Source organism: Oryzias latipes, chromosome 14, assembly GCF_053564925.1.
Source record: "Oryzias latipes strain Hd-rR chromosome 14, Olatipes_Hd-rR_3.1".
Taxonomy (NCBI): domain Eukaryota; kingdom Metazoa; phylum Chordata; class Actinopteri; order Beloniformes; family Adrianichthyidae; genus Oryzias; species Oryzias latipes.
Window position 1 is genome coordinate 7,810,269 of NC_136250.1, and position 287,434 is coordinate 8,097,702.

A 287,434-nucleotide genomic window follows, 5' to 3' on the forward strand; every position below is an offset into this window, starting at 1 on the left:
GCCTCACAGGCAGGCAATTGTGCTCCTTTGAAAGGCACACAGAGTTAAAAGGCAGTACAAATACGGCAGAACACAACAAATAACAGAATATGCTGAGAGTCTTACATCTAAGTCCTAACTAAAGTTAGTGCCTTGCAGGACAACCGTTTTATTTTTAAACTAGTAGGTGATGCTGCAGCAATGCTTCATTCTTACATAACAGCCTCCTGTTCCTCACCGAGGTTCATTAGTGCCTCAACAATCAGAGCACAATGATCTAATTTACTGTTATGCTGTGCATCATGTTTGCATGGATGAACATAGAGAGGCCTATTCATGTACAGTACTGTCAAGAGGGAGTACAAAATACTGTAAGGCAGGAATACAAAAGCAGAAGTAACACAGTCACACAGTATGCTGTTATTTTTCAATTCAGCTTTTGCCGTTACCGTGGCGTTTACAACTAATAGGAAAAACTTACACACATGTCAATTCATTTGTTTGATATAGGAGTTTATACTTTAATAAATTATAAATGCAGTGTTATTTTTAATGTATATTATTTGCCATGATGTAAAAGTTGTTAAATCAGCCAACACTTTGCTATTGTGGGGCATGGCAAATTAGTCTCAGTTCCATCCATCCATCCATCCATCCATCCATCCATCCATCCATCCATCCATCCATCCATCCATCCATCCATCCATCCATCCATCCTGTTTACCTTTCGGCAGTTCCATTCAGGAGTCGCCACAGCAAATCAGCTTTCACCAATCCACACATTTGGCTTGGTATAGATTTTAATGCCAGGTGCCCTTCCTGACACAAGCCTTTATTACTGTATATGAGGACTAGAACCAGGAGACCCAGATTTGGGCTCCCATGCGGATACATAGGTAGGCAGTAGCACAAAGGGTCTTGCCCACAAACCCACACCGGATTAAGCTCATCGCGCCCCCTGGGAAGTAAACCCTGGTTTCCCATGCGCCAGTCCTGAAAGAAACCAAATAAGCTATCCAGCCGCTCATGGACGATGCAATTCATGAAGACTTCCAGCACATTCCGTTAGTGGTCACCACAGCAAATCTGGTTTCACTAATTACCACAGGTGGTTTTGACAGAGAATTATTTTTCACCCCCTTATGCCCGATGTCCTTCCTGACAAAACCCTGTATTTTATCCGGGCTGGGGACCGGCACATGGAGACCTAGATTTAGGCCCCTTTGTAGCTACGCAGTTAGACAACATGTATTACCCATCGGTGGATCACTGAGTCGCACGCACCAGTCCTATAAACAGCAAACTGAGTCATCCAGCCGTTAACGGGCGCTTCACTTCATAATTACCAGCATATAAATACAGTGATCCCTCGCTATATCGCGTTTCATCTTTCACGGCTTCGCTGCTTCACTGTTTTTTTTCACACTGTGGTGAGAATAGCCACTGAACTTCAGCGCACGGCACAAGAATGGGACCCTTTGATGAGTCGTTCATGGAGGTTCTCAAATATAATCGAAGGTGGCATATCCGTTTGTAAAAATCTTCTTGCTCAGAAAAAGAAAGAGCGCCAACAACTACCCATAACAATGTTTTTCTCTCGGAGAAAGACTCCAGCGCCTTCAGTAGAAACAGACGCTACAGCGGAGCGGAGTGAGGACGAAGAGGCACAGCTGGGACTGGGAAATCCGCGAGTGACAATGTTTCCAACTTTGTATTACTATATTAAAATTATTGTTTTAAACAAATTTTGGGCTTTAATACAGGTTTCGATTTTTGGTTTCATTCTATAGTTCGGTATTGCATTGTAAAATAATAAAAAAATAAAGCTGACTACTTCACGGATATCACTTTTCGCGTGTTATTTTTGGAAAGCACGATAAAAGAGGGATCACTGTATATAGAACTATGGGGGAAATAACATCCTTAATGGAATGCTCTCGTTTCTCCCACCTGCTGCCATCTTTGCTTAGATAACTTTTATCCTTTATATAATTTGGCTGAATCATTACACAAGGTCACAATGTAAAAAAAATAAAGCGTCAAACAGGCAGATGAAAACCAAAGGAAGGGGATACTAAGGCAGGATTTAGGGAGAGGATTGCAATAGAACCTCTCACATTTTAGTACAGGTAATTATAGTTTTAAATGCTGCATGTCTGAGGAGTTCCTAAGATAACAATAGAAAACATTAAAATAGATTGCCATTTTTTTCTCAAAATTAAAACTCAAAAGAAACCACACATTAATAATATGCAGGAAAAAGGAAACACTAGAGTACTGACGGAGCAAGAAACAGTGAAACTTGTCCTATTGGAAATCTTTTGAGACGTTTACCCTCAAAGGTATCTTCCTTTCAAAGTGATTAGTGGATAATCTCAGGCATTTCACAATCAAAGAGACTGACAACGACCTGAAAGTTATTTCAAACGGTAAAGTCACCTGAAAAGTATGCAGCTCTTTTTGGCTTTGACAACTGAAATTTGTGCAACAGGCTCTATTTGACCCTTTTTTCCTTTTTGTGCATTTGTTGTGTCCGTTTCGAGAATGTGTGCACGCTTTCATGCACTTCCAGTGATTTTCCTCCCATTTTGGAACATTTGCAAACTTCTGTCAGCTCCAACTACCCTCTGAAAAAGGTGGTAGGTTTGTCCAGCTAAACACTATTCTTGCTTAAATGTTAATAACATCTTTAATTTGCTATTAGTGGAGAGTTAGAAAAAATATATCAAGGCCATTTTGCTAGTTTTGAAAAATTAAATGAGAAAGAAATAAAAAACCCAGCTCAAGGTAAAAAAAAAATATTATCTTTTAATGACTAGTTCTTAAATGAATAATTTCCACCGTCAGAATAAATGTACATGTAATGCTTCTTCTGACTCAAGGATTTTTTAAATTAAAGAGGAAATAGTAAAATTGTGGTCTTTGTATGTTTTTCTAGGTCCTTGAACATGTTTTCCTGGTAACTACAGGGTTTGATTATGCGCAGATCTGGAGTCACCCACACACACAAAATAAATAAAAACGTACAGTATCCTCAGGAAGGTTGTGCACAGTAAATTTGGTTGGATCCCATCTGCAAAAGAGACATTCTGAGGTCTTTATAACACAATAGCTTTGGCCACAACTGCTTTTCACTGAATTTACTTCAAAACAGGCTAAAAAGATGTGCAAATGACCACACAAAAACATGACTTTTAAGAACAAGCATCGACACTACAATACTTTACAAAAGGGTGATGCTTTGTTAATTTTTGGTTTTAGAGAAGATTAAAAAAAAAACAAAAAACAAAAACACTCAGCCATGGAAATAATTGGTAGATAATTTTAAACAGCAGCAAAAAACATTTTGTGAATTCAGTAAAAATATTCTGTTTTGTGTACTAAATGGATCACTACATTCATTTTTTGATTTTAATGTAAGAAAAGTTGAACAATGTAGTTGATTAGTATTTGTCATGTTCAAAGACTACCATCTACCTCTGCTTTACTCATTTTAATAGTGACAAACACAAAATGTATTCTTATTCAGATCAAAAACGAAAAAAAAGAAAACAATGCTGTCAGAGGACACATGTTTCCTACCAGAATTCCCAGCAGGCAAATTGAGAACAGTTCGGTTTTTCGTTACAATTTGTCTCATGTATTTTCTACAGATGCACAACTTCCTACAGATGGAGCAACATAGAGAACAACCTGCCCGTCATCCATCTGTGTACCTGAGCTGATCTGCAAATGAACACGATTTATAGGTACAAACGCATCCATTCATTTTTTGTTTGTTTCCACTTCCATCTGGAAACGGTTTCCATTAAAGGAAATGCTCCAGTGCATCAGTGAGATCCAGCAGGCTCAATGACGCCACCCGTTGAAGCAGATCCATAACTGCATTTTATAATAGTTTTTGCTTTACGAGAGAGTCTAGCATCAACTTTTATGAAATGCAGTTATGGATCAACTGTTTCTTTAAACCCACTAAAATTGTGCAATCCATGGAGATAAAGGTTGATTTTTCAACTTGAGAGATGTTGCGGTTATTAAAAAATTGAAAGATTTACAACGGTCAGGCCCAAAGTGCACAGATATGATCAGTGCTCCTGAACAAAAAAAAAATCTTAACAACACAACTGGACAGTAATAATGTTTTGCTGCTTTTAACCTCGTCTACTATGCATCGGTTCATTTATAAGGAGCCCCTCATGTAAAAGGCCTGACTTTAGGACATCCGCTGGATAAATTTGAAAGTAAAACTGGGATTGATGTATAGTTATATAGTACTCTATTACCAAAGAGTCATAGTCCCCTTTACCCACGCACACACACATTTACACAGACTGTGTCCGAATTCCTTCACTACTCACTACACAGTGCACTATATAGGGCTGTCAGGGTCCACTCTGCAGAGATTGAGCCACAGGACAAAAAAGATCTTCAAATGAGAGGTTTTATTTTACCCAACACAAAAAAATGGCATGGGCCTAAATTAAAATGGGGTCAACTTAACAAAAATGTAATGGAGAGAATCAATAACAAAAGCTCAAACCAACCGAACCAAAACTGACCCACCAACAGGAAACATTAGGGAAATTTTATGCTGGCTGATCAGACCCATAACACAATAGGGAGGGAACTACAAATTCAAAACATTCAAAATCCAAATGTTAACTAAAGAAGTAAATCACTGGTAGTTTAAAGCTTTAACAAACAAACGGAACTCGTACTTTAAAACAAGTTTAACATATTTCAAAAAATACAAACAAAAGTCAAAATAGAATAAACTTCGCCCCCCCCCCTCCAAATTTCTCCAGATGAAAATGTTCAGGAAGTTGTTTAGCTCCTCCCGTTGCCACTTCATCAGGAAGTTCCAGCTCCTGCCTCCAGTGGCGCCTCCAGAAATTTTTCATGGGGGTGGCCAGTGGGGGGCCACATTTAATCTTGGGGTGGCACACAAAAACCATGAGCTATATTTTTAAAATTCATTCTACCAAACGTAGTAAAACAACCTTTAGAAAACCAACAGAAAGATAAATGCCTACTGATATTTTGTAGAACATGAACTTATAGTAGATACTACTAGTATAATAACTAATAGATACTAGTAGATACCATTAGTACATACTACTACTGATATATATTTATTTATTTTTTTGTTTATATTTAATGCTTAGGTGTGTCTGCTTGGGGTGTTCGGCTCTTGACTGAGAGATATCTATAATAAACAAAAAATTAAATCTGTTGTTCTGAAATAATAATAAAAATATCCTTCTAATTATTAAGGCAAGGCAAGGCAAGGCAAGTTTATTTGTATAGCACAATTCGTACACAAAGTAATTCAAGGTGCTTCACAAAACAGAAAAATGCATTAAAATCACAATACATCATAGAAATAATCAACATAAAATTTACTTTAAAAGAAAAGAAGAAAAAAAAAGATTTAAAAAGAAAGGAAGGAAAGAAAAGTGCAGATAGGACCTTTCAGTCATATACACGGCTAAACAGAAATGTTTTAAGTCTAGATTTGAACATGAGCACAGAAGAGGCCTGTCTTACGACTTCAGGGAGGCTGTTCCAGATTTTAGCTGCAGAATATTGAAACGCTGATTCCCCTTGTTTAGTTCTGACTCTGGGAATCAACAGGAGGCCGGCCCCTGAGGTCCTCAGAGTACGAGATGGTTCATATGGCACTAACATGTCAGAGATGTACTTTGGTGCGTGGCCATGGAGAGACTTGTACACAAGCAGAGCTGCTTTGAAGTCTATTCTTTGAGGTACAGGGAGCCAGTGCAAAGACCTGAGCACAGGACTAATGTGATCATACTTCCTGGTTTTGGTCAGGACTCGAGCAGCAGCATTCTGGATGTACTGAAGCTGTTTTACAGCTCGTTTGGAGAGGCCGGTGAGCAGGCCGTTACAGTAGTCTAACCTACTGGAGACAAATGCATGGATAAGTATCTCCAGGTCTCGCTTTGAGATTATGTTTTTGATTTTGGCAATGTTTTTCAGGTGGTAAAATGCCGCTGATGTTACTGACTTGATATGGCTGTTAAAGTTCAGGTCAGAGTCCATGATTACCCCTAGATTTCTGACTTGATTTGAGGGTTTAAGAGACAGAGAATGAAGGTAGCTGCTGACAATTTCTCTTTGTTTCTGTGGGCCAAAAACAATAACTTCGGTCTTGTCTGAGTTTAGCTGGAGAAAGTTGTTCTGCATCCACGCGCTGATCTGTTGGAGGCAGTGGTTGAGTGAATCCACTGGCCCATATTCACCTGTTGTCAGTGACACATAGATCTGAGTATCATCTGCATAGTTGTGATAAGAAATGTTATTACTGCGTATTAACTGCCCTAGTGGCTGCATGTAGAGGTTGAACAGAAGGGGTCCCAGGATCGATCCCTGGGGCACACCACAATTCAAGCCCATGTAGTCTGAGACACAACTTCCAATTTCAACAAAATATTTCCTGTCTTCCAGATAAGACTTGAGCCAACTTAGGGCAGATCCAGAGATGCCAACCCAGTCTTGGAGTCTGTGCAAAAGGATCCCATGATCAACAGTATCAAAGGCAGCGCTCAGGTCTAGCAGGATTAAGACAGGGACTTTTCCATCATCAGTGTTCAGGCGGATGTCGTTGGTTACCTTGATAAGAGCAGTTTCTGTGCTATGATGGGGTCTAAAACCTGACTGGAAAACATCAAACGAATTGTTTAATAAGAGAAAGTCAGTGAGCTGTTGGTAGACAACTTTTTCAAGGACTTTTCCTAAAAATGGCAGATTAGAGATAGGTCTGTAATTATTCAGTACAGTGGGATCAAGAACGCTCTTTTTCAGGAGGGGTTTAATGACTGCAGTTTTTAAGGCCTCTGGAAATATTCCAGATTGAAGAGACATGTTAACTATTTGAGTAATTGATGGCAACACACTGTTCAAGACAGACTTTAGAAATCTAGTGGGTAACACATCAAGGCAGCATGTAGACGAGCTCAGACGGGTGATGGTCTCTTGGACAGTTTGGTCAGTGACAGGTACAAAGTGAGTCAGTTTAGAGTGAGTAGGTGGCCGTTGGATAGTTATATGTGTTGTGGAGTTGATGGCTTTTTTAATGCCCTGAACCTTGTCATTGAAAAATACAGCAAACTCATTACATTTGGGTGTACAAACCAGTTCTATTGGTAGCTGGGTTGGAGGGTTAGTTAATCTGTTAACTGTTGTGAACAGGATACGAGAGTTGCTGCTGCAACTTCCAATTATTTCAGAGAAGTACCTTTCCCTTGTTCTGCATAAGATCTGGTTGTAAGCGTACAACTCCCCCTTATACATTTCATAATGAACCTGGAGTTTTGACTTGCGCCACTTTCGCTCGGCTCTGCGGCACTGTTGTTTCTGTGCCCTGACTAGATCATCATTCCTCCAGGGAGCTTTCTGTCTATGTTTTCTCAATTTAACTTTCATAGGGGCAATGGCATCCAGAACATTCAAGATGCTAGAAGTAACAGAATTCAGCATTTCATCAACATTGGCACCAGAGACGTTTTCAGGGTTTATCATTTCTACAAACTGTGCCCTAGTGCTCTCATTTATTTGTCTCCCCTGGACAACTGCAGGGCCAGGCGGTGGTTTGGGAGCAACAGACAGGTCAAAGAATACACAGAAATGATCAGAGAGGGCGACATCAACCACACTGACATTGTAAATAATAACCCCCCTTGTGATGAGCAGGTCCAGAGTGTGCCCTCTGCTGTGGGTGGGGCAACTCACATGCTGAATTAGACCAAAGGTTTCAAGGACAGCATTGAGCTCTTTTGCATTTCTGTCATTGACATTATAAACATGAACATTAAAATCACCTGTAATGACTAGACCATCAAAGTCTGTGCACACAACTGAGAGCATTTCCGTGAAATCATCAATAAAACTTTGGCTGTGCTGAGGAGGTTTGTACATAACTATGCAGAGTAAGGGAGGAGTTTGTTTTAGCTCAATCTTAAAGGACACATACTCAAATGATGAAAACACACCAAATGATAGTCTGCGGGTTGCAATATTATCTCTAAACAGTGCAGAAACGCCTCCACCCTTTTTATTTTGTCGTATTTCCGATTCATGTTTGTAGTTGGGGGGAGTTGATTCGACTAGAACTATGTTTCCTGTGTTTTTGTCAAGCCATGTTTCAGTTAATAACATAAAATCAAGATTAAAAGAAGAGATAAGATCATTGATTAAAAATGATTTGTTGCATAAAGATCTGACATTGAGTGCAGCAAGTTTGAGCTTAGTTTCCTTGGGACTGGTCAAAACCTTCTTGCAAGGGATGTGAACTAGATTTCTTTGATTGGACAGTCTAGCTGCCTCTTCTGTCATTTATGCTGCTCTGTCTCATCTTCCTCCTTCTCACTACTCCTCTGTTGCTCCCCTACCATCTCTTTCACTCCTTCTGCTGCACTTTTATTCTTAAAATAAGAATATATGTTGAATTTCTCTTCATTCTCTGAAAATGGACAGAAACAAGCATCAACTAATGACTATAGGTAACTCTGTGGAAACAAAAACACATCAAAATGTTGCGGTAACACAACAACCGGTGCTTAAATAGTGCCATGAAAATGAGTGGCTTGTGACAGGGACATCCTTTTTTTTACCTATTAATAAAAAGTAATGACACATCTACCACCGCTGATGATGTGGCGTATTTGCACCAAGTATTTGTACACTGGGTTTACATGTTTTGCAGACCGCATGTTTTTTACACCTTTGCAGCTGTGTTTATTTAATATTTCATATATATTTCTTTATTTAATAAGAATCTAATTTTTGATAATAATTTTTCACAATAATTTTAGTGATATTTTTAATTATTTAATATAAATGTCATTTGTGATGTCCTTTATTGATGTTATATTATACCGCTTATTTCTGAATGTCGTGTTGCTGCCACAGATAAATGGAATTTCCCCATTGTGGGATTAATAAAGTCATCTATCTATCTATCTATCTATCTATCTATCTATCTATCTATCTATCTATCTATCTATCTATCTATCTATCTATCTATCTATCTATCTATCTATCTATCTATCTATCTATCTATCTATCTATCTATCTATCTATCTATCTATCTATCTATCTATCCAGATCTAAAGTACAGTAAACAGATTGTTAAAGACCCACGGAAAATATTTAACAGGAAAAGAAACGTTGCATTTTGGGATGTGTGATTGTGTGTGCGTGCGTGCGTTCACGCGCGCACGCGTGTGTGTGCGTGCTGAAACCGGTGCTCGCGCAATGCAGGAAGAGAGGGGGGAGAGCGCGTGAGGGTGTGGAGCGCGTACACGCGCGGTCAGTCGCCGTTTTTGACTTAAAGAAAAAGTAATAAAGAAAGTTCATCTTTAGTGACTGAGACTGGTTCTTTTGTCTGACCGAGGATCTGAGGGTTCGAACGCGGAAGTGAACCACGCGTCTTATTCATTCTGCATCCAGCGGCTCCTCTTGTCTGCGCACTCAAAGGCAGCAGGGAGGGGAGGGGGTGAGGGCCGGTTTAGGTGATCAGAGCGACTTGCCCGCTTGCTGGCTGTGCATTTGGGATGAAACGCACAACTGATGCTACCACAGCTTATAGTGGCTACTGGGGTGGCCACTGGGGTGGCCAGGTGTCGGAGAGGGGTGGCCGTGGCCACCCCTGGCCACCCCCTGGTGGCGCCACTGCCTGCCTCTGCCCCAGCATCAGGCCTCAGAGAGAACTGAAAAAAATAGAATTACTCAAAACTAAATTAACTAAATGTGTGCACAAGTCATAAAGTAAAACAAACGGTTTATGTGGGGCAATGGGTTCTGCCCTCACAAGTGCGTTCGCCAATCTTTTAAAGCTGTCCGAATCTACAATTCCAAAATCTAGGGCCATAGAAATTTCCCATAAGTCTCTGCGCAAAACCAGTATTTCAATGTGTTTTTCTTAACCATTGTGCTATCTTAGATGACCCCACCCTCACATTGACGTGTTCTCCCTACCATGACAAAGGTGGATAAAGGTGGAAAGATTTCATGTAATCCATGGACACCAGTGAAGATCACAAATCATTGAAGAAAAAAGGTTCAGAGCACTGTCTAGTGGGTCTAGATGACCCAACTCCCAATGTTAAAGTGACTAGGATAGCACAAGGGTAACATCAACGTTTTCATCTTGGAACACAGTGGATTCACAAATAGTTGTCATAAAATGCTCATTGACTTGATTTTCAATTTGTCCAATAGGTGTCGTCACATTTGCCGCCCCAAACTCAAGTGCGGTCTAATCACAGTGCAATTTACCGGTAGCAGAATGTGTTTATAATAAACAAATGCATCCTTTTCCACTTCATTTGATTCAGGATTCTTCCTTGTTGTTCATGGCTGCACCAACTGACACAAAAAGATGAACAAAATTTTCTTTCATAATACCTCCACACTAGCCAACCATGTGTTGGCATTTCCCTGCAGTGCAACATTTGTTTACTCCATTCTACTTTTAAGTGCTGCCGTCCTATAAAGAAAATGCTTTCCTGCACATCCCAGCTCCTGTGTCAACTCGTCCTCCACTGAGGAATGCATTGCTCATTCTCCAGGTGGGAAATCTAAACTGAGCACAGCTCAGTTCCACACACTTTTATATCATTCACGTAGGTAAAAACATTTCTTTAAATCAACATTCATGGTACAGTTAAAAAAAAAAAACTGAGTTAAATTTGAGTTCTAGGAAGTAACAGTAAAAAAGGCAGGTAACCTATATGCTGATTAAGTTGTTTCTGTTTAAGACACAATTACCAAATAAATATAAACATTTTTATAATTATGATGAGGACTATTGTTGTAATTGCCCATAGGTGTGAATGTGTGTGGTTGTATGGCCCTGCAACAGTGTATTGACCTGTCCATGGTGTACCCTGCCTTTGCCCACCTTTGGTTGGGATAGGCTCCAGCATCCATATGACCCCTAAAGGGATTCAGAAGATGGGTGGGTCATGATTTCAATCTCAAAGAGGCCAACACAGATTAAAGCGCATGTAAATATATCTGTTTGCCCTCCGAGGGGCTCAGAATATTGCCATTTTAATTTTTAGATAACTGATATTTCCATAAACTCGAAGCCTTTAAAAACTCTTCTTGCAGATTTCACAAAATTCCAGCCGTGTGTGAATGTGTGTTCATGGGTGAATAGGTCTGTAACTGTAAAGGGCTTTGGGTCGTCTAAGAAGGTAAAGCGCTCTAAGAACACCGCATGTACTATTTTACACTTCATTTAAAGTTTGATTTATAATAAAAAATAAATCTATAGTAAAAAATGGAAGAAAAAAACTTGTCTTAAGGCATGCTTTGTTTCAAGTTTTACTGATTTCAGAGCAAAAACTGAATCTTAAGTCAAACAAAATTTTGTCTTGCAGGAAAATGTAACTTATCAAGACATTTTTGCAATGGTGAATTAAACCTAGTTTAAGCAAACAAATCTAAGTGAATAGATTTCCTATGCAAATCTAGAGTGAAACTGCAAGATCGAGCATAGATACACTGTAAATGTTGTTCAGTATCAGTTGGACTTTCTTCCTCGTCTGAGTATTTGATGCCAATCACGTTAAGAGGCAGGAAGTGTGGGTTATTCTGGTAAATAGTCACACACCACATTGGTGGGACTTTCCTAGTTTAGACCAGCAGCAATGGTTTATGCAGATCATTTCAACAAAGAAATAATTTATGTTAATATTAAGCTTTGACCTTTCCATTGTTTAGTTTAACTCACTTTTTTTCTCACTGCCATATCCGTTTCAATTCTGTTTCTTGGTTAACATGTAAAAGACTGTTAAACATAAAAGAACTTTACATGTAGTTAACCCATGGATTTACATAAAATGTATGTCCTTTGTGCTTCAATAAGCTGCTTATAGCTCTATCTGCAGTCCCCCCCACTCTCCCAGCAAGCTGCTATGGTTCTTGTTACCGGAAGACAGAAAGATTGGTATTCTGCCACAACATGCTCCACCAGCTAAGCTCATGACTAAAAATGACTAAAAGGATGACCTAGTGACTCATGTGGAAGACACAGCTGCCATAAAAATGGTGTGGTTAGGGCTTTTGGCGTTGTACAACTTCAGGTCTGTTCAGATTTGCTCCAACTCCTTCAGTTGTTCAAACTTGAACCAAATGCAATTTGAGGAAACATCTGAGCAACTTCCCTCGCCTTGGGTTGGATTCTCACACATTTGTGTGTCATTTTTCTTTTCCTTTCTTCCCACGTCTAGATTTCAGTCACTTCTGTTTGAAGAAAGTTCTTTTTGTGATTCAAGCTTGCAACAATAATTGAATTAATGCAACAGGAAACGTTGACCCTTTGATGTGGCATTCAACACCACATCAGGCTCCCAGCCTGTATCCTTATCGAAAACTCTGTTGGGTTGATTCCTTTTTTTAAAATGACTTATCTTGAGGAGCAGCAGGCACCGCACAGCAGCTGCTCTTCACTCTAAGGGTTTTTCCACTTTTGCCTAGCAAACTGTTGCTGCAGTTTCTGTGTTTACTTGCCTCCACATGCATCTTAGTCATCTTCATTAAAAAACGTTATTTATACTCTGATATCTTACAGCATATCCTTTCCAAATGAAGAAAAACCACACAAAAAAAGGGAACTGTAAGATCCCAAGTCTCACCTTGGTAATATGCAAATATTAACGACTAATTTTTGTAGTGTCTCTGACAGATTATCTCAAATTCACCTTACTGCACACATTGGATTTTTTGTGTTTCTAAATGCCACACTTAGAATGTGCAATGACAGGAAATGAAAAGATGACGGGTGATTTGAGTTTTTTTTTTTTTTTACAGGAAAGTATTTTAGGAAAAAAATACATAAGACGAACATCTGCAGATCACAGGCTTAAGCTATACGTTTATTGGAATCTCATAAATCAATTTCAGGCAGGAGGGTTTTTATAACAATTGCTATGGATTCATGACCAGTCGTTATGTGGGTAACAAGGAAAAAAAAATCCAATCGGATTTCATCATAAATAAATAGAATCACCCCCCCCCCCCCACCGTTTTTTTTTTTTTTAACTTGTCCTGTCCAACAGCTGGGCAAACAGATGAGAGCTGAAGGCCTCTTGTGTTGGACATATTTTACTTTAACAAGAGGGGTTATGAATCTACTGACATACCAGAAGTATGTCTGAATAAACCTCTTTTGTAATCGAGGCCAAACTTTATTCATTTTAATCATATTTGAAAATCTTTTGTGTTGGACCAGACGGAAAAAGAAAGGAGGGAAGAAGAGAGAGGGATTTTTTTTTGGGGGGGGGGGGGGTAGCAGGGTGATTATGAGGGGGGGAGGGTAACCATTAAGCAGCATAAAGCTGGATGTTTATCATTACGGTCAGGTTCAGATGTAATACAAATCTCAAAGGGGCGGGGCCTGTCCTCACACACACTCAAATGTTATAAACACACCTGTTGGCTGCAAAAATGTCCACATGTCAACATGTACACAATACAGATAGTGTTCACACACGCATACTTATGCCTTCAGACCAACTACTGTGAAATATTTCATTCAATCACGCAAAGTGTTTGTGCAAAGGTGAGCTAACACCAGTGCTCAGGTTAGTGTTTATGTTCTTCTAAAATGGATGATGGAATGTGAAAAGAAGGAGGGAGAGTTCCCAGCCATCCCCACACTAAGACCCCCGCCGCAGCAGGTGCAGCAGCCAGAACCCCCCCAACGACACTCGGCAGTAAGCAGAGAACAACCGCCCCCCGGGGGACCACATCCGCCACCCAGGCCAGGGCCAGCAGGACCGCCCAGAGGCCCCCAGAGCGGAGAGCAGGGAGGCACGGAGGGACAGAGAGCGCAGCCCCGGCCCAACCAGGAGAGCAGCCCCCCCGCCGCGCCGGGAGGGCCCAACGCCGGGCCCCACCCGAGAAGAGTGCCCGCAGCCCCAGACGAGCACCTCATCACCACCCAGGAGTTCTAGGCATCGCCCCGCCCCACCCCAGGTACGGGCCAGGACCCTCCAAGGGAGACCCGCTCCGCGCTCCAGGCAGCCACCCACCCGGCCCAGGGTGGGTCCAGAAAGGAGTAAGGCAGGGGCCAGCCGCCCACAAGGGGTGTTGTAAACTTGGCCCGACCAGACTCGGCCACCGTTGGAAATTTGGCGAGGGCCAGCACTCAGGGGCAAGGACCAGAACCCACACCACAGGGACACGGACACCCCCGGCTCAGGTGTGATGTGATCCCCGGCTCTTGGCCCCTGCCAGAGAGCTCAGGGATCCCTTTCCCTGCGTGGAGAGAGCACTGCCGGGCCCAGAAAACCAGCACCCAGGGGATGCGGCCACCGTTGCCAAGGGCCCGGTACCCCCTACCAGGGATGGGGTAGGGGACAGATGTTCCAAGTCCCACCTTCCTTGCGAAATGCGTGTGTGTTTGTGAAGGTGTGTGTGTGTGTGCATGTACTGTATGTGTGTTTATGTTGGAATGTATATTTGGAGGAGTAAAGGGTGTGTGTACTAAGGGGGTGCAGTTAAAATTGGCGGGTAGGGCACTGAGGGGACATCTCCTGATTACTCACAGTGATGTCCCATCACCTTCCCCACCAAGGGGCCCTAAATGTCTAAGGTGAAGTTAAACTTGGCGGGTAGGGCGCTAGGATGACATCTGCTGCTCGCTGGCAGTGATGTCCAAGCATCCCCCCTACCAAGGGCCCTACATGTCTAAGGTGCAAATAAAACCGAGAGAGGGGGGGCCCATTCCATACGGCAACCATGGGAGGCGGACCACTGCCAAGTAGCTCCTCCCCCCAAGGTGCACGCAGGTCAAACCCCCCATCCCCCTCACCCTAAAATGAGATTATATGAGGACACACTTTTAGTTTTTTTTCCCTTCATTGAACCCAAAAAGGGATTATGTTGGTTTGGAAAATAAAATAGATGGATGGACTTGCAGTGGTCTGTCTCAGAAACCAAATTTGTTCACACAAATGTGCAAAAGTAATGCCCAAGCTGCAGGTTTATCCTTTTTGCACCCACCAGTTCCAGAAAAGGGTCTAGAATACAAGCACTTGAACACGTCACCTTCCCTTTGCCCGATGTAGTGTTAGCATGAGTTCATTGAGTCCTAAATTCACTCTAAGACAAGCCCACAGAAGGCTGACAATTAGCCTAATGAAGTGCTGCAGAAAATCACACTCAGTGCTGTGTTAACAGTTGCTCAGTGAATATTCATGCACTGTTGGTTTTGTGGAAGCACTGAGAGGGACCACAGCCTTGCTGAATACCAATCATTACATTTCCCGCCATGGCTCGTCTGGTCCCTCACAGACGGTAACATCCTAATCAGCATCATTGCTGTGAGGCTTTTTGGAGTGAGCCAAGTACACACGCCACATCTGCTCCAGGCCAATACTTAAAATCAGACGGTTTGATTAAAAAGTGACAAATTTAGTGACAGAACAAACAATGTCCCAATTTATAAAACTCCGTTTTAAGACACTGCAAATATATCAACACTGTTCCAAGAGTTAGAAAAATGTATGCACTAAATGTTTATGGTCCATTTAAAATTGATAAAATTATATATCAGGGGTCTCCAATCTGAGGCTTTATAACCACACATGACTCTTTTATCCTTTCATTGTGACTCTTTGGCTTTAAATAAAAATGCTAACAAATTACATACATATTAGGACTGTAGTTTTGGTTAAATTAATTCAGTAAAGTTGTTATTTATTCTTAGATTTTGAACAAGTCAATTAACTCGCCAAACCATGCACATAGGGCTCATTTTGATCTTCTGCTGAATAACAGTGACTAGTTGCTGTTCAGAGATGAGTTTCTTAAAGTATATAATTGTATTTACATGTACAAATAAAACAAGAATTTTACACTAAAGCCAAAATGATAGAACATGGCAAGTCTGACTTTCAGTTTTATCTTACAAGCTGTAGACTGCAAGTCTGTCTTGGCAAGTCTTTACTTGACACTAGGTGTATTTTATTTTGAAAGGAACCTGTGCTGCTGTCTCAACTTTAACAAAGTAAATATAAAAAAATAAATACAATTATAAATATTTTATATATATAAGCTTCATCAGGCCCTGCAATAAGCTGTCAATTTGTCCAGGGTGTGTGCTGCCTTCACCCAACAGTGGCCGGGTTAGTCTCTGGCTAGGTTTAAAATATAGATGGATGGACTAGAATACTTTGGCGCCAAAAGTATTCATCACTATAATTTAACTATTGTAATTATTTAAAAGCTACATACTTTAAAAGGAATAGTCACAAAAACAAAGTGTTTCTTTCTAAAGAGGGGTGAAACTTTGCTGCTCTCGCAGAGTTTTGGTCTGCAGGAAATGAGACCAAATGGCTCTTTTATTGTGTAACGTTGTAAACCTCTGGCATAGATTCTCTTTTTCAGATTTCTTTTTTGCTATAAGTGATTTTATTTTAATATGTTTTTAAGGTTATGATCATGTATGTAAAAGAAAACTCTGCAAAACTAGAAAAGAAATTCCTTTTTTTAACTTTTGGGTTCATGGAGAAATTGTTTTTTAAGACAGAATGTATATAAAAATACACGTTGATTACTAAAATGTATCAATGTAAGTGAAGCAAAACTATTTTAAGTATTTATTTTTAGCTTTTATTATGTTAGTGTTTACCATTTACAGTATCTTCCCAGACAGTGCATATAAATAGCAGAATGGTATAATGAAAACAATTGGATGCGTGACCACTGTCGTTGTTTGGGTTATAGGAAAAAAATGAAACCCATCTGATTTCATCATTTAAACAAAAACAAAAGAAAAAAAAGTGCTGAATCTGTGTGAAAAAAGCATGTCCTTATTTCCACCATTTTCTGATGGAGAAATCAATGTGGTTCAAATATTTTCCTTAGATACTCAGTGGGTAATTCTACTTCATTACTAATTTAAAAAGGTGTGGATGTTGCTTCCAGCATCTAAGGTAAACCAACATGCTGGCATGAGGTCACGGTAGACCAAAGTCCTATAGGGTTGAATCCAGGTTGAGGTCTGGACTTTGAATCGTTGCAACACAGAGTCTGGCATGTCCACGATCACTGCGTTGGTTCATGATGCAGCTTTGCTGGCTGTTAGATGGATGGCCGAAGAGAAACTTCCATTTCTGATGCCCTGATTTCAAACAAGCTTGACAATACATGCCAGTGATTTTTTTTAACTTCTTTTAGATGAAACTAGAATCATTCATCATGAGCATGTATTGTCATTCATCATACTCTCTAAACTACATTTGACGTTCACCTAAAAGACACCCACGGTTACAGAAAAAGAAAAAACAAAACAAACAAAAAAACATTTAACATTGCATTCAAATGTTAGTGATCATCTGCCTAAATTCAGCTGCAGCCACTTCAGAAAGGGGGTTCAGAGGGTTTATAGAATGGAACAAACCTTTTTATGACAATCATTTCCTGGACAGATAAAAGAAAAAATGTGTACTGTGTACATGCAGGTATTGCTCCATAGGAAGTATTACTCCAGTGAGTTAACCAAACATTAACTAAACATCGCCACCAAGTGGCAATTGAGCAAAGGTGTCTCAGAAAGTGATGAAAGTTGCTCATATCAAGTAGTTTGTTTTTTAGTAGAGTGTGCAAAACAAATTTTTTTTTTTTAACAGAGTGTTTCTCCTTAGGTGTGAGTGTGAGAGTGAATGGGAGTGTGATTGTGGACATTCTACCCTGTGACAGACTGGCGACCTGTCCAGGTTGTCCCCTGCCTTCGCCCACAAGTGGCCGGGATAGGCTCCGGCAGCCCCGTGACCCCGAAAGTGAAAAACGGTTAAGAAAATGAATGAATGAAAAAGTTTTTCTCCAAATTACTTTTTGTTCTTGCAATAAAAAAACCTGCACATTAAACAAAATGGGCCTTCTTACTCAACTCTTTCAATAACAGAAAGGATTAATTATTCTTTCAAAAAGTATTTCATTTTTTGGTCAATTATTTCCAATAGATATTAATTTATTGTAATGTAAAAATATTCATTTTAGTAGAACATTCAGAAAAAAACTGTTTTCTTATGTAAACATTTCTAAGAAAATGTCAGCACAAAAAACCCACAACATGTCAAAATCCATCTACCATTGGGTTAAAAATGCTGCATAGATCAACTAAAGAGTTACCCCCCCCCCCCCCCGCCACACACACACAAAAACCTTCTAAGATCTAACATTTAAATAATATTAAAAAAATGTCAATACGGTCAACGCTTTCACAAAACTCACCTTAAACTATTGGATTTCTGGGAGAAAAGTCGGAGAGATTTGCTTATTATCTTAATAGTGCAGGAAATAATATAATATTTGATCCCCTGACTGTCATCTTAATGACAGCAAGTTCATTTGAACAGTGGGAGATTGAAATCATTAGCATTCCACTGAGGGAAAAACGCATTTCATCCCTTAGGCCCCATTTACACTGCATGGTTCAAGTGGCCCAATTCCGAATTTTTTCCTCTCATGTGGCACAGATCGGATATGAGTGGTGAACGTTTAAGCAGGAAGCAAGCGCATGGATTCCGATTTTCTCAGATCGGATTCAGGCCTCACTCATATGTGGAAATAAATCGGATACGAATCGGATACGTGCATTTATCATCATTAGGACTAAATCCTAATGATGTAGTCATTTAAGAAGAGTGGACCAAAACTCCTCCAGATTTGTGCAGAAACATACTCAACCACAAGAAACGTCTGACCTGACCTCTGTGCTTGCTAACCAGGGTTTTGCCACAAAGTCATACGCCTTCCCAACAAGGAGGTTTCAAATACTCATTTTCCTCAATGAAACGAAAATATATGTCTTCTTTAAACTAGATTTTCTGTTTTTTTTTAATCTCACGCTGTTCAAAATAACCTACCATTGAGATGATTGTCAATTTCTTTTTATGTGAGCAAACCTAAAAAAATCAGCAAGGGATCAAATACTTATTCCTCCACTGTTTGGTTGCTTTTCTTTTAAATGAGTAATCATTCAGGCAATCGTTTTGCACACAGAGCCAGAAGACAACCCAACAGAGAAAAAAAAAGTCTTTCTTTTTTTTAAATAGTATTTTTAAAACATACATTTTTCCTAGTTTCTCTGAAATCCTTTTGAGAACAGTGTTGACTAAAGGTATGCATTTAAACTCATGGAGTCGCTGGATGATGCAGCCCTAAACAATCTATCTCTAGAGAGGACCTCTCAAGTGTGCTGGAGGTACTATGGTTTCTTCTCAAAAACATTTTCTTTTCTTCTTTTCTGCACTGTCAAATCAGGAAAAAGCTCACATGTAGGTCAATGTTGGTCAAAATGCAGTAAAATGACCTCATGATGCTGTCCCGTCACAAAACAGACAACCTTCCAAAAAAAACAAAACTCTTTAATGCATGAGTCAACAGATGACACATCAAAGCACATAAAGTGAGTCATCGCTAAAAGTAATCCTTAAGAAATGCGAGTAATTTAAACAATACCAAAACTATAAGTACTGATGTACAGACACATAGTATTAAAGTACTATTATAATTCTCAATGTTTCATCAAGTTTGGTTGGTTCTGACAAATCAATTGTGCAACACTCTGGTCGTTTTCCTGAAAGGCATCAAAACTCGAATCTGAGTCAAATAAAATACATGGAAATAAAGCGGATTATAACTTTCTAATGAAGAGGGTTGTGCTGTTGGAGCATGGAGGTTGTGACTATTCACTTAAGGGTAAAAGGAATTCCACTAAATCAAAAAAACATTTTGTTCTTTACCGTCATAGAAAGAAAAGCAGTTTGAGTGGATTGGAGTCTTATGCAGAATTTGTTTCCCTTCGTTTTAATTCAGCAGAATCTGTTTACAAGACAAATGACTTCAGAAGAAAACCATTCAAATAATAAAAAAAAAAAAAAAAAAAAAATCAGTGGTAGTTTTCGCATGTTTCTTGTTGAAAACAAATATTTCCCATCTGTGTAAAAATTGGTCTTTTGGGGTTTAACTGTGTGAAACCTTTCACGGCTATCCCTGATTCCACATGCTTTGTTCTTCATGTCATGACAATTTAATCATGTCACTTCAAAACACAGCAGTTCTGGGAATATTTCGAAGTCCTCCGCATTCATGTGTATGATGGAGGGAAAAGCTGAAGGAGGTGATTGACAGGATCCACTCCAGCCTTCAAGGGATCACGTTGGAATGTGGTAATAAGTGGTAGCTAAAAAAATAAAAAATAAAAGTCCCCGGTTCCATTTTAGACTGGAGTTCCCATTTTTCTGCTGCAACTGTGTAATTAGGCAATAATTACCCTAATTACACTGATCCTCATTAGACTGGAGCTACAGCAACTGTGGTGCAGTTATTTTTAACGGTTGCTTGATGAGTTGTTTTTATTTTCTAGAAGACAGAGATGAGCGCAAAAACTCCATACAACAGAGCACAGGGGTAAGCAACCAACAACTGCTGTCCATCCATGGCCAACGCAGAGATGAAGATCTTTGAAGCCGAGAAGCTGCACCAGCCTATAATAGTGGCTGTTATTACAATTCCAATCATGCCCCTGGGAAAAAAAAAAAGAAAGAAAGTTGACAAAATAGAAATTGACCATTTTATCTGGTCTCATAGTAAAAGTTTTTAGATTTTTTTATATTAATGCATTAACAAAAAAATGTGTCAATCCCACAATTCAGATCTGAACAATGTTTGTCTATCAAATCAATATGTCCACATATAAATCATATAAATATTTGTTTGCTTTGAGTTTTTTTAATGTGTTGTGTATCTTTTAATTGTAGATTTGACTACATTTGTAACAGAGTCCAGGAGTTTCCATAAAGAAAACAAGACTAACCTGGAAACAAGTGGGATGAATCTCCAATCTTTTTAACATTGTTTTAGTCTCTAACACCACCTTCACACAGAACGCGACTCGTGCAAGTTGGCGTCCTCCGCTTCTCTTCTGAAACCCATCGAACTTGCTGCTCGACACTCTTCCCCTTTTTCATGTGTTCATAAACTTGATGCTCCTGACGTGTGGGAGGAGCTACTGTCTAAGGTTTTTAGCCTCATCGCTACATGGAAGCATTGACTGTATCTCTCATTGAAAATGCATAGAAGCACATGGAGGATGCTCAGAGATCAGCTTCATTTATTTTGAAGAGCTCTACAGCAGAAGGGAAATAAGGTCTCCATGTCTGGGTTCATGAGATCTTTCAGAGACTCTCCCAGTATGGTGAGGTTCACCATCTACTGCCGAAGCTGCATCTGCTGCTTTTGGTGGTACTTCCGTCTCTCTGTGACCGAGGTTGACTTAGCCCTGCACTAGTGTGAGGAGGGGAAAAACAAAAATAAGGATCAAATTAGAGGGCCTTTTATTCCCGTCTGTCTCCATAGGGAACGATCAGACTCTCCTTTAGGTTGGCTTTGGACTCCACGTGCTGAGTTCCTGATTGGTTGACTTGTCATGAATTCTCTGAAGTTCAGATATTTGAACTCTGAAAACATAGCACCACCAGACCGCCGTCCAAAAGGCGCCGCAGGACCTCTATTCGCATTGGAACTGGACGGCCGTGCCACACGAACCGCATTCGGTGTGAAGGTAGCTCAAGTAATCTGATGTATTAACAGAAGTCAAACTCTAAGTGACCGTCTGCTGTGTACTCACTGTAATGAGAAGAGAACACCAAAGCTGGAGAGAAGGATCATGGGAAGGAGGCAGTAGCCCAACACGCTGGCCACACAGCCGAAGGACACGCCCGTCATACTCATCAGGTTAAGCAGGCAGTACATGGCGAGGCACCCGATGGCACTGATGCCGTACACATAACCAAACTGGATCTTACCCGACTATAGACGGGAAAATAAGACTGTTTAGGCTAATTGTCCAAATGTAGCCATGTGTTTTTAAGAAAAACCTTTTTTATTTACCAAAAGAAGAGTTGCCCCAAAAGCCAAGCAGAAGACCATCGGGCCAGTCAGGTCGGTCTCATTCATTATGCTGCCATCTGCTGCTTTCAATGGATGGAGCACTGTGAGGGTCTTCTGCCAGATGTGGTCAAAATTGATTCCTAACTCTAGACACAAAAAAAGCAGAGAAATGACATTTAAAATGGAAAACTAAAGTATGATACAGTTTTGTGATAAAATGATTGATAAAAGATTAACAAGTATAGTTCTTTAAATGAATAAAACAATCTGATAAAGCATTTAATGTCTACTAAGAAAACGCTAATTTGAGCTTAATTTTTATTCATCTTCAGAAAAGCACCAAAACATCAAAAATGCAATTTTCATTTAAGTATAGGTCTTTAAAAGCTGAAAAGTATAATAACAATAACAAATACAAACAACAAGACAATGTTTGCAGCAAAAATTAGAAGCTTTAGTCTCCAGACAGTGGTTCACTGACCTTCTAGCAGTGGAGGCTCATCGTCAAAGCTGTTACTGTACATGGACTGTGAGGCAGATGGGGTATACGTTTGTGTGGGCTGAAAGATTTGTCCCGTGTATGGCTGTGCGGGCTGCATCGGGGAAGGATATGCCATCGGCTGGGAGTAATCATATTGACCGTATGCTCTGGAAATCAGAATTACAATCCTTTATTGTCAATAAAAAGAGTACATCAAAGTACAGCAGCGTCAGATTGACGCTCCAATTTCAAGATCAACATAAAGTGACAATAGATAGTACTCTTGAAACAGATTAAAAACAGTGTGGTGTTGTTGTGAGAAGTGATTAGAGTGCGTTGTCAATGGCAGTTTATTTAAAAATTTCCCATAAACAAAAGGGTTCAATTTGTTTTAGGCAGTTGATGGCAAATAAACATTTTAGATTATTTTTTATTAGGCATGTGAATCCAAAATATGTCCCTAGGACCTGGCAGAGGGAAGGCATAATTCTAAATCATAATCTGTAAGGCTTCAAGTAACTGACCTACAAGTTGTATTACCATAAGGGAGGTGATTTAAAAATAGGGTTTTAGAATACTTCACAGAGTCACTTACTTGTTGTAGTTTTCATTAGTGCTGTAGCCATAGCCACCTTGGTTTTGGTCATCTACACTGTAGCTGGATTGGTAAAAATCTGTGTTGAGGTTGTCAAACCCTGACATTTTTTTTGTACTCTGCAGGCAACAAAAGAGACACCATGAGGAGGAACACTCATCTTAAAATGCAAAATAAAAAAAAATAAAACTAAGGAAAGAATGTCTAAAAACAGAATATGCTACAGTTGATCCAAAAATAAGGTTTTCCGCAAACAAAAAACAACTATTTAAAAGTTTCAGATATAAAACCAACATGATTACATCAACAATACGTTCTGAATTTAAAGCCCTTAACAGGACAAGGTACGTGTGGAAATGTCTAATTTTGTAATGTAATGCTTATTAGCAATAACTCTTGAAGAGTAATAATCCAAGTTTATTTCCTTGGAGCCACGTTGAAAAGGGATTCTGCGATGGCCAGCAAAAAAAAGCCTTCAGTCTGTTGTGCCAACGTGGAGAATAATGACAATGTCTTTTCCCCTTCACATCATGTAATCCCGTAAGAATCGATTCCTGTCCCACACTAAAAAAAATGCTTAGAGTTCAGTAATCTGCTCGTCGTTTTATTTATAGATTTTAAAAACATAATTAAAAGACCTCTCTCATGCCTTTCGAGCTAAGGTGGATCGCCGTGTCAGCTATGGATGGAGCCATATAAAAGTCACAATTAGTATAGAAGCCGAATTATATTAGATCGAGCATATTATTTTAAGTTTTTGGCTAGCACAACCTACAGGAACAACTATGTAACCAGAAGAGGAATGGAGACCTAACGGTTCTAATTGGCTATACGAATGGCAAATATAACATTATCTAAAACTTCTTGATATTAAAATATACACATAGGCTCGAAGAACTGGCAAGATGAGTGAAACTTATAAATCGCAACGTCTGCTACTAATCTTTGGAGGCTAACGTTTCGCTAACTCTGCAGCTAGTTTTTAGCTAATGCTAACACTTGCGAGAATAGCAGTTTAGACATTATGTATAGCTTTAAAGTCACCTTTACTTTTTTATCCATGCTATTCGTTTTTTCTATATGGTAGCATCACAACGCAAACTCCCACCTGGGACGCCGAATACCTCTGAGGCTGAGAGCTGCCAAACTGATTGAGGCTTCTACGTGTCAGCAGACAGACTTTACTTCCGGGTTGATACGTCGCAGACGGTAAGGCGCGAGGGACATAGCAAATTCGACGTTGCAGCAAAAAACAGAGAATGGCAAACAATCACCACCAACGCCTTACCCTAAAAATCACTATACAACAAAATACATTACACATGATAACGTAATCAACCAATTTTACCCTACATTAAAAGAGAAACAAAACGGATGATTTACAACAGACATAGATGAATGCAAACCTTTATTTTTAAATGTGTTAAGGGTTTGTGAAATAGGCCATTATGTTACAAACTGGTACACAAACTTTGCCAATGCATAAAGAAAATATTATATAATTAAAAATACTAAATCTTGAAATAAACAACAAGGTTTAGAACTTTGTTTAACAAATGTTTCATCAGTGAAAGAATTTATAAAATATTCAAACAATTAAAATTGAACACAAATTTCAGAATAATAATTCAAATTCAGTTGTTGATGAAGTATTAAAGACAATTTCAGAGAGTAACTTTTTTTTAATGGTCCCATTTCCTCTGAAAGCTTAAAACAAGACACCCTGACCATGGTTTAAATATTTTAGTTTCTAGTGGGATTTTGAATTCATGAAATCTCACTTGTTTTGATTCCATTAGAACTTAATGTGTGCTTTATTATGGGCATGTTTGTAAAAATAATAATGGTTATTATTATTATTTCAATTGCAGTTGGGTTGACCTATTAAGTTTACCCCACAAAATATTTACTTTACTCAATATTTTTTGCACTAACAGAGTAGGGCGAAACAAATTTTGGTCAACATGTAACTTTAGAATACGGTAACCATTCATAATCCTTATGGTGACATCAGATTATTGGACAACTGGACATCACATTTTACTTACAACCCAATCCATCTCTTAAATATTCATTTTTATTAGTCACAGATTCTCTATTGAATTATGTATTTTCATCATACACAATGCCACATTTCCAATCTTATTTCTCCTGCCCTTTGTGCATTTCTTTGTTGAAATTAGTCCTCTGGCAAAATTACACTGCTCTGTCAAAGAGGGTGATGATACACTCAAATTTGTAGAATAAAGAAAAACCATTTTATAAACGTGTAAAATGGTTTTGCCAACTTTTGTCTACATTTTTAAATGCAAACCCTGATTTAAAAAGAAAACGGTAGATATCTGTCTGAGGCCCAGACAGCCCAGCTTCTAGTTTCTTTCATCATGAAGCAGAGGTAGAGATTATTTACTCTACACATGGAGGATAAAAGTACAGCTATCAAGTCATCTACTGCAAGCTAAAATGCTGTTTGATGAGGCATTTATTTCAAATAATGGACCTTTGACAATGCTGAGAGGAAGGTATAATGGTGGTAAATGAAAATGGGAGTCTGAATCAAAGCAGCACTTGAAGCCGAGACACGTGGAACTGTACAAAGGAGGAAATGTCACTCATACACTTTTTGCTTTGTAGAAGGTCAAGGTGAAAGGAAGGATTTCCTCAACTGTTTCTTGTTACCCTTAGCCACTGTACTTCCAAGGAACACATTTACTCACAAATCCATCAAGTTTATTCCATTTATATACATAAGACGTTTTGCAAAAACAGAATTTCATATACTTATTTCAACCCATTACTTTCCAACTTGTTTAAACACATTTTATTCAGAAATGATTCTTAAGTCTATTTATTTTTTATTTTTAGGTGTTAAAAATAACAATTGTCATGGTGACTATATTGGTAATGAACTATGTTCTGCTTTTATGCTGAAAATTTAGCAGCATGGCAGACTTAAATGATCAAAATATGAACTTCTGCACTGTGAAATAGAACTACATAAACAAATCTTTCTTTACTTTGATTCACTGGATAGTCTGCATGCATTCATTCTAAAATGAACTCCAGTATTTTTTATTTGGAGATTAGCTAATTCTAAATCTTCTAACATACATTTTCATATATTATTTATTCTGCACACTGCATCTTTTCACATGTTCAAATCAAAAGCAAACAGCCAAGAAAAACATTTCTCTAAAAATATCACAAGAACAACAACAAGCAATGAAATACCAAAACATCTCACTTTAGCAAATTTAAGCCATTATGCGTTTTATCAGAAGAAACATCGATTTTACACAATAGACATGACTGCATATAAAGAAGAAATTATTTTTAAGCAGACATGAATTCATTGCTTTTCATCTCTTTTTCGACTTTTGGTCCATCTAGTACTTGAAGAGCATGTCTTTTTGTCCTAATTCCACTTACCGGTAGAAAAAAGGAAAAGTGCCACTGAGGGAGTTTGAATTTGTGTAAGTGTATTGCTATATATCGCCATGAATGCCTTCTTCATTATTGTCTCTGCAATAATCCTAGTGCTATAGTCTGAGTGGATGATTAGATTAAAACTCCAAGATTTCCCCTGTTGTTGCAACTTTCATCTATAAACACCTACTGTCCTCTTAATAGTTTATCTCATGTCTTATTAGTTTAGTAGAAAAAGAAAAACCCTGCAGATGCTGGATTATTTTGCCCCTTTCAAAGTAAAGCAGATACAGAGGATTTACAGTAAAAACAGTTTTTTTTTATTGCTAAATGGCACTGGGGCATATTTTCCACAATATTTATAGGATAATCCTCCTTTTATTTCTTCAGTTTCAATTTCCCCTCTCCCCTCTGAATTTGTGGAAGCACAGGTTATAAATCAGTGGACTTTCTTTCCCCTTTTTTAAAATCAGCTTTTGGCATTCTGAGAATGACACACGCTCTTAAATAGCAAGTTGAAGAGAGACGCTTATAGATTTAATTTGCTCCAAAATTAGATTTTCATCCATTCGAGACTTGAAAACCTCCAAACAAAACAAGTGAAGAAATGACTGCTTTAGATATTTGTTTTCTTCCAAAAGTTCCCAAACTTTTGAAAAGCTAAATATACATTTAAATATAAGCACACACAAATGTACCTCAAAATTATCTTTGTAAACATTTTCCTTCTCAAAATAATTAGTTAATTATCTAGAAGAGGAAAAAAATGTTAAGTGTACAATAGCAATACAAGCCGCAATAGTGTGCTCAATTTTTAAATAGTAAAATACTCCCCAGAACAACCGATGAGTGCTCCAAGCAGATATTCAGCATAAATAGCACAAAAACAAGTCATTGCATATTTTGTGCAAGGTAAATGCAGAGGCAAACTGGTGTGTTTTGTCTGTGCGCATTTGATCTGACACAGGAGCCTCACATAAGAGTGTGTGAATAAATCTGACAAAGGTGTAACATTATTAAGTTCAGTCTCGTTTATTTGCTATTTGCAGTATTCACAATGGAAAACAGCTACAATAAGCTTGAGTGCAGTATAAACATTTAACCCTTGTGCTATCTTAGATGACCCCACCCTTACATTGACGTGTTATTCCTACCATGACAAAGGTGGATAAAGGTGGAAAGATAATCTATGGACACCAGTGAAGATCACAAATCATTGAAGAAAAAAGGTTCAGAGCACTGTCTAGTGGGTCTACATGACCCAACTCCCAATTGTAAAGTGCCAAGGATAGCACAAGGGTTAAAAGCATTTTGTAAGGGAGGGGGAAGTCAATAAATGCTTTGGCTTCCTCTTCCTCTTTGCATCTATAGAACAAAAACAACAACTACACTGCCATAAGCATAATATATAAAACACAGGAAAATACTTTTGGAACTCGTTTAAACACGTAATGTACAAAGTTTTATTTTAGTTTTATGAAAAACTAACCATCAATCGATCTGTTTTTATTACAGTGCTTTAACTGTCTTCTAAAGGTTTGTCTTGAGAATGCTGTCACACCTCATAAATCAACCATTATATTAAAAATTAAAGTAAATAAAAGTTTTTTCTGTCAGGCAGCATCCCTCACTGCCACAAGTGGAAATATAGAGACCAAACCATCCCAGTGCTGGATGTGTTTTTACACAAGCCTCTATCTTCCTAAATTACATTTTCCTGTTCATCTATGATAAGGCAAGTGATAATGAACAGTGTAAAAAAAATAATAAATTGACAGTGATTCTGGTAAAAACATATTGAGATGCATTTGTTCTATGAGAAGATTAAATAAAGTGTGCAATTGCAAAAAAAAGTCCATTAAAAAGTCCATTTAAATTTATTGTTATTAAATTGTAAAAAAAAGTCAAATGGTTGGCCCACACACATCTCCACCTCTCCAGATCTGACCCTCTTTGGAAAAAGTTTGGACACCTCTGCTCCAAAGCATTACACCTGTATGTTTTCTATCCCATTGTCCATTTAATATTTTGTGAGGTGAATTCTATTACTGTACTTATGTTTCATAGAAACTGATTCCTTTAAGGCTTGTCATTTAAAATATGGAGCTTTTGACAAAAGTCCAAAAAATTAGATTCAAGGGGGGGTCTAAGGGCAGGGATGCCAGTTTAGCTTAGTCAGTTTGTTAGTTCATTTTAGTATTTTCCTATTGAATTCTGTGAATTCATGATCCTTTTGACTTTATGTTTCACTTTTTCAATTATACTAAGCCCATCGAGACGACTGTTGTTGTGAATTTGGGCTATACAAATAAAATTGAATTGAATTGAATTGAAGGGTTTCTATTGGATTTATGTATTTACATTTTGACATTGTTTTCCAGGCTTTGGTCTTTAGAAATTGGTCCTTCATGTTTTCTCCTTTCTTTGCTGGCTCAGAGAATCGGATTTGCTTCATCAGCTCTTTATTGAGCCCAGCATAAGCCTAATAAAGCCCGACACATAATTTGAATTCGGTGTTTTTCATCAGAGAAACATAATGCATGCAAGGCAGGGGGGTGATGACCAGGACTAAGAAATACAGGGGTTTTTGGGGTTCTGCATGGATACAAAATGGCCAATTTACACCAGCGAGCTGCACAAATCAACCCAGAAAGGCTGTTACCACGGAGGAATGAAGCAGAACATTTGGGTGAGCCCTTAGAAATGCACAAATGTGCATGTTTTCTAAGATTATGTAGCTGAACAAATTTTTTTGACATTTTATTGAAATTGCTTTATCTGAAAAGAATTAATATGCACTATGAGGTTTTTCAACATGTCTCATCAAATAGAATTCGATGAACATAGAATATTTCCAAAAAGCTATATATTGAGCAATTTGTTTTAACACAAATCAGTAATTTATTCTTCACAAAGGCTCCATTGCACTACTGTATGACTAAAACAGTAACAGAATATAGATAAAGTTAAGCATTGTATTATATACTGTTGGGTCAGTTTGGAACAACATGCAGTATATTTTTAAGTTTTTGGAATTTGTGCTGCAACAACAGGAATGTGTTCCTATTTGTGTGTTTCTGAGCATTTTCTAAATAATCACAACATTTTAAAATAAAATTAAAAAATAAATTTTTGAACAAATTAGCAAACTGTCATTTCAGGAGGTGGAAAGGGTCATATCTTATGTCAGAACCTTTTTTATTTTTAATAGAGAACACATGCATTTTTTGTTTTAGAGAATCTTAGTATGAACGTATTCAATCTATGAATGCCAGAGAAATGCTCATAATGTGATTTGTTGCTGCTGATCTAAATGAAAATGGACTAAAAATCTGAAAATTGTCCTGCTAGTATGTGTAATTGTGTGGTGTTGTGCATCGGAGTTTTGAAGTTTCAACAGAAGTTAAAACATCAACATCAATACAAACTAAATTGTTAATAACAAGGCTTGTTTTAGACACGGACAAATGGGGGAAATGCCCCCCCAAATGCCGTGTCTGCTGCCCTAAATGTGATAGCCCGAAGCAATAAAAATTAACAAAAGAAATAAAAATCCTGTTTTGAAAAAAATGCACAAAAACAAATATTACAAAAATTAAAATAAAATAAAAGACAAAAGAATTAAGGATGGACGGACAGACATATGGACAATATATAGACAGACATCAAAAGAAAGAAAAGGGCTGGTCCCAAGCCCAGTAAACACAGAGGGTAGATGGTAGTGTCAGGCATGAGGAGCATTTAACATAAACCTATTAATGAATCAAAGGAGAATATGCATTAATGGATATGAAGATAGCAGGATTTTCTAAGCATTTTAGAGGCCTGGGGGGCATTTGACACCCCAAACTCTCAGTCCCTCCCCCCCACCGCTATACTACCTGCTCCCCATAGGCTCAACAGGGCCTGCTTAGAAATATGGAATAGCAGTGTGGAACAACAACAGGATGTCTCCTTATGCAAAAGAAATGTTTAAAGAAGTCACTTAAGTTCAATTTACTCTAAAATAAAAACAGAATTGTTTAAAAAAAAGCCGTTTAGGGACTGGTCAAAGAACTTTTGAAGGTCAAAAAAGATTTTCCAAAAAAACGTGGTCAAACATCAGAAAATGGGTCCTGATCCTGTAAGTGTCGCACCTAAAGGAAGGTATACGCTGTCCCACCACAGTTGCTTAGGTACATTTACATTGCACTGGCACAAAAACACTGCAGGAAAACTTCCAGTGGCAACAAACCAGCACAGCTTTGTGCTCCTCTGCCGTTTCCCCACATGGCCATTATGCTGGCAGTGGGAGGGTGGATGCTTAGCAACATCTCCTCCACTTGGTTTTCCACATCAACAGGGTCCCTTTAGACTCAATGCACAACCAAGGTTTTGCCTCAGAGAAGCTGAGACTTCTCTGAAAAATAAAGGTCAACTCATTTGCTTGATATTTTTTATAAAATGAGGACAATTCAAAGCCACCTTTGTCTGCCTGCTTATTTTGAACATTTTGTGACATTTGCTCTACACGTTTCTAGAAATAACTGGCACCAATATGTGGTTTTCAAAATAAAGTAAATGGGATGACCACATTTCTTTAAATCTAAAAATAACAGGTCTGAAAAGGCAAACATTGCATATGACAAAAAACCCATTTTGCCTTTTTAAGGTAGCGTGACAAAAATATTGTTTAAAGTATAATTACTTTACACAAGCTGAGTTATCTTAAGGAAAGAACTGAAAAATCAAGTTCAAATCTTAAGCTTCTCTTGTGCCAAATGTATTTTAGAAAAAATTAAAACAAGGCAAAAATATTTTCACTATGTAGCGTAGCTTTCTTGATGAAAAAGAAATTTAGAGTTCTTGTAAAAAATAAATTGGAGAATCAATATATGAGCATTTAAATAGAAATACTTTTTCCACTATTTTTGCTCAGAGCCAAATACTTTTTTACCTTTTTGTTTTGAAAAAGTTTCAAAAAGTTTTGGAGTGACTGAAGTTTTGTCTGTGTATACGGTTTTTATGATATGGACAGATTTAAAATACAAATTAATAATAATTTTTTTTCTTTAATATTAAAACATTTATCAGGACTCAATTAACAATTTCAAATCAGACTTTTTGCTTTTGATATTGAGCCTAATTTTATTAGCCCTGTTGTTGGTGGCAACTTTATTTACATCTTAATTTATTTACAAATTTACAATCGGCTTTTCATTCAGTTTAAGTTGATCCTAAATTTGATCCCATAGAATTTACTCAAAACAAATCCATTCTTCAAAACTTTTATTGATGTGGTATTGTAAGTTTTACCAGTTTTGTCGTAGCGTGATGTACATTTGATATGTTTAACCCTTGTGCTATCTTAGGCACTTTACCATTAGGAGTTGGGTCATCTAGACCCACTAGACAGTGCTCTGAACCTTTTTTCTTCAATGATTTGTGATCTTCACTGGTGTCCATGGATTACATGAAATCTTTCCACCTTTATCCACCTTTGTCATGGTAGGGAGAACACGTCAATGTAAGGGTGGGGTCATCTAGGATAGCACAAGTGTTAAATGTTTATATTGCACTCAAGCTCATTGTAGCTGTTTTCCATTGTGAATACTGCAAATGGCAAATAAACTGGACTGAACTTAATAATGTAGATATTTTTATGACAACTTTCATTCATTCATTTATCTTCTTAACTGTTTTGTCCCTTTCAGGGTCACGGGCTGCTGGAGCCTATCCCGGCAACTTGTGGGTGAAGCCAGGGGACATCCTGGACAGGTCGCCAGTCTGTAACAGTTTCTGACAACTTTTTCTGTAAATACTTTGATGTTAACTGAATAATGCTACTCAAATGTAAATGTGAAAAACACTGAAAAACTGGAGATGAACTTCAAAAAATTGTCTGCAAACAAGACATTTGAACTTTGAATAGCTGCGGTCATTCAGGTGCATGATCGATACAACAATTACAAGTAACATGCAAACAGTGCACTTTGACTGATTTTGGTTTAAACCAAAATAACTTCATTTTCTGTATTTAGACTTGGCTGTCATGATTTTCTTTCCTCCTGGATTCCTCCTTGCACACTGTCCAACATACCAACACCCACAGCGATACAGGCACCTGCAGAGTCACTGTTAGTGCGTGGGATGACAGCTCTGTGTGACAGTGTTGCTGCAAAAGGAACAAGATAAAATGTTAAATGTTTCAGCCCTCAGTCACATTTTTCTGTTTTTCACTAATCCTGGACCCAGAAAGTCTTCCCCTCATCGACATGCTCTGCTGTGGCTGACAAGACCCTATTTAGAGGGACCCAACCGGTTTGTAATGTCACATGAAAGTGCTGCACCAACTTATAGGCTGGTATGGATTTAGTTCTAGTGGACAAGGAGGACTATTTAGAGCAGGGGTGCTCACACTTTTTTGGCATGTGTGCCACTTTCGACAATGTCTTGAAGATCTACCTGTGTGTGTGTGTGTGCGTATATATATATATACTATTAGTACATGTTTGTTGGTTATGTATACATGTGTATTTGTACATTGTTGTTTATGTACTGATAATTAAAAAAACTACACAGTAGGATTACACAAAGATAATTTTGTATTAACAGATGAGGTGTTTTGTTACAAAAACAGAAACCAGCGACTATCATATGTTATGCTCTCCTGTAAACCGTGCAAAAGGGGAGCATGGCATTTCAGAGGCGCTGCTGGCTCCATGGGAAGCGCGTGCCGTGGAAAACACTGCCTCCTCAATGGGCTCATATTCATTGTGCGGGAACTGCGGAGCCGATGGCAGGAGAACACACGCAGGGCGGCCCGGTCTTCAATAAACACTCCGGTTGTCCAGAGTGGTCTTCTTCTGGCCTGCGATCTACTCTCATGTCCTTAAAGATCTACCGGTCAATCGCGATCAATGAAATGAGCACCCCTGATTTAGAGCAGGTGCTTTTCAGTTGTCTGGACCTTGACCAAGCTTTTTTTCTGCTTCACAATTAGCTCGATTCATTTAAATGTAAGTGTTTTTGTGGCATTGCTCGACATCCAACTTTTCAGGAACCGCATCTTATTTTGTTTATAATTTGGATTTGATTACACAGTGATTCAATAAACAATAAACCTAAAACTGTTCAAAAAACTCAATTCCAAGTGGGAAAATTTGTTTCTTTTTTTAGCTCAAAAATCACAAAAATTGATATCAATCAGTTTTATAAGGAAAGATTAAACCTGTAGAAAAAAAATAAAAATGTATAAATCTTCAAACTAAGCAAAGAAAAGGTCAAAATAATGCGAAAAATTACTAGGCAAAGCTCCACTAAACTTTATGTGTCATAACGTTTGTTATGTTTGTTTTAAACAAACAATTTCAAAGCTAAAAACGATGTGAAACATTCATGTTAAATTTTGAATGAAAAACAATGCTAATTGTAGGGGCGGTTTCATTTCTCTGTTATGCTAAAAGGCCGATGTGATTGGGAAACCAACTGGTGAGTTCAGGGACTACGGTGTAAAAAGACATAATAAGTTTTTGTCAGATACCAAAAAAAGTTCTAATTAATGCAAACTGAACGGAAAGCAAAAGCACATTAGACGTTCACCTAAAATCCAAAATGCAATAGATCACAAAACCAAAAACATCATAGATCAGCTGTTTAGCAACCAGATCATTCATAAAGCTTTAATATGTTTGTGATTGGTCATTGTCTTCAAACATGACAGAAACACTGGTTTCTTTGATATTTTCTCTCTCCTCAGCAGCAAGTATAATATGTCTGATCTAACATGCAGTTGATTAGAGATAAAACTGGAACATTTTTTCCTACAGTGTTGTTTTTTTTTTTCTTTTCGGTACATTTTTAAATTGAAAATTGTTTAAAAAAAAACTTCTCTAGGAATGATAGACAGCCCCTCTGTCTGCTGGGTCTTGTACCTTCACAGTCAAACACATCTGCATGTTCCAGAATGGCCACCAAGAGGGTTCCTGAATACTCCGGGAAATGATAAATAAAAGATTGCAGCCACAGGTGTGGGAAAACAAGAGTAAATGTCAAAGCCAAAAACACTGTTGGTTGCAGCCGACATTTGAGCTCCAAGTCAGCTCAACATGAGGAACCAAGGTGATCAACACAGACACGTCAGCTTTGCAAGGCTTTGCTAAACTATTTCCCACCATCCCACTGCACACCTGCTTTGACCTGATGCAAGCTGCACAAATATGTCATCAGTGAAAATATGACTTTTGCTTAGGACACTTGGAAATGTTTCTTTTCAAAGATTTTCTAAAACAAAAAATCCCAAATCTCAAAGTGCTTCTGGTCTTGTAAACTTATTTTGATCAGAATCTAAAGTGGTGAGTAATTTTAAATAACAAGGAGTGCGATTATTTTAAATAAGAACCAACCACAGAAAGCAATTATTAGCAAAAATGAACAAAATAAATTCCCAAACACTGCAGCACAGACTGAGGAGGATCACAATGTGTGGATGGAGAGGAAGTTTTGACAAATCACATACTGTCAGTGGTTCTAGATACAGTATGAAGAAGGAAGCACAACAGGACTATAATTTGAAATAAAAGCCAAACAAAAAGGCCTCTCAGAGGAGCTGTTGAGACAAAAGTACTGACAAAAGACAGAAACAACAAAAAGCCCCAACAAAGAAAGCAGGGTTTACATCAAAGGAAAGTGATTTGCAATTGGACACAGATGTATCATTTTGCAAAACTCAGTTGAACAGAGACAACAATTAAAGCTGAATGAAAAACATGATGGGGAAAAAAAAAACTAGAAAACAACAGACCAGTAAACCCAATAATCTAATTGTTTTGGGACAAAGACACAGAACAGATAACAAAATAGATATCTTAAGAAAAGATAAAATAGGAAAAGGAAAAAAAAATGGCCTTGACAAATTACAAACCACAACACAAATACTCTCCGTGCCTCTGCAACTTAAAGAAAAATAAATATATAAAAAATGGAATTGAAAATGTAACCCAAAACGCTTATTCCTATACTGTACTCACCAAATGTGTTGGATAATGAGGAACTCCTAGGTTCAGTGAATCATCTCGCATGAAAAAACAAAACAGTTTTTGCATTGCAATTTTTCTAATTAGATATTTGTCTAATTTATAACCTCAAAAAATGTAAATACAAGTAAATACCAATTCTAAGCAGAGTTTTATTCTATTTGGTTGATTTTTGTCAAAGCCAATTTCCCTGAAGTGCGGCGGAAGGTGAGGTTTTTCTGTCATTTTTAACCCTTGTGCTATCTTAGATGACCCCACCCTTACATTGACGTGTTCTTCCTACCATGACTAAGGTGGATAAAGGTGGAAAGATTTCATGTAATCCATGGACACCAGTGAAGATCACAAATCATTGAAGAAAAAAGGTTCAGAGCACTGTCTAGTGGGTCTAGATGACCCAACTCCCAATGGTAAAGTGCCTAGGATAGCACAAGGGTTACAATCAACTAAAAAGGCCTTTTACTCATTTGAAAAATGTGAATGACTGAAGGGTAAAAATTTGCAAAAATCAACAAAGGAGATGGCTAAAAGGTTTTACTCTACTGAAAATATAACACCAATAGCTAGAATTTACCTGTTAAAAACTGAAAGTTTTGTTTTGATTCATAAAATTATGTTTAAGTTATTAATATTCAATTAAGATAAAAAAAATCACATACTTTTTATACATTTTACATGTGCATAAGACTGAATTTCAATTTGTAAATGTTACTTACAATACAGCTTCTTTCAATTGAAAATATTTTTTGATGAAAATATGTTTCTCCAGTATTTCTATGCAAAAATGTAAATTTGATAAAGAGTAAACTATAGATATATAAAAATGCCATTCCAAATATGTATTTTTTCAGAATGTTTAAATTAAAATATAAACAAACACATCAATGAATAAACCCGCCTGACAGAGGTGTTTGAAGCTAACATAAAAAGTCCTTTGGGTAAAAAAAACTCATCTTCTCTGAGTGAATTTATGCATGAAGTTTCTGGCTGCTGCACTTGCAGATTTCCTGTTTAAAGCCTGGCATTATTCAGTGTGTGGCTGCAGTAAGAAATAGAAATGGGGAAAAGTATTTGCTGTTTATTTCAACCCTTTTCAAGCAAAGTGGAAGTTGTGTAAAATATAGAAGTGAGTAAATAACAATGGGTTTTTATGATCCAGATTATGCAAAATCTGATTTGATTGTTGTTTTGAAATTTTTATTTTAAATCCGTTTGTTGAACACGATTTCTCTTATCATGCCAGTATGAGAATTTACAACAGGATGTGAGATGTAAAGAGAATTGAACACATTGTTTAAACTACTTGAACTCTTTAGAGGTGGTCAATCATCTGCTCTTTAAATAGCAGCACAGCGTGTGTGTGTGTGTGTGTGTGGGGGGGGGGGGGCAGTAGTGGGCACATATATTTATGATGAAGCTTCCAACGTGACCTACTTCTGGGTGAATGCTCAAGTCCCAGTTCGGCACACCTCTCCTCCTTTCACTTCTTCAGTTTGATATTTCTTTTATAGTATCCCTGGTGCTGTTCCTGGTTCTGCACATGTGTTTTAAGGTCACTGGATTAGTCAAACATTTGATAAATTGAGAAATAATTTGTACCAAAGTGTTTGGGATAATTTCAATCTAGACAGACAGTTTATAAAACTGTTCCCTTTTTTGTAGTTTTCAATAATATCATTGTAATATGCAAGAGCCTCATTTGTTTATTTGTTTGAAGTAGTTTAAACTATTGTATTTGTTTAACACATAATCCACCAGTAAAATGTGAAAAGCAGAAAATGAATGGGGTTTTATATGTACATATAAACAAAGTCAAGCTTTGAATAGGGAAATTCAGCAGGGAAAATAATGTTTTATTTTTGTTTTTTGCTTCAAACTATTGGCTTTGTGTCTCTTTTTCCATAGAACCGCAAATTACCTTACTTGGATTTTTATCTTGAACGCAGAAAATCCTGTGACAACGGCTTGGAAAATGCAATTTTGCACAAAGCAAAATTTTAACAATGGAAGAAAAGAAGCTAAAGCACCTTTGGGCAAAAGGGCTTTCATGTGATGACCATTATTTCAAATTGATCTCTCTGAAATCTAGTGGACGTTTTGTATTTCATGGTTTTGTCTAACTGTATTTGCAGCAAAGTGCTGGTTTTGTCCTGCTGGTTTTGCCCTGCAGCTATAGAGCCTGTTTGGTGTGTTGGGGACATTGTGTTCACCAAACCAAGTTCTGTGGATGTGGAGTTGATAACGTTTATTTATATGTGTCCTGAAACTACAGAGTATGTTCATTATTTATCAATTTTTTATGCAATAGTACAATGTGACAGTAAGATGTTCATTATAAAAAAATTTAATTGCTAGCAAAAATATGATGAAGATTATTAAAAACATTAAATCGTGCAGAGGGAGGCGCTGTTGCTTATATTTGCAAAGGCAAAAATCCACACGTTTTCAACACAAAAACGTCTAAACGTTTATCTGGATTTACAATATAATATTTCTTGGAATATAAAGTAATTTTCTGCAGCACAGAATAATACTGTATACATAATGGGGCAACCCAAATCCACTCTGCTCTAAGATATCTCAAGGAATATAGAAACAAGATTAAATTAATAAAAAGTTAAGGTGAGAAATATATTAATTCTTCAGTAAAAATATTAATAAAGTGCCGTCGTTTTGTCTGTCTGACAAAACTTTTTACCCTTTTCTGTATGTGTGTGTGTGTGTGCGTCTGCATGTGTGTAACAGGGGAGTGGGTTATACTGAAGACACCACCCAACTATGTCGGCAGAGGGAGGCGGCGCGAGTGCGCGAGACTGAGGTTGGGATGCTTGCTTCAGCACCGCGGACAGCTCCCTGTGCAGAGCGCAGCCGGCGCGGGCAGATCTGCGCAGCGTGGAAAATGAAAACAATTTGATTCCGAACTTGGATTTTTTTTATTACCACTGCTGGAAAACAACAGATATAACAAGTTTTCTGCATGATGCATTTTTTTCGTGCGTTAGTAACCAGTCATGTGTGTAATGACAGTTCACCATCAGAGTGACTAGAAGACTGCCAAGTTTTTTTTCTTTTCTCCACATCTTAATCCGAAAGGAGGAGGCTGAGCGTCTTGAAATTTAAGTGAGAAGACCACATCAGTAAATCGATCATATTCTAAAAAAGAAGTTGCTCACTTCCCCCATCGTTGCGCGCCTGTGCGGAGATCCGCTTCTTTGCCAGCTGGAAAATACTCCCAGGAACAAAACAATGTCCGCAGAGGAAGTTTCTTTTTCAGAAGATGCATTAGGCTTCTTTCAACCTCCTCGTCTCTTCGTAATGCTGTTTTCCCAGAGGCTATGGGAGTCCTATGTGAGCCTTTGATGCGCCAGGATCCATTTAGCCTCTGTGATTCTCCTCTCTAACCCACAAAGAAGCCGTTTACAAAAGGGGCACCACATTTTCCCCTTTAACTGTTTTATGGGTTATAATCTCAGTGGATTAATACATTCTATTTTTTGCGGGATGAAGTTGAAGGCTGTGCGTCACAAGAGCAGGAGACGTGGTTTGCGCAACTTTTGACACGGATCTAAACCCGTTTTCCTTCTTTCATTCATTATTTGAGACTTTAGTGTGTTTGCGTGAGTGTGTGTGTGTGTGTGTTGATGACAGAAACGATGGCGCTGAGTGTGAACTGCAGGACTAACCCCATAGAGCAAGCATCCGTCCAGAACAGTTTCCCAGATGTGGTTGAGTTAAACGTAGGAGGGCAGGTTTATTACACGCGTCACGCAACTTTGGTGAGCACCCCCAGTTCATTACTAGGCAAGTTATTTTCGTCCAAAAAAGACGCGGGTAACGATCTAGCGAGGGACCCCAAGGGTCGTTACTTCATCGACAGGGACGGCTTTTTGTTCCGATACGTGTTGGACTACCTCCGGGACAAGCAGGTCGTCCTGCCGGACCACTTCCCGGAAAAAGGGAGGCTCAGGAAGGAGGCAGAGTACTTCCAACTGCCTGATTTGGTGAAGCTCCTGACCACTGAGGATGTCAAGTTCAGCCCGGACGACTACATCCTCAGCGACTATGAGGATGGGTCCCAGGGCAGCGACCACAGGCAGTGCCCCCCGCCCTCTCTCGTCCCCGCGGACAGAAAGAGCGGCTACATCACGGTGGGGTACCGGGGGTCATGCACCACTGGCCGTGAGAGTCAAACCGACGCCAAGTTCAGAAGGGTACCCCGGATACTTATATGCGGAAGGGTGGCCCTCGCCAAAGAGGTGTTTGGGGAGACTCTGAACGAGAGCCGGGACCCGGACAGGACGCCGGATCGGTACACGTCCCGGTTTTACCTGAAGTTCAAGCACCTGGAGAGATCTTTCGACATGCTGTCGGAGTGCGGCTTCCAGATGGTAGCGTGCAACTCCTCCGTCACAGCCTCGTTTGTCAACCAGCACACCGAGGACAAAAACTGGTCCAGCTACACAGAATACGTCTTCTACCGTAAGTCACACCTTTTTTTCCTTCTCTTCTTGTGCAGCTGAGTCTGCGTGCATGCACGCGCACTACCACCAGAAGGCGCACGCGGCTTGTCAGGTGGTGACAGGATGGGGTGTCTCTGGCTATGAAGATGTGGGTGGTGACTGCTGCAGGCGGTGTGATCAGAGATTCCTGCTTTTTCCCTGTACTACAGTGCTCTGGGTTATTTCTGATTTGCTTTGATGGGGTCAAATTCCTGTTTTAGAACCCTTTCAGGCTCAGGCACATTTTTGAACTGTGGATGGAATGCATCTTAAAAAAACAAAAATACAAACTACGTGCTCTCTGGTGGGACTGTTGTTTTATCTGAGCCCTATGGAAACAGAGTTCATTAGTGATCACCTCTGTAATAGGGGTTAAGGCAGGGTGATATTCCACCTCAGACACAGTAGGGCATTTGGCACAACCACTTAGCAGACAGGTTAGTTTGTGCTTTCATCTGGTGGTTTTATACTATTACCCTGTGTTGCAGCACTCTGTGCAAGAGTAAATATTTCAAAAGATTTAAGCAGACTGGAATAATTTCACTGCCAGCTGTGCGGTTGCTGTCAGGGCGACGATCACTCACCACTTCGCCGTTTCTCATCAGCAATTTGATAGACTTCATCCCATCTCTTTTCTTCATTCAGTCCATCTTTTCAACACCTTATTTGAAATCCTTTTGCAATTTCCCTTCAAAAATGTCTTCATCCATTCTGCTGCTTAGCTGCCATGAAGATGTTGGAGAAGAACTTGACACATTGATGCTTAAGTACACTTTCTTTGGTTGTTAATTGCTTTACAACGTTTCAGTGGAAGTTTCTAGGTCTGGCAGCTATAGATTTCATTTTGGCATTTTTAAGTTAGGCAGAGCAAAAAGTCCTAAAGCAGAGTTTTGTAAACTGCACTTACAATATTTGACTTTATTCGTTTGGAAGCAAAAACCTGAAGGAATTGGCTCTGTTAACTCTAAAAGAAACACATCTTATATTTGTCAAATAACATTTTCCTCTAAAAACAGTGATTAGAATTGTTCAGTTATGGAAAGATTATTTTTTTGTTTGACAGGGATTATAGGGCAAGATGATGAAGGGTTGGTGACCGCTGATTAAAATATTGAAAACTCGTATCAACATAAAAAATTATAACTTAATGATAAAAAAACAATAGCGTTTTTCAGAAACGTGCTGAAGAAATAGATAAATTATATTAGTGATTGGATTTGATTTGAAAAAACACCACAAGTGCCAACAGTGACTCATCTTCACCTTAACATTAAGACATTGAAATTAGTCCGGTACAGAGATGGCAAAATGCTGCAGATTTGTAATTTCCCTTGTGGCCCGACAAAATCTCATCAACCCAGAAACAAATAAGCTTGTGTACCACAGCTCTAGGTTTTAAATAGACGAGGCCTAATTCCCAAGCAAACAAAGCAGGAGACTTTGATTTTTCCATGAACTAAAATCAAAAAAGTGGACGGTTTCATTTTCACTGAATAACATTAACTGCACCATGCAGTCATTCTCACCGCACTACCAGATTTTCCGTGTGCTAAAAAATAAAAGATGCAAAAGTTCTTAAAGAACCAATAAGAATAAGTTTTGTCGCATTTTTCTGACGATACAAGACATAAGAAAATTAAGCTCACATTTGTATTTCGGAGTATTTCTTTATTAAGATTGTTTGAATCAGGCACAAAAAAACAAAAAAAATGCTGTTTGAAAAAGATTGTATTTGTGACATAAAAAATACCCTGGGCGGGGACAAAAGCTCCTTGCTCTGCTCCATTCCGATGCATCTGCCAGCAGACAAATAAATAATTTTTCTCGTCCAAGCTGGCATCTGGCACTAAACTGTACATGATGGGGTGTGAAGGGCTGTAAGCTAGTCGGAGAGCATGTAAACAGCTTTCTCATCAACGGTGGTGGGCTTGCTTTGCACTAATGGTCCTTCCCCCACAACTCAAAGATACATTTCAAATGAATTTGTGGCACTGTGTCCTAGAAAACAACACCGAATTTATTTTTTGTGGATAAAAATGACATAACCATCATTAAAAAAACATTGGGAATGCTTTTACAATAGATCAAAAGATGAACAGAGCGGGTATTTGAAAGGTTAATCTTTAAGAAGTCACGTGACAAGGAAGAGCTATGATACATAACACAGGATGTGAAATCCACGCATGAAATCGTGCCGACATATCAAGGAAAATCACCAATATTAAGTCCTAAAGTCACAAAATTAACAGCAGCTGAAGAAACAGACAAGAACAGTTTGTTGTTGTGTCTCCAGCTAAGTGAGTTCTGCGTTAATATCCTTCATGTAGCACAAAAGGCTGAATGGCTCCCAGTCTTCATGGCTCCATGGAGCAGCACTAAAAAGCAAAATCCAGGGGTAGTAAGTGCTGTTGGTGTGCAAATTAAACATGCACATATGTGCTTGCTGCACACCTTGCTTATACAACATCTGACAGTGTGTCTGTGGGCCACCACTTCCTCTTTTGGCCCACTGACAAACAGCAGTAGCTTCCAGGCTCCGATGGAGAGACACGTGCAGAGTTTGTAGGAAGCTATACTCTTTGCAGAAAATGGTCCACACAAACGAGATGTACTCTTGAACACAGAGGCCCTGTGTTTGTGCACGTTTGCATGCACACCAGCATATACACAAAGAAACACAGGTGAAGCATGCTGGGAGTCCCTTTACGCTGCAGATTAAATGCAGTCTTGTTTATCCGCCTGTCACGTTTTTTGCAGCACTCCTCTTTGCCTTCCCCTCCTACTTTTCTACCCCCGATCTCTTTTCTTCCTGCCTCCTTTCATGTCTCCTCATTTTACTCTAGTCAATCATAGTTGCCCCCCCCCTCCCCTCCATTTTCCTGTGTGTGCCGCAGGGCCATGGAGCACTGTGGTGCCACCAGTTACCTTTACACGCCTCGCTGCACCGTCACGCCTCCACCCTCACTTCTCATTCATATCCCTGTCCATGATTGTGTGTTAACTTCCATCTTCACCTCTCTGACAGTAAGACTCTCTCTCTCTGCACTTTAGGGGTATCTTTGATTTGTGTAACAAAATTTGGTTACTCTTTTACATTTTGCTAGGATAGAAAGTGTATTTTCCTGTTTGTTGAGACAATGAGCAAAAACACACACACACAACCTTGCCCTTGACCTCACTGATAATCTTTAGAAAGATTTGCAGTGTGAGCTGCACGCCAAATCTTCCTAACTTTACTCTGCTGACGTGGCTAAATGTAAGTAAATCTGTGGTATAGTTACAAGAGAAGAGGCTACAATTGTTTTGTGTGGAGAGGTGCAACAACCAAACATGGCTTTATACAATAATTCCTATTTCCTTTTATTTATTTATTTATTTGTTTCTTTGTTAAAGTTAAACTTTCAACCAAAAACCATATGCAATTTCATTTCAGGAAATGCAATTGAAGCCTGCCATTCTGCTGTAGCTGTGTAAGCATGCCTCATTAGTCTTTTGCTGTCCATGCATATTTAAAAAAAATGTTTTTCACAGAAGAAAATCTGAATAGGTTACGAAAAGTGAAACCTGCTTGAACACCCTCTTCACGAAAATTCAACAGTTTTTCAAATCCATTTTTAGAAAATCCATATCTGGTAAAATACAAATGCTGATCTTAAAAGATTCTCTCCTTCAAAATAAAAATTATTTCTGAAAAAATGTATATTTATCCACTGGTCTTTGTCATACACTTCTTATTAAAAAAATAGAATTTGGCCCCATTTTCTCTGAAAGAACACGAATAAACCAATTATCCAGTGGGTTTTAATCCAGAAAAAGATCACACTTACAGTTCTGTGGGGAATCTTTGAACACATCCATTTAGCCCATTGGTTGAAATTACGTGGCCTAATCTTGTAATCTTAAACAAAAAGTTGCAAACCAAGAAAAGAGGCTCAACTTAGGTTTGATTACACTGTGTGACCCCACTGACATCCTCTTAATAATTTGTTTTCCACCATCCAAATTCTTTATGCTTTTGTCTTTTTTTTTTGGCCTATTTTGGCCTCAAACTGTCTTGATTAGTGGTTTGAAGTAGATTGACTAATTGGCAAAAATGATCTTAATACATGATTTTAACAAAAGAACAACAAAAAATATACCTTAAACTATAAAAAAAATATACCTTAAACTTAAACGTGACAAACTGAAACCATATCTTAACTTACCAAATGGGTGTGAAAGGAGGATTTGAAGGATCCTGAGGGTTAAATAACTGAAAACAGAAACCAGCAGGATGATCAAGGCCGTGTTCAGACAGGGAAAACTGTTTGGTCTGGACCCAGTCTGCTTAACCTTTGTGCTTGGTCACTTTAACATTGGGAGTTGAGTCATCTAGACCCACTAGACAGTGCTCTGAACCTTTTTTCTTCAATGATTTGTGATCTTCACTGGTGTCCATGGATTACATGAAATCTTTCCACCTTTATCCACCTTTGTCATGGTAGGGAGAACACGTCAATGTAAGGGTGGGGTCATCTAAGATAGCACATGGGTTAATTTGGTCTGGATCGAGATTGGTGGAAGAAAACCCGAGAACATGACAAACTGGAACATGAAATTTGATTTAAAGAAAAGAAAATTAAACAAAAAATGAAACTAACCTTGGATCAAAAAATATTTTAGCCCCATTCTGCTTGTAATTTTCGTGTCCTGCACTAAACTTCAATGCAACATTTGACAATATTGTTTTTGCTAATATGATCTTTTGTGTCATCTGTTTTCATTGATTTGCCTTAAACTTTTTAAAGCACATTTTGAGACTATACTTGTAATTGTTTTATCATCTTTCGTTAAAGCACCTTTCTACTTTCCTTTGGCAAAGCTGCAAAATGGTCTTTGGGATTGAATTTTCTTCTTTTTTTTTTTTTTGGTTAGATCAAAGGAGATAGTAACCTGCTTCCTCCACACTACATTTACCCATTTTAAAGGATGTCTTTATGCATCAATATTTAATGCATAATAAGGGAGATTGCTTTGGAGTTTAAGGCTGCAGACTAATAAAAGAGAACACGCTGTCAAGTAAATCAGCAAAGTCAACTTGATCTGTTTTCTTTAGGATTTTGATAACAAGAATAACATAATGCTTAACTATGTTTGCATTGAATATATAAGTCTGAAATTGTAAAAAGATAAAAAAAGCCACAGTTTATTTTATTTCCTTAATTTAGTAAACACATACACATGTTAAAATAAATCTAATATTAAAACCTTGCTTCGTTAACTTTTATTGTTAGGAAAACAAATACAGCAATAGAAATGAGTAAATTCATGCCAGATAAGTCATAGCATCTTGATACAAAAATAATTAAGATTAAATGTAAAGTTCACTTTTTATTATTATAATGAGCTGTAAACTTATCATTTCATGTGTTATGGAGCATTTTATCAATTTCAAATTCCAATTTGTCAAAACTTTCAGTTAAACTTATCAGATTCAAATGAATAAGTTTTGGGATTCTGAACATTTTCTGATATTTTTTCTTTTTTTCCACAACATTCTGTACCAGATTTGAACTCCTTGCTTCTTTATTAAAATCAATTCTTGTTATTTATATAGATTTGAAACTCATCTACTTTCACACAAGCAAATATGTTCTTTCCTTATCTGAACTTGTTAAATATGGATCAATTTCTGTTCTGGGACCCTTTTCTGAACCAGACACCTGTTTGCCATTTACACAACATGCAGAAGACATAATTACATTACTGATGTGTGTCAAATGCATAAAGAATATTTAAATAAATAAATAAATACCGGCACTTCTTGAATTTTAAGATGTGTTTTGCTGATTTAATCTCTTTTTGTGATTTTTTGGCTAAAATAATCAAGACAATGGAAAAGGGAATGCTAACATGTAGAAAAAATGTCCCATGATTGCTTTTATCAGAACAGCTGTGGAAGCAAAATGCAGTTCAGGGGTCAGCACTGTTTACCACATGAAGTGCCACTTTGAAATTTTACCCATAACAACTGGGCCATCACCAACTATAATTTGAACTCTAATAAAGATAAATACATTTCAAATATATATGAAATTATACATAATTCACAAACTCCAGGTCAAAGGGCTTTTTTAAACAGATTTTGACATACACTTTTAGCGATCAGCTGAAGTCTTCATTTTAACCCTTGTGCTATCTTACATGACCCCACCCTTGCATTGAGGTGTTCTTCCTACCATAACAAAGGTGGATAAAGGTGGAAAGATTTCATGTAATCCATGGACACCAGTGAAGATCACAAATCATTGAAGAAAAAAGGTTCAGTGCACCGTCTAGGGGGTCTAGATCAGTGTTTTTCAACCTTTTTTGAGCCACGGCACACTTTAACCTTGACAAAAATCCCGCGGCACACCAGCATCCAAAAAAATAGATAAAAAAAAAAAAAAAAGAAAAAGCTCAGTCTGTATTCATCTACAGCCGCTCCGCAACCTCACATGCATTTTTGTGATAATTGTTGCAGAAAACCCTGGAAGCTGCAGCTGTTTTTTCTAAAAGATGTATTAAAAATTAAGTCAAAAGATTCAAAAACTGTTTGATGTGTGTTCGTTGTTTTAAGACGTTAAGAGGAGAGACTCATTGTTTTCATTTTGTTCACTTGTTCCAGTCTGACACCAGATTCTGTGGAAAGCTACACCGCTAAAGACGAGCTTTAGCTGGTATTTTTGTTAGAACAGAGAGACTTTTTTGCGCTAAATCGAAACAAGGAAGTGAATACTTTAACCACTTCTGATTGGTCAGACTGATGACATGTGATTAAGCCTTCAAGAATGATTGGTGGAGACAGTTAAAGGGGCGGGACTTTTCCTTACACACTTATAGCTGCAGCTAAATCGCGCTATCCCGTTATTCTTATCAAAATATCTTTAATACAATCATATAAACACAAAGAAAAAATAATTTTATGATATTTCATATTCTTAACTTCTCAGTGTTTTATCAGGGCCTGTTTGGATGAACAAAGAGCTGATTTCCTGGAGATGATAATTGTTTTTAGATCAGTTAATGAGGGCAATTTCTCACGGCACACTTGACCATCTCCCACGGCACACTAGTGTGCCGCGGCACACTGGTTGAAAAACACTGCTCTAGATGACCCAACTCCTAATGTTAAAGTGCCTAGGATAGCACAAGGGGTTACAACTTGTTCACATTTCATATTGACATTCTGGGTCCGTGTGGCGAAGGAGAAAGTTAAGCACTGGCAGCACATACTTGGAAAATTATGTGCTAATAGTCACTTTCTTAATTTGTTCATTTTAAATCGCACATTCATGAAGGCTAATGCGGAAAAGTGGCAGTATTTATATTGGTGGGCGGGGTCAAAGTAAGAGCGCTTCATGAGTGGACCCTTTCCTTATGATCCCATAGGGGGAAAAAAGCTCATTGTGAGAACAGATTGTCACTCAAACTTTTCTTTTTAAATCTGAAAAATATATGCAGATAGATCAAGTGTTTGTTGTTGTCTTTCCCTCTGCGTGCCACAGTTGGCACGCTGTCATATAATCGGAAGAGAGCTTTAAAAGAAAAAGCCTGGAGTAAGGTACGCCAGGTTTGCACAACATTCGACATTTCCCACTTAGCTTCTTCCAATTGTAGGTAATAGACATGAGCTAATATTGGGTAGAGACATTCCAGTGCACCATCTGCTAAAAGCATCACATGCCTGGTGTGAACGTAGCAGAATTGTTCCAAAGCAAGACAGAGGATGAAGAATTGAACGGACTTAGTTATTTGAAGTGATATAAATAGTTTAGTTGACTTGTTACCATGTTCTTCATGCTATGATTATCTTAATAACTCATCATACGCTGCGCTAATACACTAATTTCCTCTTATATTTCCTAAACAATAATGTGTTATGGTGCATATACAGTCTATTCTTGTTATCAAATCTGTTAATATTGATTTGTCTTAATTTTGTTCTCATATTTTGTGAATATTTTTCTCCCAAAAGTGCGACTTTAAAATGATTTTTTCTTCTTTATTGGGCATGATTTGGCTGCTGCGACTTATACTTCGAAGCTACTAATAGCTGTTAATCATCTCTGCTGACTCTTGCTTTGGCAAATACACTATGGATGTGGCACAAAGAATGTTTTAAAAGTGGCAGGAAGTGTTAGGAAGGTAGGAAAGCACCACTTTTTGACTCCAGATGCCATTATTTTGCACTCCAAAATGTGGCAGCAAGTGAATTGTGTGTCATTGCAAATGGGCTCTCTGGTGTCTGCTGGCCTGTGCCATTAGCCGGATACACACAGATGAGTAACCTCTTCTGTGGCAAATGTGTTTTGGCAGGCTAGGACTTGTGTGTGTATGTGCTGTAATGCGCGACCTGTGGTGCCCTTCCTGAGGCTTTTACACACCCATCCAGCCACCTGCTCTCCACCAGCCCCTCACAAATTCATGTGTGCATGTATTTAATAATACCCGCACCGTGATGTCATGTGAAATCAACACCATGCTGAATTTGGGAGCTCCTCCCTTAACGGCGTGTGCAGGCTTTTGGTGCAGCGGCCCACGCCACAGGTCAGCAGAAAAGTGATTAGCTGCAGAGCAGACACGCCACGGCAGCTAGGAGGAGATCCTTGATGGGGACAGCTGCTACCTCAGCCTCAGCTCCTCAGGGGTCCAACACACTTTAAGGTGTATTATTTGGACAATGAGAGCAAAGTGGCAGCAGGTGGACAACACTGATCTACCAAAGAAAAGACAAATGATTCTGTTTCCTGCCTTAGAGCTGTCATACTTGAATGCAACTTTAAACTGTTATAGTTAAAGGAAAAAAATATATATATGTTTATCAGTATAATTCAGTCAAAAATTATAAAATAATAACACATCTTTATGGAGATTTAGATTTTTAAATCCTGGAATAACATTTTATCTTTGAAGCAGCTTCAGCTTTTTGCAGGTTATTAATTCAGATATTCCACATTGCACACTATTAAATTCATACAACAGGTGATTGAAGCAAGTGTGCATGTTGATAACACCTGCTGCTGCAAACCAACTACTTGGCTGCATATTGCTTCCTGCTAATTTGTTGATGTCGTAGATACACCATATTGATTTTCTAAAGCTTTTAACACAAAATGCATTATCACAGATAATTAAACAATGCAACCTCCTCCCATTCCCCTTATCATTAGTGTGTTATAATCACAATTTCCATTCTGTAGAGTTATCTTTTGTTGTTATTTTGCGGTATGTGGAGCTATTTAGAAGTATGTTCAATATATTGCAATTATGTAATATTTCTTTTGGAATATACAAACACATTTTTTTAAATATTCTTTTTACCTTGTTATATCCAAAATACGCAAAAAAAGACTAGGTTGGACTGAGGATGAGAAGAACCTTCTGTCAAGGCATTAACAGAAGGCCTTCTTCCCATGAGTCCTCCAGCAAAGGAGATTACGGGGAAGTAAATAAATAGCTGAAGATGGATTGGAATGCTGTTCCCAAAAAAGGGGCCTTCAAAACTGTGCTATTGGCCCTTTTAAGCTTTGACCCATCCCTCTGAGGGGCCAGAATATAAACCAATATTACTTATTTATGGAGCTGACAAAACTTTATACGCCATAGGGTTCCACAAGTTCTGAATTTTGATAGAGCTACAAACACAGCAGTCAGTGACAATGATCAACTGGCCATCTTCCACAGGCTCTCGTGAACATGTTGGTCATGATTTCTGTTTGGCAACTAAGATCAAGCATTCTCTGGCCCCCTAAAAGGTTATGAGTGCTGGTGTGGTGTTCCTTCATGCATCCTTCTGATACAGTCCTAAACCATGCCCTAACAAGAATCCAGGAAGCCTTGATATCTGGCTTACCATTATGGAAAAAAAACATTTTACTGGACCTGCTATCCCTCTTCAGGGAGACAGGCAAAGCACAGTGAAGGTATTGCGGGATTCCTTTAAATCATTTGCACTGTCCATTACTAACTGGATGGCATTCAGAGGTATTTGTGACTTCTGTATTCCATCACAGAGCTGCTGTATCAACATGCTTTCGAAGCTGCATTCCTGGTACTAACAGAAGTGAGCAGAGAAACCAAACTCAGAAAACCACTCGGTCACAAGGCCTTTGGCCCCAGAAGAGGTCAGCTGATCTCTGCTGGGGATTGCCATTGTGTACTTGTTGAGATCACGAGAGTTCAAGGGGTAAACTACTGGGCGCACTCTTGTGTCATGTGTGTAAGGGGTTGATTAATCAAATGTCTCCTAGCAGGATGGAGTTGCTGACGATGTACAGAGCTTAACAGGTTCATTTGGGACTCAGTCTGCAGCAGGTCTACAGAGATGTGCCAAGACAAAGCTTTTGGCATACATACCCCAAAGACACAGCTTTGTAGGAACAGAAAGCGACTCTTTGCCATTGTCCTTTCTCTACATAAGTAAGCATTCATTTGGGTTTGGCATGAGATTTGGAGACCCCACAACCCAGTGGAAAACAAAGGCACAAAAAATGATTTGATTTCAGTGATTTGAAATGGTGAGGATAGAGGGGCTTCTATGGATGAGAAATTCAGGATTTGAACCCTTGAAAGATGTTTTTTTCATTCCTAAAATGTCAACCACCAACATTGTGAATATTTCTCAATGCAGAATATAATCTTTAACAGAATGTTTATTTAAAGGACAGCCCAGAAAGATGTGCCAATGAGGTTTTAAGGGGAAAAATGGCAGAAAAAAGGTAAAGTGGGTCGCACACAGAAAGAAGATAGGTTTCCTTGTTTGTCTCACTTCCCCCTTGACCTTCTCCCTTGGAAGCTTAGTGTAGCACCGTAATGCAGACTCCTATAATCCCTATCCCTGGAGGCTGTGGAAGGCTGCAGAGCTGTGAGAGAAAGACAAGCAAGAGAAAATGAAAGAGAAAACAAATGAACACAAATGCAAAAACAAGTTCCCTGTGGTCCTCGGTGACTCCCTTCTCCTCATGCCAGCCATCAGTCTGTTCCTCTGCGCCTCTTGACACTCAGTTCTCTCCCTGGTGGTGCTCACAGTTGATATAATGCTGATGTTCCTCTCCGGTTGTGTTATTGGAACGAGTGCTCTGCTGTGCGACGAGGTGTGGAGCGTAGTCATAATGACACAAACTGCAGCTGGAGAGTCTCTTCGCTGGCTCAGCTCACCGGCTGCTTTCTGCAATGCATCAATGCTTTAATAGCCCTGCTGTTTGCCAGTGCTGATTGGCTGGAGACGCCATGAAAGAGTACACAGAAGTTCTATCGCATCTGTAATTGTATTGCCTAATCATTCCAACATCTGTTTCCACTGTGGGTGTGTTTGTCACTGTTCTGATTAATGTCGGCAACCAGTTGTGTGCTAGGCCTGGTGATTTAATTAGACACTTTTTCCCCCCACATGTAGCTATCGTCTGTTTGCATGAAGAGCAGGTCTTTCGCTCTGATTCGTAAAACATTTGCCAGCAGAAGAACACGAAATGTTTAAAGACCCCTCCCCCAAATTGTACTTGTATTTCAAGTACGGCGCGAAAAAAATTACAACGTGCAAACATTATTCATCTTTCCCAGCCTTGTCCCACCGGGTGACTCGCGCCCCACAGTTTGAGAACCACTGCCTCAATACAAAGTGAAATCGGATGCATTCAAAGCACAGAAAAACTAGTGAAGGTCTACTCTTCTATAGAGGAACAGATGTTAAAAATCACACATTGTTGTTCATCGATTTAAATGCGAAAACAGCACCAGAGGTATGTTGTATTTCTATGGAAGTGAACCAAATCACGGAAAAGATTTGACTATAAATCACCTGAATTTTTTTATTTTTTGAAAATTTTTAAGACCCAAAAAAAACTAGAATAAATATCAACCATTTTTTTTTAATAATACAAAAAAATCAAAGTTAAAATCACTTGTTTTTTACTGAATGCAATACACTTCCATATATTTCAGCAGCAAACAAAAAAAAACAATGTCAGCTTTTTGTTTGTTTTTTGTAGAAAATAAGAAATCTTACACTTACAAAATTATTAATTATTTCCTTTTTAAATTAGTTTTACATTCTTAAGATATTTACCCTGTATAACCGCAGTTAATATCCTTCTTTAAAAACACATACAAAATCTATCCTGTAATAATTAGGGATGTTTTAAAAATCTCACTTTAGAACCAAAGCATGTTTCACTAAAACAACTGAAAAAACGTTTTTCTTTGTTTGAAGAAAGAGACGGACCCACAAATTTACACAAAAATCCCAGTGACGGTTTGTTATGTTACAGCAAGGTGCCATCAGGCCCTTATTTTGAAATGTCTTGTTGTCCAGTCAGTCAATTTTATATTTCAACCTCACCCGTGTGGCGTTGGAGGGTTCCGGCTGCCGCTGCTGTTGCGGCGGGGGTCTGGGTGTGGGGGTGGCTGGGCACTCTCCCTCCTTCTTTTCACATTCCTCCATCCATTTTAGAAGAACATAAAGACTCACCTGAGCACAGGTGTTAGCTCACCATTGCACTAATAGTTTGCGTGATTGAATGAATGAAATATTTCACACTAGTTGGTTTGAAGGCATAAATAAGTATGCGTGTGTGAACACTATCTGTTTTGTGTACATGTTGACATGTGGACTTTCTTGCAGCTAGCAGGTGTGTTTATAACATTTGAGTGTGTGTGTGGACAGGCCCCGCCCTTTTTGTACTACATTTGAACCGTACCGTAATGATAAACAACCAGTTAACTTGTTGCTTTATGCTGCTTCATGGTCTTACCCCCCCTCCCCTCCTCCTATTAATAAGGTTTGGCCTTGATTACAAAAGGGGTTTATTCAGACATACCTCTGGTTTGTCTGAAGATTAATAACTCCTGTTGTTAAAGTAAAATATGTCCAACACAAGGGGCCCTCAGTTCTCATCTGCCTGCCCAGCTGTTGGACAGGACAAGTTAAAAAACAAAAAAAAAATTATTTATATTTCAACCTTACAATGTTTTACCGTTGGTCACTTGAGCACAAATTCCTCATGGCATCTCCAAAAACCACTGGTCAGAAACAAGCATTTAAAGTGTTTATGCATTGTCCTATTTCCTTGTTAGAGATATCAAAGGTAGATTTAAAATAAAGCATTTTTTATACATTCTGCATGTAAACATCTGCTCTCAGGTTGATGCTGTGCTGATGGTAGCAGGGTTTGATGTGTTTACAATGTTTTCTGCCCTCAGTCTGAACATGCGTCACTGATTAAACTTATTCCTGCAAATTTTTAGTCAGCTTTAAAGTTTAAGGATGTTAGGATCCGCTATTGCTCGTCTGTGCTTCATTAGAACCCTGCAACGTCTGCCATGCAGCTTGATCGAGCATATGGTCATAACACTTTAATCCCATTCCACGGTGTCTCATTGTGTCTTCCTGGGGCAGAATGTCAGTGACATTTCCTTTGCAATGATGTCTTTAAGTCTATTAAGGAAGCCTGAGGCTCTATTGTAGAAACTCCAGGGAAATTAACTCAGACAGAAATGACCCTGTTCATTTGTAATGCAGCTGATTGTGTCCATTTATTTCATTAAAAAATATAATATTGGGACATGTAAAAATAAAAAAATGTGTCGTCACCATACAGAAAAAAGAAACAAGCACATTTAATGAACTTGAAGACCCACTCTGATGAAAATGGGGCATTTCTCTGAGTTTTGAGCATTTTCTAATGAACTCATGCCACTCTGCAGAAACTATGTCCTAGAAAATAACATTTTTTTTTATTTTCTCTTAAAAGACTATAATCATAAGACCACTGGTAAACTGGTAACACTTAAAAAAAAGCTCAAAAGATGATTGGAGTGGGTCTTAAATGTTTTTACATAAAGGGAGAATAGACAAAACTGGCCACAATCTGATTTGACGTCATTTATTCCTGTCAGTCATCTTAAAATACAAAAATGTTTTCTTAGACAAACTGTCACTGTTGCTCTACCTGTCTACCTGCTTTCTGTCCATTATGACTTACCCATGTACTGTTTGTGCTCCTCCCTCCACACACTCATGCTGTTTATCTTATACAAGCAGCTCACAGATGAAAAATGGCTCTCATTAAAGGAAACATCAAAATTTGCACTGCTTGCTTAACCACACTTAAGCCCTGTATATGCAGTCTCTTCTCTGCACCGTTTCCCTGGTTGATAAAGCTGGCTGGATATTAAGAAACGTGACAGTGGGGTTCACCAGATGCAAAATATTATGCCACATCATAGACTGATATTTCTGCTCTTACATTCCTAAAATCAGCTTTTGAGACAGATTTAGAGTCCAGCAGTTCATTCTATTCCTTTCCCATGAAAGTGCATCACAGAACACATTGTTTAACGGACCCCATCCTATGCTATGCAGCTTGAGTTTGCATGTACGCACAACAATTATGTGATGTTTTGGTTGAAAAACTTTTAGTACAGTCTAAAGCTGTGTTTGGACAACAAAGTTATTGCACAGTTTCTGAATTACAGGATGAATTCTGCTGTCTGAAATGATCTCGTATACGTGTGGCACTGAATATGAGGACATACACTGAACAAAAATATAAAAGCAACACAAATTGTTTTTGCCCCAATTTGTCATGACATGAACTCGAAATTCTGAAACATTTTCTACAAACCCAAAATCACAATTTCTCTCAAATCCATCACACCTTACAGGTGTGTCATATGAAGATGCTGATTGGACAGACTGATTATTGTTACAGAGTGGCCTTTTGCTGTGGCCAGTCAGAGCCACACCTGGCCATAGACTGGCCACAGTGACAGGCCACTCTGAAACTATTCATTTTGTTTTATAATAAAACATAATAAAACTTTTTATTATGAGGGGTCTGGAGTCAAAAAACAGACTTCACCACTTTTTAGAGAGATTGTTGCTTGTTGAAAAGAACACACAGCCATAATTTTGACCACCAAGAGTGTTAACTGTTAAAGTGTTAAAGTAAATAGATACAGAGACAACAGATTCGCACTAAATGTTTCTTGGCTTGTTATTTTTGGTGGCTTTAAAGTGGCTTATATAGAAAAGCCTTTGCTTATCCATTTTTTGCATTTTAGCATTTGTGATGTAAAGGTAAACTCCTCCAATGTCGCTCCATCCAGGCCTCAATGCTGTTTGTTATTCATGCCGTAATGAATTATTGAGTTGCGCTCACATAGCTCTGCACAGCGTGTGGCAGCCCAAAAGAGGCTCTGACTATTTGTTGACAAAGATAATTGGGTTATCACGTCAGGTCCTATACAAACACCCTACCTGTATAATGCTCTCCTAAACACACAGGACAGTATTAGCTTTGTGAAGGTAATGACTTGCTGGCCTTGACCGTCTGTGATTACGGTTTGCAGGCAGGAGGTTTGCCTGTAAATTTACCTTGCAGGACAATAGAGGCTGTAAATGTCCGATAACACATAACAAACAAATACACAGAGGCACACGCATTGATAAGATCAGACTGCAGCCCAGCCTGGAGACACATTGTTTGCTGCAAGATTAACCTGGCTAAAGATTAGAGGGATTAGCAAACAGAATGTGTCCTCCTAAATCAACACAATTTGTGCACCAACAAAAAGAAAAATAAGCAGGTTAATCTGAAGTGAGGATCCTGAAATATGCATATACATATATTTTTAAGTGTCCAGGAAAATTCAACAGTTTTAAGAGGTTTTTGGTTTTCAGATTTAATGCTAATTGTTGAACTGTAGATATCTCATAATTTCTCTGAGAAAATTGTCTTGTCTTCAGGTTCTTGTGATTGTGGTCTTTTTCAAACTTGATTTTTACATTATTTTTTGTTACAAATGAAGATAATCTAGGGCTCAAACGCAGAAGGTTTGACTTTTAGATGGAAACCTAATTTAGCAATAAATAAACTACAACATGGCAGAAAGAAATGAACAAAAATGTAAAAAAAAAAAAAAAAAAATCAGGACAAAAAGGTGAAGACAAGAGGATAACACAACCAGACTAAAGCAAAAAGCACAACTAAACACACAAACTGAACTAATCCTCACAATTTAAAGGCAACACTCGATAACAAACACCGCTCAGGCATCACTAGACATTGTTCACCCTCCAGAGGAGCCCTTCGTTTTGACTTCATCCAACCTGGCCTTTCTGTCACGCATGGACTCACTAACAGCTCAGCTTTGTTTCTTTCCACAGTACTGTACAGTTGCAGAGATGTGCCTCAAACAAACCAAACTCCAACTCCAAGAACAAACATTTTAAAAGGAATTACCAACCAAGTTCAAACTAAGGGATTTAAAAAGTTAATAATGTTTTTCTTCATCAAAAAAAAGCTGTTAAATTGTAGGTTATATAATATTTTGTATCGTTAAAGGAAAAAAGATTTCTGTTGTTGTTTTTTAATTTTTTTTATCCTATCTTTCCATGGGGGTGGAGCTTTGATCCCATTGGCTTTGGGGACTTGATTGACATTGGGGGACAGTGGTCATAGTGAAGACATTTTCACTCCAAAACATTGTCTGCTGTTGCTGCTGCGCGTGTCAATCCCTCTTCTGATGTACTTAGAGTAACCCTTGTGCTATCCTAGGCATTTTAACATTGGAAGCTGGGTCATCTAGACCCACTAGACAGTGCTCTGAACCTTTTTTCTTCAATGATTTGTGATCTTCACTGGTGTCCATGGATTACATGAAATCTTTCCACCTTTATCCACCTTTGTCATGGTAGGGAGAACACGTCAATGCAAGGGTGGGGTCATCTAAGATAGCACAAGGTTAACTCATAACCAGAAATGTTGGAGATGCAATACAACCATAGAAGTAGATAAAGTAAAGATAAAGTAGTTTTTGAGTAATATCTCTTTCTCAGTAACACCTTTGTGCATCTACTACATTTGAATCTCAGCCACACGAGTGGTTCACCTCCTCTGTGCTTTTCCTCTAGAGTATTAAAAGCAAAACCACTGCTTTCTCTCTTCTGTAAACAATCTTTAGCCGCGGTTTTACTGATTTAAACATAAGGAGCAGCAAAGCTGCCAGAGGGATGTTCTTTTTGTCCCAGTACTCACTGCAATGAACCTCATGGTTTATTTTTATATCTTAATAACCATCCTCTATCTCTGTCTCCTGTTTCATAAAGGTCCTCCACTGACAGCTGAAGTGGAGGCTTTTCTAGCAGCTGTTTTCACTGGAGCCTCATGACAGTCCTTTTCTGTATATTTACTTTAGTTTGTGGTTTAGCCTGTTTTGGCCTCATTTTATTTAGAAGGTTGTTGCTGTAAATGTTCGAGCTTTTGTGTCTAAAGGAATATATTTCTCCCACTGAAAACACTTTTAGTATCACAACTGCTCTACAACAGCATCCCAAACTGTTTCTCCTTATACAGTTTTCAAACTAAATGAAGAGCAGATACAGAACAGGTTTATTAACACGCCAACACTTATATCATAAAAAGATGACACAACACTAATAAATGCCTTAGCTTACTACAAACCTCGTAGGCATAGTATAAATAAGAAACAAGGCAAAACACAAAGTTTTTCTCCCCTTTTTATTATTATTATTGCTTCTATTTGGACATTAAACACATGAATGATAAACTCATAAGCTTCAGTTTTGACAACATTAAAACCAAAAAATCACTAAATGCAAAACATATCAACGATCACAATGACAAGTAAAAAAATAAAACAATTAGTGAACAAAAAAAAGAAAATTACATTTTAGAAACCAAGACACAAGTCCAAAAATCAAAATCGAAATGTAACATTTCCGAAAACAAAAGTAAATTCCAGAAATTTAAATGAAACACAATAAGAAACCGGAAAGGTAGGTATTCCATGATGTTTGTCCATCATTTCAACTGAAAGAAATTTGGTATGAAGCGATACTGGACATGCGCCATACTAATCATTAAACTTTTATGGGTATGTGAACATTAAAAAATGCATTTGAAAAACTCAAAACGTCACAAACAAATGCCCTCATCTTATCGAAGATGTTCCAGGTTTCTTCCTTTGCTTCATCTTTTTAACATTTCATTTCTATTTCTGAAACTTTCCCCCCAAAACATTTCCTTTTAATATAGTTTCATTCTTTGGAACTATGTTTGATTTCTAAAATGTAATGTTGTTTTTTAATTATTTGTTTTCCTTTTTTTATGGTTGTTGGGCTATATATATATTTTTTGTTTGTTGCTGTGATTCCTCCTTCAGGACAACCGTGGAAAATTCTGTTCTCACATTGTGATGCAGTAAGACTGGAGTGTTTTTTATGCCTCCAGCATTTACTAATTTCCTGCTTAAAATCAGATGGCAATAAGACAGGAACTTTCTCTGTGGACACTTTGTTGGAGCTCATTTGAGACTACTCTGTTTAACTTCCAACAGAGACTTTTAAGGCCCCTGAGTTTCTAGAATTTGTGAAATGCTTGCAGAGTTGATACAGAACAGGAGGATCATGATGCATCAGAGACTCTGCAGACTGTGCAAACCTTTTCCCTCTCTCATGTCCTCCAGCTCTTTCTGACAAAAATCTGGGATGTTTTCAGCTGGAAGGGATGTTTATTTTCTCAATCATTTCAGGTTTATTCACTCTGAATTAAATTACGTAAGGGTTAATGGCAGACGAAGTGTGCATTATCACTTTTTAACGTACGCTGTGGAAGCCTGAGCTTCCACGAAGTGCGATAAAAAGTGATAATGCATCCTTCGAAGCTCATGGTCATTTACAAAATAAATAAATATTAACCAGTCCTTAATTCTTGTTTTTTTGTTTTATATGGATCGCTTTTTCCCCAAAAAGCGGATGTTTGTTAGGTGGTGCGGTGTTTTGTCATGGTAACGTGACATGGCGCAGGAACACCGCTTCAGTCAAGATTCGGCGATATAAATCGATATGTATATGCTGATCTGCTGATCGTCCCGATGGGTTGAATAAAGCATCAGTTCAGAGAAAAAGTTCTTCTCTTACCACTTGTTTTTGTCCAGACGATGAGGCTAAAGGTTGTTTTAAAGAAGCTGGCGCAGTGATACAGAAGATTTAAGATAGGTGACCGGAACTTCTTTTGGTGTGTGTGGTTATCACACAGAACAGCCAATCAGAATCGAGTATTCACCCAGACCGTGGTATACATTTTTATATTGCTTAATGCAAAATATACCGTACATATATATGTTTTTTTAATATCAGAGCTAATATTTATTTTCTCTGCCACAAAATTCAAAACAAGACAGTTTTAACAGATTCCCTCAGTAATATTTATTCAGTGACAGATTTCACTCATACAGTAACTAGTTCAGGCTTTGTCCTTTTGAGTAACTTACATTTAGGGGATAGGCAGTTCTGCCTTTACTTTTCCGAATGTTAGTACAATTGATTTTTTATTTAATTCTTAAAAATCTTTAATTCTGCAATTCTTAAAAGCTTTAAATTTACACATTTTTTATTTTTTTTATTTAGAAAGACAGTAGTGGATTAAGAGCCATTATAATTTTCCAACCTTTTTGAAAAATGTGTGCATGTGGGGTTTTCTGTTGCACTTGGGCACTAAAAACATGATCTTAATAACATTTCAAAACAGAGTTTGAAATCATTGCTTTACTACAATCCATCCTAGAAACTCTGTGGCCATTACTACAAGTAAAATTTTGTCTTTAAAATGGGCGTCAGTGTCGCTAATATTTTAGGTTTCGAAAACGCATTATTTGGTCTAAATCCCAATTTAAAACACAGAATTTTGCACATTCCCCACACCTTTCCAATGTTTGATACTGTAGAAAACAATAGGATTACATTTTGTAATAATCAAATATGTGCACCATCCTTTCTTGTTTTTGTTTTTTTGGGTTTACAATCCTAGATCATTAAAGAAAATGCTATTTTAAATTCATGAGCTGTTCGCATTTTTTAGAAAGTAGTAAAGCCAATCAGAAGAAACTTGTAAAGCACAAGTGCTACCAGTGGAAGTTGAATTCGGTCAGTTTGGTCAAATTATTTCATCACTGTGCTTGACTGTTTACTTGCCAGCCATTAGAACAAATAAGCTTAGTTGATTTTGATCTACTTTTACTCATTAGTAGCTGGGCTCTCTTCTTAGTATGGGAAGTTCAACAGCCTCATATTTCACTGGGTTAAATGTGTTGCTGTTCAACCTATTTTAGAGACTAGAAGTTGACTTGACTAAGAAAAAGGAATCCAAACAAACACAAAGTATGTTAGATATCACATAAAGACACATATTTGCCTCTCTTTCATTAATTTTTTTTGCTTAGGAACTGTATTTGTTGCATGATTGGCTTCTATTTAAAAATATTCTGGATCATCCCATTTAGTGTGATAATGTCTCTTTTTGCTGTTTTTTGTGGGAGAAATGTATACTTTTTCCATTTCATGCTGCTGTTTGTAATTGTTTATGATTTTTAATTTTGTTTTAATCTATCTTTTTATGGTAAAGCAGCATACCACCTTGATGGCGTTGTAAAGTCATATATGAATAAAGATTAATTATTACTCTACCTAAATAGTGAGAGATGGATCCTGATATAGCTTTCATAATTAAAATAAAAATGTCAATCATGCTTCAAACCTGTTTCCAAATGTTCGACCCAAAAGCTAAACGGCTAAACTGGAAATAATGCTGTCATCCTAATTCTTAAAATCAAAAGATTTTTTTCTAAATTTTACAAAAAGCGATTGCATTTATATACACAAACACACATTCACCCTAATGCTTCTGGGTATCCGGCCTCAATATCAAGAAACTCAGAGTGAGTGAGCGTTGCACTGCAAATATTGGTTGGCTGCTAATGTGAATGGATGCCTCTCATGCACTGCGTGGAACCAGCAATAGCTCTGAGCGCTCACACCGAGCAGAGGACTCTAGCCATCAACTTGGTGATGAATGGAAGTCACATCAACTTCATCACAAGAAGTCAAGATACCAAAGGCCTATGCTGACGGATGCAATGACTTGGTTTCTTTATTAAATTAGACACATTCTTTGAAGGAATATTTGCAGATTCTTGTGTAGCAAAAATTATATTAAATTGGCATGTCTTTTGAAAAATAATCACCAAAATTTAACTTACATTTCTTAGCATCACTATTTCAATTTTGGGGAACTGAAGTGTAGTTCAGAAACACAAAAAAAGGAACTCAAACTTTCTTTAGGAAAATAGGTGCATCAAAGAAATGGTTTGACAAATAATGTTTGAAGTTGATAATATCTCCAAATGAGGTCTTAGTTAGATTAGCCTCTCAACTTGCTGGGAAGATGGGGAGTTTTTAGTGACGGTGTGGTCGCACAAAAATACAATTACAGATTCACCATGAAAAAGGCAAAGGATTTTTTAAATTACTTTGTTGTAAAACTAAATATATTTCGTTTAATGTTACATGGTTAATTATGTTTGATTGTAATAGTACAACAATCTTGTAAATATAAAGTTTGGTAAAATTAAAAAGAGGGTTTAAGTGGGATCACATCTCAACCCTGCTTCAAAAATCTTACTTTTTTGTCACAAAGACGTAAGCAAACTACTATGAATCAGGTTTGGTCTTGCAGCTGTCTTGATTGCCTTGATGAAAGCCAAGCTGTAGCATTAAAGATTGATATATGTTTTCTGGTAAATTTGTTATGATAAATCTGGAATGCTTTTTCAGCTTCTTCTATTAACCTGTTTCACATGTTTTCAGATCAGTCTCTTAAATTATGGGCACATGGGCACAAAATTCTGTTGAACTAATGAACAAATTCCGCTTTTTGAGGCAAGCCACAATACTTTTTACATTTTACATTTTTTTAAGTTTGTCTTTGGATGTTCGGATGTCAGACAAGGGATACATGATAACAGCACAATATCAGCATCAGATGTTATTTAAATAATACGTTATAGATAGACTAGGTTACTTGACATCACGAAAACTGGGGCAAAAAAAGGTATTTTTTACACTTCCCCAATGGATTTGTACAGGAAGTCTTGACTGGATTAAAATAGGATTTTTTGGAAAACAACAGGACTGAGCGGGGAAGTAGCTGCTTGCGTTCTTGCCTCACAGCGAGTTTCTGTGTGGAGTTTGCATGTTCTCCCTGTGCGTTTTTCCCTGAGAAATCCGGCTTCCTCCCACAGTCCAAAAATATGCTCCATAGGTTAATTGGTGTCTCTAAATTGTCCCTAGGTGTAAATCTGAGTGTGTCCCTGCAACAGACTGGTGACCTGTCCAGGGTGGACCCCACCTTTGCCCAGCAGTTGCTGGCTCTGCCCCTGGAACCCCAAAAGAGATTCAGTGGGTTTTTAAGATGGATAGATGGAATATTTAATTAAGGTGAACTTTAAGCCTTGAGGGATTAAATATGTTTATTTGCAAATCAACTGCTTATACGCTTTTATTTTAATGCTAATTTGGTTAATTCCAATGTGACGTTTTAGGTTACTATTTTGACTTTCGTTAATAAATAAAAAGAAAAGTTCAGTATCTTGTTTCTCAGTTTTTATTTTTTCCATTAAGAACATTTTTGAAGCAAAAATGTCTTTATTCCTTTTCAAATAACAGTGAGGATAATATAAAATAGAAAGTTGAAAAAAACCCTCCACAAACGTGGTCAGCTCTGCTGTTGAAAGCTGATAACAGGAGGGCAGCAGCTGTTTAAGGCAGGGATTTATACAGACATATCTTATCCGGTTCATTTCTTCTTTGTCTTCTTTTTCCAATGTGGACACTTTTTTGGACTTCTTTGTTTCATTGGCTCTTGTGATCAAGCAGCTGCTTGCTGTTGACATGTGCAGCAAACCATGAGCTGGCAAAAAGTTAAAGCATCTTTCTGAAGTCTTTTAGCTGAAGGAGAGAAAATCACTTATTCTCTCCCACCTATCAGTTCTCAAAATCCAACCAAGCCGGACTATAATCTCTGTCTCCCCCATGAAGTTTCCCAAGTGCATCCCTGCTATTATATGGACCATAAATTGTGAGGTCGGGTGACATTAAAGATGGCCCTGTGATGTGGTCGTATAAAGTGATATCTCTACTCTGTGGACTTTCACCGCTGCCGCACTCTCTCCAGCATCATCAGATAAAGCAGTGCTCTGACTGGAATGTTGCTGGCTGCCAATGCCTCCAGAGACTGTCAAAGCACAGCTCAGACTGGCAGCTAAACTGTCACAGAAAACTCTTCAACAAATGCTAAAAAATGAACTGGTAAGATTTGTCAAATCAGTGCTTTTTTTAAAGTCAACTGACATTTTCTCACACAACAGAGTGATGGCATCTGCAACTTTACAAGTTATATCTGTAAACGTCAAACACAAATAAAATTAACCAATAATTATATGCAGGTTCAGAAAGTTATAAATAAGCTCCAAATAAAGTCACCTTTCATCTAAAGGGAGCACCAACAGAGGCTCATGAAGTGTGGTAATTACAGCTTCATCTTTCACACGCCACACCACGCCTCAAAGGCATCTTGGAGATCTAAAATGTTTCTCTCCTTCCTATACTCTCGGAGGGTTCACCACATGATCGGGTTCCAGGGGGACATTGTGAACAGACGAGATGAAAGAGCAAAAGAAATGAGGGTTATTTAAACCACGGCTCATTTAAAGTCAGTCTCAAAGAATCTCGAAGAAAAGCTGTAAATATAGAACCTCTGACGGAAAAGTTACCTTTAGGTTTGCTGGAAAATGACTTTTCAGCCATTTCCATGGCGGAGGTCTTTGAAGTTGGGATTGTTCTGGTGGAAATATACTGAGTGTTTTTTGTTTTATTGTTGCACATTATGCTACCAGTGCTGGTGGCTCCAGGAAATGTCTTCCCCCAAATGCAATTGTCTATTGAATTTGATTTATGTGTTGGTGCGTGCTGTGGGGCACACTACTTTCATAGCATATGGTGAAAATAAAATATGCACCTATGTTTCATTGTGGTTTTGGAAACTCTTCCAAATCTGACTAAACCCCACTAAGTATTCTTTAAAAAGGATTGTTATAAAGATTTGTCATTTCAGTATATTGTCCTCAAAGTGGTTTCATGTGCATCTTTTTGCATGACAACCACCGCTTTTAGGTCTTTATCCAGCAAAATATATATAAGTAAATTATTGCTTTAGCCCAAAAACAATTTAATCAGTGCAACATTTTTTTTTAAAACATGTTAGTGCAAAAATTTAAAACACCAAATCCTAAATAGGAAGATGCAGGTATAGAAAAACACTGAATGAGAATGACTCAGAATCACTACATTACAATTCGTTCTACTAGTTTAAGTTTATCATGTCATGAAAAAAAAAGAGAACAAACAATTTTCATACTTTAAGAGCAAACGTGTGCAGATAAGATAGAAATGTGAAAATGAAAAAAAAGAAAACAAAAAAAAGGTCAAAATTGCGACGGAGTTTTAGGGCCAGATTACAAACACTTTTTTTTTTAAATTATGACTTTTAAGTCATAAATTTACGAGAAATAAAGTCACAACTGTAAAGTTACCAGATTTTAAGTCGTAAATTTACATGATTTTTTCTCGTAAATTTACAACTCCAAATCTCATAAATTTACGAGATTTTTTCTTGTAAATTTACGAGAAAAAAGTCATAGATTAACGAGGAAAAAACACCAAAGTTGTCTGTTTATCGGAGCGTAACGTGAAGATGAAAGATGTGGAGCCTTTTGGGAAGCTTTATTTCCGAATAGGTTTCAAAAACAAAGAAACTAAACCTTCTGGGGCCTGTATCAGAAAGGAGGTTCAACCAACTCTGAGGTTAAACTTGAACTCTGAGTTGGTCAATCGAGAGATTAACAACTCTGAGTTTTCTGTTTCGGAGAAGCTGATCGGAGTTAGGTCAATCAACTCTGAGTGGACTGATTCGGAGGTAAGCGTGCGCACCGCGACTATAAGAAGCCGTTATCAATGGAGCGCAGATATCACGAGTCACCATGGCAACCGTGAAAGAAAGAGGTCTGCATATTTTTCGCCAGCTGAACTTGACGTGCTGCTGCAGTGTTACAGTGAATATGAGCACATATTCCAGAAGAAAAGCAACACCGCTGCATCTGCAAAACAGAGACAGTTAGCGTGGGAGAACATAGCTGGTCAAGTTAATGCCTAAGTTTGCATTTAAATCATTGTTAGAAAATATTGGCTGTAATACCTTTTCAAATAGTGTAAGGTGTGAAACAAAAAATGGCGATATTTAGGTGTACTTTTGAAGTGTTATTCCTGGTGTAATTGCATGAAATGCTGCATAGTGTACAGAACCAATCTGGGGGAAAATGCATTTAACGTTGGTAATGTTTAGAGGACTTTTTTGTTAACCTTCCCCTCTTGCAAACGTTGGTCAGTTTAATATTAATACATGCAATTGTGTTTTTCAAATCAAATCAAATCAAATCAAACTTTATTTATAAAATAGCGCTTCTCATGCACTTTGTGCAGCTCGAAGCGCTTTAACACTAAAAACAGTAAACACACAACATTACAATAAAAACCCCAACCCACCCTTCACCCTTCCCACTCCCCTCCATTAAACCACATGACCCATGGCTCCCACGTACAATGAAATATGACTATGTAACTGTAAAAGAATAAATAAATAAATAAATAAATAAACAAACAAACAAGTATGGCTTGGCTCTGCTGTGAGGAAACAGTATCTGGGAATCCTTTCATACCAGGAGCCAGCCTGGCCACCGGAACATCGCCACAGTGCCCACCCAGACCGGGACAACACCAGGGTCCCCCTCACAGCCAAAAGCTGTAAAATTAGACCCCAGCCGCCCCAGTAAGGGCAACAACTGCAGCAACAACCGCTGACCAAACCGGCATCCCTGGAGGAAAAGACCCCTCAAGAAACACTGGGGCTAAAATCATAAGATGCTAAAATTAAAAACATAAAATTGAAAATAAGATGCGTAAAATTAAAATAAATACATAAAATAGCCTATACTAAAACTAATAGAATAAATTAGCAGTTAAAATCAACTAAAAGCTAAATTAAAAAGGTGGGTCTTGAGCCTCTTCTTAAAAACCTCTACGGCCCTGAGGCTCTCCGGCAGGCCGTTCCACAGGCGAGGACCATAATGGCAGAACGAAGCCTCACCATAAGTTTTGGTCCTCACCTTGGGAACAACTAAGAGGCCAGCACCGGAGGACCTCAGGGTCCGCGAGGGCTCATATTTTAAAAGAATATCATTTAAATAAGAAGGCCCAAGACCATAAAAACATTTATAAACCATTAAAAGAATCTTAAAATCAATCCTGAAACGCACAGGGAGCCAATGCAGCGATTTTAAAACCGGTGTAATGTGTTCCCGCCCTCTGGTTCTCGTCAGAACTCGTGCCGCTGAGTTCTGTAGAAGTTGTAAGTTTGAAAGAGACTTTTTGGGTAAACCAGAGAGCAGGGCATTACAATAATCTAAACGACTGAAAATAAAAGCATGCATTAGTACCTCTGTGCTGGCAAGAGAGAGGAACGGGCGGACTCTGGCAATGTTTTTGAGATGATAAAATCCTGTCTTAACGACATTTTTAATGTGTGGGATAAAATTTAGCTCAGAGTCAAAAAGTACGCCCAGGTTTCTCACACATTGAGAAGGTTTAAAATTATGAAGATGTGGTAAAATCATCTCTCTCTTGTCTTCAGAACCGATGATTAAAACTTCAGTTTTGTCCTGGTTGAGCTGTAAGAAATTTTCTGCCATCCACAACTTTATATCTAAAATGCAGTTTAAAAGAGTGTTGACAGGTTCAAGGTCATCAGGAGACACGGCGATGTAAAGCTGTGTATCATCAGCATAGCTGTGAAAGTCAACGCCGTGTCTCCTGATGACCTCCCCAAGAGGAAACATATACAAATTAAAAAGTATTGGCCCTAAAATCGACCCTTGGGGAACCCCACAACTTATTTTGTGGATTCTTGAAGAGCACGTATCCATACTTACATAAAAGTGTCGATCTGTCAGGTAAGAGTAAAACCACTTAAGAACATTTCCAGAGAGGCCCACCAGACTACTAAGTCTGTCTAATAAAATCTGGTGATCTACTGTATCAAAAGCGGCACTAAGATCCAGCAGCACCAGAACAGAAAGTTTCTGTGAGTCGTAGTTTAATCTTAGATCATTAACGATCTTTAAAAGAGCCGTCTCTGTGCTGTGGCTTTTCCTAAAACCAGACTGATATTTTTCTAAAATTTTTTGGGCATTTAAAAACTCATGCAGTTGAGTAGCGACACTTTTTTCTATTATTTTACTTAAAAATGGTAAGTTGGATACGGGTCTATAGTTATCCAGATTTTTTGGATCTAATTGACTCTTCTTCAGAAGGGGCCTCACCACCGCCATCTTACAGGCAGAGGGGAAGACCCCCGTCTGAAGAGAGCAGTTTACTATATTTAAAAGCTCTGACTCAAAGAATCCATAAAATGTTTTAAAAAGTGAAGTGGGAATGGGATCTAAAAGGCAGGTTGTAGTGTTTACTTGGGATACAACTCGACCAAGCATCTCTGCATCAACCAGGACAAAACTCCCCAGTGTTTCTTCTGGTAAAAACAATGCTGGTGGTCTGTTAAGATCCGTGTACTGCATAGATGACATGTTTGATCTTATAGCATTGATTTTACCCATGAAGTGGTCTGCAAAGTCCTCACATGCAGCATTAGATGATGGCATGGAGGACTTGTTGAAGTCTTTGTTTATTAAAATATCAATTGTTTTAAAAAGAAATTTGGGGTTGTTTTTATTTTCTGAAATGATTTTTGAAAAATAGGAGGTTCTGGCCCGTTTGACTGAGTTATTGTAGATTTTGAGTTGTTCTTTAAAAATGTCTTTATGAATGATTAAATTTGTCTTCCGGTATTTCCTCTCTGCTCTCCTGCAGTTCTGCTTCAGACCCTTAATGTCGTCAGTTTTCCATGGCATTTTAGGAGTGGCTCTTAATGTTTTTGTTTTGAGTGGAGCCACTGCATCTATGGAAGACTGAAGTCTGTTATTAAAATGATCAACAATAAAATCACAGGGTGCAGGTAAAATCTGAGCAGGAGTTTGCTTAAAAACATCAATAAAACTTGCAGCCACTTCAGGAGTTAAATACCGCTTCCTCACAGTTCTCACTGACGCTTCCTGCTGGATTTCACTGGTGACAGTAAAAAACACACAATAATGGTCTGATATGGCCAAGTCAACAACAGAGGACACCCCAGTGGACAGACCATAGGTAATGACAAGGTCCAGGGTGTGTCCTCTGTTGTGAGTCGGCTGTGTGACATGCTGCTGAAAATCCATGCTGTTTAGAAGATTTAAAAACTCACAGGCATAGATATCATCATGATTGTCAACATGCAAGTTAAAATCACCAGTAATTAAAATCCTATTGTACCTAATATGAAGAGATGATAAAAGTTCTGAAAATTCTTCGATAAAACAGGAAGGAGGGGTTGGTGGTCTGTATACTGTGACAGTTAAAACAGGAGGGTCTCCAAAGACAAAAGCATGATGCTCGAATGAACAATATTTACCAAGTAAAATATTTTCAGATAAAATTCTTTTGTGAGCAATCGATGCTGTACCTCCACCTTTCTTTCCTTCCCTGATTGAAAATAAAAAGTTAAAATTAGGTGGAGAAGCCTGAGTGAGAATAGCTGGTGCATCAGAGCCAAGCCAGGTTTCAGTTAAAAACAAACAGGTTAAATCATGGTCTAAAATCAGATCATTAATGATAAAAGACTTATTTAAAAGTGATCTGACATTTAAAAGAGCCATCTTCATGGTTGTGGGTACAATCTGATGTGTGCTTGTCGTAGGTTTTGCGACTGATGTGTGAATTGGTCGGAGACAACAAACACGCGAGGCACGTGGATATGAATGCAAATGATTTGACTGTCTATTGGTGATGCGGACTGGTATGTGATGCTGAATGGCAGAGAATGATGAGTCAGGGGTGTGGGTGTCCTGGTTCAACCGTCAGCTGGATATGGTTTTGAAAGAACGGAGGGTGAGATCAATGTTCATGCTGAGAAGACGGGAACCACTATTGTTGGGGTGTAAACCATCTGATTTAAAGAGGTATGGTCTATTGTAAAAGGTTGTGAAGTTATCAACGTATGGAATGCTTATGGAATGACAGTATGTTTTTAACCAAATGTGAAGCTGACGGACGCGTGAGAACATGATGTCTCCATAACGGGGTGCAGGCAGTGGTCCAGATACGATACAGTTTATGTTTAACTGTTGGATGGTATGAATCAGATGGATGAAGTCCATTTTCAGAGTCTCTGATTGCTGCAGTTTCAGGTTGTTGGTGCCTGCATGTATGATAAAAGTCTCCGCAGAGGGGTGTTTGACAGAAAGTTGGTGAGCAGAGTTTTTAATGTAATTGACGACAGCTCCAGAGAGTGAGTGTGTGTGGCACCTTCTGACCCGGACATGCCGGACAACGGAGTCTCCCACGATGAGCACGGGCTGCTGCACAGGTCCGGGTCTTCCAGCGGGTCTCCCCGCGACAGCAGCGGGGTGAAGAGCAGCGGCCTCCGCTCCAGCGGGCTCAGGTGGAGAAATGGGAGCTCCATAATGGAGCATACAATATGTAAATAAAAGTGAACTTTTGTCTACCCTTGTATTGATCAAGTGGTATAGGTTTATATGGGATTAAGAAAGTAAGCAGTACTAGCAAATTGTGTTTCCAAAAAGTAATTGTTACATTAATCTAATTCAATGTCCCTGATTTCATTTTCATGTAGATGCAATCCTGCAGGAATTAAAAGAACATGGCAGCAGCTAAAAATGAAGTATAAAAACATAATTCAATCAGGTCAAATGTGAGCATGTCATGGATGTAGGCTTTGTTGACAATATTTGACATATGAAACATCTACATAGCAATACATATCTAATGTTGTTTTCATTGTATATATGTAATTGACTGCAACGAAAAACGGTAACGCTCAAACAAAAACATATAGGGAAATGAAAAAAAATCGAGTCTAGGTCTCAAAATCCTCGCACGACGTAAATGTAATTCTCTACGAATTAATGCAGCCTCCTCGTCTATTGGGTCCTCCAAAAAAGGACAAGCCATTCTTGTCACTTAGACCGTCTCTGTGTGACGGAAATTTGGGCAATGAAGGTTAAAGCGAAAAATACCGCTTCGTCTTTAAAAAGGGGAGGGACCGGCAGAAACCTTGAGTTTAGAGAATAAAACCTGCTCCCGACCAGGTTAGGTTCACAGCGTAAGTAACCATGGACACTGACTCCGAGTATAAGTTACCTCTCTTTCAGAAACGGGTTTGACTTACTCTGTTTACTCTGGTTTAACAAACCTCCCATTCTGAAACGGAAAACCCAGGGTTTCCCTGATTTCAGGGTTAACGCACTCAGAGTTTGCACTTAACCTCCTTTCTGAAACAGGCCACTGGCGACTCAAAATCATATTATTGTTTGTGTAGCCGTCTTTCCGGGGTTCGGTGTCGGTAAAACGGTGTTTCATGTGTAAAATAAGGAGCTCAGAGACACGTTTGAGTGAAGAGGACGGCAACTTTATTTTCCTTTTCGTTCACATTTTTTCTTTACTTTATTGTTCAAACCAAATAGAATAAATATGTATGACAGGAACAATAGTCACAACAACGAGAATGTCAGAAGAGCATTTGTCACCTGACGTCATGAACCTGTCATGCGCAGAATACCAATGCGGAAGTACACAGAGTTACATACGCCCCCTCCTCCCGATGAAAACGTCAATAAACATTCAGCTCACCTGTTAAACTTAGTTTAGTTGGTCTGCTCTGCTGCTGCGCGGCGTTCACTGTCCACTGTATGCTCACTTTCACTTTGATCTCGTAAACATATGAGTTTGTTTCTCGTAAATCTACCAGGGTTTTCTCGTAAATTTAGGACTTTAAATCTCGTAATTTGACTTTTTTTTCACTCATTCAGCAATTCCTGAATCTCTCCCACCGAGAGCGCTCCCCCCAACTTTTTATTCCCCCGCTCCCGCACCAGCCCTCCTATTTCCCTGATTCGGCCCATAGCTGAACCCCATTGGTCCAAACTACCCAACGACAGGCTGAATGAGGGCAATCAACATCTCTACTTGATGCGTTCAAAAAACTCTGGAACTTGGAACGCGACCCAACAGCCGCCCAGTCCAACTCAGTCTGCTACAATAACAATGTTATTAAAAAGAATCCACAGACTTATTGTACTTTAAAAGTTTTGAAATTACATAAAATGCACACATTCACTTGTACTTTTAGTTTTAAACATATTGTATGGCTCTCACGAAATTACATTTAAAAATATGTGGTGTTCATGGTTCTCTCGGCCAAAAAGGATCCCGACCCCTGATCTACAGTATTTTTTCATGCACTGCATGGGAAAATCGTCTCAACCCTTTGCTTTGAAAACTCCACTTTTTTGCATCCTTTCTTTAAGGAAACGTTTAACACTGAATTTGTATGCGAGACTTCCTAACCACATGCGTTTTTCTACAACCAACAGGCCTTTACTTTTGAAACTGGAAAGCTTTAACATGTTTTGACGCTTAAAGCAACTCTGGGCTTGAACAGAAGGGGAATATGAGGTGGTTTCATTGAAATTATTTGTGTTTAACTTTCTGTCCAAACTGAAGAACAGTGCACATCAGCTGCCTAAACTGCATCACAGAAGGAAAAGAGACTCACCGATCACGTCTGTGAATGAGATTGTTTACTCTAAAGAATCAATTTTTCACAAAGGCATTGTTTTTCAGTCTTAAGCCAAAAGAACAAATTTTCAAATGCATAATAAGCTTTTTAGACTCATTACCATTTCCCTTTGCTCACCTTTTATCCAGATCAGTTGGAACATTCTCCTTTCATTGAATTGCTTTATCCTCCAGCTTAGTAAAATCAATTGCAAGGTGTTCCGCAGGTAAAGAAGAATGATGGAAAATGAGGGGGTATTACAACACATCGTCCTTTAGAAAGGGTTCATCACGAGACAGAGAGCTCTGAAATAGAACGATATCACAAAATGTCATCATTTTGTTTTTAATAATAAGGAATTTGTGGAAAATTGTTTTTCCATTCATCTTGCTGCTGATTCAATGTCTTGTTTGCTTGTTAAAGCCATATATCATTCAGACGTAATCACGGTGCCTTCCCCTTCCTGTTTAGCAGATGTTTTTTATCAGGGATGAAGATTTGGTCCAGTTTGTGAATGTTGTAGATCTGTTATGCATGCTGGACTCATGCATTTCATTCATTATATATTAAACCCTAATAATCAGCTCATCTTGAAGTGTGTTCTGTGGATTTAGTGCATATTTGTTCACAGCACATGTTGTGTTATAAAAAAGTTTTTTTTTTGTAAGCATACCTACTTCTTTTTCTTTGCAAAAATATGTGAAAAGAAACTTAATCAAGGGCTGTATGCTCAAATGTTGTGTAGCCATCCTGTAACCATGACTTAAGAAAAAACATGTTGGAAGCATCTCCAGCTGTACCCGAGGCTGTGTTTGCTATTTGCAGGTTTGACTTTGCCTTTTCTCCACTTCACACCGAATTTGTTGCACATCATTTTCCTCTTTCCTTCTTTCCTTTCCTGCCCCCTTTTCACTTCTCTTCACATTTCTTGCTCTTTAAATGTGTTTACCTTTTTCTCTTTTTCTCTCAAACTAATATTGTAAATGTTTCTTAAAATAGAGAGGAAAAGGCTCGTCATAAGTAAAAAGTACATTCAAATAAAATCAAACAATAGAGCAATATTTTATTCTACACGGTGCAAATTCTGCAGTGCAATATTAAATGTCATTATTTTCTCTTGTACTCCTCACAAGTGTTCCTCAATGGGCCAATTTGGACAAACGAATTAACTTGTTTTCTCATCTGTTTTACTCTATAAAGAAAGAAAACAAAACACGCTGCAGAAGCACACATCTAAACTTGTTTTCTTGCTCTTCTGGTGACACTTATTTTGCTGAGATCAATTAACAAAAATGAAAAAAATTGGGGGTAATTATTGACATGAAACTGGAGTGACTGACAGGGGAGAATTCAAAATAAAATCTAACCAAAGCAATGACTGAAAATCCAAACTAAACTGCACAATATGCACATGATGTTCCTTTTAAGGGTTTGTATTTGTTAACAAACCAGCCCGGTGTCCCCCGGCAACCCAAACTCCCGTACATGAGTGAAATTGAGGCATAAAAAAAAATAATTAAATAAATACATTATGTTCTTTGGAGAGGTGACCAAAATTAGGCTAACTAAACAGGTGTCTGTGCATCAGCTAGTACAAAAGTCCCTTTAAACCAAGTCTGCTGACTTTTAATGCTGACTTAATAATGTCAGGACCAAATTGAGCCTGTTAACTTTTAGAGGTGATAATAAGGCCTGGAAACTTACGAAACGCATTTGCAAATGCAGGGCATAAAGGTTTGACCATTTGCACAAATCCATTTAGTGTGCTGCATGAAGAAACAGGTGTGAAGATTATATAATAATGATGTAGATGTTTTTTTTTTTTCTGTGAGTATATCACAGAAAATTGACTTAGCTTTGCACATAAAAGATAAGTGTGGGTGGAAGTAATTTTACAGTTGCATGCTATTAATTAATTAGGGACTGTCTTCAATGTGGCAAGAGACAATGACTGTTTGTTATTTATTTATTTTATTTTTTTTAAGCAAAAAAAACCCTGATAGCCTTTAATGGCTCAAGGGTGAATCATTTCTCTCTTGAATTGCAAAGACTGGAAGAGGTTGTTGTCCTTTACATAATCAGCAACCCTCATTTATCCAGAAAATGAATCTTAATTTTCTTCAACCAGCATGCTCCTTAAATCAACCTAATTTATATTCATGTCTCCACCTCTGGGAGGTCTCCAGAACAACAATTCACTTCAGAGCAGCTTCACCAGAGCAGCTGAAGGCTCTGTGTCACGCTCAGGAGCGCCCGTTAGGACAGACCTCCAGGTGAAGGAGATTGTTGTGTAAATGCCATCAGTGGAAGCATCCTGGTTGCTATGGAAACGTGTTGATTAAAAGTGCAATCTGGAATAGGATCCGTGGACAAAATGGTGTAAATCAGAAAATTGATCACTTCTTGTGCTCATGAACGCCATTAATTACAGGCGTGCCCTGCAATGTCAAGACTAATAACCGTAAGTTCTCCTCTGATGGCAGCAAAGTCTTTATTTTATCATTTGTCTGGAAGTCAAACTTTAAATTATTATGCTTAGGTAAAAGAACATGGGCTTGAAAGCCAATCAGATGCTTTAAGCATTGAGTCTTTGAGTTTGTTTACTCTAGACTTTCAGCTCAGAAGACCAATTTCAAGTTGATTAAATTAGATCAAGGATGAGCAGGCTCATATATTCCTTCTTTGATAGCCTATGTGAGGATTTGTGGGGATCAGCCAGACCATTTTATTGAATTAGACCATCAGAAATGCTGAGACAAATAGACTTTTGAAGCTATAAACCAACTCGAGAGTTTTCCTTCATGGTTTCTGTACATAGTTAAGTTTTCTTTTTTTTTCCAAAAAAGGCTCTGTGATGTTTTTTTTTGTCTTCTATGAGATGCTCCTCTTCCTGCATTATTGTTTGCCGTTTAAAGGGATTTTGACTAGTTGATAGGAAGAAACAGAAGGAAACAAAGACAAACAGCCATCAGCAACTCTGTGAGTGTTTGAATGTATACAATAATTACAGCGTGAGGATTTTTCAAAAGGAAAGGCATCCCTTTGAAACAGAGTCAATAAAAAAGTCCAAGAAATATACAAGTAAACAAAGGTAAAAAGGAAGGGCTTGTTTTTTTGTACCTAAAGGCTTCAACAGCTTCTTTTCATCACTCCTGTCAGAAGCAATACTGGCACAGAAGTAATGAAAAATGCAAGTCCTCATGGGTACTTCTGCTCCACATTGCTTAAAACTACTTATTCAAGGTCTGCAATGTCTGCCTTTACTTAAAAAAAAATGGAAAAACTCAATACTTACTGAAAGATAAAGTGTGTACAAAGTTATTTGAGAGGCTCAGCAAAGCCCTAGATGTCATGGTCACTTTACTGTCAGTGATTTTCAGCTCTCTTCCAGGCCACTGTTACTTTGTGCAGCGGTAAATTGCCATGGTGAGCTGCCAGGGAGGCTTTGAGGGGAGTCAGCCTCCCATGTTAATCAGCGGTGATTCAGAATATGCCAAGTGTTCTTCTGTGACAGCTCAGTGCTCTCCGGGATGCTGCCTTAGAGCAGACGTGCAAGGGCAAACAGAGATTGCAAAATGACACAGAAAAAGTCGACCCAAACATGAGGACGGCACACTCAGCCCCTGGAGGGACAGCACATACATGTCCAGCATCAAAGCATAGTTTGCAAGATGGGATTTATCCAGTAAAACATTAATGGCTACAAATAGACTGGCCTGGACTAATAAAGTGGAAGAAAGATGTGGAATCAGTCATCTGAGGAAAATGTTTTCAAATGGAGAAATCACTATTAATTAAAATGAAGCAGTCGTTCACCAGGCAAATGACTAACATTAGTTGAGTTGTTAAGGTAAATTACATAAAAAAGTGGTGTAAGGAAAACTTTCTTTAATCTCAGCTGCCTGTCTCACTGCTTTTCTTTGATTTTGAATGTATCCTAAGAACCTTTATTGGTGTACTCTTGTGTTTTTGTGTCTGGAAAAAGTTTTAAGCTACACAAAAGTGAAAATTATGCTTTTGCACCGAGTGCAGAGCTCCTGAACATCCTGATTAGAAAGTCAAACTGTTCTGAAATGTCATCAGAATACAGTATGTTTGTACAAATCACTGAAACAAAAAGCAAAGGCAGCTGCACCTATTTTAAAATGGGAAAATAATAAGGAAGAGATTATGAAAAAAAGTGATATTTATCATTAAATCAGATGTCATTAAATCAGAATTTCAAAATAAAGTCATGAAGCATCCTTAAGGCTTCATATTTCACTTCTTACATGTTAAGAGGGGCTTTCATTTAAATGTTGACACTGTGTCCCACTCTGAAATAAAAGAAGCAGGCAAAAAGAATGGCCCATGGTCATGATTATGATTGCCTCTGGACTGAGAAAAAAGGGTCCAGATTTGTCTTGTGAGTCAGTAAATGCTGTGGTGAATCACAATAAAACAACCGAGTGGACACAGATAGAGAAAGAAGGTTTGAATTTGAGCAGATAGCTCTGGCAGCAATACTATTTTTGAGTGCATTATAGAGAAACGGCTCCATACTTTCATAATAAGAAGTGTTCTTATTATACAATGTCAGTATCTAACAGCTGAAGAATTAGAACAAGAAGAACCAGGTTGTGTGAAAAGAACACCATAACTCTACAAAGAAAAGCCCTGCTGGGAGCTACACTGTGTCACTTCTTGCTGTGAGGGATGGTGTGAGGATGGTAATTACAAAAATCTTAAAAGAGCCTGAACCCTTTTAATCCGTTTAATCTTCCATTATAGTAAATATTGATATAGGATCGTGGAGATGTACAAAAATCAGATTTTTCTCATAAATACACTGTTTTTCTTTAATTTTATATTTCTTTTTGCATTTTTTGACATCTGACTGCTCTGGTTAGTATGCAGAACAATGAAATACATAAAGTTTCACTTATACTTGTTCTTAGTCATAGACTTTTTCATCACATTTTAACAGGCCGTCACATTTTTTCTTTAGTTAAAATTAGGCCACAGATCCTTGGTAAACATTCTCATGTGCTTCAATTCCATATTAATAAAATAAAATAAAAAAGTCATTTCTAAAATAAATGAAATGTTTACTTATTATTGTTATTATTCTTGTGTTTGCTTATTTTTTAATCTAATGTGCTTGTTCAGGTGTACTATCTTGTCCCTGGCGTTCTAAGACAGATCTTAGTTCTCGGTGGAGAGGCAGTCTGACTATTTAAGGATGGGGATAATTAGTTCAAACAGGTACCACTGATGCAGGTAACAAGTGGAGAATAGCAGAGCTTCTTAAAGAAGAAGCAACACGTCTGTGAGGAGCAAAGATCTTGCTTGTTTGTAGATGCTTAATACTTATAATCTGCATCATAATAGAAACAAAATCTTTACAAATCAATGGGATTTTCCTCTTCTTTTTTTTAAAAAACATTCCGTCTTTCCTACTTGACACGTCCCAGTGATGCATATCATAGTATATATATATATATATATAACAGAAAGTCTATATATTCAGAATGTATCACACTTCAATATTTATTTTTTTTCAACAATCACTATAGTTTGCTGTTATGTTATACAAACAGATACAATTAGTATAAAATAGTATTTATAGAAAATCCCCTGAACAGTTGTCTGGATCAGATCTCATGTTTTAAAGTGTGAATTTCCAGCCTAAGCTCTAAAAACTCAACCTGAAAGACTTCGGACTTGTGTGCCTCTCACTCCCTGTGCTCTTGAAAAAGTCAGTGTACGCTGCTAAAATGTTTAAGTTTCTAACCTGCTGATTTTCTTCTTCGACCTTCTTTGATTGAGTGTTATTTACTCATACCGTTCCATAGAATCTCCTCAGAGGCTTCAATGCTTCAGTACGCTTATTCTATAGAATGAAAATCCTTTTGTTCTCCACTGAGGTTCAATGTGTTTCACCAACCTACACGCCATTAGGCGAGTTTACCTTCTCTCTTTACACATTTCCTCTTCTGTTTGGGGCCCTTAAGGAACCCAAGTCCCACCCACATGCACGCAAACATCAAAGTAGTCAGGTTACACAAAGATGGGTTTAAAAAAGGAGATAGAGCAGAGATAGAATGACAGAGTAAGGGCTCTGTAGTGTTCTGTTGCTTCTACTTTCTCACATTATGAAGGATGGCACACCGCCTCTGCACTCCACATCACGCCCTCCTCCGCACAGATTCACGCCCACACACATACAAAAATGTCACTTTGTCAGCATTTGGTAGGAAAAGAAGCAAAAGAGCTGTGGGGCGATGTCTCCAACTGCCTTAAGAGGTTTGGGATAAACAAGCAGATTTGCTAACAAGATAAAGTAAAGATGTTTTTATTTTTCTTATTCACACACTACATTTAGCTGCACTCTTTGTCATTCCAGCCATTTCCTTCTAAGTCCTCATCAGCTCCAGCTCTCCATCGCCCCGATCATCCTTTTCCTTGCCACATGTTTTTTTCTGCATCTCCCTCCTCATTAAACTTCTTCTATCTCCATCGCCTACAGTGATCCAGCTCAGATCACTGCAGCAATTTACCCTGATAGCCAGCTGTGTTGAAAATTATTCCCTTTGGTAAGCAGCCTTTTTCCTGGTCGCCAGACAGAAAGAACATGATGAGCGCGGCTGTCAGCCCAGAAATTGTGTGGTCATTGGAAAACACCGAGGGGCCCCGCAAAATAATGCCATTGCCTGTTTAAAGCGGCACACAAAATATGTGCAAGTGCGTGAAAATATCATCTTATTTGTGGTTTTTATATCAAGTGTACCAAATGCTGCAGAAGCAAAGTAGGAAAACAAAAAGTACAGATAAAATGAAGGCATTACAATATTTTTTTTAATGGTTCACTTCTAAAACTTTACTACGTTTCACACATCTTTTTACAAAACCTGGTGTGAAAAAGCCTGCACCAACAGTACAGCAAATTTCAAATGAATTACTGTCGCTCTGCAGAAACTATGCCCCACGAAATGACACAGGTTTTTTGATTTTGCCTAAAAAGGGCATAATCATAATTAAAAGACCTCTGGGAATGATTTTACAATAGATAAAAAGATAACCAGAGTGGAACTTTAAACCCTCTCTTGACCATCATCCACTGCAGTTCATCTTAAAAGGGAAGACACTATGACACACGTATGTAGACAAACACTCATGCAACACACATGAACACAACAACATCATGGATTCTTTATTTCATATCCAGTATATTGGGTGCCTGACAAAAGTCCATGTTGCGGTGAATGCCGGAATCAAACTCCAACTCCTGCACATTCAATATCAATTTGATTTGAGCTCCAAATTGCTTTTCCACTGAACCTCTTAGTGCTTTTTCCTCTCCCCTAACACCATATTTTAGTTCCTTTCACCATCTTTCTTTTCAGTCTGTCTGCATCATCCATTTTCTGGCTTTATAATTATCGTTCTCTTTCCATTCCAATGCCTCCCCGTCTCACTCTCCTGCTACAGCGGAACTGAGTAGCATGCTCCTGCAGGTCCTTTCTGCTTCTGAAGTGTTTTTAATTTTGTGTCACTTCATCTACCTCAAACTGTTTCTCTTGATTTTTGCTGTAGTTTCTTATTTTGAATCCTTTTATGATTTATTTCCTTCTCTTTTGGTTATCTGCACCAGCATTTAATGGGACTCAAATTGGAAGCGGTTTGCCTTCTTTTTTTCCACACTCACCCCATTAGCCCATTAGATGCTGCAGCAAGACGTGCATTATTCTGGTCTCAGGGGACAGCCTATCACTTTCTTCTAGTCAGGGAGCCAGAGAACTGAGTGTGCTCAAAGCACGAGTTCCAGCACGTCTTGTTAGGTGTGTCTCAGGCTTGAACGATTAGCAATTACCCTGTCTGGCTAAACTTCTTGGGACTTGATGGAGACAGGACTCCCGTTTGACCAGATCTTAAAATGAAGGTTAATTCCTAATAAAGAGGAGCTTAATATTACTAAAAACTACTTTAGGGCTCACTCTTGTGTATGAAAATTTTTGTTTTATTTTGGAAGCTCTGCAGTGACTTTATTTAAAAATCCACGCTGGCAGAGCTAGAACATTATATATGGGCGTGTGTGTGTGTGTGTGGTAGTGATGGTGGTGGTGGTGGTGGTGGTGGTGGGGGGGGGGTCTATGTGCAGAAGACATTGGAAGAGTGGCAAATGAGAACATGTTATTTTATTTAAATTTAATTTAATTTTAATTAAGTGTTTTTGTTTTTTAATGCTTTAAGTAGCTTGTGTTGATGATTTCATAACCTTGGTCAATGGGTGTCCAATATTTGTTTAAAAATTAGCCCTGACCCCTGGAGCAACACTCTTTGCTGGGGAGGGGGGTGGTTCTGCCCCTGTAGCTCCGCTCCTGAAAATCCAACATTTTGTAGAAATTTCAGGCCTGCATAGAGAAGCCAGCTGGATACTTCATTGTTTCTCTGGGGGTTTGCCAGATTTTGGCTATAAAGACAGGCTGCCTAAATTTGTTAGCACCTCTGAATTATTTGGTCTCCACAGCTTTCTAACAGCTCATGTTGATGTTCACCTCAATCATATGGCTGCCAGAGAAAACATCCAAGCAGTGATTGCTGGAAAGGCTGCAAACAGAGGAAAGGAGGCTACACTAGGAGATAATCATCAAACTGTGTGCATCCTTGCTGCAATTAACAGCATGCTGCCATAATGAAGTTGAAAATATTGTATATAGAATTTCTAATGAATGACATTTCAGCTTGGGCATTAACCAGTGGATGATTCTTTGCACCTCTTTTATCTTTTTTTTTCTTTTTCACTGAGATTAAAGACACCATAAACTTTGATCAACCATGGCAGATACGTGCTTTGTCAAATGTCGGTACAACTGCCAAAAAGTTTGCTTTCAGTCTGAAAGACAAGTTCCTTCTGGCAAAGTTGGCATGAAAATAAAGAACACATCCACTGAGAGAAATAAAGCAGATGTCATGACATATCATGGATTCTGCCACTGTTTTCTTTGAAGCTTTGTGTCTGTTTAACATTTGCCATAAAATATTTTTGATATGAGTGGGTGAATCTCAGAAATAGATATGTGTGTTTATAATAGTGATATACATAACTTTTTAGTGACTAATATTCATAAAATCTTAAATTGAAAAATGTATATACAGGTACACATTATTTGGCACAAAGAATTACACAAAATGCGAGCGACTATCCAGAATAAAACCACGAGGAACAACAAGGTAGCAGAACAGGAGACCTGACAAAGATAAGATGAAAACATGACGAAGAGGTAACTGACTGACAACTGTTATGATTGAGAACTGAAACTGGTGAGGTATAAATGGGTGGGAACAGAAAAACTAAGAGCAGAATATAACTTGAAACTGAAAGCAAATCAATGATTATTACATATTGTGTACCGTTACTGTTGACTGAAATCACGAATTTACTGCTTTCTGAAGATAATCAGTTATTAATATCCACTTGATTTTTGAAAAGAATAGGACTAAGAATAATATAATGAAGAATAAGAAAAATAAAAAATAAAAATAACTCAGAAGGGGTGGGATCATATAAGGTTGCTTCTTCCCACTTCTTTTCAAGCAATAAAACAAGTTCTACATATCTTTAGTTAATGATCACTATATTTCATTAAGCAACTGTGACTTAATTGTGTCTTTATTTTCTTTTTATTTCTATTTTTTATCCATGCATTTAATCATTTCTGTAAGGAGTTTGATAAATCCGTTTGAATTCTTTATTGTTTTGACCACAATGCTTGAAACCGACCAACCAACCAACCAACCAACCAAGCAACCAACTAACCAACCAACCAACCAACCAACCAACCAGCCAGCGAGCCAGCCAACCAACCAACCAGCCGGCCAGCCAGCCAGCCAGCCAGCCAGCCAGCCAGCCAGCCAACCAACCAACCAGCCAGCCAACCAGCCTAACAGCTTTTGTTCTAACAGCTTTGGTCAAAAATAATATTTTTCTTTTCATCTTTAAGGTTATCTTTGGGTTCCTGTAGGATTTTGTGAAGAGTCGAGCTGTTCAGAGAATTGAAGTCTGTAAACTGTAAGTCTTAGTAGAACTAAATGTCAATGTTAACATTTCTGAAATGAAGTAAATAAAATAAAATGAACATATTTTCAAATGTACGTCAAACCAAAATCCAGAAATCTCTGGTCTGATCCTAAAGGGAGTAGAAACACGATGCTTAAGAATGCCAGAGGAACATTTGCTCACATTAGAGCTTGTTTTCTCCACATATACACTAGATTGTATTTTAAACTGTGTGGTGACAGAAGCTGCAAAGTTGTAAGCATGTAGTTAGAAGAGCTTGACTAATGAAAGAGAGGGCAAAGTGGTTCGAAAAGCAAAGACCCAGCCTCAGGCAAATGGGCAGCTGTATTACAGGTTGTAACCCTTTTGCTATCCTAGGCACTTTAACATTTGGAGTTGGGTCATCTAGACCCACTAGACAGTGCTCTGAACCTTTTTTCTTCAATGATTTGTGATCTTCACTGGTGTCCATGGATTACATGAAATCTTTCCACCTTTATCTACCTTTGTCATGGTAGGGAGAACACGTCAATGTGAGGGTGGGGTCATCTAAGATAGCACAAGGGTTAAAGCATGTACTCAAAAACTTTAACACTTCAACTGCTGGTATTTTAAACTTAAAAAAAAAGTTTACAGCCTAGTTATTTATTTTTTAGGGGTCTAAAGTTCCTGAATAGTGCAGATGCCACTAATCTGCTAGTTATTTATTTCTTTGAATAAAAGACAATAGTGTGCACAAAGACATGAATCAGGGACCGGTCTAAAGTTGAACAATGCCACTGACCAATGCTTTTATTTTGTCTTCATCTAAAACTAAAATAAGTAAAAATTAATGAGAATGACTAAAGAAACAAGAGTATTCTTCCCTCCTTCTTTCAGATGCTAATCCTCACTAGTCTGCTTGGAAAACACGTAACTCCTGCTCACTCCCATCCGTCTTTTCATCTGTCTTTGTAACTTGAGGCACTGGTGTTGTCCTGCAGCCCTTCAGCTCTCTGCTCCGTTACCTGAACAGGAAAGTGATGGATTTGTTTTCATCAGCCCTTCTGACCTCCCCCTCGGCAGCACGCTACAGCGGCCAGACTGAAAGTGACATTTAGCCCGTAGCTCTCTACCGGGTCTCTGCCAGAACTGTTTATGACCTTTAAACTCAGAGTCACCGCTGACATATTTACGCTGCTGCTGATACAACATACATCTCTATGAAAACCGAGAGGGAGGCAGGGTACGTGTAAAAAGGAGCAGGTGCCCTTAGGTTTGAAAGGTAGAGTGATTTCATGTTCTGTCAAAAGATCACTGTCAGCAGTTTGCTGACATTGGGAGGCCAACTAAGCATCTCCAGAAAGAAAGTTTTTGCACTAAAGGGTTTGATACAGCAAAGATTTGTTAATTTCAGTGCAGCACTGAAAAACTTTAAAGAAGAATTGATCTTTTAAATGTACTTAGTGATATTTAACCCACCTAAAACACATGTGAATTTGTAACTTCAGTATCATGATGAGGATAATTAGCTAGTAAATAAGTTTGCATAAGTTTTGACATGAAATAATCAAGAGTACGCAAAAATAATCAACCACGAAGGCATCAATAATGTAAGCAGAATTGGCTGAGAACTTAGATTGTGAGCCGATTAAAGTAACTAAAGTTAATTAGGCACCATAATATTTCTATTACGGGTACATTTTTAACTGGAAAGCCAAACAGTTTGTTTTTCCTTTCTGCTTCTTCTTTACATTTCTTTTGGTATGTTTTAATCATCACTTAATCAGCAAATATGATTTGCCGTCAGATTCCCTTCTTGACCCAACTCAATGCATTTACCCAGACTTGGGACATGCACATGGAAAACCTGTAGAGTCTAATAGACTCAGCTATTTGAAATACTGAAGATGTTAGAATTCGCTTAACTGGAAGAATAACTTTTAATTAGTTCAGTCTTCAGCACCGTAAAATATCTACTTTCACTACATTTTTACTAATTTGGTTTGTTTTTAAGATGTGGTGTAATGGGTCTGTGATTTTCTTTTGCTAGTTCACAATCTGTAGATTTTGTGGTTAAGCCTTGTGTTTACAATGTTTAATGTGCACATTATAGTCTCAGTTAATGAATGCTAAAACTAAGCCTCATTACTGAACTTAAATGAGTTGAGAAAAAGAAATCTGTATTGTTGTTTCATCTTGCTAAGAGAGGCCTAACAAGAATCATTCTGAAGTCTAACAATAGTCCTTGGTGTAATATTTTAAAATAAAACACTAATGGACACTCAATGTGACATTGCAAATCTTCATTGACAAGTTAATTTAAGTAGGTGAAATAAACAAGCATCTTAGCTGAATGTTGGTAGTGCAAAAGAACTATTTACTATTCCCAATGCAACTACAGGAACCAGTGGTGTAAAACCCAAATTTGCAGAGGAGGCCTGTGGAAAAAAACAACAAAACACTTAAACATGAACAAACTGTGAAAAAAGGGTACAAAAAGAAAATCGAAAATGTGACAAAGAAGATGATCAAACTGAAAGCCAGACAATCACCAATTTAAATGAGGAAAATGGTTTCTTAACAACTTGAACCTGGTGTGACTGCGACAGTGGTTGTGTCCAAATTCCTTCAGTAGTCACTTCTTAGTGCACTATATAGTGTGTTTGCCATTTTGTGTCCAGAGCTACCATTCAATGCCCCAGAAAGTTCCCAGAAGTCCCTGCGGGAAACCAGTGTGCATCAATGCTCACTATTGGAAAATATAGACCACGTTTGAACAATTTTTTACATGAATAAATGTATTTTAATTTATTTTTTAGAAATCATACAACCTTTCATCTTTAGAACGACGACTGTTGTGAATTTGGGCTATATAAATAAAATTGAATTGAATTGAGTAGAACAAGGTGGATTAGTTATAAATAGTCTTTGTAAAATGCTCCTACTTTATACGTTTTTACTTCGGGGAAATCGATTACATCATATTTTTTCATTTAAAAAAAGAAAAGGTAGTGAGCATGGGGTCCAAATTGATTTTAAAATCCAGGGCACTAAATAGTCCCATCCTTACCGTTTTTTAGTAGGAAGGATAGTGAGGGAATTTGGACATAGCCAGTGGCAACACACAAAACCAGAACACTGAACTTGATCTGAACCAAGAAAACAGAACTGTAATCAAACAAAAGCAGCAGATTTCACATGCTAAAGGATTCTAATTAGTTTTAACTTGTGTTTATTTTTATCAAAGGTGAAAGAGTTGTTTCCTCTAAAGAAATAATTCATTTGAGTTTATTAATCCAATGAATTATGGGGGATTTAGTTTTGCATTAAAAGGAATAAGAAACATTTGCAGACATAAATTAGCAAAATAATCTCAGGCTTTGTTTACTCCTGGTTCAACTGCCGCTCTTTTCCTTCTCAGGATGCCGACACTAGATTTAAGTAAATCATTACATCAAGGATCAAAAAGAAGCAGCAGCTACAATCAGGGAAAGAATAGACAAAACTAGAGGCTGTTGAATTAAAAAGTGTCCAAACTGCATTTAGTCGAACAATTTGTGCCAGTGGGAGGTATGCAAACCTTGAGCCTGGCTGTGCTCAACAGCAACACAAACTGAGTGAAATTTGGAGACAAACCCTGTGGCTCTTAACACTTCTCCTCCACTTATTATCTTTCATCACATTTTTAACCTCCTCTAGTCTTAGTACTGATGTTTTCTTGCTTACTCTGTCAAAGCCACTTCATGACATCTCCTCACCCACCCTTCACATTTTATTTGTCTTGAGACGCTCAAAACACATGTTGACTGGGACATTTTGTTCACTTTGATTCTCTCTTGATCTCCAGGTCATAAAAACACAAGCACCAAAGTTGTCAGATGTACTCAGTGTTGTCTTTCAAAATGTCGAACTTTTTTTTTCTTGTTCTGTGTGGGTTATCTTTGAATTTTACGAGTACTTTTTAAAACACAGACAAGAGAACCTGTGGTCAAAAGTGTTTGTCTGTGAAAGTTGTTTTGACAGAAGATTATGCTTATGGTTTGAGTTTGAATGCTAATGCATGGCAGCAAGGATGCGCAGCAGGTGAGCTGTGGCGTGTGGTAAAACTTGAGGTAAGAACATACAAAGATGGTGTTTATTATTTTACGTTTCTGCTGTTTTTACTTTGACCCATTTATCTCTACTTCTTCACTATGGGGTACTAAAAGGCCGCACTCATGGGCTCCTTGTACAGTTTGCAGAAAATAGAGCAGGGTTAAAAAAAAGAAAAATCCATACGACGTTCCTGTGTCTCTCCTACTCCCCCCTTACTTACCCTTACGTGTTGTATAAGTGTTCACTACAACCTGTCACCCGCGGTGTCCCCCCCATTGTCTATCTTTCGCCTTCCGACAGTTCGTATCCACCCATAAGGGCATGAAGTTTTGACTAAATGTACTGATGGCCATTTTTAACAACAAGGGAGATGTACAGAGCTGTGCAAACTGCAGAAGAATAAAGCTGATGTGTCAAGCAACAAAGTTATGGAAAAGAGTAGTAGAATTGTGTGGACATTTGTGAGCAGTACCAAAGAAGAGAACCACAGCAGATGCATTATTTGCTTTGGAGAAGAAGAGAGAAGCTCCTAAAGAGGTGCAGAGTGTCTTTGTAGATCAGGAGAAAATCTATTACAGCATATAGAGAGAGAAGCTGTGGTTTGGATGAGGAAGTCTGGACTGGCAGAGAAGTACAATGGAGTTGTGCAGCATACGTATGTGAGAGCAGGATGACAGTGAAGTGTGTTTGGGCGTGACAGAGGAGTTCACTCTGTCAAATCAAAATGTTTACTTCTCAAGGACAGTTGAAAACTATTTTGTTAGACAATCTAGTTGTTCAATGGAAAATATTTTTCCAAACTGCACTAACTGTATGTAACTGAGCTAACAATTTAAAATGGTTTGCTTGAATTTAGAAAATCCTATCAACGGTGCTGTTCAAGAACTTTCATCCCATCCTCAGCAGCCTTCATGAAAGCCCTTTCGAATGTCTTCCTTATTTCTGTTATATTACACATAGATAGTCCTGTTGTCCTCTAATGTTCTTTCCATCTTAGAATGTACTTATTGAAGAAGATGCACATTTTTGTCATTTATCCAACTAACTAGTAAAAAACAAACCAAACAATAAGAGCTTTTAATTTATCTTAAAAGTTAAAACATCAAAAAATCTTGTATTTATCACTTTTACCAACAGCCCAGAAAACCACAAAAACAAACATGTGTTGCTCAGTTAAGTAAATAATTTGTAGTATTTAAAATTTTCAATTAAGAATCCCACATTTGTCCTTTATTTTCTTTATAAAGACTTTGTTGGAAATGTTTCATTAACCTTAGATTTTATTTGTGGAAAATCGGTTTTGTCTTATTGGTTCAAGCTACCTCAGTTCCAGCTAATTGATGGCCGTTCTTCTAAAGATTGGCTGTTGCTCAATTCCATTCATTTCATCCCAGGATATCAGCAAACGAGTGAAGAGCCTTCTGAATTAAAATAAACGTTCCCTTGCTGTTCTATCCAAAAATGTTATGAGGTGTGTGAGAAGTGATAAAATAGTTCAACAAAGAACTAGTGAAAAATAGGAGGACAAACACATACAGAGCTAAAAGATGAGCAAAAACACAGGTTGAAGGGAGACACAGAGGGACGAAAAGAGCTGTATGCCTCATTGATTCGCCTGCAGCCAACCTGCAGGTGTGACATCTGAAGACCTACTATTATCACAGCAACCCTGCTTCTCTCAGCCTGCTGATGGTTGCTTAAGAGTGGAATTTTGAGGTCAGGGTGGATGTTGTGCAAGCAGCCACGGGTGCGTTTGTGGCCACACTCCAGGTGTTCTGGGTTACAGATGAGGCCAAGGCCCAGCTCTTGGCAGAGCTGTGGAGAAGTGAGGAAGTGGAGAAGAGTTCACACTGACAGTTTTCAGCAGTTAAGTTACCGTCTCCGTCTCTTCCACGCAGCAGCGCACACACCTTTCCACACCTACTGACAGCATAAAAGAAATAGAAAATAAAAATCACTTTAAAAACTAGCAGTGACTGGCATCACAAGAATCAATTTTCACATTGACGCCTGTGAAGTAATAGTTCACTCCATTTCCCAAATGTTCCCATCATTGATCTGAGTCTTGTCTCCATTTTGATAAATGGCTTGCACACACGGAGAGCCTATTCACCATGTTTTCAATTACTAGAAGTAAAGTTCATTGAAAGTAAATCTGTTGAGGCGGTGAAATCCTAAAGTACAGGTAGAATTTTGATTTCTCCTCACTGCCATTTTTTAGTGGCAATTATCCAACGACTCTTTCTACATTAGCACTTAACCCACAACAGTTTGATACTGGAAAATGTGTTAAAGACCCACTCTGAAGAAAAATATGTTTCTATTGTTTTTAATGTGTGCTTTTGGACTTTTTTTATGATGGAGGACACACATAAAGGTATACTCAAAGTTGCATTTTTGAGTATTTTTTTATTCAAATTTTTGTGAATCAGGGGCAGTTGAAGAAATGCTGTTTAAAAATGGCTGTAGCTGTGACCTATAATCAGTAAGCTAAAAGCTTGCTGCCCCGCTCCATTTTGATGCCTCAGCTTGTAGACGATTAGATCCATGTACATTGTTCTACAGGTCGGGGATGTGAGTGGGTGTAAGATAGCGGGAGAGCGCGTAAAAATATGGTAGTGGGGTGGGTTTACTCTGCGCCTACGGTCCCTCCCACAACTCAGGGGCAAATTTCGAGAGAACTACTGCTGCTCTGCAGAAACTATAACCTAGAAAAGGATAAAGGTTGTTTGATTTTTGTTTAAAAACATCCCAATCATAGTCAAAAGACCCCTGGAAACGTATTTAAAACAGTTGAAAAGATTGTCAGAGTGGGATCTTGAATGCAATCATGATTCTTTGCTGAAAATTACCAGTTGACAAATACCTCAAATTGAAAAAAAAAACTAAACTAAATATGAGCTACAGTTCCAGCTGAGTATTGTTTGAAAGCCTGGTTATAACAAGTGTGTTCAATTTGTATATTTTATCTATATCTGCAACTCATTGTCTGCTGTAGAAATCATGTTCTGGAAGCACAAATGATGCAGCCTGTTGTAGTTTCCATTGGACCAAAGCTGGCTTAGAACCACTAATTAACCTAACATGATTGTGTTAACATTAATGAAAGAAGCAGCTGTTGCTGGGGAACATGCAAATTGCAAAAGACAACAGCCAGAATTTAAACCAGAAACTGTCTTATTTCTTTCTTTATTTTTTTTGGGTGTGAAGCACCTATGATAACCACTATATCACTGTTTTGTGGTAAAACAAGATGAAGTCAAATGTTGTGTCTTACCAGTCAGCAGACAAAGTGCTGAGGTGGTAAAAAAAGTCATTATCAAAAAATCTGCTTGAAGAATGGCTCACATCTCAACTCTGCTGTTCAGTCTGCAGCTGAAATGCGTCTACATGACGATCCATGAGATGCTGCTTGATTGATGAGGGTTGTGAGAAGGAAAGAAAACAAAAATATTGCTCCCAGTTGGACAGGAGCATTTCTGCAAGTCGGGGAAAAAGGGGCAATAAATGGCCTTTCAATCTAGTGACAAACATGATCTTCTTGAAATCATGAGTTCAATATCTTTGCTTTAAACTCTTTGAGTAGGGAGGTTGATTCTTAAAGCAATATATTTCTTAAGTAACATCAGATGCCTTTTTTAAAAGGTCAGATATTACAGCATATAAAGCACAGTGTCCTGTTTAAAAGCACATAAACAATTGTAATGGCAGTTCTTACTGCACTACTGAGCTATGGCCTCTGATTTTAATGGAACCATTTTACTGAAAGACGAAATGACCACTAACATCAAGCGTTGCCTCTGTGGGTGAAGACCATCTCAGGAAAGCAGTATGTTGGGAACTAATTGGCATTTTCAGCCACACTAATGAAACAGTAATGATCATAAAATCATAAGAGGACATAAAAGCAAGGAAGCATACACTTTATTGTCTCCAGCAGCAGAACCGCTGTAGTAGAGTGGGCTCACTTAGAGAATGGACTGCTGGGTAAAGTGTATGACTGTAAAACTTAAATGAACTTAAGGGATCTTATTGTCACTAGAAAAAAAAATAGGATAAGTTTTTTGCCAAACTTCTTTAAATATCTCTCTTCTTTTTCATTTTCTACCTTGCTGTCTCCTCCAGTTGTTCACAGTACACATTGTTTACATTTTTCATTTTTTTTATTTTTACAGCATCTGCTTTCACGACCCACTTTCATGAAAATTGTGTTTTTGCTCTTTTTAACTTGTTTTTTAAAACAGTTTTTTTTAAACTTAGGCTTAAAAAGACAAACATCATCAAAATACCATGCTTTAAAGATACATCAAAACATGATTGGAGCAGGTCTTTTGGTACCAGTAAAGACAAAAATCTTTCCTCATCTCATGCTTTTAGCAACAAACATCTAGAGCTCTTTTGTATGTCTGAATATACTGTAATTCACTTGCAATATGAAATGTAATAATTTTCTTGTTTGATTTCTTTTGGGCTGCTGCAATTTCTATTCATCTAACAAACAAACATACCCTGCAAATGGTTTGCAAACAAGTCACATGTTATTTTGTTTGAAAGTATATATAAAATAAGTATGCTTTGGTGAAAATTAAGGGTTTGGCTAAAAGTAGTTTTTTCTTTGCATTTCTTTTAGTAGTAACTTTGCATAGCACAAATAAAACAGGATGTGATTTGAGAGCAGAATCTTTGAGAAGTACATAACAGTTAGCAGATCCTTTCTGATAAAACCTAAAGGGTCAAACTCACAGAAAGTTGTCATTTCTGATAAAAGTCACTGTTATATTACTGGAAAGAAAAACCTGTTGCTGCAATATGTCTCGAAAACATTTATTATTAAATGTATAAATAATAAAGCTGTGACTTTTAATTTAGAATAAAGAAGTCTTCATGTGATGCCATGAAACCTAAAGGAAAAATCCAAATTGAGCTTTCACTTTATATATATTATTTTACTTATTAACTTAATAAACTTTGACATAATAAAGCAAAACTGTGACCAAATGAAAACCTTTTAATTCGTAAATTTCCTTTGGATGATTTTATTTCAGAACCATCCTGTGTCTTCTTTTGAATGCTTTAAAGGGTTATAAGCATCAGTTTACAGTTTTTACCTTGTTACAGGTTCTTAGCTTGCTGTTGTACTACAACTGCCTCCTGACTTTCATTTAAATAAAGTATATTTAGATCTTTCCATGAACTAAATATACTTTATCAGTCTGTCTGCCATTCGTGCCACATTTGGGTTCTTCTAACAACCTTCATGACAGTTGAGCAGAAAACTGCTGGTGAGGGGGAAAGACTGGTCCTGCTGCAATCTTTTTTTTTTCCTTTTACCATACATAATTTAAAACAGAAGGCTATTTTAGAAACATTATAAAGTGGGATTGGTGCAGGTAGCTTCAGGCTGAGAAACTGAGTTTGAGAGTAACATTATGGAGGTTTTAAGACTATATCCACTGTAGAAGTAGATATATTTGTGTGTTTAAAGAGCATTTCACCTGCTTGCCTGTTTTATGAATCAGTGACTTAAAACTACAACTTTTCAGACAGGTGAATAGAGGGGCTGTACATTATCTCGCCTCTGCCAACCTATCTATAACCAAACGGATGCAGCAGTCGTGAAGAGAAAAACTCTTGAGTGTGTGGCACCAAATGGATGGTCCTGCCCTGACATGAATCATTACCTCACTAACTGTTGGACCTCTACACCAGGGTTGTTACAAGCCTAAACAAAAATACACAAAAACATAAATAAAAGTATCTTTAAAGACTGCAGAAAACTGTGTTTGGCAAGATTTACCTGCCAAAATGTAGATACTGATGTAGAGAACTTGTGGGCTCAAAAATGTAAACAGTTTGTTTTTGTGTGTAAAATGTTTGTGTAAGAGCAGTAGTGGTTTTAATGTTGAGATTTTTTACTTGTTATTTAAGGTGCATGATATACATGATTGGGAGGAAAAAAGAAAAATCACATTTAAGCAATAATTAAGGTCTAAAAGATCAAGGTCCAAACAAAGAAAACAACAAAAACAAACAGAGACTAGCATTACTTCAGTGGGAGAAATGAGGGATTTCTCAAATACATCACCTAGCCTGAACTTCTAAAGAAACTCTGTTGTCCAAATTGTTTTGCAGATCAGATGTAAATTTAACTTCAAATATATGCAAGCAAGTTTTAAGTAAAAAAACACACACACACACACACACCAAATAGTGACATTTCAAATTTAGATGTGAACAAAGAATATTATGTCAACACAAGTAGAAGAGAGGGACCACTGGACCAATTTCCTTAAAGCCTCAATATTCACCCCTGTGGCAGTTGACTGTGTGAGTGCTTCAGGTATTTGGGATTGCACAGAGGAGAATTATAAGATGAGCGCAGGTATGTCTTCAGTTCACCTGAGACTCATACAGCCACCTTAAGGCACATCGTGAAAATGGGACGTACCATTGCTGTGCGTCTGGTAAGTGTATTGTGAAGTATTCTAAAGGCTAATTTAGTGTCAAAGCTTTTTGATTATTGCATCACACTGTGTTTATATTGAAATGAAACATTTTGAAAACTAAAGTTAACAGATATCCGTTCAAAACAAAAACACCACTTAAGCTGTCCTTCCAGTTAAAAGTGCAGGAGAAAAGATCGTCTCTGTTTTTATTCTCATTATTCCCTCACGTTTAAAGTTGTACTAACAATAAAAACAATGACATGTCATGAATTTCAGCATCTTCCTTCATTCATCCCTCTATGTAACGCATCTGTACTCTGATGTATCAGCCTGGTTTCATCAGTATGCACAGTACAAGCCTCAGAGCTTTAATGATGGCCTTCTTGTGATTTTCGGCATTCATTAACTCAACAGTGATGCTTTCAGGCCAGATGTCACGTATGTATGGAGGCATTTTTCCCTCCTTTCACCACATTCTGGTCACATTGAAATGATTTATGGGGTTCCCTGTGAATAAATAATGCATTGTAGTAGCAGGGGATAGGAACAGGGGATGTGTAGGCTCAGTGATGGAGATGAGTGCAAATAGGATAGCATATGTGGCGGGTGAAGTGGACATTCCTGCAGTGTCACCAATTGCTCGTTTGTAATCTTATATTTTCTCTCTGAACCTCTAAAATAATTATAAGATCTATCAGACAGAGCAAAGACATAAGTTTGTACACTAAATCAGCAGGATGAATACATTTTTAAGCACTAATCCATACTCAAAACCCTCAAGACTTTTGTGCGTAAGCCAACAATTTTAATTCAAAGTGTTTCCATGTTCTCATTAGTTGTTACTCTCAAAAAGTAAATATTTTAAAAAAACTACATTTTCTTTTTTTTGGGTGATCCACTAAAGAAACCAATAGCTTTTAGTTGAAGGAGTTTGAAGAATCTCTTTATGCTGCTTTATGCAGTCTGAAACGATCAATAAAGACCATGAATTTCTGCTTTTTTTTTTTCTTTGGATGCTGGTGTGCCGCGGGATTTTTGGCAAGGTTAAAGTGTGCCGTGGCTCAAAAAAGGTTGAAAAACACTGTCCTAAACTGTACTTTCATGACACACAAATGAATGTATTTTACATCCAATTGAATGAAGGTTTTAAACATCCTCCACTTTATACACTTAAACGCTCACTCACTCGCTACTCACTCACTCACTCACTCACTCACTCACTCACTCACTCACTCACTCACTCACTCACTCACTCACTCACTCACTCACTCACTCACTCACTCACTCACTCACTCACTCACTCACTCACTCACTCACTCACTCACTCACTCACTCACTCACTCACTCACTCACTCACTCACTCACTCACTCACTCACTCTTAAATAACACGTCATGTCTTCACTCAGATGGGACAAGTGTATGTTGTGTAAACTATCTCTCCCCTCAAGAACATCGGTAGAAAAGGCAGTGCCATTAGCTCTGTGCTACTATGGACAACAAAACAAGCCTAAGATGGTGAAAATGTGATGCCTATGTGTTTGCAAGGTCCCCCATGATGAGTGACAATTATATTTTGAGTTTGGTCTTTACAAAAAAATCATTTTGTCATGAGCCAGTTTAGCTCGTGCTGGTTTGCGGCGCCCTCCGTCCGTGAAACCCGGGTTCGACTCCAGGCTGCTCCCTGTTCCCTTCTCTACCTCTGCCGGTTCCAAGCCCGGTTAGAGAAGGTTGCGTCAGGAAGGGCATCCGGCGTAAAACATTGCCAAATTTACCATGCGACTTGTTCGCTGTGGCGACCCCTGATGGGAGAAGCCGAAAGTGGAAGAAAAAAAAAATCATTTTGTCATATAGTTTCTGTGCCATTTGGTGTTTTTGTTGCAGTTATCTTTTGGTTTTTAAATTTTTACATTCATTCATCTTCTAATCTAATTATTCCCCTTTCGGGGCTGCCGGAGCCTATCCCAGCCACTTGTTTGCAAAGGCAGGGGACACCCTGGACAGTTCGCCAGACTGTCGCAGGGTAGAGTGTCTACAATCAGACGCCCATGCACTCTCACACTCACACCTATGGACAATTTAGGTTGACCAATTAACCTATGAAGCATGTTTTTGGACGGTGGGAGGAAGCCGGAGTCCCCAGAGAAAACCCAGGCATGCACGGGGAGAACATGCAAACTCCACACAGAAATGTCCCCCATTGATGTTCTGGTTCAGGTCCCCCAGCCAGTACTTGAACCAGGGGCCTTCTTGCTGTGAGGCAAGAGCGCCACCGTGCAGCCTTTTTACATTCATGTGAAACACTATTTTGAGACTGTTCACAGCTAAAAATGTTGAACATTAAAGAATGTTCTTGTGAAAGAATGTTGAGTCAAAATGCATTGATGAAAAAGGCTTTTATACTCATTTAAGAGCAGTTAAAACAGACTAGTCAATTTTGACCAGGAACACTAGAGTTACGGGAAGGAGATGAATGCGACTGGAGGGTTACAAAAAATATTGCAGGGTGAGCAGTGAGCATAGTTATCTTAAGAGATTTGGAGAAAAGCAACTGATAAAACTAAAAAAAAAAACTGATTAAAACCTAATAACCATGTTTTTTTATAATGTAGCCTCGCATCCACACCAGAGTGATATTCCTGCAACCATTAGAGGAGCTCAAAGACGGAGCAAAATAACAGGGATAAACGCCACTTACTTTTGTTGATTTCAAGAATCTCACAAAAAGGTAGTGATTAAAAGAGAGTGTGGGGGGGCCAAACGTACCTTTAGCACTCTCTGAACCGAGCACTTTATCCATGCTTTTGATGTCAGACGGAGTCCTTGAACTCCACACTGATTTGCATTGTAAATCAAACCGACATAATGTTATACAGGAAGCTTGCTATATTGTCTCAAGACCAAACATAGAGCAGAATGGGACGCACAGATTGCTGTAGGGTTTCATGCAAATGGCTGCCTAGTGAGGAATTTTTATTAGGTTTCCAGTCAATAAAGTTCTCGGATACAGTCTGATAAACTGCAGATGTGAACAATGAATATTTATTAAGGACTGATTGTTTTGACGTCAATAATCTTGGCCCTCATCCTCAATGCTGTTCTGTAGATTTCTTTTAGAAAATAAAATGGTTTGAAATGTCTTCTGAACATATCAAACCACAACACATTTAGTCATTTATCGGCATCGTCATTTCTTACAAGCTATTGGTTTCTGATTTATGTTGTTGCTGTTTTTTTAAACAGTAAAAAGATGTTAAATAAAAAGCCTGACCTTTATATTTTTAGTAAATGTATTTTTTTGGAGTCTCTTTTCAAACATTTACTAGCACACTAAAAAAATAAAACATTACAATTAAAAATGTGAATGATTAAAAGGGATTATAATTTATTAATAATTATAATAATGTAAAAAAACAACGTTTATGGTTAGAAAAGTTAGGGAAAAAAAACATTTTATGACTTAAAGTAATGTAGGCATTAGCTTAACCACACTTGGCCCACAATTCTGGCTTCTGCCACATATTTTTTAGGCAAAAATGTGTTTGTTCTGTAATGTTCAATTTTAACAATCAAATTTAAATTCCCCCCATAGGAGCTGGAGGAAGTGGCTGGGGAGAGGGAAGTCTGGGAAAATTTGCTTAGACTGCTGCCCCCGCGACCCGGATGAACGGAAGGATATGGATGGATGCACATTTAAATTGACTATCTGAGCAAATTTTGGTACATTGCTTTTTAAAGTACAAAGATTCTTTCAAAATTTCAAATATGCAAGAAAATAATAATAAACATGCTTAAGTTTAAAGTTTAGGTCTAATTAACCTCTTTTTTTTTTGCAAGAATGTCTTATGACAAACCCAGATCTTTTTTTTTTTTGGTAGATTTGCTTGAGAACAGCTCCAGTTCACACAGGATGAGCTGCAGTAAGCTGCCAAAGAGAGGGAGGTCTGTGAATCTATGGATGGACTTGTGACCTATTGATAAAAATGATGGGATTTCCATTCTGTAATCCAAGTCCTTAATGCTAGTCTTTGCTCAAAAGCAGAGAGTAAGGTTTGTATCAATCTAAACAAAAACTCTTGTTTTAAAAAGGCATATACAGGATATGGGAATCTGAAAATGTTTAAATAAATACATGTATACATCTCTTGTCTAATTTAACCTAAATATGTGAGGTTAAAAAAGAAAATATTGAAACTGGCTCAATTATGCATTGAAGTAATAAAAAATGTTTAGAATATTGTATTTAATTTCTTCTCTGGGTATCGTACGTTAAATGAAGACAAGCTAATGTGAATTTGTTATTCAATAATACAGTTTTATTTGTATAGATCAAAACAATATATAATGAATATAAAACAGTTTTTTTCCTTACTTAATAATATGTCATTGTAAATATAATTTGTTTTTGTTTCTTACTTTTCTCTCTTTGGTATTTTTTTTGTCTACTTGTGATGTAATAAACTGTAAATATATATGGTTGGTTTGTTGTTGCCTTTTTGAATGATCAAATCTAATCTTCAGATTTAGAAAATTGTTTTTTTTCTATTTGTTGCTACTTTTATTATTATGCCTAATAATCTGTGGTGTGAGCAAAAGTTTTTGCAAATTGCCAACTTTTTATTATCCTTTTTAATGTTTTTCTTATTTTCATTGGGTTAATTGGTATATTTTAGCATTTATATTTTAACACAATTTTTTAAACCTATTTATTATTTAATTTCTGGTTTAATTTTGCAAATCATCTGATGAGTGTTTGAGCAACAGACCACCATATAAATTCACTATGGATCAATAAAGCCTCTGTCTGTCTGTCTGTCTTGTCTATTTATAGACGTGCAAATTTAAATGGAAATCAGGCTCAAGTGAATGCATACAATTAAGCTTTGATTCAAATTTACAGAACCAAACTATGGCTTTTATCAAAGATAATGTGTTTGCATATGTTTACTTTTCTATGTTCACAGTTTTATTTAATTTAAAATCCTATATGTGTCCTTCACATATCAAAGCCGACAAGTTTTATTTCTTAACCCTCTATTGCCCATTTTGAACGAAATATTTTTCCCTGAGGAAGCGCCCTAAGCTTCTCTCTTTTAAACCTTTCAGAGTTTTAGTTCGAAGGACAAGTTTTGGTGACAGCTTTTGAAGGAGAGCAGTCTGAGAGATCGGGCTCTTTTCAATAATCGCTCATTACACAGATGTTAGATCAGATCGGTCTCTCTGTCTTGAAGATCATTATCCAATCACTAAGATTCTGGGGCTTCTTCCAGACAGACAATTGTCTACAGACATATGTAGCCCATCTCACCTCTAAATGTCGGTTGCATCATTATACTTCAAAGTCATTTAGTTAAATTAGTGCATTTTTAAGGAGATGGTTCAGACACTTCAATATGACGACGCAAGCATATTAAGGCAACTTTTCAGTGTTTAGTTTAAATTAGTATGAATTTACAGTCTTTCTCTGTTGCTTTGGTACATTTCTCAAAACAGTATTGACGTTTGCAACACTGCTAAGGATATCAAGGATGTTATTTCTTAAAACAATTAGTGCAAACTGCAAAACATGGTAAATAAGCTGCAAAAGCGAGTCACTTTCTCAAAATGCATAGTCATTTGCACAAAAGCAAGTCAGTATTTCAAAATGGATCATTTTATCTTCAAAAGCAAGTATTTTTGTCAGTGAGAGTGTCAGTGTTGTCAAAAGTGACACATTCTGACTCCTGCATCTTTGAACGATCAAGTCAAAAGGTTTAACATGTTTTCATTAAGAATGTGCATTGACAGAGCAAACATACCCTGAATTTTCTTTTTGTTGTTGAAATCATTAAAAAAAATGATGACATCAATGTCATACAACACCATGCTAAAAGTTTAAGTTTGATGGATATTGCCCAGTCCTATTGGAATACTCAACGAAGCTCCGTTTTGCAAGAAATGTATCCAACATGTGCTCCACATTCAGGCTGTCATTGGAGAGGGACAGCAATGCTTCGCTAGGAACCACAGATACATCAATGAAGAGCACTGAAGCATCAAATCAAATCCGCCCACACTGACAGCCCATCTACACAGCTCCAGAAAGTCAGGGAGGCAAACTGTGGTTCAGCAGAGAACTAATGCATTCTTGTTATTCTTATGCCTTCCCTTAAGGAGACGCCAGTGTTATTTTAGACTACACACTGTCTTCAGAGAAGAACCAGGGCAAACGCCCTGCATGATTGTCTCCGCCAGTATGCCAGAGCCACAAATGACCTCATCTCTACAAATTCCTTTGTATGCATCTCTCAACTAACTGCTATGGTTGTTTTTAAGGAATAAAAAAAATCCCTGTTTTTGTAAAAATAGCTGCTTCTTTGTAGAAAAACAGCAGGGCGTGTGATTATGAGCTTGTGTGGGTGGCATACTAAATGAAATTAAAATGACTTTCATTTCACCACATAAGACTCGGTTGCATCTTAGTTTTAGAAACAGAAAATTGTCCTTACTTTTGATGAGAGGAGTCAAGTGACAATTAAAAGCAGGTTAATCGGTTGGCACCGACACAAGCTGGCAGGCAGCTGACAGACTGAGATTCAAAGATGATGAGTTCCTTCCCAGCAGACTCAGACAAATGCTGCATGCAGAATGCAGAACCTCCAGGCTCAGGCAGGACTTAAGCTCACCGTAGCTGTTCTCGCCACAGAGGATGGAGTCCAAATCAAGTTTAGATTTAGAAGGAATTCAAATGTCAAGTTTTCATTTGTTTAGACACATTTTCTGGTTGAATATTTATTTCTTTGTCTTATTTTGTCTGTGGTTTTCACGGACACTCCCTCATACGTTCTGTAGCTACAGTATTTTAGTGTATTTTGTTTGGATTCCTTTTTTTTTTGTTGCCATAATTAAAATACAAACATCTACTGTTGTTTACATTCTCTTCCGTTATAGCATACAGCCCTTCACACCCCAAACCCAACATTACCGGTGCAACAAAAATGGAAAGCAATGTTGGAGCCACCCAGCTGTCCAGTTCTGAGCCAGATGCCAGTTCAGACGAGGAAAATGAAGACGTGCTTGAATCTATTTGTCTGCAAATAGATGCAAACCCGATTGCAAACAATTTTCCTCAGAATGGGCCTCTGGGCTGCAACTTTGACTTCCAGTAAAACACAACTGCATCCATGTTCCAACAGTGAAAATAAACTTCAATTAAAACACAGATGAATCAGAATATGAAGTTGGTCAATTGGTTATGGTGGTTCTGATGCTGAGGAAGTTCAGTGCTCACTCAAAAAAGAAATTCAGTAGATTTATTTAGAAGCCTTGCATGAAGCGTTTGCACGCAGCCACATTAAGTAATTGCTGTAAAGCATGCCTATAAAGTATGATCTATGGAATCCCACGAGGATAAATATTCTAGTATTCTACTCAAGAGTGTTGTGTGATCCCTTGCGTAAATCGTTGAGTAATGCAAAATATTAAATTTATTAAGTAATGTTATTAATACCCAAGCATTGTTCAAATATGTGAACAATCAAAGGGTTAAATAAAAATAAACAAATTTACTTTAGTAAAAGTAAAAACAGCCATAGTTCATTTTTGAGGACTGCTTGTAAAATTAACTGAAATGGGGTTTCACCTTTTTAAAAAGTCTCACTGGAAGGTTGGAGAAGCCGCAGTCACGTGTTTGTTACACTCAGTTGTTTGAAAACTGTTACATTCACAACATAAAAATAGAAAAGACAAGTAGAAAACAAACAAGGGAAATATGATTTCAAAAAAGACATAAAGACCTAATTTATTTACACTATGTTTTCTCAAAAACATTTGTCTTCTGCATTGTAGTAAATTGATTCAGGTTCTAGTGTATACATTCAAGGCCAGCTAAAGCTGAAGGGAAAGGCTGAGGCATAAGTGCAGTTTGGTGATAAAATAAAGAAATGTGCAATGCAAGAAGACTCAATGACATTATGACAGAACAGATAAGCAAGATAATAGGGGAAGAACACCAGATGGACAAAGTGCAGGCGAAAGCAGGAGGAGAAAAGTAGAAAGAGTAAGATTAATGGAAAAAAAGTCCAGACTTGAGTGTGTGTGTTTGACTGAGTGGCGGTATGATCAGGACGGCGATATCAGGCTGTCCATCAGTGTCACACCACTTGTGTCCTTCCTAAGTCATTTCATTTACCAAAATGAAAAGTCTTATTGTGTGTTGATGACCTGTTTGCTTAAGCTGCAGAATGACATTCACACCCCTTTAAGACCTGAGGGCAACTTTAAAAAGCTCCGTTCTGTCGTTTTATATGTCAAAACTCCAGTAATTGCACCAACATATGAGTCAGAAATCCGTCACTCTTTTTTTTATGCTGATTTATACCAGTACTGATTTTCAACCAGACTGCCACAATACACTAGTTTGCCAGGAGAGATTCAGATGTACCGTGAGAAATGACTGAATATCGCCTAATTGGTCTAAAAAACATTTACCATTGCCAGGATATGTGTTCATCCCAACAGGCCCAAGCTTCACACTCAGTAGAGAGACATATGAATGATTATAACTTATTTTTCTTTGTGATTTTTTTTAAACATTTTTTTATAGAAAAGACTGTTGTTAATACATGCTGGTTTACAGTTTTTTTATTTTCAGTTGGTGGTGTGATTTTTATCAAGGAAAGGTGCATGTAAGCTCAAAAAAAAGGTGGAACACGGTGCCTAACGACAACAATATTTGTTTGGATTGCTCATGTTTTTTTTAAAACAGGGATGGTGTACTTCGGGGCTCATGCCCTGGTGTGTGTGCACGTTTTCAAATACCCTACCCACAGCTGATTACCCGGATCAGGTGTGTGCAGCCAAATTCAACTTGCCAGAGCAGGGTATGTTGAAAAACAAGCAGGAAGGTGGCCCTTGGTTCCCACCCCTAATCTAGAGCAATCCATCTTAATCTTCTCATCTACTTCCTGTTTGAAGACTTTGAACTCTACAAGCTGATTCCAATAAAACTGGTTGATTGATTCACAAAGGAAACTTTAAAAATGCTGTTTCCAGGTGGGGTATAACCCACCAGCAGCAATCTCATAATCTATTTTTAAAACATAAATGAAAATAAGCAAAACAATAACTTCTTTCCCTAAATTTTGAACACTTTACTCCAATTTGTACTTACTGAAAAGATATTAGAAACAACAGTAAAGAATAAGTGCAAAGTGAATTCATTAAGTAAAGTAAGTTAAAAAAAAAGTATTTTGAATCATTACAACACAAAATAAAGATGAAATGATTTCTGTCATATCAACAGTGAAAAGAAAAAGGCAACATATTTGTTTATTGATCTTTGTATTGAAACAGAGTAGGGGGGGCAAAGGGTCTGAAATGGAGCGCATGTATTTCTGCTTAAACAACAGATGGAAATTTACCACAACATTTAAACATTTTATCATCTGATGCCAAAAAATCTCACTATATTGGAAAGATCTTCCCACACAAGATGAGCTGTCTTGGCACACAGCCGGTATGCACAACTGCATTTATTTATGTAACTATGGTGCCAATAATTAAATAACTGCATAAGACAAGTACTCGCAAGAAAAAAAAAAATTTTTTAGTTTTGTTGCCATATTCATCCTTTTTATTGGTGCTAAATGTGATTTAACAGTATTTCCTGCTTACGTTATTCAACAGCATTATTAAATGTTTAGAAAAATTTCCTTCTAACATAAAGAAAAAAACAATATCCAGTGCTGCATGACGGTGCTGCAGAAAGCCTTCCTTGTAAATTAAGCTTGCTCAGCAGGTTTTTCTTTGCTTCATAAGCCGGCATTTCCTAAGAAATTAACCACCTACAATCTAAACCTATCTGTGTTACATCAGAGGCTGTTGCTGGGGAAGTTTTGGTTTATGCAAACTAATGATTTAACACTATTTGTGCTGAATACCCTCCTAGCAAAACATATAAAATTACTTTGTATTAAACAGAAACCAGTTTGTGCCATAAAAAGCTACTCAAATGTGCAAACCATTACAGTGTTTGACATAAAACAAATACAAGTGCAACGTGGAAAAATTCAATGTTCTAGTAACACCTGGAGAAGCTACACTTGCTCTTCACAAATATGTAAGTGTGAGAAACCTCATTAAATATGCAAACACGAATGATCTATTTCATAGTCTTAATATTGTACATTTAAAATACCGGTAATTACAAAATGCAGTGAATCTGGCTTCAATAAGGAGTGTTTGCAACTGAACAAAACTTTTTCCTGCTTTTAAAAACTGCCTCCACTTTTTGTGGGAAGCTGCATAAACTTGCACCCCTTCTCTGTTCAGAGGAGGAATTCAAACAGAGATAGATTTGAAATATAAATGCATATGTCAGCTGGAATTTATATAACTTAATCCAAACCATATCGTTTCTATGAGGCATCAAATAAAGAAGCATTGTGTTTTTAGTGACGTATGATTAAACCACAGTGTCATCATTAAGGCGGCCGTGGTGCAGCGGTAGGGCGGTCGACCCATGATCATAAGATTGCAGGTTCGATTCCCGCCTTGCACGCCCATGAGTCGAAGTGTCCTTGGGCAAGACACTGAACCCCACCTTGCCTCTGGTGGTAGGCAGGCGCCTGTGTTTGGCAGCGGAGCCGCCATCAGTGTATGAATGTGTGTGTGAATGTGTGTGTGACTGGGTGAATGGGTCTGTGACTGTAAAGCGCTTTGTCCTTGTAGGAAGAAAGGCGCTATACAAGTATACGCCATTTGAAAAAAGCAGACTCCAGTAGACTGCTCAGTCTTGACTATCAAATAAACATCTAAAGGTTTTGACAAGATGATTATAATGCAAATTGGAATAACTAATCATCATTTTGTGCAACTTGGAAAAAAAAAGGATCTTTGCTAAATATTATAAATTGCAGAAGGATTTGATTTTTTTGCAGATCCCCAGTGCAATCCAGCATCAGTGATTGATGCCCACATTCCCAGCGCTCAGTGAGGAGTTGCCTTTGCTTGACTAATTATAAGTTAAACTACTGAGGAAGAGATAATCAGAGGCTGTCACATGCAAGATGTTCTAACTGGTCTCAAAATTAGTAAAAAGTTTTCAGACTATATAACTGGGATAAATCTCAAACATTGTCCTAAACTGACAGCTGCACACGAGCAGGAGAATCTGCCTGTTCCACATGAAGAGATGGTATTTTTAGCGCAAAGCACTCAATGTGCAAATCTGCACGTTTGGTTTTCTATTATTATTTTGCCAGTTTTTATTGGAGGCACTTTACGGTTTTTCTGATTTTTGTCCCTTTCCAAGCAGAAACAGGTCAATCAGGGGTCTAAGATTTCAACACTCGTGTTAAAGCCTGATTGACAAACAAGATAGGAGCTTTCCATTGATTCACATGTAACAAGGCTCAGGGGCATGGACTTTTTCTGGAATTATTCCAACCCTGTTTTAAACTGTTAAGTCACTGTTTGTCGAATGAAATTTTATTATAAAAAAAATGGTGAGGGAAACGAAAGAAAATATTCTCCATCTATTAAACATCAGAAGCTGCAGACCACATGCAGCTCTGTCGTGGACTGGTGGCATCAACAGAATGTTGGTAATAAGATCAAAGCATTTCATAAACTGGAATTCACTTCCACTACTGTCCCATTCCTCCCTGTGTGGGATTTTCATTTTTCTGCTGTGAAGGAGAACATCCATCATCGTCTTTTATTTATTTATTTGGCTTTTTTTGTTGTTTGCTGTGTTTGGTCGACCATGACAAAGCTTTCTGGGGTTGTACTCGAACTCACTGATTGTTACCCCTTTTTTGTGTCAGACTGCTCACCAAAGCCTTAAAATGTGATTTGCAACCTTACAAAATTCTTCCTGCTAATTTTCTGTGCTCTGAACAGACATGTTCCATCAGCGAAGACATGATTATGGTTCAAAAGATGCATTTGGTTCATAAACTGAGGCAAAGGTGCATTTTTTTTTCACCTACTATTTGATTAGGCAGATAACTATTCATGAAAGTGAACTTTTGTTCAACACTCAAAGCGATGATCACAACAATCCAGATGAGGATGCTCATTTGTTACCTCTAAAATAAAAAAATAAAAAGAACACTTCTTTATTGGTTGCCGTCTCCATCTCAGGTGGTAAAACAATTAATCAAACCTGTTCTTTGTGATAAACAGCCGAGAACGCTCGCCTCACATTTCCTCCCTCTTCCATTTTCAAGCATCATGTTCCTTCCATTTACATCAGTCATCAAAGTCCATTAAAGGACTGTTCATCAAAAGAGGCCGCACTCAGTCATTTGGCGAATAATGCATCACTTCAGGTTGATGGGGGTAAATTAAGGGCACTGATTGAGAACTAGGTCTGCATTGATTACTGCTAAGCTGATGGAGCGTGGAGAGACATTCTTACAAACCATGCACACATTTCACATTGAGCATGTGTGAAATATGGAGGAAAGAAGAAGCCAAAGACAAACAGGCAGCACTAAAGATAAATCAAAGCCCTTTTTATTTTTTTGTTGTTGTGTTTGGGGTAACACCTGTTGCCGTGGATACCACGGATTTAACAGAGAGGCTGACAGAGAAGGCAAATCAGATCAAAAGAAACGTTAAGAAAGAAACAGCTGGAAACATCGCTTAGCCTCATGGCTCTGATCGATTCATCCCTGTCATCGTTGAAAAGCATACTAACCAATTAAAAGGTTAGGGCTGGGGTGTCCCGCACTAGGGATACAAAACCGATGGAGTGGGACAGAGGGAGGGCTGTCAGAGAGTCATCAAATTCTGATCATACACAAAAAGCTACAGTCAACAAAGCATAACGGTTAAAGAATGACTCCGAAGGTTGCTCATTTCCAGCTTTGTTCTTTAAAGTTTTGTAAATCTAAACCGCTCACAGATAAAAAAATAAACTTTACTTTGATTTTTTTTAACTGCATTGCATCTTGGATTTTTTTTCACACTGATAAAACGTAGAACTGGAAGTCAAAACAAACAAAAGGGAGAAACTTTTAGAGTTTAGTTGTAGAAGGCTAAATGGTTGTAAACATGTTTTTAAGAAAGAGCTAAAGTATAAATCTGTTTCCATATCCGTGATTACATGTGCAAATGGTCCATCTAACTACAAAAGTGTGCTACTCTTTTTTTTAATGCATTTTGTTTTGTTGTAAATTTTAATTGCTCTATTTTAATCCTTTTTTAACCACAAAAAATACATTTTTCCTTTTTATTTATTTCTGTTATAAGCACTTTGGTACCCTAATGATGATGTCGCCGTCGTGTTCCAGTCCAGCTTGTGAAGATCAGATGTGGATCCCTGGTCTTATGTGTGGTGGTCTACAGACCACCTAAATTTAACAGTGACTTCCTGCAGGACTTTAAAGATATTTTGTCAGCCATTATTTTATACTACAATCGTATTTTAATTCTTGGTGACTTTAACATTCATGTGTGTTGTGAGTCCAAGCCACTATCAAAAGATTTTATGGACTCGACCGGCTCTTTTAGTCTGAACCAGTAAGTGCAGTCTCCTACACATGGGAAAGGACACACACTGGACTTGATTTTAACTCTTGGGTTTTATGCCGAGGTTAAACAAGTTTGTGATGCCGGGATTTCTGATCATTTATCAGCGTTCGCGTGCCTCTGCGCGCCCCTGTCGCCTGATCAATGCACAGACGTTTAAAATTTACAGTCTTAACGACTGTAAATTTATTTTAAATACACACCAGCATGAAAATGTTGATCAGCTTTTGAACGATTTTAACTTTGTGTGTGAGAATGTTTTAGACGCTAATGCCCCCTAAAACGAAGCGCTGTAATTCAGCTCCAGAGCCGTGGCTCAACGAATACGATCGGACACTCCGGCGGACTGAGAGGAGATGGAAGAAGGAAAGGCTCCACATTTCTTTGGAGATTTTGTAAAACTGCTTATCTGAGTATCAGGCAGCCGTCAAAAACGCCAAGGCATAGTTTATTTCTAATTACCGTGTTTTCCGGACTATAAGTCGCCCTTTTTTTCATAGTTTGGCAAGAGGTGCGACTTATACTCCGCAGCGACTTATATTAGAAATAAATTGAAATAAATACATTGTTAACCCTCCTGTTATGTTCATTTGTGAGGAACAGAGATGATGTTCCTGGGTCAATTTGATGTATGAGGTATGTTAAGTGTTAAGAGTATGTCAAGTGACTCAGAGAATCAGCAAACCTTTTTTACAATAAGATCTTGAAGGCTAAAAACATGATATTCTTTTTTCCAATGATTTCATAGATTCAGAAATGCAATAAAAATGAAAACTGTTTCTACAAATACAGGATGAAAACAGAGTATTAGTTGGCCAATGATGCTTCATGAAAGGAATAAATAAGTATGAGAAAGAATTACTGTGAAATTATGAGATAAATAGTCTGCTATGATTGTGTCATATCAGTTTGAGCAAGTTATTATATCTTGGTCTCAGATTTTGTCATATAATTTCCCGTCAAAATGCGACTTATAGTCCAGTGCGACTTATCTGTGTTTTTTTTCTACTTTATAATGCATTTTTGGGCTGGTGCGACTTATACTCTGGAGCGACTTATAGTCCGGAAAATATGGTATGTGGGGGAGAATATCAGTAAGCCCCAAATTCTTTTTAACTCTTTTAATTCTCTTTTAAATCCGTATGACTCATCATCCATGACTCCTTCTTCTGCACTCTGAACGATTCTTAAGATATTTTATTGATAAAGTAAGTGCTGCCAGGCTTTTATCTGTATCCTGCACCCCGGATCCTGTTATTGTATCTGCACTTTCTGCTGTTTTAGATCATTTTGAGCCTGTGACTCTCTCAGAAATGTCTGAGATAGTTCAGCACCTGAGACCCTCTTATTGTCCAGGGGACAGTCTTCCCCCCAGACTGCTAAAGGAAGTATTAGTTCTATCGGTCCCTGGGTAGTCAGTTTTATTAATACTTCTCTTCTTTCAGGTTGTGTTCCAGCTGCCTTTAAACATGCTGTGGTGCAACCACTTCTTAAAAACAGCAGCTTGGATCCTTCTGTTCTCTCAAACTTTAGGCCCATATCTAAACTGCCTTTTCTGTCAAAAGTTTTAGAGAAGGTGGTTTACCTTCAGCTACAGGACCATCTAGAGCAGGGGTCGGCAACCCATGGCTCCGGAGCATCATGTGGCTATTTCATCCTTTTGTTGTGGCTCCCTGTGACTTTGGAAAATAATGAGTATTTTATAATAATTCAATTTTATTTTAGTTTGTTCATCTGCTGGCTCCGTACGAAGCGCGTACCCCGTCAAAACCAGCTTCCTAAAATGAGCTCGTGTTTATCGGGCGAGAACTGCAGAGCTGATAGCAGGAGGACACACGCGGTCCAGAGTGATCTTCTGCCAGGAGCTTGACATGCCTCGGGCCAGACAGCAACTCGCTGATGACAGAGAGTTTGCGCCAGTGTTGCCAGATAGAGTCACAGTTTTCCAGCCCAAAAGTCATCTGAAAACCGCCAGACCCCGCCAAAAACCGCCCAACACAACTTTTGTTGATGTTTTTTTCCGCACTGGACTGATTTAGCAAAATAACAGATTTTTCTAAATAAAAGATAGTTCTGACCAATAATAAAATGTGTACAATATTGAATATTTCTTCAGCGGGCCGCCTTCTTCCATTCATTTGCTTAACCCGCTCTATCCCCGCTCTAACCTGCATCCTACTCTTTCATCCTTGTGCTGTGCTGGAGCGCCCCGACTATCGTATTTTGCGCTTTCTCTGTGTAGGACACACTGAGGAGCGCGGGGAAACCAACTCTCAGCTGCAGAGGATGTGAACAGGTGAACAGGTAGAGAGGAAAAGCAGGTAAAGGGGCGGGGGGAGGGGCTTTGGCTTCAAACTCTGTCAGAGAGATGCAAACATGGGCGTCAGATTTAGACGCAGCTTTCCCTGCGGGAGTTGAAGCAGAGACTTTCCCTGGGATGATTTTATGAACTCAAACATGGAAACATGATAACCAAGTAGAACTCTTCAAAATAATAAACCTGATCTCTCCACATTCTCAGTTTCTACCATGCATTGATAAACACATCGCTCCATGCAGCGATCAGACCAGAACGTCAGCTGGTGGCTCCTCCCAACGCGGCCGCGGTATCATCCTTTTAAGAACACAATGTGCATTTGCAGCGACGTATGCTTCAGAGGATGTCTGATTGGCCAATCTACATGTTAATCAAGTCCCGTACTTCTCAGTGAGGATTTTGATTGGCTGGTGGATTTTTAATAAGTACTTTTTTTAATCTTTTCTGGCCCGCGATCTACACTCATGTCATTGAAGATCGACGTAATGAGCACCCTTGATATAATATATACATGCATAATTTATATAATGATGTCAAAACGGGTTGTGGCTCCGGGTGCTTTCTTTTCATTAAGGGCGGTCCCAAATGGCTCTCTGAGTAAAAAAGGTTGCCGACCCCTGATCTAGAGCTTTATGGCATCTTAGACAAATTCCAGTCTGGTTTTAGAGCACGTCACAGTACAGAAAAGTCTCTACTCAGGGTATGCAATGATTTGTTTTTTAACTGTTGATTCTGGAGCTTCTGCTTTTTTAATCCTTCTTGACCTTACCGCTGCTTTTGATAAAGTGAATCATGATATTTTACTCATACGATTAGAGCACTCTGTTGGTGTGAAAGGCACAACGCTTCAGTGGTTTAAGTCCTATTTATCCAATAGGAGTTTTTCTGTCCAAATGGGACCATTCTCATCCACAAAGGTCCCACTTGGACATGGGGTACCTCAAGGTTCAATTTTAGGCCCTATTTTCTTTTCTTTATACCTGCTTCCACTGGGCTCCATTTTTGAAAAACATCATGTGTCTTATCACTGTTATGCAGATGATATCCAGATTTATCTACCCTTAAAATCTGGGGGAGTCCGGTGTGTAGAGAACCTACAAAGGTGTTTAGAGGAGGTTAAAGCCTGGATGAACCTAAACTTCCTCTGCTTAAATGAAAGTAAAACCGAGGTCCTTCGGTTTGGGAAAACGGACCTCCTGACAGGATGCAGCAGTGCCATTGGGTCATTAGACTCTGACCAGTCTTTTATTAGGAATCTTGGGGTCATTTTAGATTGTCGTTTTAAATTTGACAAACAAGTTAGTGCAGTAGTCCAGTCCAGCTTTCATCATCTTAGATTAATCAGTAAAGTGAAGCCATATCTCCCCCATGACACCCTGGAAGGGGTTGTTCATGCATTCATCTTTTCCAGACTGGACTGTTGTAACTCCCTTTATTCCGGGATCGACCAGTCTTTCCTCCACCGTCTTCAACTGGTCCAGAATTCAGCTGCCCGACTTCTAACGGGGACCAGACGGCATGATCACATCACACCAATACTGGTGTGTCTTCTTTCATAGACTATAAGCAAAAGTCACATTTATATTTTAAGCCTAATTATTCATTACAATTACTATGACTCACAATGTTTAAACACATGAAGGATCAAGTCCTCTACAAATTATAATGCATGTTGATTCCATACGTAAGAACTGACAAATATTGCACAGACACTGTTAAGCCGTAGATTTATGTTGCTCATTTTTTCAGCCTCTTTGATGTGATATTGAAATGAAATATTTTTCTTTTCTAGGTTTAGAGAAGGTTGGGCTCCATTTTTAAAACTCTCCTAGATGAATTAATGATTCATCTGTCATCAGTCATATGTTTAATTGCCTTCAATCACACCTGGCTCTGTTTTTCACCCTGACCACCTGCTTGTAGTTCATCCTCATTTCAATGATGCCCTCTGACTCATCTTTTTACTCATTAACCAAAATGCCCAATATTTCTTTGTTAGTGTTGTCATCTTTAGTGGACATTTGTTCACTACTGATTGTGGATTTCAAGAAAAGCTTTTTTGTTTTTTTCTTGAATTTATTTTTCAAGTTTTCCTGAAAACATTGCAAGATTGTTTAAACAGTTTTGTACAGATAAAGGTTAATAGAGAAATTTGCCACTATTATTATTTTTTTCTTGTTTTTGTAAATAAAAAAAACCCTTCATAATTAGTTTAAATGAGATCACTGCTGTCTCGAGATGACAGAAAAAAAGCATAGCTCGTTAATGCAACATCAGTTTAAAACTGCATTTAAGAAAACAGGAAAATCAGAGATTTGATGTTGTCAGATTTAGATGATGATGATGTTAGATTTGAATGTTGTTTCTGATTTATAAATTTAGCACAATCTCCTCATCAGTTGGACCACATGAATTGATCAAACAGTGATGATTCCACATTTGCCATTTTAGCTCACATCTTCAACCAACTGTTGTGTTTTTCTACTGATCTCCATATGAATTCCGTGACTACAAGAGAACAAACGTCGTTTTCTTGAGATTTTCTGCGAGATTTTAACCAATTCTGACGCAGTGCGTTGCTAATAGTAACCTCTGTTACTGTGGTCCCAGCTCTCTTCAGGTCATTGCAGTTTCCATCATGTAGTTCTGGGCTGTTTCCTCATGGGTCTGTAAATAATTTGTATCCAAAAAGGGTAAGATATCTTTCATTGGAGCCCCAGGTGGACGAAGATCGTCAGTGATCTTGTACTTCTTTCCATTTCTAATAACTTTGCTCCAACAGCTGATCGTTTCTCACTAAACTGCTTGCTTAGTTTAAATCCAGAAAAGCAACAGCAATCAAAAATATTTCCGTTTTTTCCACCGTTAGGCAAATACTAAGAGCAATTCCTTGTCAAGTGGCAAAAGTGTCAAAGTGGAAAAAAAACAAGCAAACAAAAGAAAAAAACCATTGCAAGGAAACATAATAAACCAAAGCATGTGTCACTGTCAACATACCACCGTCAATGTGGCATATTGTAAATACTTTTACCGCTGATGGAAGAAAAAACAAAATCCCTCCCACTGTGCCATCAGGTCTCATTACTGAATTGTTTTTATATTTCTGAACAGCAGGGGGTTCACATGACAGGCAGAGGCAAACCAGACTAACAGGGTCTGAATAAAAAAATTATTTTTTTTCAATAAACTGATATGCATGTTCACTGCGGGCAAACCAGAGGCTGGAAAGGCTGGAAAGCAAGAACTTTCTTCAGGCTTGTCTTCTCACAAGATAAATAAAACGGTTCCATACAGTCACTAAACGAAGACCGCAGAGGAATAGCTCTATTAAAAGTTTTGTAAAAAATCTGGCAACCATTTTTAAGTTGATGTGAGGTTGTTTATGACTCCTACTCCATTTATAAAGTTTATAAAACCACCGTTGTGCATGTAAATATTTTATCTAATTATACTGTACCTCATTTTCGATCGTTAATGAAAACTTTTTGTGTGGATGTTTCTGAACTTCATGCAGCAAATATTTTATGATACTCTTCAGTTCATTGCCCGTAGTGAATTAATAAAGTTTATTAATTTGAATTAAACAAACTTATTGTTTTACAGATAAAGTCGGGTTGAAATCTTACGGTTCAGTTTTTAAGTTTTGACGACCTTTCACATTTTGAAGATTTGTTTTGGATTTTTTGGGGGGCATTTATCATCCTTTTGCCCAAAATTAAGTAATTTTGTTCCTCTTTTTAGGATCTGGAGTAACAAGGTGTTTTAACCACCATTTAAGTGTTCTTCAGAGAAAAGAGTCATACACTAAATATAATTTATGTTTGTGTTGCTGCTCCTAGTATTGCAAGGATTACACTGTCTTCTACAACAACAAAAAATGTATTTGTAGCTGTATTTGATCTTTGCAACATGGAAGGAAGAATCATTAACTCTACTGATGTTATTTTTGTAAAAGAAGTAAGATAACAATGCATTTATGATTTAACACTTTTATTTTAGTTTAAAGTAAAACATTCTTTTGCTCTTAAGCTACAGCACCAGCCGTGGCCACTTTCAATGAAAAGTCTATGTAAATGCTTGTATACCCACCTTTCAGGCTTCAGTGTTCAAAACCCTCGCGTTCACGTGTCGCTACATACGCTTTGTACGTCTGTTCTCTGGCTCTACACAAAAACCGCCGTTCACTGAACACACACTGAAAGTTCAACCTGCTGAAGTTTAGCCTGCTTGAATGTCAAACAGCTGAACTTTGACCAATCAGGGACTCCCATTTGGTAGTGACTTGTGGATAGTGTCCTTTTCAAAGCACGAAAGTGGCAACTGTTGCAATTAATTGGGTTTTCTCTGTCCAGACAGAATTCCATGACACCAAGTCTTTCATATATAGAGCTGTGAAAGAAAAAGCCTGGAGCTAGATAAGAATTGCACCGCTTTGACATTTTGCACCAACTTCCAATTGTAGGTGGTGGAAATGGGCAAGTAAACAGTAGTTCTCTGCTTGTCGGGTGCTGGTCTGGTGTGAACTCCACGGACTGAATGTGCCTTCATGAAACCGCGTGCTTGAACACGCAACATATTGCCCATTGTGAATGTATCTTTACAGTCAGCATTTGTGATGCCACATTTGGGTTGACAATTTTCACGATCTTAAAAAAAATAAAATAAAATAAAACTTTAACAGAATGTAGCAATTTTTATATGATATCTTACCATAAATTGTATGTTCTGTGAGCATGCAAGTGGATCTGCCAATTAAAAAAGCATTAGTCTCTCCATGTGATGGCTGGATAAGGTGAAAACTTAGGGAACACCATATGGAGCTCCATCAGTGAACTGTGATAGAGTTAAATGTAGGGTGTCAGAACCCAGCCTGCATTCCTGCATTTAAGGGAAAAGCTTGAGCAAAATGCATACATGCAAAAAAATAAAATGAAATACATGTACTCACACAAACTGAAAAGGACACACGCTCAGCTGCTTCGCCAAAAGACGAGTGCCTTAATGACACTTTGCTTGAGACTGACACTGGAGACACTCTGAAAGTCACAATGAGGCACAGCTGTTACAGCTAACGACCCAACACATTCACAAATTCAAACGCATGACACGAACACCCTAAACAGAGTAAAATCAATTAACTCAACTGTCAAAACAGCAGTCGAAATTAGGAAAAGCTGTGATTTCACTTTGTTGAGCACAGAAATTACAACTGTCTTTTTTTTCTCATTAGTCCATGAGTGAATTTGCTGTTAACATACATTAGATTTGGTGGATGTGGCAATAATGACACACCACTTTACTGCAAGTTGCTTGAAAAACGCCTCACTCCAACTTGGTCTACTTGTACGAAGGCGTGAGTAACAAAGAGAAATGGAATTTTTTGCTGTCCCTGTGTGTTTGGTTGCTGTGTCCTACTTCATCCACCTACCCGTCACACACACACACACACACACACACACACACACACACACACACACACACACACACACACACACACACACAGTGCCTAATGAGGCCCCTGGGAAGCTATCCAGGGTGTGTGCTTCTCCAAAACGGCTGCAGTTCCAGCTTTATTTCAAAGCTGTTGCCTTCAAGCCAGAACTACCTTTGAAATGCCATGCATGGCAACCATCAGTCCAGTTTGTCTCACTTTAGACATCACCACCTGCTAATTCCAGCCCCAGCACCTGGCTATTTTAAAGTATGTTGTACGTTCAATTGTTCACACAGATTTGTGCAAACTAGCTAACAGCCCAGACAGTCAGCCAGGCACTTATACACCATCTGCTTGCAAGTCTCTCCATGTTGAGGGCTGTTTTTCTTTCCTCTTTTCATCTGCCTTTCTTTTCTCTCCACTTGCCGATCTAATCATGAGTGGCACTGGAGGAGAATCAGTAATTACTAAAATCAAAGTAACCACACACAGAGAAAAATAATACATCTCTATTTTTAATGAAATGACTGCGAAGTTGGATCCAAACGAATAATTAAAGCAAAAGGGGGAACAGAAAACTGCACCAGAAAACACAAACAAGTAGAGTGTTTCTATAGAATATGTTTGAGGATATCATATTCCCTGAAGGAAATTGTCATAAGACATGCTTGGTCTCTAACATGCCACCTTGTACTGTGTTCTTGAAATCATTTCCCTGTTAAACCCTCAATACATTTCCAAATACTACTCCAAGACTAAACCTGTTAACCCCAAAAATGATGCTTGTCGTTAGGCCACCTGCAAGGATAAACACGGAAGAGATGGATGCTTATAACTATAAAAGGTTGTGTCATTAGCTGACCTCAAACGGCTTAAATTAATATTTTAATATGCAAGCGGGTGCAATTTTAAGGGAATTTAATCCTAATCATAAAAGTTTTTACACACATTTATTTTCTAATTGCTCATATTTTGGTTGTTTTTTAATTTACTATTCAGAGATGTGAACCAGGATAAGGAACGAGTACATCAGAGGGACGGCTCATGTTGCCTGTGTTAGCGACAAAGTCAGAGAAGCCAGACTGATATGGTTTGGACATGTTCAGAGGAGGGATAGTGGATATATTGGTAGAAGGATGTTGGAGATGGACCTGCCTGGCAGGAGGGCAAGAGGACGGCCAAAGAGGAGATACATGGATGTCTTGACAGAGGACATGAAGTTGGCTAATGTTAGGGTAGAAGATGTCCATGATAGAGTGAGGTGGAAAAGGATGATTCGCTGTGGCGACCCCTGATGGGAAAAGCCGAAAGAGAAAGAAGAAGATTCAGAGATGTGAACCCCTGTCTTCTTAACACACAGCAACTCATGCAGCTTACGCTGAGTAAACTAAAGGAACAATCAACCCGACTTCACTCAGGATTGCATAATCTCTCGCGGCAGAGCTTGCAGTCTGCTGTGAAATTAACCCTTGTGCTATCCTATGGGGTCAAGATGACCATTGACGTGTTCGTCCTACCATGACAAAGCTGGATAAAGGTGGAAAGATTTCATGTAATCCATGGACGCCAGTGAAGATCACAAATCATTGAAGAAAAAAGGTTCAGCGCACTGTCTAGTGGGTCTAGATGACCCAACTCCCAATGGTAAAGTGCCTAGGATAGCACAAGGGTTAAAAAGGAAATATGTAAAATGGCTATTTTGATGATAAAAATGATTTAACTCAAACATATGAATTGCATTTGTGGAACAGGTTAGTGTGAACACATATCTATTTTATTATCAGTCAGCTTTATAGCTCATGATGGCAGGTGAGAAAGACGACAGGTGAAGCACTGCCTGTCACCTGCCTTTCCCCAGACCACACCTCCCTGCTTGAAACGTATTTTAACCAGGAACTCCTGAACTGATCGCAAACCCACCAAAATGATGTCCATCCACCTAAAGCTAATTTTTGCCCACAAAGTCAGAGTAAATCAGCCTTTTCGAGCAGGAAACCGCCCAGTTTGGGAATGCTGCTTCTGTATATACCAATGCTGCAGATGGACAGGGGAGGACTAACACTTTTACATGATCAATCCTATGCCACTTCAGTGATTTGGGCTGTTTTTTCCTGACAGAGTTAAAAAATGATGGATGGAAAATTTAGTTTAGACATTTTTATCAATTGTACAGCTTGGGGCCTCTAAAGAGTTGCGGGCCCCAGGCAATGGCCTACCTTTGCCTAAAGGTAAATCCGCCCCCTGCTCACTAATTAATGGTCGCTGCTTTTACACATTACTTTGATGGTACTTGCTCCCATTTCTACGGAGCCCGTGTCCTGACATTAAGATATAAAAATATATCTTGTTCCCACAGATTAATATCTTGTTCCCACAGGTTATTATGTCGTTCGCACGAAATACTATTCCGTTCCCACAAGATACTATTCCGTTCCCACAAGATACTATTGCGTTCCCTCAAAATACTATTCCGTTCCCTCGAAATGATTAACTCGTGCGAACGCAATAATTATGTCGTTCGAACGCAATAATTAATCCGTTCGAACGCAATAATTATTCACGTCATAAGTCATTCACACGGATATGCTCTCTGTACGCCGGCAAAAGCCGCTTTCAGCGGTAACTTCCGTGTCTCTGTGACCCATATTCGTTCAAAAAAGGAACATGAAAAACAAAAATGATCACTTTATTACCGTCTCAATGAATATAAGAAAAATATCAAAAGATTTATGATAACTAGGCTGCTTTGTCATACGATAGCTCCTGCTAGGCTACTACTAGCTCCGCCGCAGAGCTCTCTGATCATATATGCCGGCATTTGGGCAACTGGCTGGTCTTGTCAGACAGCTGATATTGTAGTTTAGGGTCGAATAGGAATAATAATATTCAGGACTTGTCTTTTATTAACTTTAGCAGTCAGTATCTTTACATTCGAAGGCTATTAGGCAGGAAGCGGTTTTTGCAGCAAGATGACTGAGGCGTACCAGATGATGATGTGAACGTGAATACGATGGATGCTTCTGTGCTTTTTAAAATAAATAAATCTGTTCTCTAAACATCCTCCGTGTCTTCAATGCAATGTAATGAGACACACACAGACAGAAATGTGAAGGTATCTGCTGTAAATCTATGACGTAAATTAATAACAGGAAATGATCGGCTAGTCAGTTAGCATGTAGACTAATAGCCTTCGAATGTAAAGATACTGACTGCTAAAGTTAATAAAAGACAAGTCCTGAATATTATTATTCCTATTCGACCCTAAACTACAATATCAGCTGTCTGACAACAGACCAGCCAGTTGCCCAAATGCCGGCATATATGATCAGAAAGCTCTGCGGCGGAGCTAGTAGTAGCCTAGCAGGAGCTATCGTATGACAAAGCAGCCTAGTTATCATAAATCTTTTGATATTTTTCTTATATTCATTGAGACTGTAATAAAGTGATCATTTTTGTTTTTCATGTTCCTTTTTTGAACGAATATGGGTCACAGAGACACGGAAGTTACCGCTGAAAGCGGCTTTTGCCGGCGTACAGAGAGCATATCCCTGTGAATGACTTATGACGTGAATAATTATTGCGTTCGAACGGATTAATTATTGCGTTCGAACGACATAATTATTGCGTTCGCACGAGTTAATCATTTCGAGGGAACGGAATAGTATTTTGAGGGAACGCAATAGTATCTTGTGGGAACGGAATAGTATCTTGTGGGAACGGAATAGTATTTCGTGCGAACGACATAATAACCTGTGGGAACAAGATATTAATCTGTGGGAACAAGATATATTTTTATATCTTAATGTCAGGACACGGGCTCCGTACATTTCTGATCTAAAGTAAATGTCCAGCAGCAACTAAATAGACCATCTATTTCCCTTAAAGCCCTGCTTCCACCACAAAAAAACATTCAATACTGTTATAAAGACAAAGCGCACACACATGCACAGTTTTGATGTTGATTTCTGGTCATTTAAAACACTCCCTAGTGTGAGAAGCAGCTTCATGGCATATCCAGCAAATCTAGTTGTCCTAAAGCTATGGACATGTGGAATTCAGCCCATGGTGTTCACAATGGACAAGCAAGGAGGGCCTTCTTTTTTTCCTTTTTCTGTTTCTGTTGTCCTTTTTATGTCTTTTACCTGCAGTTGGAAGCGTAGTGGTTGTATGTAGAACCCGAAGCCGGTCTTGAAAATGTCTATGGCTTGGTGTCAACGCAAGAGTTTTGAACCCAGAAGCCTGAAACACACATTTAAATAGACTTTTCATTGGAAGTGAACGCTTGAATGCGGGTCCCCAAGGGCGGCATGAACATAGCTTCAGAAAAGCAATCTGCTAAAGTGGAAAAAAAAAAACAGAAAACAAAATCTATGCACTTTATATCCATGCTGCCTGTTACACCACCTCCTGTAACAAACCTCACTTAGTAAAAAGTCAGATGTTGTGAGACCCTTAGAATTTTTTTATTAATTATTCCAAATCAAACCACAGTGACATTAAGAGGCTTGGAGTTTCTAACAAAGTTGGATCGAGTGATGAGATTTGTTTAGTTACAGTGGGGCCAAAGAAAAAATTGTCAGTCCCTGATACTGGGAGTTAATTCATTTATAAACAATGAGAGAAATCTGTGAAGTTCATTGTATGCACTTCATCTGTGAAAGACAGAATGTTACAAAATGCAGTCAGAAATATATGATTCTGACAGAATCTTAAATTAAATAACGCAGGAAATATGTATTTGGTCAATAAAAAAAGTTTATCTCAACAGTTTGTTATGTAGCAACGGTTGGCTCTGCTTTTGATACTTTTGTCATCAACACCACTTGTCTTTCTTTTTTAAAATAACCTTTTTTTAATATTACTGGTAAAAAAACTTTTTTTGATAAGTAAAATTCACTAGTCATCTAATGACCCCTTAGAATGACAACATAGTCAGCTGCAGTCACACACACAGATGGACACATCTGAAGAAATAAAACATTTCTTGGTGAATTATTTACAAAGACTTAATCCAAATTAAAAGACATGAATATGATAGAATGAGATCATATGTGGCTAAATCTGGATATAGCCTCATTGCTCTTAAGGGTCCGACAAAAGTCATTAGGGCTTAAAAAAGAGCCGCTCCACTCTCAAACTGCTTCATTACTTTGCAGTCAGGGTCTGGACTGACTTTATGAGGCCAAAATGAACAAAAGACCCAGGAAAATGACTTTGCTAACAAACTGGAGGTAGCAATGCAAAAAAGTAAATTAGACAATAAGCAGAGACTGAGAAACGATGAGACAAAGGGAAAGTGGAAGATTGCGATTGTAACTGGAGGGTGATGAGAAGATAAAACAACAGGCAGTGAGACTAATGCTGCTAATGATGATAAAATGGAGCATATCCTTTCAGCAGTGAGAAATGAAGAATAATGACTGCAAAATCCAGTGGAATTAGGATAAAATGAAGTGCCGTTTAACAGCGAGTTTGCCCACAGGATCATCCAGTTTGCATGGAAACCTGTTGGCTTTTCATGCAGTCATGAGAAAACAATGACTTATCCTGCCCCAAAAACTGTTCAACTCATGTACATGGGAGAAAGTTTAACAGATGCATGATGGGAGTGAGTGTTTATGATAGAAAGTTTTGGGAGTGCTCTCGTGTGCTTTGACAATGCCGCTAAATACAGATTGATTGTCCTGGGCTCTCCTGCAAAAAGCAAAACCATTTTTCTACAAAAAGGCAATCATGGTGAAGGAAAAAAAAAGTTTCTGCTTCAGCTGCAACAGTCAACTACAAGAAATAATAGAACATTTTTCTGAAGTCAGGCTGACAACACTGAACAGTTTTTGCATGTTTCACAAAGTCCTTTTGACGTTGACCCCTGAGGTTCTCACTTCTTCATCATTTCTTTTTCTTGTTACTGCAGCTCTCTGCTCTTTGTGTGGTCACCTTTCTCTGTGGTGTGGTGCCAAATATCTCTGCTGCTTTATGCTCGCTCCAATGCCTTCATATTCAAAAACCACCTTTTTTTTCTCACAAGCTCCTATTCATTTCTTGTATTACAGTGCATCATTAGAGGGTTCTTATAGTCACATTTAACTGTGAATGTTTGTTAGCAGTGGAAAGTGGAGGAATATTTTCCAAGTTTTGGTGCATTTTTTAAAACCATTTATTAGAATTCATTATAATTGAATAGAAGATGCTTGAATGAGACAACATCTGCTGCGAGTTTATGGTCTTAAAGATATAAAGAGATACTTATGAATGCAATTTTAATCGTACTGTTCTTTATATAGGTCCTCCATCATGAAAAAAAATGCAACAAAAACAGATTAAAAACACAATTTTCATTGGAGTCGACATTCAAACACTGCTTTTAATATATAGACTGCACAGCACCCTTAAATGAACAATAAAAACCAAAAAAACACTGAACCTCTTAAGAATGCAGTGGAAAAAAATATAGTGATGAGAAATACAATCAATAACAGATGAAGGGTTGGAAAAGCTAAATAGTCTAAAGTCCCACTTTATGTTTTCTTCATAACAGTTAACATTGGATGCATCACAGAAAATAGATGTAGACAGGAGTTTTATTCTATGACAACCTTGCAAACCCATCTCAAAAGCACATCCTGCATTCCAAACAAGCTCCACTTTTATTTGTCGGCTGATTTCTTCGCCCAGAACTCAATTCCAAGGCCAATCAATATCTGACCAACCAACCTTCCCTTCCCACAGCTAAATACCAGACAGCTTAGATGCAAAGCAGGCTGCTGGAGGTTCAGTCTCTTGACTTGACCTGCTGATGTCATGCTGAAAGCTCTAAATGACTGCTGTAACTGACGGAGCCAACTCACCTTAACAAAAGAAAAAAAACTACAAATTGGAGTGTTTAGTTGACTTTAATCAATCTATCTGCTTAAAATTCACGTTTAAAAATAAAAGCAAACATCAATGTAAAATGGTGATTTGAATATTATATGGCCATAAAATATTGCAAAACTCTTTAAACATCTAAATGTACCTTTGGACTGAATAACTAAGCTGCATGATTGTTCATAGAAGATGTCAGATTTTACCACTGCAGAGGGAACTTCTTTAATGAGAGAAATGTTCACTGTGCAAACTCGAAGTGAGCTTTGGAGACGCTGTTGGAACAAGATAAATCTGGTTTTTTTTTTGGAATTAACATAATCTTTGAGTTAGAAAAACTACTCTAAACGAGTATAAAATACATTTTACAGCATTGTAGTGATTCTTAAAGGAAGGAAGACATTTCTTCATTTTTTTAGGCAGTTTTTCTGTTAAGGTACCCGTAATCAGCTTGTTGAGTATGAAGGAAAAGTACAGTAATTATAAACTTTAAAAAATGGCAGAAGTTTAGACTTTGAAGATAAAAAGTTATTCATTTTGGCTCCTTCACTTATAGAAGCTCAATACAGAAGGTTGTTGATTGGGACGTAAATGGAGAAAAGTGCTTCGTTGGTAGAAACTCAAAGGTAGTCATAAATCAACTCAAACATGGCAAACAATTGAGGGTAACCATGAAAAAACTAAACCAAGACACCCTTTAAACAAGGAACAATAAAAGGTGGAAAAGGAGACACTTTCTTAACATTTGAATCATAACCTGATTACCTGAAGGAGAAACAGCTGTGAATGGTTGAAATGCAACTCTGGAAGATTGTGACTGAAGGAAACAAAACCTAAACAAAGCAAAAAATAAAAAGTTAAATAATCAAACAAGAAACCTAAACTGAAAAAGCACATACATGAAGAACCAAGAAAAAAAGTGTCCAAATAGTTAATTGTAGTTTTCCAGGACTATATATATTTAGTCTTGAGAGTTTTAAATATATTTTTTCTAATGTATTCAGACCTGTTTCTATCCGTCCATTTTCAGAACCCACTGAATCCCTTTCAGGGTCATAGGGTTGCTGGGGCCTGATATTGGGTTAAGGGAGGTTACTGGCAACCCCGGAGAGGTCGCCAGTCTTTTCTGGCTTCTAATTTCTTTCTTTTTTTTTCCCCCGTAATATCTGTAGATCAAGATTATTAATTTGCATTAGAAAATGTTAAAACACATAAAACACAGAACTTTGTTAGTTATTTTTTAATGAATTAATGATTCTTTTGATTTGTTTTGGCAATTCTTTGTCCGCCAAAAAAGAAGAGATTAAAAGTCCTCTATTTTTAAGTCAGTTATGGTTGCCCTCCTCTGTCTTTAAAACATATTTGCTGAATATCTGATGAACCGTATTTGTAAAGGCAATGTGTTATTAAAGGATTAAATTCAATTGGAATGTTGATTGTTCAATATTAAGTAATTTTTTTGACCTTGCACTGCATTACAACGAAGTGCATGAATGTAGCGATTTGCATTCAAAAAGAACAAAAACAATGAAACAGGCTAAAAGATGATACACATTCAAAGCATTCATCAGAAACCATCCATCAGCTTCACCATCCATTCATCTGTTTGTCTGAATACAGATGGTGGGGCAGGATCGATAAGAAAAGCCAAGCTTTCCCCTTCATGATCAATTTTATCTAGCTCCTTCTTGAGAATGAAGATGGTCTCAAATGAGCTGAGAGTTGCACTGTCATCGGACAGGAAGGCATGCGGGAGCCACACTGACCGCATCAGCTGGCTTTTCTTAATGCAGCACTCCTCTTCCTCCTCCTCCTCTCCTGCATAATCAAGTCATCTCCAAGACAAGTGCAAGCCATCCTCTATAAAGTTAATTTTGGTCAAGCGTAGCTAGAAGTGACTAATGACTGCAGCTGTTGCATAGACCTATCTGTTGACCCCACCCTCTATTCCTCCTTTATGTCAACAGAAACTCTTCCATTCATAGAAAGTCAACGTTAGCTCAGATATGGTGTTGCACCTGTTTTTTTTTTCTTTAACCACAAACCATGGTCTTAGACAATCAAAGAAAAAGATTTTAGGAAAAACGATACTGGATTCTACTAGTTTGCTATTAAAAAAAATAAAATAAAATAAAAAAAATAAATTTATACTGTATTCATCCCTCAATGGGGAAATTCTTCTCCGCATTTGACCCATCCCCTGGGGGAGCGGTGAGCTGCAGCTGAACCGCGCTCGGGAAAAAAATACACCTTATATTTTATCAGGACTGCAAAAAGGAGGTTCTAGACGCTGAGCTTTTTATTCTGCACCATATGAAATAAACCATAGATCCATATGAATAAACTGCATATTTGCTATTATAAAATTTCAACACCCCTATCCACCAAACGTGAATAAATTCATACTATTACTGAAATCCATTTCCATTAAATTTAGATAAAACGGATGCAAATGTTTGCATTTTAAATCCAGTGTTTATATTCACATTATTATTGGGGACTGCAGCTTTAGTGACATCATACTCTGGAGAATTTGACAAATTAAGTAATATAAAATATTCTATTTATCGTGACAATTTGTTCAAGTAAACCTTTTGCTGAAATATTTTCACAGTTTGTCCACAAATCTTAAGTTTGACTTGTGTGATTAAATCGCAGTTTTGCGATTCTGCGGCGCAGGAAGAAGATTGCTAGGACACACATTGCTGAGACTAACACTGTCAACAATGATTTGTGCCTTGTTTGTGTTCATATCTTTGCTAAAATATAGCTATTAGTTCTTATTCGGCCATATTTGTCAAAACTGGATGACTTTGAATGTTTGATGGCTCACTCTTGTTTTTCAAAGAGAAAATGGACTTTTATTTTAAAGAATGTCAGAAAGTAAGATCCTGAAATACACATTACATTGCTCTGACAGCATCAACTTTATTATCTACGTTTGCACTTTTCCAATGTTAAAATTAGTTATGTCTTGTCATTTATAAACCTTCCTAATTTGCCAGAAGGCACTTGGAAAAAGATGTTTCTTCTGCATTCAAATTGTGTTCTGTATTCCAAGTAATACAGAAAGGAAACAACCTTCCACTTCTTTTCAGTCGTGCTGTTGGAAGTACTTGGAAGTACAGTAGTTTGTTCTGTTTGATCATTTTTTTAGTTTAAAAAAAAATGATCTTGAATTTGCACTCATTTTAAAGGCTTGTTTTAAATAATACCAATAAGAAAAGGTGCTGAAAAAACTTTTTTTGGTGCGTTATGTAGCGAGTAAGCATTAAGGCGGATGATTAAATTTCACTAAAGCTCCATTGATCCAATGAAATAGCTGAATAATTTTAAAAATCACAATAAAAAAGAAATCACAAATGTTTGCACTTTATATGACTTAGCTATTTGTGTATGACGCAAAATAACATTTTAAATTCATGAAAAGATCAATTGTTCTTACAATTGTTGACCCAACACGTAAAAAAGTTGTTTTCATTTCAAAAGGATCTCTTTTAATATTTATGTTTATAAATAATTAGGCATATTTACCCGTGAGCATATTTTTCTACCTCTTCTGCATAACTGACCAGAGGTGAGACAGGTTCCGAAGGCTCCCGCTGAGATCCATGCATTAACGCCCAGAGCAGCTGTCAGATGCTGTTGTGTGTTTGTAAGTCAGTGTGTAATAGCATGTGACACTCATTAGACCTCAGTCAGGCCTCCTGCACATCTGCCTAAAAAAGACATAACACAGCAGGATCAGGGGAATCAAGTGCTGCACGCTCCACAAACACACAGAGAGAGTGTCTGGATGATGGCTACCAGAGGCATACAGTCTGACCTGAACAGGAGACACACCTGATAACTGTGCTTGTCACTTTTACCCAACACAATCAGACAAAGCTAGAACAGCACAATCAGACTTTCTTTCAGGAACACACATCCACAGCATACAGAATACAGGGGCTTTCACTAAAGCGTGAACCGGCCCACATGAGAATGTTCTCAAATGCTGCATGAACATAGATGTCGTCCCATGTGTGTTTTTGTTGACACCTACGCAAAGCATCCACTCAGCCCTGAAGGAATGCATGACCCTACATTGACATTACAGCAGAGCAGGCTGTCCATGTATGTAGATGCTGTAAATGTTCACAACTCCCAGTTGTATGACATTGTGCAGCTGAGAACAAAATACACAGAAATTGGATTATTCAATCTATCATCAGTCGGAAACAGAAAAAAAAAATCTTATGTGAATACAGGGGCTGGAAGTTCAAAGATTTCTTGGTGCATATTTGGGGATCAAGAGTCTTACTAAAGTGCAGTGGGGAGAACTTATAAGACTTGCAGTGCTTGCTTTTCTCCAATATAGGACAAAGACACAAAAAGAAAAAATTCCCCAAACAAAAAAAGCATTTCATAATTATGTACAGTGTTTAAAGTCTGGTTTTATGGCCATGATGGTCAACTGACACAGATGTTAGTCGGTTAAAAATGTGTGATACTAAAAACGGTTCAAATGAAGGAACATCAGATGTGTTTTATAAGCCACAACCTGTAAGTAAGAAGAGTTTATCTTTCTTATTTGTTGTAAGTTGTATTTTAATTGAAAATGTACAAAGATATTTAAAAAGGTCTAGAAATTGGGGGTTGTGATTCATTAAACTCAATAAATTGATAATGTATTTAAGGCAGAACATAATAAAATGAAACAATGAACGCACTACAATTAAAAGTTTTGTCCTTTTTATTTTCACCCCAAACAATTGAAACATCTTCAAATTTGTTTTTTCATCCCCACTTAAAAAAAAGGCTTTGATTCTTTCAACATATTTTAAACTGCTGTATGTTTAGTGATTTATGAATGTTTTCATTGGGTGCTATGTTTTGGGATAGCCATTAATCTCTTTGTATTGGCAAAATCAGCAACAAGTGAGATGTTAAATTAAGCTTTGGACTGAGAATACATGACTAAAACACTGTTTTTTTTGTTTTGTTTTTACTACAACAGCTGAAAAGTACATCTGTGGCTTTTCTCTCTTGGTGAAATAAAACATCCGTTATCCCAGTTATTCTGAAAGTTATCCTCGTAAAATTATAATGTAAATTATATAATATCAAATGTAGTTGCCCAAGGGAGTGTTAGGTTTAACTATGTATATTCATTCCCTCGATAGATTGTAAGTCTGATAGTTTATGTAGCTTTAACATTTTTAAAACATTGACCTTTAATAATGACATATCCATTAATGTAAAGTTTGAAACTCCAAAGTACACTGCCAAAATGTATTATTTATCTATAGTTAGCTAAGCTGGACAGGAGCTGTCTGAATTATCAAGTCTGAGACAAATGTGTGTTGACCTTAAATGTCAATCATGTTGGGTGTGAAAAACAACACAACTTTTTAAATCATGCATAGGACTAGGTAGATTATTACAATATCTTTTGGATTATGGATGCGTTCTCTTACATTTCTGAGCCTCTAAAGATATTATGAAGACTTATTTATAATCAAGATTAATCTGGGGCAATAAGAAACTGACATTTGACATGATAAGTTGTTAATTTTACTATAAACTGAGTGCTGCCGGAATTCAGAAGATTGATGATTAGTAATCGGGAGAAAGTAAAAACATAACAAGATAATAATATTTCATTTGTATAAGCTGCCTAATTAATTTTTTTTAGACTTGAACATTTAGAGCCATTTTTAGCTTTAACAGGACAATTTATGCGAATCATCAACAGTTTACTTTTAATAATTATAATAACTTATGTACCACCAAAAACACAAAAAAGAGGAAAGCATGCATTGTAGACATTTCCTTTAACTATTAAAAAACATAACTGTAAACCATGAAAATAAAGATTAGTGTTTCAGTGGGAGTTTACATATTGAGGTTATAATGGTAGATGCATGATGATTATAGGGAATGTCAGTGGGGTTTGCTTTTTTCTAATTTGTTGTCAAGGATACATAAAATAAAACAAACAAAAAAAGGAAGTCATAGTAATATGTAAGGCCATTTCTAATAATTTTTCTAACTGTCAACTATAACTTAATGATTATCCTAAGTTATTCTATGTTTAAAAACAAAAACAAGACTTCATATCCATGTGTGAGCTGGCTGGCTAAAATCAGTGTTTTCATCCTCACATAAGCACGTCTGTGATGTGCGGAGGCTTTTATGATGTCTATAGAATTGTGAAAGAACAAATATTGCTCTTTTGTTCTGTCTTTCAATAAACAAACCAATGTGTGGTGAAAGATAAAGGGAGCTAAGGCAGATGGTCTTTTATTTTAGGAAGCATCATTTATAATCTTCTTTGCTGCAAAAATGCTCAGCAGCAGATGAGTTGCAGCAATTGTACAGTACAACCGATTTGGGAAAGAGAAACCACAGGAAAGGGTGAAATCGTCAGGCTTGAATATGTGGAAATAGAAAGAGGTGTATCTGAAAAATCAGAGACTTAGGTGGGGCATCAGCACATTTGCCTCAAGGGTTTTGATCTCTCCTCTCACTAAACAGAAAGGAGTCCATGGGCAACAGATACCCCTTCAATTATTCAGGAGGTTAGCATGAAAAATAAATGCCTGCTTCCTGCAGAAGTGTGATGATGCTGGGGCTCATCAGTCGTCCGGAATACGAAGCACCCACTCAGAAACTGGGCTGGGCAAGCGTTTCCTCTTAGTAGTAATGGTGGACCTCTGTCTTTAACTCAGTATTGGCTGAGAAGACAGCAGCATCAATGCAGAAACATTTGACCTCACAATTAAAGCACATTGTTGATAAGTAGGAGCTCCAAAGTAGTTGAAATGATTATTGTTGCTGGAATTTACTTGGAAGCAATGTTAACATGCTTTTATGGATTTAAATCTGTAATCTTTTTCAAGGTCAAAACACTAAATTTTTTAATACTGTGTACAGTAAAACAGAGGTTTACAATCTGGGGAATTTTGTTTTGGTTTTTGGCAATATTAAAATAAATGATAGAGAAATTGAGAAAATACATACGTCCAAAACACTGACTATATGAGAACTGGACTGAGTGAGTGTGATGTCACCCATTGAAAATGGCGTGCTTTCGGCTCCAACGTAGTCAATTGATTTTTTTGCAATACAGACGCCGCCATGTTGGAGCCAGATGTCAGTAAACATCGATTGGTCCAAGTCATCGTTTCTATGGTTAAAAGTCCACAACCCTGCTATTTGAAAGCAGGCTTGTGAGAATCTGTCAAACTTGAGGTCTCAGATTGGTTAGTTTACAAAATTATGTCATAAAAAAACATTAGGATTAGCAAAAATGTGTTAGATAGATAGATAGATGACTTTATTAATCCCGCAATGGGGAAATTTCATTTATCTGTGGCAGCAACACGACATTCAGAAATAATCTATATAATATAACATCAATAAAGGACATCACAAATTACATTTATATTAGATAATTAAAAATATTACTAAAATTATTATCGAAAATTATTATCAAAAATGAGATTCTTATTAAATAAAGAAATAAATATTAAATAAATACAGCTGTAAAAGTGTAAAAAACATGCGGTCTGCAAAACATGTAAACTGTAAAAAAACATTACAAATTTTTTCAAAATACAGAAATAACTAATGAAGTTCACACCAAGAACAAAAACAAACAACTTTTCAGGAACAAAAAACAATTTAAAATTGAAAAACAACAACTACAACAAAAGTAAATGAATCAATGACTAAACAGAAAAACACCCCTGGGACCGTGGAGTGTCACCTTGACACGGTGTTGTACAGTCTGATGGCTGTGGGGAGGAATGACCTGCGGTAGCGCTCCTTCTTACACTGAGGGTGCAACAGTCTTGTGCTGAAGGAGCTGGTCAGCGCCTCTACAGTTTTGTGCAGGGGGTGGGAGGGGTTATCCATGATGGATGTCAGCTTAGCTAACATCCTCCTGTCCGCCACCTCCTCGATGGACTCAAGTGTGCAGCCCAGGACAGAGCCGGCCCTCCTAACCAGTTTGTTAAGCCTCTTCAAGTCTCTGCCTGCACTGCCCCCCGCCCAGCACACAATTCCATAAAGGACCACTGAGGCCACCACAGTGTCGTAAAAGGTCCTCAGCAGCTGTCTGCACACGCCAAAGGACCTCAGTCTCCTCAGCAGGTGAAGGCGACTCTGGCCCCTCCTGTACAGAGCATCCGTGTTGTTGGACCAGTCAAGTCTGTTGTTCAGGTGAACACCCAGATATTTAAATGTGTCCACGACCTCAATGTCTGAACCCTGGATGTTCACCGGTGACTGTGATGGTGAGGACCTCTTGAAGTCCAGGATCAGCTCCTTTGTCTTGCTGGTGTTAAGCAGCAGGTGGTTAACTTCACACCAGCTAACAAAGTCAGTGATGACCCCCCTGTACTCCTGCTCATCCCCCCCTGATACACAGCCCACAATGGCACTGTCATCTGAGAACTTCTGCAGATGACAGTGGTGGGAGTTGTAGGTGAAGTCTGATGTGTACAGGGTAAACAGGAATGGGGAGAGCACAGTCCCTTGAGGTGCCCCCATGCTGCAGACCACCACATCAGACACACAGTCACGCAGCCTCACAAACTGTGGCCTGTCTGTGAGGTAGTTGATGGTCCAAGCAACCAGATGTTGGTCCACACCTGCAACCTCCAGCTTCCTCCTCAGCAGTGATGGCTGAATTGTGTTGAAAGCACTGGAGAAATCAAAAAACATGACTCTCACAGTGCTCCCAGGGGCCTCCAGGTGAGACAGGGCCCGATGCTGCATGTAGATGATGGCGTCATCCACCCCGATGCCTGGTCGATATGCAAACTGCAGCGGGTCCAGTGCTGAGCTCACCTGAGTGCGGAGATGGCTGAGGATGATCCTCTCCATAGCCTTCATCAGGTGGGAAGTCAAGGCGACAGGTCTGAAGTGGTTGGGTTCCGTAGGACGAGGTACCTTTGGAACCGGAACCAGGCAGGAAGTCCTCCAGAGGACTGGTACCATGTGGTACCATGTGGTACCATGTGGTTAAAAAGGTAGCAAAGCAAGAATAATTATTCTAAAAAATGTAATGGCTAGCTGCCAATTTCTTTGTAAAAATCCATGGGATTTTAGCTTCTTAGAATCAGCAGATCCTTACTATTTGGAACACGAGTGGGAGGAGTCCCTCAGTCCTGTTCTCACAACCAGTTAATGTCTGAGGTACAGCAAATTGGGGAGGCACAAAGAGTACAAGTAGCTGTTGGGAGTCACTCGGGCAAGATTGATGAAATAAAAGTTTTTGGCAAAAGGGGAAATCTATTGGGGATTGGGCTATTGTTCTGCAGGTTGGCTGAAGGGGGACAGTTTCTAAAAGCAGCAGGTCATGGTCTCGATGGACACCTGAAAAAGTGCATGTTCATTGTGGGAGGGGTTGGCTGTCATCCTGGTCTCTGGGCCCTGCAGACACACAGCTTCTGTAGTAATGGGAAGTTGCAGTGGATCACTTTCTCAGCTGAGCAAATGATATGGTGCATCTTGAACTTTGACCCTGGCTGCAGCAAACCACGCTGTGACTGAGGACGTGATCATGAATTTGGCAGTGGCTGTGTAAAAGTGATCTTCAAAGCGAAATGATTCTTCTTTTGCTGCCTCAGTAAACACAGCCTCTGCTGAGTCTTTTCAATAAGGGAGGTGATGAGCGGCTATGGTGCAGAAGTAGAGCGGTCAACCTCTGGTCAGACGATTGACACATGGGCACACAGAGCAAGAACCGGGCTTGCAAAGAGTACCTGAGCAAGATACTGAACCCCATATTGGTCCTGGTGGTTATAGGTGCCAGTGGGCAGCGAAGCCATTAGTGTGTGAATGTGTGCATGTGCATGGGTGAATCTGATTGTGACAGTACAGCACTGTGGGTCTTCTAAGAAGCGTCTATACAAGTTTCCACCATTTACCACGATGTCTATAGTTCTTTCCTGAAGCTAACTGTTATCACCACTGTCTTGAGAGTGTCAAGTTCCAGGTGGTTTAGGCTCCATGCTAACCCATCTGATAAGAGTACCATAAGAGTGGTGTCATCTGCAAACGTCTGCAGACTGGTGACTAGACTTATAGATAATGTAGGGAGATTAAAGGAGAGAGCACCCAATCTTGCAGAGATCTTTCTGCCTGTCAGGAAAGCAATGATCTACTTGCACATAGGGTCGGACTGGAAAACCTATTCTTGGAAAAAGGCTAGAGTAAAGGTATTAAAGCCCATGAACAGTATCCTGGTGTAGGAGTCCAGATGCTGAAAAATAAAGGGAGGGGCTAAGTTAACATCATCCTCAGATCAGTGGACCTGATCTGACATAATTAGATCTAAGCATCTTCAGTTCAGGTACCAGAAATTACAACACATTGCAATAACTATCTTTAAGATCCTTTTAATTTGTTCATTTTTAAAAGTATTGCAGTGAAAATCTTTTGGATTCTGTCAACGTATTCAGAATTTTCAAAATGCAGAATCAGTTACCTGTAAAAAAAAAAAAAAAAAAAATCCCCTTTGTAGTTCTAGAGGTTGATATCTGTGCTAAGCTCATTCTGTTTGAGCTTAGGTTGTAAGATTTGCATGAGAAGAAACTGAGGCCTAAAAATATCAATAAACAAATATTGCTTAGTTGGACAAAAAAAAGATTCAAAATGTGGGAAAGCCAGTGCTGGATCTAGTGATAGAAAACATAGTAGAAATGACCTTCACAAAAAAAATTATTTATGTTTAAAACTGTAAAAAAAACTACTTACTAATGTATTAAAGGTAATGCAAAGAATGAAAACTGTCCATGTGAATAAAAAAAAACAGTTTAACTGGAAAAATGTAAACTTGGATGTCAACAAACAACTTTCACTCATGGCATCTATAGAAATACTTAAAGAAACATAAACACGATTGCAGTGACTAACCAGGTAAAACTCTTACACGGGGAAAAAAGCGTATTTACATCAACTGTTGGTCTGTTGCAGAGTATTATCATTAAACATAAATGCAATAGTTGTCGTTGAGCTCTGTTGTTCTTTGGGAGAAATCAAAATAGACCTTTTCAAAAGTTCTAAGTACAGCTTGACTCCGCTTTTGAATTTTTTTTTAGAATCCTTGAAATCCATTTACAACTACGTAAAGAGAACAACAAAAAATATTTTTATAAAACATTTTAGCATTAAGGTTTTTAAAAAAGGAAAGCTCAAGAACAATTTTGTTGTAGCATCCAATGATATTAATAATTTGAGACAACCGGAGTTTATAGCCATTCGAAACTTAGTCAAATTTGCAGTGATTCATAAAAAATAGAGTCTAATTAATGTTCCTATCAACAATTATAGAGAACACCATTTTAAATGTAGTAAACATTGCACATTTGAAGGGCTACAATGAGTTAGAACTTCCTTTTACTTGAATTTGTACACATAAACTCAAAGATGATTTGGACTTTCATTCTCCGTTTCCAAAAGGTTTCAGCCCCTCCATTTGTCCCATGTGACAGCATTGATGAAGGAGGGTACTTTCAGAATAATGCAGGTTTGTCTCGCAGTCACAAGCTCACTCTCACGATTATGATGGAGCCAAGCCAGATGTTTCTGATGTCATGTCATTTGTTCTTGGTGATTGCTATTTGGCTCTGGTAAATTTATTTCGCCTTTGTCCTTCTACCGTTCCTTTTATTTCTTCTGCCTGGTTAATGTGTGCTTCTCTTCATGTTGCTGTTCTCATTGTGTTCTCGTCTCTTTGACTGGTGAAAGAAGCTTACATTTGATCTAAAATTAGTTCCCATTCTGCTTGTCTCTCTCCCCAGGTGGCGCATCACGTTGGTCGTCCCCTCCATGTGACTGCTGCTGCAAGAACCACAAGGGTGACGGTGAAGGCGAGAGCGGCACCTCCTGCAATGATCTTTCCACCTCCAGCTCTGAGAGCCAGTCAGAGGCTAGCTCCCCCCAGGGAACTGTCATCTGTGGTCCAGTCAGTCGTCAGTCACACCCACACGCCAAGGTCCAGACCCTAGATAGACCACCAAAAAAAGGCCCTGTCACCATGCTTCAGCAGTCTGAACAGCGAAGGAAGAGTGACTTGCTGCGCACTCTTACAGCCAGCTCCCGTGACACCAGCTCCTCCAAGAAAAGGCCTGCAAAAGAGAAGCTAACAGTCGAGGAGGAGCTTGAAAAGTGCATTCAAGACTTCCGCAAGATCAAGATCCCGGAGAGATTTCCTGAAAGGAAGTACATGTGGCAGGCTGATCTACTGAGAAAGTACCGCCTCTGAGCTTGGACAGTGGAGACAGAAAGGAAACAAACTCACGGCCAAGGATCAGTTTGGGTGTTTTTTGTTCGTGACTTCTGCTACAAAATCAAGTTTCTGGAAGACAAACTATGCTTGGAAGCTAAAATTCTTTACAGAAACCAAACAGAACCCTAGAAAAAAGATTGTTGACAATATGTAGTATGTGTGTGAGTATGTAGTTTAGCCCTTGTGTATACCGTTGGTGCGTGCTGTAAACCACAGAATGCATTAGGACATCATTTATTCCATGGGACCAATGCCAGTGGGCTAATTGTTTAACCAATAGATGATCTGTCAAAGGGTACATTTGGTGTTACTGGTGGCTACTGGACTGCACACATTGTAGCATGTCACCATATCACAAAAAAGAACAAAATTATCACACATTTAACATTTTTTTTCCAAAAACATGCTTACCAAGTATGAGAAAGTGTGATAATGTGTCTGTTTCTGCACCCAGTTGGCCTGGAAATCACATATAAATCTACATCTGGACCGGTTATCATTTCAGGGAATCCAACACAGTTATCACCACAAATAACTCCAGAGTTTTCTGCTGCCATGGCACAAACAGCTCAGTTGATTGCTTTACTTTTTAGGTAACATTTGGAGACCACAAAGGCAGAAGGAGAAACGATTTCATCAGCATCTTAATGACTTCCCTTCTTCGGATATTAGTTACTTTGCCAAGGTTTCCCAAGAGGGCATCAGACTGCTGCACAATGCCTTTGATTTTTGCTGTGTTGACTGGATGTTGAGTAATAGCCAGAGTATGAGGCTTAAATGAAAGAAATAGTTCAGCAGTGGGGGAAAAGTATAAGCTATGAAAGGTCAAAACAGATCAGCACAGAGGTCAGTCATGAGAACACAGCTTTATTCACTTATAACTGATCATAAGAATTCTTCTCACAAACAGACACAATATTCAGACAATTAATGCCATGTAACCACAGCATAGAGGGAAAGAGGAAGTCCTCCTGCATTTGGTAACTCTGTCAACACAAATGCTTTCCTCAGCACATTGTCTGTTGACAGGCTAGTCAATATTTATTGATGATGGCTCAGTTGATGGACCTGGGGTATGGCTTTTAACAAGTAAGAATGAAGCACTTGGGTGCTTGAAAAAGACAAGCTGCCCATAGTGTTAGGGAAAATTAGCTTTTATTGATGTTTTTTTTTTTTTACAGTTCTGGTTCTGTGAGAGTCAAAGATGGCAAACAGCATGTTTAAAAGAGCAACTTGCAAGCACAATTTTGTATAGTTTGTAGAATGTTGTTTTGTTAACCAACATGTTGAGAAATATATTACTGACAAATTCATGACAAAATGTGACAGCGCAAAATCAAACAAACATCATAAACAATCCATTATTTTGAAATCATGACGTTTTTCTCCATAATTTTACAATAGGAAACGAAATAAGAAATACAAGGATGTATATATAAAATTTGGAAATATAGAAAAATTCAAAAATGCACCCTTTTTTTTACCACATCTCTCTAAATACTAAAGACTTTATGGTTAAATTCATTGTGCAATATGATCACTATTAAACAAATCTATTTAACATTCACAAAAGGCTTTTAGGTAAATCCAAAAGCAGAGAAAATAATGAGAATCTATCCAGCTAAGAATAAACACAGCATCTGTAGACATAGGATGTAAAAGCTCTTCCATTAAGAAGTAAAGTGGAGCTGAGAGTAATTGCAACTTTGATCAGATACTTATACAGAACAAACTTTAGTTTAAATTGTACATATAAAGAGTTATAACCAGTTATGAGCTGCTTCAGTTTGCTTTTAGTTCAATAAATCTTTTAAAATTGCAGAGGTAGTAGTATTATAAACTAAAATAAGAGCAAATTCTACTAAGAGAAAATACAAGATAAAGAGTCATCAGTTAATGAGTCTATCAGTTTATGAAGAAAATGTGTAAAAAAAGACAATAAATTAGTTGTTATAGTTATTTTTCTATCTAAAGCCCTTTACTTTAATATTAAAGCAAAATCCTTTAAATTTCCCCAAAAATGTATTCGCTATATAGAAGAAGCTCCCATTTACTCACATCCTTTGCCACCCATCTGTCTGCTATATTGTATTTTACTTTAGGTTACAGTAAAATTACCAGAGTAGGTGCTACAACCATTCTCCTCATGTCAATACAAAGGAATATGACTTATTTTTCTACACAACTGGAATATTACATTTTCACCTTAAGCAATTTATCAAATCCGTTAAACTGAAATATGTAATTTTTACACAACATAGCATGTAAATAAACACCATACATCATACCCAAGCGGACCAATGTAATATAGTTTGTGACTTTAAGATGCAAATCCAGCCTTTGCTGCTTCTCTGATCTTGGGTATGCGGGAGTTTTAACATCTACAGAAGACAAGAATGGCCACGTCAGCATTTTTTTTCTGCTTGTCTTAATAACTTGTGACCATGAAATAACAACCTTTCTGCAGATAATCGAATAAAATGATGGCTCGTTTTCTCAGGAAAAGAGGTATTTAAGTCTGGAAAAGAACAAAATTGTTTTTTTTTTTCTAAAGAACAAAATACGTTTTCTCTTTACATATAGAGAAGAAAAAAACAACACTTAATTGGAGATGTGAGCCAAAACACAGGACCACCATTAATTGATCAACCTATCATTATACCTTATCTGTGATCAAACTCAGGCAGAGTCTTTGTCAGTCAAAAACAGCTTTAAGAACGGTCATTTGAGAAGATTGAGAACATTCAGTGATATCCAATAAAAACCTTTTTTCCCCCAGTTTTCTCGAGATTACTCAATATAAGCCATAATTTCATTTTGTAATCTTGACAGAACAGTTGTTAATGGCCCACTCCAATGAAAATCCTGTTGTGGATGTTTTTAACATGTTCTTGTGGTATTTTTTCGGATGATGGAGGACATATGTTAAGAAAATCAGAATTAAAATTGCAGTCTAGTATTTCATTTTTTTAATAATTGTGACTCAGGAGCAGACCCAAAAAATGCAATTTGAAAAAGCTTGTAGGTGTGATGTAGAAACTACAATCAGCCCCGCTCCATTCTAATGCGTTTACTTGTAGACAAAGAGATTCGTGTATCTCTTTGTTTTCCTCGTCTGAGCTGGCATCTGCCTTAAAACTTTACGGCTGGATAGCACCGATATTGCTCACCAATTTTGTTGTTGTGAGGGGCTGTAAGCTAACATAAGAGACCGTAAACAAATGGATGAAGGGAAATGGGGCTCACTCTGCACCAACAGTTCTGCCCATAACTCAGAGGCATATCTCTGATGAACTACTGCCATTTTGCAGAAACCATGTCCTAGAAAACAATACAGGTTTTTTGGTTTTGGCATAAACCACCATTAGTGATCATTAAAAGACCACTGGGAACACATTTGAAATAAATGAAAAGATGATCGGAGTGAGACTTTAACAAACTGAAAAATATTATCAAACATGGCCGTTGTTGTCTTCCATAAACACTATTGGCTCCACAATTTTTTTTTTCTTTTTTCACTGATTATTGTTGGACCAGCCACGAGACATGAAAGAAAACATGCATGTGACAAGTTGGATTTTAACACCTCTGACAAATAATATATGGGCTATTTTGAAATGGGTTATGGATTCAGTGTTGCAAAAGCAGTTTCTGGTCACTTAAAACATGAAATAACCAAATTGAAGGTAGTGAGACACTTGAATGCTATCATGTCTTTTTCAATTCCATCCATCCATCCATCTTCCTCCGCTTATCCGGGACCGGGTCGCGGGGGCAGCAGACTGAGCAGAGATGCCCAGACTTCCCCCACCCCAGCCACTTCCTCCAGCTCCTCTGGGGGGACCCAATTCCATACTAAAAAAATAATTCAGAACAGCAACCAAAGAGGCCTGGCTATATGGCAATAATTGCTTGCATTTACATGCAATGCAATATCTCAATGCCAACTTGATTATGACACCAATAATTTGGCTTCTTTCTGAGTCCTTTCATCAGAGGAAGGTCACACTGAAAGTAATTAAATTAAGATGTCTAAAATACGCCAATTTCATTCTCATTATGAACATGATAACTATTTTTCAAGACATTAACATGCCTGTCCTTTGCAATGCCAACACATGGCTGCAGGAAAACAAAACAGAACTACAACAGGGAGATGGAGACAAAGCACCAAAGTGCTTTGTGTATTGACTGAAATATTAAAGTGTTTGCACGGGGGAGAGCACTGCATTGGTGTGAGCAGTCATAAATGGTACCAAAACAAATTATTATAGAGTCAATAGCAAATATTGGTGTGTATATGTTAAAATTGCAGATGATGGAAAATCATGTGAAACATTTTAAAACTGGATTTTGACATAGTTTGTCTGAAAATTGAACTTAAACCTGAGAAACAAAGCTTTACCATACTATACTTAGAATTGTGCATCACTGATGTAATGCAATGCATGCAGTGCATTTTTTATTTTTTTGTTGGATTATCCAGGAATTGAAATATTTTGCTTTACCCATAAATCAGACAGTAAGATTAGGTGAAAACAAATAATGTGTTTTTAGTTGTAACTGTACCAAATACAATAACTTAAACAAAATGCATATAAATCTGTTTTTGTTTGGACAAAACTGATGCATTGCTGTTGGTATTTTAATGTATAATATTATTTTTTTTATAGTCTTGTACTTTTCGATTTGAAATCTAGCCAAAATGTGGTTGTAAGATGATGAATCGTGTCTGCCTGACTCTGCCTGCCTTTTTTATTTAGAACTGTACTGGGTATATTGTTCTCTCTGTGAGGAAAATAAGGTCAGTCACAAAAGTCTATAATGACCAGCATTTTCATGCTAACGAACAGATGGAGAAAATAAAAACCAAGACACCTGGTGGCCTTTTTAGAATTAACTACAGTTCTTTTTGCACAATGTATATAGAGTACTAAGAAAACAAAACAAAAAAATAAAAAATAAACACAAACAAGGAAGTATTTGAATTTGTCATTGTGCACAATGCAACCACAGCTTTATCCGTCTCACTCAAAAGACTTTGTTGCATAATAGGATGAACTGAACATTTCTTTTATTTTTGAAGCACATGGAATGGTTTTTAGTTATTCTGGCCAACCATGAAAAACATATTATGTAAATTTCACTGCTATTTATTTTTGGAAGTCAGATGTTTTCCTATGTGACAGCAAAATAGAGTGAAATAATGTGACATTTGTCTGTTTAGGTTGCCCCCCCCCCCCTCTTATAGTTTATGGCTTATTTTTTCCCTCTCAAGCTATTACGGCCTGCAAGTGTAGCAATGAACAAAACTGGAGTCCTACATTTTATTCTTTTCTTTACCTCCAGCCTCAGATGAACCTGCCGTCCATAAAAAAACATTATCCTAACACCATCACGGCAGATCTGGAACTCATTGTTTGAAACAAAGGGCCTTTTTTATAATGTATGTTGATGTGGCACATAAAGACACACAAAAAGGAAAATAAAAATAATGTGAGCATGTTGGTATACAAATCCTATAACAGATCTAAGTAAGTCTGTTCTTGTGAAAAAGATCATTTTCAGAACTTTTACTTGACAAAGAAAAGAAATCAGTGGGGGGAAAAAAAGATAAGCACAAGCGTGTTGATATATTTGCTGTTCTTCAACAAGTGTGTAACAATATCAGATTAAAAGTCAACTGCGATGTAACCAATCTCTTGCAAAACACGGCAACTCTTATCTGAAGGGTAATGCTATCGAAAAACTTGCAGACTAAAAACATCTTGGTGGAAATTTTGGTTTTATGACTGTAGAATTTGCCGAAACCAGTTGATCTTTTTTTTTCTTTTTCTGATCTTTGGACTTTGGAAGACACAACAGAGATTTAATGTTCAATGTGAAATAGCCTGAAACCAGTGGTGAGAGTTGCTTTGTATTCTAGGTGTGACGTCATGTTTCTCTGTCTGCCTTTAGAGACAGTACAAAAGTCATCTGAGAGTCTTTAGATATGAAGCATTGAATCATTTTCAAAAATGTGTGAATACAACCAATAAACAACACATTCTCTACAGTTATCCATGAGTCCCATTTGTGCTCAAAATAAAGTGGTTATTTCAATGCTTCAGCATGTCTTTGTTTGTAGTGTAATATTTTTAATTTCTGTCTAATTTTAAGCAAATACCAGAAAATAAACCTTCATCCATCTATTATCTTAACCCACTTGCTTCTAGTCAGGGTCACTGAGTCGCTGGAGCCCATCCCAGATACTTTCATAGGTGGGGTACAGTCTGGACCGGTTTCCAGTGCAGGACCACACAGGACAAACAATCAAACACACTCACATTGATACCCAAGGGGTAAATTTAGAGTCACCAGTCAACATAGGAAGCAGGTTTTTGGACTGTTGGAGGAAGCTGGAGTGACCAGAGAAAACCCAAGCCTGCAAAAGGCAACATACAAACTTCACACAGAAGGATCCAGCCAGAACTCACACTAGAGCCTTTTACTGTTAAAAAAAAAATATAAATGTTAATTTACTTGCACACATGACGACAGCTGTGCAAACAAAGAACTATTCAGTAGAGTTTGTAACAGAATAAGAAGTTTTATAAATCCATATTAAATCCACTCAGGGAAAAATAAAAAGTTTGTGTCTCAGAGTAAAAATACTCTCAAGGCTATCTTTTACTAAATGTTAATTAAGTAAATGTAACTGAGTTAAAGTAAAATCTTACTGAGTAAAAAGTAAGTTTAAATTAAAGTGGGTTCATGTAGATTGTGTCGGCTGATTTTGGTGCCTACAGCACCAAAATGGAAAAACGGAAAAATAAAAAAAAACAAGAAATCTGCAATCTGCAATGCCTACAGGGTGATATTAAAAGCAATACCTCATGGTCCTTTTACCCCGATGAAGGTCAAAACCTTGAGTATATAATTGAAGTTTCCATGTCTTGAAATGTCAAACCGGCTGACATAATTTTGGTCTATGTGAAAGCTTTCTACTTAGCATTAGTGATGCTTCCTAAATTTAGCTATGCTAACAGCTTTGACCTTCTATGTTACAACATTTAATGGGTGGGATCCTAAGTTTGAACAAATTCAATGGAAAAATATTAAACAAAAAAAAAAAAGGATTACAGAGCAGCTGATGTCCTAAACTGGAATACATGGACCTACCATTGATTTACCATTAGGGTAGACCTTATAAACAAAACTTTTCACTGCTTCATCATTAGACTGATAACTTACGTAAACAATGCCTTTTTCAGACTTTCTTGTGATAGGGACTTCATCAAAGAAGAAAAAAATCAGTAATTTTTAGAGGGTTGTCTTCTGTTTTCTGTGAACTCCCAGAAGCAACTACAAGGCTATTAAACAATCTATTTAGCATCAGCATATGGAGAGAAATCAGCTGCCAGACTCATTCTTCCCTGGACAATACTCTTAATTATATGGATTCCAAAGTCACAGTCAAGAGGAGAAATTCGGGTTGCCTCTTTCATGTGTCACTTTGTGGCTGCCTGCTCTCCATGGAAGGGAAGAGGAGGAAGAGTATGCATGACAGGCTGAAAATAGCATCAGTGGGATCAGTTATCTTCTCAAGATCAGGGAATGAAGGGTTGCATGTGGCTCTCAGAGCTGTTTGGAGTGTGCAGTGAGGAGACTGACAAAATAAGAAATGTGTGGATGAGGGGATAAAAGTGTAGCGAGAGCTGATAAAGGTTGCTGAAGGAGGGAAAAGTATTGAATTAGGATGAAAGCTGAGAAAGACTGGAAAATGAGGCCAAAGCAACGGATGGCAGGAGGCGTAGGTTAGACGTTGGCAAAGACGAGAACAAGGCCGGGCAGATGGAGAGAATTGGATTGAATTTGCAGCCATGAGGTTGAGACGAAGAGGATGTCGAGACAGGTGGAGGAAGAGGAGACAAAAATAGAGAGCAAAGAAAGTATATCACATAAAAGGAAACAAGGGATTAGGAGGCAGCAGAAAAAACAGAAGGAAACATACAGAAGCTGCACTGTCTGTCAGCATCCATCACTGAGATAAGAAGTCCAACTACATGATCTATTTTTCTCTCATTACAGATGAAAGCTGGCGCCTTCGCACTGCAATCAGATCAGCTGCGCGTATCGCCGTCATTGGTACTAGTCGGGCAGATTTTCTCAGCAGTGCTGCTGAATGAAGCATGCGCTGCCAGGCATTGTGGAGCAAACAATAGTGCAAGCTTTTGTGCACAAATGTCTGATCCAGTTTTAACAGTGTCCCGAAGCCACAATCATACTGATAAGAATAGTAAAAGCACATTTATTGCCTTATCTCCTATTCCTCATGAACTGAACCGGTTCAAATGTTACTTGAGGACTTTCAAAACAGTGAAAGTCACACAAACAAGGATTTTTTTTTTTTTTGCTGCAGGTTGGAATGTCAGCAAAGCACTGATTAATGCAGCCATGTTTTTAAACATTTGTGAGATGCTTTAAAAAAAAAAAAAACATTTTTCAGCCTAAATTTTATTACATGAAATCTATATACCTGTTGGTGGTGATGTGTGAAAAGTCCATTGGACATACATGGAACTGTCGTGGAAAGCGACAAATTTGTATATGTATCTAACAATAATCATACACATTTGCATAAGATTTACGTATCAAATGCATATAAACGACACAAAATACACATAAGCTGTGCAATTTTCAACCTACCAAAAATTTTGAACCACTCAAAACCGAATTCTGGTAAAGATGCGTCGGCTGAAACCCTTGATTAACATCTGCGCACATTGATAAATGACGAAAGCAAGAAACACTTATGAAAGACCGAATTTTCACATACACAAACACAAACACACCTACATGCACACACACACACCCTCACAAACACACACACACATGCCTTTCACAAGGAAGGTGGGACCTCGGACCATCTGTCCCCTACCCCATCCCTGGTAGGGGGTACCGGGCCCTTGGCAACGGGGCCGTGTTCCCTGGGTGCTGGCTTCCTGGGCCCGGCAGCCCTCTCTCCATGCAGGGAGCGGGATCCCTGAGCTTTCTGGCAAGTCTGGCAAGCAAGAGCTGGGGATCTCATTACATCTGAGTCTGGGGGTGTCCATGCCCCTGTGGTGTGGGTTCTGGTCCCTGCCCCTGAGCGCTGGGCCTCACCAAATTTCCAACTGTGGGCGAGCCTGGTCGGGCCATGTTTACAACACTTCCTGTGGACCCGCCTCTTCCCCTGGGTGACCTCCTCCTGGGCAGGGATGCCTTGCTCTCTTCTGGACCAACCGTAGGCTGGGTGGGTGGCTGCCTGGAGCGCGGGGCGGGTCTCCCTTGGGGGTCCTGACTCATACCTAGGGTTGGGGTGGGGGGATGCCCAGAACTCCTGGGTGGTGATGAGGTGCTCGTCTGGGGCTGTGGGCGCTCTTCTGGGGCGGGGTCCCGCGTTGGACCCACCCGGTGCAGCGGGGGGGGGCTGCTCTCCTGGTTGGGCTGAAGCTTGCACTCTGTGTCCTCACCATGCCTCCCTGCTCTCTGGCTTTGGGGGCCCCCGTGGCGGTCCTGCTGGCCCTGGCCTGGGTGGCGGATATTATCACCCGGGGGGCGGTTGTTCTCTATCCGCTGTGGTGGGGGGTTCTGGCTGCTGCTGCGGTGGGGGGTCTTGGTGTGGGGATGACTGGGCTCTCTCCCTTGAGCACAAGTGTTAGCTGTTTTGTGTACATGTTGACATGTGAACATGTGTTTATTAACATTTGGGTGTGTGTGTGGACAGGCCCCGCCCTTATAGACTTGTATTACATCTGAACCTCACTGAAATGAGTTTAACCATCCAGAAACTTGTTGCTTTATGCGCATGGTCCCCCCCCCCCCTTCTATAATCACCTTCCTATCCCCCCCTCTCTAACATCCCTCTCTCTTCCTCCCTCCTTTCCTTTTCCGTCCGGTCCAACACAAAAGATTTTCAAAACATGATTAAACTGAATAAAGTTTGGCCCAGATTACAAGGGGTTTATTCAGACATACCTCTGGTTTTTCAGAAGATTCATAGCCCCTGTTGTTAAAAGGAAATATGTCCAACACAAGAGGCCTTCAGCTCTCAACTGTTTGCCCAGCTATTGGACAGGACAAGCTTGAAAAAAAAAAAAGAAAAAAAAAAGGGAAAACTAAATTATGAATATTTTCTCCACTGGTTGGTACGGAAATCAACGCAAAAATAACAGGTTCCCTAGTTTATCATAAAAGCATTCTCATTAGTTTGAGACAGGGATTTTGGCAGTTACCTGGATAGTTTGTTTTACCAATTTTATGCATCTTTAACTCCAATTATTAGATATTAGATATTTGATAGGACATGAAATAGCTTGGTGTTGCTGGCCTTTTCTGATGAACACAAATGTGCATGCTGCTGCACTGGATGGAAAGAACCACTGAACAAATGAGCTCATTCATCTACAGCATAATGAAGTAAATGGCTCTGTTGGTCACCAGTCATTTGACCCATGACCAACCTATTGCAACTGCATGTGCAACATTTACATTAACTTTTACCAGTTACCAGTTAGAATTGCTAGTATGGCATGATTTTATGTACAGTTATTACTGAGAAGATAAGGGACAATGGTCAAGAAAATATCACTAAAAACTTTTCATTTTGTTTTTTTCCAACATCCCACCAGTACGGAGCCCGTGGCCTGACAAGGGTAAAATAATAAATATCTCGTTCCCATGCAATAATTAATTTAATTTGTGCGAATGAAATAATTATTCACATCATAAGTCATTCATGAACATTAACAATTCTTGGATTTACAGCAGATACCTTCACATTTCTTTCTGTGTGTCTCATTACATTGCATGGAAGACACGGATGATGTTTAGAGATCAGATTTATTTATTTTAAAAAGCTCTACAAAAGAATCATACTCGTTAGCAGTCATTTTACATCCGAAGGCTAGTAGGCTACATGCTACATATCCCATCATGCATCATAGACATCCCACAATGCATCTCGACCAATCACCGTATCCCTGTAAATGTGGTGCATTCATATACAACAGGATAAATGATAGGCTACGAAGCAGCCTACTAGCCTTTGAATGTAAAGTGACTGCCAAAGAGTATGTTAATAAAAGACAAGTCCTGAATATTATTATTCCTATTCATCCCTAAACTACAATATCCCATACCGCTGCTAGCTGCCCGAATGCCGGCATGACCAGCGAAAGAACTCCGCAGTGGGCCGGAGTTCGTAGGCGCTATGTCTGGTATGGCGAAGCAGCAAGCTTGGGCATCCTAAATCTTATGATATTTTTCATCGAGACAATAATAAATAGATCATTCTTGTTTTTATTTTTCCCCTTTTGAACGAAGGTGGGTCACAGAGACAGGGAAGTAGCGGTGGAAAGCGGCTTTTGCAGCAGGATGGAGTGGGCACTGGGATGTGAATGAACCCAGACATGGAAACGTGATTACCGATGCTTTTGTGCTTTTTAAAATACACAAATTTGATCTCTAAACATCCTCCGTGTCTTCCATGCAATGTAATGAGACACACACAGGCAGAAATGTGAAAGCTGTAAATCCAAATATTGTTCCGATCTGTGTTTATGAATGACTTATGATGTGAATGATTTTTTCATTCGCACAACTTAATTATTGCGTGGGAATGAGAAATTATTTTATGGGATCATGGGACATGGGACATGTCTGAAACACCACTAATTGCAGATCTCCAGTCTCCAGTCTGATCTCCAGTCTGCAGTCTGTTTTTGATATCAAGAGTGAGAGTCTGTTGTCACCCCCAGATAACTGAGCTCTCAATGACAACCTGTTGTGAGTCATCAGTAAGAGGAAGCGGATTTGAACAGACTGAGTAAGGGTAAGATAGGGTGAGCATCAGAATGCAAACTAATTAATAAATTGCCTGCAACTGTTCATGTTCTTGCTCAAATTAAGTAGTTGACCAGTTTCTTCTCTCGGGGAACAACAGGGAATTAAAGTTTAAATCTAGACAACTTGCAATTCATGAAAATGAAGGCCCCATGCGTGCGGCATTCACGTGCGGTCAGTAAGGGGCCTGTACTTACATCTTACTATTGACGCAAATGTGGCATCACCTTTATGTCATAAGTGCATGCAACTTGGGGCAGTGGCTAGATCTTGCTTGGAACCAGTGTAGAATGGAGAAGTAAGACACCTCATTCCCTCCACTAGTCTGAAGGTTCACCTTGGGCAAGTGATAGCACCATCTTGTTCCCCTACCTGGGGTTACAGATGAAACAAAAGTCTGGCCAACGGTGTACAATGGCGGAAGAGGATGCGAATCCCATCGGCTAGACAGCGGATGAGCCAGCACCGCATTGCCGACGTGGCGATCAAGGGTGTTGGAGAACCTGATCCAGGTCGGCTCCAGCCATCAGATGCAGTTGGCTGCATGTGTGCTGACTGTCTTGGTTCATCCTTGCCTCTGTACTTTGACTACCAATAGAGAGGGTACTAGCAGTACTGGGCAAGCTGCTAGTTCCTACACTGACAAAAAATATAAACGCAACACTTTTGTTATTGCTCCCATTTTTTATGGTGGGAACTCAAAGATGTGAAACATTTTCCACATACACAAAATAACCAGTTCTCTGAAATATTGTTCACAAATCTGTCTAAATCTGTGATAGTGAGCACTTCTCCTTTGCCAAGACAATCCATCCAACCTCACAGGTGTGCCATATCAAGAGGCTGATTAGACAGCATGATTATTGCACAGGTGTGCCTTAGACTGGCGCAAGAAAGGCCACTCTGTAATGTCACAGATGTCGCAAGTTTAGAGGGAGCGTGCAATTGGCATGCTGATAGCAGGAATGTCCACCAGAGCTGTTGCTAGGGAATTGAATGTCCATTTCTCCACCATAAGGCGTCTCCAAAGGTGTTTCCCAAAATTTGGCAGCACATCCAACCGGCCTCACAACCGCAGACCACGTGTAACCACACCAGCCCAAGACCTCCACATCCAGCATGACCACCTCCAGGATCGTCTGAGACCAGCCACTAGGACAGCTGTTGAAACAATCGGTTTGCATAACCATAGAATTTCTGCACAAACTGTCAGAAACCGTCTCAGGGAAGCTCATCTGCATGCTCGTTGTCCTCATCGAGGTCTCGACCTCACTCCAGTTCGTCGTCGTAACCGACTTGAGTGGGCAAATGCTCACATGCGATGGCGTCTGGCACGTTGGAGAGCTGTTCTCTTCACAGATGAATCCCGGTTTGCACCGTTCAGGGCAGATGGCAGACAGCGTGTGTGGCGTCGTGTGGGTGAGCGGTTTTCTGATGTCACTGTTGTGGATCGAGTAGCCCATTGTGGTGGTGGGGTATGGGCAGGCATACTGTTTGTTATGGGCGAAGAACACAGGTGCGTCCCTTGACCCCCTCAATTAAACAAAACTGAAGATTTCAGAGTGGCCTTTTCTTGTGGCCAGTCTAAGGCACACCTGTGCAATAATCATGCTGTCTAATCAGCATCTTGATATGGCACACCTGTGAGGTTGGATGGATTGTCTTGGCAAAGGAGAAGTGCTCACTATCACAGATTTAGACAGATTTGTGAACAATATTTCAGAGAACTGGTTATTGTGTGTATGTGGAAAATGTTTCACATCTTTGAGTTCAAACCATAAAAAATGGGAGCAATAACAAAAGTGTTGCGTTTATATTTTTGGTCAGTGTATAAGTGCCCAAGCTAGGAGAGGAGAATATGACAACTGGAAGGGAAAAGCTGAAGACCGTGTGACATGGAGGAAGGTGGGGACCGGCGCTGCTGCTGCTATCAGGAAACGAAATGTTCAGCTATCGTCAAAAAGAAGGCAGCGTAGACTAGAACCAGCACCTCCACCTGCTGAAGCGACCTATAGGTGTGACACCTGCGACAGGACATTCAAGACAGCAATTGGGATGTCCTCCCACATACGCCATAGGCACAAGCTCCTCCCCGCATCATCGTCGTCATCAACGGACTGCTAAAGAATAAGAAGCATGCAACTGACATTATCCTGACAAATACCTATTGATATACATGTCTCACGCACAACAATCCTATGTTCCATTTTCATGATGTCCCTTGAGCCTCAATGGAACTGCAAGACACACCTGAACTCCCCCTCTACCTAGGGTCAACCACCCATATGGGTGCATCCTTAAAGCGCCAGGTTATGGTTAATATTGTGGAAGATATTTGACCGCCACTTACAAAGGGATGGAAGGATAAATATCCTGTGAAATGAGCAGATTCTCAAACAAATAAACAGCACACTAAAAAGGAACACAAAGACGTCCTTCTAAAAGCTAGTGCAAATATAAATAGAAAAAACGTCTGTGAGAAATTTGTAAAGATTTCACAAAGACAAATAAACCATATTTCCAAACAAAACAAAAACAGGAAACACACTCAGCTTTGTCTTTTGGTAACTTTCTTGTTACCTAGAAATCATGTTTTCAAACTTTAATGTAAAAATACAACATTTGTTTACAAGAAATTCCACAGGGAACAATTAAGATGCCTTTTATGTCTACTGTGGGATTGAGGGTAATTATGCATGTTATGCCTCTCTGGTGCTACGCGTTACCCAAACATTGGGAGCACGATTACCAATGTGAGAGTCATGATAGACGAGCACAAAGAGAAAATGTTATCTAATCAACATTTCATGAGGGATATTTTTAGTCTGTACACACAAGTGTGTGAACTGAAGCCTTTGAAGTCAAGAATGATATTGTAAAGTTTCTTTTTTTTTTTTCAAAACCAGAAGGACCATTTAGTGTCACCTGCAAGTTTAATTATTTGACTGCCGTTTGCAAGAAAATGTCTTATCTCACAATAGCAAAGGAAGACGACACGACATCTACTGCTTCGAGTTTGGAGATTTCCTTAAACAGTTGGGGCTTTGTTCAAATACACGATGATGGACTCTTTTTCTAAAAAGATGCATCTTTATTTTTTTTAAAGTTGGCACCATTTCCTCAAATATTACTGACATTTCTATGACTTTGCTCAAAAAGCTACAGGAATGCCATAAAAAGAAAAGAAAAATATTGTATTTAAGTTTGGTGTTGTTGAGCTTTCCACATTCTAAAATCACCTACAATAACAATGTCATGGATAGCCTGCAGAGATAAACCAATGAGCATGAGAAGCCACAGCCAAACTGCAATGAGAAAACCAAAAAACACAAGACTAAGAGGCGAACCGTTAAAAACAACTTCAGAAACTCAGTCAACACATGAAGCCCTGCTCGGACATGAAGATAGAAACTGAACAGTTATGTGGGTGTGTTATGTCACAGTACTTAGCATGTTTTAAGGTCATGGGCATTCCAACTGAAAGTAAGACGGGATACATTTTTACTAAAGCAAACACTTGTGATTTACAATTTGATGTGATGCTCTGAAGTTCAGCAAATTTATAAGCAATATTATTTGTTAAAATCTTTTTTAGACAGCCCCAGAATATTGAATGGCATACATAACCAGTGCATACTTATTTCCTAAACCACAACATAATCCCTCATCTTTACATGTAACTTCTTAAAAAAGTATTCAGTTATTATTTTAGTTAGAAGCTTAAAATACCACCATTCGTGTTAATTATAGGATGTCAGGAGTGGGGCACATAGAACTTTTCAATACATTTTGTTGACATTTCTATAAAATCCTTTTTTTTTGTATTCAATATAAACAGTATAAAAATCTCATTTAGCTATGACAAGATTTTAATTGGATTTGAATTAGTAAAGTTAAAGAATGGCAAGGCAAGGCAAGGCAAGTTTATTTGTATAGCACAATTCATACACAAAGTAATTCAAGGTGCTTCACAAAACAGAAAAATGCATTAAAATCACAATACATCATAGAAATAATCAACATAAAATTTACTTTAAAAGAAAAGAAAAAAAAAAATTTGAAAACTGATTTAAAAATAAAGGAAGGAAAGGAAAGAAAAGTGCAGATAGGACCTTTCAGTCATATACACGGCTAAACAGAAATGTTTTAAGTCTAGATTTGAACATGAGCACAGAAGAGGCCTGTCTTACGACTTCAGGGAGGCTGTTCCAGATTTTAGCTGCAGAATATTGAAATGCTGATTCCCCTTGTTTAGTTCTGACTCTGGGAATCAACAAGAGGCCGGCCCCTGAGGTCCTCAGAGTACGAGATGGTTCATATGGCACTAACATGTCAGAGATGTACTTTGGTGCTCGGCCATGGAGAGACTTGTACACAAGCAGAGCTGCTTTGAAGTCTATTCTTTCAGGTACAGGGAGCCAGTGCAGAGACCTGAGCACAGGACTAATGTGATCATCATCTGGTTCTGGTCAGGACTCGAGCAGCAGCATTCTGGATGTACTGAAGCTGTTTTACAGCTCGTTTGGAGAGGCCGGTGAGCAGGCCGTTACAGTAGTCTAACCTACTGGAGACAAATGCATGAATAAGTATCTCCAGGTCTGGCTTTGACACTATGTTTTTGATTTTGGCAATGTTTTTCAGATGATAAAATGCCGCTGATGTTACTGACTTGATATGGCTGTTAAAGTTCAGGTCAGAGTCCATGATTACCCCTAGATTTCTGACTTGATTTGAGGGTTTAAGAGACAGAGAATGAAGGTAGCTGCTGAGACTTTCTCTTTGTTTCTGTGGGCCAAAAATAATAACTTCGGTCTTGTTTGAGTTTAGCTGGAGAAAGTTGTTCTGCATCCACGCACTGATCTGTTGGAGGCAGTGGCTGAGTGAATCCACCGGCCCATATTCACCTGTTGTCAGTGACACATAGATCTGAGTATCATCTGCATAGTTGTGATAAGATATGTTATTACTGCGTATTAACTGCCCTAGTGGCAGCATGTAGAGGTTGAACAGAAGGGGTCCCAGGATCGATCCCTGGGGCACACCACAAGTCAAGGCCATGTAGTCTGAGACACAACTCCCAATTTCAACAAAATATTTCCTGTCTTCTAGATAAGACTTGAGCCAACTTAGGGCAGATCCAGAGATGCCAACCCAGTCTTGGAGTCTGTGCAAAAGGATCCCATGATCAACAGTATCAAAGGCAGCACTCAGGTCTAGCAGGATTAAGACAGAGACTTTTCCATCATCAGTGTTCAGGCGGATGTCGTTGGTTACCTTGATAAGAGCAGTTTCTGTGCTATGATGGGGTCTAAAACCTGACTGGAAAACATCAAATGAATTGTTTAATAAGAGAAAATCAGTGAGCTGTTGGTAGACAACTTTTTCAAGGACTTTTCCTAAAAATGGCAGATTAGAGATAGGTCTGTAATTATTCAGTACAGTGGGATCAAGACCGTTTTTCTTCAGGAGAGGTTTAATGACTGCAGTTTTTAATGCCTCTGGAAATATTCCAGATTGAAGAGACATGTTAACTATTTGAGTAATTGATGGCAACACACTGTTCAGGACAGACTTTAGAAATCTAGTGGGTAACACATCAAGGCAGCATGTAGACGAGCTCAGACGGGTGATGGTCTCTTGGACAGTTTGGTCAGTGACAGGTACAAAGTGAGTCAGCTTAGAGTGAGTAGGTGGCCGTTCGATAGTTATATGTGTTGTGGAGTTGATGGCTTTTTTAATGCCCTGAACCTTGTCATTAAAAAATACAGCAAACTCATTACATTTAGGTGTGCAAACCAGTTCTATTGGTAGCTGGGTTGGAGGGTTAGTTAATCTGTTTACTGTTGTGAACAGGACACGAGAGTTGTTGCTGCAACTTCCAATGATTTCAGAGAAGTACCTTTCCCTTGTTCTGCATAAGATCTGGTTGTAAGCGTACAACTCCCCCTTATACATTTCATAATGAACCTGGAGTTTTGACTTGCGCCACTTTCGCTCAGCTCTGCGGCACTGTTGTTTCTGTGCCCTGACTAGATCATCATTCCTCCAGGGAGCTTTCTGTCTATGTTTTCTCAATTTAACCTTCATAGGGGCAATGGCATCCAGAACATTCAAGATGCTAGAAGTAACAGAATTCAGCATTTCATCAACATTGGCACCAGAGGCGTTTTCAGGGTTTATCATTTCTACAAACTGTGCCCTAGTGCTCTCATTTATTTGTCTCCTTTGGACAACTGCAGGGCCAGGCGGTGGTTTGGGAGTAACAGACAGGTCAAAGAATACACAGAAATGATCAGAGAGGGCGACATCAACCACACTGACATTGTAAATATTAACCCCCTTTGTGATGAGCAGGTCCAGAGTGTGCCCTCTGCTGTGGGTGGGGCAACTTACATGCTGAATTAGATCAAAGGTTTCAAGGACAGCATTGAGCTCTTTTGCATTTCTGTCATTGACATTATCAACATGAACATTAAAATCACCTGTAATGACTAGACCATCAAAGTCTGTGCACACAACTGAGAGCATTTCAGTGAAATCATCAATGAAACTTTGGCTGTGCTGAGGAGGTTTGTACATGACTATGCAGAGTAAGGGAGGAGTTTGTTTTAACTCAATCTTAAAGGACACATACTCAAATGATGAAAACACACCAAATGATAGTCTGCGGGTTGCAATATTATCTCTAAACAGTGCAGAAACGCCTCCACCCTTTTTATTTTCTCGTATTTCCGATACATGTTTGTAGTTGGGGGGAGTTGATTCGACTAGAACTATGTTTCCTGTGTTTTTGTCAAGCCATGTTTCAGTTAAAAACATAAAATCAAGATTAAAAGAAGAGATAAGATTATTGATTAAAAATGATTTGTTGCATAAAGATCTGACATTGAGTGCAGCAAGTTTGAGATTAGTTTCCTTGGGACTGGTCAAAACCTTCTTGCAAGGGATATCAACTAGATTTCTGTGATTGGAAAGTCTAACTGCCCTTTTTTGCATTCTACGTGGTGCAACTACAGGTATAGCACCAGAAGGAAGCTGTTCATCACAGGGCCCCAGTTTGATATAACCTTTCCTAGGACACTGGGGGCCCGTTTCATCCTAGCTCTGGGGGATAGCACGTCTAGAGGCGCGCAGGGGAGGTCGAGTTGAGGGTAGTTTGGGTGTTGGACCAGGAGGAGCGGGAGCTGGACGGGATTTGGGTGAACGATGGAGGGGGCGTGTTGGAGGGGCTTTGGATGAAGGACGTGTTGGAGGGACTTTGGGTGAAGGATAAGGAGGGAGTGCTGGAGGGGTAGGAGAGCTCCTGTGTGGTGTGAGGCTCACAGGTGTTAGGGGAGCCATCTTAATTCCTGACTTAATGAGGCTATCAAAATGGCTAGGTAGGGCCATGGGTGAAAGTGGGGGGGATGAAAAGGAAAGTGAGTCTTCACTGGGAGTAGATGTAGCAGGGGGCGCCCACAGCTGGTCAGACGGTGGTATTTCTGGGGCCAAATCTGGTGGTTGTTGTTGTGGTTCTGCGGTTGGGTCCTTAGCTGGCGGTGGTTGTTGTGATGCTGGTGCAGCTGAGTCCTTAGATGGAGGTGGTTGTGGTGCTGGTGCTGCCGGATCCAAGTCTTTGACCGATGGTGGTGGTGGAGGTAGTTGTTGTTGTTGTTGCCGTTGTGCTGTGGTTCCTGGGACACTGGCTCGGTCCTTCCTTACTGCCTTTTCAGGGCCTTGGCCTCTATGCCCCAGAGCGTGGAGGAGGTTCTTTACTAACTCTCTTGCTCCACCTCTGTTCAGGTGTGGGCCTCTTCCCATGAAAAGGTCCTTTCGCTTCCAGAATGTATTGAAGTTCTCAATGTAATAGAATCCTCTGGAAGCACACTCTCTGGAGAGCCAATTGTTCAGCTGAAACAGACGGCTGAACTTGAGTGACACCCCATCGATGTTAGGAAGAGGTCCACTGATGAAGGCTTCAACCTCTACTTTGTCGATCTCTTCAAATAACTTGATGAAAGTCTTTTTTCAGACGTTCAGATTGTTCTTTTTTGATATCGACAGCACCTACATGGATGATTATTCGTTTGACTCCTTGGTACAAGACTTTAGATAAGAGTCCTGTAATCACTGGAACAGTAGAACTTGGGCAACATAAAGTTTGCATTCTTCTGTGGCTGACTCCACTGATAGCGCCATCTCCAAGCAGCAGCGTATCTCTGACCTTGACGTTTGGCACAGATTTTCTTTCTGCCTGTGCTTTGTTTCCAACATTATAACTCCTATTCTGTGGTCCAATTTCACTTTGTTCTTTAACATCACATTGTGTTAGGGGTAAAAATCTGTTTGTGAGCTTTATTTCGGATGTTCTGTCATCTTTACGCTTTGGCTTAACACAGAGTTCCTCCGCACAAAGTTTCGGAAAGGACACAACATCACTCAGGTCTATGTCACTGTTATTCTTCTCGTTTGTGGTAAGAGCAGGCTTCTTACCACCCGATGTTACTGGAAGGGTCTTGTGAAGTCCATTTTCAGTTTCTAAAGTAAATATCCGTGTTTGTAGCTCTTTTATTTCTTGTTGGTAGATCCGACAGCGTTCACAGTGGGAGTTTGTTTTTCTTCCTCTTCCGGACATGTCGCTGGCTTGTCAGACGTAAAAATATTGATTTGTATAGGTGGAAGTCACAAAAAAGGACCAGTCTGATATTCCAGGAGTTGTGGATGAAGTAAAATAATTAAAAATGATTAATTAAATGATTAAAAAGCAAATAAAGCAGGAAGCGGCAGGAGCAGGGGAAAAAGCGTCTGCACTCTTTTGCAGGGGGAGGAGCAGCCATACAAATTCAAGGTAGTTCACTAAAATTACCTTTCACTGCAATGCTTTAATTTCAGATATTAAAAGACAAATGAAATATTAAAAGGACAGTTCACACAATATACTGGACAAGAATCATGTTTAATATCTGATAGCATCACAATGTCATGAACTGGTGGTGGAGGATCCAAAATGCAGGAGACCAGGATTGGTGACAGGAAATAAAACATTTAAACAAACTGAAACATGACAAAACTATGGGGAGAAACAAAACTGTGACACAACAGAGCAGATGACCTGACAAGGATGTACAGAAACCAAGATACATAGTTACATAGGCTGAGGGTAATTAACTGAACTGAAGACAGCTGTGGATCATGAACCTGAAACTGGAGTGACTGACAAAAAGAAAACCAAAAACATGACCAAGAACAAAACAAAACCACTGACTCCTTACAAACAATTTAAAATGTATAAAAGATTTAGAGTAACAAAATAGTATTTATAGTTAGAAACAGTTCTGAAACTAAATAGTTTTACAGTGTTCCACTTTGAGAGTTTTCTGTAATTTTCCTTTTCCCCCCAAGTATATTTTTGTCCCCGTGTTGATTTGATGGTATTTTTAGACGATGAAATGTGACTGCCTGCGCCATCGACAGCTTGTGCATCTTTGCAGCTGATACCAACGCAATTAAGCCGATCAGCTCATGGCAGCTCACTCAGGAAAATGTGTCATCAGAGCTCTTTTTGAAGGTCTTGGATATTGGAAGCAAATGTTGCTCAACAGAATCATGTTTCAGAACCCTAATACTCATTCTCTAACAATGCCAACTTCCAAAGGTGCCAAAACAGAATTAAAAAGCAAAAATGGTGCCACCATTTCTGTTGCCCTTTTGGCAGTAGGACGTAACTTCAGTTCGAGCATCTCATTAATTTTATCCATAAAAGACACCCTCAAAAATGCTTGAACAGAAAAATACATACACTACATGAGGTGTAAAAAATGCTCTTTTGTATCCTGAAGGGGGCAAGTGGGCAGCATTGTGTGTAAAAGAATTATTGCACTGTGTTGTAGTACTAAATGTATAAATTAGAATGCCATGCAGGGGGAAAAAACTCCAGCATGCTTCACCAGTTTGGTACAGAATGGCCATCTTTGACTCCACAAAGGTTTTTACTTATTTTCAGAGTCCATACACATATGGACACGTACGCCTGTTATACTGGGGATTTATTGTTACTGTAATGCACCACATAAAATTCCCACCATGTTTGCTTCGATATGACAGTTTTAAGAAAATATTATTAAAGCAATTATTGTTTTTATTATGAAAGTAGAAAAGTGCTGTTGCTCCACCAGAAAGCAAAAGCAAGTTTTGGAATTTTCTGTTGATTTCTTAAACTCATTGTACTCATGTAATGAAAAGTAACAGGATTTGGGAACTACTTTACCTGTTTGTGATGATGAGAAATAAAGTCATTTTTGTTCTTTATGTTAATACAAATACTTTGTTGTCAAATAATTTTATGTTCTTATCTCACTCTCCACTTTCTTGAGTCAAGTCAACCAAAACATGCAATTTGACACACTTCTTGAAAGTAATGTGTTTGCTTGGTAAATTATTTATCATAGGCAAAGTGGTTTTCAAAATGAATAAATCTTTGATGAGATAGATCATTAATAAAGGGTTTTGGATTTTGGACAAAAAAAGGACATTATTTGATGCATAAGATCAGTGCCATTTTCTCACAAAGCAGAGCAGAAGAGCCAAGCACAGGAACACACAAAACACAGAGGGTCCAGATTTGCCAAGCTGTTACTAGGAGTACACAGAGCAATCTGGCACAAACACAGTGCAGCTGCTGCTCATGTGCCGACGGATGATGACAGGCCAAAGAAAAGCATTATGCCTGCCACGTGTGGAAGCCACACCCAATATGGAGAAATAAACACTGAAACACAATGTCCATTTTTTATGATGATTACCAAAGGTTAAAGTCCCACTCCCATCCTCATTTGATCCATTTTCAAAAATTCCCACTAGTTAATTATAATTAAGTCGCTTTTAGGCAAATTTCTAGGTCTAGTTTCTGCAGAGGGGCAGGAGTTTATCAGAAATTTCCCCTCCAAGTTGTTGACAGGACTGTTGGCAGGGAGTAAGATTTTAATCATTTCCCATCATCCCTTTGTTGACACTCTGTCCCGTCTAACCTAAGTGGTGCAACAAAAATGAAGAGCAACAATATCAGATCTATCCAAAATGCTACAAAATTATGTTAGAAACGGCAAAAACACTATTTTCGGTGTTCTTAAAAAATCCTTACACACCTAAACACACGTATATATATATTTATGTTTTGGTAAGCATAACGTCCTACTCACATATTATAAAATAAGTCTTAGAGACAGTCGTCCTTTATTTTACATCCCATAAACTAAAAGTGTTGAAAGTGTTAAAAACATAGATTTTAACTGTATACTTTACTCTTAACTATTACTGTTGGTCATTTTTTTTATAACTAAACACCAACAAAAGGAACTTCAGTGGTAATTTTGCTTTTAGAATATAACTAATAAAAATTTTAAACACATTTTTGATTCAGGACAAATGACCATGTAAGACATGTAAGTCTTAAAAAAATTGATCTAGATTCCAGTATTATCTCTCTGAGAGAGAAACTCTGTCAGTTGCTTGTCAATATTTCATTAAAGGTTGGTCTTGCAATTACAACATGTGTGACATACTTGCAAACCACTAAAAAAATAGCAGAAAATGACAAAAAAATAAAATAAAAAACTGAAAAAATAACTATAGAATGAATGTCTGACAAAAAAACAGCAGGACACAAATATCACACAAAGGAAAGTGATTAGCTTTAAGCTAGTTGTTTTGTAATTTGTAGTTTTTGAATGAATCAGATTTTCATTTCATCTAACAGCCTGGTTGGGTTCTGTTCCATTTTATAATGGAATTGAATTTAAAACTGATTATTAGGTGCATACAAGTATGAAGGGGTATAAAGGTAACATAGCACCCAGATGACAGCGATTGCACTTGGTGTCAATAACAGCAATTTCTTTCTTGCATGCAAGTTTCTTACATGCATACAATCCTAAGAGTTACGGTACATTTCAGGACTTTTTTAAGCCCTCATTAAAATGTTATTATATATCTAGATATATATGTAGATTATACCTGAGCTTTCTCAGTTACACGGTACAGCCTCCAGTTGCAAAAAAAAAAAGTCACTAACTGTAAAATAGCCCTTTTTTGTCTTCCTTGGCAGAGCAGAAGCACCATTATATTTAGGTCTCGGCAATAATTACAAAGTGTAAAGCCTGAAAGCCAGACTGCAACAGAAAAACTGTGGAAAGAGTTTGATAAGAGAGAAATGGAAACAGCCTGTTTTTTATGTGAATGCCTGATAACTGCTGCCAAGGAGGACAACAGTGATTTTAATGGTAGAGAACAATGGTTTCTGTTAATAAGGCATTTCGGTCAGCTGAAGGCTGAGTGTCACCCTGAGGAGACTAAGAACGGTCTGCATTAGGTTGGCAAGGTGAATGCTATTGAGATTAAGAGACACTTAACCCCCCAAGCATCAAACTGGGGTCAGCCGTTCGGGGCCGACAGGTGCCAGGAGACAAATGAGAAGCTGTTTCACACACAGAGCTCATTAGTCAGCTTGGTTCCTGAAACTGTAATAAACTGATAGAAAATGTAAAATAAATGTCATCTTAAATCTTTACAAATTATATTCACAGCAGTAGTATGCAGTATTTTTAATACATATGTTTTATAGTGAGACATTTAAACTGTCAGCTTTATTTTATTGTGCTATGAAATGACAATTCTTTGCCATCATCTACAGGATTTGGAGTATTTCAAGAATTTAGAAGATTTGAGTCTTTTATAACAGTTTCTAAACTTCTTTTCTCAAACTTGAGTTTTTTTTTCTGTTGCTTCACCCTTCGGCAACACACCTGATGGTGATCATCATCGAGCTCTGTGGAGGTCCACAGTGGTGCAAAAAAGTATTTAGTCAGTGACCAATCATGCAATTTCTCCCACTTAAAAAGATGAGAGGGGCATGTAATTTTCTTTATACGAATACCTCAACTATGAGAGACAAAATGAGAAAAGAATATATAGAAAATCAGTTTGTCTGACTTTTAAATAATTTCTTTTTTTTTTTTTTTTTTTTAAACTTGTCCTGTCCAACAGCTGGGCAGACAGATGAGAGCTGAGGGCCTCTTGTGTTGGACATATTTTGCTTTAACAAGAGGGGTTATTAATCTTCAGACAAACCAAAGGTATGTCTGAATAAACCCCTTTTGTAATTGAGGCCAAACTTTATTAATTTCAATCATGTCTGAAAATCTTTGGTGTTGGACCGGACGGAAAAGGAAAGAGGGGAAGAAGAGAGAGGGACGCTAGAGAGAGGGGGGTAGGTAGGGGGGTGATAATAGGAGGGGAAGGGGGATAAGACCATGAAGCAGCATACAGCAACAAGTTTACTGGTTGTTCATCATTATGGTAAGGTTCAAATGCAGTACAAAAAGGGCGGAGCCTATCCACACACACACTCAAATGTTATAAACACACCTGCTAGCTGCAAAAATGTCCACCTGTCGACATGTACACAAAACAGATAGTGTTCACACGCATACTTATGCCTTAAAACCAACTAGTGTGAAATATTTCAGTCATTCAGTCATGCAAACTGTTAGTGCAAAGGTGAGCTAACACCTGTGCTCAGGTGAGTGTTTATGTTCTTCTAAAATGGATGGTGGAACGTGAAAAGAAGGAGGGAGAGTGCCCAGCCATCCCCACCCCAAGACCCCCACCGCAGCAGCAGCGGCAGCCGGAATCCCCCCAACGCCACACGGGAACCGCCAGGGAACAACCGCCGCCCGGGCGACCAAGCCCGCCACCCAGGCCAGGGCCAGCAGGGCCGCCGCAAGGCCCCCCGAGCCAGAGGCCAGGGAAGCACGGAGGGAAAGAGAGCGCCGCCCCAGCCCAACCAGGAGAGCAGCCCCCCCGCCGCGCCGGGAGAACCCAACGCAGGGCCCCACCGGAGAAGGACGCCCACAGCCCCAAACGAGCACCCCACCACCACCCAGGAGTTCCGGGCATCCCCCCGCCCCAACCCCAGGTACGAGCCAGGACCCCCCAAGGGAGACCCGCTCCGCACTCCAGGCAGCCATCCGCCCGGCCCACGGTTGGTCCAGGGAGGAGCGAGGCAGGGGGCCCGCCGCCCCCGCCCAGGAGGGGGGAACCCCGGGGAAAAAAAAGAGGGCCCACAAGGGGTGTTGTAAATATGGCCCGACCAGGCTCGGCCACAGTTGGAAATTTGGCGGGGCCCAGCACTCAGGAGCAAGGACCAGAAAATGATTAAATTATTTCTTTGTAAATTATGGTGGAAAATAAGTATTTTGTCAATGACAAAAGTTCAACTTAATTTTTTGTTACACCCTTTGTTGGCGATGACGGCAATCGAAAAAATACCAGCGCAAACTGTTGCTGTATTTTGGTCCATTCCGCCATCCAGATCTCCTCTAGAGCAGTGATGTTTTGGGGGCGTCGCTGGGCGGCACAAACGTCCAACTCCCTCCAAAGATTTTCAATGGGGTTGAGCTCTGGAGAACTGGTTTTTCGCAGTATTCTGGGAAAATCCTAGGGCACTCGATTTTGGAATTATAGATTTGGAGAGCTCTAAAAAATGGTGAACGTACTACAGTATATAGTGCACTATGTAGTAAGTAGTGATCAACTTTGGACATAGCCGAAGTCTGATTTTTATGCTCATTGAAGGCAGGTGTGTTTAAGCCAAACAACAGGAGGCATGCAGGATGATGTCGAAACTTTGTCTTATGGCATCATAAGTCTTTATTACTTTGCCTTTTGTCCTTCCTTAATTACTTTTTCTTGGTCAGATTTTTGCTCTTTGGAAAGCATTATAATATAGAATTTTTAGAGACAAATGTAAGCTCCTAAATCATGTTTTACATGCCAAAAAAAACCTTAAAGAGTGGCACGTCTCAGGTATTTTTTCTAAATGGCTTTTTACATAGTCCATTTATAAAATATGCATTTTCCATTTCCATAAAGCATTTCACATTAGTCTTTGATCACAAATCATTTTAATTTACCTTTGTAGACAAGAAAAGAAAGGGTGTTTTTGTGAGTTCTTCAAAGCAGAACCAAAGAAGCTTATAGAGCCTTGTAATCTTTCAACCCAACTCCAGATAAACTGTCAGTAGTTAAAGCATTTACAGACTGGAGAAAAATTGAATGAAAAGCTTTTTTACTTTTTTTTTTACCCCTCAAGGTTTTTTTTTGTAAATATCTAACAACATTTTTTTAAGCTACAACAGTGAATCTAAAAGGAAATATAATATATTTATAATAAAGAAAGTCCAAAAGCAATGTTACAGCAGAGTTCCTTGAGACATTTTTGAAAAACAAAGCAGGACCAGGAAGTAAATAAACGAACAAAAAAAGAACAACAAAAAGTATTAAAATATTCATACAAACATGCTTGTGTATTGTGTTCATTCACATAAATGCCTTTTCATTCCTCTAAAGGCTGGACAATGTGTTTCAGTTTGGAAGCGGATAAGAATGGACAGCCACAGTTCCACATGCTTAAACTCTTACTCTCTCCAATTAGGCTTACTCACTCACTGCCTTCAGTGAAACGCTGGCAATTATTGTTGCACAACAACCTCAGGCGCATCCAACATGTGATGCTTTTTTGCTGCCAGTGGGTGACAAATCAACATAATAGTGTTAACAATTAGGACGCTGGCGGTACTCTAACTTTCATCCATCTAATTAAATTGGTCTCGTCAGTAGTGACAGGTTAGATGCATCCAAACCAAATCCAGCCAATCATATTTAATGCCTTCTGTAATTATATCTGCACCCTAAAGAGATGGAAATGGATGGGAGGATATTTGATTGACCTCATTTTGATGGAAGAAGCATGCTAACAAGGCTGAACCTCATGATCTATCTAAGTTACTGGATTATGGGTGTTGTATTATCTTTGTTAAAGCTGTTTGTGAAGCCAGCAGAGGAAATCCCATCCGTCCTGTTCCCACATATTAGCTGCAAAAAAGTTTAAACTGAAGTAGATGCATTACATGCATTTTAGGTAAAGAAAAATATTAAAAAACTTGTTTAGTTGTTGATTAATATCACAGAAACACTAAGAACAAGCAAGACCTTTGATAGACTTAAAGTCATTGGGATATTATTATATAACAGATTTGATTGCAGGGCTGCACAGTCATGTAGTGATTAGCACTCTCGCCTCACATTGACAATGCCCTGGTTCAAATTTCAGTTGGGTTCTTTCTGTGTGGAGTATGCATGTTTTCCTGTGCAAGTGTGGGTTTTCTTCAGATATTTCAACTTCCCCCCACGGTTCGAAGAGATGCAGTTTAGATCAATCAGTGACTCTAAAATGTCCTTGTGAGTGATTATGCGTGTGTGGTTGCATGTCTCTGTGAGGCATCCAACAATGGACTGGCAAATCATTCAGGGTGTTATTTAGGACTCAGAACTAGGTTGTACTGGAACACATTTTCTTTTCTTTTTTTTAAGTATAACTTAGAAAAAAGGTCTACCTGAATTTCAATACAACTTTCATTGTAATAAGATTGTAAAATTCAGTTTATTTAATAATCATAATATTTAGCACTGCAACTGTATCTCATATATAAGTTGCTTTTACCCAAGAAAATTCATAGTGCTTTTGGTACCTTAAAATATATAAAGGGAACACTAGACATTGTCTGATTTCCACAACCTTAACCAATAAGGTTCTAAAAGTATAACCTAGGAAATAAAGTGCTGTTTATTTTAAATATTGCTTAATGTAGCTCCTCCAGTACTTTTAAATGGTTCCGGAGGCTAAACGGTGCTTAAAAAAAAAAATAGGACAAAAAACAAATTCTTTCCGGGAACAATAAAGTGTGATGATGAGGCAGCAGCATGTCAGGGTGAAGGAAAGTTGCTTTAATGTGGCTAAGATACTTTATAAACATGACAGTCTGCAGTGCAGAGTTGCAACCACCGTTTCTCACACATGGAAGTAAACACGGATTTCACCGTTCATCGCCATGACGTTGTCCTTTTTTTCATCACTCTGATCCATCAGGTCGCTAAACTAGAGTCTATTGCTGCGAGGTTCTGCAGAACTTTGGCCCGCTTTGCCGATAGCATTTACAGTACAGACCAAAAGTTTGGACACACCTTCCCATTCATTTGAATGAGAATGTGTGTCCAAACTTTTGGTCTGCAACAACGAAAAAAGCTGCTTCACTGAGATCTTCTAGTTATTTTGTGCATTGCAGAGCTGTTCATAGACGGTCAGTGGGCGGTGCTGCCAACTAGCGGTCGGAGGTTGAAGCGGAAAACAAGAATTAGTCGCGGAAGTACGATCATAAATAATTAAAAAAATATTGTCCTGACAGCATTTTTTAATCGATAAAAGCATCGTCAAATGAACTATCGCGATATATCGCCGAAACGATCTTTTCCAACACCCCTAATTTGGACCCTTTCCACCCACCAGGATCATTAACAGGAGCTCTGCCTGTACAGATTTGTGTCTCTGCCAGTAATGGGAGAGTTAGGGTCTGTACATGCTACTGGGTTCTGTTCAGGCTTATACTGGACTTCTCTCTTATTTCAGAATTGTAGTGTCACCATCTTGGTCTGCCTGATGGACCATTTGTTTACTCAGTCAATCAGGTTTCCAGTTTGTGGTCATTTGTCTGCACGTTTAAATGGTTTTTATTAAAGTCAAGCTTGTAAGTCCTTGTTTTTTCAACTTCATATTCTATCCCCGGTCAAACCTCTGGCTCTGGGCCTGTGTGTTTTCATTAAATGTACCAGGCCTGAAGTCCTGAAGGATAATTTTCTTGAACTTCCTTTGTATTGTCAGTCAGCAGATCTCCCCTTTTTTTTTCCCTTCTTCCTGTGCAAATCACTGCAGGTGAAAAAATAATTTTAAGTTTCAAAAGGATTCTGAACTAAAAGCTCTTCCTGATAGTGCTTCCTTGACTCTTCTTTTCCCTCCACCTTGAATCAGAGGGTGTAAGAGACATCATCGTTGTGCAGTTTTGGTCTACTCTGACAAAGCATTAGAGGTAATTTTACTAGGTCCTAAAAACTTTAGAGATGCTCTGTCTGATCAGATAGTCTGACTGGATGGCATAAGTACAGCCCCCAAGTCCTTAGTTAGAAACCTAACTAAGGACTTAGTCAATGATGAAATGTACAGCCGCTTTTCATCATTTAACCGCTGGCTTTCTAGATGGTGCCCAGAAAACGGCGTTGGTTTTGTGGATAACTGGAGCGCGTTTTGGGGGAAGCCCGGTCTCATGCGGAGAGACGGCGTCCATCCCACTCGGGACGGTGCCGCTCTTCTTTCTAGAAACATTTCTGCTAGCCTTAGTCTGTTAACCTGACAATCCAGAGACGAGACCCGGGCGCAGAGCAGCAGTGTAAAACGCTCCTCTGAGCCTCCCTTAGGGTTAGTGCCGGTGCAAAACCCATGCAGGGAAAGTCAAGCAGGTCCTAGCTTTAGCTTATGTGCTGAAAGACAAATGAAAGGAGCGCGTCATAGAAACCTTACAGTGACAGACAGCAGTTCTCACAAGCAGAATTATGATGTCATTAAATGCGGTTTATTAAACATTCGATCCATTTCCTCCAAGTCCCTCTTAGTCAACGAGTTAATTACTGATAACAATCTTAGTCTTTTAGCCTTAACAGAAACTTGGCTCCATCAGGATGACTATGTTAGATTGAATGAAGCAACCCCCCCCACTTATGCTAACTATCAGAAATCCAGGATATCAGGGAAAGGAGGTGGTTTGGCAGTAATATCACAGTCTAGCTTACTTCTCAGCCCTAAAGTTAAAAATGCTTATAATTCATTTGAAAGCATCATATTGTCTTTAAGTCACCCAAACAGGAAAACTCGAAAACCTGTTTTACTCATAATTATTTATCGCCCCCCCGGCCCATATTCAGAATTTTTAACTGAGTTTTCCGACTTCCTATCGACTATTGTCTTAGATTCTGATCAAATTATAATATTAGGGGATTTTAATATTCATGTTGATGACCCCAGTGACTGCCTAGGAAAGGCTTTTGCAGCTTTATTAGATGATGTTGGTTTCACCCAAAGTGTGAATGAACCCACTCACTGTCATAAGCACACCCTGGACCTTGTTCTAACCCATGGGATAGAGATCAGCCAGCTGAGTGTCCTTCCTCTTAACCCCATCATTTCTGATCACTTTCTGATTACCTTCCAGCTTACACTGGAACATCCTTCTGCCCCAGTGAATAAGAAACAGCTTAGAAGAATCTTAACTGACCGTTCTGTGTCTGAGTTTAAACACACAGTTCAGCCAGTACTTAGTGATATTCTGAGAAAATACTCTGAGACCAGCTCCCATAGTATCAGTCCTAGTATAAATGACCACTTTGTTAATGATGCCTTACAAGCCCTCAGGAGTACACTCGATGTTGTTGCCCCCTTGAAACCTAAGTTCGTCAGACAAAACCGAGTAGCACCGTGGTTTAACGCTGAAACTCGTTCTCTTAAACGAGAAACCCGTAAGTTGGAAAGAGAATGGCGCCGCTCCGGTTCAGAGCAGTCTCTGGATATCTGGAAACATAGCCTATTAAATTATAAAAAAGCTCTGCGTAGAGCTAGAAGCCAGTACTATTCAACCTTAATATCAGAGAATGGAAACAATCCAAGATTTCTTTTTAGCACTATAGCTAAATTAACTCGCAGTCAGAGCTCAGTAGAACCACATGTTCCTGTTTCTCTCAGCTCTGATGATTTTCTTACATTTTTCGATAGTAAAATCTCAAATATTAGACATAAGTTAAATCAAGTTATTCCTACTATCAGCCCAGAACAGGCTGAAGCGGTAGAAATGGAGGCATCCATAGAAACCTCTGTAACATTAGACTGCTTCACTGCTGTGGATCAAGCGGAAATAACATCAATTATTACGTCCTCCAAATCCTCAACGTGTCTGTTAGACCCAATTCCCACTAGACTTTTTAAAGAAACTTTTCCCCTAATTAATGATCCCATATTAACAATGATAAATGCCTCTCTGGAAACGGGTTACGTGCCACAGTCTTTTAAATATGCAGTTGTTAAACCTCTTCTGAAAAAGCCCAGTTTGGATCCTAGCATCTTGGCCAACTATAGACCGATATCAAACCTGCCCTTTATTTCTAAAATCCTAGAAAGAGTTGTAGTTAAGCAGCTTTACTGCCACCTACAGGACAACAGCCACTTTGAAGACTTTCAGTCGGGGTTTAGACCTCACCACAGTACGGAAACTGCACTAGTTAGAGTCTCTAATGACTTGTTATTGGCCTCAGAAAAGGGACTACTTTCTATTCTGGTCCTGTTGGACCTCAGTGCTGCCTTTGACACTATCGACCACGGTATTTTACTCCATAGATTAGAGCAGGACATAGGGATCAGAGGATCTGCTCTCCAGTGGTTTAAATCCTATCTGTCTGATAGGTATCAGTTCGTTAATGTAAATGGCCATTCCTCTCAGTGCACTCGAGTCAACTATGGAGTCCCACAGGGCTCAGTCTTGGGACCGATCCTGTTTACGCTTTATATGTTACCCCTAGGAAACATAATCAGGAAACACAGCATTAATTTTCATTGTTATGCCGACGATACGCAGTTGTATTTATCCATGAAGCCTGACCAGAATGACCAGATAGAGAAACTGAACGCCTGCATCAGTGACATCAAGACCTGGATGACAATTAATTACCTCCTCTTGAACCCAGAAAAAACTGAGGTCATTATACTTGGTCCTAAAAACCTCAGAGATGCTCTGTCTGCTCAGATAGTCTCCCTGGATGGTATAAGTATAGCCCCCAATTCCACAGTTAGAAACCTTGGGGTTTTACTTGACCAGGATTTATCATTTAAGGCTCATATATCTCAGGCGTGTAGAACTGCCTTTTTTCACCTGCGGAATATTGCTAAGATCAGAAATATACTTTCTAAGAGTGATGCTGAAAAACTCATCCATGCATTTGTTACGTCGAGGCTGGATTACTGTAACTCCTTGTTAGCAGCGTGTCCTAAGAGTTCCTTAAGAAGTCTCCAGCTTGTTCAGAACGCAGCTGCTAGATTGTTAGCTGGAACCAGCAGAAGAGATCACATCACTCCTGTGTTAGTTTCGCTCCATTGGCTCCCAGTTGATTCTAGAATTAAGTTCAAGATCCTCCTGTTAACCTATAAGGCCTTACATGGAATGGCCCCGTCCTATATTAAGGACCTCATAGTCCCTTACCAACCAATCAGAACACTTCGCTCGCAAAATGCAGGACTGCTTGTGGTTCCTAGAATTAGTAAAAGTACGGTTGGAGGTAGAGCGTTTAGCCACCAAGCCCCTGTCTTATGGAATAAACTCCCAGCTCATGTAAGAGAGGCCGACTCAGTTTCTACATTCAAAGCTAGACTGAAAACATTCCTCTTTGGACAGGCTTATTGTCAGACTAGCTAGTATTCAGAGATTATTTAACTTAATGTTAGTTTGTTTAAATTAAACTTAATAATAACTATTTCTTTTAAAAGGCTGCTAGAAGTTGAAGCTGGGGTAACTATGGTGCACTGGGGTTCTGTCCTCTTTCCTTTTTTACTTCTACCCTTCCTCTCCTCTATTCTTGATCATAATTTATCATTTAGTTCTCCATGCCTCTGTTTGGTGCAGTGCGATTCATGTATTGTCCCTCTTTTCCTCTCCCCTCCTGGGGAGTGGGAGTGCTTCCAGACTCCAGTTGGCTCATCCGTGCTCCAGTTCCTGACCGTTTACCTCGCCTTTGCTCCTGCTCCTACACCTGGCTGTGGATCCTGCCTCTGGCTCATCTCTGGCTCGTCTCTGCTCTGTACCTGACCGAGTACCTCGTCTCTGCTCCTGCTCCTACACCTGGCTGTGGTTCCTGTCTCCGGCTCGACTCGCGCCTTTGACTGTCCCGATAACCACGGCTGGATGAAGCTCGTCTGCTGGACTTTTATATATGTAGTTGTAGATTTAGATAAGTTAATTCTTCTCTAAGATTTCTGGTAAATCGCCTGTCCGTCCTGGGGGAGGATCCCTCCTTCATGTGGGCACCCCTGAGGTTTCTTCGTTTTTTCCGGAATCCGGTTTTTTTGGGAGTTTTTCCTTACCGCGAAGGGGGGTCTAAGGGCAGGGATGCCAGTATAGCTTAGTCAGTTTGTTAGTTCATTTTAGTATTTTTCTATTGAACTCTTTGTATTCGTGATCCTTTTGATTTCATGTTTTACTTCGAAGCCCATCGAGACGACTGTTGTTGTGATTTTGGGCTATACAAATAAAATTGAATTGAATTGAATTGAACCTAGGGGTTTTATTTGACCAGGATTTATCATTCAAGGCTCACATATCTCATGTGTGTAAAACTGCATTTTTTCACCTGCGGAATAAAGCTAAGATCAGAAATATACTTTCTAAGAGCGATGCTGAAAAACTCATCCATACATTTGTTACATTTAGGCTGGATTACTGTAACTCCTTGTTTGCAGAGTGTCCTAAGAGTTCTTAAAGAAGTCTCCAGCTTGTTCAGAATGCAGCAGCTAGATTGTTAGCAGAAACTAGCAGAAGAGATCACATCACTCCTGTGTTAGCTTCACTTCACTGGCTCCCAGTTGATTCTAGAATCAAGTTCAAAATCCTCCTGCTTAGCTACAGTATAAGGCCTTACATGGTATGGCCCCATCCTATATTAAAGACCTCATTACCAACCAAACAAGCTCCCAGCTCATGGAAGAGAGTTTCTACACAGTTTCTACATACAAAGTTAGACTGAAAACATTCCTCTTTGGACAGGCTTATTGTCAGACTAGCTAGTATTCAGAGAATATTTACCTTACTGTTAGTTTGTTTAAATTAAACTTGACAACAGCAATAACGTTGTCACTAGGCTGCTAGAAGTTTGAAGCTGGGGAAACTATGGTGCACTCTGTCCTCTTTTCTCGCCTACTTCTACTCTCCTTCTCTCCTCTATTCTTAAACATTTATTTATCATTTAGTTCTCCACCCCTCTGTTTAGTGCAGTGTGATTCATGTACTGTCCCTCTTTCCCTCTAGTTTTGTCTGTTCAGTTAAAGTTTTAGTTAAAGTTTAGTATTATTCTATTGAATTCTATGCATTTAATAATCCTTTTTGATTGTATGTTTACCTTACAATTACCGGTACGAAGACCATTGAGACGACTGTTGTGATTTTGGGCTATACAAATAAAATAACATTGAAATGAATTGAATTAACCTTCCGCTTACCTTCCAGTGTCACTTGCCAGCAATTGTATGTCTCGATAGTGTCAGCCAAGTTTTGTGTCAACCAAGAGTCAAATAAGACTAAAGCGTCTGCCGTTTATCCCTCCTTTACTCACCAGAAAGAATTACCTTGTCCCCTTAATCCCCAGACACAGGGAAGGCTGCTGTTGTGTTTCTCCGGTCAGCATCTTCTAACTTTTTTTAATTAAAACTTTTAATCTTAGACTTCTGAGCTTGAGTCATGCCAGGTGGTCTAAGCCAGTGTTTTTCAACCAGTGTGCCGCGGCACACTAGTGTGCCGTGGGAGATGGTCAAGTGCGCCGTGGGAAATTGCCCTCATTCACTGATCTAAAAACATTTTCCATCTCCAGGAAATCAGCTCTGTGTTCATCCAAACAGGCCCTGATAAAACACTGAGTAGTTAGTAATATAAAAGATCTTAAAATTACTTTTTCTTTGTGTTTATTTAATTCTATTAAAGACATTTTGATAAGAATCACGGTGCCGCGATTTAGCTGCAGCTATAACTGTGTAAGGAAAAGTCCCGCCCCTTTAACTGTCTCCGCCAATCATTCTTGAAGGCTTAATCACATGTCATCAGTCTGACCAATCAGAAGTGGTGAAAGTCTTCACTTCCTTGTTCTTAATTCTGCTGATAAAGTCGCTCAGTTCTAACAAAAATACCAGCTAAAGCTCGTCATTAGCTGGTGGTTCATCTCTTAGAAAAGAACAGCGGCAATTTCCTGCTTTTTCTGCCACATTTATCACAAAAATCCACGTGAGATTGCGGGGGGGGGGGGGGGGGGGGGAGCTGTCGATCAATACAGACCATGAATTTCTGCTTTTTTTTTTTTTTTTGGGATGCTGGTGTGCCGCGGGATTTTTGTCAGGGTTAAAGTGTGCCGTGGCTCAAAAAAGGTTGAAAAACACTGGTCTAAGCGACACACATTTATTGCACAATCAAAACAAAAAATAATAAAGGTTGTTTGAAAAAACTGAATTTTTTGTTGTTTTTTTTTCCAAAGATGAACCAATACTGGATCTCATATTAAACATTCATTCAATATACTTTAGAGCACAACTTTAAGGGTAAGAATTCATTTCCTAATAAAGGCTTATGCCTTCCCCAAATATTTCTGATCCCCATATTTCCCCTTAACTGCCATGGGAAAGTAGGACATATTTTCTCTTTGGCGCACAGAGAATAGAACACAAAAAGATGAACGGTGGGGTGTATGGCATTTGGCAGTGGGTGACAAATACATTATTGCTTTGGGCGCAGCAGCAAACAATCCAAGTGCTGCTTTAAAGAGTGAGCTGTCACCGTCCTCCCAGCAGGACAGCATCATACAATAAATATCAATAAAAGCAAGAGAGATGTCCGCAGGGAAACTGCAGCAAGGCACATGAATTACAAATGTCAGCGATACGTTTTGGAAAAGGCGCAGGAGATCTGGAGCATGTTTTCAGCCCGCCGCAAATAATTTTTCTTCTAAGGACGTTTGCATTATTGATTAAGAATGAGTGTTCAGCCTCTCAATGGAGATTAATATTTTTTTAAAGAATGTATTCTTTTTATTTAAAGAAGTGGGTTTTATTAAGGTCTTTGGATCTGAATTACAAAACAATTAAAATAGTATAGTATGACTTCAACAGTTATAATAACTATAATTACTGTACACATCTGTACCAACACTTGAGTGTTATCTTGGAAGCCTTCAGTCTGAAACACACAGTAATACATCATCCTTGCATTAGCTGTCCTTGCAGTGATTAATTGGATGCTCCTGGCGCTTCCCCACTTTCCTAATGACAAAAATGCTCTTTTGCACAGAAGCTCAAATGAGATGTGAAAGGTTCTTGAACTCAGATGACTTGTCTATTAACTGTTATTTTTTCCAAGACTAAATAAAAAAAAATAAAATACACAAAGCTAAACTTTAAAGATAAATGCTTTTTTTGCATCTTCTGTTTGTATCATAGCAACACATACCAGCCTGCTCACATTTGATTTGTCTAACACTACTTGAAGAAAAGTAACCATTGGGCTTTACTGGTGTTAAGATTACTACTGAAGTGCTCTCTAGGGAGTCTCATGTCTATTTTAATTGTTTGGTGTAAGAAACATTTGTTTCAATTAATTTATTTCGTGTTGAATATCGAGGACTAAGAACAAGTTGGAAAGTGAAATTTCTTTTAGAATTTTCCAGGTAAATATTAAATGTTGCTTCATTTGCCGATGGCATTGTTGCCAGTAATTGTTGCAACAGATCTCCTTGTTTTTGCAGCATCACTTTGGCAGGCTCTCTTTTTTATTAACTTTTTAAAAAGTGAATTCTATTTCTGTGAACAAGTCATTTCTTAGACAGGAACAGGTTAGGTTGCAATGCATATAGTCACAATATAATGTGCATTTAGGCACTAGGCAATGTATTTAGTGCTGTCGTCTCACTTAGAGACAATAGCAAAACTTGCAAAAACACTATATTCTAACAAATTCTCACCATGGAATCCTGCAGTAGAAACATGAGGTTTATGCAAGAAGGGCTATTTTAGACAATGGCCATTGTTGCAGAAGAAAAAGATAAATATAGTCCTCTTGATATATGATTTATTTAAATATTGAACCTGCTGTGGAATAATGTTCTGTCAGGAGACTCAGTTCTCCATCTCTAAGGAGTAGGGTTGCATGATAATATCGTGCGATTTATTTGCAAGTAAAACTATTTCTGTAAACTTGCTGAATACTTAAGAGCCGCTCGCTGTTACTATGTACCTAGCAATATTTTTTTCTTGAGTATTTAAAAGAAATATTGGTGTGAATAGGTATCGGCTACAAGAGGAAGTAAAATATCGGGTATCGTATCGGTTGTAAAACGTCCTTATCATGCATCACTACTAAGGAGTAGATTAAAAAGATCTATAATGATGACTGGTTCATAGCATTTTTTGTATTTAAATTTTGTAACATTTTTTGTTTTATTATTTATTAATTTTTTTGACAGTGTAACATTGTGATGGGCAGTACCATTATGTCACACCAGGAAATCCAATAATAGAAGCCCTTGGTCAAGTTTGCCTTTTCGGGGGTTGACCCTTACAATTTATACTAGCTTTTAGTTTGCCAGGCCGTACGATGCAAACTACGCTCTAATCGTCTAATTTCCTTATTTCCGATAGCCAGGCTGTGTGCGAGAAGCCTGTAAGATGCACACACTTGTCACATTAACATTACTTACAAGCCCCTTGCAGTGCATTGGATTTAAGGGATTGAAAAAGAAAAAAATATGTACAATCCACCTACGTCTCACCTACCTTACCCTTGCGTGTTGTATAAATATTAAAGGAAAAAAAAGTGCCTAAAGAAAATAAAAGTGCACTAACAGTTTTTCTCTACAGGCACACAGAGGAGTCCATGACCTTGCAATTTAGAGCGGCCCACTTGTGCGCACCGCACAGGTTTACCAATCTTTCGCCGGCAGATAGACCATCCAGCTATGAGGGCAGTTGTAACAAAGGTGTTTAAAGAAATACTGTTTGGCAAAATATTTCCATTTGGTTGAATATGAACAATTATGCTACAACGTCATACTGTTGGAAGCCTTTTTTCAAGAACTGGTGGTCCCATTTTTCCCATCAGGCGTGTCTTCCATAAAAACTGAAACAAATGTACAAAACAGTCATTTTCCTATGATTTCATGAATATTCCACAGAATCTTTAGCTCTACAACCTGTTTTCTGAGTGTGGCCCTTTGTCTCACGTAATATTGACATTTCAATAAGACATGCTCTACAGTTTTAACATCCTGACAATAATTACACTTGCCATTAACATGCTTACTTACGGAGCCCGTATCCTGACATTAAGATATAAAAATATATCTTGTTCCCACAGATTAATATCTTGTTCCCACAGATTATTATCTCGTTTGCACGAAATACTATTCCGTTCCCACAAGATACTATTGCGTTCCCTCAAAATACTATTGCGTTCCCTCGAAATGATTAACTCATGCAAACGCAATAATTATGTCGTTCGAACGCAATAATTAATCCGTTCAAACGCAATAAGTATTCACGTCACGCGGATATGCTCTCTGTACGCCGGCAAAAACCGCTTTCAGCGGTAACTTCCGTGTCTCTGTGACCCATATTCGTTCAAAAAAGGAACATGAAAAACAAAAATGATCACTTTATTACCGTCTCAATGAATATAAGAAAAATATCAAAAGATTTATGATAACTAGGTTGCTTTGTCATACGATAGCTCCTGCTAGGCTACTACTAGCGCCGCCGCAGAGCTCTTTGATGTATGCCGGCATTTGGGCAACTGGCTGGTCGGTTGACAGACAGCTGATATTGTAGTTTAGGGTCGAATAGGAATAATAATATTCAGGACTTGTCTTTTATTAACTTTAGCAGTCAGTCGCTTTACATTCGAAGGCTATTAGGCTACATGCTAACTGACTGGCCGACCATATCCTGTTATTAATTTACGTCATAGATTTACAGCAGATACTTTCACATTTCTGTATGTGTGTGTCTCATTACATTGCATTGAAGACACGGAGGATCTTGCTGCAAAAGCCGCTTCCTGCCGCTACTTCCGTGTCTCTGTGAGCATTCAATAGGGGTAAAAGTAAAAGCAAGAATGGTCGATCTGTTATTTTCTCGATGAAAATCTGAGAAATTTCATATTAAGCTGGCTGCTTCGCCTAAAGCACTTACCTTTAGCTCGTAGCATAACAACAATAGCAGTACGTCACGTTTCCCAGAATGCTTTGCGGCCAATCATTGGTCTTGTTGTTACACCTGGGTTACAGAGACACGGTGATTGGCCAATGATTGGTCCCAAGGACCTCAAGGACAAGGATGGGGCAGCACTGCTCTGGAACTTCTACAGCAAACTTACTTTTTCACAAAAACACAAACTTGACTTAAACAGTATGGAAGCATTTGTGTAGCATAATTAAAAATAAAAGTCAAAACCAGAAATGCTTTTTCATTTTCAAAATGAAGCTGCATTTTTTGACTCAAAAGTAAAATGAAAACACAATCCGCCAAAATGCTTTTTCATTTTCTTGTTCAACTCTGCATATTCTGTCACTTATTTAAAATGCGGCATTGCAAAAGCAGCGCGAAGCTGCAGGAGACCATCTCCTAAATGTGCTTTTATGTGCTGATTTTGCTGTTCAAGGACAGCTGGAGCTCCATCAACAGCTAGCAGATTTTGCCATGCTAAACGTTTACCGTTTGCTGGTTGGACCAAAATGTATCTTCTAAATGTCCTTTTATCACTGTTCTGATTATTATTAAGGGCCTGCTCGCTCATAATTTTTTTAATCCGTGCGGTCCAGTGACGTGCAGTCAGGAGAGGCAGGTGAGGCTGTGCCTCACCTGTCATTATGGGAAGAAAAGAGAAAAAATAAATTCAATTATTATATTTAATCAGTAATTTGGGCTTTGCAGTCATTTTCCATTTAAATGTACCATTTTTGGGTGTTTTTTCTTTTCAAAATCGCTGAATTTCCCTATTTGCCGTTCAGATAATAAGAAGTGACGGGCGATGAGGCACCAGCCCGCTGAGCCTCACCTTGGATTGCGCAATACCTATGCAGTCAGACAGTACTGCTGTCTCTCTGTATGTCGGTTCAATCACTTGTACTATATGAGCTGAGTTTACATAATTTAGCAGATGTATATAATGTACAGTCTTTGTTTTTATAAATAACTGTATGTGAGGGACGTGTTTCTTGTGCTGAGCGCTAAACGCCGGCAAAAAAGCCGCTGGATGAGGCCAGACATTCTCTTGCCTCATGTTAGGGGGCGCCGGTGAGCCCTGAGATTATGACGCTAAAAAACAATAGAATAAGTGATAGCAAGCGGCAAGTCATTTTCTTCAGAAGGAGCGGCGTATGGACTTTATTTACAAGTAAAGGTAAGATGATAATAACGTTTGTGCTTTTTTCTATGCTGCAGTTTGTATATGAAAAAAACACATTGAAATGATATTTTAAACAAAACACGTTAACTGTTGTCAATCAAATGGTGAATAAGTTACTCAGTATGGTTCATACGTTTGTAAATCTGACTGATGACGTCAGTGCCTCACCAGCCATTAACCTCACCGCACGTCACTGGTGCGGTCAGTGCTTTTTTCTTGGTTGCAATGACCCCGACGAAGGGTTAGCATTAGGCTAATATGTGCTAAAAACATTAGCCGTGGAGGAACTTAAAACTCCCTGCGGGCAATGCCGCAATATGCATCTTGGATGTGAATATGTGGGAATTACATCAGCCTTTATTTTTGTCTGGACACCAATGGAAACACATATTCATATGATGATTTAGAGATTCTCAGATCTGCATAGCAGCACTTCCGCCTTCGGCTGGCGGGTTGAAGACACAGCTAGTTCCGGGGGAAGTTTTGACGAAGGTGGAAATGCTGCTACGCAGTCTTAAGAAGCTGTGTACAGTCATCAGGAGAGCACAAACGTCACAAAGCTCTCTCCTCTGCCGCTAACACAAAGCTACAAGCCTGGCAGCACCGTTCCTACTATGTCTGTGTCTCTTAGCAGCTGGACACACGGAGATAAAACTAACGTCATCACCCTGCCTCCCCGCTGGAAATGCTAAATCAAATTGATATACCGTATGCGACAGTTTTTGCAGGGTGGATGAGAAAATGAAAATGCAATCCCCTCTTTGCATTTTCATTTTAATTATGACAGAATAAGCGTTTTTAAGTAGAATATGAAAAAGCATTTTGAAGTATTGATTTTTCATTTTAATTTTGAGTCATTTGATGCAGTTACATTTTTGAAAATTAAAAAGCATTTCTGTTAATCCATTTTAATTGTCAAATTAGACATTTCTAAATGAATTTTTCGAACTTTTTGAAAATGAAATGTCAAATATGTCAACAAATGCAGCCTGATTTTGAAAATGAAAAAGCCTTTCTGGTTTTGACTTTTATTTTTAATTATGCTACACAAATGCCACCATAAAACCAAGGGGGGGGTGAACAGAAGACAGCATTTCTTATCCGCCTGAAGCTTTCTAAGCCATATAATTCCTAGTAATTTTCTGTCATCTAAATGTTGCCTCTTAAATGACGTCCTGACATAGTCTCTAAACATGTTCATCACTCGGCCTAGTCTTGCAGAAAGTATTGTAGAAAGCCTTTGAGAAATATCCTACATGATTCTAGATTCTGACTGAATTAACACACTTATTAAAACTTAACTTATTAAACTCAATATATTTCAAAACTTTCTTTTTAAAATTAATTTTAATATGTTCAAATTTTTTCTTATAATCCAAACCTTAAAAAATATAGGAATTTGTTAATTCCTGATTTCTATAAAATAAAAAACAAATTCTGTAAATGTTCACATTCAGACTTTGTTCAGTGAGTTGAAGCAGTTTCAAAAACTACTTTAATGCTAACAGATCCCATTCTTTTTCACTAGAGCGAATAATTACCTATCTTGATTGCCCTAGATAGATTAATCAAGGCAGTATCTGTCACGGTTTTAGTTTCCTTGCTTTTGTGTTCCGGTTCTCTCTCAGCAGTGATTTTGGTTTTTAGTTTATATTTATTAAAGATTTTGTTTCCCATAACCCCCTGTCTGCTCCTCTCTGCACCTGGGTACACTCCCAACCCCCCTGTAACATTATGGACCAGCCAAACTTGTACCCAGCAGAGATTGACATGCTCTTTGTGGACTCCTGAGTGGTCCTACTTCCCCTCCTCGCTTTTCCACAGGAGTCGTCTGGCTGTGAGGTGGGGCCGCCGACGCCCTTCTCGACGTCCGGTCTTGGCTCCGGAGGTGGTCCTCAAAGCACCCCAACTCGTCCCTGCTTCCAGGGGGGTGCCGGATGCACGCCGTTCCGTCCCTGCTTCCAGGGGGGTGCCGGACGCACCCCGACTCGTCCCTGCTTCCAGGGGGGTGCCGGTAGAACCCTAATTTGCCCCTGCTTACAGGAGGGTGCTGGACGCACCCTGGCCCGAGCCGCCAGTTCCGGATTCCTGGCCCGAGCCGCCAGTTCTGAACTCCTGGCCCGATCCGCCAACAGACTGCTGGCCCCACCTGCCAGTTCCAGTTTTCGAGCCCAACCCGCCTGTTCCGGACTCTGAGCCTGACCCACCAGCCGTTTGCTGGCCAGACCCGCCTCGAGCTCATCTGTTTCGGCGGACTGCGCGGTCTCCCGGCCGCCCTCCAGGCCCACCTCGCCAGACTGCGTGGCCCTTCGGTTCCTTGCGGGGGGGGGGTGTTATGTTGTGGTTTTAGTTTCTGGTTCTCTATTGTTTCTGTCATGCTTTGAGTTCAGCTTCCGTTTTTTTTGAAAGGTTTCCTGTCTTGTAGTTTCGAGCTTTTCCTTTGGTCCCCATCTGTCCTGATTGTTTCCACCTGTGTCTTGTTTGTCTGTATGTATTAAAGTCCTGTCTTTCCTTTCCTTCTGTGCTGGTTCATATTCTGCTGTTCCCCTGTCTCTGTGTAGTTTTTATGTTTCCCCTTTCAAGTGTTTCAAGTTTTTCTTGCCTGCTCAGCAGTGATTTTGGTATTAAGTTTTTATTTATTAAAGATCTTGTCCCCCCCCCGCGTAACAGTATCGGTACAAAGCATCCGTGAGGTTTTCTACCAGGGCTTGCCGGCTTTATCGGTGGTTGTTCCCGCGGTTGTCGCCCTTGCTAGGGCAGCTGGAGTTTTACAGTGCAGCGTAACGGCTGTGGAGTGAACCTCATTGCTGTCACGTTCTGGGTGGAAACTGTGGGAATGTTCCTATGGCCTAGCTGGATCATGGTATGAAGAGATTCCCAAATACTGTTTCCTCACAGCAAGGCCAAGCCTTACATTTGCTTTCTTAGTTACTTTTATCAGTATTCATTGTGTGTGGGGTCGTGGGTCATATGTTTTAACGAAGGGGAGTGGGAAGGGTGAAGGGTGGGTTAGGTTTTTATTGTATTGAGAGGCGCTTTTTTTATGAATAAATTTTGTTTTGATTTGATGTAGGTACAAGTATTTTCATCCTCCTCGTTTCTACATCTGCTCTTTTTCTTTTGCATATCCAGAATGTCATGATCACTTTGACACTGTCAGAAATTCTGTACTCCGTCTTTTTCACTTGTCAGTCAATGGCTACTTCTGCATCTACTGGCATGTAATGCGATTACCGATCACCAATGTGATTTTCAGATGACAGAAGAATTTGTTTGTATCTTTACACATCAGACCATGAGGCACATCATAAAGCTCAGAACAAAACAGACCGCAGTCCTTTAGGCCTGTTGCACACGTTTTCATGAAAGTTTCTGAAGTTATTGCTGAGACTGTCATTTAGCTGCATTATCTTTATTGTTTAGCTTACAGAACACCATTATTCTGCAGGTGCATGGTTAGGTTAAAATTACATAAATTCTTCTGAAGTGTTAACTAACTATTAAAACTTTGCATCCAGTAATAGAGTTCTGATAGTGGATGGAAGCTGAGGCATTTGCTCTGGTCAGTCATCTTCAGTTCAAATTGACTGTATATTATAGCCATCATCAGAACCAGATGTGCTCCAACCCTAATGAATGTCTCAGTGGAAATTCATTTTTGCTCTAATTAGCCATTTGAAGAAGCTTGCTGAGACAGTTGCTTCTTGCTGAAGTCAGACAGTCCTCCATCTCCCTCTTGGAATCACAATAAAGCCTGGGGTCATTTCTAAATTGGAAATCAACAATTTATATACTAATTGCTTTTACAAATTAAACAGAGTGATAATTGTTGTAATAGATGTCATTGCACGATATTGAAATTGAAAGCAGATAAATAGAAAAATGCATTAAAAAAAAGACTTTTGTTGTTTTCAAGATTGTTTGTTCTTGGCAAAAACAAATTTTTAAAACAAGACAGCCACATATATATAGTGTTTTAAAGCCTAAACAAAAACTACATAGAACCAAAAGTACAGCCAAAATCCCTATCAATGAGTGAGCAAGTGTGATTTATAATTTTAGCACTCAAACTTATGCGTATAAAAATTGTACAGGTCATGGATATAATTTTGTGTCTGAAACAAAGATATGTTGATTTGTATTGAGAGTAGATCATTTGTCTCCTCACATAACCAGTCAGGGCGTGATCCAAGACAACATGGAGTGTTTTGTCATAAAAAATGAGTGGCTGATGATCCAGCAGACATTGCTGCATTAAATGGACATCTGCTCCAAACATTGTCTGTCAAAATGGACACAAAATAATGTTTTTTGTCAGATTGCTGTGTTTTCTGTGCAGCAGAGTTGACATCCACTGGTCAAATGTCCCCCATAGACACTTGTCTTTGCTTGCAGCCATGAGCAGGAAGCAAATAATTCCTTGACAGGAGGATCCAGATCTGTGGATGCAAGGTAGGATTTTGGAAATTCTCATTTTAGCACAACAGCAGACTATGCCAGCCCATTTTCAAATGAAAAAGACTGATAACATGGTAGTTACTATTGATGCAATTTTTATGACTAAATTATAGTCAGAAAAACAGAGTAAAACACTGTCAATAGTGAAAAATGAGAGGCAACTAAGATGTTAAAAAAAAGTTGCAGATCTGAAATGTCTTTCCAAATTCCTGCAAAAAATTTGACACTGCATAAATACATAATGACATAAAAACTACTCAAACCCTAAGCAGGTGCCTAGAAGGTTGAGTGTTCTGCACAGCAATTATATTGCACTTTTCTATACATGTTTAAAAAATGTTCTGGTTCTGGTTTCCTTTAGCACTGCAGTTTTGTTTACCTCCTTATATTGTTTACTGTTTTCTCTTTTGGGTCAACTTTCTTGGTGCACCAACAACCAGCCACATGGGGTACAAAATAAGTGTTTTGTTAAAGCCAAACACCTAGAAGCTACAGCACCAACAGTGCAAGATGTAGAGTGTCCTTTCAGAACCCTGCAGTGAAGCCACTGATTACCTGAGCTGTAGTTGTAAAAGTCCACTTTTAAATGTAAATCTAAAATTGCCTTATTTTGAAATTAGGGATTGGAAAAACATTTCAGTTGTTACAGCAAAGTCCTAATAGGTAAAGTGAAACCAACAGGAACTAGATATAAATGGGCCTTTTAAAGCTTTTGTCAGGAACTGGTGTGTGGAGTCAATTCAATTCAGGAGCCCATGCAGGTCAATGGCACACACTTAAAGGGTTTAACAAATGAACCTAAACACAACAAGCTAAGGAGTAACAAAGCAGATGATCTAACAACAAAGAATTGAAAAAGACGACATTTAAATAAACCGAGGAAAATTAACTAACTAAAGACAGCTGTTGATAATTAACAACTTAAACTTGGTGTAACTTGGAGTAACATCCTTTTCAAAACACGGAATTGCAAGCCTATATAAACATGTTCATTTTTTCTTCCAGGAAATGATACCAAGTATTTCATATGTCGGAATAGAGCTGTGAATAAAGAAAGCCTGACGCAACATTTGCACCACCTAGATATTTTGCTCTTCCAAGCTTCCTCCAAGTGTAGATGGTAGACAAGCACTAGTAATCAGTAAATCAAAAGAATAAAAAGCGCCTTCCTGCCACTCCCTGCTTGTCAGATGTGAACACCACGGGCTGAATGCGCGTTCACATGCCCGGTGTGTCCGTAGTATCAGGGGGGAAAAAACAAAAAATCAGAACAGAAAACATGAGAAAAACCAAGAAAACAACTGAAAAACCAAACTAAAGTGCACCATCCTAACAACCTTTTTCAGAAAATAGTTTTGATTGTACCAATATTTAGAACTGCCACCAAAAAGCAAATTTTAATAATACACTTTTTAAGCTTCCTCTCCAAACGTGTTTTTGCTTAAGTTAAAATGTGCTTAATAAAAAAGCACATTTTAAAAACAGAACTTGATAAAAAAAGAATTACATGTGCATGGATGACAATTAACTTTGTGAAATGGAACTGCTTGTAAGATTGATTGTATGTTTTTAAAAAGTGAGCAAGATTCACCAAAAGAAAAAAAAAATAGATTAAGAATGTTGCTCATCAATGAATTGGTAATTGTGTACCTGGCCACCAGGGGCCTCATTTATAAACGTTGCGTACGCACAAAAGAAGGCGTACGCCACTCTCTACGCAATAGTTGAGATTTATAAAAAGCAAACTTGACGGGAAAATGTGCGGTCCTTCACGCAAGCTCTGACCCAGGCGTACGCACAAAAACGGGTACGCGCTAGACGTTTTTTTGCCTCGACTTTGATGTCCGACCTTTTCTTTTTTATTTCGGCCACGGTCCGAGGATGTGAGGCTGCAGCATTTTCGGCGTCTGCCACCGTCTGCCTCTCACGTGCCTTTTTGGCATTAGTAATGCCCACACTGTGCCCTCCAAACAACATTATTCTCCTCTTTTCCACCTCGCCAACGATAACTTCTACTTCACATTGAGTGAAGTTACGTTTTTTTGATTTTCTCTCCGTGTTTGGCATGGTTTCGCAATCAATGAATATTCATTAGTGGGCGTTTCACGGACTATTTATGGGCAACTATAGGCGTGTCACGAGGCCGCAAAAGCTGCGCAGCATTTAGAATTGGTTGTGATTTATTAAGAGAAAGATGCGTAGGATGTGCGTGCGCACGGTTTTATAACTCCGAATATTTCTGTGCGTACGCACATCCTATGTTTCATCCGTACGCCACTTCTGACGCAAATCCTACGCAAAGTTTTATAAATGAGGCCCCAGATGATATTATACCACTGGTTTAAATATATGAAACTTTGCTCAAGCATCATGTAACCTAAGTAAAAGGAAGTAAAGCCAGACGTTTCTGAGATTCGGCCATTATCCAGAAGAAAATGTTGAGGTTCAAGGAGAACATCAGAAAGTTGGTGCCCAGCAGTGAACCGCTAAGTGAATGCCTAAGGCTGCAGAAACCCAGAGAGCAAGGAAAAAGGAAGAGCCATCACTGAAAGACAAGCCATCGTGTCGAATGGCACGAATGGCAGATTGGAAGAGACAGTGCAGACGTACCAATCATGGCACAAAGGCAGCATGTCCTGAATACATGAGTAATTCAGGTCATGTTCGACAACACTAGACAGGATCCAAAGCACAGCCTATGTAAATATGCTTCAAGAGAGTATTAAATCTTGAAACAGGATGTAACATTTACTCAAGCAGGATATACTGTAAATGGAGCAACACAACCACATTGTTGAAAACTTTACAGGAACATCCATGGAGAGGAAGACATGGAAGTTAGAGTCAAAATTACACCCTAACGTTAAAGCACTTTTAACAAAGTCCTTGTCACAGACTGAAGCAATATTGACCACCATTTCTGCAACTGATGACTGATGATGACTTCATCTGATTTTAGCCCTGGGAGCAAGCAATCCATGACAGCATGGAGAAATCTATACCAACATTCAATTGGATGCCCACCTCTTTCTCTCTCATGTGTTTAATCCATCATCCCTCTGCCTTTTCTTTGCTTGTTTTCACTCAATTTTCATTTCCTTATTCTTTGTCTCTCTACTTACAACTATTCCAGTAAAATCTTTTTACAGTTCTGTTGCAAATACTGTTATTTTATGAATGAATTTGCCTTCTGATATGTTATCTCTGCATATCAAGGTTTTCGTTTCGTTCAAATTCATTAGTTTTGCTGGTGACGTGATAACAAATGCATTCCGTTCCAATTTTGTAGCGATCTTTGCTATTGCACTAAACTATCTGTACCTACCAGGGTGCAGTGAAGGAAGGCAAAATGCAGAGCAGGTTGTGCCAGTTAAAAACCATGCCATAAAAGGTGTGTGTTTGTGACAAGAATGCAAGGATCCCTGCTTGACATTTTATCTCTCTGGTATTCTGAAGAAAAAACATTGTTTAGATCAAAGCTGCAAGGCAAGAAAAACAAACCAGAACTTTATACCATTTTTATACCAAAGCTGAATTGACCACTGATCTATAACATGCAGAATAAAAAAGGCTAAATTACAACACCAAGATAACCTTTTTAATCTGGGTCGGTGACTCAGTTAGAGATCCAGAAATGAAGAATGATTTGGATTATGAGAAACGTTTTAATGTAATTTGAACTGTATCTAATGGAAATGATTATTATTTCTCATTGCTAACTTTTAACATTTTTTTTTCTATTTGTTGGTTATTTTTGTCTTTTTTGTAGGTCTTCCTTTCTTTTTGGCTGCAAATATCACCCGCCTTCACCTAATCCTTTGCATCCTATTCTCACTCACACCCCAAACTCCAAGAACCTCCTCTTTGGTCTCCTATCTGGACTGTTGACTCTGAGCCCCAAAAGTCCTCGACTTTCTTCAGCTCTATTCCCTGTAACATCAGCGTTCCACTTGAGCTCCTCTAATTTACACACAGAAAGTCTGTCATGCAGCGACTGACCTTCACTCCTCTCCTTTCCAGAGCAAGTCTTTCTAGATGTTCATGCACATTTTTAATCAAGTTCCTCCATTAGCATTAGCTCCCTGCTCTCACTACAAATGACAATGTATTTTGTTACCGGTGAAAACAAAAAACTACTGATCCCCAAGTTTAAAACACTGGGGGGAAAAATATACGCGTTTCCTTTTTTAACTTTTTTTTTTTTTTTTTTTTTTAACTTGTCCTGTCCAACAGCTAGGCAGGCAGATGAGAGCTGAGGGCCTCTTGTGTTGGACATATTTTACTTTAACAAGAGGGGTTATTAATCTTTAGACAAACCAAAGGTATGTCTGGATAAACCCCTTTTGTAATTGAGGCCAAACTTTATTAATTTCAACCATGTTTGAAAATCTTTGGTGTTGGACCGGACGGAAAAGGAAAGAAGGGAAGAAGAGAGAGGGATGTTAGAGAGGGGGGGTGATAGTGAGAGGGGGGGTAAGACCATGAAGCAGCATAAAGCAGACAGGTTTACTGGTTGTTTATCATTACGGTACGGTTCAAATGTAGTACAAAAAGGGCGGGGCCTGTTCACACACACTCAAATGTTATCAACACACCTGCTAGCTGCAAAAATGTTCACATGTCAACATGTACATAAAACAGATAGTGTTCACAAACGCATACCTATGCCTCTAAACCAACTAGTGTGAAATCTTTCATTCATTCAATCATGCAAACTATTAGTGCAAAGGTGAGCTAACACCTGTGCTCAGGTGAGTGTTTATGTTCTTCTAAAATGGATGGTGGAATGTGAAAAGAAGGAGGAGGAGCGCCCAGCCACCCCCACACCCAGACCCCCGCTGCAGTAGCAGCGGCAGCCGGAATCCCCCCAACGCCACACTTGAACAGGCAGGGAACAACCGCCCCCCGGGCGACCAAGACCGCCACCCAGGCCAGGGCCAGCAGGACCGCCGCGAGGCCCCCAGAGCCAGAGAGCAGGGAGGCGCGGAGGGAAAGAGGGCGCCGCCCCAGCCCAACCAGGAAAGCAGCCCCCCCGCCGCGCCGGGAGAGCCCAACGCAGGGCCCCACCGGAGAAGGACGCCCACAGCCCCAGATGAGCACCCCACCACCACCCAGGAGTTCCGGGCATCCCCCGCCCCAACCCCAGGTACGAGCCAGGACCCCCCAAGGGAGACCCGCTCCGCACTCCAAGCAGCCACCCACCCGGCCCAAGGTTGGTCCAGGGAGGAGCAAGGCAGGGGCCAGTGTTGGTAGTCCAATCAAGCTTGTGGTCCAACACAACCCCCAGGTACTTGTGGGTCTGTACCATCTCCACGCTGTCTCCATATGCGCACGGGCTGAGGTGTTCAGGCTTTCCTTCTGAAGTCCCGAACCATCTACTTGGTCTTCTTGACATTCAGCTGCAGCTGGTTCTCCCTACACCAGACCACACAGTCCTCCACCAGCCGCCTGTAGTCCCTCCCCTCTTCCTTTTTGATGTAGGCCACAGGAGCTGTATCGTCCAGAGAACTTCTGCATGTGGCAGGTTGCGGTGTTATAGCGAAAGTTATTTATCTGTTTCCCATCTGCGACTGTGATTGTTGACAGCTTTTCTGCATTTCATTGAATCGGTTCAGCTCTTTAACTTTCTGTTTTATTTTTATCCTAGAATTCTATCTTCAATTGTTCCACCAGCTCCATTTCTCCTGACCATGTACCCTTTGCTTTTGAATGAACTAATACATATTTTAGGATCAAGAACGTTTTTATTTTTTTATGACGTCTTTTTTGTCATATACTTTACAAAATTGTTTCTCATTTAAAAAGTTTAGTTGAGAATGATGTTTTTTTCTTTGTTTTTGCTTTATTTTTTTGCTGCGCCATATGAACAAGATAAATCAAGCCAGTTCTCGTTGCAAAGGTTCGTTTTTTGTGCTTTTTTTTTTCTACCATCATCTTTCCAGACTGTTTTCACCATTCCTCTGCTGGTGCACCTCTGCAGCATGCAGAGCAGGCATGACCTGCACACCATTTAAGCTGCATATCAGATGGAACATCTGCTGGATGCCCCGCTCACATCCAGTGGTGCAAACATTTTGTGTTTCATTTAAATGAGACAAGGTTGTTGCCATGCACCAGCACAGCTGCAAACTGATGAATGCTACCAGGAACATTTTTTTCTTGCCTGTACTTCATCCAGTAAATGGTTGCATTCATTTTCTGACTGATTAATGTCACAATTATCATTTGTCACTCGAACAGATCACAGCTATTTTTAGGAGATGTGTTCTCTTTGAATTTGTGTAGCTTCTCCTTTACAGTTTTTTATCATTTCCAGCAGACTCGTGGATCAATGTGAGTAAAGTGGGAAGTTTAAATCTGTTTATAATGTGGACACACTCAAAGTGTTTGGCAGTCACAAATTCTGGAAAGTCGTCCCACTTCAGTAAATGAGATAGGTCTATTATGTTCTTCATACTTATATCACATTTCAACTAAGAGAGACAGAATGTTAAAAAAAAATCTGGCGAATCACAATGTATGACTTTTAAATAATTTTAAAATCATACAATGTATAGTAGTGCAGTAAATAAGTGTTACGCTTTTTTAAAAAGAAATAATTGTTTCTCGTAAAGCTGCTCCTTCTCACTCACTACCTGTAGTAATAGCATTTGGTTGAACCAATTATTTTTATAAAAGATACCTTTCCACATCTTTGAATATTCAGACTACAGCTTCTCCACCCAGACCAAGACCACAGAGCTGTCCACAGACATCAGAGACAAGACTGAACATGACTAAGATGAGCCAATCCACAATAAGCAAGCAGATTGGTGAGAAGAAGGTCCCCCTCTTTAAGCCAGGTCATGGTCAAGTCTTTCTAAAGTTTGCCGACTGGATTATCCAGAGGAGGATTGGGAGCATTTCATTTGGTCAAATTAGATATTTGGCCGTATTTGGAGGGGCAGGGATGCTGAGTTGCAATCCAAGAACTCTATACCCTCTTTAAAACCCAGGGGGGGAAATATCATGCTTTCAGATCCTTTTCTTTATAAAGAAAAGGATCAGCAGGGCCATGTATGGTCTGATTTTGGGCAAAAATGTCCTTCCATCAGTGAGAGTATTAGGATTAGGATGGCTTATCGTCCAGCATGACAATGAACCCACTAACCAGGCAACAAGGGGCGCCTACACGATAGACATTTCAAGGTGGAGGGGCCTAAGAGGTTTCTGGAACTCAATCCAATAGAGCATCTGTGGAGGAATTTTAAGGTTTTCCAGCAACAGCCGCCAAACATAACAGCTCTTGAGGAGATTTGCAGAGAAGAATGGTCCAAAAAGCAGCTTATTTTTCCCAAATATAAACATGGTTGTAGGTTTTTTACATACCACTTTATAAGGAAATGTTTCATTGATAACACTCAGAATGAATAGATTCAAATGGATCAGATCACAATGTTTAGATGTTTACTAAATGGAAATGTGAAAGTGAAAACAGTTTTACTCACAATACATGTTTTTTGCTTTTTAATCAAGGCTGCAATTACATATTTTGATTTTGGAATTGTCTTTTCTGTGATTTATTCTACTCACTAACAGATCTTGTAAAAATAAACAAAAACGGATAGTCTTATTACCAGGCTATGCACACACACAGCCTAATCCGCACAATTATAAAGTTATCACGGACAGCACCTTCCACCACAACAGCCTCCATGAACTCCTCACAATCCTCCTGACTAAGTCTTTTCAAAAGAAGCCACAGAAATTTACATAATCACATGCATGTTATGCATTTTTCCTTCAAAATGCATAATCATCTGACCTGTTAAAAGTGCATCAACATACTGTCAACCAATGAGTTCCTTACAAAACACCAACAGGCAACAACAAGAAAAGTTGAGATATCATTAAGATCCTTGTAACTAATTCAATAGAAGTTACTTTTAAAACATTGTTCCCAGTGATTTAAGACAAACATGAAAAGTGATTGTATTAAAAAATGCCCAATTAGTTATTAACACTTTTGTAAGCTTCCAATATCCTGTTTACTATAGTTACAATTTGTTGACACAAAAAACAAAAAGATGTTTAAAGTGTGAAAGTTTTGACAATAAAACCAAATTTTTTTTTTTTTACTTTGCTGGTAAACTACCGGTACAAAAAAAAGTGTTTTGAAATGATAAATCTAATGCGTAAATTCATGTGTAAAATTTGTGTTGGCCGCTTCTATTTAGACGCATGACAAATTTGCTGCTTGACTCTTGTCCAAAATTGTGCTGATAAACTTGACGCCCCAGATGCATGTGGGAGGAGCTACCGCCAGCCTGATCGCTACATGGAGTCAAGTACTATATATCTTATTTACAATGCATGGAAGACACAAATGATTTTGGGAGACTAGGTTTATTCTTTTTTATAGACCTCTGCAAAAGCATCAGTAATCATGTTTCCATGTCTGGGTTCATAAGATTATTCAAAGGCTCCCCCAGTACACTGAAAAAAGTGAATCTTAAGAAAATAAAAAGCACCCTTGATTTCTGTTCTACAAGAATAATAATAGCATCAAAAAAGTTTTTTCGAGCAAAATAATCTTAGTGTGATTATGTGTCACCATGTCTTGGTGACTAGACTTTTTTGTGAGAATTAGAATTCTTTGTAAAACTATTTTTCTTACAGCACTGGCAGATTTCTTTTTGCTTATTTAAAGAAATGTGGAAGATTTTTTTACTTATTTCTAGGCGGGCTTTTTTCTCAGTGTAGGACCAGGTGTGCTATCAAAGTGTTTCATGGTTTTGAGTCTGGTTGAAACAAACTAAAGTAAAAGATGGGCCATAATAACCAAATTAACAAATGAAAACATGCATCTGGCCATATTTTGTAAAATATTTAAAATACTTTATCTTTTTTATTTTTTTATTTTATCATTTTTTTTAAAATTATCTGTTTGCTCAGTTGTTGGACACGTTTTACTATTACAATAAGGGGTTATGCATCTTCTCATAGCCTGTAAAAATGAATACTTTATTTTTGACACAATAAAAAATTTGTTTTATGAGCTGTGAAGCCATGCAAACTATCTTTTTTCCACCACGTCTCATGAGCTTCACCCCTGCAGCAGAAGTTTCATCTGAATGACAGTTGATTTTATTGATATTTGCGTGTCTCTGTGATCCAGTTTGATGACCTGCTGTCCTCCATTAGTCCAAGGAGTGAGAAGAAAAAAAAGGAATAAAATAATTGTTATTGTCTCAATGCAAATAAGAAAAATATCACAAAGTTCAGGAGGAGTAGGATCAGATTATCCCCCGTGTTGATTTTGGACTCTACCCGCTGATCGCATCATTGAACATGTCACGGGCCAAAGCTGAGTCCCTGACTGGTTGACGCGCCCTCTTTGCCAATATCAGATATCTGAACTCTGGGCACGCCACGACGCCCAAATCACGCTGCTGCCGGGTAGACGTGCCTCTCAGGATGCTCAAATTGCACTGCAAGAATTGCATTCTGTGTGAAGGCAGCTTAATATTGGTGTTCGAGTGGCAACTCATGAAATAGGAAGCAGGCGTTTATAATGGAAAGAGAATCTCAGTATCATGAGAATGAGACAGTCCTCTGCAGTAATTTTGGAGCTAGAAGCACAGAAAAGCTCAGAATCTTGAGACTGAATCCTAACAAAATTTCCAAACTTGTGTTGATTTATGTTAAATTTAGCTGTTATCCGCAGTGATTAAGCAGGACACTGTTAGCAATGACACTTAGCTCCCGAGGTTACTGCCACTAATGATTCTGGTTCAAAAGAAGCAAGGCTTTCATGTCTCCTTTGATTATCCAGGTTAGCCATGACTCAGAGCTGGAGCACACAGAGTGAAGTGTCGATGTTGTGACCTGGATTTTAATGTCCTTTAAGTTTGTCTGCAGAACTGTCTGGAAAGGTTGCTCAAAGGCACAACAGACTGTATAATATTCCTAACCATCAAAAAGCTCTGTGTCTTTTGGAAGTATATTGTACCTTTTCTTTTTTTTTCTATCTTTTTTTCACATTTTAAAGCCCCACTCCATCAAAAATAGTTTTTTTCGGTGTTTTAAAATGTTCTTGTGGCATTTTTCTGAGGATGGAGGACATATATAAAGAAAGTTAAACCTAAAATTTTATTTCTGATTATTTCTTTCTTTAAATTGTTGTGAATCAGGAGCAGACAAAAGAAATGCTGTCGCAAAAAGCTTATACTTGTGTTTAAGAACCTACAATTTTCAAGATACAAGCTCCCTGCTCCGCTTCAGTCTGATGTATCCACTTGTAGACAAATAGATCCATGGACGTCTTCGTCTTGGCTCAAAATTGCCACTGGATAGCTCCGCTATTGCTCACCATTTTTGTTGCACCATCAATGTTAGGTTGTGGTTTTAAGAATACGCAAGGCTGAATTATTTAACAAAATTAGACCTTTTAGAAAAAGAAATGCTTGGGTTTTCCAGAAACCTGAATTCCACAGTGGTTTATCAAGGTCAGTGCCAGTAGCCCCATCTTGGGATTGAAAATGAGATGCAGAAAATGCTTAATATACCCAAATATGTCTTACTTTCATGATTATGCGTGATTGTGCGCAGCAGACCAGGATTATGTGGTATTGCTGTTACCGATATATAGATCATTAGTGTGCAAAAAAAAACAAGTCAGAGGTGCAAATCAGGGGAATTTGCGACAAACACAAAGATGACATAAAACTAATTCTGAGCTGGACCAACCTACCCATATATCTGAAACTGATAAACTTGTATTATTTTCTTTGGTGTTGCTGCTCAAGGGCATTGTGCACTAGACACCTGTGGAGAAAAACGTACAATGTTTTCTGTCAGACTTAATTTCCCATCCCTGCTGGACATTTGTACCAGCCAGTCTTAACTAATTCATCTACAGCTTTCCTCTTAACAGCTTTATGACAACTTTCCAATAGAGAAAGGCCTTGTTAAATTATGTAAATTTTACTTGAATGCACTGCAGCACTGCCTACTTTTCTTTTGGGACACATGTTAAAGAAATAAGCTTATCCTATGTTTTTCTTTACTGACACAATGTCAATGCTGCATTCAGTTGATATATTATATGAATTTTGTAAGCCTCATGGCTTGTTTTCGCAGTGTTGTTAACAAAAATTGATCAGAAAATGTTGCTCATTTATAGGCCTTAGGAAAATATTGATAGGCTGCCATGGAAAGAAGTGTTGAAAAACTCAATCACTTGTGTCAAACACTTCATTATCCTACAGGAATCAGCTCTGCTCAGTCTGTATTTTAAATTACAAGTGCTTCCTGGATTGGTAACCAAAGGGGATAAAAGAAACATAATTATACAGAGTCCTCTATGTATTATGAATATATATATATAGAGAGAGAGAGAGAGAGAGAGAGAGAGAGAGAGAGAGAGAGAGAGAGAGAGAGAGAGAGAGAGAGAGAGAGAGAGAGAGAGAGAGAGAGAGAGAGAGAGAGAGAGAGAGAGAGAGAGAGAGAGAGAGAGAGAGAGAGAGAGAGAGAGAAAAATCATTGCACTTATGACAGTTACAAGTACCTTGGCATTCCGCAGGCAAATGGCAACCTGGAGCAGGCAACAAGGAAAGCTGCAACAGCTAAATACCTCCAACGAGTAAGGCAAGTCCTGAGAAGCCAGCTCAATGGAAAAAATAAGACCCGGGCAATAAACAGCCACGCACTGCCAGTTATCAGATACAATGCAGGAATAATAAGATGGCCAAAGGAAGAGATACAGACCACGGATGTTAAAACACGAAAGTTCCTCACCATGCATGGAGGATTCCATTCCAATTCCAGCACCCTGAGACTGTATGCTAGCCGCAAGGAAGGAGGCCGAGGACTAGTGAGCGTAGAAGCCACTATCCAGGATGAAACATCCAAGATGCATGAATACATCAAGCTCAAGGCCCCAACTGACAGTGTGCTCAGTGAATGTCTCAGGCAATGGGGAGCAGAGGATACAGTGCTGGAGGACAGATCCTCATGGGAGGACAAACCCCTGCATGGGATGTACCACCGGACCATAACGGAAATGGCTGATTTCAAGAAGTCCTACCAATGGCTAGAAAGGGCTGGCCTACAGGACAGCACTGAAGCGCTCATCCTGGCAGCTCAGGAACAAGCCCTGAGCACCAGAGTGATAGAGGCTCAGATCTACCACACCAGACAAGACCCAAGGTGTAGGGTGTGCAAAGAGCCGCCTGAAACAATCCAGCACATAACTGCAGGCTGTAAGATACTGGCTTATTTTATTTTTTTTTGCCAGGATTTTTTAAGTAAACACTTGGGAGGTTTGTTGGACAAATAGTTTCAAAATACCGATAAGGAGAAAAAAAAAAGAGTTTTTTTTCCAAATCATTTGTACAGCTGCTTGTACTTTTGTAAATCCCAACAATGATCATCCTCAGCATGACAATGTCAGCAGTACAATGATGTTAAATGTAAAGTTGATATTGTAAGTGGCTTTTGCCAGGCATTTGCCAAGCACCAGCAAATAACAATAACAAATATTTAGACATATGAAGTCTTTGAAAAAGTATAACCTTTACAGGAAGTGTGTTAAATAAAAAGTCAATATGTTAATAAATATTTTTACACTAGGACACATTTGTTGGTGCAATGTATGTTTTTTCTAACAGTTTAAGATACGCACATACGCGCATACCTACCTACCAACCTACCTACCTACCTACCTACCTACCTACCTACCTACCTACCTACCTACCTACCTACCTACCTACCTACCTACCTACCTACCTACCTACCTACCTAATATCTGAGAGAAAGAGGCAGCAGATAACAGCAATGTCCAGTGGCTGATCTCTCTAAGAAAAGAACATAGGAACCTCCCTGAACAGAATCCAGTAACCATCACAGTGGCAGACATCCAAGAAAGAGTCTCAGGTATGATGAACTGGACAGCACCGGGCCCTGACATGATACATGTCTACTGGCTAAAGAAGCTCACCGCACTCCACGAGCGCCTGGCAGCACAAATCAACCAGCTGCTAAGAGATGGGACTCACCCCGAATGGCTAACGGAAGGGCGAACGATCCTGATCCAGAAGGATTCCTCAAAGGGTGCAGTCCCATCCAACTACCGGCCAATAACCTGTCTTTCCACAACATAGAAGCTCATGTCAGGCATTACTGCAACCAAGATAAATAGGCACTTGGATAATACATGAGCAACACACAGAAGGGCATTGGTAGAGACTCAAGAGGAGCTAAACACCAACTCCTGGTTGACAGAACAGTTGCTCTAGACTGCAGGTCACGACACACCAACCTGTGCACAGCCTGGATTGATTGCAAGAAAGCCTATGACTCAATGCCACACATGTGGATCTATGAATGCTAGGAGCTGTACAACATCAACAGGACTCTAAGAGCCTTCATAGGAAACTCAATGAAGCTGTGGAAAACCAAACTTGAAGCCAATGGCAAGCCACTTGCACAAGTGTCCATCAAATATGGGATATACCAAAGTGATGCTCTGTCCCCACTACTGTTCTGCATTGGTCTGAAGCCCCTCAACCAAATAATCAACAACACTGGCTATGGAAAGCCGTTGTGGTGGATGTGGCAGTTCCAAGCGATGGGAACATCAGGAAAAAGGAACATGAGAAACTGGAGAAATACCAGGGACTCAGAGAAGAACTGGAGAAAGCCTGGAAAGCACTCGGGGCAGTAACCCCCAAGCTGGAGGAGTGGCTGTAACAGATATATGGAAAGACCTCAGACCTCTCAGTCCAGAAAAGCGCAGCGCTAGGAACAGCTAAGACCCTCAAGCTCCCAGGCCTCTGGTAGAAGACCCAAGCTTGGGTGAGGAAACCACCCGCGGAGGGTGAGAGGGGCGTTTTCTTTTATACGTATGCAATATTTAAATATATAATTTATTTTCTTCTCAATATTGATAGTGCACTAACGGCAAGAACGTCTTAGTAATGTAGATTTATGCCACAGTACCACGGCTGATTCCCTTTAAATAACTCACAAAATACTTTAACTTTAAGAATAGAATAAAACTTTTCTGATCCCACAAAGGGGAAATTGCGAATGCATGTTTCTTGAGTCAATGCATGCACTATGCAGTATTTTCACATCTAAGGGTATTTAATGCACATTCGTAAAAGCCCTTACGTTATCAGTAAAATTCTTAAATTATGATTTAGAAAAATTGACAAAGAAAATAAAAAATAAAAAGTATTTGGTGTTAATACTGATTACATTTGGGTTGTTTTTTTTTAACGTTTTTTTTTTAAACTTCTTAATCCAGAAAAAGACATGTTTAAGTTGAGTAAGCTGTGCTGAAGAAAGTCATTATAGTTTTAGAGCTGCAAAAACCTGAATTTGTGGAGGAAAACGTTAGAGCAATTACATCAGTGACCTGGGACTTTTTAAAATACCGTTTGGAGATGTTTGAAGTACAAATAGTGTTTCCCTGACCTCTGTCTGCTCTCATTAGTTGTGTGACTGGGATGCTGTTTTTGACCTATTTTTTTTCCGTTTTATTTATATCCTGTCTGGCTTTTGTTATCCCAAATGGTTCTTTATTTTTCTTCTCTTTGCATAGAATTTGATTCAGTGCCTCAGCAGGCAATCTCAGTGCAGCTGTAAATCATAAACTCCTTTCTTATTTCCCCGCAGTCCTCTAAGAACCTTTATATTTCACACACACACGTGCAGTACCTGAATGTTGACTCAGATCAGAACTGAGATAAGCCACATAAAAAGCTAGTTTTTACTGAAAGCAGAAAAAGGCTTTGAATGGGATATCTCAACTTTGTAAGCTGTCAATGATCATAAATTACAAAACTTTTTTTTTCTTCTTTACCCAGAGCTTGGGGAAGTATTCTCTGAGCATCAAGAATTTAGCACTTTCAAAACTGTTGAGGCAAAGTGTAGGGTTTAAGTGTCAAATGTAATCACCAGGTCATTGCTGTAGAAAATAATCTGCTTCACTACAAACCATTTTTGCTTGTTTTTTGACTCCAAATGCTCCGAGCTGAGGCAGTGCTCTTACTTGTCACATCTTGTTTAAAGTCTGAAACAACAGTCATTGTTTGAATTTACTGTTGATTATAGTAACTAAAGGTTTGTGAGTGCACGTGTCTATAAGGAGGGAAAATCTCAAAATGACAAACTTTCTAAAAATCCTGTTTGTGTAGAGAAAAATTTAGGAAAAAACAAGGGGAAAAAAAGTCTATTCTATTTTAGTTGGGTAGAAACTTCTTGAACCTCTTTTTGTCTAATGTTTTTTTTTTCAAATAAGATGTTCTTTAAACCCTTTGATCAATGCCCCAAAAAGAAAATGCAATATAAAAATATTACAATTCATGTTACATTGGGTGATTTGGCAAGTTGTTGACCCCAATAAGATGCAAAGGTATTGATATGAATGTAGAAAGGAAAGATGATGTCATGTCGTCGATGACGTGGCAGACCCAGTTGCTGAAACCTGGAAGTAAACTCAGACCAGAAAATCTTGGAACAGATTTATTTTTTGAACGTCCAAGAGAGGTAAGTAATAGTTTGCGAGGTGAAGGTAAGTTTGGAGCGTGGATCGTAGTAGACGTCTGGATCGGCGTCTTGAGGACAGAGTCGAGGATGGTAGCGAGTGTGGAAGGATCTTGAGGGAACCACAATGAGCGTGACGAGGAGGACTGCGTGACTTGAGCTGAAGGAGGTGAGGAGCTCTCGAGGAGGAACCAGCGGCACCCGTGGAGGAGAGGACCTGAAGGCGTACAACAAGGATAGGTGAGTACGACACTAGGTTTGAGAAATACAACTTAGCTTGGTGGCCGGGCATAAGCACCGGAGAGTGTAACGAACTGGCGTTGAATGCTGGGGGTGGATCTCCTTATAAAGGGCTGCAGGTGATGACATGATGAAGGGCAGCTGGTTCCAATCAGCAGAGGAGGGAGGGGGGAGGTAGGCTGACAGATGCACCGTGACAGATGATCTACTAAAGCGGAGAAAGCATGGATCAAGTTATAAACAATGGGATTTGAAGGAAAGTTTGGATTATCCTATAATCAATGTATCAAATATGAAAAGAATGGTTATGGGTTAAGTTTTCCACAGTCAATTACATACTTTAATGTTTATTGACTATTATCTGAGACTAAATAAATCCCAGCACATGCCTACTTTAAAAAGAATCAAAGATTGAAAATGACTGCAGGAAAGGGACATGGATTAATGGCAAGATGCTGGTTGAAAATGCTGGTGTCAGTCCAATGAAAGGTAAAGGACATTTCAAGCCCCTGTCTGAAGTTGTGTCTATTTATAAAACATTAAAATATATATGGTACTCACAACAAAATTATGCGGAAGATGATATTTTGTCTGTATGATCTTTTAGTGTAAGGATTGTGAAATTGACAAAGCATTAAAATGTGCTCAGTTAATTAAAAAACAACAAAAAACTATAGAACTAAGATATCAACCCAAACCTTTTATGATAAAGGTGAACAATACTCAGTGTATAACAATAATATAAAAGTTGAACATTCTCACAAAGATTTAGTGATTCAAGAATTTGGGTTATATGTAGGCACATTGGCAAAAATAACATGTATCAGTTTGAGATACTGGCAATTTTTTTTTTATTTGCGGGCTAAGCTTTTTCCCTCTTTTTTGTCCAGATAAACTTCAGTCAGACCTGATTTTGAGGACTATCATCAATCTTCATCAGCCCTGATGTTACATACATTCAAGTATGAAACAACAATTCTTGATATCTTTCAGGCGCTTGTGACTGGAGGTTTGATGCTCATTCAGCATGGGTCTGGTTTGATATATTATGTGATGCCCAAATGAGAGCAGCTTATATTAATAGAGCTAAGGGAACACTTGATAGCAGGATATGTGAATAAATGGACCATGAATGATTTTAAGGTTGCTGACTCAACATGAAACCCAATACTAGAGATGTTCCAGTCTGAACTTAAAGGTCAAATGCAAGCATTAAAATAATGTGTTAAATAAAGCAGACTGCTTTTGTCCACTTTAAGGATTGATTTCAAATGTTAGTTTGTCAGTGTATTTGTTTTGTATAAATCTAAATCAGGGGTGCTCACACTTTTTTGGCATGAGAAACAACAAGGACCAAAAGATTTACCTCTCCCTCTCTTTCTCAATCTCTCTCCCTTGTAGATGGCGAGGAAAAATTGGTTACAAGGAGTTGGGTCTGAAGATGACTTTTGGTAGCTAGTGTAAGAATTGAGTTTAGTTTTTACAAGCTCACAAACGCACTTGATGTTTTTGTTAATACATGGGCTTTATGCAAAGTGTTATGTTCGGTCAGCAGAGACTCTTTAGTGCTGAATTTTTGAATTAGTTTCCTTGTTTTATTTTCTGTTGTGATGTGAATGTTTGCTTTGTGTAATGGTGATTAGTGGTGGGTAGGGCTCAAAAAGTGCCTTGGGGACACTGCTGCCTGAGTGGGCTCGGATCCCTCAGGCACGGACCTGCAGCAGGCGCCGTGGCAGGACTGTTGGGTCCGACAGGCAGTCTCGGTCTTGCTTCCAGTCGAGGAAGCACGAGGGCCAGCCCGGGCCACCATAAACACTCCTGTGGGCCAGAGCGGTCTTTCACCGGAGACCTGGCGCGCATCTGAGCCGGCAGCTGATGTATGTGTCACAGGATGTTCGATTGGTCATTCTGCATGTCAATCAAGTGATGTACTTCACTGTAAGGATGATTATTCGCTAAAGTAGATTTTTTATTTTATTTTTTATTTATTCATTTTTGACGTACAGTTTTTACACCCCTTTCAAGAACATTTGTTACGCATATCTTGTGTGTACCTGTCTGTGTGCATAAGTCTTGTGAAATAAATCTTCTGGCTGTAGGAATAGCTGTGTGCAGACCATTTGTTAATGTGTGTATGTGAGAATTAAGTCAAACAATTTACTTATGGCACTCTGATGTTATGACTCTGCATTATTGACTGCCCCCCATGTTTCCCCTCTTAACCCCTTATCCCCATTTCTAATATCCCACTCTCTCTCCTTTCCTTTTCCACCCAGTCCAACAAGGAATGCATATAAATATAATTATCATTAATTAAGCTTAGCCTCAAATACAAAAGGGGTTTTGAACAAACAACACTCTGTTTGTCTGAAGATCCATAAACCCATCTTGTAACAGTAAAATCTGTCCAACACAACAGGCCTTCAGCTCTGATCTGCTGGCTCAGCTGTTGGACAGGACAAGTGAAAAAACACTGCAAGTAAAAGACTTAAATACATAAAATATGTTTAGCACATGCAGGGATATAGCTTTCAAATAGCTAAGATGTCAACTGAATCATAAATAACCAGACTTCCATCCCACAGTCTCTTTGTTTGATGCTAATTTCCCTAAATTATTTCTGAACACCTTGTAAGCAGTTTTCATAATGGGAATTATTCAAAAAAATACACAAATTGTACAAACTTGATGCATTTCATGTGGAAAAATAAGCTTTGACAGGGTTTATGTATTTACATTGTAATCTAATAAACAGGCTCTGACACTTTTCCTGGTGAGTAACTGCAAACAGCTGCTTGAATGAACTGAGCCATAAATTTAATGCTTGAGTGAAAAATCATCAATTAGAGAGTAGAAATGAGACAGGCATACCTGAAATGGAATTTTTCTCAAGTGGCTCATTGTTTCCCTTAAGGAATATTATATAGGGAGAGTTGCTCCAACTGACCCAGGTCAGTTGGAGCAACTGGCCTTTTTGGAAAAATAAATAAAATAATAATAGTCTGTCTTCATACAGGCAATTAAAGACTGATGAGGAAACAAGGTAATCAGTACAGTTTATGCCATTTTTACTGCTCAATTGTTGCATTTAGCCTTAAACTGCAAATATGGTTGCTCCGAAATCTTTATTCATTCATTCATCGTCTTCCGTTTATTCCCTTTCGGGTCACGGGCTGCCGGAGCCTATCCTGGCCGCTTGTGGGCGAAGGCAGGGGCACCCTGGACAGGTTCCAGTCTGTCGCAGGGTAGAGTGTCCACAATCACACACCCACGCTCTCTCACATTCACACCTAGGGACAATTTAGAGGAACCAATTAACCAATGAAGCATATTTTTGGACGGTGGGAGGAGTCCCCGGAGAAAAACCACGCATGCACAGGGAAAACATGCAAACTCCCCATTCCAAAATCTTTAAACAGACAAAAAAAAATCTTTAAACAGACAAAAAACCTGCTTTTTGACTTTTTATTAATATTTTTTATGTGCATTTAATGTATTTTATGGCACAATATGTAAACATTTAATTATAAAAACAAAGTGGAAAAGTATGAACTGTTGTAGGTGAGTTCATATGAATCTAAAAGACCAATGTTTTGTAAAATCTAGATGCACTTTAACAAAAGACCCTATTAGCATACCTTGACTACTCAATTTTCCCTAAAAAGTATGCTCAGCCTGTGCATAAAATAAATGCTTACATTATTGTATGTTTGGTGAAGCAGCAATACAAACTGGACTGAGACAACATTAGTCTGTGAGGCACACCCACAACCATATTAACCTCCACCTTTATGTGACCAGTTGGAGAGACGCTGTGTGAGGAACCCCCTCGATCTCTGTGGGATGCTTGTCAGAGCAGAAAGTCAGCCTCAGTGGACTCAGATCAAGTGAAGTGAAATAAAGTGCTCAATGGACTGGGTGCGCTTCTCAGAGGCAGCTATTGATTTCTGATAAATGAATTCCAACAAGCAAAGTCACAAGTGCAGGTGGGCATTATTTATACGGGGACTGAGACTCTTATGGTAAGCAAGAAAACAGACAGATCTCTTAATCTGACTGAAAGAGGTTTAGGTGTCTTCAGGGAGTGTAAGTGTGATCTAATATAATCTTTTAAAATAAACAATTGACAGGATTGTAAACGGATGGATGCACACATCCCGCCTCATCCACACATCATTATAAACATTCATAATATTACATAACATGTAAAAATAATGAAATAAGACTCAACAATTGATTATTATGCCTTAAAGTTATTTTTTGCACTCATTTATAAATTAAACATTCAAGCATTTAAGAAATATGTATTAATATAAGACTTAAGAAAATGTGTCACTATTTCAGACTTTTGACCTTTGTTAGAATAAAAGTAGTTACACATAATTCATGTATTTAAGCCTTGAAGTTGTTGTACAGCTTGCTAGAAATAGTTATAATCAGTATGACTGAATAAAAAATGTCCGGGGGGGTGTTTGGACACAAGCGCAGGACGCCAGAAGGTAGGTTTACCAAAGATTTAATTATAATCAAACTCGAATTCGAAGTAGTAATCAAAACGATCCGGCGACAAGTGCCGGACAACACACAGAATATATACACAACAGTGAATGGGAAACAGGTGCGTAACCAGGTGCGAACAATGAATGAACGTAAAGACAACAAGTGTGATGAGAAACCAGTAACCGGAAATGTCAAAATAAAACCGGAAGTGAACTGAAACAAAACAAGCCGCCTTGGCCCCAGTACCTAACAGTACCCCTCCCTCAAGGGGCGCCTCTGGGCGCACCACCGGGCTTGAGAGGGTGGCGCCGGTGAAACTCCCAGAGCATGTTCTTGTCCAGAATCCTGGACGATGGTTCACAGGACCTCTCCTCGGGTCCATAACCCTTCCAGTCCACCAAGTACTGAAAGCCCCGTCCCCGCCGCCTAATGTCCATAAGGCGCCGAATGGTCCACGCCGGCTGACTGTCAATGATGCGAGGTGGTGGGGGCGGAGAGGGTGATGGTTGAAGGGGGCTTGTGATGTGGGGCTTCAGCTGGGATGCGTGGATGACTGGATGGATGCGCATAGTTCTTGGCAGGCGCAGCTGGACCGCTACGAGGTTAATCATCCTCACCAACTCGAAGGGTCCGATGTACCTAGGTGAGAGCTTCTTCGACTCTGTCCGCAACTTGATGTGCTTGGTAGAGAGAAGGACTGACTGACCTGGCACGTAGGCAGGCGCCGGGCGACGATGCCGGTCAGCCAGTCTCTTGTTGGTAGCAGATGAGCGGAGGAGAGCGGCGCGTGCCTCCCTCCAGACCCGCCTGCAGTGGCGGTACAGGTGTTGAACGGATGACACCGCCACCTCCTTCTCCTGCTCTGGAAACAAGGGGGGTTGGTTGCCCAGGGAGCACTCAAAGGGAGACATTCCAGATGCAGATGAGGTCATGGAATTGTGGGCATACTCAACCCAGGGCAGCATGGAGCTCCAGGAGGTCTGGTGGCGAGAGCAAACGCAACGGAGGGCTGCTTCGACGTCCTGGTTTGTCCTCTCTGCCTGCCGGTTAGACTGAGGATGGAACCCTGAGGAGAGACTGGCAGTTGCACCAAAAGCTGCACAAAAAGACTTCCACACCTGGGAGATGAACTGTGGTCCTCTGTCCGAGACCAGGTCCACAGGAATGCCATGCAGTCTGAAGATGTGTTCCGTGACGAGCTTGGCGGTCTCCGCGGCCGAAGGCAGCTTCTGCAGGGCCCCAAAGTGGGCTGCCTTCGAAAACCGGTCCACCACAGTCATTATCACAGTCCTACCAGCTGAGGATGGCAGGCCGGTGACGAAGTCCAAAGCCACATGTGACCAAGGACGGCTCGGGACAGGTAAGGGGTGTAGGAGCCCAGCTGGTGATTGGTTGCTGGCTTTGTTCTGTGCACATATTGAGCAGGCAGAAACGAACTCCCGGGTGTCTTGAGCTAGACTGGGCCACCAGAACCGTCGGCGCAGGAAGGAAATGGTTCTGCGGACCCCGGGGTGACAGGTGAGACGTGTAGCATGGGCCCACTGAAGAACCTGGCTCCGACAGATCCTGGGGACGAACAGTCTATCGGGTGAACCCCCACCTGGGTCCGGCTCCTGAGCCTGAGCAGCCTTGATGTCCCTCTCCAGCCGCCAAGAGAGGACGCCCAAAACGCAGGATGTTGGTATGACTGTAGTGGGCTGCTGATCTCTAACGACTAATTCCTGCTGCCGAGAGAGGGCATCAGGTTTAACATTTTTGGAGCCAGGGCGGTAAGACACAACAAAATCAAACCGAGTAAAGAACAACGACCACCTTGCCTGCCTCGGGTTCAACCGTTTGGCGGTCCGTATATAAGAGAGGTTCTTGTGATCGGTCCAGACCACAAACGGCTGAGTAGCCCCCTCCAACCAGTTTCTCCATTCCCCCAGGGCTAATTTAATGGCCAGGAGTTCCTTGTCCCTTACATCATACTTAGTGTCAGCTGGGTTAAGGCGCCGAGAGAAAAAGGCGCACGGATGGAGTTTTCCATCTGTGCTAGACCGCTGAGACAACACGGCCCCTACCCCAATATCAGAAGCGTCAACCTCTACAATAAACTGGTTGGAGGGATTGGGTTGGACCAGGACAGGCGCGGTGGTGAACAAATGTTTAGGCTTAACAAAAGCCGCCTCCGCATCCTCTGTCCACTGAAACACAGAGGAAGTTGAGGTCAAACTCGAGAGAGGTGCAGCAACAGAACTAAAATTGCAGATGAATCGACGCAGGAAATTAGCAAACCCTAAAAACCGTTGTAATTGTTTTCGGTTAGTAGGGGTGGGCCAATCCACAACCGCCGTTACCTTGGTAGGATCGGGTCGCACCTCCTCTCCTGCGATGACAAACCCCAAAAGAGAAACACAAGAGGAGTGAAATTCACATTTTTCAGCCTTAACAAACAGTTTGTTCTCCAGCAGCCGCTGGAGAACCAGATGAACATGCCGCCTATGTTCACTGGGGTCCTTAGAAAAAATAAGAATATCATCCAAGTATACAAACACAAAACGATGAATGAAGTCCCGGAGCACGTCGTTAATGAGTCCCTGGAACACTGCAGGGGTGTTAGACAGACCAAAGGGCATCACCAAGTACTCATAGTGTCCGAGTGGGGTGTTGAAGGCGGTCTTCCACTCGTCACCTTCCCTGATATGCATCAAGTGATAGGCGTTCGGTAAGTCCAGCTTGGTGAATGGCCTCCTGCAGTGACTCAAAAGCAGAGTTCATTAGGGGGAGAGGATAACGATTCTTGATCATAATGGCGGTCAAACCCCGATAGTCAATGCAGGGCCATAAGGAACCGTCCTTCTTCCTCACAAAAAAGAAACCCAACCCCAAAGGCGATGAGAACGGTCTGATAAGGCCCGACCTGAGGGAATCAGCCACGTACCGCTCCATGGATTCCCTCTCCGGCTTCGACAGGCTATAGAGATAAATCTTAGGGAGCGCATATCCGGGCTGTAACTCAATGCCACAGTCATAGGGCCTGTGAGGCGGGAGCGAGAGAGCCTGATCCTTAGAAAAAACTTACCCCAGGTCATGATATTCGGGGGGCACCATAGACAGGTCAGGTGAGGACGGCTGCCCGACTGGGGCCGCGGGGTCAACACCCGGATGCCGAGCCGAGCGCAAACAGGTTTCATGACAAAAGTCACTCCAACGAGTGATGCGATTAGTGGGCCAGTCGATGACGGGGTTATGTGTCAAGAGCCAGGGGAACCCCCAAAAAATAGGACTAAGAGAAGATTTAAACAAATAAAACCGGGTGAACTCATGATGTTTACCAGAAACAATGAGGTGGACTGGCTCAGCGACACGGTTAACAGTGGAGACAATCTCTCCGTTAAGAGAACTGACCTGTAACGGACGGGGAAGTAACTCAGTAGAAAAACCGGCTTGTTTGGCCAACTCGGCATCCATGATATTCTGCTCTGTTCCAGAGTCTAACAATGCCAGAACAGTGACCCCCCCCCCAGTCGTAAACACAACATAGACCTCCAATAAACACGAGGCAGGATTAGAAATAGTGGGCGCTTGGGCTCCACTCATCAGTGTGCCCACTCTTAATGACGAGCGGAGGCATTTGGGCAATTCTTGCAGAAGTGACCCCGCTGACCACAGTACAGGCACTCACCTGCCGTCATCCGGCGTTTGCGTTCTGAAGGGAATAGGCGCCCACGTCCCGAAATCATAGGTTCCTCCGAAGGGGGTGCAGGAGGTTCTGTGGAGGTAACAAAAAGAGTATGAGGAGAGCGTGAAGAGGAGTCCTCGGTACGTTCTTCGGAACGGGACACACAGTCCGCCGTCCCCGTCTGCGATCCTGCAGGCGGTTGTCGATTCTGATAGCGAGGACTATCAGAGGTTCCAAGGACGATGGAATCTCCAGTGGCGCGAGATGGTCCTTGATTTCCTCGGAAAGACCCTCCAGGAAGGCGTCCGTAAGAGCAGCGGGGTTCCACTCGCTCTCAGAGTTCGGAATTCAATGGCGTAATCCGCGACCCGCTGAGACCCCTCTCTCCCTGGCTTCGTGTGTTGGAACACCTGGGTAAAAGCCTCCAGGAAGGCAAGAAGAGAAACGCAGGCGGGGGCTCCTTGTTGCCATTCCGCTGTGGCCCATGCTGCTGCTCTGTCCGTGAGGTGCGAGATCACGAAGGCCACTTTGGATCGATCCGTCGGAAAGGCGGAGGCATGTAGTTAAAAATGCAGCTCGCATTGAGTGATGAAAGCTCTGCAATCCCCGGAGTCACCGGAAAACCTCTCTGGTCGGGCAAGCTGCACAGCTGGAGCCGGAGTAGTTTGGACCGACGACATCGGAGCCGATGAGGAGGAGGAAGGAAAAAGCGGAGTGGGATGGTGAAGGCTGCTGAACCTGCTCGGCTAGGCGGTCGATGCGGCTGCAGAGTTCCGTCAGCTGTCGCTCCTGTCGATCAGCCATCTCCAGCTTGCCTCTACGCAGGAAACCAAGCTGCTCATCCTGCTGGCGGATGACCCACTCCGGGTTGCCGAGATCCGCTCGGGGAGGATTTGCGTCCGCTGTGTCCATGTTGGCCGGATCGTAATGTCAGGGTGGGTGTTTGGACACAAGCGCAGGACGCCAGAAGGTAGGTTTACCAAAGATTTAATCATAATCAATCATGAACTCGAAGTAGTAATCAAAATGATCCGGCGACAAGTGCCGGACAACACACAGAATATATACACAACAGTGAATGGGAAACAGGTGCGTAACCAGGTGCGAACAATTAATGAACGTAAAGACAACAAGTGTGATGAGGAACCAGTAACCGGAAATGTCAAAATAAAACCGGAAGTGAACTGAAACAAAACAAGCCGCCCTGGCCCCGGTACCTAACAAAAAAAAGGAAAAACAGAAAGAGTTTGAGTTTTAAAACACCTTTAATGACCAGTCATCATTACACAAAGAAAATATTCACATCACAAACTAAAGAAAACACAAAATCAATAAAACAAAATCAAAAATTCAGCACTAAGGAGCCATCCTTGACAGAACACAAATCATTTCGTACAGCCCAAATATTATCAAATACAACCGGATAAATGGAACATCCATAAACCCTGTTCCTAAAACTGCTTGTGAGATAAAATCTGTCCAGTCTAGCGAGGCTCAAATTCTCACCCACAGTCTTGGCCCACGTGTATTTTCTGGTTTGGGGATTATTAAGCCGCCAAATATCAACCAAAGAAGAGTCAGAAACAATCTTTTATAAAACCGAAGATGACTGGAAATGAGGTTCCGCACATGTCCTATCTAAAGTAAGATCCAATGTGCAGTTCCAGTCACCGCTGCTTTCTATAACATCCCCTGGATCACAGTTTTTCAAAACTCACCTAAAGTGAGGAAAAAAGGAACTCTCCGAGCACCTTCTGCAGGTGCATAAAAGTTGTCACATCACTATGAGTTTCTTGTAAAAACAAAACATCCAAGGCCTTATCATCAAAAATATATTTGATAATTGCCGTCTTTCAGTCAGGCAACTCATGCAGTAAAACATTTATTTTCACATTCTTTTAGTTTGGCATTCACATTCTTTGCGTTTGGCATTCACATTCTTTTCGTTTGGCATAAGGCTCTATACAATTCCATGAAATAAGATTTCCATAAAACTTTTGGGTAATGGAAGCCGGGGAGGAGGGTGGGGCGACGAATGCAGCGGTTGCGGTAAGGAGAAAAATGAACAGCTGCATACCTGGACTTAAATAGGACGCTGAACAGGTGAGTTGATTAACTGAACCACCCTAGGGGGAGTAACCAAGTAAAACACTGCATGAGTTGTCTGACTGAAAGGTACGACGGAGTTTTAGGGCCACGGTGAGGAAAAAAAATTCTGGCCAACATGACGAGATTAAAGTCGTCATGTCGACTTTAATCTCGTCATGACGAGAAAAAACTCGACACAAAGTTTCGAGAAAAAACTCGTCGTGTCGAGATAAAAGTCGAAATAAAGTTTCGAGATTAAAGTCGCAATGTTGCGCGCGAGCAGTGAAGCTGAGTCTTTCAGGAGTATTCAATGTTATGGCTGTTAGTGAGCTAGTGGCTTTGTATTTAAGAGTTTACGACAGAGTTTTATGGCCACCAAAAAAAAGTAATTTTATTAGGAGATAAAAACTCGTAAATTTACGGGAAAAAAGTCATAGATTAACAAGGAGAAAACCCCGAAGTTGTCTGTTTATCGGAGCCTAGCTTGAAGATGAAAGATGTAGAGCCTTTTGTGAAGCTTTATTTTCGGATTATAGGTTTAAAACAAAGAGATGCTGAACCTTTTGGCGACTCAAAATCAGATTATTGTTAGTGGAGCCGTCTTTCCGGGTATTTGTAAAATAAGGAGCTCAGAGAAACGTTTGGGTGTAGAGGATCGCTGCAGCCTTTATTCTCCCTTTCATTCACATAACCTGAAGTTCATCTGTCACATTACGTCATGAATCTGTCATCCGATCACCAATGCGGAAGTAAACAGTGTTACATACGCCCCCTCCTGCAGATGAAGCGACCCGTTTGATCATTAAAAAACAAAGATGAATGAAAATAGTCTGTTATATTAGCATTACAACGTTGATAAAGGCAAAAAGTGCTTCTCCTCCTCAGACGGAAGCATCACACAAACATAGAGATCTTGTCTTTGGTGGAGGAAGAAAGGATTCAAGCAAACAGCTGCAGGGACACCACGGGCGGCCGTGGTGCAGCGGTAGGGCGGTCGTCCCATGATCGTAAGGTTGCAGGTTCGATTCCCGCCTTGCACGCCCATGAGTCGAAGCGTCCTTGGGCAAGACACTGAACCCCACCTTGCCTCTGGTGGTAGGCGGGCGCCTGTGTTTGGCAGCGGAGCGACCACCAGTGTGTGACTGTGTGTGTGAATGTGTGTGTGACTGGGTGAATGGGTCTGTGACTGTAAAGCGCTTTGTCCTTGTAGGAAGAAAGGCGCTATACAAGTATACGCCATTTACCATTTACCCGATGCCAGCTTCATCATCGGGCTGCAGAGTATGGAGGCAGAGATCCTGCAAACCAACCATCAATAAATAAAACTTTAATAACTTGTAAATCAAACAAATGAGCTTCCAGACATTTGGAACGTTATCAATAAACATTCAGCTCACCTGTTCAACTACGTTTAGTCGGTCTGATCTGCTGCTGCACGGCGTTCACCTGCTGCTCTGCATTCTCACTTCCACAATAATCTCGTAAATTTACGAGTTTTTTTCTCTTGCGCGCAACATTGCGACTTTAATCTCGAAACTTTATTTCGCCTGTTCAACTACGTTTAGTCGGTCTGATCTGCTGCTGCACGGCGTTCACCTGCTGCTCTGCATTCTCACTTCCACAATAATCTCGTAAATTTACGAGTTTTTTTCTCTCGCGCGCAACATTGCGACTTTAATCTCGAAACTTTATTTCGACTTTTATCTCGACAAGACTAGTTTTTTCTCGAAACTTTGTGTCGAGTTTTTTCTCGTCATGACGAGATTAAAGTCGACATGACGACTTTAATCTCGCCACGTTGGCCAGAATTTTTTTTCCTCACCGTGGCCCTAAAACTCCGTCGTAGAAAGGCGCCCAAGGCCGCTCATTTCAGTCAGACAACTCATGCAGCAAAAAAATATTTATTTTCACATTTTTCTTTGGCATTAATAATTCTTTTAGTTTGGCATCCACATTCTTTTTGTTTGGCATTCATATTCTTTTCGTTTGGCATAAGGCTTTGTACAATTCCACAAGATAAGATTTCCATAAAACCTTTTGGTAATAACTACCCCCAACACCAAAGATCATCAAGGATGAAGAAAATGTAAATGTATAATCAGTGTGTAATAAGATGAAGTATGTTTCGGCGGCATTCCATATTCAGACTTACAAGTATGACTGCTATGTGTGACCCGGCACCTTTGACCCTAGGGCCGCTCACGTTCGAGTACAGCGCCATGAAGGGAACATATTATCTAGTGTATCTGCTATGTGTGACCCGGCACCTTTGACCATTGGGCTGCTCCCTTTCAAGTACAGCGCCTAGAGGGGAACATACTATCTAGCTGATCTGCTATGTGTGACCCAGCACCTTTGACCCTAGGGGCGCTCCCGTTCAAGTGCAGCATCACGAAGGGAGCACATTATCTAGTGGATCTGCTATGTGTGACCCGGCACCTTTGACCATTGGGCTGCTCCCTTTCAAGTACAGCGCCTAGAAGGGAACATACTATCTAGCCGATCTGCTATGTGTGACCCTGCACCTTTGACCCTAGGGCCGCTCACATTCGAGTACAGCGCCACGAAGGGAACATATTATCTAGTGGATCTGCTATGTGTGACCCGGCACCTTTGACCATTGGGCTGCTCCCGTTCAAGTACAGCGCCTAGAAGGGAACATACTATCTAGCGAAAATGCTATGTGTGACCTGGGACCTTTGACCCTAGGGCCGCTCACGTTCAAGTACAGCGTCACGAAGGGAACACACTATCTAGTGGATCTGCTATGTGTGACCCGGCACCTTTGACTGTTGGGCTGCTCCCGTTCAAGTACAGCACCTAGAAGGGAACACACTATCTAGTGGATCTGCTATGTGTGACCCGGCACCTTTGACCCTAGGCGCGCCCGTTCGAGTACAGCATCACGAAGGGAACACATTATCTAGTGGATCTGCTATGTGTGACCCGGCACCTTTGACTGTTGGGCTGCTACCGTTCAAGTACAGCGCCTAGAAGGGAACACATTATTTAGTGGATCTGCTATGTGTGACCCGGCACTTTTGACCCTAGGGCCGCTCCCATTCGAGTACAGCGCCACGAAGGGAGCATACTATCTAGATAGAAGAGAAAAGAGCCAAGAAAATTGAACGTGGAGCCCACGTCCACAAAACACTGTAGAGAACTATAGTTTGAACCGCCATGAACCAACCTGTAAGATGACACTAACTTAACATCCAATTTGATGGTTCCACTTTTGTAATAATCTCCACGGCTGAATTCTCTCAGAACCACATGATCCTTGAACGGAACATTAGAGCTGTGGATTTGGGTTAACGACCAAAATTTCCAGCGGCCGGACATTCATAAACCAGTCTTCATACATTTTTCCCCCCAAACCAACGGAGGGCGCAGCCTCAGAAAACAAGTGGAGGGAGACTGAAGACCTGAAAGAGTCATAGTCATAACAAAACCACTCCAAGCATCGAGAATTAGAGATCAGAAAAGCAAGACAGAAACAAGGAACACGGAGGTCCAAGACTGAACTACCCAGAACAAAAAATAAGATGAAGGATTGACCTTGGGGAAAATGCACATAGCAAAATTCCGGTGGCCCAACAGCAACAAATTCTTATTTATACAACCAAAGATTGAATAAACGATGTGCTGCACAAACGCGAGGGATGACATAGTGGCAGAAAGGCAGGCATCAATAAACCAGAGATCTACAGCAGAAAATAAATCCAGATGGGCGGAGGACCATACGTCTTACTTAGATAAAGCGGAAACCTAGATTCAAAAACGAGTCGCGACCACGGAGTCGCAAAAGACTGGTGACAAGGAGGAAAATAGAACACAGAGAAAACATCAAGAAGATGCAAAACAAAGGGGAGCCCATAGGACTACACCAAGTCCAGCACAGGACTTCTGAGAAATGTAGTCGAAAAGATGACTGATACGACAGCCAAAAGGTAAACTGATACATAACACTTCGAGCGCCACCTAAGCCAGAAGACGACACTGGGAGGGATGGTAAGGTAGAACAGTGAGAACATCAGCAATCACCATTCTCCATACTAACAGTCACACCGCCTGCAGACTCCTCCTGAAGTTCTGAGGAAAGGGGCAACAGTGTTGTCTCTTACATTGACTTCACTATTGCTGCACTGAGCAGCTCCAGAGCTGCAGCCTTCACCAGGATCTGTTTCAATAGAAAGGCCAGAGCCCCCCACAGCAACCGAGTCTGAAGCGGCGAGCCCCTGCTTCACCCGAGCAACCGGAGCAGCCTCATCAGGCTGTCCGTCAGCCGCCCTGTGAGGGCAGGCGGTGCGCCTATGTCCAGCGTTTCCGCACTCAAAGCACTTCAGATTCCCCATGCTGGCGTGAACCAAGTATTTCCATCCCCGTTCTTCACGCGGAAGGACACGTCAAGAGTCTGAGCAGAAGAGCTCAGAAACATGAACACCTGTCTGCGGAAGGACTGCACATGCTTCAGCTTCTCACTCCTGCACCCTAAACCCACAGTTCGGAAACCACTGGCAAACCTCCCATAACGCTGCAGCTCTTTCTCCAGAGCTTCGTTGGCGATGAATGGTGAAAAACAATGACCCGTGTTGACGACACCTTGAACAGGGACACCTGCAGGAACTCCCCGCCCACACTGACACCACTCGCGATCCATTCAGACACTAATTGCTCCTCCTTCAGAAAAACAATCACCCCTTTATTCATTCGGGAAGCATAGGTGATGTTAGCATGACTTACTTAGTCTCCCACAGCAAGGAAAGTTTGTCTCCACAGAGACCTGCGTGTCGGGCTGGATGCGGACCCCATGCCTCAGGGATAAGGACAGCGTCTGAGACACCAAGGCGGGAGAAACCGCACACTCACCAGTTAAATTAACTAAAACCAGTAAATAACTCCAATAAGAAAATGAAAGAAGAATCATTGAACCACACAAACTTTCTGTCAAACTCTCAAACTCACTCACCCACCCTGTCCATGCTGTCACCGCCACCAATCTCCCAGCATGCAGTGCAAGAAAGAAAAAAAGAAAGAAAGATATTTACAATATACTTCAATAAATCACATTAAAATAAAGACACACTGTACATTAAGCGAAAATATAAGACCGAGGGCAAGCAGTTTATCCTCATCCTCTCAATCCTCGACATTCAGGGAGACGGTCAAGGACGGAAAAGAATATTGCGAGTCCAGCCAACATTGGGAAGTTGTAGAAAATGTTTCCACTGAGCAGGAACAGATTTCATGACGTCAGCCACCACTTTAGCTAGGAGACTGGGACGTAGACTAACCCGTTGTCTCATGGCTTCCAGGGGTAATGCTGATCTAACTGAGAACTAGTTCAGGAGATAAGAGTCAATCAGAGTGTTAAAAAACAAGGGTTCTTCGAGTATCCACAGTCCGGGAGTGGCATCCTGAGCACGAATAAACTTTAGAGCTCTCCAGGCTTCAGGAACTGAACTATAGAATGAAGGAGACCACTCAAATCTACCGGTAGATGTCCTCTGGTCAAAAGGAAGAGCTATTTGTCATTGCCAAGACCTCCGGCTCTTCTTAGGAGGATTCTGCCATTGCATGCTGCTGTGATACAGCAGCCACTGGGCAGTTTGCAGTCTGAAGACCATCAGTCTGGATGTTACGTCAACTAATCCCTGCCCCCCTTCCGAAAGCGGCAGAAACAGGGAAGCCTCTCGTGTCCAATGTTTACCATTCCAGAAAAAAATCGGTAAGCACTCACTGCACCTTGGTAAGTAGATCCTTAGGAGGGGAGGGAACCAGCAGTTTGTGCCAGAGCATCGAGACCACTAATTTGTTTACAATCTGGACGCGTCGTCTGTAAAACAGCTGATGTAGCAACCAATTCCATTTAGACAACCTAGCACAAACTTTGTCCAACATCCCATTCCAAATTTTCATCTGAAACTCACTTGTATCCAAATAAACCCCAAGAACTTTTAAACCCCTTCCAGTCCAAACTATATCTACAGGAAATGTAGGAGGTGTTTTTCCCACCCAGTCCCTGAACATGCAGGCCATGCATTTCGACCAATTAACAATGGCAGAAGATGCCTTGGCACAGATCTGAAAATACTCACTGAGGGCGTTGACATCATCTTGATTGATCAAAAACACAGTGACATTGTCGACATAGGCACTCACTACCAATGGAGAAGAAGCCATCCCACTCAACCCTGGCAAGGAAACCCTGCTCATCTTAAATCGTAATCTACACAAGAGAGGTTAGATGGCCAAAACATACAGCAGCCCAGAAATAGGACAGCCTTGCCGTATACCACGGGACATTAAAAAGGGTCTACCAAGACCGCCGCCAACCTTCACCAAACACTCAGCACTATTATACAGTTTCACCCATGAAAGAAAAATGCCACCAAACCCTTCAAGAACAAGTAGGTGTGGTGTACTCTGTCAAAAGCTTTTTCTTGGTCTAAAGAAATTATTCCACAGTGAAAATTAGCTTCAGTGCACAAGTCAAAAGCATCCCTCACAAGAAAGAGGTTGTCCATAATGTGTCTGTCAGGGACACAATACGTCTGGTCTGCATGCACTAGTGAGTCCATGCAGCCTTTCAGTCTGTTGGCGAGAAGCTTCGAAACCAGTTTATAGTCTGTGCATAGAAGAGCCACAGGTCTCCAGTTCTTTAACTGAGCCAGATCTCCCTTCTTGGGGAGGAGCGGTAGGACAGCTCTCCGACAAGAAGTAGGCATCATGCCCACAAAGAAACAACTCAAGACCACTTTATGGAAATCATGTCCTAGTAAATCCCAAAAATGTTTGTAGAATTCCACGGTTAGTCCAGCCAACCCCGGGGCTCGTCCGAGGGCCATACCCTGTGAAGCATCTGAGAGCTCATCCAGTGTAATGGGCCTGTCAGCAGTCTCTCACTGAGTTGAGGAAGGCTGCTCAGAAGGTCAGCAGTACACTCAGGGCAGCAATCCTCAGCGGAAAACAAGTTCCTGTAAAAATCCAAGGCACAGTTCTGCATGTCACAGTTGTAAGTTCTCCATTCAGCAGCCTCAGACAGGACATTTGCTTGCTACAGCAAGCTGTTTGTTCCACGCCAAAAAATAAGAACTGGATGCATCCATATCCTTGAGGCTGAGGTATCGCCTCCTGATGAGAGCCCCCTTAACCCTTTCCTTCATAAGATGAGAGAGCTCACGGCGTTTTGCGTGAAGATCCTCAGAGACCAACAAACAGAGACCGCTCAATAGCTTTAATTCCATCTTTAATAGCTTTAACAGTGGACGTCAATCTTGCTGTAGAATGCGAGGTGTACTGCTGGCATAAAACAAGGATCTGGGTCTTCCCCATCTCCCACCATTTATCCAGTGAAGCAAAATTAGCCTTCTCCAATCACCACTGTTTCCAAAAGATGTTAAAACTCCTGCAGAAATAACTGTCTTGCAGCTTATTGTTAAAGTGCCAAAAGGACCCATTTTCCCTCCCTGAAGCCAAGAGCAGACTAATACAGACCAGGTGGTGATCGCTAATGGTGGTAGGAACAATGAGACTATCAACCAGGCTAGGTCTAAGAGCGTCAGCGATGTAACTAACTATCCAATCGCGCTGCACACCATCAGTAATCCTAAACCAGGGGCCACCAACCTTGTACTCTGAGCACCCTTTGTGGCAAGGAATGCACCCAAAAATATTTATATATATTTTTTTTAAAACAAATATTCAACATACAATCATAGCATGTCTGTCAATGACAACAATATCAATTCTGAGATAAAGGTAGACAAAAAACAAAAATGAAAACAAATATTACTTAAAAAAATAATCAATAAAAATAAGGGTCTATTACAAAAGTTTAAATCGATTAAATCAATTAAACAATGTCTGGGCATTCTTATGATTCATGTAATGTAAAGATTTAGAAAATAGGTTGAGACGGTTGAGTAATCCATTAATGTGATGTTTCACCTGAATTTACAAGTATGAATAAAATGCTTTGAAATGACAATCAGTGCATCAATCAGAAAGTCCAGATTTTTGCCAATTAATTTTAATCGAATTTTAATTGCATTCCAATTTAAAGGGTTAATGATGATATTTTTGGATTTGATTTTTGGACAGATATGATTGTCCGCTAACTTGTATGAGTGTCGTTTTCAACAAACCGGGGTTGTGCTTTGCAAAGTGCATGGGTAGCAGGTTTGGGCATGTCAAGTGTGGCCACTACTAAGTAAGAGGATAGTGAATTAAGACTCGGGCAGAAACGGTACTTGCCTGGTTAGTAGGGGGTGGTGATTCAGTGCTTGCTATTAGTAATTGATGCAGTTTAGTTCTGCTATCGTGAAATATATTTCAGAGGATGGAACGGCCTGAAACTTGCGAATCGGCGCCCCCGCCTTTGAGAAAGAGGCGCTTGTGTGTGTGTGTGCGTGGGTGTGTGTGTGCGTGTGTGTGTGTGTGTGAGGAGGAGAAGGAGAGGGGTAGTGTGGGCGACGGTTGCGAGGTAAAACGGCGCACAGAGACCATTGCGCAACACCTGGATCATCGGGTGGCTTAAATTACTCAGCTAATTCTAATAATGTCATCCTACACTAACTATTACGGACGTTTTTAATACTTGTCTGTATTTTTTCCATATACATTTATTTTCACGGTTGTTTAGTTGGTGATAGTAACGTATAAATAAAGACAGCAGGTAATGCAAGCGGGAAAACAACTGCTCTTTTTCAGACCATAAATAAACAATAGATCATTTGTTTATGAAAGTATTGAGGATTTTGGAGGATTTTTACTGTTGGTGTTGCACAAAATTAGTCTTCTTTCTCTTTCGGCTTTTCCCATCAGGGGTCGCCACAGCGAATCATCCTTTTCCACCTCACTCTATCATGAACATCTTCTACCCTAACGTTAGCCAACTTCATGTCCTCTGTTAAGACATCCATATATCTCCTCTTTGGCCGTCCTCTTGCCCTCCGGCCAGGCAGCTCCATCTCCAACATCCTTCTACCAATATATCCACTATCCCTCCTCTGAACATGTCCAAACCATCTCAGTCTGGCTTCTCTGACTTTGTCGCTAACACAGGCAACATGAGCCGTCCCTCTGATGTACTCGTTCCTTATCCTGTCTAACCTGGTCACTCCTAAGGAGAACCTCAACATCTTCATCTCTGCTACCTCCATCTCAGCCTCTTGTCTCTGTCTCACTGCTACCGTCTCTAACCCATAGAGCAGAGCTGGTCTCACCACTGTCTTGTACACCTTTCCTTTGAGTCTTGCTGGCACTCTTCTGTCACACAACACTCCTGACACTTTCCTCCAACCGCTCCAACCTGCCTGCACTCGCCTCTTCACCTCTTTTCCCCATTCCCAATCACACTGAACTGTTGACCCCAAGTACTTAAACTCCTGCACCTTCTTCACCTCAGTCCCCTGTAACCTAACGCTTCTACCTTGATCCCTCTCGTTCAGACACATGTATTCTGTCTTACTACGACTGACCTTCATACCTCTTCTTTCCAGAGCAAACCTCCACCTCTCTAGCTGTTCCTCCACCTGCTCTCTACTCTCACTGCAAATTACAATGTCATCCGCAAACATCATTGTCCAGGGAGATTCCTGTCTTACCTCGTCTGTCAGCCTGTCCATCAGCATAGCAAACAAAAAAGGACTCAAAGCTGATCCTTGGTGTAGTCCCACCTCCACCTTGAACTCCTCTGTCTGACCTACAGCACATCTCACCACCGTCATACTTCTCTCATACATGTCCTGAACTACTCTGACATACTTCTCTGCCACTCCAGACGACCTCATACAGTACCACAGCTCCTCCCTTGGCACCCTGTCATACGCCTTCTCTAAATCTACGAACACACAATGCAGCTCCTTCTGACCTTCTCTGTACTTTTCCATCAACATTCTCAAAGCTAAAATGGCATCAGTGGTGCTCTTACGGGGCATGAAACCATACTGCTGCTCACAAATCTCCACCTTCTTCCTAAGCCTGGCTTCCACTACTCTTTCCCACAGCTTCATTGTGTGGCTCATCAACTTTATTCCTCTATAGTTGCTGCAGTTCTGCGTGTCACCCTTGTTCTTAAAGATCGGAACCAGAACGCTTCTCCTCCATTCCTCGGGCATCTTCTCACTCTCTAAAATCCTATTGAACAACCTCGTTAGAAATTCCACTGCTGTCTCTCCTAAGCACTTCCATACCTCCACAGGTACGTCATCAGGACCAACGGCCTTTCCGCTCTTCATCCTTTTCAGAGCCTTCCTAACCTCATCCTTTCCAATCTCTGCTACTTCCTGCTCCACAACAACCACATCTTCCTCCCTTCTTTCCCTGTCATTTTCCACGTTCATCAGCTCCTCAAAATACTCCTTCCATCTTTTCTGTACACTCTCTTGGGTTGTTAGCACCTTTCCATCTCTGTCCTTAATCACCCTTATCTGTTGCACGTCCTTCCCATCTCTGTCTCTCTGTCTGGCTAGCCTGTACAAGTCCTTCTCTCCTTCCTTTGTGTCTAACCTGTCATAAAGCTCATCGTAAGCTTTCTGTTTGGCCTTTGCCACCTCTCTCTTCACTCTACGCTGCGCTTCCTTGTACTCCTGTCTACCTTCCTCAGTCCTTTCTACATCCCACTTCCTTTTAGCCAACCTCTTCCTCTGGACGCATTCCTGTACTTCCTCATTCCACCACCAAGTCTCTTTACCGTCTTTCCTCTTTCCAGATGACACACCTAGCACCTTCCTACCTGTTTCCCTGATAATCTCTGCTGTAATTTCCCAGTCATCTGGAAGTTCATCCTGACCACCCAGGACCTGCCTCAACTTCTGCCTAAATTCCTCACAAGTTTCTTCATTCTGTAGCTTCCACCACTTGGTCTTCTTTTCCGTTTTCCCTATCTTCTTCTTCCTGACCTCCAGAGTCATCTTACACACCACCATGCGGTGCTGTCTGGCTACACTCTCTCCTACCACCACTTTGCAGTCATTAACCTCTCTCAAATGACCTCGTCTACATAGGATGTAGTCCACCTGAGTACTCCTACCTCCACTTCTGTATGTCACTCTATGTTCCTCTCTCTTCTGGAAGTAAGTGTTGACTACAGCCATTTCCATCCTCTTCGCAAAGTCCACCACCATCTGTCCCTCCAGATTCCTTTCCTTCACACCAAACCTGCCCATCACCTCCTCATCACCTCTGTTGCCCTCACCAACATGCCCATTAAAGTCTGCTCCAATAACAACTCTCTCTCCTCTGGGAAAACTCTCTATGACCTCATCCAACTCACTCCAGAATCTCTCCTTCACTTCTAACTCACAGCCAACCTGTGGCGCATACCCACTGACTACATTCACCATCACCCCTTCAATTTCTAACTTTAGGCTCATCATCCTGTCTGAGACTCTTTTCACCTCTAGAACACTGTTTAAAAACTCCCCCTTCAGAATCACTCCTACCCCGTTTCTCTTCCTATCAACACCATGATAGAAAAGTTTGTATCCTCCTCCAATATTACGTGCCTTGCTGCCCTTCCACCTTGTCTCCTGCACACACAGTACATCTACCTTCCTTCTCTCCATCATGTCTGCCAGCTCTCTGCCTTTCCCTGTCATTGTGCCAACGTTAAGAGTCCCTATTCTCAAACCTATGTTCCTGCCTTTTCCCTTCTCTCTCTGGCAACGGACCCTTCTGCCTCCCCTCTTTCTTCGACCAACAGTAGTCAAATTTCCACCGACACCCTGTAGGTTAACAGCATCGGTGGCGGTCGTTGTTAACCCGGTCCTCGACCGATCCGGTATGTCTAAAGTGTTGTGGATGATTCGCATGGTTATTTTGGCAATTTTTACGCCGGATGCCCTTCCTGACGCAACCCTCTCTATTTATCCGGGCTTGGGACCGGCACAGAAGTTACTGGCTTGCAACCCCTGTGGCTAGATTTTGCACAAAATTAGTAAAATGCCAAATATTTTTGGAGTAATCCCAGTGATGAGTTCTGTAATTTAGTTTTTAATGTTTGATGAGACCTAAACATGATTTTCACAATAACAGGTTTTTAAATAATCAAATCCCTCTGATACATTTCACAAAGACACACACAGGACCAAAGACTCACACAGGACCAGAGAGCACACAGGGCTAAAGACACACACAGGACCAAAGACACACACAGGACCAAAGACTCACACAGGACCAGAGACACACACAGGACCAGAGACACATACAGGACCAATGATACACACAGGAACAAAGACAAACACAAGACCAAAGACTCACACAGGACCAAAGACACACTCAGGACCAGAGACACATACAGGACCAAAGACACACACAGAACCAGAGACACACACAAGACCAAAGACACACACAGAACCAGAGACACACAAGGACCAAAGACACACACAGAACCAGACACACACAAGACCAAAGACACACACAGAACCAAAGACTCACACAGAACCAAAGACTCACACAGGACTAGAGACACATACAGGACCAAAGACACACACAGAACCAAAGACACACACAGGACCAAAGACACACACAGGACCAAAGACACACACAGGACCAAAGACACACACAGGACCAAAGACACACACAGAACCAAAAACACACAAGACCAAAGACTCACACAGGACCAGAGACACACACAGGACCAGAGACACATACAGAACCAAAAACACACAAGACCAAAGACTCACACAGGACCAGAGACACATACAGGACCAATGATACACACAGGAACAAAGACACACACAGGACCAAAGACACACACAGAACATCACACACCAAGCAGAAATAAACTTATTGCTAAAAATGATGTCAGGACTTCAGCCCCAAAAAAATTACAAAAAAGGAACGAAAACTGAATAAATTGATTTATAATTTCTAATTATTAATATTTCCTGGCTTTGTTTGTTCATATTTGCATAATTTTGACAGAATATATTTATTATTCTGGATGAATATTCCTGTCTGTTTTTATTCATATTTATGTTTAAAAAGTTAAAGTTTAGTTGAAGTTTTAAAGGTTTAAAAGTTTAGCTTTAGTGTGTTCAATAAATGTTTATCTTGTTCGGCCCGCAACCTAAAGTGTGTTTTGGATTTAGGCCCCTCTGTAATACGAGTCTAGAAAATTCATGCATGTTTTTGTGTGTAAAATGAGCAAATAAAAATAGGGCACACAACTGTGGCGCCCTTCATACCACTTAGTGCCCATGAAATAGCCCTCAGTCTCAAAAAGGTTGGTGACCCCTGTCCTAAACCATGTGTGCTGCATGTCATTTAAGTGTTTAATCCACCAAGCATCGAATGTATTTAGATGTTTACTACGACAGACAGACAGACAGACAGACAGACAGACAGACAGACAGACAGACAGACAGACAGACAGACAGACAGACAGACAGACAGACAGACAGACAGACAGACAGAAAGAAAGAAAGAAAGATTTTTTTTTTTATTTTTACAAAAACTTTAATAATCACATTAAATTAAAGACACACTGTACATTAAAAGAAAGATAATAAGACCTAAAAAGTTACCCCATTGCGGAGCATCAACAACAAAATCAGTATATAGCCTGTAATCCGTTAGAATTTGAACACTATGTTATCATCCTCCCCGATAGTACACAGAACTCCCTCCAGAGCCCACATATTTTTAAACTTTTGAAGGTCGTCAATCAACTTAAAGTAAGCATATTCAACATTCACACGACTTTTCAGAAGAGAAAAAAACATAAAAGTAACATCCACACAACTAACAGAGAGTAACCGGTTTTTCCTTGTTAGCCAGATTGCGAGTTTAGCTGTTGCAAAAATAAAATTGAGTATGGTGTGTACATGTTTCCTTCGGGCTGTATATTTGGGGCCAAAAATGAACAATGGGAAAGAGAACACCTCCCCGAGCCTGAGACACCAGTCCTCCAAAACTGTGAACATACGCCTTAGCCTGTTACACTCGATTGCCAAATGTGCCAGAGTTTCAGATGTCCCACAGAAATCACAGTTGTCTGATTGAGTTGGTACAAAGTGTGCTTTGTATCTGTTCGTAGCTATTGCACCGTGTACGATTCTCCACTGGAGATCAGCTGCGCGTTTTTCAACAGGCAACTTGTACAGGGACCGCCAGAAAGAAAGAAAGAAAGAAAAGAAAGAAAGTGTTTTGGATTGCAATTAATAGCCAGGAGAAAAACAATGCTGATCCCATGAATAACTGGGATCCTATATAAAACCAAAACAAATCTCCCAAAAGCATGTGACCCCTGGCTACATTAAACCATGCTTGGCATCTATTCCAAATAATTTTATGTTCTGAAAAACAACATTTGCAAGTGTCTTTGCATTTGCCCTTAACACCTTTAAATCATTTTCCAAAGAGGAGGTGTGATTTGGCTCTTTAATGTGCTGATGTGTGACTCACACCAGGTGTTAGAAGCATTTTTACCATCTGTGTATACATCTAAAGTCGTGGTGCAGTACAATAGCTGGACATTGAACTGGCATTGACCTGAAATATGTGCATTTTGTATTTTTAGTAACGTGTATTGGAATAAAAAAAACAAAAACCTCAGAAGTTCCCCCACCAAATGGATCCTCTGCAAATCAGTTACTGATCTCAGTAATAGTAGATATAGACAGTTGTTAAAGTAGTCTAAACAAGCGAACTGTACAAAAAAAAAACACTAAAATGAAACGGGGCACAATGTTAAGCACTGTTGCAGCATGTTTCCCCCCAGACATACTTAGGTAATGTCCACGCTTTCCAGCCGTGCCTATAGACCAAAACCATGTTTTGTAAATTGATTTATTGACTATTTTTACCAAACACTTGTGGTCATATTTGTGAAAAAAACAAAGCAGATGAAAAGATATATTAAATGTTTTCATTTTGACAACAACTTGGGAGAAAGAAAATTACACCTTTGAGGCTTAATGGACTCTTCCTATATGTCTTTATGCATAGCACCACATTATTGAAATGATTGCAAACAGAAAATATATAATGGATTTTTTCTTCTTCACCAACATCAGAGACTCACTCTAACAATTATTCTAGTCAATATTTGTATCTGTAAAAGGCAATGAATCCTAAGGGTTTTTATAGCATGCTTTCGAAGTAAAAAGAAAAACAATGTAATGCTTTATGAAAGACTGAGTAAAGGTTGGAGTGCAAAGCTAAAAGAGCCACTAAAAGGGAATAGATGGAAGTAGATAGATTCCACCGACTGTTTCTGTGTTGCAGCTTTTGTTTTACGTAAAAAGTCAGCTTGGTGATGAATAAAAGCAATTAACCACTAAGAGAAGAGTTGTTTATAGCTTTAATGAAATTAACTCTAATGACTTCAGGGTGACTAATGTGGACAGCAGAGGATATGCTCATACTGTCCTTGACTAGATAAAAGCTACAGATTTGAACAAAATTAGCCAGGATTTCTGTATATAGATAGCCTGTTCTGGTTGGCAGTGGGTTGAAGCATTCTAGTGACCATGCTTAGATGTCAGTTTGAGGAACTGAAAAACAGAGATCTATTATAGTTTTCCATTAAACATACTCAAAATTAGTCTGTTTAACACACAAAATCAAAAATTGACATAGAAAGTGCTACACTGACCACCTGCCATCATCCTCATCTGCCATCATAAGTAGAATAATTATAATAAAATAAATGTCTCCACTAATCTGTTATATAAAAGATCTGATCATTTTAATCATTCATATACTCAAAACCTGCTGTATGCATTTCCTTTTTTCAGTTACAACATAGTCTGGGAAGTGAGGCAGCACTGAGTTCTGCTTTATATGTTAGATTGAACAATCCTATGCAAACTGGGTTGATTGTGTGCCTTTAGTTTACCCAGAGTATGTTAATATGGTCATCCTTTATTAAAAGATTTTTGTACATTCTTGACATTTTTATAACATGTCCTTCCTTTCAAATTTAGGTTAAGTATTTCACATTTGTCTATTGTTTATTTAGTGATTGAATCTGACGTAGAGCTGCAACGAAGACACACCAAGGTGAGGCATATTTCCTGCCTCTAGTTGCTTTGCTCCACCCTAATAATTCCTGACCAATGAGGGAAGAGGCAGTCTGAATACAGGCCAAACGCAAGGTTCAGGACACAGTCTGGACCAAATTAAGCAGACTGGTTCCAACAGATTTTACCAGTCTGATCACACCCTAAAAAATGATAAGGAGGACTTTTACCCAGAAGTCACAAAGATTATTGCCCAAGAGGAGAGGTGTATAGACTATATTTAGAAGTCAGGTTTACAGTAGACCACTGTCCGAATGCTGTTTGTACCTGCTATGTTTAAAAAAACAATATGAGACATGAAACCCAATCAGTAGTTATATATTGAGTCCTCATTAGTCAGTGATTGTTTTTTTTTTTTGGATTTGATTTGAAATGGTTTATTTCAAGCAATTAAGTAGAAATAATACACAACAGCAATATAAACATCAGTTATACATTCATACAGTAACTAATCAAACTTAGGATAATTAGACATATTAATAAATATTGCTTGAAAGGGAGTGGAAGGAAGCGAATTTATATAATTCCACCCCGTTATACTATAACCATTTTATTACATGATTTATCAATATCCGGTTCCCAGTTTTTATCAGACAGAATTAAAAATCATAAGATATCGATAAAGCACATGACAAAGATGAATTACTTAAGTATTACGTCAAAAATAACTATTTTAGAAATCAACATGGCAAATGCAGATCAGTCATCTGAAATATATGCAGATTATGTTACTTTTAAAAGCCATTCATATGAATAAAACATAATACTATATCAATAAAGTAGACAACACTGTTTCAGGAATTTTCATAGCAAAATCTCATCAAGTATCAAAAGTTAAAAACATGTGCAAAATTATGCTACATTAGGAAAGATTTTTGAATCAATTTATCAATTTTTGGAGAAAGTGAAGTAATATCATTAAAAGTCAATCAATTTAACAATTTTCAATAAGTGATTAATCATTTGTTTTACTTTTTAAATATTTTTTTGTATTTTTTTTTTTTTTTATAATAAAGCAATGCTGTAGGGGAAAAGTAAAAAGGGTCCATAACTGTCGATTGTCCAAGGTTGGTATTTCTTCTTTTACTGATAACAGCCGTTCTTCTGGGTTCAAAACAGTTAATAGTTCTCTTCGATGTTATGTCTGCAGACATTAGATTCAGGTCCATATCCTTCTTCTGCTGATATCAGCGACGGTGAAGGTTGAGGTCAAGTTGTCTGCAGGTCAGAACTCTGCTGTTATTCAGGTGACGTCAGACGTATGGAGAAAGTGAGGAATCCACGTGTCATATTTCTTGAAATTATTTGGCTCTTTGGTTTAATACTCCATGTTGTTTCAGACAACCGTGAAAAGACACTTCTCAAAGTCCTTCATGGTGCTCACAACCAGAACCTTGGACCGGTCCTCTGGACCGAGCGGTTTGACGTAAATCCTGCAGCCTTTAACCCAAGTGTTCTCAATCTGCTTACGCTTCCTGAGAAGCCGTGCATGTTTTGAGATTTCAGCATTCCTTCTGGTCAGATGGTCGTTCAGATAAGCAGCCGAACCTTTCAGTTGTTTCCTTTGGGTCATCAAAGCTAGCTTGTGTTTGTGACTCACAAACCTGATGAGGATTGCTGGTTTATCCGTCTCCTTTCTCCTGGGGAGCAGGTGGCAGGTCTCGATGGTATTGAGATCCAGGGAAATCCCTTTAGATGTGAGAAATTAATGTATTTGCTGCTCAAAAGACACTGCACCAATCTCCGTATTAGCACTGCTAGCTATGCTAGCGCTAGCATTAGCAGTGCTGGCTCCTGCTGCATTCAGCTTCGCTCGAGACTTGATTGGTACTCCAGTGAGAATGACATTATTCATCCTTATTTGCTGTTCCACATCGTTCAGTCTTTTCTCCAGAATCTCGACCCGGTTTTCTCGCTGCTCGTTTTGAGCCCGAAGTCTTCGGAACTCTTCCATCATTTCCCAAAGTGGCGTTAGCTTAGCCGACACTTGTTCCATAAAACTTTTCAGCGTTTCTTGAATAATGTCAAGAGTCTTTTTGAGGTCTTCGTATTCCTGGGGTTTCTTGTGCACCATTTGCTAACCCTGCTCCTCTGGGCACAGTGTCCAGCATGCCTCTCTTCCCCTCCTTTAAATATGCCTGGTAAGCAGGTCCCTGCAGAGCTTCTTGATAAGCTGAACCAGGTATTCTGGGTAACATGGAAAGGGTGTAGGAAAGTGTGCAATGACATCTAGGTTTTAGAAACACTGCAAGAGTAAACGTGCCTGCCTTAATCTTTCACTGGGTCATCTCTTTTGGTCTGTAGGCAGATCTAAGGAGTCACATTTTGTGATGCTGAGAGATTTTAACAAGGTCTACTGACTGCAAAGCACAGTGAATGACCTACATGGACACTTCTGCCGCTTAGCAGCACATACACTATACCTCATTATTCAATTCCCTTTTTTATCCTTCACTCATACTGCACTTTTTGTGCTTTATGTGTTCAAACGCCTATGTAGGCAATTAAAATTGAGCAGGTGCAATATAAGTGAAACGAACAGCATGCATGTTTGTTTTGTTTTTGTTGTTTTTTTCGCCATTTATTTCCACTAGCTCTTTAACAACTGGTGAAGAAAACCCAAAGCAAAAACTTTACTTTGCAATAGAAAGAACCAGTGTAAGATTGTGTTTTTTCTTATTGGTTAAGATCAATTATTTTTTAGGCAGCCTGTTCTAGATCTGCAGTAAGCAGACACACAAAACACTGCAGTGAGCTTAAGCACCTGATAATACTGGTAGTTTAGACCCAAACCATTTTATAATCTCACAAAATTACTTTTATTTAGTTCAATTGCACTCATCTCTAATATCAATTTAATACAGTATCAACTCTACAAATGTGATTTTTCTTTCTCTAAACTGTCAATAGGACACATGTACTAATGTAAGCAGTAATCTATTGATGAAGGTTCTCATTTATCCAGGTGACGTCTCAATGCGGAATCATGCCATCTGTACCTAAAAACGTTTTAAGGGAAGAGAACTTTCTTTAAGTCCAGGTGACATGATTTAATTTAAATATAGCAATAATCTAGTAATAAGTAGTGACAAAGACTTTAACCTACAGAATTTTCGATCAAAACATAGACACTAGTCTCTCGTTTATTTTGGGAGTGATGTTCTTAAAATGGCCCATGAAGGAGAAAATCTGTAAAGTAATTAACTTAATATCCTACAATTATTATAGATGTGTCTTAATGCTTCTCAGACACGAATGAATTCATGGTTTCTTCGCTTGTTTTAAGTCTCAAAGTTCAAATAAAGACTAATAGAAAAATAAGTCCAGTATTATAGAATAAAGCCAAAGATCTGCCCACGAGCAAAGATTAATGTCAAAAACCTGAACAAATTTCGGATCAGAGAGGTGGCACTGAGGAGATTGATTGACAATGCTTTACAGCCAATCAGGATAAAGAACACAATGTGTTGCAAATAAATAAAATAAATATATAAGTCATGCTAAGTTTCAAAAAATATCCACAAAACAGCGAGACCGCAAAAGGTGAGCCATGTTAGGGACCAGTGTTTTTGTATACGACTATCTGAGTGTTCATGGTCATCCTCCAAAGGCAGGATCTATTATTTCACAGAACATGGTAGCAACTCCTCCTAACAGTTTCCTAATACTTTTCATAAAAGCTGATCAGGTTATATTATTAAGACATTGCAAGATTTGAAGTTGACGTGATTAATCAGAATGTCCCTAATAGATTTAAGAAATTGCATGATTCTCAGTGCAGCTGACGTCAACAAGACCTTCTGCGACCCATAATTACCGCCGCTGCTTTTCTTCATTATGCTTTCATGTTGATAGATGCCTCTTCTTTCCATTCACAAAAATAGCTGTATTTCCTACTGTGCACTGCTGCTGCCATAATTCCAAAACGATGTGACTGCAGCCCTAGAATAAGAAAGACATTTCAGTAAAAGTGCCTGAGGAAATTACTTTTTGTGGAGCAAGGTAAAAGACAAACAGAATGGCTGAAGTCATTGCTAAAGTCATTGCTGTTTTTTGGTTTACTTCCAATATGTTACTTCCTCTGTGAAAACATTTTCATTAAAAATGTAAATTAGCTACATCTGCATGTGTAATACAACCCAAACATTTGCTTTTATTGCTTGCTAATGTTGGTCACAAAAATGAAGAGAAAATGTTGTTTTCCATTAAAGTCTCTGTCATTTTTGGTAGAATCTATAATGTAAGGCTTATGTTCACGTAGTACAATTAGTATGTTAACGTTTCACTGTTTTATAGACGTTTGAACCCCATGGGTTAAAAGGCACAGGTTTTATCAAGCATTTTACGATGCAACACATTCTCCTGTTCACATTTGCACTTGTTGAAACTCTCTTTGGGTCATGGGGTTTCTTCATGTCAACTGCCACAAAAACTATTACAGATAATTGGTCTCACAGCACCTTTGTAATAAGTGTAAAACACTTAAAAATTCATCTCAGGATAGAGATCATAGGAAGCGATTGCAGCACGCTTCCCAACACTTTCATGATGTTCTCCTTAAGCAGATAAATCTTGTTCAGGTAGATTCTTAAAGATATTAAATCTAACACAGCATAACTTTTATTTAAAAAAAGGATGAGTACCTTTTTTTTTGGTAATTCTTGAACACTCCTAACAGAAGTTGTTTTTTCTTTTCTTTTTAAAATGTCATAACATCATCACTGTCAAACAAACGCGTCAGATTTAGGACAGGCTTTATTGGGGTTCATTATATTGCTGACGATGCAAAAATGAAAATATAAATTATTTTTTACTGAATACCCACTTCCTCTGCTGTCTCTGTAAACCTAAGCAAAACAAATACAAGACGAACAAATCTGATATTTAACTAAGATATGTTTTTTTAATATACTGAGCTAAGTAGTTTGTCAAAACTAAAAAATGGTTCAATGGATTATTAAATACAAAAACAAATTGTACAGACCAAACAAAACTAGGGACAAACAGAGCTTTATTTTGAGTATTAAATGTAATTTCCTCTGTTCAATGTTTGTCTTTTTGTTTTGTTGTTTATATACATAACAAAATAAAGTCCCTCTCACCCACCGCGGGTGGTTTCTCCTCCAAGCTTGGGTCCTCTGCCAGAGGCCTGGGAGCTTGAGGGTCCTGCGCAGTATTTTAGCTGTTCTTAGCACTGCACTTTTCTGGACTGAGAGGTCTGAGGTCTTTCCAGGTATCTGTTGTAGCCACTCCTCCAGCTTGGGAGTTACTGCCCCGAGTGCTCCATTTACCACAGGCACCACTGTCACCTTCACTTTCCAGGCTTTCTCCAGTTCTTCTCTGAGTCCCTGGTATTTCTCCAGTTTCTCATGTTCCTTCTTCCTGATGTTCCCATCGCTTGGCACTGCCACATCCACCACAACGGCTTTCCTCTGTTCTTTATCCACCACTACAATGTCTGTTTGTTCACCATTACCATCCTATCAGTCTGGATCTGGAAGTCCCACAGGATCTTTGCCCTCTCATTCTCTACCACCTTTGGAGGTGTTTCCCATTTTGACCTTGGGTTTTCCAGTTCATATTCTGCACACATGTTCCTGTATATTATTCCAGCCACTTGATTGTGGCGCTCCATGTATGCTTTCCCTGCCAGCATCTTACACCCTGCAGTTATGTGCTGGATTGTTTTAGGCGCCTCTTTACACAGTCTACACCTTGGGTCTTGTCTGGTGTGGTAGATCTGAACCTCTATCGCTCTGGTGCTCAGGGCTTGTTCCTGAGCTGCCAGGATGAGCGCTTCAGTGCTGTACTGTAGGCCAGCCCTTTCTACCCATTGGTAGGACTTCTTGATATCAGCCACTTCAGTTATGGTCCGGTGGTACATCCCATAAAGGGGTTTTTCCTCCCATGAGGATCTGTCCTCCAGCACTGTATCCCCTGCTCTCCATTGCCTGAGACATTCACTGAGCACACTGTCAGTTGGGGCCTTGAGTTCAATGTATTCATGTATCTTGGATGTTTCATCCTGGACAGTGGCTTTCACGCTCACTAGTCCTCGGCCTCCTTCCTTGCGGCTAGCATACAGTCTCAGGGTGCTGGATTTGGGATGGAATGCTCCATGCATGGTGAGGAGGAAACTTGTGCAAGTGGCTTGCCATTGGCTTCAAGGGTCCTATGAAGGCTCTTAAAATCCTGTTGATGTTGTACAGCTCCAAACATTCAGTGATCCACGTGTGTGGCATTGAGTCATAGGCTTTCTTGTAATCAATCCAGGCTGTGCACAGGTTGGTGTGTCATGACCTGCAGAATCTCTACCAATGCCCTTCTGTATGTTAAGGTTAGGGTTACGCTCTGGTAGAGGACCTGAGCTTGGGTGAGAAACCACCCGCAGAGGGCGAGGGGAACGTTTTTATTATACATCAGTTGTCCCTTAACTCGTTTTTTTTCATGTGCAGACATACCTCATGCAGTACCAGTGTCAGTGTCTTACAGGTTCCGAGTTGCAGATTTTAAGGCACAATCCTTAAATCTTTGTCTTTGAAACCTATAAAAACCAAGAAGTTGAGGAAAATTTGCATTCATATCAATTTTCCATTGTGTAAGCCACTATTAAACTCTACTGAACAGCCCACCTAACAATCCCATTCATTATCATTCTCTCCAAATAGAATAATTACATAATGGTTGTTCCACTTTTTCCCCCCTTATTGAAAACATTACTAAGGTCTTTCATTTATTCTTCTCCAGCTGCAGCTGCAAACTCACTTGAAATGACTGCCAGAATTATGGAGAGGGCTGTCCATTACACATACTTAAACTCTGTTATTGAAGGTAGATTTCACATATGCGTGTACCTATCTGTTGTATATGATGTATGTCTGATGAAAAAAACTACATTACAATCCCATAATCAGCCAAAAACATTGTTAAATTTGCATTTAAATGTTGTCAAGCTCTCTGTATTAATACTTTTATGCATTGTAGATTATCTTATAACTGTTTCTCAAAACGCTTATCTAACAACCTGGTTCATCCTGTTCACTCATTTGACGGTTTATAAAGATTATGTAACTGTTGTGAAGCAGTATATGAATTTGACTTAATGGCTAATGCAACTCTTTAGAATAATATGTATACAAACAATTTTATACAAACATATGATGAAAAACAAAAGGAAATTATGAAACAAAATGGGTGCAAATAAGTCAGTCTAGATGAGAACTTCTATAATTCTTTTTTTTTAACTCAATTGATTTTTTTAGGTGAAAAGTAGGAGTTCTCACTGTTTCTGCGCAGTTCATTAGCCTTAGTCTACCAAAGCCCGAAAGCAGTGAAATGGAATTGGCAAGTTATCCTATGAGCCTCCCAGCAAGATGCGCAGTACACCAACAGGAAAAGACTGCATAGCACAGATGTTCTTTTTTTCATGGAAACTATACAAGAGAAGGAAAAAATAATATAGAAAATTCCATAGAAATTTCAAAAATAGCATATATTTTTTATTTTATTTTGTAGATTAAATTCTTTAACAGAAATGTTGTCGTCACATAGTAACCAGAATTCCATCAGGGGGTGTGTGACTGTGGGACATGGTGATTTTGAAACAGCATAAATTTTTAAGGATCATTAAGTGTTCCTGCTTACAAAAAGCCATTCAGCTAAGATAAATTGGATTAAAATCTTAGGTTCTCATAAACCTTCTGTGAAATAGAAAAAGAAAAAAAAGTTGTAAAAACAATAAATGAAAAACATGCTCATGTTCACATTAACAAAAATTAACAGCACACAAATTGGTGAATTAAAGTAGTAGAGTACAAATGGACCATCCAATAGACCAAAACAGTGAAGTGACCGAAAAAAAAGTAAGTGATGTGAAGCACCATGTCATGGTGCCTCTGGCAGTCTCTCCTCCCCCTCCCCTCTCTGCTCTGCTTTCTGACTCGAACCAGCTGTGATCACTCAACTAATCAACCACCAGCTCTTAGCACTTAAGGAGATCCAGTTCCAGCATTGATCGCCAGTTTGTTGCCCCTTTTGGTGCTTAGTCTGGTCACTAGAGCTTATTCTTTGCTCATGTGTTTTTGCTCTTCACTAACTTTGTCTTACGCTTCACCTACAGGACTTCAAACCATGAGTGTTCACCTGAGTCACACTTCTCCAAGAGCAGCCTTGTCCTCACTGAAAATCCTGGGAACTCCAAGCTACGCCTAGACCTCCTGCCACGCCACGATTCCTAGTCAGGCCAAGACCTCCAGTCACACCGCAAGTCCTTGACACGACAAGACCTCCAGCTAGCCATGACTCCAGGCCACGCCAAAAATAAAACTAGATTACTTACCATCTTACTCACCTGTGTTTTCCTTCTGGGTTCCAGCGCCTGGGTCTCTCTCGCCTTGAAAGTCATGACACATCACGGAGAAAATAAAAACAGCCCACAAAACAAGTCAGAAAAAGCCTGTGTCGTAAGACAACAAGATACTCTTTTGTGTTGAGGCGATAAAGAAGCTCATAAATACATGATAGTCAGAGTACCAGCAGAATGCCTTTGTGCTGTTCTGTCACACACTGAATTTCTCACCAACTTTCCATTGGCAAAAGAACACTGAGACCAAGTCTGATCTCCACTTGGCTCTCATGCAAATACATGTTTTGAGTGATCTGTAACCCTTGTGCCATCCTAGGCACTTTAACATTGGGAGTTGGGTCATCTAGACCCACTAGACAGTGCTCTGAACCTTTTTTCTTCAATGATTTGTGGTCTTCAATGGTGTCCATGGATTACATGATATCGTTCCACCTTTATCCACCTTTGTCATGGTAGGGAGAACACGTCAATGTAAGGGTGGGGTCATCTAAGATAGCACAAGGGTTAAAAAAATCTTCAGGACAAGGTAGCACCTTCAGAAATGGGAGCAGCATAAATGTGCCCTGTGTTACGGCCAGGTTTCTCTGCTTGCATAATAATCCCAGTAGGGATGGGTACCGAGCCCCGGTATTGAACGAGCCCCGGGGCAACATTCTTCAAGATTGCAGTATCGTCATGGTCTTATCCCCCTTCCCCTCCTATTATCACCCCCTACCCCCCCCCCTCTCTCTAACGTCCCTCTCTCTTCTTCCCCTCTTTCCTTTTCCGTCCGGTCCAACACCAAAGATTTTCAGACATGTTTGAAATTAATAAAGTTTGGCCTCAATTACAAAAGGGGTTTATTCAGACATACCTTTGGTTTGTCTGAAGATTAATAACCCCTCTTGTTAAAGTAAAATATGTCCAACCCAAGAGGCCCTCAGCTCTCATCTGACTGCCCAGCTGTTGGACAGGACAAGTTAAAAAAAACAAAAAAAAAGACTGCAGTATCGTTAAGATCTGACCTCAATGGTTCTGCTATCGGTACTAGAGAAGTCGCATTTTTTTGTGTCCCACAAGATATAAACGTGCCATATTTATTCTGCCACATATTCTGCCATATTTAACTCACCAAGTCAGTCAATTTTCAGTTAATTACTGATGATATTAAATTCGCTATTCTTCTTTTTTTTTTAAATGGTTTATTTCAAGCAATTAAGTAGAAATAATACACAACACCAATTTAATCATCAGTTATACATTCATACAGTAACTAATCAAACTTAGGATAATTAGACATAATAGTAAATATTGCTTAAAAGGGAGTGGAAGGAAGCGAACTTATATAATCCCACCCCGTTATACCCCATCTCATTGCTCTCTACACTGTTTAGACTAATGTTATTCTTCTTATTATTGCTGTCTTTTTATCTATTTTTTAAGTCGTTTATTTATTTATTTTTTGTATGCTGCTTGCACTGGGGGTAAAGAGGAAAGCAATTTCATCTGTGCTGTATGTCTTTATGGATGCAGTACATTTGACAATAAAGCCGACTTTGACTTTGACTTTGACTATACTATAACCATTTTATTACATGATTTATCAATATCCGGTTCCCAGTTTTTATCAGACAAAATCAACCTTTTAAGTAATTTGAAGATAGTTGTATTCGCAGAGAGGCACGCCATGCGTCCTGCTGTGTAACCCGGAACCGGAACCAAGGTTCTCGCTGAAGAGGAGAGGTCTGTCTGGCTATTTGTGTGCACAGGGGCGGGGCTGTTGTTCAGACAGCACGCGGCGAGCACGTAAAATGAATGAAATCCGCGCCAGAGCGCCCCGACTATCGTGTCACCCTGCTGCTATGATGACCGTATTTTGCGCTCTCTGGGTAGAATACACTGGAGAAGAGCTGGAAAAAACGACTCTCAGCTGCAGTGGATATGAACAGGTGAAAGAGGTGAGAGGAATATCAGGTATAGAGGTGGGGGAGGGGCTTTGGCTTCAAACTGTCAGAGAGATGGAAACACGGGCATCAGATTTAGACGCCGCTTTCACTGCGAGAGTTGAAGCAGAGACTCTCTCTGAGATGATTTCATGAGCTCAAACATTTATTTAATTCGTTTCATATTTACATCATGACAGCAATATGTCAAAACATTGCTGTTTATTTTTCTTTTTTTCTTCTTTATTATTTTTTCATGTATTTTACTTTTCAAGTTGGAAAATTTCTAAAATAAAACGTTTTGTTAAAAAAAACATTGTTGCATAGTGAGGAAATAAAACACTTTATGTTCTCAATTTGTTATTTATTTTTTGTCTTCAAAAAGTATCGTTAATAGTATCGTTAAAATACCGGATCGATAAGCAGTAGTAGTACCGTTAAAACCTTAATGATACCCATCCCTAGTGGACATACTTTGAGAACTCCCAGCTCATTCTAGATTACGCAGGTGGCATAAAGACAGGCAGAAGCTGGGAGGCAGAACCAGCATAATGGGTAAGACAAAAGCAGTCATTTAACCAACCTGGCTTCTTTTTCATGAATGTCAGACCCCTCACAAACAAGATGGATGAACTAAGATTACAGTTTGCTACCGACAATAAAGAGGGGGGTTGTGTGTGTGTACATTTATGACCGATTATGTATAAAAACAGTAACTATAGACAGACGATTCTCTGCAGACTTGGAGAGTAATATTGTTAAATGCTCATCCAACCTCCAAAGAAGTTTACAGAAGTCACCAAACTCTAAAGCTTGTTCCTTTATTGGTTGTAAACATGAGTGTTGGTTAACATGCATACATCCTGAAGCTGCATATGCTGATAATAGTAGGGGATTTCAATCATGCAGACCTGAAAACAGCACTTGATAGATTCCTCCAACACGTTAAACACCCACTCAGATGTTCGTTTGATCTATTGTAAAAACATTCCCATTGCATAATTATAATGATGCCGTTTTTATTTCTAGGAGAGTTCCTACAAAGGGGCAAAAGTTCAGTTGAAAGTTCCCTCTGAGTTGTGGGCGGAACCAGTGGGGAAGTGCAACCCCGCCCCGTTCCCTCCTCATTGCTGAGAGCTAGGAGCAGGGAGCTTGCTGTCATGGTGCCTCTGTCAGCCCCGCCCCTCTTTGCTCTGCTCCGGAGGATTCCCAGCTGTTGCCACTCACCTCATCAGCCCTGCTGCTTTCTTAAGGAGATCCACAGCCAGTATTCGTCGCCAGTTCGTTGCTCCTCCATGGTGCTTGTCAGGTCTCGCATGTTTATTCCTAAGAAGAATTCTTGTTTAGTAATTGTGGCCTTTTCGCCTCACTTCCAGGACTTCATCACCACGAGTGCTACCTGGGATTCCCTCCGGAACGGTCCGTTCAATCCACGCTCGCCTTGCCAGCTGTTCATGCCCTCGCAGCCTTCACAGAAGCCCTCCAGCCACGCCACGTCTTCCTGCCACTCACCTGCCATCTGGAACCGAAGATCCCGCTGTTAGAAAATCACCTGCAAGAAAAATAATTCAAACTACTTATCATAAATCTCTCCTGTTATCCTTCCGGGTTCCAGCATCTGGGTCTGTTTCAAGTTTTCAAATACCATGACACTTGCAACCCACCCAGTGTATTTTCTACGTCACAATTAAGCACACCAATTGAATACCCATTGAAAGTTAAACCAGTTGAACTTTGATCAATCAGGGACTCGGATTTGGTAGTGATGTTTGGGTAGCGTCCTTTGAATTATCAAGAGAGCCAGCCATTTGAAAACTGATCATGAAGGAAAAAATAACAGTTGCATTTTGCACCCAGTCAGAATTATACGACACCAAGTCTTTCATATAGCCTGAAGCAAGATTTGCATCACGTCGACGTTTCGCACCAAGCCTCTCCCAACTGCGAGTACATGCGCTACAATGGGCTAGTGAAAGTTGATTTTTGAGCACAGATTGCTAAAAGTGCGTTCAAGAACTTGCAATCACATGCCCGGTATTCAAGGCTGCTTCGACAGGACCACCTGAAAGGCGTTTGAACTTTAGGACCCGGAATCCAAAGAGCTCATAAAGAACAGATACTGTCACAGTGGGCAAATATATCTATGATTTTTCCAACCAGAAGCCCTGGTTACATATTTAACTTGAATTTTCTCATGCCTTTGGTGCTGTCTTTTTAATGTAACATTCTACTGATTTGTTTTTAAATAATATCTTCGTGATTGTGTGTTTTATTCATCTAGAAAACTCTGAGCTCCATGCCAAGTGGTACATGCTCATTAAGGAAAACAAAGTGGAGCAGAAAATGATCTACATCAAAATGCAAGTACGATTTGAGTGACCTTGTTTAAACAGCGTTGTCCCATGTGTAAAGAACCACCACTACCTTTATGCTGGTGGGGAAATGCCAGGAGATTGCAGTGGTGGGTGCACTTCCCAGACTGGTCCAGAAGTGAAAGATTTAAAGGAAGAAGTAGGTGCACACAATATAAATTGAATTAGGAGATAAAATACCCACACAATTAAAAAAAAACTTGTAAAGTTAATTATTTGATACTCCGAGAAATTAGAATTGACCGAAAAAATAGAGCATCAGACGACAACTGAGGCAGGATGAAGGGGAACAAATCTACTTATTAAACTTGCGCTTGAACTTAATTTGCTAAATGTGTCTAAGCCGCTTTAATTAGGCACACTAAAAAACACTCAGCTGGAGCCCTATACACACAGATATCTTTCCCCCTTTGTAACATCCTCTAATGCTACTGTTCTACCAATTAAGCAATGCTTTAATTAATTCTATACTAATTCTGTCCTCTCAGTTGAAAGCATACCGCTGTGCTCAAATGACCTCACAGTCATCTGTTGTTATGCTGTCCTCCAACCTCTTTTTTTTGCCTCTATGGACGTAATGGGAGGGGGAGTCATTTGTTGAAACACGTTCTACAGTGACTGGAAAATTGGATTAGACCAAAAGTGCAAACATAAGTTAATTGCATTTTTTTTACATATTAAAATCTCATTTTGTTAATGTTTTTATAATAAAGATGAAATTAAAAACCTTGTATGTGATGCCAGATGCATGTTATTAATGGAAAAAAGCGTAAGGTCATGCCTCTTCGTCGAAAGATGTGCAAAACAAAAGCACCTAGCTTATGTAGTTTTGTTAAAGCAGTTTGCTCCGTTTCTCAATACTCTACACTCCGTGAGGAACGGGGTGCATAAAAGTTACCAATGCTCCACTGATTCCAAAGATGAAGAGTTCTACACTTCCACTGGAATACCAAAGCATCACAACGGTCTGGCATGAGTCTCATGATCAGACAGCTGCATCAAGTCTCACCTCACAAGTCCAATGCCAAGCTTCAGAAAGAGTGGTGTAAAAACACGCCGTTACTGGACTGTAGAGCTGTGGAAATGTGTTCTGTGAGGTGACAAATCCTTTTTCTCTGTTTGGAAGATAGCATGACAGCGTTATGCCTGAGTGCATTACTTCAACTCTGAAGTTTGGTGAGGAGATGATAGTATTTCAATGTCCAAGTAGACTTTTTTGCTGCAGCAGACATGGGTGTTTCTTTTCAATATGGTGTTTTTCTATTATTCCAGAAAACATTTTTAAGAAAAAGAAAGACTGCAGATCAAGGCTTTTTGCTCAAATTCAGCATTTTGCTTAAAGAATTTGAAATACAGGATCACAAATTCCCATACATTTTCTTTGAACAGGCTTCTCAAGGTCCTCTGAAAACAAGCTGTTTTTTTCTAATTCTTCAACCAAATCTGTATTTTCGGGCATTCATTTTACATGAATCACATCGTAGGGTATTTTCTGGTAAAAGCTTTCTCAAAGGGATTTTTCATTGTTTTGGATTTGAATTTGACTTTATACCATTGTTGTCTTTTAGCAGCTCTTGCCATAACAGTGAAGTTATTTAAACAGTGATTTAACAGCATTTAATTACAACAAAGCATAATAAGACTCATTTTTAGAATTCTCTGTTGTACTTCTTTAATTAGACATTTTAACATTTTAGGTGGGAAATGGAAATCGTAAAGTGAATTTGTGGGGAAAGGCTGTTTGAGCAGCAGAAAAAGAAGCAGCACTTGGAAACAAAATGAGTCCAAGTCCAGGAATAATTTACTGTCAACCCATACTGTGACTGCCTGGTTGGCTCAAATGTATTTCCTCTGGACACTATATACACTCCCACACACACACGCACATCCACACACACACACACACACAACAAACACACTTAAATTCATTAAAATTAATCAACTGAAATGAAGACAGCCGTGGATAATTACAAGGATAATTACGAACATGACTTATAGTACTTATTCCCAGTGACAATCGTGCAAAGAAAACACTTCACAATATATAATTTATAGGAGGTGGTATGACCTCTTCAGGTAAACTAAGAATCTTCAACTGCATCTCAATTTATATGCTGTCAAATTGGTCGTCAGAAGAATTTGTCATGGTTTAGAAATTAGAAAACATGAAATTATGTACATGACATTTGCATTTTATGTAATTCTTATATTTGATATGAGTTGGGGTATCTGCAGCAAACAAGGCATCTTTTATCTCAGAAAAAAACCTTTTCAGTGGTCCTCTAATTTACTAACTGTCAAAAGTTTGATTTAAAAAAAAAGCCAAGCATAAAACCTATTCATCACTACTACTTTTTTTTTTACGGATGGAGAAACAAAAAGCTTAAGATAAATGAAAACATCCACAGGACTGGTCAAATTTAAAACATGCTGTGGATAAACTGTTCTTGTGAGATAAAAAATAGCTTTACTATCTTTCCCTAACCTCAAACAAATCCTGTATGCTGCCCCCTACCTTCAGGTTCCAGTACGGCTGAAGCCAGCTGCCATGTAATTAATTTCTCATCAGTGTTTGCTGTAATGACGGTCTGATAGTCTTCTTGCCAGATCTGCTATTCCCTCTTTGCTGCATGCATATTTTCCCTCCCCGCAATGTGAACACCCACAATGCACTGTTGGTGGGAATTATTCACATTCATAAAAAAAATGATTATAAAAATCACTAAAAGAAAAGCAAACAAACAACAATTAGCTTCCCGCTGACACAATGAATGGTAGAATCATTTATTGCAAATTACCCCACACATTACCGCTCACGAGCAGCTGAGATTTTCTAAACACACGAAAACAACAACATCCAATATAGTTAAAGAGAGCAGATCATTAAATAAATATTGTAAGAAAAGTTTCATTAAAGGTTTGTTTTGCAACACAAACCTGTACAGTTTGAAAACAGATCTTATTGATGAAGACGTTCATCAAATTTAATTAGAATACCTTCAGATGAAATTTAATAACAGATAATCGCAGCAAAGTAAACTGTAATTCCGCCTCGAGCAAGATCCTTTTTCCGACAATTTAAGTCCAATGTGGGAACAATTTGTGAATCACGGGTTTAACTTTAAACAGAGACCTTGGGATTTTAGAAAGAGTAAAATTCTGTCCCACTTCTTGACAGGAGCATCAACTGGCTTCTGCATATTTCATGTTTTTCACGTTCAGCTGTTTCACTTTCCTCATATCTACTGACGTCTTTCCTTCATCCTCACTGGTGTGAGCAATTCCGTGGCTGTCTCAAATTGCATTTATAAGTCAGATAAAAGTCGGACTTTGATCAGTCTTTGACTCGAAGCACAGTTCTGTGGCCTACTTCTCATCTAACAGATTCACCCTTTTACCAGTGTTTCAGACAGACCTGCATCAAAACAGCTAAGAGCTTTCTTCTGACTTAATCAACTTACCCATTTGACAGTATCAAGTGGCAACACAGGGTGGCAATTGATTATACACTGCCACTGTCTGTTGTTTTTTTCTGTTGGTTGGCCCCCATTGTGGCAAAGTGGTTGATACAAGGACTTGGCAGAGGTGTCACACTGGGTCGCTTGCCTGATAGAAGCAGAACGTGATAGATTCTAGCCTTGGGACTGCAGATTACAAATCCAGTTCAATGCCCACTGCCCCACAACCCAGAGAGCAATGCTACCTTTAAATATGAAAAATATTATTTTTTTCTACTGGACTCTATGATCTAGCAGAGGCATGATGCAAGGCAGTTACAGAAGAACTGGCAACAGCTAAGGAGGTACTGCTAAGTGTTGATGACACAGAGATTGTAGGGAAAACAGTGAGAAGCAATGTATATCCCGTTAAAAGTTATTTTAATGAGCTTGCATTTATCCAACCTAATTTTGATGAGTTCTATGTCATCATTGCTCCACTACAGTGTTTACATTCGATAATGCCGAGCAAGGAGTCTATTCAGACCGAGGAAGCTCAGAGTGAACCGAACCCTAGTCTGATTGGAAACAAACCAAGACCATCTTGAAAGATGGGTCTGAGAGCGGGTCCTTGTCCCGGACCAGGGTCCGCTTGGGTGTATTCAGACTGAAAATTCTTTCCAGATTATTGGGGGAAACGAACTCTGGTTCAACTTTAAGTGAACCAACTGTGACCAGTCTGAATACACCCTAAGTTTGTCAGATTTCCAAATGATGAGCAAAGATTTTATTTTAAACCATTAGAGAAAATATTCCTGTAACTGCTTAATAAAGGATACATTAAACCAAAGCAGTAAACTAAATTTAAATCTTAGGTAAATAGATAACTCTAAGTTTGCAAACATGCAAAATGATGTCAACCAACACCTTTACCAACAGGACCAATAGCACTTACTCTTTTAAACATGACATCTCCTTTGCTGGTGTTTTTTTTGTTAGCAAAGCATTTGCTTGGAATCAATGCTCTCTTGATTTTGGAACAAGAATACTCCAACTTAAAGTTAGATAGTTAAAAACCACAGTGAACATAGATAAAGTTGACTAAAAAACATACAATCATCTTGAGAAATAATAGAAGCCTACAACAGCACAATTAAATGGCAATGAAATGCATTGTTGCCTGCTGCTTTTTCTTATAGAGTTTGGTGACTGGCTAGCTACTGTCACACAGAGTCTGCCACATGGAAAGACTGTCATGGACTTTCAAGTATAATTAATTACTGTCGTATTGCTTGAGGGGATAAAAAAATGAATTCTGTTGTGCTTTATCCAAAGAATGCTAAGGAAAATTCTGCGTATGCTCACACTACACCCCAAGAGACGTGCTGTATTGAACAGCGGCTTCGTTCAGAGGAAATGTTGCCAACTGCAGCAGGTACCTTTAAAAATAGCTTTGTGATGAGCAGCTGCATTCCTGGCAGCCTTTTTTTGTGTCAAGGCCCATGTTAACATGAGGACTCATGCCTCACATTATACACCAAAACATGGTCATGAATATTAATACACTCACATTTATGTTTCGTTGTACAGCCAAGATGTGAGTGATGCAAAAGTGTGAATCAGTCTAAATTGGGTCTTTTGAGCAGCCAAGTACAGCATGTCCTGAACAGTCAATACTTTAACATCGATTTGCTTTTTCTTTGCACAAATTCCACAGTTGAATCTATTTCTTTAGCAACATGTGCAATGCACCAAACCTCTGTTAAGGGCAAATCTTGGCTGGGAATTCAAATTGTTCTTTAAAGAACTGTTGTTCTCTTGGAGAATTCAGAAATATCAAAGAACACAATGTTCTGCCTGGAGCTAGTCTTCAAGGCCTTCTTTTACAATAAGCAGCAATTCTGTGCTGCTGTCTTGTGGCTAATGGAACAAATAAATAATGCATTAAAAAGTTTGTTGGCAGAAAACAGAAAGGGATTGAGCGAGAGACAAAGACAGACAGTGGTTGAATGCAGTCTCCAGCATACCTGATCAGCGTAGGTTAAAAATCAGGGCAGTGTGGGAGAAAATGGCATGAAGGGGGGCCGATCGATTGTGGCTTTATCTCGAGGAATAAGAGAGAGGAGTCCTCGGACCAAAAGTGCAAGTGTTAGGACTTCAGAGTGCAGAACTGAACTGCAATACGCAGTCTCTCATATAGAAAGAAGAGAAATTAATTTAGGGAAGCCAAGGTGCCCTGGACTTTTAACCTCATCTCTTCAATTTTCTAGAAATTAATTAATGGCTTAGCCATTCTTTTTTTAATTAAAGCTGTTTTTTAGGTAAACACTACAAAAATGTACTTAAACAAAACGTTTCAGGGTTTTTTTTCGTAAGGATTTTGTAATTGTAAATGTTAAATTAGAGATCATGAGAAACATATGTAAAGGTAAAATGTTTGTCTAGATTTCATTTCTTTAAACTATTGTGGATTTTCTTCATATTACAACTGATTTGTTTTATACCCATTCTGTGTCATTGCTAAAAAAAATATCTTTACTATCAAAATATATAACTTAACATGGAGCTGGTCAGCTATAAATAAGTCAAGTAAAAAGCATAAAGCTGAAGCAATAAGACAGCAACCCATGACCTGAAAATGAAAAAAAAAAAGCTAAACAATCAACAGGAAGATTGTGGTAATAATCAATTGTGAGTCAATGTCCCTGATTGGCAGAGCTGCTGTGTCTGTGACCATGCCCCATTTCCAGCTGTTATGCTGTGAAACAAACTTATATACAGTCTAGCAGATGAGCTAACACACCCTTGAAGAGGAAATAGAGGTGAGGCTACTATGACAACAGGCTTCAAGTGAAAGCAGGTGTCATTGGATTTTTTTGTTTTGTTCTGTCCAGCTATGATAAACAGTCTTTTGGGGTTAGTCGTAGCAAAATATGAGAAAAAAGTAATTATCAGAGTAATTTATATTTTTAGTGTCTTAGTTTAGAAATAAAGGGAATGCCACATTGTATTAATAAAAATGACTTGACCTTTATTAGTTTTAATAACCATTTGTGCTGTGTACAAATACCAACAGAGATAAATATGCATGCACGTTATCATCATAAATGAAATTTAAAAAAAATATTAATAATTTAAGAGCCTTGTAAAACTTGCTCTGAAGAAAATAAAGAAATCTGTTTAAGTGAAGTGGAGGGCAAACTCCTGACCCATCCATCACATGTGCATGTGCCCACTGGAGCAAATGAGGTCCTGACCAAAACTCAATGACAAAAACGAAGCGAGAAGATTATGACAGCTACTTATTACTTACTGAATGGCATAAGCAGTTAAAACTTGTTAATTTATTGTATTTATTCTTTCAGCTGCTAAATTTATTTGAATATCATAGGATCACTTAAAATCCTATGAACACCATCAAAGTTTTGGTGTACCTAATCCTGACAATTGAATATATTTTTATGACCTTAACCAAAAGTGAAACTAGATTTCCGGCCACCAGAACAAACACGTTACTCACTGCTCTGCTATCCCGACACTTTAATCCTGAATCTTTTATCAATAATTAAATGCTCTAGTAGTGTTACGCCCCCTGCTTGCCAAGCTGGGAAGTGTAATATTTTTTTGTTGATAAGTCCACTCCACTTATATCTAATGAAAAAAAGAGAGGTTTTAAACCTGGAAATCAGTGAAGAGGAAATTGGACATGCAATTGATAGTCTCAAATCTGGCAAAAAAGCAGGTCCAGATGGTCTCCCAGTTGATTTGTATAAAGAATTTAAAAATAAACTAATAACACCCATTTTGAAGTGCTCCAAGAAGCATTTAGAAATAACAATATCCCTCCATCAACGAATAGTGTGTTGATAATTCTATTACCTAAACCAGGAAAACCCTCAAACAAATGTGAAAATTTTAGACCAATAAGTTAGTTAAACTCTTACCTTAAAATAATCTGTAAACTCTTAGCAACACGACAGAATACGTTGCCAAGCATTATTGATAGAGACCAAAATGGATTTGTATCTGGAAGGCAAGGATTACACAACGTGAGAAGCGTTTTAAATATTATTTATTACAGCACAAATAAAGCAGAAACAGGTTTACTAGCGCTGGATGCTGAAAAGGCTTTTGATAAGGTCCATTGGCCTTTTCTCTTTAAGGTCATGGACAAACTTGGATGTGGAACCAACTTTAAAATGTGGGTCCAGATCATATATAAAAACGCCAAGGCAAAAATCTTAACAGGAACACTTCACAGTCAATAAACATAACAAAAGGCTGCAGGCAAGGGTGTCCATTATCACCTTTGCTATTCACAATGGCAATCGAACCACTAGCAATAGCAATACGATCCCATACAGGGCTACATGGAATCATGGTGGGTCCAGTGGAACACAAAAAAGCTCTATATGCAGATGTGCTTGTGTTTCTCTCTCAATTAAATAAAGTAAATTCCTTCTTTAATGGAAATAATCTGTAAATATGGAGATGCCTCTGGATATAGAGTGAACCAAACAAAATCCTCTATTTTATTACTTAACCCTTGTGCTATCCTAAGGACTTTAACATTGGGAGTTGGGTCATCTAGACCCACTAGACAGTGCTCTGAACCTTTTTTCTTCAATAATTTGTGATCTTCACTGGTGTCCATGGATTACATGAAATCTTTCCACCTTTGTCATGGTAGGAATAACACGTCAATGCAAAGGTGGGGTCATCTAAGATAGCACAAGGGTTAATGAAGAAGAAAGAAAAAATCCATTCCTGAAACTATGCAATTTAACGTTGTTAAAAATTTCAAACATTTAGGAATCACTATCAGACCAAGACTAGAACAGATAGTAGAATCAAATTATGATCCTTTCATGAACAAGATAAACGGCTCCATAGAGAAATGGATGACACTACCGATATCAATTATGGTAAGAATAAATATATTAAAGATGAGTGTACTCCCAAAACTAATGTATCTGTTTCAAAAAACACCTCTGAAACCACCTCTAGACAAAAAAAGCAAGACTCCGTTTAATGTTACTAAATCTTCCATTTGACGAAGGGGGACTAGAAAGTCCAAACATTGAATGGGACCACTGGGCTGAACAGATTAGATCTATAATGTTTCGTTTTACTGTTAAAAACACTCCTCAATGGTGTGAAATGGAATCCCAGGATCTAAAGCTGCTCCTCCTGTTATTTCTTAATTCAAACACCTCAAAAAAGCTACGCAAAGAGATAAAGAACAACATGGACAGCAAAGGGTCTTTCTACCATCCGGGACTTATAATTTCGAGATATTGATGTTATGATGTCATTTGAAGAGTTAAAAACTAAATGTGAGTTGAGTCAAAAACATTTTTATAAATTTATCCAGGTCAGAAACTTTGTAAGAAAAACACAGAAGACCCTCAATAAACCACAATGTTCAAGTTTAGAAAAGTTGATGGTGAGAGACAATACCAAAAAAGGCGCCATTTCTGAGTTTTATAATATGTCTTTGTCTAATTCAGACGAAAGTTCACAATACAAAGTAAATGCTTGGAAAGAAGACCTCCAAAAACAAATTACAAATGAGGAATGGGAGGGTGCTCGTTAACTCGAGACTAAAATTAACACAATACAAATGGTTAATGCGTACATATATATCACCAGCAGATTTAAATATGTATAACAAAAATATACCAGATGTTTGCCCCAAATATATGGAAATGAAAGGAACATACTTCAGCTGTACTTGGGAATGCAAATTTATACAAACATTTTGGGAAGAAGTGAAATTCACAATAGAGAAAATTACTTTAAATCAGATCCCACTGGAGCCAAAGTTTTTTTTATTAGGTATATTTCCAAAAATACATAACTGCAACAAAGGTGAGAGGGCGTTTATATATCTCAGCTTGATTCATGCAAAAATGTGCATTGCCAAACGCTGGAAAAACACTTACAGTCCAAGCATAAACCAATGGTTTTTAACTTTCTTAATTTTAAGTTTGTTAAATTTATATTCTTCATTTTGTCAATGTCTAAGGAGAGGCACTCTTGTTCTTGGGGTGGGGTGGGGGGCATGTTAAAATAAGACCTGAATAACAAAAAAGCATTCCCTTAAATACTGTTGATAAAAGTTGCAATTTTTGTAATGGCTGAATCGAGTGGAATGTAAAATCTGTTTCTGATATTTTTTTTATTGCATTGAAAATTTAATTAAAAGAATGTGGCAAAAAAGTGTATCTATATAATTATTTTAAACTCAATAAATAGCATAAATACAAAGGAGCTTACATCTAAACAACATAGAAATGTTATTTTTAGCCATGAGTTTTGTCAGTATGTTGATGCTCTGTTTAGCAAGCAAATTAGTGACACATCACAAGGATGTCTTTCAATGCCCATGTGAAAGAGTTTAGGACAGAGGGAATAATTTGATATCCCCATATTTAAACTCTGCATTGTTTCAGAGTGAGTTCTTTTTCTTTTATCAACAGATACCTATCCTTTCAGAAAAAATCTATTAATTAGGCTGCACTTAACACTTCGTCTCACAGCAATAAGGTCCTAATTCGAGTCCCGACTGGGACCTTTCTGTGTGGAGTTTGCATGTTCTCCCCAAGCATATCTGGGTTTTCTTGGGGAACTTCAGCTTCCTCCCACAGTCTTAAAACATGCTGCATACTGTATGTTAATTGAACATTTTAGACGGCCCCTATGTGTGCATGTGAGTGTGTGTTTTTGACCCTGCGACAGACTGGTGACCGGACTTCTTGGTTCTTTTGTTATCAGACATGGGTTGTGTTTTTCACATACCTGAAATGTTTCGGACTGAAAATGAATGGATGGATAGACATCGAGTTGATCCGTTATTGAAACATCAATAAATCGATCAAAAACAAAAAACCCACTATGGAACATAGAATTAGATATGTTACTGACGAGAAAGATGTATTTGAGTGAGTTATATAATCAATTTCCAAGTTTGTCCCAAATCAAAATCATCTAAAAAAAAGAAGTTGTTTTGGGTCGAACAATTTTTTTATCCTTATTTACAAGCCTAAAACCACATTTCTGTTATTGTGCATAAAATAAAATTGAGTTGAAAATGAAAATGCATGATATGCAGTAAATCAAAGAAAACATTAGATTGTTTTCCCAAAACCTTCATAGATTTTCTAAAAGAAATTTAAGGTGGAAAACCAAAGAGTGCCAGCTTTATGAATATTTGAACAGCACAAGAAAATTTGACAAATTTTACCAGCTGCTCATGTAACCCTTCATTGAAACCATTTCAATACTGTCCTCAACGGGGAAAACTGCACATTCCTACTCCTCTCTCTGCCCTTCTCTGCTCTTTGAAGTATAAACAGATTACTAACTTGGCAAATTCATTCTCTCAGTTGCATCATATTCTGAGCCTGGAGTTATGTATAAATTTTAGAAAGCGCAGTTTCACTCTTAAAACTCCATGTGAACCTTGAGTTCTCGAGAAATGATGCAGAAGGTTGGGGACAAAATGATACTACATGTGTATCGACTTTACATGAATCGTTGAAAACTATTCTTTAATGCCTAGGAACAACAGGCTTTAAAAATATTGCTGTGCATCATTTAATCTTTTTTTCTATAGAATATTCACACCAATTTATGATTTTCCAGAGCACTGATAAGATGCACTTTTTTAACCAAAATGCCACTAAGTGGTAATTTTTTATTACAGTTTTTCCTACTTTGCTGACTTTCACTTAAGAATTTCAGGTTCAGCACAGTGGTCACAACTTGTGCTTTTGACAGCTGAGTGTTCTGGAGAATTCCCAAAGGACTGCACTCTTTCCCGTCTGACTGACCAAGTGTTTCCACTCTGAAACTAGCCTGTCCTCCCTTGCTGACACTGGCATGGCTCAAGAGGCTTGGGCTGCAGCTAATGGTTTGAATTATTACAGGTGGTCCCACACCTCACTAATGTCCACTTCAGGGGCTACTGGAGGGGAAAAGTCATTCAGACTGAAAATGTGCTCTGCAGCCGCTGTGTAGTTCTGCCAGGTCTTGCTGCTACATGCTGATCATCTATGCTTTATAAGGAGTGGAGCATGCAGTTCAGTTGACTGAACACATTTCTCCTTATTTTTCTCTTACAAAGTTGGTAAGCCATTTCCAGATTTGGCTTCTTATAGCGGATCCCTGATGCTAATACTTTTAAGACAATTAAGCCCTTTTTATCTTATCTAAATTACAAATATAACATTAGAATTAATCTAGTTTGGTTCAGATGTAGCACCTTAAGACAACCTTAATAAATTGAATTAAATTAGTATACCCAAAAAGAGAAAATCACAGTGACCTTTCCATTTTTCAACCAGAGACAGTGTTAACTGTTGTGTTTACAATAATAATAAGGCACAGATATTCCATTTAAGGAAATGAATGATTTTTTATTTTAGTAAAATACTTAAGGGAAAGTTTCTTTCTTTGCTTTGTGTCGATTTGGACTGGATTTTTGTCCATACTCAAAAAGCTTGAAAACTGGGAGCAAAATTAGTAAATGCCTGTTAAAGATCACAAGATCACTGTGGTTATATGACAAAGTAGGACTATTTGACTAAAGTCAGGGTTGTCCCATTATAACCTTCAAATTCTCATTATTTGCTGCTCTTCCTGATAGTTTGAAACAACATGGAGTTTGTCCATGAAGAACGTTGAAAAGTGCTTGAAAAACGACAAACCTGTTCCTTTGGTCAGACAAAGACAAACATACGTTGAAGAATAGCAGCGAGCACTAGACATTAATAGCGAGTCAAGGTTTTATTATTTTTCCAAGGTATGTTTTTTCACAGCGGTTTTTCAGATGTTCAACAAAAAGAATACATCCACATGGGAACAAAAGCTGTTGCATAAAAATATTCTAGGGGCATTGGCATTGTTTTTAGTGGGCCGTCAGAGGTGAACGATTATGCTCTGGTGCGAGTATCAAACCATTTCTAGCCCAAGTTTTTCCTTAGCAGGTGAGAGGTCAGGTTTCCAGGCTTAATGTTGGGTTAAACAGAAGTAAAGGTGCAATCACCCTAAAAGTTAACCGTCTAACACTTCAGCTATTGCCAAGGGTAAAGGAAAATAATAGACTGTCTTCGAATTACTGAAACTCTTCAACTGTTGACGCAATGAATGTAATTCCAATGGATTCTGACGTCGAGCTTTGCACCGGTATGCAACACAGCTGGTTTTGTCTTCATCAGAATCAGTTTGTTAATTGCATAAGGCGTTTAGTACTGTAAAGTATTGCATATTAGTGCAGCACTGCTTTTCTAAGCTTCAGAATATTACATGAGTTGTGTAAACAGTTAAAGAGTTACAGTAATTGATAGAACTTTAATGCTGGAGCTGAAGCTCAGATGTTGAAGGGTTATAGTTAACTATTCTTTTTTGTAACTTTTGGAGATAATGCTCACATTTCAGTCTGTGACAAAGGGCTTTCAATTTTAATATCATAATTCATTTTTTTCTTAGCTCCCAAAGGAGCTGCAAGTTGGTTGTGTTTGGGAAAACAAGTGCTTCCTAATGAATACATCTCTGTCAGTTTAACTTCAGAGTGCTCTTCATTTCAGTGAGGGTGTTCACTAAAATAAGTCTGAACACAAAGGCCTAAAAACAGAAAATTCTTTTAAAAATGACAAAAAAAATAGTCCTCCAAATGAGGGTTTCTCCGATAAACTCCTCACGACCCACCATAGTACATGTTTTGCATGTAACCCTGTTTAAATACATTTGGTTAATCTCATTATAAAACCTTGCAGAGAACTGACAACAACAGCCATTATTACTCATGTGCTTAAATGTCAGAGGAAAGCGTGCAGGTGGAAAAACCCTGGTTTGAATCGATTACACTTTCAAAACTATAACTATTTCAATATACTAAAGGATGATTTACTATATTTGAAGTGATTTAAAGTATATAAAATGTTTGTTTTAAGGATTTGTTTGGTGTTGTATGTGTTGTTTTGTCTCTTAGTTCTGTGTGGTTTTTATTTATTATCATCATGTAGAACTCTTTAAAGGTCAGTAATAATAGTTTTCAACGCTTCATCTGTTTCAAACATGAAAGGCAAATACAAATGAAAAGCTCAAACTTTAACGTAAGGAAACAAAAGATGATTGTCTCTTTAATGTGACCAAATATAGGAAAACCTTAACCACTCCATCCTGGTTGTTCCTAACTGAGCGCATTGATTCCCATTTTCCTGAAAGAATAGGAGACAGCAGACCAAATGGAAACTGGGACAAGATCACAGAAGACAGATGAAGAACTGCTCATTGTTTATTTACCCCAAAATTTACAGATGGGTCAAAAGAACAAAAAAAAGGGGGGGGGGGTTCTTTATATTTAAACTAGGATCATATGTGAGGAAAAGAACACCGGATCGCTTTTCAGATTAATTGAAATGTTGGGATGAGTTTGCTTAGGAAAGGTATTTTTGGATTAAATATAAAATTTGGTATAAATCCAAGTCAATGTCGACAAACAGTAGAACAGTTACATAAAATATGTTCAAAACTATGTGCAGATTGCTTCAAACAAACACAGAAGTCAGACTTGCCTATTTCCCCTGCGTTAGATCTCTTGTGTTTTAATGTATATATTTTCTTGTAGAAATGAATTAAAAAAAATTGAAAAAAGTGGTAGGCCAAATCCTCCAAAAAAGATCATATGAAAGAAAACTCGGGAGGTTTTAAGTGACCCTTACCCTTTTCTCCTATCATTTGGCACCAGCTTTTCAAAGATTAGCGCCCTATGTGGATCTTGAAAGATCTACCTTCACTGTATTACAGCAGGATTTTGTGACACAGATTGACAGTTTCTGACTCAAAGCTTGTCTTTTTTCCTCGCAGATTTAATCCAAGATAAAATTTGATTTTGAGTTTTAGCTGTTACTTTCAATTAAAATAATATATTCACCTTAAAGATATAAATATTGGTGCTTTGAATTAAAATGCCATGCAAGACTGCTTTTTAACTTTTTTCCCCTTTGGTAAATATGATTGAAATATGATTATTTTTACTGCCACAATCTATAAAAAGTTCATGTCCAGACGTAAAACAATCTGAAGCTCCGCATTTCTCTCATTTCAAGCCTCAATAGATTTAGTTTATAAACTATTGTTGTACACTGATATGCTCAGAGGTAGCATTTAAAATTAAACCAATTCGAAAATGAATGTTTAAAAAAGGGAATAAACAAGAAAAATTAAATGTCACCTTTTAATAGGCTGTAATAACCTTTTAGGTACAACTTACATTGCATATTTCCTGCTTTATGTTCAAAACCTTTTTACAACTAGAGCTTTTAAAATGATTTAGCATCCCATTTAGTGCCACAGTTTAATCTTTGGGTGAAACTTTGAGCCTTAAACTGTTAATTTTAATTTTTACAGAAATGCAAGGCTCATGCAATATATGTCATAGATACAAGATTGACACACATGGCTCCTAATAATTTTTGGTTAAGGCCCAAGTATACCAGAATAAAACATTGGAAAAATATATTAACCTATACTCTAAATATCAGTTTCTGTGTGTGGGTGGGGTGGGGGTGCGCTACTGAATGAACAGCATAAACCATGAAAAGCTGCTTTGGTTGTTGAGGCAGGTGCACTCATAGGGTCGTAGGGGTGCTTGGGCACCTGCCCTTTTTGCTTCATAATAAAAAGTGCCCTAGTGGCCCCTTTTTTTTTGTTTTTGTTTATAATATTAATACATTTCAGTTAGAGAAACAAGAACAAATTGTGGCTATAAAATCCCCCAGTATCAAACCCCTATACTTGTAATTCTGAGCTGAGTTAGGGACAGCCGGGGTCATGAAAGAAACTGGAGAACTCAAAAGATGATTTGAGAGTGAAGCAACTTGAATCGGAGTTCTGTTCTAACTAGTCGCCGTCCACTGATTTTAGGAAAAACACTCTTTTTCAGTCAAGGAGTCACATTTTACTTTTGCCAGACAACTGAACACAGCACATCAATTCAGTAGAAAGTGCAGGGACAGGAAATTGGGTATTCATTTTCAAAATAAATTAACAGTATTTATGTGAAGTTCATAGCTTCCTCGCTACAGGTCTGACACAAAATATATTTGTGTAACATAATATTTTCTGATTAAAAATGCCTTCTTTAAACTTTGTATCATTCAGTTTCTCCATCTTTTTGTATCAGCATCTTTCCAACCACAAAAAAAGTCTGTGTTTAGAAGATAAAATGCAAAAGATAATTTAGCTGTAAATCCCCATTTAGAATCAGAGTCACATTTGGTCCAACTGCCAGGAACTGGATTTATAGGAGCCAAAAAGCAGGAAATGTAAAAATTTAATAAAATAAACATTAAATAAATAAACCTAAACAGCACAAAAAGGGGAGAAACTAAAAGAAGATGATTTGACAAGGTAGAACTGAAAACCAGACACTTTTACTCACTGAGGACAATTGACAGAAATGAAGGCAGCTGTGGATGATTAAAATGAACCTAGAGTGACTGATAGACAGAAAATGACCAAACACCATTGAAAAACTGAACTAAACGGTAGTATCATGACTGCAACAGTATATTATCAAATATAATAAAAAATGTCAGTATTTTGGGGATAAAAGTTGTTGGATGTCTGTGTTTAAAATATTACTGTATTAAACTTGATTCATGTTGATTATGCCTGCACCACATTGTGCCGATGTAGCCTCCAGTGTTTTATTGATTTTATGTCTTCCAATTTGATAAAGGGAACTGACTTGTTGACAATTTGTTTACGTAAAATAATTGTTATGGTTTGAGTTTCTTTGTATTGGTTTTTGCTTTTTATCTTGTTCTGTCATGTTTGAGTTCTGTTTCCTGTTTTATTTTGAAAGGTTTCCTGTTTTGTCATGCTTTTGAGTATTGCTTTCCTGGTCCCAATCTGTTCTGATCATGTTCACCTGTGTCTTGTCTGTCCTTTTTGTATTTAAGTCTTGTCTCTGCCTTCCTCTTGTGCTGGTCCATCAACGTATTTTCCCTGTCTGTCTTCTGCCATGTTTCCATGTTTATGCCCACAGTGAGTTTTAGTTTTGTTTTCCTGCTCTGCAGCGTTTTTTGTTTAATAAACCCCTTGCTCTGGAACCTTGTGCTCCCGTCTCTGCATTCTGGGTCCTTCCTGCTCACCAGTCCCCCCAACCTGACAATAATTGACAATTGTATCTTTTTCACCCACAGTGGCTGAGTATTTATTTATTAGTAGTTTATTTTAAAAATATTACTCAATTTCCATATTGTATAAAGAATAAAAAAAAAGCTTTTCTGCTGCCCTTTCCCGACTTTGAGCCCCTGCCCCTCTAAAATCCTGTGCACTTCCCTAAGGAGCATGCAGGGGGGGCAGTAAAGAGGCTGAAAGTCATAGAGAATCTGCTCCCCTTTTAAACTTGGCCTTAGTAACCCAAAGTTGTATTTATTGATTTGGTTTTCCAATTGTACTGTGACTTTTGCAGAAATGTACTGTATATTTTTAATTGTTGACAGTAAATTACCTTTGGGCATGTGGAAACTTGACTTGGACTCCAGGTGTTTGAAGACCTTGTCTGTGTTCTCTGTGTTCCTGCCCCCTTGTCTATGGCGGCGGGGAGTTTCTGTGGGGATTTCCCCAGTCCCGTCTCCGGGTTGCTGGGTTGTCTACGGGTGGAGGTTTTTTTTGTTTTGTTTTGCTTTCTATGGAGGGGGGGTGCTGAGCTCCTGCAGTCTGTGCCGCAACACTGCCTGTCGTAGGCTTTGTGCAAAGAGTTCACACCTTCCTAATGCATTAAAGCACCTGCCTATTCACCTCTGCACAAACACAGATGTGTGGGACCCATTGAGCTTGTATGTGTAGCATATACACTTCTCTGTCTGTATCTACCTGAATGTGTGTATGCGGGTTGATACAGGTTGATACTCATTTGTATTTGCATGATTATTTGAGTGTGTGGTTTTGCATATACACAGCCATTCTGTAAACAATTATTTACGACATTCTAACTTTAATCCTGAAGCAATTTTTGTTTTTCATTTTGATGTTTCCTCTCTTTATCTAGTTTTGTACTCTGCCTTTAAACCCATTTTGTTTTCACCCTTCCAACAAGTCCAATGTCCAATACCCCAAAGAAAGAGTGCGAAATAAAATAATAAAAGTAAAATTTTGTTTAAAGGCAAAATATTTTTTTTATATGCTATTTACCAAAATAGTATTTGTCAAAAAATATCTATATAAATAAACCAGATTCTCCCAGCTCCTGTCCTTTTACTCAGCTGCTGGACAGGCCAAAAAGTACATGAACTATGTTTGTGAGTATTTGTTAATATTTAAAATCTTGTATTTCACTGCATCTATTTTCTTTTCCTGCCCTTCTGTTTTTAGTGCAGCTAAATATCTGTAGACATGAAGGCCTCAGGTTACAAACACACTGCCCAAGGCTGCAGCAACTCATCCCTTCTTGCACTATCTTGTTACTATCAAACTTTAACTCATACACCTGGATTAGCAAATATTAATAAATGGCAATATGCAGACCTTCAAGATCTGGGAAGGATCCCTTTTGTCATGATTGACCAAGAAATGAACAAAACTCCACCAAATAACTCCACCAGAAGACAATAGCTTATTCCAACACTCTCCTCTTTCACACCCACTTTTACTTGCCCAGGGGTTAGAGTTAGTTTTTATAATTGCCAACTCAGATTGGAAGATGATACATACATTTTTCCTGTAATACTTGGAATGCTAAACCCTGTACAAGAAACTTTGACCTTGTAAAATAAATCCCTTTTGTGAAGACAGTGGATTCTGAACTTCTCTGGCTTCCAGCTAGAGAAAGGAAAATGCTTTCCACTCATTTCAGAGTCCTGAGAACTAGTGAACCAACATGGTGCCCCACCTGCAAATTACATGTTTTCATCATCACTAATTTACATCTTAATTCTAATTGTGAAGTCTGTGTCAAAGTTAACCACAGGTATCGTAGTATTTACTGATTGGACAAAAAGAAAAAGTCAGGTTCATGGTTGTCTCTATTTGAGCTCTTGCTCTTTTAAATGCTTAGTTTTTGTCAGTATCTTTATATTGTCTCTAATTAAAGTGATAGATATTTCTTAAGAAACAACTTTAAAAACTTTAAACTCTAAATTAGCTTAATTATGAATAAATAAAACGTGCATGACCCCCATTTGCAGTTAAAGTGGCCAAGGGAGAACCAACCGAAAATTCTGTTCACACAACCATTATTAAAACTCAAAAGGGTTTCTGTTTGATATTCTGTGTTTTACTGTTTACTACTAATACTCCTTCTCAACAGAGCAGAGAACATTAAGCTCAGAGCACGGACGGAAAAAAAACAATGGACCAATCGAGGTGTGATGTCACCCATAAAATTCCTTACCTCCCGCTCTGGCAAAATGAGGCAAAATCCTGCACCATTGCTGCCTGATATGGGCGCTGCCACTTTGAAACCAGTCGACAGTGATTGGTCCAAGTCACTAAGTCATCGTAACTATGGCAATGGCGACAGTAGTTGCTATAGGAAACACTGGGAGGGGTTAAGCTGTCTGTTGTTTTTACAGTCAATGGCTCAGAGATGGTCAGAATACCTTCATACTATTTGTGTGAACAAACTAGTCTGTAAAGATCAATTTTGCAAAGTTTATATATTTGGGCAGATGCCCTTTGGTCTTAAGAGTCTTGGTGAGAGTTGCTAAATGGTGCAGTAGTCAATAAAAGACTGGCTCCACTTTTGTGAAACTGCAGTTGCACATTGATTCAGATGCTCAAGGGTCTCTGGAGATTGTGGTGTAAAAAGCATCAAAAACGTGTTTCTGTGATGGAATCGCTTTGATGAGAAAAAGGTCAGAAGAAGCAGACAGAAGAAACATCAAATCTCTGCACATAGATTTAGCTGTTGAACTGGTGTCCTCACTTCCTCCCTGGTGTCTGGGCTTTTAAGTACTACTGTGTGCTTGTCACTGCCTCCTGCCACATTATTGCACTCTAAGCTTCCTATAAATGGATGCATTTCTCTATCACAACAGGGTCTCTCATTGAATTGGCTCCAATTGCTGTGCCTTTATCCGATTTATAGTTAGTTGTCTGAGAACGGTTGATATTTGTCTGTCCCTTTACATTAGCAGTTTAAGTGCTTGTTGTGTTCTTGTTTTTCTTTCAATTTTTCCCAATTACAGCTCCCCTTTGTGGTGTCAAGCTATGTTACCCAGCCCAGCTCTGATGGCTTTGAGTTCTTCCAAAGTTTACTTGAGAGACTTTGACTGGAAAAGTCTCACCTTTAGTTGAAGTAGAAAGGATTTTGTTGTCACTCAGGAGTCTCTTTTCGGTCAAACTCAACTGTGAAATAATCTTTTCTAACCACCTGTCAGGCTACAATTGGATCAATCAATCAGACTTTATTTATTAAAAAACGTGCTTCTCATACTTGTGCAACTCAAAGTGCTTTACAATTAAAAATAGAATCCGGCAATAAATAAATAAAAACATAAAGAGAGAAACTCCTTACCCACCCCCTTCCCTCCATTAAAGCACACAAGAACTGACCCCACAATTAATTAATACTTATAAAGTCAATTCTAAAGAAAAACACAAGACTCAAGCCACAAGAACATTGCCACTGTGCCCACCCAGACCAGGACAGCAATGGGCTCCACTCCAGAGCCATGAGGCTGCAAAATCCATCCCCAACCACCCCCACAAAAGGGCAACAACGACCCGAAACAGAACTGGCAACCCCTGGCACAAAGGATCCTGAGGGGAAACACCTAAACCTTAAAAGGAAGATGTTAAAATCTAATACATAATATGTGTGTAGAAACAAAAATGAGAAATTACAAGAAATGCACAAAATAAAACTAGATGCAGAAAATAATATGAATTAAAATGTAATAAATAATTCATGAATGCACATTTAAGATGATCTAAGAGCTTTGGTAAAAAGGTGGGTCAGGAGCCTTTTTTTAAAACCCTCTACAGTCTCAGCAGCCCTGAGGCTCTCCGGCAGGCTGTTCCAGAGGTGAGGACCGTAGTGGGAGCACTGAGCCTCACTGTAGGTTTAGTCCTCACCTTAGGGACAACTAAAAGTCAAAGTTAAAAGCAAATCACATCAATAAGAAAGCCTAAGACCATTAAAACCTTTATAAACCATTAAAAGAATCTTAAAATCACTTCTGAAATGCACAGGAAGCCAATGCAGCGATTTCAAAATAGGTGTAATGTGTTACCGCCCCTTGGTCCTTGGTAGAATTTGTGCCGCTGAGTTCTGTAATTATTGTAAGGTAGCAAATGATATTTGTAGGTAAACCAGAGAGCAGGGCATTAAAGTAATCTAAATGACTAAAAATAAATGCATGCATCAGTACCTCTGTGCTGGCAAGACAGAGCAATGGACGATGTTGAATTTCTTAAAGACCCACTCAGAGGAAAATTGTGTTTTTAACATGTTTTTGTGAGATTTTTCTGATGATGGAGGACATGTATAGATAAATGTAAGCATAAAATTGAATCTCAGTGTTTTTTTTGATCAAATCGTTGGAGCAGACGAAAAAAAATGCTGTTTGAAAAAGAGCTTATTTGTGATGTAGAATATACATCAAGCTCCCTGCTTCGCTCCATTCACATCCACTTGTAGATCCATGTACGCCTTTGTTATCCTGGTCTGAGTTGGTATCTGGGTCAATTTATTAAAATAACCTAATTTGAGTTTAAATTGTTTATTTTGCTAATGTATTTTCTGTGTAAAATCCAATTTTAATCCTAAAAATATTTTGTTCTCTTTATCCGCACCACCAGCTGACTTTTGAACATCCTGCTTTATTCTCATCTCTCTCTCTGCTTGAGGCCCAAGATCCCCACAACACAAGAGCTTACCTCCCTCTTGCTCTGTACATCTGCCAAGACATTTTGGACTCCAGGGATTCCTGTCCCTTTCTTTTCTTTTAATGCTTTTCTGTCCCACTATGGTAATCCATTAAAGCCTAATCCCCATACTATTTTAAACGTTTGCACATAGACACTTATACTCTGGTGAAGTGTCCTTCTGATGAACTAAAACAGAATAAAGGGCATTAAGCAGCAGAGCAGGAGTTAACAGAAGGCAAGAGTTATGTCCAAAGAGTTAGAAAATTGTATAGACATTAATATAAGACAATTTCCAAGAACCAAAAATTATTGATTTAGTATCCTTTTTTTAATTACATCTCCATTTGTGCAAAAAGTGTTTTTAATGTTTTCGTATCCAAAGACAGTCTCACAATTTATCTTACGTTGAATTAATCTTGATGGGTAATTGCAGGTGACCCGTTGCCACTGTAAAAGGTCACATGAAAAAAGGCTTTTGAAAGGTCCTGCATGGCATTACAATACTGTACAGCGGCGCAGATTTATTTATGGGTGCATGATTTATTGCTTCAGTTGCAGATTGTTGATTACTGTACATCTCAGGGGTATGTGGTTACACCATGCATCTGAATAAAAATGCTGGCCTCATTCTATCTAGAAAGGTCAGGAGTGCTTATAAGGAGCTGGTAGGGTGACAACTGGGGGTTCAGCGCATTGCCAAAACAATGCTTTAGCAGGGTCGATGCTTTCTGTGATGAGGGCTTAAAGCTTGATCTCTACGGTGGTCTCTAATCACTACACAATCCCTACACTGCCCCCTAAACTTTACGAAAAGTCACACTTTGTGCAGTTACAGCTTTGTTACATTTTTTAATTACAAATGTTAAAATTTGGAGGTATGAGGCACAATGGATAAATACGTTTAGCGTTTAAGGTAAAAGAAAAGAGGAATAAAAGAGAAGAAGTCCTTAGATTTACCTTTTACAAAAGGTTGATGATTATTACACATATTTCTCACCGTCCTCTCTTTGGATCTGTTAAAAACTAATATACTGTAATAAATAGATATCCATTACGTATCATTTTATCATGATCGGTGAATACTCAATTCTGATTGGCTGCAGGGTGTCCATTAAAAAGTGATGATGGACACCAAAAAAAGTAATTCTGGTCACATAGCCTGCATGTTGTACTGCACTGGCCTGAACACCAGTTGTAACCGGAACAAAAGACACTCAGAACATAGGTGGAAATGTGTTACATGGACAAAAGTTATCCCAGGGTTCATCACAACAGCAAGACATTAGAAAGGATCTCTGTCCTTCAAATGGCACAATGATGGGCATGCCAGTATCTATATCAAATTTTACAACTGCGCGTTGCCTTTATTTTTAAATAGCTTGTTGTCTGTTTTACTGTCTTGCTTATTATATTGCTTGCTACAGAGTGAATGGGTTTATAATTTTTTTTTTCCTTAATAAAATAATTTGTCAATACATATTTAATAATTAGAGTTAATGGATTTTTGTTGCAATAAGTGATCTAATAAACTATTTGTAGACTTTGTTTCTGTGAAACAAATTTTACTTCATCTGGTTAAAAACAAGCAATAAGAAGACCATTTTCCCTCTGACACAATGCTTTGCATTTCTATTCATGAAATTGACACACCGGTACATTTACTCTGCTGGTTAGTTCTCATACACTAGCTGCAGGAGAGCAAGTTTGCATCAATGTTGATGTTGATGACAAAAACAATTAAACTTTAATTACAAATCCAGAAGCAGGCATTTATAGGTTTTATTAGAATTAGCAGGTTTGTACGGTGGCCCTGAAGTGCAAAGCATTCAACAAATCACTCGATACAAAAACATTTTTAAGATCACAACAACAATTAAAAAAAAAAAAAAATTTAAAAAGCAGCATTACATTTTAGAAAACAAAACAAAATTTCAGAAACCAAAACTTGAAAAACAAAAATGACAAAAAAAAAAACATTTCAGAAAACAAAATTAATTTCCAGGAAAAAAAGAAATATTAAAAAATGAAAACATTTCAGAAAAAAAAATCCGGAAAAAAATGAAATATTAAAAAATGAAAAACATTTCAGAAAAAAAAAATTCCAGAAAAAAATGAAATATTAAAAAATGAAAAACATTTCAGAAAAAAAAATGAAATATTAAAAAATGAAAAACATTTCAGAACACAGAATGAATTTCCAGAAAACAAAACGAAATCTTCAAAAATGAAAAACATTTCCAAACCGGAAGAAGCAGGTACTATGGGACAACGCTGATTGGATGATGATGTTTGTCAATCATTTGAACTGAAAAGTATTTTAAATGAAGCGATGACGGATTTTATCGTCCAAACAACAATGTACTATAATAATCCACGTATTTCCCATTTATATATCAAATAAAAAATGCAGCAAACTGTTAATGAACTTTAAAATTATTTTTTGAATATTTCGTCTGACACACGGTCACCCGGAAGTAGTTTGTGAGCACTTTTACTTTGAACGCTGTGCGCTAATGTCTACGGCTGCGAGGTTCACGCTGTCAATCATCTTTAGGTAAGAATCAATTCTGTGATCTTTTCTTTTGTCAGTCACATGTCTCTAAGGATGTTAATTTTAGGATGTTAAAGTGCTGCTTTGAAAAGATCATTTCTTTTTATCTTGCGCATGCGCAAAAGGAACCCGATGGAGACGAACCGTCTTCACATGATAGCCGTTCCCGTTTTCGGTGACAACATGAGAGAAAAAGCTCCGAGCCAGCCTGATTCTGTGATTTATACAGTAATTACAGTAATTATATGGCATCAGTGTTGCTAAAAATCGACTTTAAGACTGAAATCAGTAAACAAGTTCTTATGGGAAATAATATTTAAGTGCATTGTATATTTTTGAACCATGCATATACACATATACTGAAACTTAAAAATGAACTTTAAAGTTTATAAAATACTTAATTGAATTAACATGTGATATTTCTGCAGGTGAAGTTTCTCAAAGCGAAGTTCCAGAAAGGTTTGTGCTGCAGAAGAACAGATGGCAGCTCTACATGGGAATACAAGAAGACTAAAGTCATTCATATCATTGTGCAGTGTACAGGCAAGTCACCATGATTTATGTGAAATGTAATCAATAAATATTATTTAACCTTAATATCTAATTTTTTTTTAAATTGCAGGTCCTTTAAAAAAACGTCTTTAACCTGCTGCATAAGCCTGATTAGTTGTAAATGATGCAGTGGGGAGTGAAAAACGAAGCACAATTCCTGGCTTTAGTGTCCGGCTGATGATCTGGAAATCACATCTGAGGAATCGCATCAAACACTTGTACAACTCCAAACAACTTAATGTTCCTTTAAGCAAAACTCCAGTTTAAAATGTTCATATTAGGCTTGCTTCATTTAGGAGTTTTTCCATGTTTACCATTTTAGGTTTTAAAGCTTTATTAACAAAGATGATGTTTGATTTTCAAAGCTGTTGTATAGAAATGTTTCTTTGTCAATGAAAAAACTGAATGCTGACGTTAGGATTGTAATAATGGATATGAAAATAAACAAATTTGTTTCATAGCAAATGCAGTATATTTATTGAAAACTTAACATGAATACGTTATTCAGTAACAGAAACAAAGAAACAGTTGTGGATTTTCCTTTATGGGCTTCTTCATGCAGTCAATCAAATGTTACGTTTACATTCAGCATTTACTCAGCGTACCTGTCAGTCACATTTATTAGAGGAAAAAATGCATCTGGGAAAAGTCTGTTTGTGCTTAACAACTATATCAAAAAGAGTCATGTCAGGGAAGTTTTGTCCACATTGCTGCTCAGCATCACATCCAGAGGAAGATGCACAGGTAAGAGACCCCAGTTCCTGCTCGTACATGCTTGCAGCTTCCTCTGCACTGGACTCCAGCTCCATTGAAATCCCTGACAGAGATAAATTAATAAATTAAAAATCCCTGACAGAAAAACATCGGCTGCCGTTCATCTTTCATTCAGGAAAAAGTTGAGTTCATCAAAATGAGGAGAAAATGGGTTAAACCAGAAATTCATTAGGGAGGGGTCAAAACACCAAACTCAGAATAAAATACATTATTTCAGTCTTATAAAAAATATATTCTAAAACAATTTGGTATTCCTCCTCTGCCTGAAAGACTAAAACGTTTTTTTTAAAGAATCTTTTTAGACTACAGACTTTGCCACCGTTAGTTACACACCTGGACGTGTCTGATGATGTGCACATCCAGTCATTTACTGTCATGTTTCTGTGCACTGACACACTCTAAAGTCACAGATCTTAATAGTGTGAATAAGAAGCATTCATAAATGTTATTCTGAGACACAAACTGCTGCAGTTTACCTGACAGCTTTGCTGATTTATGCGGCTGGTACACCTGTCTGAGAATCCTGCCCACGTGACCCCCCTCTCCAGCTGATGAGGTAACCTGTCATTAACGTATGACTGAATGATCTTGGATCTGTCTGTAAACACCCACCTAGAAATCACGTTTAACGCTACATTTATTAGATCAAACAAATGTGCCTCCATACCTTATCTGTGGATGGCGGGACTGCATTTCCTGATGTGCGCCGTCTTTAACACCCGTTTCTTCGCAGCTGCTGCTTTAGACAGAATCCTCTCACGACATTTCGAAACATTTGTAAACCTGGTTGGTGTTGATATTTCTGCGTGCGTTCTGTCATCACATCCGCTAAATATTCAAAGATTAAAGTTTATGTTAACGTTTTACCGTCCCTTTCTTTGTTTACCTGCAGAACGGACGTCATCCACACAAACTACTTCCGGGTGACCGTTCTGCTTCAGACGAAATATTCAAAAAATAATTTAAACCTTCATTATCTGTTTGCTGCATTTTTGATTTAATATGTAAATGGGAAATACGGGAATTATCATGGTACATTGTTGTTTGGACGATAAAATCCGTCGTCGCTTCATTTAAAATACTTTTCAGTTCAAATGATTGACAAACATCATCATCCAATCAGCGTTGTCCCATAGTACCTGCTTCTTCCGGTTTGGAAATGTTTTTCATTTTTGAAGATTTCGTTTTGTTTTCTGGAAATTCATTCTGTGTTCTGAAATGTTTTTCATTTTTTTATATTTCATTTTTCTTCTGAAATGTTTTTCATTTTTTAATATTTCATTTTGTTTTTCTGAAATGTTTTCATTTTTTTTATTTCATTTTGTTTTCTGGAAATTATTTTTTTTTCTGAAATGTTTTCATTTTGTAATATTTCTTTTTTTCTGGAAATTCATTTTGTTTTCTGAAATCTTTTTTTCTTTTTTTCTTTTTTTCTTTTTTATGTTTTGGTTTCTGAAATTTTGTTTTGTTTTCTAAAATGTAATACGCTTTTTAAATTGTTGCTGTGATCTTAAAAATGTTTTTGTATCGAGTGATTTGTTGAATGGTTTGCACTTCAGGGCCACCGTAGGTTTGCCATAGATTTTTTTCCAAAAGTATGATTTGATAATGTTAATTTATTTTATAGCCCCAAAATCTAAATTGAGCAAGAACTTTAAACACTTAGTTTTGTATGATTGCAGGTACCCAACAGCTGTGACCCAATTCTTTGCAATATTTCCTCTGTGGAACTACATGGTGAGAATCAATCTTGAAAATTTGTGGAAGATTCAATTCATGAATAATAAGGAGAAAAGCAAAAAAAAAAAATTAGGTTCCCGTTCACAGAAAATGTATTGCATGTGCTTTTTTTTATTCCCAGAAGATCAGCAACAAGGAAGTACGTAAATATGTTCATAACAAACCTCCTTCATAACTTTGATGGGAGTTAGCGTCAGGATAAAAGCACAAGGGAATTTTTTTACGTCTGCTAAATTTATCCCTAAGGGGGGGCCCCTAGAAAAATCCATCCAGTGTGGCTGCAGACTTTTTTTAGCCTGGATCAAAAATTTCCAACAGTGTTTGATAGAAGCCTTTTATCCGTCTAGGATATTGAACAGGTCTTATCAATCTCTCTTAGTATTTAGGCTTGTTAAGTACTTTGTCAGTGTTTTGTCTCTCCCCAAACACAAGTTCACCAATTCATCACAGGGCAAGACAGAGACAACCAACCATACATACTTACATTCACACCCAAGGAACAATTTAAACACACCAATTATGTTTTTGGACTATGGGAAGAAGCTATAGTGCATGGAGGAAACCCACACATGCACTGAGAGAGCATGCAAACTCCACACAGAAAGGGCCCAGCTGGGATTTGAACCGGGCCTTCTCACTGCAAACCATTACACCAGGATGAAACTTTACATACCTTTTATCATAGAGTGCATGGTTTGTTAATTTTGCTTTACCTTTTTGAGAAATTATCTCTAATGGAATAATGCGATGATTGACTGCAGCTGTTTGAGCTGTAATGACTGATGGGCAGACACCGGAGGGTAAATTTCAATCAGTGAAGTCATTTATTTTCACATTGTTATGCGCCCACCTTTAACAGAGGAGTCAGAAATTTCAGGGTTTAATTCTTCAACTTTGTAACACAACGCTCACTTCTACTTACGACAAAGTAGTTGGAAACTTCTGCATTAGTGCATATTGGAGTGATTGCTTTTGGGAATCTCAGCTTTCAGAATTTGAACTAACTTAAAATTAATTATGGTACTTTTACTTTTGTGCTTAATAAATATGAATGTGAATGAGGCAGCATCAACCCACAGTGCGTTTGTAAAAGCATCAATCATTTGAAGAACCAATACACAAATTCATGCATGAATCTTTATTATTTTATTTGAGTTTAAGGTTGTGTAAGTGTTGGTGTAAACAGTAAAGTGCAAATGTATCATTTAAGCCCATGACGCTGAGACAGGCAAAAATGTTTGACAGAAATTCACAACCGATTTGAAGAAAATTATCTAAGGATTTTTTTTAAAAAATGGATCAGCTTTGTTATGTGTAAAGACTGACCTTTAAAGACCAAGAAATGATTCCACAAAAATGTTTGAAATGAGCACAACTTCTTTAAAAGACAGCACTTAAAGTAGATGCACACCCTCTTAAGAGACCTTAACTAGGGAAAATCATAGCCTGTTAAAAGAAATAAAATGGTTTCAAATTTGTTTATTCACCTTTGTCTTCGTTTACTTACTTTCCTTTAAAGCTCACTGTACCTGACATGCAAGTATTTTGTCTTAAATATTTTGCATTTGGTAAAACGAGGAGAAAAACCCTTGTGACCCATGTCTGACTGACAGCATGTCATTCCAGCACAAGCGTACGTTCCACTGCCAAGTGAATTAGTTCAGCTTGTTTGGGGATGTTTGCAGAAAACCCGGCATGTGTGGTTTTTGTCAGATTTCTGTCTGCCTCAGCTTTTGTTTGCAGATTTAAAACACTTTTTTCCACTCACTTTATTTTTTTGATCCTGTTCATATTTTTTTTACAACACATTCCATTCAAAATTAGTACATTGCACAAAAATATTTATCAAAAGCATGCTTAAATAAATGAAATAAATTAGGTAACTTTATTAGAAGTCTTCTAAAACTCTGGTTATCGCTCAACAAAAGCAGAAATTATATTGGCGCATTTGGGAGGAGCACAGCTCAACCATCATCTCCTGGCTGAAGCTCAAACTATTTATAAACCGGTCATGCTTCTCCTATTTCTATTTCTCAATGACTACATTTTTCCTTTTTTTGATCTCAGCCTCCTCATCTTTAAGTCTTTTTGCCGATAAAAAGGATTTTAAAGGCATCAGTTACACTGATAGAGCACATCATTTTCATATGCTTCTCTTCGGTGAATAGACAAAGGAGATAAGAACAGGGCAGCTGTCAGAGTGGATACAATGAACCTCAAAATGTTGTATAATTTTAATTAAAAAGATAAGGTAGGTCCATTTTTTATCTGGAAGGAAGGTGCAGATGCAAAATTATGGGAAAACAAAAAAGGTGATTATGTGTCTGTGCTATCTGGAGCCACGTTCACTGCACACAGTAATTGTATTTCACAATTTTGAGTGTGCCGCACTGTAGCAATCCCCATTACCAAAGATGGCTTACGTGTCCTAACGGTGCTTTGAGGCATCCCACCAAGAGCATTTTGGATTAGAGCAATATTGCTCCTGAGACACTTCTGACAACCCAACTGGTCACACACACTCGCTCGCAGTTACACACTCAATCACTCCCCCTGCCAGACATGGCTTTCACGCCAAATAGCGCTATTTACTGGAGCAAGACTGGCACTTCTCCAGACCATGGGGGTAGCAGGCTTGGCATCGCAGATCACTGATGGACTCATTGAAGCGATTCGCCAGCATGGACAGCTTGCTGCCATGACATAAGGAGCAGGGAGCGCAGCCTGAACCGCCACAATGCTGGCAGCTGTCAGCCTCCTGCAGTCAGAGGAAACACAAGGAACGATGAGGTGGAAGACAGGTACTGTGATGCTAGAACAGGGGCAACACAGTTTGAATGAAGAGACCCACTGAGAATGAGGAGTTAAAGGGATAATGTTACGTCATAGATACCAGGAATGTTCAGTTCTGACAGGTGGATTAAGGTTTCTATCCTGCAGTATTTAAAAAAAAAAACAAAAAAAAAACACAAAACAAAAAACACCTCAACATTTGGAGCTGCCAAAAAGTTGGCAAAGACATTCAAGTTAAAACTCTGGAAAACACTCTCACTTTGAGCTTATAGTGATTACTAAAGAACATTGTTTTCCACATTCTGAATATCAAAAAATATATTTAAAAAAAAGTTTAATCAGAGATTTAATGTTATAATAAGCAAAAATGCACCCACATTTTCTTTCCCTTTTGTTAGAATTTGAAGGTGTTTTCTGATCTCCAAAGACAGGCAGCATAACCCAAAAAAAACATATAAATAAAGACAAACACATTTAAAACAATGCCTTTTAAAATATTACTATTACTGTACCATTTTATTTCCTTATATTTTCTTTACTAAATTGATATTGGTGTATATTCAACTGACAGCAGGAGGGGGGGGGGGGGGGGGGGACTGGGTTTTGAATTTGTTTGTATTGTGTTTTAAAACTGAAAACTTCACAAATATTTAAAACACTAAAATTGCATTTTTGCACCAAAGCAGTCAAAGACCCAGTCCAATTAAAATGTTGTTTTTAACATGTTCTTGTGGCATTTTTCTCAGTTAAAGATAAGTCTTTTATTGTTAAAAGCTAAAAAATGGATAAAGAACCTAAAGTACAAAAAAAAAAACTTTAACTTTACTAAGAACTCTGCAGAATGAGAAGAAAATAACAAGAGATGAGAAGAGACTGAAGGGACTTGGTGTCTGTTGGAAAAATAACCAGCTCAGGAGCAAAGGGAGGGAATAATACTGAAACGAGCCTTCTCGCTGGATTACAATTGGCTGGGGGTGCTGGAAGGGCAGAAAAAAATGGGGAGTCATCGGTATCTGTTCACAGTTGGCAGATAACACCAGAACAAAGGGTTACTGACTGTAGCAAAACAAGAAAAGAATGGAGTCCAAAGAATGTGCAAGTTCCAAGGAGCAACTCAGGGGGATGAGATCTACAACTGATCTTGTTGCTATGCTTCACAAAACAAACTAGGTGAATAAATTATTATCAAAAGGCAAAAAGTAGGAGATGGTGAATGACATGGCACAACAGTATATTTCCTAAATGGGGTGCATAAAACCTGACCACACCAAGAGAATCATTTGGGCATGGATCATTACCTCAGTCTCTATGTCACCGATCTTTCTCTCCTCCTTCTCCACCACCTCCTGTGAGGGAAGAGCTTTGGTCTTCCTCTTGCTGGCTCTTTCCCTGGCCTTTGGGTATCCCTCCAAGTCCACCGAAGGCAACTGACGCAACATTTCAGGCCTCTTTGGTGGAGCTCTTATGATGCGCAGATTGCTGGTGTAGATGATAATCTTGCCAAAATCCAACACAGAGGCCTATCAGAGATCAACATGTTAGTTCATCTGTATGCATTTAGATCCCCGTGATGATGTATGATATTTCTCTCAATAAACACTGCGAAGAGAACACACCCACATAATACTGCAGGATTTATGGGTGTGGGTGACCAGAGGACTTCAATTTGAATGCAACAAAAGCATCAAAGCTCTCTTTTTTGGGATTTTTGGAAGTTACAATTTGAAGATTTAATATTTTTTGGGGGGGATTTTGTGTCCAAAATCCTTTAATCTTTATAATGAGCCAGCTTTTTTGTATAACTGAAAAAAAAAAGAATATTTGTCAATTTTGACTGTTAATGTCTTCCTTTTTCTTTGTATTTTTTCAATCAAGTATTCCCTAAATTAAGGACCTAAGATGAAATCAAAGATGAAGATGACATGACATTTTTCTGATGACAGAAGCCATATTTAAAGAAAAGTGAACTTAAAACTGCATTTCTGAGTATTCCTTTGTGGAAATCGCTGTGAATCAGGAGCAGACGAAAATCTGCCACTTGAAGAAAAAAGTGTATTTGTGAGAAGAAAATACAAAAGGCGGGACACAGGCATTTTTTTTATTTGGGGATAAAAACTGTATAATCATGATTAAAAAAAGACCACTGGGAATGCTTTTAAAATAGTGCAAAAGATGATCAGAGTGAAAGTTTAAATGATACTGACCTTGTTTATTTTCTTATTTACACATGTCTCTATGCAAAAGTTAAATACCTCAATTGTAAAAGATGTAATTTTCCTCTGATATTGCATTGGCTCAATACAAAACTGATTTTTATTGTTTTTTTGGTCAAACTAATCCAGTAACAAGAAGAAAGCTTTGACATCATGTAGCCATGCAACCACTGTGACATCCTTTCAATTATCCACTGACCATGAAGCAACTCCACATAGTTGTCTTCAATTGATAAATATGATAAATACTGACTTGGTCAGCGGGGCTAAGCGTCCTTGTTTAGAGGATAAAAGAATAAAAATCAACATGAGGCCAACAGACGAGGCGCTGAGCGGAACCTCCCTCAAGCCTGCTGCTTTAATGAATCTACTGCCACAGCTGCTCACTAACACCGTCATTTCACTGTCAGATTAAAAATATGCTATTATCGATGGTGCTCCACAATTTTTAAAGCATGGAATGCAGTTGACAATTATTTGTGTTCATGTGCAAAGATGGCCTATTATGCTTATGAAACATGCAGCTGAGTTTTAACATGACATAACAATGGATGAGCTTTTAATTTTTCAGTGTTTAGAATAGAACACTGAATAGAATAGAATTGTAAAAAAGTAATTTTTGACAAACATTCTTTATTGCAAAATATTTATATCCTTTTTTTTGTTTTAGTGTTAATAAAATAACTGTACTTTTGAAAAATTCAAAGAAATTATATATCTGACCTCAAATCAGTAGCCAAAATAGCACCTTTATTTTTTTTTTTTCAAAATACAAAAACTAAAGGACTCACCTTGTTGTCTTCTTGTGATTCATCTCTTCTATCAGAAGCAGGCTTGTAGCCTCCTATTCCTCTGTAAACATTTATTCTTTGGGCAATAAGTCCTGCCGCAGGATAAACACCTGAGTTTAGAAGAGAAATCAGTTTTTAGTTTCCAGTGAGATGTTGAATGAAATTTGTTCCTAACATAATGCTGAGCAGTGACAGGCCTGTAATACCTGAATGAGCTCATTTTAGTCAGCAGTTTCTGATCATTCTCTGGCCCAAGCTAATGGAAGGTTTCAGAGGTGGCTTATTTATTTTAGGTTTCCTAAAAAAGAAATCAGAAGAGCATAAGATGCCTACTGACGTCATGCGTATTTATCATAAATAGGGGCGAAAAGGAAATTAGGAGTTTTTTTAGCCTTTAAGACCATCTTATTCAATATGGCACACATTTTTGTCTCGGGTAGACTCAAAATAAATAGTGTCTGGAAGAATAATATCCTTCTACTTTCACGTGTTTTTAAAGTTACACTCCAATCATATTTTCATCTGTTGTAAAAGCGTTCCCAGTAGTTCTTTATCTATGATTATGCTGTTTTTAGCCATCAGAGTTGTGGGCAGGATTGACGGAGTAAGCCTTCGCGTAAATCCCAGAGCCCTACACTCTCTCCCAGTTAACGTCCCATTGCAACCCCATAGAGGAAAAGTTTGTCTTTAATTTAACTTTTCCATCATGTTACATACTGTTATTGCCTCCATCGTGCTTTGACAGTTTTAATTTGCTCTTTACTGCTAAAATATAAATAAAAGCAATCAAATGTTTTAGTCATTAAGACTACCCTAAATTCCTGAATCTGCTGCAAGTACAACCTTCTGGCAAGGACCATATTATGCTCATAGTACTTTTTCTCAGATTTCTTTTGCTTTAAAATGCAAAAGAAATGCATCAAAAGAAACATTTCTTGACCAAAGGTTTGTTCTCAGTGGATAACTTCAAAATGCATATTATCTAACTCACATTTTGTTCTACCGGGTAAAACCAATTACAAACACTTTTCCAGTTGAAGATAAAGATTGGTATGGATAGAAAGATAGAATTTTTAAAAATCTCAGTTTTAAGGAACTATTTTTGTACTGGTTTAGCCATTTTATATCTAAAATGGACACACACAAAAACACAAAAAGAACATTTCTTTTATAGATGTATGCAATTTGTTGTCTACTCAAATCTCTTTCCACTGAAATTTCCCTTTACATGTTTGGTGTTTCAAGTGTCAGGAACTACTTTTATTGTTGGGCCCCATATGACAGCATCTACATTTGACACTCATCAGATTGGTGAGCATTCTGCAGCTGCGTACCTCTTAAAGTTTGGATGTCATGCTCATTTGTCATGCTTTAGGCAAACACCACAGCATAAGCTCTCAGCAAAATGTTTAGACAAAATGTTGGCATTTTTATGTCAAATGTATATCAGGAATGCAGTTTTTTTTACATGAACTGCAGTGTAAGCTATGCTTTTGAAGATTTAGTTACTTAGTTTTTTCTTATTGCACAAAAATGTTAAATGTCTGGTAAACGTGGAATCACATAAGTATGCATTACACCAAAGGTCATGCATTTTTTGGTTTTAAAAAGACAGAGCAAAAAATAATTAGAATATCAGATTGGGCAAAAGTGTGAATATGCAGCATTTCATTTGTCATAGGTGTGCAAGTTTCCTTTTGTCTGTACAGTTGTAACCCTTCAAGCGCTTTGAAGATAATTCTGTTCTTTTAGGAAATAAACAAACTATTTGTTTCCACTTTAATCAGACCAACAACTGTAAAACAGTGATACCACATTTACATCATCCTATATCCCATTGTGTAATTTGTTTTTTAAAACCCAAAAATTTGACTTTTCAATAAGTTTTTTTTAAAAGACTCACTCTGTTTATTTCTTGAGCTATTGTAAAAGCTTTCCCAGTGCTCTTTGTTTATAATTATGCCATTTTTAGCCTAAATCTAACTACCTGTACCGTTTACATGGTTTCTGCAGAGCAACAGGAGTTCAATCAGAAATTGTTACTGAGAGCTCAAAGCAGGGAATTTTTAGCCTACCCAGCGTGTTTTCCAAATCACAATCCAATCTTTTTCAAACATTAATCAATAATCAAAAAAACGTTTCTGCTCTTAGTTCATAAGGATTTGAATAAAGAAATAGTCAAAAATGCACTTTTGAGCTTAATTTTCTTGGCATCTGTCATCCATCATCAAAAAAATGCCACAAGAACATGTTAAAAACACAATTTTCATCGGAGTGATTCCTGAAAAGTTCTATTTCAGTATCACTATCAACGTCCCAAAATCTAAAGTAACAAAATTTGAATGTAGAATGCTTTACTTAACTAATCAAAATCCTATTTAAAACCTGGAACATGTCTTGAACATGCATGTTACTCAAACCCATGAACAAACCTTGTTTCTCCATGTTAGGCTCTTCAAATCCACAAAGCTGCTCCAACTCAAGATGACTGGGAGGAATTTTATGGTGGAGGAAGCTGTGTGGGTATTGCTCCTCTGGACTGTCCAGCTCCTGACCGTCCTCATACACGTGCTTCAACACCCGGCCGCTGTAGGAAGATGCCAGCTTGAACCTCACCTGCAGCAGTGAGTGGGAAGTGTTATGTTTTCCTGCCTCTGCTTGGTAAATTTTTTATATTAAGGATGTATCAGCAGTGACAGTGCATCCCTTTGTAATGTGGAGCTGGAGAATTTTAAATAGAGCGAGGACTGTGAGTTATAAAAAGAGCTGCTTTATCTGACTAAAGAGGCTCCTGCAGACTTTTGTTTGATCTCAACACAAGTTTACTTCCTGCCTGCTTCTCTCTTTGCAGTTCCAAAGCATAAGACACAAATAAAAACAACAATCGGCTTTTGCTTTTAAGGAGACACTTTTCTATCATTTTTGGTGATTTTAAATCTTGTTTATCGGTAATTTAGAAAATTTTTCTATTTTGCCCTTTAGAAAAAATATAGCACTTTTAATTCCTTACCTTTCTGGGCTTGGTGGCTTCATAGTGCTGGTTCAGTTTTCTATGAGGTTCCTCCATGTTAGCCGAATAAAGAGGCGATGCACGAAAAACCATCAGACCTTAAACGTAGCTCTCCCCCTCAGAGGGAAATGACATCATCTTAAACAGACATCCTTTCTCCAGGAAGGAAAAGGACGTTGGGTTGGATTACAGATTGGACTGATATGCAATGCAACTGAGAGTCCAAATGAAAAGCTGCCTGGAATGGGCGGAAGTCAAAAACAGGGAGTAAAAACACAATTTTTTTTTTCTGTGTGTCCTGCTCCAGAGGTCTAGTATACCTGCTGTTTTAAGGAACCCACTTCTCTAGCTTACCCTGCTCAATTATTAACAACAAGATCATGTGTACAAAAGGGTGGCAGAGAAACCAGAGGCTCTGTCATCAAATAATTATGATCACCAAAATAGATGGTATTTGGAGGCAGTGAGCAGTTCCGAGCGGTTGTGAGTATTAGGGTGAGAAATAGAAAGTGAGGCTGAGTGTGCGCATGTGTGTTTGTGTGTCTTGACAAATCAATGTGTAGGAGTTGTTAGTTGTTGGACTGTTTGTCCTTGGACTGCAGCCGAGTGCATCCACACTAAAAAGGTAGACTTGATGCGTGTTCCTGCATACAGAGAAACACTTACTCCTACCAAAACAAAGCTATGATTATAGTCAAATGAACCTCTTCTGAGAGGAACACTTCAGTCTCTTTGAAGAGCTTCTTAATGAGTATGTGTAATTCTTAAGTGAGCAGTCAAATGTCTGTGTCAAACATACATCCAGTCCAAAACGATGGTGATTTAACCATGTCTACCAAGAAAGGGTAGCTTGCTGTCGTTTATTTTTCATTTTTTTGTAGTCTAGAAAGTCTGAACATTTGTAATTTCTTATTCATGCAAACCATAGTTCCTCTTGCCATTCTAAAGCGCGTTCAGCTCATTTTTCTCATTCATCTTCGTTGTGCCAAAGTCAATCCTGCCTCCACAGCTACAGTCAGAGAGAGAGCACTCACTAATGAGGGACAATACCACACTATTATGATCCGATCTTATACAGATTACTTTTTGCATAAAATATTGGAAAACAACAATAATACTGATTATTTTTTATTGGTGAATGTATTTCTTATTCAATATTCAAGACTGGTTTATTGTAATTTCACACAGTATTTTGTAAAGAAATACACAGGTGAGACAAGATGTTGTTTCTCACTAGTCTGACAGTGCAAAGAAGCAAGCAATAAAATAGCAATCAACTAGAACAAAAAAAATAGCAAGAGAATAATTATATGATATATTTGTTTTATTTGTTATTCGGAAAACAAATGCGAGAAGTTTAATGTACACTGTTGAAAATACAAAACCATTCTTTCTAAAGTCACTTACCCATGTCCTGTGGTGTTGTTGCTAATGGTTACACGCACAAATCGCAGCTCCCCTGGTCACGTGACCGGTGGAGCAGTTCAAAACACAGTGGGCTAGGAAGTGGTTCGGCACAAAACTCGCCTAATTAAAAAATGTCATTCATCAATAATTAATACTTTAACAGAGAAGTCTACATCAAAATTGGCGGGTATTTATTTTTTGATATGTTGGTATCAATACTCCCATCACTAGCATTCATAGTTTGGTTTTAAATGGATCTTCAAACTGGTCATCCGATAACAGGATAGTCCAAAAGTTGGGGACATTTCATAGAAATATACAGAAAAAGAACATTTTGAATTCAATTGATCTGATTTGTGCAAAAAATTCAACATCTACTTTGTGAACATCGTTGAAGCCCTTGCTGAGAAAGTTCATACGTCACAACAGTTCTGTTAAACTCAGAAAAACATTTTGCTTTCATCTAAATGTTCTTATCATTTAAAATAAAAGTTGAAAACAAAAACGACATATCAGAAACAGTTTTTAATATAAACTCCCAAAACAGAAGTGTTTACCAGATGGAATTTTCCTACACAGCTTGCTAGTAGATCAGACCTGCGTTTTACTCTGGTTGGGCAGGGTGAAGCCTTTTGAAGTTCCAGAACACAGGCACTAAAAACGACTGTTTTCCCAGAGGAGATGTGTTGCAGAAGAGGATCGCAGACCGGCCTTGCTTTTATATGCAAGGATGTGTACCACGTAACGTAAGCACCTGGAAGTTCCTTCATTTCTATGGAAAGGACTATTTTCTGCAACAAATGTGTGTTTCTTGTTTTACAATTTAAAACAAGAAACAAACTATTTTTCTATGAGATTATAGAAAAATAGTGGTAAAGTAGTTAATTTTCTGAACGCATTCACAGTCAAACTGTATGTAAGAGCTGGAAATGTTTAAGATCAGATTCTAACATTTAAAAGCTTTTATTGTTTGTCTGTTTAAGTAAATGCTAACACCTTTGCTTTTAAAATGTTAATCATTTAAGCCTAACTCTGATTTCCTTGTGAAAAGGAAATCACAACCTGGGTGAGGAAAGCTTGGTTTCGCACAGTTTCCTAAACTTTAATGCATTTGCTCAAGGACAGCTGTAACCCCCCACAACCCTTATAAAAGCAGGTACAGCATATGTATGTTTAAACAGTGTTAAACTAAAAAAAAGGAAAGCAAAGACTAAATTAAAACTGTAACAAAATTAGCCACAAGGATATTCTCTTAAGGGTACTTGTTCATTATTTTAGTTAAGAATTACCCAAAAGGATGGATATTTAATTACACTTTAAATAACTAAAAATGTCAAATAGAGCTTATAAAACATATCATTAAGATAATCTTAAAATTCAAACAAACATAGCAAATAATTAATAACAGTCATTAATGTTTTACATAATGCAAATGTGTTTTTGAAGTTAATTTTGTTAACAATTTCAATGGAGATAAATGTTGATTTTATTTGTAAAAACCAGGGCTTAGCCCTATCATAGATTGTGTTCTAACAAGAAGTGACTTGTGTATTTATTAAAATGGAGCTTGAAGTTCTGTTTACCTTTTTTTCTAGCTCTTTTAATCCATGCTGTGAGATATTTTCTCTTAAATTGAGATCTGTTTTGCCCCAAACATAAAAAAAAGGATTTTACTGCTAAACTGTCCATTTGAACATTGTATTAGATAACACACCAGTGGATAACAGTGGACTTCCCTATCAATCATCTCAACACACAATGATTGACATTTTCAGGTTCCATTAAATGGCCTGCATGACTCTTGAGTTGGCTCAGTGCTGACATCATCCCTTTTTAGCATTAAAAAGCTGTTTATAATGGAAGAAGCAGATCATATGTACATTTTCTGTACATTTTTGTGTTGTAAATACTCCTGCAAATTACTGCAATTCATGTTAGAGTTTATCTTACAATTATTGATACAAATGAGTGTTATTAAATCGCGTCTCAGCAAATAGTTTAAAAAGTGTTTGTAGGAGAGTGAGAGGACTGTGAGCCGGCCCCTCCAAAGGTTGGCTTTATCAGATTGTGGAACAAGCATGTATGGTTACTCAAGCGAGAAATTGTTTTGGGTTCATAGCAATGAATTAACTATTTCATATGCCAGAGGTTCTGCTGCTTTCAATTAGCAGTCAATGTACACTGGTTATCCCAATTATATACTCTTAACTTGATATTGGACATGAGCTCCATCGCTTGACGGCAGAAGACTCTTACGGATCTTGATGTAATCTCTATAAAATCTGTGATGAGTCCAAAATGTTCCCTCCATTGATGAAAATGATTTTGTATGATAGTGCACATCATTGAACTCCAAATTCAAGCCCAAATATCTGATCTTGTAAATTCAATTTAAACCACTAATAATCATGAACAAAAGATGGATGTGATTGCTTTTAACGCACTTGTAATCTTGCATTGTTTGAGATAATTGTCAAAGACATGAGGACAGAAGATGAAGACGGATTCCTTCAGCTTTTTGGCTCAGTTGTCATGACGCTCTAGCGCAGGGGTCGGGAACCTATGGCTCGCGAGCCATATATGGCTCTTTTGATGGTCACATGTGGCTCGCAGACAAATCTTTAATTATAGTTTTTTTTTTTCATTAGACCAGTCCTTCTCGGGCGCGATGCGATGCCAGAGGCGCGCAGTAGTAGCAGTGCTTAGAGAGAGAAATCTGCGCCAGCGCTATCAGTTACTATTATCTATTATTTCACAGAGTTTGTACCAGCCGGAAACCTGTGAATTGCCGTGCCTAAAACTACGTGCTCCCGTCTCTGAGAAAGAGCGCGCAGATGCGGGGACGGGATGTGTGAGGGAGAAAGCAGAGGGTGGGGCTGAGGTGTTGTGGGCACAGGTAGCAGGTGAATCGCGCAGGGATTGTAAAAACGTAAAACCCGCTGCCCGTCACTCACTGCAGCGTGTGAGTGTGTGTTTGGCTCCCCGTCTGCATGTGAGCAGTCTTTGTCACATCTACAGAACATTCAGACCTACGATGACGTTTAAAGTCTCAACGCCTGAACGAAGCAGAAACTCACCACGTATCAACCAGACTAGACCATCAAAACAAACAAGCAAAACTACCACGAGAAATACTCATCATTTATTAGCAACAGAATAACAATGTTATTAAAAAGAATCCACAGACTTATTGTACTTTAAAAATGTTGAAATTAAATCAAATGCACACATTCATTTGTATATTTAGTTTTAAACAAATTGTCGCGGACTGAGTTTAACTTGGCTGTTGGGCCGCGTTAAAAGTTCTGGAGTTCAATGAACGCGTCAAGCAGAGATCTGATTGGCCCTCAGTTCTGTCACTCAGCCTGTTGTTAGGTAGTTTGGACCAATGGGGTTCAGCTATGGGCCGAATAAGGGAAATGGGAGGGCTGGAGCGGGAGCAGGGGAATATAAAGTTGGGAGAAGCGCTTTCGTGTCGGCGGGAGAGATTCAGGAGTTGCTGAATTAATTGAATGGCGTTTGTTGCGGTCTGCAGTAATCGGAATAAAGAACTTTAAAAGAGGTTAAGTCTCCGTGCCTCAGTGTGGGGAAGGGACACTACATTATTGTATGGCTCTTTCGAAATTACATTTCAAAATGTGGCATTTATGGCTCTCTCGGCCAAAAAGGTTCCCGACCCCTGCTCTAGCGTGAGGACCCAGATGCTGTAACCCAGAAGGAAGACAGGTGAGGGATTTGGCGAGAAAAGGTTTATTATTCCTGCTAGGAAGATGGTAGGAGTAGTAGCTGGGTGAGGTCCGGACTTGACAACGGCTGGTGGCTTGGCTGGAGGGCTTAGTGCGGTTAAGGAGAGCCGTGGGATCCTCAGGATGTCTCTGAGCAGCAGGAGGGAAGAGAGCGCTGACGTCACTCGTGAGGTGCTGATAATCCTGAGACAAAAGGCAATAATTAGTTTGAGGCTTGGAACAAGACAAGAGTTTGCAGAGCATAAACTTAAGACCAGGCATAGTCACCATAAGGGGTAACGAACTGGTGTTGAACTGATGAGTAAGGTCTCCTTTTAAGCAGTATGGCCGATGAGGTGAGTGGCGTCAGCTGGTGGCAATCAGGGAGCAGAGCAGGCAGAGCTGGAGGGGGAGGAGTCTGACAGGCACCATGACATCAGTAAATTTAAGCCATGTGAGTCTATTTTCTTTAAGGGCCCGGAACGATTATGTGTCCCTACTTTCCACATCTGAGTGGTCCTCCTTTATCTCTTTTTCCAGTCCAAGTTGTTTTTTGTTTTTTTATCTATACAAGTCGGCACAGACTCTTGAAAGACCTCAGTTATACACAAAGGAATGGGGGTCGCTTTGGAAGATTTCTGATTTCAGCTTCTTCACTTTCTTCATCATGCATGGAGCAAACAATTTTAGAGATCTGTGCAATCAGGATTGTTTTACTTCTTGCCAAACACACCCAAAGAAGGCTGAAACTGTCGTGTTTTTATCCAGCTTCATTCCACACCCTGTCTTTTTCTACCATTTCAGCTGCACTCTGCGATTGCATTTATAATTATCTTGTTCCGCACTCTTGAAACCAGTATGCATAAAGTTGTGGCATCATAAAAAGAGCAGGAAAAAAAGATCTGAAGAGAAGTAAAAAGCAAAAAAAAAACTCAAGAACATATTGAAGAGAAACAAGGGGAGAACATTTGTACATGCTGACAATGGTGTCTTGGTGTTCCAGATCCAGCTGCTATTTATTCCAAGAAAGTCACTAATAAGAGCTTCTTTGTCATTTATGCTTAGAGATCTCAGTGGAAGAAATTTGCATTCTCCATGGGGGAGAGAGGACAAACTGTACTTTTTAAAACTATTGTTTTTACTTAATCCGAGAAGGTGTTCCTGGAATTTTAGTAATTTGGGATTAAATGAGAGCAGATCAGTATTTCCAAACAGGGCTTGATCATTGCCCCCCATATAAAAGTTTAGTCTATCTTGAAGATCAAAGCGTTAAGTACATCTTGAGCTTAATACCTGAACTTGTAGTACCATTAATAACTAAAAGAGCTAGAGAAAGGGGTTAGATGTTGGTTGCAGCTTGGTAATGGTGATTGTATCCATCCATTCATCTTCTTCCGCTTATCCAGGGCCGTGGGGGCAGACGTCGAAGCAAAGATGCTCAGACTTCCCTCGCCCTGCCACTTCCTCCAGCTCCTCTGGGGAGAGCCAGAGATGTCTTCCCCGGGGCCTCCGCCCAGTGAGACATGCCCGGAACACCTCCCCAGGGAGGCTTTAAGGAGGCACCCGGACTAGATGCCCGAGCCACCTCAACTGGCTCCTCTCGAGCTCTTCACGTGTGACCGAGGTTCTCACCCTATCTCAAAGGGAGCGCCCAGCCACCCTATATGTAGCACAACCATGAAAAATACTCTTAATCCACAAGCAAAAATTAATCGGTTTATCAAATTTGTTACATAAAATTGTTGGCTCTGGAATTGGTAATGGTAAATAATTAAAATGAATTCACACTGAATTAAATAGGGACAACAAAAATCTAATCAGGGCAACCCTACTTAATATAATTTGGGAACGTATTTTGGGTGTAGCTGAGCTCATTCTTGAAGTTCTGTTGGGGCAAATTTCTGCTGCGCTAAGGAATAGATTTCCTAAATCACAGTGAGACGCATTAGCAATTCTACTTGGGTTTTTTCCTATAGAAATGTCCAAAGCTTAAGCCCATTGAAGGTTGGCCATGAGGCCAAGTCAAGCCCTAACTTACACGATCTTTCCCACAGATCTATTTCTGAGAAACAAGAGAAGGAGGTTTCTAAATTAGAGAAGCCCAATGCGTCTCCTTTACCCTAAGTGTAACCAAAAGTCCTCACATACAAACGTGGTTACATGTACTTACTTTGGCAATCTAAAACATAAATCCCACTGTTGAACTTTTTCAACTCAAATGATGACAAAGCAGAAATCTTTAAAAACTTAATTAGACTCCCATTATTTTAAAAGAAATCTGCTCAACAGCAGCAGTCTTTTAAATAGAACTGCTAATGCATTGAAACATCATTATCTTAATTACAGTGTCTATCAAATGATGGAAGCTGCAAGTCCTAGTCAAGTTAATTTTTCATATTTCGCTGGGACTGGTTTTCTATCTCGTTTTAATTAAGCATGTGCTGGAGACGATGACCCTCAGCTCCTGAGAAACCTTAAGCTTCATGTTGACACTTGTGTTTGGCTCCTCATGTGACTTGCCCTCTTCACTAATTTCATCTCAGCCCACAAAGATGATGCACGCCATGTGCAGTTCCAGACAAAATGAAATTCAGAGAGGCAGTAAGGAAAATCAGGCCATGGAATCAGTATTCTCCCATGCATATATATGCAAAGTATATATGAAAGTGACTGCAGATGCAAGGACTGAAATGACTTGAAGTACTGCTAACAAGCAGAATCTTCTAGCTGAATTATTTAATAGAAAGATATTTCAGTTTCATAACAAGACACTTGAACATACCATCTCTGCGCTGTTATGGTTTGCATATTTTCTTCGCATCAAATCACAGTGATGGTTCTGAACTGTTGCAGCCTTCTGTGGGTACAGAAGTTAACATAACTGGCATTCAGTCATTAGGAAAAATGCCAGTCTGTCCAGCATTTGCAAAGCCTGAAATTAGGCCCATCCTCATCTTTATAAGGCCATAGGTTCAGCCTAATTTAAGATACAGAAGTCATTCATTGAGTATTTGCGATCACAAGTTCAGGAAGGCAACATCAATCGATAGCCATTTTATGGTTTGACTTAAACTGAAACCAGTAATAAATAATTTTGCCCCCTTAAACATTTCTGAAACAACAGACTAGAGTAGCTTTTGAAAGCCACAGAGTCTAACCTGGATTTGGAGGTGTGATGAAAAATGAACAGGCCTGAAATGCAGGAAACCTGAGTCAGGCATTTCACAGCAAGTTTTTTCCTCCTAACCTTTCACTTTCACTATTTATGGAAGGCAAGAAAACAATATCACCTTTGGGAAATACAACAACAACAACAACAGCAGAATAATGATGACTCCAGAGACTTAAATAATTATGTTAAAGCCACTAAATGTTCAAGCTCCAGGACCTCTTTAAAGCGAAAAATCAAAAAAAAAAAAAGAAGATTTTTTTTTCATTGTGACAAGAAATACTTTTCTTTTATTATTCTTTGTGCAGCTGTAACTTTTTTAAAGATGTTGCAAGGAAATGCAAAACTCAAATTCAACTTAGTTATTTAAAGACCCACTCCAATTATCTTTGGAGCTATTATAAACGTGTTCTTAGTAGTCTTTTAATTAAGATTTTAGCCAAAAAGCTGTCATTTTCTAGGACATAGATTTCTGTAGAGTGAAATAATTTATTAAAAATTTGCCTCAGTTGTTGGCTCAGAAAAAATCTAGGCCCCCTTCCATAACTGGGCTATTTGTTTACACACTCCCCCGCTAGCTCACAGCTCCTCACACCTCTAATCTAGCATTACTGGTTCAACTACAGTGGCGGGCAATATTGGAGCTATCCAGCCGTACAGTCTTGATTCCAGCTCAGACGAGTTAAACAAAGTAGCACATAGATCTAGTAGTCTACAACTGAATGCATTGGAATGAGCATAGCAGGGAGCTTCTGGTCCGGTCCACCCAGCGTATTTTCTGCGTAACAAATATGTTCCTTTTTTTTTTTAAATAAATTTTTTTCATCTGCTCCTGATTTACAACAATTTGAATATAGAAATACTAATAAATGCTAATTGAAGCTTAATTTTCTTAAAAGGTGTCCTTTATCCTCAGAAAAATGCCACAAGAACATGTTATAACACCAAAAACACATTTTTTACATTTTCCATCAGAGTGGATTTTTAAACCACTATATGTGGGACAGTTAAAATAAAATAAAAAATGTAAACATTGTAAGGGCACCTTTATATTAAGTGTTTATATTTATTAAATCAAGATTTTTTTAAAGACTGTTTGAATGCGAGGATGTTGATTCTAACTGTTCTTTTAAATCTATGCAAGGCTCATACTTTGTTTCCAAAAATAGCAGCAAAGAAAAAAAAACAAATGATGCCTGCTTTGGCTGCTTCGGTCTCCATCTGATAGTTCTTGGAGCCTTAGAGGAGCAATTTATTTTCAAGAGGATCTGCCTGCATAGCAACGAAGGGTTGGCAGATGTCACTTGAGTAGAACGAATTTACTCTTGAGTGGAATCAAGTACACAAAGAAGCCCTAATCCAATAGAAACACAATGGTGGTGCAAAGAGAGAATCAGATAAGTAGGATTTTTACATGCCACCTAAACCAAATGTTTAAAGTGTAAAATCAGGGGAGATGTTTGTACTTTTACTTCATATTATTTCTCGCACATGCAGATAAGCATTAATTATATACTTTTGCTCAAGTTAACCTGATTCCCTAAAAAGCTTTTAGCAGGCTGCCTTTGCTAAAGTGGATGGATTTTGCAGAGGTAAGCTCTTTTCTGCCGTAAAAGCTGATGACAAAAAGATTTTTAATGTGTCACACAGTGAAAAAGGCAATTAAATGTCAGAAATAGACGAACTTAAAGAAAAATCCTTTCTGGAGTCTTCCACCTATACTGCCACATTCTGTATTAAACCACCACATAATCTAAAAAATGCTTCATCATGTAAAATTCTTTGAAGGATTTCCTGGAGTACAACATGTGATGCTCATCCAAGCTGTCTTTCCTGGTCTTTTTTCCAAACTTCCCCAACCAGTTTATAATATTTGGGCTAATTATGGTGCAGACACCCCGTTTCTGGGACTTTGAGCTCAGCGTATAAACTTAGTCTCTCTAAGCATTTTAACCTGTCAGGGAGTTTCTGGATTTTATTTAAGGAGCTGCTACTATTCAAGCCCAGGCTTGTCATTTTTATGTGAACTGATTTTCAAAGAAAATAGGTGATGTTAAGTTTATAAAGAATGTATACTTTTTTGAGGCCAACAAAGATGAAAATGTAATATTCTTCAAGCTTGCATACAAGTTTATTCTTGTTGGCAAAAAACAAATCCACTTGTGACCTTCAGAGGAATATCACCGTGCATGGATAATAATATGACCACTCACAGGAGGATTGTGTTTGGGAAATGACAAAACAAACATTACCTCATATTTCTTATAGCACAGATTTATGAAAGCTATGCCGCCGGTTTTTAGTTTCATCCACTTTCAACCTCAGTAATTCCCAAACGAATATAAAGCCCTATGCACAGCATCATTTAGATGAACTAAAACCATCCCAAAATAAAAAGCAAAATTAAAAAGGCAACCAGCAGTGAAAATAACAAAACTAAATAAACAGCAGGAGTAATTGATGGAAAATGCTTCTCTGAACAATTTTCCATAAAAGCAAAGTGGAAAGTGATTTGCTGCATTCTGGCTTTTCCCCAAATCCTTCTGTGTGCATGTTTGCATTTGTGAATGTTTTTTTTTAAACATTTCTATCAATTAAAGTTGTTTTTCTCTTTTGCATAACAAAGAGTAGCTTAACATTTTTTTGGCTGTGTTTGTTGCCTGCATTGTGTGCTTGTTTCGCTTGTCCATTTCCTCCTGTTCAATGTGCGATAAGCTTAAACAGACATACACACAAAATAAAACAAAAGTAAAAGCTTGGTATCAGAAGCTGCTGACTAAATCCATGTAGGTGAAACAAGAAGATAAAACTGGTCAAGACTGCTTACATGTTTTTGTTGGTACATAATTTCATTTCCTTTAAAAGTACACATAGATGAAGAAAAACATGAACTATTTATCACAATCAACTCTTTCTCCTTGTGCAACAATAAACTTGTCAAAGGCGAGAAAAGAAAACAATTACATTCACAGCAGGTAGTTTAAAGTCACACAGCATAATCTGCAAAACTGCTTTTGCAGAGTTGCATGCTTTTTTTTATTCATTTACTTCTGCAAATGCTGAATCAGCAATTGGGTGATGAGCGCTCAGCAAAAGCTGGCCAGTGCAGCCACGTCTTACAGAAGAGCCTTTGTAGCATAAATCGCATAAAACCTGTTTGGATAGCAGATTGCTTGCTGTGCAGATGCTGACAGGTTTGGGCGCCCACTGTGCCCCCTTCTCTGCTGCTGCACTGTGAAGTGGTAAAGAGGACTTCTAAACCACATTTTCAGTAATATGATATGGACGGCCGGAGGCGTGTTCATTATAAACATGCAGAGAAGATGAAAGGATCCACTATGGAAAAAAAAAAGCAAATCCCTTGGAGGCAAAGGTATTTATGTATGTTTTTTGACCCATTCACCAACCATAAATAATGTTACAGACCACAAACACCCCCTAATGGCAGCAACTCTATTCATGATGCAATACCAAACTTTTAAGATGCTTTTTATACTTTAAAGTTGCAACTGATAATTATTTTCCCTGCATCTCCTTTGGGGTTCAAAACAAAAATATTCTTGTTCATCAATACAGTTACAAAGATTCTGGAAAATGGATGCCTTTACAGTTTTCTCTTTGTATTCTGTGATCTTTGTACTATCTAAAACCATTTTTACATGCATATGAGTGTCCCATGCACCAAAACGTTGTCTTAATACGTTAGTTTAAAAAAAAAGCTTTATTGTTCGTGAACTCTAGGTCAGGTTTGTCTAGCTGAATAAGAACATGCCGAAGCAGGTCATGTTGGAAAACAAGCAGGTAGGAAAGCCTTTCAAGCATCAAGAGACTTAATCTGCCCATCACTATTTTTAGTTTATTTTTATTATAAACTGCAGTCTATCAGGCGTTATGTTGACTCGTTTCACTGTTTCATGCAGCATCTGTTCTGCCTTTCTCTCACCTCTGAGACCACCTGCGGAGGCAGATCAGTGACAGAACAAGGTATTTTGCCCTTGCTGATCAGACCGTTTCATGGAGCACTGCAAGGCACAACGAAGACTCCCCAGAGGCAGAACTGAACAGCATGAAAGAAGCCTTTATTTCACTGCAATGTTTATTTGCTTCTTCTATCCTACAGCGCATAGCACAAAAGCAAGACTGGATACATGTGTGTCGTTGACAGAATTGTCATCAATGACACTAGATTATTTCAGTTTGTTGACATAGCCAATAATTTTCCAAGTTAATTAATAATAATAATAATAATAGAATGGATTTATCTGCACATTTTCAGACACTCTAAGAGCTTAAAATGTATCTCTATTATTCATTAACTTCTCATACATCACCATGCTTGGTGCTTGATGTAGCCACAACGGCCCTGGGGCCGACTGACAGAGGCGTAGCTACCATAATGTGCCTTCACCTTCTGACCATCACCGCGACGTTCATACGCATTCACACACCACACACACCACACCACATTGGAGATTCAACTTAAAGACCCATTCCAATGAAAATTTTGTTTTTTATTTTTTAACATGTTCTGTAAGCACTTTTCTCATCATGGAGGACACAAAGATAATTGAGAAAAAATCTGCATTTTTCTGAGCTGGCATCTAGCTCAAAACTGTATGCCTGTATAGCTCCAATATTGCTCGACATTTTTGTTGCACCGCTAATGTTAAGTTTGGGGTTGCGCGGGGCTGTAAGCTAGTGTGAGAGATTGTAAATAAAGGTAAGATGGTAAATGAAAGCAGGCTTATTCCACGCCAACAGTCTTGTCCACAACTCAGAGGTGAATTTTAATGAACTCCTGCTGCTTTGCAAAATCTGTGTCCTAAAAAACTACAGATTTTTTAATTTTGGCTAAAAAAACAAAACATGGCAATATAATAATTAAGAGATCACTTGAAACTTCTTCACAATAGATCGAAAGACGATTGAGGTGGAACTTTGACAATATTCTAATATAGAAAAAGAATAACCTTTTCACTGTTTCAAGTCTTCATTATAGCTAAGAGAATAGCATTGAAGAGGAAATAACATTTCCTTTCTACTTTAGGTTTCCATCCAAAAACCAATCTGTTAAATTCTTTTGTTAATGAATCCATGCCGAGAAGAAAACCTTTCCTTTGACCTTTGAAACGATAAACATTATTTAAAAAGCTTCCAACTTTTAGTCTTTGCTAAAATATATATATTTATATATATAAATGTATATAAATATTGCCGCAATATGTTTTTATCTTTCTTTATATATATATATATAAAGAAAGATAAAAACATATTGCGGCAAACATCTGTCCTTGTTACTCTTCAGAACTACCTGAAGCATGATACACAAAAAGAGCGGCTCTTGTCATCTTTGCTGTTAACTGACATCTTGTGACAGACCTGAGCTGAATAGACTTGAAGAACATCAGGAAGAAAACATCTATCTGAAGTTCACCTTTCCCCCCCGACCTCCTATTCCTTCTCCAAGCCTGCATTCCATCACCGATCATTTTCTCCTCTGCTTATTCACCTGTCAAGCTGTTTCATTCTACAAGTCATCCTTTATTCCTTCTTCATCACACACTATTTAATCTCTCTTTACATTGCTTTCTCTCCAAACAACAAGTCAGCTTCGGTCTCATTTTCGAGAACATGGGCTGCTCTGAAATTACTGTGTGCATCACTCTGGTTCATAAGTCTCTATGAATACACTTACTCATCACAACAATTTCAGAAGAAAGCGATGGTAAAAAAGTAAAAGTAAAACAGACAATGCAATAAATAAGATTGCATTTTCCTTTAGTTCTTCTAGATTTCAAGAAGAAATCATTTCCACTTTGTATACCAGTTTATTTGCAAAGTAGCAGCCGAGAAACAAACTATAGGATCAATAAAAAATATAATTTTGTTTTATAGACCTGGAAGAAATTTGGAAAGGAACAGATAATTATATTCCAACATAGAATTCTGAATTCTAGAATTCTTCTAAATGAAAAGTTTAATTTGCAAAAATTCTAAAAACTGTAGAAAGAACAAAAATGTAGATAATAACTGTATATGTATGAGTGTATGTAACACCCTTAAAAAAGCGGGAAATTAAAAGAACTAATTCCTCTAAATATTTTTGAATCCAGGCTGAGAATGGAGGAGAATGTCACTTTTATATGTACACGTTTCACATAAGCTGTCTTTATTTATTTTATGTTTTAAATGTTGAAATTTTTAATGTAAATGTAATTTATCGTTTCCTCCTATAGCCAGGACTCACTTGAAAAAGAGATTCTTAATCACATCGAGACATTTCCTGGGTAAATTAAAGGTTTAATAAGAAAAGATATATATATATATATATATATATATATATATATATATATATATATATATATATAGATATAGATATATATATATATATATATATATATATATATATATATATATATATATATATATATATATATATATATATATATATATGCTTTTTCCTAGGCCTTCTGGCAGAAGTACTAGAAAGTTTGTTGTGTTACTATTGAGTTTATGATTTACATATACTATATATATATACTTTACAGCATAGCTTGAATTAAAAGCAAAAAATTGAAAATTGAATTTAAAGGAAAAAAATCATTTTACTGAACTTTATAGACAGTGGCTAAAAGTAATCCTCAGCTGTTTTAAGTCATCCACATTTGCTTCAGAAATCACAGATCAAGGTTCTCCTGATTTGATCATGTTCCAGTGAAAAGGAGAATTTAAGGACAAATGAGTTAGTGAGATAAGAGTCTGTAGCTCAGTCGAATGACCTTCCCGCAGTGAATCCATCTAAAAAGAATGGCTTCAAGATTTCCTGTAATTCACGTTTCAATTGTTCTCTTTAGTAATTTACCCGTCAGACAGTCGATCTGTTAACAGCACATTTTCCTGCGTGAGCACAGAACCGCTGCATGACTTTAAAAGAAAGTTAAATGTGTCCAGCCAGTGTGACAGTGCAGGTGTTGTCAACTTTTTCTGTCTTTTTTTATTTAACTCCTTGACCTGCAATGCCCTGTTTTTTATATTTTGTATTCAAAGACTTAAAAAGCAGTTTGCAATCATTTCAACAGACTTTTTGCTATAATGTTTTGTTTTGTAGCAACATGTTATTATGACTTCATATCATATTGCACTAGAAGAGAGGTTCGCTGGTGAAACAAAATTCACAACAGTGGAGAAATAACTGATTTTGGGCGAAAAAAGGAAAAGATTATATTTGAATTTGGGTGCAAAATTAAGGACAAGATGACGTATCACTGATTTGTTTCATTGGATATCACAGTTTGAGTGGAGCAACCCCTGGAGAGCAGAGGGTTGCCCTTTGTCTGCCACCTTTAAAAGGTTGAAAAATGCTAAATAGCTGTTGTGCATTTAGCTGCTAGACTCAGCTTTTTGCATCTTTGAGAAAATGGTTCTTCATGTCTTTGTGATTACCTGTGAATATGAGTGTCTGCGGTCTGTCAAAGCAATTTAAACAAGTCAGAAATATTTCTATTTAGTATAACTTGGCTTCAATTAAAATTAAAATTAACTTAAGAGTCTAAGTTCATAATGAATGAATGGTAAAGGGCATAAACTTTTATAGCTACCTTCTTAGAAGGCCCTAAGTGCCTTCTAAGTGTGTTTTCAGTCACATTCACCCATGCACACACATTCACACACTGATGGCAGCTCCACTGCCTAAAGCTGGCACCAACCTACAACCACCAGGAGCAATGTGGGATTCAATGTCTTGCCCAAGGACACTTCAACACAAAGGCAGGCAAGGCTGGAACCAAACACCTTGTGAAGCACCTTGTGTCTTCTGTCTGTGAAAGGTGTTATAAAAATAAAATGTACTTACAAACCTGCGATCTTCCAATGAGACGTTGCCTGGTACGACAGTCTGTACCACTTGTCAGAGCTGAAAAATGTGTCCAATAAGAGTTTCTTTTCACATTTATTAATTGATCTTCATAAACACTTTGACCGTAACCACAAAACTTTATTTTAATTCCAACCATTGACTGCAGAAGAGACATCACTTATAGAAAATGGCTGACTTCTGGCTCCAAACAAGTGAAGCCAAATCAGTCGCTATTTTTTGACGATACGGACGCCCCTATGTTGGAGTCAGACAACAGTAAGCAGTGGTTGGTCCGAGTCGGTCTGAGTAAATGTTTCTATGGCAACCGCTCTTACCAATCAGTTGTGAGCTTGTTGGAAGTCCACACCCCTACCACTGAAACCGGGCTCGGGAGAATCTGTTTCAATATTCTTTGTAGGGCCTAGTCAGCACCACATACTTTTATTGAGGCATCTCAGTGGTCAGTTTGTAACGTAGATAACCTGCATTAAAAAAAATCCTGATAAAAGATAGGATCAGCAAGAACATAGTATAGCAAGGATGGTTATGACTAGTTGTCTATTTCTCTAAAGAAGTCTATGGAATTGTGGCTTCTTGGAGCCAGCCGGCACTTCCTATTTGGAAGCCAGGGGGGAGGGGTCACTCAGTCCAGTTTTAATATACAGTCAAGGGTTCTAGTCTATTATTTAATCCTCCTAATCTGTTTTTACTGTGTTTATGGAACACGTTTATATGATAAAATGAAATAAAATGGTGTCCATCATTTTTGGTGATTTGCAGCACTAAGATATGAGTTACAAGTAAATCATGTATGTTTAGCATGTGTTCACTGCTGTCAAATACATGATTCTGCTCAATTTAAAATCAATTTGGCATGATTGTGATATTTTCTAACCAAATGTGACTGTCCTTTAAAGTGCCTGTCCCGTTACAGCAATAGATTCTCCTCTGCTGACCCCTAACAGTCCGTTTAAATTCATCCCAGCTGTGAAAAAAAAGACCCTTCAAAACGTATTATGTGAAAGCAGAAACTCAGGAAACAGAACATTGCTTCACCATAAGGTGCATTTTATAAGTTGCTGTTTTTACAGAGGTCGAGGTAATAAAAGCATCAAAAGTATTGCCTTACAAATTGTCATGAATTAGATATGAAAAACTCTTTGGCAGTCATTTCTTTTTTTCCAGCATTTGGTCTCATGCCGCCACTTTCTTTGTTAAAGTGTCGCACAGACATCCCTATACAATGACTGTTCCCAATGACGGAGTGCTTTTTCTTCCAAATTCATTCTTTTCTTTGTATTCTCACACTTTAATTTTCCTCGGGGGAATAGAACGTATCATTGAATTTGAACTGAATTGTCTTCTTTGTCATCACCAGTCATTCTTACCTTTTGAAACATGAACTTTTTCATCTCTGTTGTCAGTCACCACAGAAGAGGAAAAATTATGTTTCCACAGTTAATATATTTTTATCTCTCTTTCATTACATGCTTGAAATAAATAAAGCTATATTATTTTAAAGGATTTTTCAATCACAAAAGTGGTGATTTGACACTACTGTTTCTCTGTCAGTTAAATAATTGAATTTCTGTTCATATTTTTGCAGTCTCCTCTGTCATTCTTTCATATTGTTCTCTCAATTCTGGCATAATTTAGGGCTTCATTAGTTAAAGCTGATGTAGGTGTTCACTTTCAGCTGCAGCCTGTCTTTTTTTTTTCTCGTTTCTGCAGGGCTTGCTTTGAGCCAGGCTCACCTTAAGCACAGAGAGCGTTAACACAGGAGATTACATCCCATGGTGAGATTCTACACACACCCACAGAGCTGCCTCCATCCATATGCACACACAATACTCCCTCCATGCTGTTGCCACTGACAGTCTGATATTTTTTCAGCCGTCTTGAAGAGTGGGAGTCAGAACAAATGTCTGTAATTGAATCCCTGTTGTCAGCATGTACCTGTCTCTGACTTCCTCGCAGTGGAAATGGCATCTTACTGCCAATCTGTTGTGAGGAAAGCGCTTGCTTCCTTGCCATATTTCATTGCTTCTTGTGTATGCGTTTCTTCATTTTCCTTCCAGGTCAGATAGTGGTTTCTTTGAAAAAGTGTGAATAATATTTTTTTAGCATCCTGTTTAAGATCTTCTGTGAGTTTAAATTGACATTTTATCATATGTGCATGTATGCATCTGGTGCTCAGCAGTATTTGACATCTCAGCCATGTGTCATTGCTCTGCATTGTATTCCAGTTAGTTTGAGTGACATGTCACCGTCAAAAGATGTTCCCATCATGCAGGAGCTCTAAATATGAGCATGCTTGTGGGATTCCAGCCTTGGAGACACAATTTCAGGATTTAGAATATTTATAGCATCCTGTAGAAGTTCGCACTCTACTGACTATGTTTTGAACAAGCATGCATGGCCTTGTGAAGATAGACTATTCAACTCTTATCTCATTTTTAGATTAGTATTACAGACAGTAATAATTATTTCTGCATATTTATTATGATGTCCTTCCACTAATATGATCATAATTGTGTAATGTAGCTCAAAATGTCACAATTATCTCCCGCAACAGTCCAGGACTGCAAGGACCATATTTTTTTCAGAATTCTTCTGTCTTACTGCACCTTTGAGTAAAAACTGCACCCACGCCACATGCTCAAAACCTCACCAGAATTTGCCAACGCAGAAAAAACGAGTTGCTGGCATTGTTAAATTAATTCCCCTAAAAAATGATGACATCAGGAGAAACCGTCAAAAAAAAAAAATCTCTTATGGGGATGGTGAAATTAAACAATTTTCACTTTAACCCCTAATTTG

At 38.9% G+C, this 287,434-nt stretch overlaps 3 protein-coding genes and 3 long non-coding RNA genes across 10 annotated transcripts; 2 read left to right on the plus strand and 4 right to left on the minus strand.

Moving 5' to 3' along the window:
* Nucleotides 1–19,364: 19,364 nt before the first annotated feature.
* Nucleotides 19,365–24,229, minus strand: yipf5 (Yip1 domain family, member 5). Of its 4 annotated transcripts, none has more exons than XM_004076128.5 (6): nucleotides 24,097–24,229; nucleotides 22,989–23,107; nucleotides 22,394–22,560; nucleotides 21,913–22,058; nucleotides 21,650–21,831; nucleotides 19,365–20,545 (listed from the first exon to the last, which is right to left on the minus strand). In XM_004076128.5, the coding sequence occupies exons 2-6, from the start codon at nucleotides 23,093–23,095 to the stop codon at nucleotides 20,383–20,385; spliced, it is 765 nt and encodes a 254-aa protein (XP_004076176.1). In that variant the 5' UTR covers nucleotides 23,096–23,107; nucleotides 24,097–24,229; the 3' UTR covers nucleotides 19,365–20,382. The 4 variants fall into 4 exon arrangements, with proteins under 4 accessions (XP_004076176.1, XP_004076177.1, XP_011481503.1 ...); XM_004076129.5 differs by having other exon boundaries at nucleotides 24,033–24,177; XM_011483201.4 differs by having other exon boundaries at nucleotides 24,039–24,163.
* Nucleotides 24,230–38,211: 13,982 nt separating this feature from the next.
* On the plus strand, nucleotides 38,212–133,999 carry kctd16b (potassium channel tetramerization domain containing 16b). Of its 2 annotated transcripts, none has more exons than XM_004076130.5 (2): nucleotides 38,212–39,907; nucleotides 132,071–133,999. In XM_004076130.5, exons 1-2 carry the CDS (start codon nucleotides 39,070–39,072, stop codon nucleotides 132,532–132,534), a joined length of 1,302 nt encoding a protein of 433 aa, XP_004076178.2. In that variant the 5' UTR covers nucleotides 38,212–39,069; the 3' UTR covers nucleotides 132,535–133,999. The 2 variants fall into 2 exon arrangements, with proteins under 2 accessions (XP_004076178.2, XP_078787143.1); XM_078931017.1 differs by lacking the exon at nucleotides 132,071–133,999 and adding an exon at nucleotides 95,735–96,955 and having other exon boundaries at nucleotides 38,222–39,907.
* Nucleotides 134,000–256,490: 122,491 nt separating this feature from the next.
* Nucleotides 256,491–257,345, plus strand: LOC144983589 (uncharacterized). The gene is made up of 3 exons (XR_013647320.1): nucleotides 256,491–256,588; nucleotides 257,014–257,128; nucleotides 257,208–257,345. It is a non-coding gene; the product is annotated as an uncharacterized LOC144983589 (long non-coding RNA).
* Nucleotides 257,346–257,586: 241 nt separating this feature from the next.
* LOC144983590 (uncharacterized) lies at nucleotides 257,587–258,828 on the minus strand. Its single transcript, XR_013647321.1, has 2 exons — nucleotides 258,579–258,828; nucleotides 257,587–257,954 (listed from the first exon to the last, which is right to left on the minus strand). It is a non-coding gene; the product is annotated as an uncharacterized LOC144983590 (long non-coding RNA).
* A 3,229-nt stretch (nucleotides 258,829–262,057) lies between these two features.
* grxcr2 (glutaredoxin and cysteine rich domain containing 2) lies at nucleotides 262,058–268,686 on the minus strand. Its single transcript, XM_004076232.5, has 5 exons — nucleotides 268,459–268,686; nucleotides 267,881–268,064; nucleotides 265,449–265,558; nucleotides 263,743–263,964; nucleotides 262,058–262,409 (listed from the first exon to the last, which is right to left on the minus strand). Exons 1-5 carry the CDS (start codon nucleotides 268,549–268,551, stop codon nucleotides 262,236–262,238), a joined length of 783 nt encoding a protein of 260 aa, XP_004076280.2. The 5' UTR covers nucleotides 268,552–268,686; the 3' UTR covers nucleotides 262,058–262,235.
* Nucleotides 268,687–273,599: 4,913 nt separating this feature from the next.
* Nucleotides 273,600–277,736, minus strand: LOC144983756 (uncharacterized). Its single transcript, XR_013647556.1, has 2 exons — nucleotides 273,879–277,736; nucleotides 273,600–273,794 (listed from the first exon to the last, which is right to left on the minus strand). It is a non-coding gene; the product is annotated as an uncharacterized LOC144983756 (long non-coding RNA).
* Between the last annotated feature and the right edge of the window lie 9,698 nt (nucleotides 277,737–287,434).

Coding starts and splice junctions, on each gene's coding strand:
- grxcr2 (XM_004076232.5), bottom strand. CDS start 268,551: ATGGTTTTTCGTGCATCGCCTCTTTATTCGGCTAACATGGAGGAACCT. Junction 265,559..267,880: donor GCCTAACATGGAGAAACAAG/GTTTGTTCATGG, acceptor TTCTAAACTCAG/GTGTTTATCCTGCGGCAGGA. Junction 263,965..265,448: donor AATCACAAGAAGACAACAAG/GTGAGTCCTTTA, acceptor GATCTCTGATAG/GCCTCTGTGTTGGATTTTGG.
- yipf5 (XM_004076129.5), bottom strand. Junction 22,561..22,988: donor ACTAATGAAAACTACAACAA/GTAAGTGACTCT, acceptor TCTGATTTCCAG/AGCATACGGTCAATATGATT. Junction 22,059..22,393: donor TGAGCCTCCACTGCTAGAAG/GTCAGTGAACCA, acceptor TTTTGTGTCTAG/AGTTAGGAATCAATTTTGAC.
- kctd16b (XM_004076130.5), top strand. CDS start 39,070: ATGACAGAAACGATGGCGCTGAGTGTGAACTGCAGGACTAACCCCATA. Junction 39,908..132,070: donor CACAGAATACGTCTTCTACC/GTAAGTCACACC, acceptor CTCTCTCCCCAG/GTGGCGCATCACGTTGGTCG.